This window comes from Pleurodeles waltl, chromosome 8, assembly GCF_031143425.1.
Source record: "Pleurodeles waltl isolate 20211129_DDA chromosome 8, aPleWal1.hap1.20221129, whole genome shotgun sequence".
NCBI classification, from domain to species: Eukaryota; Metazoa; Chordata; class Amphibia; order Caudata; family Salamandridae; genus Pleurodeles; species Pleurodeles waltl.
In genome coordinates this window covers 1,236,779,261-1,237,067,618 of record NC_090447.1, presented here as the reverse complement: position 1 = coordinate 1,237,067,618, position 288,358 = coordinate 1,236,779,261, and the positions used below count along the sequence as shown (strand labels likewise).

General features: G+C 45.7%; 2 protein-coding genes across 6 annotated transcripts; both read right to left on the bottom strand.

The window, feature by feature from the left end:
- Positions 1 to 8,858: 8,858 nt before the first annotated feature.
- On the bottom strand, positions 8,859 to 22,795 carry C8H1orf52 (chromosome 8 C1orf52 homolog). 5 transcript variants are annotated; one of them, XM_069205528.1, is made up of 3 exons: positions 22,417 to 22,795; positions 21,899 to 21,973; positions 8,859 to 9,905 (listed from the first exon to the last, which is right to left on the bottom strand). In XM_069205528.1, exon 3 carries the CDS (start codon positions 9,749 to 9,751, stop codon positions 9,203 to 9,205), a length of 549 nt encoding a protein of 182 aa, XP_069061629.1. In that variant the 5' UTR covers positions 9,752 to 9,905; positions 21,899 to 21,973; positions 22,417 to 22,795; the 3' UTR covers positions 8,859 to 9,202. The 5 variants fall into 5 exon arrangements, with proteins under 5 accessions (XP_069061629.1, XP_069061628.1, XP_069061630.1 ...); XM_069205527.1 differs by having other exon boundaries at positions 21,943 to 21,973; XM_069205529.1 differs by lacking the exon at positions 22,417 to 22,795 and adding an exon at positions 22,311 to 22,386.
- An 85,131-nt stretch (positions 22,796 to 107,926) lies between these two features.
- CCDC169 (coiled-coil domain containing 169) lies at positions 107,927 to 288,007 on the bottom strand. Its single transcript, XM_069205525.1, has 8 exons — positions 287,538 to 288,007; positions 238,195 to 238,277; positions 229,200 to 229,310; positions 229,068 to 229,108; positions 171,626 to 171,724; positions 140,322 to 140,384; positions 135,002 to 135,078; positions 107,927 to 108,178 (listed from the first exon to the last, which is right to left on the bottom strand). The coding sequence occupies exons 1-8, from the start codon at positions 287,618 to 287,620 to the stop codon at positions 108,076 to 108,078; spliced, it is 660 nt and encodes a 219-aa protein (XP_069061626.1). The 5' UTR covers positions 287,621 to 288,007; the 3' UTR covers positions 107,927 to 108,075.
- Positions 288,008 to 288,358: the final 351 nt, after the last annotated feature.

Here is a 288,358-nt window from a genome sequence, read left to right as displayed (position 1 = left end):
ATACATACCCACACACCGCAACACACACTACCATACTTTGGCGCGCACACACGCATCCACAACACACAACATACACTTATACTCAGTCGTTCACGCAATCATTCGATGCGACTGACACCGCATGCTCGCATACCAAAACATACATACACATACTGCCCACACACACAACACCCTCCACCCCCATATCCTGCCAGAGAACCCGACTTACATGCTTGAAAAGGGGGTCCTCCGACTGGAAACGGGATGCGGCGCTGCTGTCAGCAGCAGCGTCTGCCAGCAAAACACCGCCAGGCCATATCATTGCTCATGATACGGTCGGCGGTGTTTTGCTGGTGTGGTGCTGCTGCTGACAGCAGCGCCACCTTACTGCCGTCTGCCGCCATGACCGTCGGCGGTATTCCACCAACCTTCTGGCAGAATTCCGTCGATGGTCATAATATGTGTGGCCGGCTGGTAGCCACGGCGACGGTATGTTGGCAGCCGTCACCATGGCGGTAGGCAGCAGTTACTGCCAAAGTTGTAATGAGGCCTATGTGTCTTTTAGACACAGTCAGTCTGGTTACCGAGCGAGAAGCTACATACATCAACAAAAAAAAGCCATGTTTATGTGGCTTGGAAAGTATCATGAAAAGCTTTAAAACTTCAAAAGCTACCTAAGCGAGAGTGAGGATTGGTGGTCCAAGAGCTTTGGGTGTTTTATAGCCCTCCAGCTAAAGGACATGGTGGAGGGGACCAAACTGTAATGTGGCAACATATAGTGTTATATAGAATATTTGTTGCTGAATGCCATAGTATGGCGACATATACAGTAAGCAAAATTTGGAGAGACATTCTAAATGGTACAGGAACCAAGTTACAAAGGTACTGTTTTGATAGCTGGGATAAAATTGGTATGTCTTCGAAGTCACTTTAATAGCTTTACTTTTCACTTTTTTAATAACTCACTTTTTGAGGGCACGAGTGGTCCTAGCTTGGAAGAAAGGAGTGACTTGATATTAGGCAATGCGTTTTTGAAAGGGACTATAAATTAATTTCACAAATACTAAATAGACTCGAAGATGATGGAATGGGAAAGGTTTGCATATGTGCAGATCAGAAAAATAACATTACATTGGTTACGAACAGAGTTACTAGACCACTTATATCTTGTGAACTCTTTATTCCAAGATCTGCATACCAAGGCATCCCTATCCCATCACTGTATAGAATTCTGAGTGTGACTGACCGATTATTCACATGAAAGCATTAGGCATCCTAAGCTGGAGTGCTACATTATGACATCTCTCAGGAGTAGTAGGCTGATCTTTGGGCAAGGATTCTCATAGGGTATATCAGCACAATTGAGATTGGCATTCAATTGAAAATTCTCCATACGTGGCACTACACATCATTAATCTTAGAAGTGTGGATCTCAACAGTTATCTCCTTTTTTGGAGGATTGGGAAGGAATGGGCTAACTTACATACTCTAGGAAGTTGGCTCTGTATATACTATTTCAAAGTGAGAGATAGTGTGCACAGAGTCCAAGGGTTCCCCTTAGAGGTTGAACGTGGCAAAATTAGATAATACTAATGCTCTATTTTGTGGTAGTGTGGTCGAGCAGTAGGCTTAGCAGAGATTAGTGTTAAACATTTGTTGTACACACACTCAAAGACTTAATTCCAGGCCAATAGGTTTCTATAGAGAAAAATACCTTAATTTATTTTTAGAACCACAAGATTCAAATTTTTGTTAAGTACATAAATTGTAAGGTACTTTGCATAGGTAAGTACAGAATTTTGATTTCAAACAATAGTACACACAGTTTTGGTTGAAATGGCAATAAGCTATTTCAAAAGTGGACACTGCAAAAATCAACAGTTCCTGGGGGAGGCAAGTGTTGGGTAGTTTTTCAGGTAAGTAAAGCACTTACAAAGTTCAGTCTCCTGGGCAAAGGCAGCCCACCGTTGGGGGTTCAAGGCAACCCCAAAGCCAATGCACCAGCAACACAGGGCCGGTCAGGTGCAGAGGTCAAAGGAGGGCCCAAAACACATAGGCACCTATGGAGAACAGGGGTGCTCTGGTTCCAGTCCGCTAGCAGGTAAGTACCTGCGTCCTCAGGGAGCAGACCAGGGGGGCTTTGTAGAGCATGGGGGGGCACACACAAGCACACAAAACACACCCTCAGCGGCACGGGGGGTCGGGTGCAGTCTGCAAAGTAGGCATTGGGTTTTGTATTGAAAACAATGGAGGGACCCGGGGGTCACTCTGGCAATGCAGGCAGGGCACAGGGGGGCTTCTTGGGCCAGCCACCGACTGGGCAAGTATGAGGGCCGCTTGCTGGTCACTCCTGCACTGGTAGGTGGTTCCTCTTGGTCCTGGGGGCTGCGGGTGCAGTGCTTGGTCAAGGCGTCGGGTTCCTTTGTTACTAGGCAGTCGCGGTCAGGGGGAACCTCTGGATCCTTTATGCAGGCGTCACTGTGGGGGTGCAGGAAGGTCGACTCAGGCTGTCCACGTCGTTGGAGTCGCCTGGGAGCCCGCTCTGTGGTGTTAGTTGCCCTGAACTCGGGCTGGGGGCATCGGTGTGGAGTGTGAAGACTCACGCTTCTGGCGGGAAGTTGGAGTCTCTTTAAAGTCACTTGTTTTACTGTTGTTTCTGGACAGAGCCACTGTCCTCAGGAGGTTCTTCGTCCTTTAGGTGCAGGTCAGTCCACTGAGGTCGCTGGTCCATCTGGATGCACCACTGGGCAGGTTCTTTGAGTCTGGAGACAGGCCAGTAGGGCTGGGGGCCAAGTCAGTTTTCGTCTCTGTCGACTCTGCGGGGCTTTCAGGTCAGCAGTCCTTCTTTCTTCAGGTTGCAGGAATCTGATTTCCTGGGTTGAGGGTCGCCCCTAAATACTAAATTTAGGGGTGTGTTTAGGTCTGGGGGCAGTAGCCAATGGCTACTGTCCTTCAGGGTGGCTACACTCTCCTTGTGCCTCCTCCCTGAGGGGAGGGGGGCACATCTCTATTCCTATTGGGAGAATCCTCCAAAACCAAGATGGAGGATTTCTTAAGGCAGGAGTCACCTCTGCTCAGGACACCCCAGGGGCTGTCCTGACAGGAAGGTGACTCCTCCTTGTTTTTCTCATTATCTCCTCCGGACTTGCCGCCAAAAGTGGGGGCTGTGTCCGGGGGGGGTAGGCGTGTCCACCAGCTGGAGTGCCCTGGGGCATTGTAACACGAAGCCTGAGCCTTTGAGGCTCACTTCTAGGTGTTACAGTTCCTGCAGGAGGAAGGTGTGTAACCTCCACCCAGTGCAGGCTTTGTTTCTGGCCCCAGAGAGCACAAAGGCTCTCACCCCAGGGGGCCAGAAACTTGTCTCCGCGGGGCACATACCAGTCAGTCCTGCACTGAAGGATTGGGTAAAATACAGGAGCAATCTCTAAGATGGCCTCTGTGTGTATTTTATAATAAATCCAGCACTGGCATCAGTGTGGGTTTACTATTCTGAGAAGTTTGATACTAAACTTCCCAGTATTCAGTGTAACCATTATGGAGCTGTGGAGTTCGTTTTGACAAACTCCCAGACGATATACTTAATACGCCACACTGTACTTACAATGTCCAAGAATGGATTTAGACACTGTGGGGGCATACTGCTCATGCAGCTATGCCCTTACCTGTGGTATAGTGCACCCTGCCTTAGGGCTGTAAGGCCTGCTAGAGGGGTGACTTACCTATGCCACAGGCAGTATTTTGTGTGCATGGCACAGAGGGGGATGCCATGTCGACTTTGCCTTTTTCTCCCCACCAACACTCACAATCTGTAATGGCAGTGTGTATGTGTTAAGTGAGGGGTCCTTTAGGGTGGCACAACACATGCTGCAGGCTTTAGGGACCTTCCCTGGTCACAGGGCCCTTGGGTCCACTGGTGCCTTTTACATGGGACTTGTGTGCCAAGGGTGTGCCAATTGTGGGAACAATGGTACGTTTTTAGTGAAAGAACACTGGTGCTGGGGCCTGGTTAGCAGGGTCACAGCACCCTTCTCAGTCAAGTCAGCATTAATATCAGGCAAAAAGTGAGGGGTAACTGCAACAGGGAGCCATTTTCCTACAGGAACGCTACAGGGGTGCCCACTATCCCCACTACTGTTTGCTTTAGCCATAGAGCCCCTGGCAGCCCATGCGCGGCTCGGAACGCACTATAGAGGACTGAATGTGAAGGGGCATTGGCAAAGAATAGCATTATATGCTGATGACCTGCTATTACTGCAAGGTACTGCAGGGGAACTGGCTGGGATAGGACCATGCTGGAGGACTTTGGGAGACTATCGGGCCCTTAAGGTAAACTAGCAGAAATCCTGGGTGTTCCCCATATTTGCAGAATTGGCACCACCTGATGACTTTGCCACCTTGCAATGGGCCCCAAGATGTGTTTCCTACCTGGGGGTTAGGATATACCACTATTGAGCAGACTTGTTGGATGGGAATGTGGGAAGGGCCCTATGTGCCCTGAAAACTAACATAGCCTTTTAGACAACCCTCCCACGGTCTGTTGCAGGTAGAATAGCAGTGTTGAAGATGATTGTCATTCCTCATCTCTTATATTACTTTGGAGCACTACCCTTGTGGATTCCCTGGGCGACTTTCAGGGAGTTGAATTCAACAGTTATATCATTTGTATGGTGCTCAGACGGGTCGCATTGTCAATACTACAGTGTCTAGTGGGAAAGGGAGGCTTAGCAGCACCGGATTTTGAGGAATACTACCTGGTGGCCCGGTTACAGTGGTTTATCCAATGATTAGCAGATACGCGTGGACCAGAGAGAGAGAGAGAGAGAGATGGGCCCATTTGTACCAGGGACGACTGACTTAGCATGAATACTGATGGGTGTCACATGCATTTCCACGACAGACACTGAGGAACTCAAGGTGATCACTAGGTGTTGGGGAAGGTGTCCGCGACCGGCACATATTAGAACTCCCTACTTGCCTGACTTGCCCATAACAATGCCAAAAGCCCTCCCACATGGAGGGGATTGGAGTACTGTTAAATGTCCTTCCATGATGGCAGTTCCCCAAAAGAGAATTACAAAGAGGTCACTTGTAGAACTTGTCTTCAAAGCACAGGTTACAAAACAAAGAGGAAAGGGAACTACACATATGGCCATGATTAATTCAGAACCCACATTCTGTGCACCTTTTACAAGGAAGAGAGAGGGAATGAGGAACGTAAGACATACATTGTTCAAACATATATGCAAGCCTGCATACAGGAAATATCCTTGTAATCACAAGAGTGGTTTACACTGAAATCCATGGTGTGTACTTTATAACAAAATATTGATTTTATCCATAGCAAAAGTGTTAGTTTTCTCCACCCCATAACAAAATAACTGTGATAAGTAATAAAAACAAGTGCTGACAATGCCAATAGGTCTAGCCTTTGGCACTTACTGCGTTTGCTAATGTCTTTAGCCATGCTGCTTGGCATCAAGTGTTTTTACACACACACACACACACACACACACACACACATATAGCTCAAAAGTAGGTGGGAAAGTAAAACAAAGGGCAAAATCACACACGGCGTAGACAGCAACACATGGGTTGTGGGGGAAGAAACACTGAGGGCGTGGGTGAGGACAGGCAAAAATGAACATCGCAGGTGGGGAACCAAATGTTGCTACAGCAAAATGGAGGGGGGGAAGGAAACGAATAAGAGCACAAGGAGGAATTAAAGCACTCAGAAAAGTAGCTCAAACAGAGAAGCTATATAAAAATGAAAGCATATGTTAAGAGTGGCTTGAAAAAATTGTGTGGGGAAAAATGTTATGAAAAGAAATAAACCAAAGAACCAGGCAGATACAGTGAATGGTAAAAAAAAAAAAAAAAAAAAAAAAAAAAAAAGCATGCACTCTTTTAGAATATCTTTACAACAAAGGCCCTCATTTTGAGTTTGGCGGGCGGGAAAGGCCGCACGCCAAACTCCAGCGGTTAGGTCCATGCCAGTGCGGTGACCTTACTGCGGCCCCTAGTACAAGTTTCCCACTGGGTCAGTGGGTGGAAACATGAGTTCCCGCCTGCTGTCTCAGCGGGAAACAGCCCACAACATTGACGCCGGCTCGTAATCGAGCTGGTGGCAATGTTGTGGTATATGGTGCAACAGCACCCTTCTCCCTTTTTACTCTCTGGTAAGTAGACAGTGAAAAGTGCAATGGGCTGTCCATGGGGGCACCCCATCTCCGCCACCAATTACATGACGGTACAACCGCCATTTTAAAGCCGGCGGAGATGGGATTCATAATCCCCAGGGCAGCGCTGCCCCGGTGGAATAAGACAGCTGGCACCATCAGGTCGTCAGAAAAGTGGTGGTGCCGGCGCTCTGACCGTGGCACGTTCGCAACAGTCATAATGTGGAGGTTGGACTGCCGCATTAATGAGGGCCAAAGTATGCTGGGAGAAGTGGGAAAACACAGAGAACGGGGTATTGTATGCACGTTTAGAGTGGTTTTACAAAAAGAAAGATCCAGGAGACTAAACACCTGTCAAAGGAAAAAAGGAGCCACCACAGGAGAAACAGACTAGATGGACGCGCTAAAAGAAATAAAACCATCAAACAGAAAGATAGAAAACAACAGTGACAAAAAAAAAAATGGAAAACAATGGGCTGAGTTGCTTTCCAGGTCAACTATTGACATGTTACCAATATGTCTTTCACAACAAGACAGCTGTGCTGTCTAGCAGGCTTTGACCTAAAAATAGAATTGACTGGCTATGTGCTTTGAGCAGCGTATACAGAACAGTCAGAACAATATTTAATACATTACTTTCTTAAGCAGTGTGTCCTCATGTTTGACTATGTAAATTATGGGTAATGAAGGCTTATGAGAAACAGAGAAGTCAACCTTCTTTAACGTAAAAATGTGTCTACATTCTACATCTGAGAACCATAGATTTAGATCAGGCTTCAGTCATTTGCTAAGATGGCTTTTTTACAATTTTATTTTTAGTTTACTAATGGTGTATGTTTGATATGGCCATCTAAAGAACCTGGTGCAGGCACAAAATAAGTAAAACCTGAAAGGGAGGAAGTGACATTGTTTCATAAGTAGTCATCTACTTCAAAAGTTAACTGTCAAATCCACTTATTTTGGAAGTTTTGTTCTGGGGTTTACTTTAACCCCTTGGGTGCCCCGCTATGGGCCCCTGGGGGGGGAGCGCTCCCCCAGATGGCCGAGCACCCCCCTCCCCTGGGCAGAGATGGAAGGCGAATCGCTTCCCCTTCCACCCCTACCCCCTCGTGGCATCAGATGACGTCAGCACGCTTTCATGCGCTGACCTCATCAGAGGCCATCCCCCCCAGCGCTCAGCTTCCGATCGAAGGAGAAATGCAAAAGCATTTCTCCTCCGATCACGTGGAGGGGGCAGAGAGGCATGAAAGGAGAGGAAAGTCCTTTCCTCTCATGCCTCTCTGAGCATTTCTGCTGCAGCAGAAATGCCACTAGACAACAGTTTTTTTTTTTTTTTGTATTTATGAAATATGGGGAGCGGCCCCTTGTGCAAGGGCTGCTCCCCAGGGGGGCAATTTATTTCTTGGCTATTTCTGCCCCCGGGGGGTGGGGGTGGAGGGCCGAAATCCACTAGACACGAGGGGTAGTTTTATTTCTTGTTTTTTTTCATTTTTTTATGTTTGGGGAGGGACCCCTTGGGCAAGTGTCGCTCCCGGGAGAGGACAAATTATTATTAGGCCATTTCTGCCCCCAAGGGGGCAGAAACCATTAGACACCAGGGATTATTATTATTTTTTTTCGTACTTGCACTTTGCAAAAACACCTCTGTTTTCTTTGGGAAAATGTGATGTGTCCAAGTTGTGTTTTGGGGCATTTCCTGTTGCGGGCGCTAGGCCTACCCACACAAGTGAGGTACCATTTTTATCGGGAGACTTGGGGGAACATAGAATAGCAAAACAAGTGTTATTGCCCCTTGTCTTTCTCTACATTTTGTCCTCCCAAATATAAGACAGTGTGTAAAAAGACATCTATTTGAGAAATGCCCTGTAATTCACATGCTGGTATTGGCACCCCAGAATTCAGAGATGTGCAAATAACCACTGCTCCTCAACACCTTATCTTGTGCCTATTTTGGGAATACAAAGCCTTTCTTGATACCTATTTTTAACTCTTTATATTTCAGCAAATGAATTGCTTGGGGGAAAAGGCCTGGCTGCGAAGGAGTTAAAAAACAAAAGCAAAGAAAACACAAAACATGTAAACAAAAACACATCTCATAAGAATTAAATTAAAAATATTGGGAATATTTTTCATTAAAACAGTTCTTAATGTGTGAATGTAAACAATTGTGTATACCAATATTGTGAGCACTGGGGCACAGCCTACTTTCCAAGCAGTAACCATAACAAAAAACTAAATTTTGGGTGATAAACACATTCTTAAGAGTTTGAAAAGACCAACAGAAAAAACTAGTAAAGAACTTACAAATGTGAACATATTTGGGGAAAAAAAACCTTGACTAATGTAATTGAAATAAATTATACAGCGACACCATTCAGTGTCAGATACCTACGGCAATATTTTCATTTGAATGTTCTGGGACATTTAATATATATATATATATATATATATATATATATATATATATGTGGGGATCAAGCCTATGGACGAAACGCCTTGGTGAAGCCACCGTAAATAAATCTGCCAAGCGCACCCTGCACTTTGGTGTCTATGCTTTTCTTTAAGACTTAAGGAGTTTTGGATAAAACAAAAACACAAACACAGCAGTTTTTCCTTGAGACCGGTTGCCTTCGCTCAATTGCAGGTTTCTTCAGGACCCCAAACCACTGTTTGGTAACAGAAGAAAAATATATTACAACATACTGCCTTATTGTAGAAACATATTTATTTCTTCTCCTTAGAACTTATATTGTGAGAATTAGTTATTTCATAGTTCACATACAGATAATCCAAATAAATGAAGACGGTTTAGCTTCCTCTAGCAAGTAATCGGGTGCTTAAACCGTGTAACATTTCTTCCTTCATACTGCAGCAAGAAGGGTTCCAGGTTACTAATAAGCTGTACTACAAAAAAAGGAATATTACTAAACTGCCTTACTCAATTAGTATGAAAATAGTAGCATGAAGTAGGAAGACATTTTGAAAATCAAGGGTAGTTTTACATTTCTAAAAACTTTAAAATCAGTTTTGTTTCCTCTCCCAGCTCATCAATCAAGCTTGCGTTTTTTAGCAGATGCTGGTTCATCAACATCATCTACATCTGAAGTCTCCACCTCTTTTTCTTCGTCTGGTAAAAAGTTAACTTTACTTGCACTCTGTGGTGCATCTTCACCATTGTCCTGGTATATATTAGACCATTTTATAGCCATATCCAACTCGGGAGGTGGTGCCTTTTTTTCCTCGGTTTGGTAAACCTCTGGTGGCGGCACAGCATTTGTCTGCCAGATTTTGAACTCCTTAGGCGGCTCCTCAGGCGCTTTCTTTACCCATCGGTCCCAATCAATTTGCTTGTTAAGGGGGTTGTAGAGAAATGATGGCCTGGACACTGTCTGGAAGAGCTCGTCTGGTTTAGGTAAGCTACTCCCATCTCCTTGAGCAGTACAGAGCTGTTTGGAGGCTGCTCTACTACTTTCAGTCTTGTTCAACTTGTCGTGCTCACGTTTTGAATTTTTCAATGCATCATCACTGCTGTCTGAATCAGAACTACTATCGTAAGCAGCAAAATAACTTAAAGGATCCTTCTCTTCCCTCGCCATAGCATTCCAACAAAGGCTAAATGTACTACACAATTCAACAATCACAAATAGCTTATGAGGGATGAGTCCAGGAAGAACTGATCCGGGATTATCACCACTGACTTCAGTCAGGTCCCCATCAGCGGTCTCTGGCCAGAAAGGCCTGGCTCCAGTTCTAACACATGAATAAGAAATGAAAAAAAAAAATGGATGAGGTTGGGGAGGATACAAGCAAAAAATACAAACAACCTTAATTATGCTACTGCAGTAAATTAAAAATACATTTCATCATTAATTTACAATAATATTGTAATGTTTCAGTGGATAGTAATGCTATTTAGCTGGATTTCAAATGTATTAATAATTTGATTGCTACTAATTAAATTTATTTCAACACAGCTGAGGTAAACATGAAAAAGTAGCATTTTGCTCACCAAAATGTCACACCACAAAATGATTACATTACATAAATGTATAAGGATATAAGAACAGTTTTTGTGGATTAATAATGGTTAAATCACAAAAAAAGTCTAGTTCTAAATACATCCTGGTCAGCTGTTCTTACAGAGGTTGTTTAAAGGGCATGTCCATTCACACGTCAACTAACTTTAGAACAGTCACAAGGTTAAAAAGTATTTGATCAGCCATGATGGCTCAGAAAATAAAACCAGGATAGTTAACTAAGACTATCATGGGCCTATATTCAAGAGCACACTGATCCACTACCTTCCCTGGTCGCCTAAGACCAGAGGAGGATAGTTCATTGTCTGCAAGCTATCTCTGGTATTTGAAAACCAAGAGGGGTGGGTGAACTCCAACAACCACTTTCCCGTTACTTTGGGTCTATCTAGACCTTTTACAATTGGCAGGGGTGTGGAATTTAATAAAATATATACTTGTCCATGGGACAGGTTGCTTCATAAATCCACTTGTCCAGTGAGGAGAAAAAAAAAAAATAATAATAATAATAATAATAATCTACCTGTCCCTTTGGTACCATGTAGTGAGGCAACACATTATGGCACCAATATCCTTATATAACAACACTCATAATAGCCTCTCTTATTATGCCAGAGCTAATACTATACTAGGACTTTACTACTAGCAATTTCCTTATTTATCCCCCTTTCTGAGGATTGACATACTGGGGCTGGAAGAAGCAGTAAGCAATAGTTCCACGGTTGGAATGCAGTTGAGTCTGTGCAAACCTACTAACTTGCATGTTTTAAGGATTTTCTCTAATATTTTCCCATACTGAGTAAGGTTGGAAATGTACTCCTCACAGGGACAGAAGTGGAAGTTCTTCCAGGATTGGGAAAGTGGTTGGAAGGAAAGTGAACTTGTAAATGTGAAATATATTTTCGTTTGAGGAAATCTACACATGCAAATTTGCTCGTGCTAAAATACGGTCCACAAATATTTTCTAGGAGTATGAATTCCTGGTGTACTTCTATAAATTCTTGCGAATTCTTGAAAGCTATAATTTGGCACTAATGCAAAAACATATACCATGGGTGCACTTTTGTGACTTTAAGAATTGGGCCCCTAATTAGGTCTGATGTTAACCAAGACCTTTTAGTTTTTATTAAAATTCTATTTTGCTCTAGCCATCTATCAGCTGGCTTTACGGTGAGTTATAGCATTCTGCTCTTTCACAAGAAGCAGACTGGCACAAAATAGTCTTGTTCAGTACCAGGAAGAACTGTGGCAATGTGTGCTTTTTAAGACCAAAGAATATTTTGGAAAAATTATTATTACAATGGTGAGAGCCTGGCAACTCCTACAATGATAAAGTTTTACAAAAGCTATGTCAAAACAAGATCCACAATGGCAAAAGCAAAAGACGGACCACCAATTTCAGATCTGTTGGCTTTGCCAATGCTTGTTTATTTTCATGTTTTAAATAATGTTGTTGAAACTGGTTACACAGATTTACTATTATGAATATATTTTTGGAAATACTAGCTTGCATCATCACATTTTACTAAATGAAGCTTCAAAGACATGGTATCTAAAATTTCACAGTAATTTAGCAAAACTTATTTTCCTAGTTGCATTGTTTTTCTGAGCATTTTATTTTGAAAGCAAACAAAAAAAAAAAAAATCACCAGTCCTACTGACAAGCTCTGTAAACATTTGCATCTAATCAGAGAGCATATTATGGGAGAATTATACATAGCCTCATATGCTTGAACTTTTCAAACGTGTGTACACATTTTTTCACTGGAACCAATGTCAGTAGTGCGGTTTGAGCTTACATTTATTTACAGTGCTCATCCTTATAATAAAGGCTTTGCCTTAATCTACCATAAATACAAGTTTGAACAGCATCAACATAGAAACACAAATATTACCTCAACTGCAGCCCCCTTCCCTGTAAACTGGCAGCCTAAGGGTTTGCACTGCAGAGGGTTGGGCCTACCTGTCCCAAGGACAAAATAAATATGAAAACTTGTTTTCCTTGAACAATATTTCCTGGGTGCTGGGCTATAGGAATTCCACACCTCTGATAGGGGAATTTCAAGCAGCAGTGAAAAGCAGCTCTCATGGAAACTCTGTCACAGTGGGAGCCAGATCTCAGGTCATCGTGTGCTTTAGGTAGGGAGGAAGGCCACAAAGTGTAGCGGGGAACAGTCACAGGGTACCAAGCTTTTTTTTTTTTTTTTTTTTTTTAAATTAGGGAGGGTGGTGTTGGTAGGTTGGTTGGATGGCATGAAACCAGGTAAATGTTTATATAAATGTATATTTAAAAATGTTCAGCTAGGGAGAAATGTCTAAAGGAAAGATCATGTTGTGCATAGCTTCCCAGTGACTCCTTAAACTGTGGATCTCATTCATTTGATCAGCTGCGATGAGAACGAGTACTTGAGGAGGGAGGGAGTTACATAAATTACAACTGTAGATAGGTAGGTGTTGATAAGGTTGGGTTTTCCACCTCAAAAGGTCCAAGTGACATTATAGATAACCGAAGTGCTACAGAGATTGTCTATGTGATGTCACTTGGAATCCCTTGGAGGAAAACAGTCTCATTCTTGAAAGTTACCGATCTATATAGTCTGACCACTCCTCATACCTAGCAGCTCAACTTTTCCATTTTCAAATCAGCACGTGAGCTCTAAATGCCACAGAGAACCATAGTATGCCTACCCACATCAAAGCAATTAGCCGTACCAGCACAGTCTCAAGAGCCATTGACTAGTGTCCCTACACTATCGTGTTCCTGCAATTCTTGTAATCACGACTCAAAGCCTAGTCAGAAAACTAACAGGGCAGTGCAGACATTATCCATGTGTAGCTCTGCATCATGTAGAGGATTTCCCTTCTCGTAATCACTGAAAATGTTCACAAAATTCTAGTATATCTTACCCAAGAAATAAAGATGAATTATTGCCTTAGCAAGCAAGTAAAGACCATGGTAAAAATAGTGGACATAGTAATGAACCGCGATTAGCTTAAACATTTGAAATGGCAACTGAGAAAAGCGATAATTTTAAAACAAACTTTAAATGCAGAACATTAGGGATGAATCTGAGAAATGTAAACACCACTGGTTTCAGTAAGAGTTTTTTTAAGTTTTATTAAAAGGGTACTAAATTGCAAACCGATAAATAAAAGGTAATGTAGAAAAAAAAGGAGTTTTCAGGCACAAAGTAGGGGAAAATGCAGTAAAAGAAGATGATTTGTTTAGGCAGGAGGGTGGGGATTTGCAGGATTTAAAAGTTTAACACAAAAAGGAATAGCCAAGAGACAGAGGAAGCTGCTGAGCATTCCTGGGTGGGATCTCGAATGTTTAACACGTTCGAGTGGGAATGCCAGTTGGGCTCTATCTGTGACGTACACCTGAAAATAGAAAACAACGAAACATGGCAAAAGTTAGAGGTAGTTGACTAAACTACAACTGGTGCATTTCAGTGTTTAACATTAGCTCATGTCTCATTCCAACACCTAAATAGATTGCTACTTTAGCCTTTGTTTTTTTTAAAATCAGTGACTATACATAAATATATACGTTTTTGGGTAATTGAAACATATTCTTTAAAAATGTTTGACATCCCAATGTGCATAAAAATGTTCTGAATATATTAATGTAAAATTCTTCTTTCAAATGTACTGTTTCCCTAAATCTGAAATCATATTTTTCATATATTTCTGAAAAAGTGATGTCATTCAGGACCAGCTACTTACCTTTCATAATGCTTTTGCTAGTGGATACTCTTACTGCACATTCATCAACTTTAGACAATTCCCAACTGCCAGACTGGAGCCATCAATGTTCATAGGAGTTCTCCAGTGCTCTGCTAGGCAGAGTCTTGTGGGCTTTGTTCCACCTTGGATGTGACGGCATGCAGAGCCACGTGTAACTGCCACCACTGCCGGCCAACATCAATTTCTGTGCCCTCAGACATGGAGCACAAAACAGTTGTTGGTATCAATGACAGAACTCTATTTTGTACCTCTTTATATAGTAAAAAGGCCTCTCCACAGAATGAGGAGGAAGCAGTGAGGAATCTGCAGTTGGCAGAATCCACAAGAGAGTGTTACTGAAGGTAAGTAACTTGTTCTTCTGATCGATACTTCTGACAGCAAATTCCTCACCTTTAGAATAGACACCAAAGCGGTGCCTCCTATGGTGGAGGGTCTATGGAGTGGGCTCAGACCAGAAGGTTGTGCATTATCAAACTGGCAAAATGCCCGTCCTGTTGGACCTAGCTATCAAGACAGCAGTGCTCTGTAAATGTGTGCACTGACACCCTCGTTGCGGCCTGGCAAATGTCTAAGACAGGAACTCTGGGTGTTAATTCAGTGGTGGCCCTTACCCTACTGGAATCCAGTGGTGGCCCCTGACCATTCTTAGGCCAACTCTGAACCGGAGGTAATGTCTGTGGGACAGCCAGATGAGTGTATGAAAATACATGACCTGCAGGTCCCAGTCCACCATCCAGTCGCCTGACTTCAGGGCAGATAGAACACAGGCTAGCACGAGCATTTTGAATAGGTCTTTCTGCAGGAAGACATTTGGAGGGAGAAGATCCAAAACTAGGACAGAGACATCCATCCTTCCTTGGCATAAGGAATTGTGGGAGTAACAGCCTGTCCCTAATTCAGGGGCAAGGACTTTCCCAATGGCTCCTTTGGAAAATAGAGGCTGCACCCCTTGCAGCAAGATGTAAAAGTGCTCTTCTAATAACTGCTTTGATGAGGGAGGAAGATGTGGTCGGCCAGAAAGGAAATGGAAGAGCATTGTCCTGATGCGACGAATTACCATCCTGTGAGAAAGCATGGGATCTTCCCACAAAATGGGTGTGTGCCACTAAAGAAAAAAACTTACGCGGCTTGGAGGCTCGTGGCGCAGGGAACTGGGACTTGGACCAGTGTGCCTTTAGTGAACTGCACAGTGCCTGCTGGATCCACGGCCACAAAAGGGCCACAATGAGTGCTGCAGAGCAGCCTGGCACTGTCTGTAAGCCAACCTCACATAGCAGCAGAATGGTCAAAACTGGTGGGGGAAAACTGTTGTGGAGAAGTATAGAGGCCTAAACATGTGCCTTCACTATGCTTTATTTAAAACGCTCTACAGAAGCATCAACTTTTTCACCACAGAGGCAGGATCCATCAAAAGGCATATCCATAAGAGATGCCTACACAACTACTGAGAAACCTGTGGAACATATCCATGCAGGATCACGAAACAACACACTGGTGCCAATTGCTCACCCTAAGCAATCTGCTGTTTCTGGGCCAGCAAGAATGTCATATTTGGCTGCATCCTGACCACCTTAAATGGCTCAAGCCAGAGGCGCCAATTCTTCTGGGACCACCGACAAGATCTTGCTGACCATCAACCCAGTAGGCAAACAACATTTATTGACCTCAAGGCCCAGCTGGCCAAAAAGAACATTACTTTTCTGAATGCCTAATTCCTCTTTTATTCCCAGTCAGGAGTCGTCATAGAGAAAGAACTGGGGTTCACACTGACATACGTTTTAACTTCAATGAAAGGCAGTTTAGGTTCAGGATCTAAGTTGCCCGTCGAATCAACATAGCAAATGAAGCACTCTTCTGCTGGGAGCCCAAGGGGGAAGGTGGCAACAACATCATTAAGGAAAGTATCTAGCCCACTGCCCTCCTGTAGGTCCATAGATAAACTGTCATCATAATATGGGGTACAAATCATTGCCATCCTCACCACAGTCATATCTTGGAGGTAAACTATGGTCGAACTGAACTTAAAAGGGATGGAGCCTCTAGCTCAGTGGCAGTGGCTGAACTGTGTCTGATTCAGGGTAAACATGAGTCAGCTGCACTAGAGTGGAGTCAGAGTGCACCCTCAGTCGAGCTTGAGATGGATTTGGTCCAGAGTTGGACATTGGAGTTGGCACTGGATCACCCTCTGGCAATGTTGGTATTGCCAGAAATGAAAGAATGATCAACGAAGGTCTTGGAGCCGGAAAGAAGTCAGACCTAGAGTTGGTGCAGAAACTAAGGCAAGATGAGGGGATCCAAAAGCATCAAGGATGGATCCGCCAGAGGTATCCCGACTGGAGGCCGTTCCATATTCTTGGGACCCCAAGGTATGCCAAAAGGAGTGAGAAAAAGGACCAAAAATGTGCCACAAGGCTTACATAAAGGCCTCGACTTGCTGGAGTGTCGCCAATAGCCCAGTGAACTCGGGGGCATCTGGATCAACTGAATAATTGGCTCCTTAAGAGGGCAATTAGAGGTTACAGGAGGTTACATTTAACAATTAATATTGTTTACCACTGGTTTTCTAGGGGTCACATTGGTATTGCACTATAGCACAAGGCCAAAATATTACCATTTAGAACTTGACCCTCAGAAAGTAGAGAGGCAAGGTATACTACACATGAAAAAACAGCTAATATTTTGATGGCCAGACAAGTCTTACACTTTATGAAGAAGGGGACTTTATTATAGGTAAGCGATATATGGTTCACTCGAAGTTAGTGAAAATAAATGTGCCTACCAGTTTCTGGGGCAAAGCTAAGACTACGACAGGGTTTGGGGCTCCTAAGCACTATGCAATCTAGTTTTATTTAATAGTAAGGCCTGTGGACAAGATTATTCTATAGTTTGATCTGGGTCTTGCCGAAGGGTCTGCACAGATTACTCCTTCACCCAGAACTAGTCAGTCTTTTAAAAAGGTTTCACAAAGTTACTCAAAGAGCATTCAAAGACCAAAACCAATAATCCAGAACCACTGTAGTTTTGTTCTGCTGACCCAAAGGAATGTAGTCAAGAAAGTGCCTTTGTGTACTTGCCACAAAACCAAAAGAGGATGCTGAATGATTCCCAATGGACCCATCACTGAAAGCCTGCAGAGTAAAGTTAGTAAAGAATTCCTTTTAGCTGTCCCAGTGTTCAAGGGAAATTGGTGATAGGGAGCATGAGAAACCCTTGTCTAGTCACTTGATCTCACGGTCCGTGGCACAATCACTGGAGTTTAAACTCAGTAGCCACAGGTGAGTTCATCTAGACGGCGTGACAGTTCATGCTAAATGTTTGAAAGTGGGGGCTGTATCTTATGATCAACCAGCCACAGCAGAGAAACTCTTACTAGCACAGGCACACCATATGGCACTGCCTGCGACTAGTGGCCCCAGGGAGTCCACTAGTACAGGCCTGCTGAGCCAACAATTGTGACACCAGACTGATCTATAAAACATAAAAGGCAGGGATGACATTCTAACAAATCTGTAATCTGTGTGATCTTCTAGAGGTAAGAGACTGGGACTGCAGGTCAATGGTGTGACTAAAGAATGCTCAACGCTCCATAACACAGCTGATGAAATATTACAACAGGGGCACATAAAAGTTCAGACTGGAACAGTTGAACACATTTCAGTTGTTGAATTTAAAGGAGCAGCTCTTAAATGCTGGGATAATTGTCCTTGGTGTTGCGTCCTCGTGAAACCTGGCAAAAGATCTCACATCTCTGGCAAGAATCTGTCCAACAAAGTTGTCACACAATGGTCCTTCTAGCATCTGTACACTGGCAGAATGTGAAGCAAGTCGTGCCTCCTGGCAAGTCTACTTCAGCTTTTCAACATGCAGGTAACTGTGCCTTCTTCCAGACGTCTAGCATGGAGGTTCCAAAGATGCTCCCCAGACACAGGACTAGTGTAGATGAAAGATGAGTCAGTACCACTTCCATCAGAGACTCTCCGACTTCTCCTTTAGGTTGGTTTGCAGATCTTTCCCAGTCATTAAAAAAAACGAACAATATACTAGTTAAAGTGGTCGGTATTCATCTCCTTCTGGTGAGCAGGCCTGGCTAACCAAATGGCCAGCTACTTTCTAAGAATCCATAGGAAGGCCCATTACTTCAGAGTGATCAGCTCATAGAACTCTGTTGTCCATTATAGCAGTTTGAGCTAGCTCACGTATTCTGTAGACAGGCTCCTGGCAGCAGGCTATTTCCAGAGAAATATAGATCCACAGCAGCAAACGGGGTTGCACTGAGTTCCCTTCAGGAGGTGTAAATGGGGCAGTATCAAAGTAGCCCTGGTAGATATCTATCTCCAGCCACATAGACAAATGTTTCAGCGAGGAGGAAAGGAAATACATGCATGTAGCTCTCATGTCCAACATGGACACCGGCAGTGTCACATAAAAGCAACCATAATCTTGTATAGCACAGAAACGGTTCAATAGGTAAGGCTATTGAACCATTCAGGGGCCTTCCATGCATGGCTCAGGCATCATAAACGCAAAGAATCCCCAGTGTACACATGGCTGTTCACTATTTACTAAGTGAGACCTAATAAACAGTCCCTCCAATCCCCAACAGAACCAGAGATTAAAAGGTTTGTTGTCTTTCTAAGATGACACCACTATCAGATCATGTGTCGTTGGGGTAGAAGGAATGGTGGGTCACCCTATAAAAGAAGTGAAGTTTGTTTGCTCATAAGCATCATAACCCAGCTATGATGGCTCACTCAGTAAAGCAGGACTGTTCAGGATTAGCGACTTCACTAGGGAAAGGCCAAAAAGATTAGCCAGAACATGGCTTCACAAAACCATGCTTAGGACTATACACTTGGGGTAGATTTTTTAATTGACTAAAATAAACTTTGAGATAGCAGTAGCAATAATATTCACTCAAACAGTTCTCATTTCAAACCTTGCCTCTCAATAATGAATTTCTCTTGCAAAGTATGCACTGTGGACGAAGACCAGCAGGCAGCAACACAGAGGTTACTTACACACACCAGGGATGCGGAATTTTATAAAATATCTACTTGTCCATGGGACAGGCTGCATCATAAATCTACCTTTCCTCTAAAAAATACACTTGTCCCTTTGGTGCCATGTAGTGTAGCAATAGATTATGGCAGCAATCTCATTATGCAAGAGCACTAGTAATAGCCTCTCTGATTTTGCCAGGAGTAATAATATTTTAGGGTTTGAAAACTAGCAATTACTTAATTTTTCCACTTTTTAGCTCTACATACCGGGGTAGGGTTAAAGCAATAGTTCCAGTGCTGGAAAGCCCTTTTGAGTCTATGTAAACCTACTAACTTGCATGCCTTAGGGGTTTTCATCAGCACTTCTCCAATATTTACCCATACTGCTAAAAGTTGAAAATTTAGTCTGACAAGGACAGAAGTAAAACTTCTTCCTGGTTTGGGGAAAAAAGTGGTTGGAGGGAAAGCGGACTTGTAAATGCTCAAGAGATTTTAACATGAGCAAATCTACATATCCATATTTGCTCGTGCTAAAATGCAGTTTCTAAATATGTTCTAAGAGTATGATTTCCTAGCCTACTTCTGTAAATTCTTGTGAACTCATGAAGCCATAAATCTGCACTGATGCAAGGGGATATACAATTGATGCACTTAAGATTTTCCTTAACAGCTGTGCCCCTAATTTGTTATTCAAGACCTTTTGTTTTTACTAAATTTCTCTCCTTCTCTCCATTGATCAGCTCTTGTCACTTTAAGTGACAGTATTCTGCTCTTTCACAGGGAGCATACAAAAGATCATATTGGCACAAATAAGTTATGCTCAGTGCCAGGAACTATTGTGGCAATGTGTACTTTTTGAGACAAAAAAAGTATATTTGCTTTTTTTCCCCAATGATTGTTATGATGTTTAGGGCCTGGAAGCTCCCACAATAATACAGTTTTCCAATAAACCATGTCAAAACAAGACACATATTGGAAAATCCAAAAGGCTGAAATTAGTGGATGGCACGGCCTGTCAACTTCAAAAAGCCTAGTCCATCAAAAACCTTGGGTATTGGGACCTTATGTCAGAGAGGTCAGGCTTTGATGGACAATCGTTTCAATTTCCATCCCCAATTAGGGGCAGAATAAATAAACATGTATAGCAGCACTAACAGAATGCACGGGTGTCTGTATTGGCTTCCGAATTGCCAGTGTTCCTTACGTTGCAGCTACTGCCCTTCCTAAACACTAGCACCCATAATAAGATGCTGCACAATGGCATACATTATTTTGAGGTTCCTTCCTTGTCGAGGCTACTGCAATGCATCCAAAAATACAATTTTCCCAAATATGTATGGCCTAGAGTAAGAACAGTAAGTTGTCCTTTCTCTTTGAACGCTTGGGTGTTTTTCTACATATAACCTATGTCTTTAAAGGGAGCATATTAAGACTACTTCTTCCGGGAAGCACAAATGATGGAGCTTCAAATGCTGTAATACTGGCAAGGTTCAAATCTGACCCATCTGACTTTCTCTGCACAGGGATGAGCCCTTCTGACTGTAAACCAAATGTGCTGACTACACCTCTGGTTAGCTATCACATACAAAATGTGCATACCCTGCAGAACTGGGCACTTAACTAGATGTATATGCCCACACTTACTCGGACTGCCAGATGCCCGGTATTTAGTAGATTTGGTGCTATTTCCACATCAAGACATTTAAAAAAAAAAAATAATAATAAGCAAAAACAGTGCTTCTGCCAGTTGAAAACTAACATTAAAAGAGCAAATACAAGAAGAAAGCTCTAAAAAGGCATTTTAGAATTGACAGATCCAAATCAAATGATTTATAACACAGATAGTAAGGCTGAACTGTAGTAATAAAAAACACAAGAGAAAAGAATAATACCAGTCAAGTGTCAGGGTGGCATTTTTCTCTGAGAATGGTGGAAACTATTTCAGAATAGGGTGCAGGTAACAGTTCGTGAACCAGAACCATGGAACAGTACGTTCACTGGTTAAGTATCCTATAATTGGAGGGAGGGCCTATTCAAAACTCTAAATTATAAATGTCACCCAACTAAAAATCGGACCATATTCAGTTGAATAGGGTACAAACATCAGCATGCCTTAAATAAAAACATTTTTTTTGGTAATAAAGGATCACCTGACGCATGGCATAATTTATTCACCACAATGAAATACACGTGCAATGAGATACTGTGATTTGAAGGCATCTAAACAAAATTGGCACTGCAGTGTTTAAGAAATTGAGGACAGTATCAGCAGAGCGCAGGCTTTGGATACCCAGGACCTCATTTGACAATAACAGTCCAGTAAATACGAGTGTTGCCAAAGTCAGTAGGCTTGACTACGGTCACCAGCCTTCTGATTGGGTAAATGCTTGTTTTGCCATGGTTTTAGGGCATCTTTCGATCCCTCATCAATCTGAAAAACTGGTAATAACAGAATTATTATTGCGTTTCAAACAGGATACATTGCCAAAGTTTTCCTGGCACTAAAGGGAAGTACCTAATGTGTGAATGTGCTCCTTCTGAGTGCGCTAAATGCTGTCACAGCGAAGTAAAAAAAAAAAAAAATGGAAGACCCGGGCTGACGCACTGCTCCATGCTATGTGTTCTAGAGGGTGGAAAAAATGTGAATGACACAATAAGAGACCAGTGGATTTAAAGGGCTGACTGGAAGCCCCTACAAGCAAGTATATTGCTTATATAATATTAGTCATCAAAATATCAGGTCTTGGCTAACGACACAGGTCTAATAATATATATGTCAATGCTAGACAGGGCTTCGACCAGAGTCACTGAAACCAATGCACTTCAAAATACAAACCATTCAAAATAGACCAACAATGAACCTTCACTTTTTATCGATTTGCCCGTTAACGAAGCAACCTAAAATCAAGATACACTCTGAGATAAATACACCGTGCAAATGAGGCAGTTATATTTCCCTCACCGACAGTATATGCTCCACAGCTAGACTGCTGAATCTTATGATACCTGGCCGAAGAATCACACGCCCATACGACATCTGAAACAGATCAGCGGTTAGAGGCGCCCGGGAACGCCTGCACCTACAGACTGCAAGACTGGCCAGAGTAATCAAGCTATACTGCCTCGGAAGCGAGCGGTTCTTATAATTGCCTCCCGATAACTGCTTAGGCTGCAAAGTAACCTTCCACGGTGAGGGGGTACTAAGCGCTATGTAAATCTTACAATACGAATCAAAATGATAAATTGGTGCTTTAACCGCCTAGCATTCGGCTATTGACCCCTATCGGCGCCTTCCGCGGCACAGCCACACGTAAGATGGCCGATCTCCTGCCCACACATGCGTGCTCCAGCCCGCTCGATTTCGGTTGTCCTACCCATGCCTCCATTTTGCCGATTGCCGTCCGGGGCTGCGCGCATTTAGATTTCGCCGTTAGCTACCCTGCTTGTCAGCTCCCAACAAATCACCCACGTGACACTTACCTCCCAGTGGTGTATGATAAGTGTCCGACTGCATCTACATTTGAAAACTATTTTGCAAACCTGGGAGCATCCTGAGCCAATCGGAACGCCAATTTACATTGACTGGGGGGCGCTATAGGTGGCTTGAGTCCTGTCGCTCAAGTCTAATGTTTGATGTTCCACCATACGTTAGCAACCCCTGCACCGCTCCAGGACTCCACTTTCCCCGTGCTCAATTCGCTCCTCAGGTTTTAACTCAGCTCGTCCTTGGAGAGATTTATCCGAGCTCCGCCCCTCACTGAGAGCTCTGTTTTACATGAACAGACAGACACAAGCAGAAGCGTGCCGAGCTGGAGCCGGAATCACTTAGGGCCATATGTACGAACACATTTTCCCATTGACTCAGAATGGGAAAAACCCTTTGCTACATCTGGCCCATAATTCTATGGCAAGACCGGAGGCTTCCGATTATGCTTTCTCTTTTCTGACCAAGCTGCAGCCAATAAAATGTAACAAAACCTTAAACTACATACCCTATGAGACTTAGCCTTATCCAATCATGTCCTTTTCCCAAGGCTATATAAGTTCTATACACCAAAATTTGTCTTCTTTCTTTGCTGCTGCAGCAGCCAATTAAATGCTTATAATTTTATTATAACATGCTTGCATTTCGCTAATTTACTAAGTGTTTTATTGTATCGTGCGTGCTTCCCGCTTGCTGCAAGTGTATTAGGATCTCTGATCCCAAACACGGGGCCAGAAGTAAAGCGGAGCGAGGCCAGCAGAGCTCTCTCCACGTATTCTGTTGAGGACCGCGTCCTCTTTCTGTTGCCCTTGACGCACATGCGCGTCGAGTCCAATTGGAATACTTTCTATTCCGATCAACTTGTCGTACTCTAGTGTGACCGGCAAGCATGTTGACCTCATCTAACGCCCAACGGGGCTGTAATAATCGGTGAGGGCTGGGCCCAGGGTAAGTTAATTTAGATTTGGAATACGTGTTTCTGGCAGCAGATGGCTCCCTCCACCCACACTTTGTTTCTGGCTAGGCAGTTGTATTACTGCCTTTCTAACTTTGACTTGGCACCTGCTGCAGGGTTCCCCCCCTTGAACCTTCTCTTTACCTCCTAGCTGAGCTATTATGGCATACTACGCCAATGAAGAGGACCATATATGATATTTCAGAAGTGCCTCTGGAGAACCAAATGGAGGAGAGGTTAGTGGAGGCACTTGGCCACCATGTGCAAGACTTCATGAATTTGGCCATGATAAAGGCCTTAAAGGCATTCACTTAGTCTTTGACTTATTTTGGCAAGAGAGGACTGCTGGGAGAAGCCAGCCAGTCAGCACATTCACAGCACTACACTCTTATGGAGGCTCTAAATCTCCAATTACAACACTTGGGGTGTCCTTTATCAGCTGCGATTTTGGCACAGATGGCAGCTCTATGCTGCATGACCACAAATATGGGGGAATTAACCATCGAGAGGCGGTGGACCCCTTCCCCATGCACCTTCAGCCTCAAGATGCCTAGCGTGTGTACTACTTCAACCTCACAAAAATACACTCTACCTCTAAAGAAGAAGCGTAAATGTCATTTATCGTCCAATATATCTGCCCCTGGTGGTCAAAGTCTCCTCTTTACACCAGAAGGCGCCATTCCTCCCCGCTCCACGGAGTGGGTCCCTGTTGGGTTCTTCTGTCGAGTCTCGAATGCATTCTGGAATTCCTGCACGGGACTCAACAGGAGAATGGGAGGGAAGAACGGTTAGGACAGCGACTGAGGTGGTTGCGTTGTTGAGCTGTCCTGCTTGTGGATTACAATAAACTTACTTGTTAAAGCTTGAACCCTTCACTGGCGACGAGGGACAGCAGGACAGCTTGTGTCTCCATGTGTGCGCTCCGTCGGCTGTTCCGACATCGTGGTTGCCTTCCAACAGGCAATGGACTGGACGGACGTCTTCCGTGCTATGTGCTTTTTTTATTCTGCTGGATGCCCTGATGCTTCTGTCTTTTGCAGGCATATTTCTGCTAGTGGATTTTAGGGCAGAAGTGCAAAGCGAGGGTAAGTGCTGGTGGCGCGCGCTAAGATAAGGACACGCACACCTCGCACAGTCGTTATTTGCTTTGCACATGTGTGCATGCGTCATCAGGACTTTCCGTCAGAGTCCTGTTTCCTCGCAACGGAGACGCCTTGTGCACGCATGCGTGTGTCAGCTGGTTTGTTCGTCAGATTTTGGTCTCCTAAGCAACGGGGACGCTTTCACTGCGGCTCCGCTGTGCTGTGACATCTAGGAAATTTATTTTGACCTTCTAGACAACGGAGACTTTTTTACTTTGGCATTTCTATTGTTTTGGTCTTCAGAGCTTTAAAACGACCATTTCAGTGGTGATACGCACACCTTGTTTGTAGCGTGTCATTCGGAGGCTCTTTTACCTTGGCATTTCAATTGTTTGGTCATCAGAGTTTTAAGATGACCATTTCAGCGGTGATACGCACACCTTATTGCTTGTCATTTCATTTTGTTACGATAATTTATGGTGTTACGCACACCATAGATTCAATGCTATCACCTTATTTTAAATTAACTCATACTTTGTTTTACACTTTTTACGTTAACTATGCAGCATTCCATCGTTCCTCCATCTGTGTTTTCTCCTGATCCAGTTTCATCAGAAGCGGATTGGGATTTGTGGAAGGAACGTTTTGAAGCTTATCTGGGCGCTCTTGATGGTGACTCTTTTATTCATAAAAAAAAAGTTTGCTGTGCTACGTCATTGCTTAGGTCCAGAAGGTCGCAAAATTTTAAAGTACATTTCCCAAGTTTGTGTTCCATTGGCTGAGGGTGAAGGGGATGGAGAAATTAACGAATATGCTTCTGCTATTAAGTCACTTGATGTTAGATTTAAGGCATGTAAAAATGTCATTATGGAAAGGCACAAATTTTACAAGAAAGTACAGGTTCCTGGGGAACCAATTGAAAACTTTGTGGGGGCGTTGAGAATGTTAGCTGTTTCATGTGATTATAAAGCGTGTGAGGATGAAATGATAAGGGCTTAACTGGTTGAGAAAACTAATAATAAGAAGGTACAAGAAACTCTCTTGTCTGCTCCAAACTTAACGTTAGAGAAGGCGGTGGAGATAGCCACCAGGATTGAGAGTACCACTATGTTCATGGAACAGATTAACACAGCTAGTGAGAAGGATTCACATCAGAGAGTAGCTCTAATTAAACAGAAATCTAACAAAACTCACATGAATGTCAAAGCTGAAACATTGGTTAGGAAGGAGAATTCTAAGAAACTAGAATGTTTTAGATGTGGTAGTTCTTCCCATTTAGGTAATGAGAGTAGTTGCCTGGCAGTATGAAAGAAGTGTTCCAAGATTCGGCATTTTGCAAGGGTGTGTAGGGCCGCTAACAGGACGCGGTCCGGTTCAAGGGATAAAGTTCTTAAGTTACATAGTGACAACGTGGGTGGGTTAGATCCATCTACTAGCGAGGAGGACGAAATCCTTACTGTTACCTGTAGCTCTAAAATTAGCGATAGTAGCGGTGAGGGTGTATTTCTTAATAAATTTAAGAGGCCTACCTGCAAATTGTTAATTAATAGATGTGAGAGCATTGTTGTGGCTGACTCAGGTTCACCCTATACACTTTTGAGTGAGAGGATATGGAAAGAATATTTTGACCATATTGAGCTTAGGAAGTCTCATATTAGGCCTGTGGGATATGGGGGTAAACCTGTGGAAGTCTTGGGAGAGTATGAGGTTGAATTGAGTTTTCAAGGCAGTTTGGCTAAAGGTGTAGTGTATGTAGCTAAGGATGATACCTGCATGTTGGGTTGGGAAGATCAAAGCAATTTAGGAATTTTATTGGATCCTAATAACCCTGAACAGATAATTTTAATCAAAAATTATAACCATGTGTTGTCTGTATGTTCTATGTGGGTTGATGCTTTTCCTGATGTTTTCAAGGATGGAATTGGTATGCTGAAGGGTTTTGCACACAAGATAAAATTGAAGGATAATGCTGTGCCTAATGTTCATAGGGTACGTAGGGTACCTTTAGCGCTGAGAGAGGAGTTGAAAAGAGAGCTAGACAGATTGTGTGAACAACACATAATTGAGAAGGTGGATGCGTCTGATTGGGTGGCTCCCATAGTGATTGCCCGTAAGGCCAATGGTTCGATTCGCATGTGTGTGGATTTGCGTGATCTCAATGCACAAATTTGGGTGGATCGCCATCCCTTGCCTAACATTGTTGAAATGTTGTCTACTCTAGGCAATGCTAGTAAGTTCAGTTTGTTGGACAGGACCTCAGCTTATCATCAAATTAATTTGCATCACAATTCTAGGCACTTAACAGCTTTTGTTACACCTGAAGGGTTGTTCCAATTTAGACGCATGCCATTTGGCTTAGCGTCGGCTTCGTCTGTGTTCCAAAGGGTGGTGGACAGTTTATTCAGAAATATGGAAGGTGTTATCGCCTTCCAAGATGATATTTTAGTCTATGGCAAGGATCAGGAACAAAATGACGAGAGAATGAAACAAGTACTGTCTGTGTTGAATGAGAAAGGGATTGTTCTCAGTGCAGACAAATGTAAGTTCAGTACATCATGCATTGATTACCTAGGTTACAAAATATCAGAACGAGGGGTGGAACCGAAGGAGAGTTTGATTAAGGCTATTGAAGATTTCCAGTCACCGTGTAATAAGGATCAAGTTAGATTTTTATGGGTCCGATTGAGTTTTATGCCAGATTCAGTCTCAATTGTGCCAGTAATACATATAATATCAGGTCTCTTTTAAAAAAAAATGTTAAATTTGATTGGTGCTATGAATGTGAGCAGGAGTTTGCAGCTATTAAAAAGGAAGTTTCAGTGGCCATTCCGTTGAAGGCATTCAACACTAAAGACGAAATTATAATTATGACTGATGCCAGTCAGCTTGGTCTGGGGGCTGTATTGCTGCAGCGGAGGAATGGTAAAGATGAAGTGATAGCTTTTGCCTCATGAAATCCGAGAGGTGCTGAAGCAACATATTCAACTATAGAAAGAGAAGCTCTAGCATGTTGGTGGGGAATTGTGCACTTCAAGCCTTATCAGTGGGAGTACAGTTTACAGTCAGGATGGATCATAAACCCTTAGTGCAATTATTTTCCACCTCAGGTGCGCAACGCGCTACTCCAAGAATAGCCAAATGGCAGTATAGATTGCAGATGTATAACTTCCATGTGGAGTATGTGCCAGGTGCAAGGAATTTACTTGCTGATTGCCTTTCCAGTCTTCCTCGCAGAGGCGTGCTTGGTGAGGAGGAGGCAGATGAGGATGATGTCCTGGTTTGCTCATTAGAGTGTCAGTTGGAAGGTGCGGTGATGGAAGATGAATGGAGGGAATCATGTGGAAGGGATGAACAAATGAAGGAGGTTATGGAGGGCATATTACAAGGGTGGTCTGTTTGCAAATCTGTACAATGTGAAGCATACAAACAAATCTTTAAAGAGTTGTCTGTTGTGAACAATATGTTAATGCGTGCTGGTGTATTGGTTGTCCCGGAGGGATTGAGATATAAAATATTGACCTTGAGACATAAAGGACACATTGGAATGCGGGCCATGAAAAGGAGAATTAGAGAAATGTTAGGTAGCCGGGGTTGGATAGAGATGTGGAGCACTTTGTGAGAGATTGCTTGGTGTGTGCTATTAGTGACAAGTCTCAAGTCACTCTCCCTTCTCCTGTTGAGGCAATTGAAGTGGCCAAGAAAGCTTGGAGTAAGATTGCTGTGGACCTGATTGGACCTGTTAACTTGTCGAATGGGCAGGTGGAATATGGTATAGTGTTAATCGACTTTTATAGTTGTTGGCCTGAATTTAAGTAGGTTCAGGTACCTAATTCTCATAAAGTCATTGAGCTTTTAGAATCCGTTTTTGACAGGGAAGGTATTCCCGATGAAATACTTACATGTAATGGGAGTCAGTTCACATCTACTCAGTTTTCCAATTTCCTGATGCATATGGGAATTAAGCATGTTAAAACATCACTATATCATCCTAGGAGAAATGGTCTGGTTGGACGTTTAAGGGTGATCAAGAAGAATGTGCAACTGGCTAAGGCCGGAGGTTTGAATTGCAAGAAAGAGTTGAGAAAGTTGTTGTGGGCAGTGCAGACCACACCTAATGCAGATACTGGTGTGTCCCCTTTTGTGTTATTGAGAGGAAGAGTTCCTGCAACCAAGTTGACAAGGAAATGGATGGGTGAATTTGAGGTTGAAGAAGGTTTGATTGAGAAGGTGGGTGAGAAAAGGATATCTGCTCAGAATAAATAGAAAAAGTCAGTTTGTGTTAAGGTGGGTGATTATTTCAAGATTAAAAGTGCCAAGTTTTCGTGTCCAAAAAAAGTCATCAAAATTTGTAAAAATGCTGTTAAATTGAAAGATGGCATTTGGTGGAATAAGGAGAGGTTATCCTTGGCTGGTGACGTGGAACTGTTGAACAAGACATGGGATGAGTCCACCAGGGTGGAGCAGGAGACGAGGGAGATTTTGCAGAAGAATTTGCTTTGTGATATGGAGGTGTTGGACAAGGAGTTGGAGAAATCAACCAAGGAGGAGTATGAAACAAAGGACATGATGAGGAAGACTTTGTCTAGAAACAGAATGCTTCCCAGCAAATATCGTGATTTTGTACTTTTGTTTAAGAATTGTATTATTTTTATGTTCTAGTGTTGATGTACATTTTAGTGTAATTTTTAATGTGTTAAGGGTAAGGATGTGTTGGGTTCTTCTGTCGAGTCTCGAATGCGATCTGGAATTCCTGCACAAGATTCGACAGAGGAGAACGGGGGGGGGGAGAACGGTTGGGACGGCGACTGAGGTGGCTGCGTTGTTGAGCTGTCCTGCCTGTGGATTACAATAAACCTACTTGTTAAAGCTTGAACCCTTCAGTCCCCTGTGCAAAAGTGGCAAATTTTTTGCAGGACAGATTGCATAGGAGCTTTGAAAAAGATGTTCGCAACACTCTGAGATCGGAGTGTCTGCACCCATCTCTGATAGGCAAAGTGGCAGATACCGCTGATTTGGACCCGAGTATGACGACGTTCTTGAAGAAGTTTGCTAACAATCCCAAAAAGGGTCTGGGCCATGCCTGGCATGGCTGCCAAGTTAAACTCTTGGATTTATGGGGGCCTTTACAAAAAATCTTTGATTCCTATGCTTTCTTCACATTCCGTCCAACCCGTTACAGAGGTGATTGTGGACGCAGTTTGAGAAACTATTGCAGAAGTGGTTCCACTCTCGATGCCAATGTCGCAGGTAAGGATTATTCCTTCTTCAGAAGTAGTGTTGGGGGGCAGAATTCAATATTTTCTCAATGTATGGCAGACTATCACACAAGAACCTAGGGTGTTGCAGACAGTTCAAGGGTTTCAACTGGAGTTTTATGGTTCCCTAACGCAAAACTCCCCTCCCTATCCTCTTCTTTTTTTCTGTGTCGATCGCTCCTTCATTGGGGAGGAGATCTTAACGTTCCTGCAGAAGGGGGCTGTAGTGGAGACTCTACATCATCCTCAGCGGTTCGTGAGCACGATTTTCCTGGTTCACAAGAAAGGAGGAGGTTTGCATCTCATATTAAACCTCAAACACGCCAATTCATGAATCGTGTATCGCTATTTCAAAATGGAAGGCACGCGCTTGCTCAGGGATCTCTTACGAGACCGATTGGTCAGTTCGGTTATACCTCAAAGGCGCCTACCTTTCGGTGCCCATTTTCACCCTCCACAGACGGTTCCTTCAATTTCACTGGGGTCATCAGTGGTTAGACCTCACCGCCCTGCTCTTCGGTCTGTCCTCTGTGCCATGGTGCTTCACCAAGCTGTTGCGTCTGTTTTTTCAGCATATGAGAGAAAGAAGTGTGAGGTTTATCATTTACTTCAACAATATTCTGATCATGGCGCAAGAAAGGAGACTATCCTCTGTCATCTCAATTGGACACTTCAGTTTCTACAGGACCTCAGAATTCTCATCAACGCGCAGAAATCCGATATGACACCTTCTCACAATATCGAGTTCTTAGGTTTTCAGATAGACTAGATCAAGGCCCAGTTGTTACTCCCTCTATCCAAACATTCTTCGATCAGGAAAGAGTTAAGGAGTTGCCTCTCTGACAATATCATTGAGAACATTTGCCATGTTAGTGGGTCTGCTTGTGTCCTCAATCCCTCAATTCTTATCACAATCCTGGGCCCCCTCTGCTCATAAAAGATATGAGCAAGCCTGGAGAAAGTGGGGATGTTGGTGCAGTAAACAAAGTTTGCATCCCTTGCGAACAGAAATTTACATCATAGCAAATTTTCTTTCTCATTTAGTCTCTCAGGGCTTAGCCTACTGAACAATTACTAACGTTAGGTCAGCTATTTCTGAGGGTCACCCCCATAGTCAGGAAAAAACAGTCGGGGAACATCCATGAATTTGTAAACTTCTTTGAGGCATTTGTATGGTTAAGCTTCCTCAACCAAAGTATTCCATCTTATGGAATGTCAATGTTGTCCTCCGATTTCTTAAGAGTTGGCCTTGTATTGAAGATCTTTTGTGTAAACAACATTCTGCAAAGCTAACAATGGTGTTATGTCTACTCTCCTGTAGACGAGTTTCAGATGTTCAAGCCTTGGATATAGCAGGTAGAGTATTTACTCCCTCTGGAGTGTCATTCTATATTTCAAGACGCACTAAAACTGTTTCATGTTGTATTGCATACCCGTTTTTTCCTCATGATAAAAGGTTGTGTGTAGTTCAATGCATCAAAGCTTATGAAGACTGTACTCGTGAATTCAGACAAAATGCTTCTGGTTAATTGCTTGTTTCTTTACAGAAACATTTCTGCCTGGTTACTTCAGCGACTTTGGTCCCCTTGGTCAAATGGTTATTGGCTGAGGCTGCTATAGATGTCTCTCTATTTGGGGCTCATTCTGTTAGAAGAGCTAAGGCCTCCAAATCGTTTTTCACTGGTGCAAGATTGGAAGATATTATGGCCGCTGCGGACTAGTCTCTTGATTCTACTTTTAAAGTGTTTTATCATAACTCAATTGTGGATGTGCTGTCTGAATTGGTGAATCAACTTTAAACTAGCATATTCTAAAGCCTCCGTTCCTGCCATAGAATAACCTTTCTTCTAGCTAACTCATGAAGAATTTTAGATTCTATTAAAGACACTGAGGCGAGGATTATACCACCCTAATGAACTTTGTGTTCTTCATGTAATTTCATATGAATAAAGTTTATTACAGGATGTGTAAATTGATTGTGAAATTACCCATTCCTGTATAAGTGTGGATCTTAGCTTATTGTTTTGTTATTTCCGCTAGGGGCGAGCAATACCTCTACTTGAGTTCGGTGGTCTACAGGTGAAGGATTGCTACAGTTCGGGACCTGTATCCATCAGCGGACGCGGACGCTGGAGATCAGCTTTGTCAATTGCTGACACCTCTTCGCGCATCGGATGGATGTCAGTGCAATTATATTCATGTTGATATGTTCTTTTTGTGGTTATATTGCAAAGAAAGAGGACGGACGTTGGTGTATTGAGCTTATATAGCCATGGGGAAAGGATATGATTGGATAAGGCTATATCTCATGGGACATGTAGTTTAAATTTTTGTTGCATTTTATTGGCTGCTCTTTGGTCAGTAAAGAAAAGAGAAAGCATACATCTTGCCTCTGTGTCTTTAATAGAATCTAAAATTCTTGATGCATTAGCTAGAAAATGTTTTATTCAGTCTGTAACAGCCTCCAATAAAGGGGTGCATTTTTTTTTGGAAGGTAAACCCTTACTGTGGAGGTATTTAAATTATTGCTTTCCAATTGTATTGTGGCACAGCGATGATATTCTCTGGTGGCGATCTTTATTTTCTGCCACAAAACACTGATGCCAGTAGTGGCAGAGTAATTGTAAATTGCATTTATATTGTGCTTACTACCCTGACAAGGTTTTGAAACGCATGCGATGTGCAGCACTCAACTCCAGAATACGAATTGAGAGCTAAGTAGTAAGTAGATCAGTAGTATGTGCTTTTTGCGCATGTGGATTCGTTTTGTTGAGTTTGGGCTCTTCAGTTGTGTGTTTAGCAATGTTTTGAGTAGAATAGAATGATGGGAATAGATTAGAAAAGGGGAAGTTGTAAGTTGTTATTGTAAGTTGCAGACATGTGCACCTGTTAGTTGGCTAAATTGGCTAAGAAGGAGGGAGAAGTCTGAAAAGGATGTTCAGGATTGCAGACATGCGTACCTGTTGGTTGGGTGAATTGGCTAAAAGGGATGGGGAAGTTTCAGAAGTATGCTTGGGAGTACATAGTAATCAGAATGGTTTGAGATAAGTACGAGAGGAGGGGTGGTTGAAGGAAGTATATTTTAGATTTTTTTATCTACCAAAACAGATATTAACATATATACACATGGCAGTAAAGTAGTAGTGGCTTTACCCACTGGTGGTTGCCAGTAGGTAGTTATAGTTAGTACCTAGTTATAATGGGAAAAACATTTTTTGTTTTGCCAATATCTTTGGTGCTGCTGGACAAATCTTCACAAAATTTTCAAAACCAGTACGCACCTGAGTTCAGCTGCCCTGTTGAAAGTTTCTGCATGATTCGTCAAGTGGGGGCTGAGAAAAAGGTGGTCCCAAAAAGCATTTTTCCCTAGGGATTTTAGACATGACTACACCCCCAACCGCAGGACGGAATTACACCAACTTTCGCTAGCACTTGGTCCAGAAAGAGCCATTTTTGTGATTTGGTGTAAATCTATTCAGTAGTTTTGAAGTAATTAAATAAAAATGTAAATTGTATATCTAGGGACGCGGAATCTCCATGGATCCAAGAGATCCCATGCTGATATCTGATTGGCTGCCAACACTTCAACCAGGAAGCGTTGGCAGCCATTTTGAGACCTTGACTCCGCTGGGTCCCAAAAAAAAGGTTAAAAAAAAAAAGAGAAGGGGGCAGGGTAGAAATACCCTGACTCCGCTAAGCATGTTGGTGGGGTCAACCAGGGACCCCGCCATGGCCTAAAAGCATTTTTTTTAAATTTTCCTGTGAAACTGCAGAGGATTGCACAGACTTTTCATCTGGAAAACAAATGAAAGAATTGTTCCAGCACGCAGGGAGAAGCATTTCCCATTGAGGGAGCGGAGTTGGCATAGACTACGGGGGCTTTGAAGCCCCCTCAGCAGTACCGAAAAATGTACCCTGGGTGGGGCCAGGGCACCCAGGATAAAGTGGCCAGGCCCCAGAGGATTAGGTCCCCGGGACCGAAACCAGCTCAGGGAGAGGGGCCGCGTGGTCCCCTCCCCCTTTCAAAAATTGGCCGGGCCCCAGGGGATGGGGCCTCCATGATCAAAATCAGCAGTGGGAGGAGGGGCTGTATTGCCTCCCCTTCAAATAATTATCCAGGCCCCTGGGGTATGGGGTTCCCAGGCCCAAAATTGGCTAGGGGAGGGTGGCCATCCCCTTCAACTAATTGGCTGGGCTCGGGGTGGATGGGGTCACAGGGACCAAAAAAGGCAAAGGGAGGGGGCCACGTGGCCTCCCTCCCCTTCAACTAGATGGTTGGGTTCCTGGGGGATGCGGTCGCTGGGGCAAAAATTTGCCCAGTAGGAGTCACACAACTCCCCTCCCCTTATACTAATTGGCCAGGGGACGGGGCTCCAGAGCCAAAATCGACCTGGGGAGGGGAGCCATTGCATTTTACTAATTGGCACGGGTGATGGGGTCCCTTGGGCCGATATCGACCCAGGGATGGGGGCAGCTTCGTCACCTTCCCCTTTTAGTTATTGGGTGGCCCCGGGGGGACCCCTGGGCCGTAATAGGCAGAGGGAGGGGGCTGCATGCCTTTCTCCTGGGTTGCCTAAATATGGGGGGCACAAATTATGGTTACCTTAGGGCACAAGTTATAGTTTCTTGAGATAAGTATAACTGTTTCTATGTGAATTTCTATGGTTTTGTCCGTGTAACGGTAAAGCTACTCCTCCCATCCCCTTCCTCCTCACAGGGGGCAGGAGCTGGCATTTCCCGAGGGTCTGGAAGGATGGACAGGACACATCCGGATCAGTTGGCCAGCTTTGCCACACTATAGACAAAGACCCTTTCGCCGCCTATCCTCTCTTTCTGAGTCAGATAAAGGACCACGGACTAGTTCAATCTGCATTGGTTCTTCTTCAGCAGACTTGGTTGCTTCAAGAGGGAATTCGTCAGAACTTCGGTTTGTAGTACAGGGTACCCCTGACTGGTACTATAAGCGAGTCTTTCGCCTTTCCATCTTACGTTCTTGCAATCTATACTCTATATTCAACACTTGATCCATCAGGTCTCTCAGAGATCTACATTGAGTAGAATGTACCAATTCATCTTTTATTTCTTCTCGAAGTCCGCAGCGAAACAGGGTTACAAAAGTGCGTTCTGCCCAAGTGGTCTCAGATGCTAACTGTTTAAACTGGGTTATGTTTTGTAATACATCCTGATTGCCTTGCTGTATGTCACATAATGCTTCTTCAGCAGCTGCCTCCAACCCGGGTCGCTCGAACAGCTGCTTACATTTTTTAAGAAAGGCAGGATAATTATCTAAGACAGGATCTTCAGCAGAGACCAAGGGGGTCACCCAAGCTAGTGCGGGGCCAGACAAGGCACTAATCAAATAACCCACCTTGTCAGATGAGAATTGTAAGGGTTGAAACGCAAAGAAGACTGTCAAAGAGTCCAGAAATTCCTTTATCTTATGCAGATCTCCGGAAAAATCGAGGTGTTGAGGTAGACCCAGGAGGTATATCTACAGGTCTGGAAGACAAGGCTTGTCGTAGTGTGGAATTCTCTTCCCGCAGTTGTTGTAATTTTTGAGCTTGTTCATTGCACAGTATGGAACATGGATTGTGCATTTCTACCACATCATCCTGTGGTCATTCCATGGTCGACACGCAACGAAGATTCTTTTGGCGTTGCAGTCTGTCACATCTGCACGTCTCTTACCACCATTGGCTGAAGAACTTGAAGGAACACCCGGTCTTCTACTGGTTCTAGACTGGCCAAGATAGGGACGACCCTTTCTAGTAGCCATGGTGCCACTGACTGGAAAAGATGCCAAGGCAGACCGTACCCTCCAGAAGGAGTTCTAGAGGAAAAACCCAAAAAGTTGGGAAAAATCCTCTATCACAGGAACTCTTGAAAAAGAGGAAAAAGAAACAATGAAAAAAGGAAAAATAGAATAAATCTTGCAGGAAAAAACAGGAACGTGGAAAACGGGGAAAAAACAGCAGCGGGGATCACCACCAAAGGGGAAGTGTTTGCAACGCAAGGAAGAAAAGAACTGAAGTGCTTATATACCAGAAAATAGGAAGTGACACAACAGGAAGAAAGTGCAACACCATCTTGGATTGGGAAAGACCATATAGAGAATAGGAAAAAAGACCAAGTAGAAAAGGAAAAGAAAAAAGGCATGCTGGGAAGAAGAATACCAAGGAGGAAGACAACATGGACACCAAGAAAAAAGAAGAAACGAAGATGGATGAAAAAAGAAGAAAAAGAAGGAAAGAAAAAGGAAAAAGCCCAAAGAGGTAAGTATAGGTGAATTTCAGGGAGGGTTGCAGGGGATGTGGCGTGACCCAGAGCACGAAATGTGCCTCCTGGCCGCACCGTGGAAACCGGTAGTCAAAACAATGGGTCGCAGCGGTGCTGGCGTCTCGAAACTCAAACTCAGGCCAGACAGCGGCCCGAGAAAGAATCACCGCGGTAGTGCACGGCGACACAAAAGGAAGGTCCCATGAGTCTTAGTAATACTGTGTTAAGGTTCCTTGCTGGAGTTAGGAGAACCCTGGGAGGGATGAACCATTTGAGGACTCCCAAGAGAGCTTTAATAACAGGTATGCGGAACAGTGAGGAATGTTTCTTGTTTTGCATGTATGCAGCTATGGCCGCTAAATGTATATGTATTGAAGTGTAGGCATGGGAAAAGTTTTGTGGGGGCTGACTGACATCTGAAGGTGTGCTGAGTAACAGTATGTCTATCCCAGGTGAGGGCTAAGAGGATAAGAATCTGAGAGGTTTGCCGCATCTTCCAACCACACCGGGAAGGAGAGGGAGAGGCAGAAAAGGATAAGCAAATATGCCTGATGAGTTCATCTATAGTGCACTGCCCATGGACTGTGGGTGTGGGTACGGGCAGGCTAAGTTTGGTCAATGTACGTTCTCTGGAGTGGCAAATAGATCTATTTGAGGAGTGACTCAGCACCGTAAGTATTGAAGAAGGATTTGCAGGTGTATTTTCCACTTGTGGACTTGTTGAAGCATCCAGCAGAGCAGGTCCGCAAGGTCTTCATCCACCCTCAGAAGACATTCTGCCATAAGGTGGATCTGGTGGTGGAACAATCAGTGCCAAGTGTTCTGTGCCAGGAAGGAGAAAGGCAAGGTGTAGTGCCGCCCTGTTTCTGCTGATAGTACATGGTGGTCATGTTGTCCATCCTGATGCGGACTACCTTGCCCTGATTAGTGGTAAGGAAGGCAGGCCTTGAGTGCAAGGCATATGGTTAGAAACTTGAAATAGTTGATTTAGGGCACCTGTTGGTGAGAGGCCCCCACACCTTGGACTTTGGCATGACCGAGATGCACCCCTCACCTGGCTTGAGATGCATCTGTGGTAATGGTGACTTCCAGAATAGTGTCTAAAAAGGCCTGCCCTGTAACACATTGGTGCTGTTCTACTACTGAAGAGAGTGATGTATGCTGGCCTTTACCAAAACCAGATCTTCCATTTAACCCTCCATTTGTGACCATTGGGCTGAGAGGCACTGTTGCTGCAGGATCATATGAAGCCGGGTGTAGGGTAGCATGGTGAGAGGCATGGGGGCATCATGTCCTACAACTGCATAAAAGTGTTTACTGTGAGGTGACAGTTTGGCCAAAAAGAGACATGAGTTGCAGAAAAGCCAGAACTCTTGTGGGGTGGGGTAAGCCTTGCCCGAGACCAAATTCAGCATTGCGCTAGGAAGGGTTGTATCTGCACTGGCAGTAGGTGAGATTCGGTGGCATTGATGGTGAACCCAAGGCTCTGGGGGAGAGAGGTGGTAGTCTGATTGTGCACTAGGCCCTGCACGTGCTATAGCACTTGATCATCCAGTTGTTTATGTAGGGGAATCCGTAGATGCCCCCTCGTTTAAGTGGGCAACAACCACTGGAAGGCATTTGGTGAAGACCCTTGCAGCAGTAGTAATCCCAAACAGAAGTACTTTTAACTGAAAATAGCAGCCACTTACTCCAAAGCGACGGGGATGTGGAAGTAGGCGTCCTTGAAGTCTCACGCAGTCATGAATTTGCTTTGTTGGAGCAAAAGGATAGAATCCTGTAACATAACCATGTGGAAGTGTTTGGAAAGGATGTGCCAGTTGAGGGCCCTGAGGTCTAGTTTGGACTTGAGGGAACCATCCTTCTTAGGGATGAGAAGATAAATAGAGTAGTCCCTTTTGCCCTAGTGTTGTGGGCTACCAGTTCTATGGTCCCTTTTTGAAGGAGCACTTGGACTTCATCCTCAGGAGGGCTGAGAATGCACTCTGCTCGGTTGGGGACTTCGGGATGGAAACTTGGAAGGGGGTCTGATAAGTTATAGTAAGCAGTAGCCATGATGAACCACCAATAAGAACCACTTGTTGGTGGCAAGGTGGAGGCTCTATTGCCAGAACTACCTCTCCCCTTAATTATTGCCTTTGTAGGCACCCCTGGTGTAGGCTCATGGGTATACTGCTTATAGGCCTGCTGCCTTTGGTAGGAGGTGGCAGGCTCAGGGGAGGTGAGTTTTCCACTGGCTCTGTACAGGTTCCCTTAAAAGGAGCCTCGCGGGGTTGAAGAATGGAAGGCAACCATAGCTCCAGAGGGTGTAGGTAGCATTCTTTATTTTTTCGAGCATCTGGTCAACCTGCAAACCAAATAGTTGTTCGCCATCAAAGGGCAGATGCTGCTGGGCTTCGGGTTTAAAACTATAAATACAGGGCTATGCTTGCTGCCTGACTAGGACGCTGGTGTTTATACCATAAAAAGTAGTATCTGCAGTGTCTAGAGCACAACACATAAAGGCATTAGAAATAGTCTTTCCTCTGTCACTAACAGCTCCCCTCTGTTTAAATTCCTCAGACAGGTATCTAACTAGCACCTTCATTTATTCCATTGTGCTTTGACATATTTGGAGAGCAGGCCAAGAGAGTTTGCAGCTCTCCAGTGCGTTGTGGCCTCTACCGCTACCCTCTTGCCTGGGGCATCTAGTTATTTGTTCTCCTTATTGGGTAGGGAGATAGCATCCGTGCCCTTAGATTTGGAGTGCTTATGTGCACTGTGAACCACTAGGGAACCTGGGGCAAAGTAACCTCATATATAAGCTTGGTCATTGGAGGAAGTCTTATATTTTTCTCCACCCTAGGTGTAATCACCCTGGCCTAGATCAGCTCTTTAAAGGTATCCATGGCCAACCATAGCATTCCCTTACGCATGAGCAGGAATTGGACTATCCTTCCTGATCGAGACAGTGTCTCCATAAGAAAATCATTGTTCTAATGGATGACATGCATGTCTTGTGGAAAGCTGCAGCCTTCTAAATGACTTCCTGATATGTGTTTGTGTTGTCTGAAAGTGACAGCTTGACTAGATAGTGATCCAGACCTGAAACCCCTGAGGGATCAACAATGTAGTCATCCACGGATCATCAGTGGGCACCAGATCACATTGTGCATTGTCTAGCTCAACAGGATGGAGGAAGCAGCCCTGTTCATGTGAAGAGTGAGGGGAACTCTCTGGAGAGTATGGAAGGAGTGAAATGTGGGGCAGAGGTGGAGGGGACGATGGAGGAGCAGGAGGGAGAGGAAGTGGTGGAGACACAAAAGTGATGCAGCTAGGTCCCCTGTCCTTGCCTTTCTTGCACTTGGGAACCAAAGTTGGCTCCGAAACAAGGTTCGTCCTCGAACATGTGCTTTCTCTTCCAAAGTAAAGCCTCTACATGCTTGGTAGGCCGTCTTGTGGTAGTCTTGCTGGTATGAGGATGGATAAAGAGGCATGTTTGTCTTCCGACCAGTTCCTCCTGAAACCATTAAAGGATTGATTTCTCCGAGTTGTTCAAGCTTTCCACGGAAGGTGTTGTCGGCACCCATGGGAGTCTTCATAATCAACACCATCTTTGACGCTGATGGCTTAGGCACTGAAGAGGTCTTCCAATCCGACTATGTCTTAGATGCCGATGGCATCTTTGGCACCAGTGCTATCTTCGAAACCTAGGCTCACTTCATAGCTGGCATCAAGAAGATCTTAAACCACCTGTACCACAATGATTTATCGTCTCTCTGTCTCTTTTAGTTAAGGATGAAAATCCTCACCTCAATCTTTGGTGGCATGCTTGATTATAGGCACTGCTAAATTTGAACCGGTTGTTGCCGGTGGAGGCAACTGGCACTCATTTTTTGAGGACTGACACTTATTTTCCCCATCAGACAATATTCAAGAACAAGAGAGAAAAAAACATAGAAAGCAGAATGATGGAGGAAGAGAAAGATGAAAAAGTGTGACAAAGGTAGAAAGCAGGAAAATGCAAGAATGAGACTGGGAGTGTCTGGTAGTGGATGAAAGTGGCATGAGATTCTTTGAAGGCTACACAGACTTTGTATTCGGTGGCAACATTTTATTGCACCCGCTGCGGGCTTCTGGGCACAGCTTCGGGCAGCAGTACTCATTATTTTACAAATTAAGCACCGACCATAGGGTTTCTTGACATACCACTTGTGGAAGCATGTGGTGTGGGCTACAACTTCCACATTAAGAGGAGGACTTCAAACAATTGTCCAGAAGGGCATTTCTGTGAGCTCCAGGTATTGGTGTGTGTTGCAGAGTGCAATTATGTAGCAATTGTGGGCAAAACTACCTCTTGGTGGCTCTAAAAATAATTTTATTATGTGCCCCAAGGCACCATATTAAATCTTAGAGGGAGGAGGAACCTCCAACCCAATCGTTGGTAAGGAGTCAACTTGTTTCTGCCTATTTGTTACCCTTTAAGGAGTGGAGCCATTCCTCAGGACCAAATTGTAGTCACTCTGCCAACTATTGAGATGAAGTATCAAAAAGCAAACAAAATAATACTACCAGTTGAAGGATCTGCAAGCGTATGCACAGTTGTCCCAACCTATGAACATATCAAACCACAGTAAAGAGACAGATACAGACAAGAGAAAACTTTTAGAATCAACACTAGTGTTCCAAAGACGGCATGAACACAAGAGCGCGCGTGTATAAAACATGTAATGATTATGCAACTTTTGAACACTGCAAAGAAGCACACAAGTAAAATTGTCATGTATACACATATATAATGAAAAAAACAAAGGCTAGAGGGACGTTATAGTTAAGTTCTTAATTTACATGCACAGAACCATAGAAATTCATCCATTATAGTTAGAGGTATTTCAGGTAAATGTAGCTGGTACCCTAAGGTAACTATAACTACTCAGGCCCTGGCCATGCACAGTTTTCTCATCAATAAGTTTACTGCAAATTTTATAGTAATATTATCACTGTTGTCATGGAAGATATCATGAGTGATGTAATATCTGGGATAATTAGCAGTGTATGGGGAGGGCGTGAGTTATAGTTTCCTTAAAGTCTGTCCGGTATGGTTCGCTTGCTGTCCTTGTCTCTTTCCCCTCTGCTCTCTGTTGTCCATGTGCATGGCCCTGTCCCCTCCCTATTGTTTTCCATGATCCGTTGTGCTGCACTGCCATCCTGCTTGCCCTGTGTGGTGTATTGTGCAGCTGCAACCCCTGACACCTGACCTGAAAGTTCAGTTTGGTGCCCCTGCCCACCTCCCTCCTGCCCTCTGTTATCCAGGTCCACGTCCCTACTCCACTCCTCTTGCGCTTCGTGATCCAATGTACCATACTTGCCAACATTTTGAACTTGGTAAGAGAGATTTTGAAAAAAAAACTGGGGAATTGATTTTCCCCATTGACTTACTTTGAAAAAGAGGGGAGTTTAGGCAGAAAACAGAAAAAGCCCTTTTGGGCTTCAAAACATTGAGAGTCTCCTGCCTGAATCAGGTCTGTTGGCATATATGTTTTTTCTGCCACTACCTCTTCCTTCTGCCCTCAATAGTCTGCTATATTGCCACAGCCTCCCTTGCCTGTCCTGCATGGTTGGTTTGTTTCCCTTGCCCCCTTTCCCCTGATCTCCATGGTCCATTGTGCTGCCATTGCTCCTCACGCCTACCCAGCATTCTCAACTTGTTGCCTCTGTACCCTCTTCCCTGCCCTCAATTACCCAAGTTCGTGCCCCTGACCTCTGCCTCCCCACAGTATTCTAATGAACAACTAGATTGCTAACATTCTATATTTATTACAAAAGTGTGGCACGCCTGACATCATCCTGATGCAATCAAAACTGTAATAATAAAACATTTCCTTTAGAAATTATAAAAATGAGAGGGTCTTATTCCCATAGAAAGTATGATTAGTGCTCTAAAAACTAAAATGAGGACATATTTTCTGAGTTCTCAAATAGCAGCAAAGCACTTTTACATTATTTGCTATCTTTATATTTTTTTAATCCAGTTGATCATTTGAGTATTTGTTACACTTAGAGGAGAGCATGTGCCGTTATGGCCAGAACTGCAGACTGAACAACTGGAGAACCAGGAAGTTTCGGCGTCAGCTCGACTTCCTATGATTCTGGGCAAATCACTTAGGCCCTCATTACAACCCTGGCAGTCGGTGATAAAGTGGCGGTAATACCGCCAACAGGCTGGCAGTAATAAATATGAAATTATGACCAGACAGACAACCACTTTAACATACCGACCGCCAAGGCAAAATCAACAGATACCACGGCGGTAACTGCCTACAGCCAGGCGGACGATAATGTTCCGCCCACCGTATTATGACAGTCCAATCTTCCACCTTTTCTGGGGCGGTACCAACGACATCAAAAGCCTGACGGAAACACTGCACAGAAGGGAAAAGGCTCACCTCTGGAGACACAAGGAAGAACCATGCCGCCATGGAGCCTGAGTTGCATGTGTTCCCCATGCTCTTCTATGTTCTGCTCCACTACGAACACCAACGCCGGGGAAGACGACCACTGTGAGTACTGCCACCTAGCACACAGGGGAGGGGGGAGGAAAACGAGAGTGACATACACACGCAACACGCCCACCAACAACACCATACACAATGCAGTGACATTACATATTCACCCCGTACCCCTCAGGAATAATGCAAGGACTAAACAAACTGATTAAAGTGACTGCAGTAAGATAAAATAGTATAAATACGTGCATCCAAATCAACAAGTATATACATATTTACAAATGTAGGGACACTGCCCAGTCCTCAATGTCCGTGGGCCACAGGGCCACATCACAAAGTCCAAGGCCCCACCTCAGTCCTGCAACAACACAGAGAGAACACTGCAGGGGCATCAGTTCGAAAATAGGCAGGCACCTCAGGGGAACGGGGGGGGGGGTACCTCAGCCAGAAGATGGTACAATGCCACTGCTCCTGGAGGGGTCAGCATGCCCTGTGCTCTGTCCTGGGGAGTGCAAGTCCACAGTCTCTCAAATGGGTGATTTGCCCACATGCTCTGGAGGGGGCAACATGCCCTGTGCTTTGTCCTGGGGAGTGCAAGGCCACAGTCTCTCAAGTGGATGGCTTCTCCACTGGTTCTGGAGGGGGCATTGTGCCCAGTGATCTTCATCCTGTGGAGGATGAGGTGAGTGGATGGCTTCTCCACTGGTTCTGGAGGGGGCATTGTGCCCAGTGATGCAGATCTTGGGGAGTGCAAGGTCACAGTCTCTCAGCTGGATGTCATACCCACTGGATTTGCAAGGGCCAGGCCGCACAACAGTCGATGGACGCCGGACTACACACTATCCGCCGGCGGTGACGGCTGCTCAGTGGTGGCAGTGGTGCTGCCAATGGTGGAGCTAGCAGTGGTGAGAGGAGGCTCCAGCCCATCCGCCGCAGCCTTGGATGGCTGCACCACCATGGTTGGTGGTGGAGGCTCCAACAGAGTCCCTGCACCAGGCCCCTTGTCTCCACTGCTGGCTGTTGCAGGCCCCTTGCCCCTCCTTCCTGCAGCTGGGGCTGTCGCCTTGCCTTTCCTTCCTGCAGCTGGGGCTGCCTCCTTGCCCTTCCTTCCTTCAGCTGGGCCTGCCTCCTTGCCCTTCCTTCCTGCAGCTGGGGCTGCCTCCTTGCCCTTCCTTCCTGCAGCTGGGGCTGCCTCCTTACCCTTCATTCACGCACTTGGGGTTGGCACCCTGTGTGGCTGGTGGCCGGGATCCTTTCCCACCTGGACTAGTTGAGGACACTACTGTGCCCATGGACTGGGTGGCTGAGGTGCTTGGCTGGGATGTGACCACCCTGGCCTGACGTGAGGGACGGGGGGAGGGCTAGTGAAGAGGTCAATGTTGGCGAGGAAAAGCTTCTTCGGGACATTGGGGAGGAAGAGGGAGATGGTTTGGGAGTGGAGGAAGAGGGAGTGGTGGTAGGAGGTGTCAGTCTGCTGTGTTTGGGTGCATGTGCATGGGCTGGATGCTGTTGTGAGGTGGATGGCTGTTGGGTGTCTGTGTGCTTGCGTTTGTGTACTTTGGGAGGAGGGGGCACAGACACAGTGGGAGAGGACACAGGGGACGTGTGCATGGATGTGGGGATGGTGACTGCCAGTGAGGGGTGTGTACTGATAGGTGTGCTGGTGATGGTGGTAATGGATGAGGATGTAGTGCATACAGGTGTGAGTGTAAACGCAACTGGGAGGGAGGTGGACGAGGAGGAGGAGGGGGCTACAGTGGAGGCAGTGGATATTGGTATGTCTGATTCTGGATGTTGTTTGTGAGAGTGCCTGTAGGATGAAGTGTGGTGCTTGTGTGTGCCATGTCCACTCTTGTGTGTTGTCCTGGGTGCCTGCTCGTCTGACTGTGTGCTTGGGATAGGTTGGGGTTGAGGGGAATGGGATTGGGAAGAGGAAGTTGGAGGGTGGAAACAGGGACAATGGCTGCCATTATAGAGGAGGCCGTGGGCCACCAAGCCAGTGTGAATGCCCTCCAGGAATGCATTTGTCTATTGCATTTGGGCTGCCAGCCCCTGGATGGCATTCACAATGGTTGACTGCCCTACAGAGATGGATCGCAGGAGGTCAATGGCCTCCTCACTCAGGGCAGCAGGGCTAACTGGGGCAGGGCCTGAGGTGCCTGGGGTGAAGGAGATGCCCACCCTCCTGGGTGAGCAGGCACGTGAAACTCACTGAGTGGCTGCTGGGAGGGCAGTGCTGCTATGGTGATTGGCGGCTGTACCTGTAGCTGGGGTGGGCACAGAGGTGTCCGCCACCACCAGGGAGCTCCCATCTGAGGAGGTATCCGTGTCCGAACTGTCCCCTCCTGTCTCCGCCCTGGTGCTCCCCTCACCCTCCGTCCCACTGGTGTCCTCACCATCAGTGGATTCGGCCTCCTGGGTCCTGTGGGATGCAGACCCCTCTGTCGCCGGTGCCTCTGCTCCTCTGCCAGATGATGTTAATGCACATAAGGACAGGGTGACAAAACAAAAAGGTGGGGAAGAAACAAAGAATATACTTGGTCAGTGGCGGCCACAACACCACCGTTGGCGTACACAATACACTCACACACAGGGAACAGCCCTACGCACTAGGCAATGCACTACCAGTCACAATGTTAGTCACTAGGCCATGGATAGGGACACCTAATGCCAATTGCAGCATACCTGAGACCCACAGACCCCTGCCCAGTAGTGGATGCCTACTAGCTTGGTTGGAGTACTTTCACATCAGAACCCTGCCCAACATGGAACCTACTCTGCAATGCCAGGCCTGGGCTAGGGGCACCCACAGGGCCCACACCCCCCACCCAGACACCAGCCCACCAGGCGTAGTTGTATATTAGGGCACTGTACTCACCTCCTTGTGGCTGCTGTGATGCCCCCAAGCGCCCATCTAGCTCCGGATAGGCCACCGCCAGTATGCAGGCCATCAGGGGGGCTATCAGGGGGGTCAGGGTTCGGCGGGCACCCCTTCCTCGTTGGGAAGCCATCCCCGGCTGGGCCTTCGCCGTCTTCCGTGCCCAGCGTCTCAGGCCCTCCCACCGTTTGCAACAGTGGGTGCTCTGCCTGCCGTAGAGCCCCCGGGTCCGCATGTCCTTGGCAATGGGATGCCATATACCCTTCTTTTGATGGGCGCTGACCTGCAGGGAAATGGACACAGGGAAAGGTATTAGTTTGACCGTCCTGCCTGTTACACTTATGGCCCACCATGCCCCTTCCCATCCCCATTTGCACACACATGGCCCACCATACATGCTGTATGCTGCCCAGGGCCCATCCACGAACCCCCCCTACATGAGACCTGCACCCACAGCACTCCATGCATTCACTCCTCATGCATCGTACTCACGGTGTACTCACCTGTTGGTGTGGAGGCCCATACAGCAGTCGGTAGTGGGGTAGGACCCCATCCACCAGTCGCTCCAACTCCACTGAGGTGAAGGCAGGGCCCCTTTCCCCAGTAACACGAGCCATGGTCGGTTCCAGACACAGTTCACAGCAGCACATGCAGTGTAGATCCTCTCCTGTTGAAGGTCAGGTAGCAAGTGAGTGAACATATAGAAAATAGCGGTCACGTCCACAGCAGTGTGTACCGTCACCACTGGCATACATCACCATTGGCCACTGTACCCCGTAGGGCCCAATGTTAACCAATGAGGAGTTGCCCGGTGGTTCTTGACCACCTCCCGCAACGGCACACAACGTCAGCGGAATTACCTCATTTCCACCTGTCCCTCCATACAGGACAGGTGGACGCCATTTCAAGAGGGGTGCAGGCCATGGCTCCTAACTGCGTCACAGTACACAAATGCACCATTTGGACATCTCCAACAAAATACCGTTACAATCACAGCATGCATTGAAATGTAGTGGTTGGAATGTAGAGATAATGACCATCTGCTTAGTCTTTTGGCCCATAGATTGCAACCGCTGCGGATGAATAGGAGATGGAGACATCCCCCCGTGTACAGACTACTGGTGGACTTGGCAACAATGGAGGACAGGCACATTATCCTCACCTATAGACTTGACAGGGCCACAATCACTGAGCTGTGTGCCCAAATGGAGCCTGACCTAATATCTGCTATCCGTCACCTCTTGTGCACGTGCTATCAGTGCTCCATTGCCTGGCAACTGGCTCATTCCAAGTGACAGTGAGCTTGGCAGCAGGAATGTCACAGCCAATGTGGAATGTTACAATGAGGAACATGGGTGAACAAGAAGGATTATAGAAAGGACCTCTGGCCTCCTGAAGGCCAGGTTTTGTTGCCTCCATCTAACAGGTCGAGCCCTGTGCTACTCACCCAAGAAGGTCTTCCAGATCATCGTGCCATCCTGTATGTTGCACAACCTTGCCTTGCGTCACCAGGTGCCTTTTCTGCAGGAGAAGGAGTCTGGAGATGCCTGTGTGGCAGCAGTGGACCCTGTGGACAGTGAAGATGAGGAGGCAGAGGATGAATATGACGACAACAGAAGTGCAGTTATTCGTCAATACTTCCAATGAAACACATGTAAGACAGTGTTGATACACATATAATTGACAGTATGATGTGTGACATTGTCACTGCCAGGCTGTGTATTCCTACTTCTATGCCCACTCACTGTACCCTTTGACATCTATTTTTGCAGATGTTGGTGCCCCACTATTGCTCCTGGTGTGTTCAGTGCAGCAAACTACAGGTCTTTCCAATGTAAACATTACTGTACAGTTGAATTGCAATGTTTGAACCTTAGTTAAACTAATACATTTTTAAAACATCTGACATACGCCATACTTATATTTTGTGTGTTTATTGCAGTGCTCTGAAGAAGAGGGGGTAGTGCAATGGGCTGGGGTGATGATGGAGGAGAGTCCAGTCTATTTGTATCACAGGTGCATTGTTCAAGGGGTCATACGAAGTGGAGCAATGGCAGTTCCAGGTGGACAGGGTGGGACACAAGGGTGACAATCAGGAGAGTCTTATTTCCTGGCGGGGGTCTTGACAATAGTCTCTGGCTTCTGCCTGGATCGCAGGGAACGTTTGCGGGGTGGTTTTCCTTCTGCAGGGGGAGGGGTGCTGGTGGCCTGTTGTTCCTGTGATGGGGCCTCATGTCCACTAGCGGCAGCGGAGGTGGAGGGCTGTTCGGTGGTTTGGCTAGTTTCAGGGGCCCGGTGGTGTGCCACTGCCTCACTCATACGGTTGGCCATGTCTGCCAGCACCCCTGCAATGGAGACCAGGGTGGTGTTGATGTGCTTCAAGTGCCCCCTGCCCCCCGGTACTGTCCCTCCTGCAGCCGCATGTTCTCCTGGGCCTGTCCTCCAACTGTTGCACAGCAGTCCTCCCAGCTTCCCTGTTGTCCTGTGTCTCTGTACCCTGAAACGTGTGCCTACTGCCACTGACCCCAGGTACCTGATTGTCTTGGGTTTGTGGGGTGGCCTGGGGTCCCTGTAGTGGTGGACACACTGCTGATTGATGTGTCCTGGGGACAGAGGTAGGGTCCCGCTGGGTGGTGCTGTGGTGGGGTTTCCTGAGGGGGGAGGCTCTGTGGTGGTCTGAGAGTGTGCCTGGGTAACCAACTGGCCAAAGATCCCTGATGGGCCAGGTTGGTCATCCAGATCCAGGCGAGCAGAGCTGCTGTCATCACTGTGGGCCTCTTCTGTGGGGGGACTGGATGTTGCTGGCACCTCTTCGCTGATCACAATGGGTGGGTTACCTGTGGGGATGTAAATGCAGTGTTATTGTTTCTCCTAGTGACATATTATGCATGGGTGTGTTGCCCTCTATGGTTGTTATTTCCCTGGCAGCTTTGCCTTGTGTGAGTTGTTATTTGGTAGGCTAAGTGATTCTCTCTAGTGTGCATGCTGTGGTGATAGGTGTCCATTCAGGTCCTTGAGGGGTGTCCATGCATTGGTGTTGTATGTAGAGCTTGGTATTGGGATGAGTGGGTTGTGAGGTACGTATGATGTATAAGTGATGGTGGTATGTGGCTGTGGTTGTTGGTGTGCTCTTGCTGTCTATCTCTGCTGGCAATTATTTCTAGTCATAAAGGGTTGTGGGTAATGTGGGTGTGTGTTTTATAGTGGTGTGGGTGAGTGCATGTGGTGTGTGTATGTGTGTCAGGTGTGTGTAGTTTGAATTGTCCAATGCGGTGTTGTTTTGTTAGGTTGTGTGTATTTTGAGCACAGCAGTATGTACCGCCAATGGTTTTTCATGGGTCATAATGTTGTGGGTGTAGTTCTGTTGGCGTAACGGTGTGGGTTTTGCTACTGCCAGTTTATCACTGACCTCTGGGCTGGCGGACTTGTGTGTGTGGCTGTACAGTGATAGATTGGTATGTGTGTGTCATAATATGGTTGGTGGTTATCCGTTATGCGTTATGTTGGCGGCAGTCAGCATGGCGGTAGGTGGGATTTACCACCAATGTCATAATGAGGGCCTTAGTCTCCGAATGCCTAAGACCAAAATGAATGTGTTCGTGTGATGTAACTAATGCTCATGAAAAGCACTGAAATAGCTTCAGGTCAAGTCTGCGCTCTATAAAACTGAAGCAAAAACAAAAAAAAATTAAGGGGGTCATTACAACAGCAGCGGTAAAAGCCGCTTTCCGCCGTGCAGAAGACCGCCAACACACCGCCGTGGCCGCGGAATACCGCCACAGCTATTACGACCCACTGTTCGGAATCCACCGAAATTCAGACACCCACACAAGTCCGTCACACCAAAGGTCAGTGATAAACTGGCGAAAACAAATCCTCCACCGTCACGCCAACAGAAACACGCCCATGCTGTTACAACCCACGAATCCACGCGGCGGTCTTTCAACCGCGGTATTCCATTGGCGGTACACACCGCCGCGCTCAAAATACACACACATCTCCAAAACACCGCCACATTGGACAATTCAAAATACACACACCTGAGACACATACAAACACCACTCCCACACACCCATCACAATATAAAACACACACCCACATCACCCACAAACCCCTACGACACAAAATTAGAGACGAATGCGACAGACAGAGAGCACAGCAATAGACAACCCCACCACACAGAGGCACACAACACCATCACCCATACAACATCCACGCACAAAACACCCCACACCACTACACATCACCACACTCATCAACACATACACTACCCCACACATCACCTACACCACCTCATGGCACGCCAAAGACACCCCAGGTTTTCGGAGGAGGAGCTCAGGATTATGGTGGAGGAAATCGTATGGGTAGAGCCACAGCTATTTGGATCACAGGTGCAGCACACCTCTATAGCTAGGAAGATGTAGCTATGGCGAAGAATCGTGGACAGGGTCAACGCAGTGGGACAGCACCCAAGAAATCGGGAGGACATCAGGAAGATGTGGAACGACCTATGGGGGAAGGTGCGTTCAGTGGTCTCCAGGCACAACATCGCGATTCAGCGGACTGGCAGCGGACCCCCACCTCCTCCCCCACAACTAACAACATGGGAGGAGCAGGTCTTGACCATCATGCATCCAGAGGGCCTCGGAGGAGTCGGTAGAGGAATGGACACTGGTCAAATCTTAACTATCATATCCCCCACCCTACCTGCATGCTATCACACACCCCCACACTCACCCCCTCCCCTATCACTCCAACTCCTCACCAATGTACTAAGAACACAAACCACACATCCCTACACCAAGCCCTGCATGACACAACAAAGCATGGACACTCATCACTAAAGTATGCCCACTGCACATACCCATAACACCCCCCAACCATCATCACACAAGCCCCCACACAGGAATGCTTGCACTGGGGTACACGCACACCCACCCATTGCACACCATGACATACACACATGCAATAATCATGCTTTTATACCCCTGCGGGACCACTACGTAACGTCACCAGACAGGAGGGTCCAGACATCTCTACTCCACCCACAGAAGAGGCCCACAGTGACGACAGCAGCTCTGGCCAACTGGATCCAGATGACCAGCCCGGACCATCGTGGGCCTCGGGACAGTCGGTTCCCCTTGCACAGGCACAGCCCAACACTGACCTTCCACCCTCTGGTAACACCAGCACAGCACCCACCCAGCGGGCCCATACCTCCGTACCCAGGACACGTCAATCAGCTGTGTGTCCACCACTACAGGGAACCCAGGATAACCCACCACCCCAACAACAACAGGGACCTGGGGGCAGTGGTAGTGGGCACACAGTCCAGGGGACAGAGGCACAGGAACACAGGGCAACTGGGAGGGCCGCTGTGCGACAGGGGGCAGACAGGCCAAGGGAATCCACTCTCCACGAGGCCCTTTCCTCCATCATGGGAGCATACCACCACTCCCAGGAGACGATGGCTACGTCCTGGCCAAGTTTCAGGAGACCCAGCGCCTGCAGGAGGAACAGTATTTGGGGTTCAGGGAGGAGCTCAGAACCATCAGCTCCGCCCTGGGCACCATCGTAGGGGTGCTGAAGGACATACAAAAGACCATGAGGGACACCGTGGCACTCCAAGGGGCCCCTGACACTAGCCTGGACGATGAACTGCCCACCACCTCCGCCGGCGCTAGTAGACAGGACGCCCCGCCACAGGACCACCACACCAGCACCCCACCCCCTGCAGACGGTGAACCACCCCGCAAGCGGTCCCTGAGATCCAGGAACAGGACAGAGCAAGATGGCAAGACCCCCGCCAGGAAATTAGACCACCCTGATTGTCCTCCCACTGTCCCACTTTGTTACCCTGTCCAGATTGGAACTGCCCCAGCTCTACTTCCTATGCCCATATGGGCAAAGCACCTGTGGACTAATAGACTGGACTCTGCCATGGACATTCCTCCACCATCACCCATCACCATTTTGCCACCCCCTCCAATAATTAGCACTTAAATAAACACCCTTGAACCACAAAACAATCTGGAGTCAGTCTGATTTTGAAAATTTGTAATATCTATGACAATGACAAAAACCGTTCAAAAATGTAATGTCAACATACCTATGTTACACATCACAAGCCCATGAAGGATGCAAGCAGATGACACACGTTGGTAACCACACCTGTGAAACCGTAATGGAAATGTATCACTCAGTTAGCAAATACTACTACAAATTGACAGACAGGATAGAGGTAGAAGTGTGAAAGTACTTGTAGTAGGCAGGAATGTGTTCTCACCTGTGTGTCACTGAAAATATTGCTGTATGACAGAGTCCCTGTTGTCAATGTCTTCTTCCTCTGCTTCCTCCTCATCACTGTCCACAGGCTCCACGGCTGCCACAACACCGTCATCTGGACCATCCTCCTGTAGAAAAGGCACCTGGCGTCGCAAAGCCAAGTTGTGAAGCATAGAGCAGGCGATGATGATCTGGCACACCTTCCTTGGTGAGTAGAATAGGGATCCACCTGTCATATGGAGGCACCTGAACCTGGCCTTCAGGAGGCCGAAGGTGCGTTCGATCACCCTCCTAGTCCGCCCATGGGCCTCATTGTAGGGTTCCTCTGCCCTGGTCCTGGGATTCCTCACTGGGGTCAGTAGCCATGACAGGTTGGGGTAACCAGAGTCCCCTAATAGCCACACACGGTGCCTCTGGAGTTTACCCATCACATACGGGATGCTGCTATTCCGCAGGATGTAGGCGTCATGCACTGAGCCAGGGAACATTACATTTACCTGCAAGATGTACTGGTCTGCCAAACATACCATCTGCACATTCATCGAATGATAACTCTTCCGGTTCCTGTACACCTGTTCACTCCTGCGGGGGGACCAGAGCTACATGGGTGCCATCAATGGCACCTATGATGTTAGGGATACCGCCATGGCAAAGCACCGCTGAACAGGGCAAAGACCGCCATGGCAAGCACCGCTGAAGAGGTCAGAAACTGCAAGGTCAAGCACCGCTGAACAGGGCAAAGACCGCCATGGCAAAGCACCGCTGAACAGGGCAAAGACCACCAACTCAAGCATTGTTAGCCCATGTGCAGCTGGGACAGTGACGGAACTGGGACCGTCACGGGGAGCGTGATGCACTCTGGGCACCAGTCCCCTTCCAGAACCAGTGGAGAACTGCATCCACTACCTCTGTCCTTCACAGGATAAAGCACTCTGGGCACCAGTCCCCCTCCAGAACCAGTGGAGAACTGCATCCACTACCTGAATCCTTCACAGGATGAAGCATTCTGGGAACCAGTCCCCCTCCAGAACCAGTGGAGAACTGCATCCACTACCTCTGTCCTTCACAGGATGAAGCACTCTGGGCACCAGTCCCCCTCCAGAACCAGTGGAGAACTGCATCCACTACCTGAATCCTTCACAGGATGAAGCACTCTGGGCACCAGTCCCCCTCCAGAACCAGTGGAGAACTGCATCCACTACCTGAATCCTTCACAGGATTAAGCACTCTGGGCACCAGTCCCCCTCCAGAACCAGTGGAGACTGTTATCCACTTGAGAGACTGTGGCTTTGCACTCCCCAGGATTGAACAGTGGGCAGACCACCCACTGGAGAGACTTGAGAGACTGTGGCTTTGCACTCCCCAGGATTGTACAGTGGGCAAGCCACCCACTGTAGAGACTTGAGAGACTGAGGCTTTGCACTCCCCAGGATGGTACAGTGGGCAAGCCACCCACTGTAGAGACTTGAGAGACTTTGGCTTTGCACTCCCCAGGATTGAACAGTGGGCAAGCCACCCACTGTAGAGACTTGAGAGACTGTGGCTTTGCACTCCCCAGGATGGTACAGTGGGCAAGCCACCCACTGTAGAGACTTGAGAGACTGTGGCTTTGCACTCCCCAGGATGGTACAGTGGGCAAGCCACCCACTGTAGAGACTTGAGAGACTGTGGCTTTGCACTCCCCAGGATACATCAATGGGCATGGAGCCCCGTCGTGGATCTGGCGTGGTGCTGTCATCCGGCTGAGGTGCCCCCCCTTCCCTTCCCCCTGAGGCGCCTGTTGTATTTCTATCCTGCAGTGTTCTCTCCGTTTGTGGACAGGTATCTAGTGTGGGCCTTGCCCATGCTTTGTGGGCCCAGTGGTCCACGGACATTGAATTGTGCATACCTGCACTACTAATCGTGATGTATATATTTGGAATGTGTATATATGAGCTTACTGTATTTGGATACATTACAATGGTTCAACTAATTTGGTTTTGTCTTTGCATTCTTCCGGGGGGTTGGGGGTTGTTTCTGTGATGTTTGGAAATGCATTGGTGTGTGTGTTGTAGTGTGCGAGGGTTGGGTTGGGGGTGGGGGTGGGGGTGTTGCGTGTGTGTCCCCCTGACTTTTGCCTCCCCCCTCCCCTATGTCGTAGGTGCAGTACTTACCGTTGTTTTTGGCGCCGCCGTTGCTGGTGTTCATAGAGGAGCAGGAAGACAAGCGCAGGGAGTATTTGGAGTTCCGGCTCCATGGTGGCCTCCTTCCTCGTGGAGTGTGTTAAGGTGAGCGTTTTCCCATTGCAAAAGCTGTTTCCGCCGTGTTTTTATCAACTGTGAATCCGCCCCGGAAAAGGTGGTGGATTGGTGGGTTGTAATCGTGTGGGCGGGAGATTATCCTCCGCCTGTCTGTTGGCGGTGACCGCCGCGCTGCTTGTCTGTACCGCCGTGGCGGTCGGAGTGTTAAAGTGGCTGTCTATGTTGGCGGTTTCCGCCACGGTCATAATGCCCTTTTTGTTTCCCGCCAGTCTGTTTGCGGTATTACCGCAGCTTTAACACCGTCCACCAGGGTTGTAATGACCACCTAAGTGTTTTGCACACTTCTGCATTGAGCTATACTTGGGCTATATTTGTGCTACATTTTTTTTTTTTTCTCTGGTGGCTATCTTTTGAGGCTTATTTGTTATGAAGCTCCCTAATTTCCTCATTTACTGTAGTATCCTCAGCAGAAAATGCTTTCAGTTTTCCATTTTGATCCCATCAACATGGTGTTCAGATGTGCCATACTTTTGCTGTAAATTCTAAAAAGTTAGTGCTCTAGTTGTTCATTAGAACACTGTAGTAAAGCTGCTGAACACCAGGAAGTTAACTAGCAGTCTGCTGCTGGTTTCAGTCTGCATGTTTTAATGAAATAGAAGAGGATGATATTTGAGAAATCACTTAAAACAAATGCTAATTGTTCTTTCTACAGCATTAACCATAATTTCTATGACAAAATGAACCCCCTCATTTTGTTTCTTTTTAAGTTAAATGTTTTAAGTTTTATCAGTTTGACTCAATAAAGATGGCTTCAGGTGTACCACACTTTTGTCTTAAGTAAGACTATTAGCGCTCTAGTTGTTCTTTAGAACACTCTGGAAAGCTGCAGTAGAACACAAGGGAATCAACTGACATACTGCTCCTGATGGAAGTGGATGTTTTACTGAGAATATATATATATACAGTACCCATTTCTCTACTCATATCAGCTTCATTTCTCAAATTAGGTTTAGTGACTTTCCGTGGTATGATACAGATAAAAGCTGTCTGTAGTAGGGAATTTCTTTTGGAACTGATGTTTAGTAGTTTTAGAAGCTTATCTTCCTTTCAGCAGTTGTATAGAGATTGAACACCGTATGCAATGAGGGTTTCCCATATATCCGTGACTGATTTTTAATGTGAACTAAGCTACCAATGAAGTGTATGGTATAGGGTCAATGTGGCATATAACCCATGCTTTCTACATCTAAGGAAATTGTTTCAGTGATGGCATTAACAATACCTCATATTCTGAGCTATTTTGTACTTTCTTTCAGAGCTCAAATGCTATACCCATTTATAGAAAAGCTTGGATGATGCATTCACGATGTCATCAATTATGTCATTTGAGAGGTTGTTAATGATGTCATAAATGATGTCATAGAACATGTCATGAGTGATGCCATATGTGAGGTCATAAGGCATGCATGGCGGGGGGTGCAAGTCATAGTTAGCTCTGCTAACTATAACTGGTGAATTTCTGTCTTTTATAAGTTCAAAATGTTAATGTTATCATTGACAAATTCACCTAACTAACATTACTATACCTTTCGTTTTTTCAGTGAATTTCTATTTTTTCTTAACAAAAACAGATCTTTAATCACACCTACCTATAACATTATGATAACCTTTGTTTTTTTCTAGGTTTGTTTTTTAACATAAAGTAATATTTTATTACAATACTGTGGAGGGGTGGTTGGAAATAAGGCTTAGGAGGCTTGTCCAGTTTGCGTATGATGGCTTTTATTAGTGATGAAAAAGAAAAAAATAGGGATATGTGTATTATATCAGCATCGCTCACTTTATAGTCTATCTGCAGTGATAATAACTAATAGGCCCTGTAGGAAAGTACCATTTTGCTTGGCATGTTACCCCCATATTTCACTCTATATATGTTGTTTTAGTGTATGTGTCACTGGGACGCTGCCAGCCAGGGCCCCAGTGCTCATAAGTGTGCCCTGTATGTGTTCCCTGTGTGATGACTAACTGTCTCACTGAGGCTCTGCTAATCAGAACCTCAGTGGTTATGCTCTCTCTGCTTTCTAAATTGTCACTAACAGGCTAGTGACCAATTTCACCAATTCACATTGGCATACTGGAACACCCTTATAATTCCCTAGTATATGGTACTGAGGTACCCAGGGTATTGGGGTTCCAGGAGATCCCTATGGGCTGCAGCATTTCTTTTGCCACCAATAGGGAGCTCTGACAATTCTTACACAGGCCTGCTACTGCAGCCTGAGTGAAATAACATCCACGTTATTTCACAGCCATTTACCACTGCACTTAAGTAACTTACAAGTCACCTATATGTCTAACCTTCACCTGGTGAAGGTTGGGTGCTAAGTTACTTAGTGTCTGGGCACCCTGGCACTAGCCAAGGTGCCCCCACATCGTTCAGGGCAAATTCCCCGGACTTTGTGAGTACGGGGACACCATTTCATGCGTGCACTATACATAGGTCACTACCTATGTATAGCGTCACAATGTTAACTCCGAACATGGCCATGTAACATGTCTAAGATCATGGAATTGTCAACCCAATGCCATTCTGGCATTGGGGAGACAATTCCATGGTCCCCAGAGTCTCTAGCATAGACCCGGGTACTGCCAAACTGCCTTTCCCGGGGTTTCACTGCAGCTGCTGCTGCTGCCAACCCCTCAGACAAGTTTCTGCCCTCCTGGGGTCCAGCCAGGCTTGGCCCAGGAAAGCAGAACAAAGGACTTCCTCAGAGAGAGGGTGTTACACCCTCTCCCTTTGGAAAAAGGTGTCAGGGCTGGGGAGGAGTAGCCTCCCCCAGCCTCTGGAAATGCTTTGATGGGCAAAGATGGTGCCCATCTCTGCATAAGCCAGTCTACACCGGTTCAGGGATCCCCCAGCCCTGCTCTGGCGCGAAACTGGACAAAGGAAAGAGGAGTGACCACTCCCCTGATCTGCACCTCCCAGGGGAGGTGCCCAGAGCTCCTCCAGTGTGCTCCAGACCTCTGCCATCTTGGAAACAGAGGTGCTGCTGGCACACTGGACTGCTCTGAGTGGCCAGTGCCAGCAGGTGACGTCAGAGACTCCTTCTGATAGGCTCTTACCTGTGTTGCTTGCCTATCCTCCTTCCTAGGTAGCCAAACCTCCTTTTCTGGCTATTTAGGGTCTCTGCTTTTGGGAATTCTTTAGATAACGAATGCAAGAGCTCATCAGAGTTCCTCTGCATCTCTCTCTTCACCTTCTGCCAAAGGATCGACCGCTGACTGTTCAGGACGCCTGCAAAACCGCAACAAAGTAGCAAAGACAACTACTGCAACCTTGTATCGCTGATCCTGCCCCTTTCTCGCCTGTTTCCTGGTGGTGCATGCTCTGGGGGTAGCCTGCCTCCTTTCTGCACCAGGAGCTCTGAAGAAATCTCCCGTGGGATGACGGAATCTTCCCCCTGCAACCGCAGGCAACAAAAGAACTGCATCACCGGTCCTCTGGGTCCCCTCTCAGCACAACGAGCGTGGTCCCTGGAACTCAGCAACTCTGTCCAAGTGACTCCCACAGTCCAGTGACTCTTCAGTCCAAGTTTGGTGGAGGTAAGTTCTTGCCTCCCCATGCTAGACTGCATTGCTGGGTACCGCGTGATTTGCAGCTGCTCCGGCTCCTGTGCACTCTTCCAGGATTTCCTTTGTGCACAGCCAAGCCTGGGTCCCCGACACTCTAACCTTCAGTGCACAACCTCCTGAGTTGTCCTCCGGCGTCGTGGGAGCTCCGGTTCACTCCTCTTCCAAGTGCCTGTTATGGTACTTCTGCGGGTGCTGCCTGCTTCTATGAGGGCTCCTGACTTGCTGGGCGCCCCCTCTGTCTCCTCACCCAAGTGGTGACATCCTGGTCCCTCCTGGGCCACAGCAGCATCTAAAAACCCTAACCGCGACCCTTGCAGCTAGCAAGGCTTGTTTGCGGTCTTTCTGCGTGGGAACACCTCTGCAAGCTTCTTCACGACGTGGGACATCCATCCTCCAAAGGGGAAGTTTCTAGCCCTCTTCGTTCTTGCAGAATCGACAGCTTCTACCATCCGGTGGCAGCTTCTTTGCATCCTCAGCTGGCATTTCCTGGGCATCTGCCCACTCTCGACTTTGTCGCAACTCTTGGACTTGGTCCCCTTGTTCCACAGGTACTCTCGTCCAAAAATCCACTTTGGTTGCATTGCTAGTGTTGGTCTTCCTTGCAGAATTCCCCTATCACGACTTCTGTGCTCTCTGGGGAATATAGGAGCACTTTACACCTACTTTTCAGGGTCTTCGGGTGGGCTATTTTTCTAACCCTCACTGTTTTCTTACAGTCCCAGCAACCCTCTACAAGCTCACATAGGTTTGGGGTCCATTCGTGGTTCGCATTCCACTTTTGGAGTATATGGTTTGTGTTGCCCCTATACCTATGTGCTCCTATTGCAATCTATTGTAACTTTACATTGCTTGCATTTCTTCCTTTTGCTTTTACTGCATATTTTTGGTATTGTGTACATATATCTTGTGTATATTTGGCATCCTCATACTGAGGGTACTCACTGAGATACTTTTGGCATATTGTCATAAAAATAAAGTACCTTTATTTTTAGTATATCTGTGTATTGTGTTTTCTTATGATATTGTGCATATGACACCAGTGGTATAGTAGGAGCTTTGCATGTCTCCTATTTCAGCCTAAGCTGCTCTGCTATAGCTACCTTCTATCAGCCTAAGCTGCTAGAAACACCTCTTCTACACTAATAAGGGATAACTGGACCTGGTACAGAGTGTAAGTACCCCTTGGTACCCACTACAAGCCAGGCCAGCCTCCTACAGGCCCTCATTATGAAATTGGTGGCAAACACTGCCGACCACCGTGCTGACGGCCAACAAAAGACCACCAGTGGCGGCGAATGGCATACCACCATATAAAGATGCCAAAATTGAAAATTGCCCAAAAATTGTCAACCTTCACCCATTGCCAGGGCTAACAACGGCGGAAACGCAGGACACCTCACCCCACCACCGTCACGCATACAACCCCCCAGCCCACCAAATAATGATGCTCAAATCAGCTCAGCGGACAGTGAAAGTAGAACGACCAAGTACCAACCGCGCCGGTCAGCAATGGGAACCGCCAACAACAAATGCACACATTGGCTGATTTGAAAAGCACGCACCTGACAAACATCAACACCACTATAAAACACAGACATACACACCCCACAATCCGCTTCTATCCCAATAGCACAACACATATTGACACCCCAAAACACATACACTGAACAAACCATCACATAAGTCACACACACAAAATCACGACTAAAACACAAACACTGCACACCCACCATCACAAACCACACTCCCAACCACACAAAAGCACCGTCACAACTCACCTACAACACACACCATGGCACCTTCTAAGCACCCCTGCTTCACCGACAAGGAGCTAAGGACCATGGTGGACGAGATACTCAGGTTCGAGCCACAGCTATTCTGGGCACAGGTGCAGCAGATGCCCTTGACCAGGAAGATGGAGCAATAGCAGAGGATCGTCAACAAGATCAACACAGTGGGAACCCATCCCAGCACAAGGGATGACATCAGAAAGAGATAGAACGACCTGCAGGGGAAGGTGCGCTCTATGGCATCACAACATATCATCGCGGTACAGAAGACTGGCGGTGGTCCCCCACCTCCTCCCCCCGAATACATCGACTGGGAGGAGAAGGTCTTGGCTGTCCTGCACCCAGAGGGCCTCACTGGACTCACTGGAGGACAGGTCTTGGGTGAGTCCATGACAATACCCTGATCGTCCCAACACCTGTAATGCATGTATTACCCCATCCCTCTCACTATCACATGCCTCCGTCCCCTACCCAGCCCACAACACCCACACACTCATATGCATGTTTCCTGTATGCCCACAATCCCCCATACAAATCACCATCCAGCCCCCTGTGCACAGTCACCAACCCTTGCATGTAATGTCAGGAGCACTACAACACCCAGAATGCACCAACACCCCCTCACTAAATGCTTCAGAAAGAACACGAAGAGATCCTGCATGCTACTACATGGGAATGTAACCACCAATCAATGCTGAGCAGTGCTGCAAGGGACAAGAAAGTACCGGACACCCACATCTCTATTCTCTCACACACAGGTACCACCACCCATGCCCCCCGAATGGAGACGTCAAGGAGTGCCAGTCCTCCACCTGAAGACGAAGGCCCCACATAGGACAGTGCAGAGGGATGTCTGGACACAGAGGAAATCCCTGGCCCATCCCACAGTCCTGGACAGTCACCTTCCAGAAGCCCCACCCTGGAAACCACTGACACCCCAACCACTTAGCCACCACCATCAGCTCTGGCCCAACGGCCCCACACCAGTGTCTCCAGGCCACGGACTGGCTGCCCACATGTACAGAGGCCTCAGTCTCCACCCACCACCAGGCAGGATGATGAAGGGCCCAGTGCAAGTGGGACTGCCAGACCTGTCCAGGGGGACACAGGCACAGGGGGCTAGGGCCAGTGGGAGAGTATCAGTGGCCCAGAGGGTGGCCCAAGGAGGGATGCTGCTGCCCAGAGGGTCATTGTTGAGGTCCTTGGAGCATACCACCATTCCCAGGAAAGGATTAGCCAGATCCTGGCCATGTTGGAGCAGATTCAGAGGCTGCAGGTAGAACACCACCAGGAGGCCATGGAGCAATGGAAACAGCTCAATGCCACCATGGCCTCCATTGCAGGGGTGCTGCAGCACCAGACCAACATCCAGCCTGAGTCCTCCACCCACCTGCAGGCCCCTCACACTAGCCAGGACACTGCATGCCATCAACATCTGCAGCAGCTATTTGAGTGGTGGCACTGCCAGAGGGCTCACAGGACACCAGCACCCCTTCCCCTGCCACCCAGGTACCCCCTCGCAAATGTGGCCTCAGACCCAGACATCCCAATCTAACACCAGCCAAGACCAAGCCCACCGCCAGGAATTGACTTTGTCCTGAACTGTCTCCTTTGTGTGCCACTGAGCTACCTTGTTGAAATGCCACTGCCCTTTCACCATCTTCCAATGGCCCCATGGACTTTGTCCCTCTGATACCAACAGCTGTGGAAATCTACCTGAGTATATTGTTCACCATGTGCCCACTCCCTTCCACTGTCCCATCACTCATGTATGTTTTATCTTCAAATATATACACTTGTACACACAAAAAATCTGGCCTCACTTAATGTCAGCAAGCAAATGTTAATGTGTATGCATTAGCTTGTTTCCATTATAATGCCACTTTAATTACATGAGGGGTCTAACAGACTGTCGTGTTTGAAGTATGTCACACTCTACAGTCCATTGCTGTAACACACATCTGTTTCTTCAGTCATAAAGTTGCAACTTCACTGGTAAGGGACACCACAGCACTTAGTACATAAGTCTCCCAGAAACAATGCAGGAAACCCATTTGCATAATAGGATATGTCCCTTAGAGTCACTGGAAGTATAGCCGGATTAGCTGGGATCTGGAGTTGATGTGTTCCCACTCTTCTTCTTCCTCACTCTCATGCATCCTCTGAGGTGGCAGAGGTGGTTGGACAGCATCCTCCTCTTTCTGAAGTGGGATAGCTTTCCTCACAGCCAAGTTGTGTAGCATGCAGCAGGCCACCGCTATCGGACACATCTTGTCAGGGCCATAGCACAGGGATCCTCCAGAAAGATGCAGGCAACAAAATCTTGCCTTCAGGAGTCATATGGTCCGCTCTATCACCCTCCTAGTGCGACCATATGCTTCGTTATAATTGGAGTTCAGCATCTGTCCTGAGATTTCTCACAGGTGTCAGGAGCCATTGCATATTTGGGTAGCCAGAATCTCCTGGAAAAGAGGGTGAAAGCGGGTTAATACACACACTTACGACTTGCATGCAACTTGCATGTCAGGTATGTTACTAGTACAGTGTCATACACCCTCACCTATGAGCCAAGCTCTGTCCCCCTGTAGTTGTCCCATCATGTGTGGCACACTGCTGTTTCTCAGGACATAGGAATCATGGACTGATCCTGGGAACCTTGCATTGACATGAGAAATGTACTGATCAGCATAACATACCAATTGGACAATCATGGAGTGAAAGTTTTTACGATTTCTGAACATCAGTTCATTTACTCTTGGGTGTATGAGGGCTATGTGAGTACCATCAATGGCAACTATCACATGAGGGATATTTGCAAAAGCATAGAATCCTGATTTGATAGTGGTGAGATCAGCCCTTTGGGGGAACTGGACATAACTTTGCAGGTGTTGCATGAATACATTCAAACATTTGGACAGGATGTGGCTGAACATTGGCTGAGAAACACCGGCTGCCATGCCCACTGTCACTTGGAATAAGCCTGTGGCTAAGAAATGTAGCACAGATAGTACCTGCACAGTTGTAGGTATGGCATGGGGATTCCTATTCACTGGCATCAGAACAGGCTCCATTTTTGCACAGAGTTCCAGGATTGTGGCTCGATTCAGGCAGTAAGTGATGATGATGTGATGTTCCTCCATAGTGGCCAGATCTACCAGGGGTCTGTAAACAGATGGGGCCCTCCCGCGCCATATGAGTCTGTACCTATGGGGAGGAGGAGAGACACATTGATTTGGGACATACACTTCCATAACAAGGTCCCATTATTCATGTTGTACTTGCGACACAATTGTCACTCACACAGACACAAATAACGTGTTAATCCTGTCAGGGCAATGTGTGGCAAGGTGTGTATGTTTTATTGCATCACAGTGTAGGCACAATTTCCAAAATGATACCATGAGGAGGACCAGCAATCATAACAGTACTCGACGGAGGAAAGATGGAATGGAGCCATGGACTAGGACCCCGGCCAGACTATGAAGGCGTGGTGGATGCAAAATGGTAGCCCCCTGCCCTGCAGGTAGTGTAGTGTACGAAGTGACCTCATTCCGCTGGCGTTAGTCGTCATGGCAGTAGGCGGTGTTCACCGCTGTGCAACTGATCATTGGATAACATTGTTGTCAATGGGGAAGCAGGGCCAATCATGATCACCGCCGGCAGTGACGGTGCACACCGCCGCAGTATATACTGCCATTTTGCCATGCCCTTGCCACTTGACTCCTGCACCTCGAGTAGGGAAGAACTCCACTGCGTGTGCTGACTCTGGTCCGTGAGATGGCACGTGCTACAGGGGAATGGGCCCTGGCCTTCATCACGGAGGAGCTGGAGAAGCTGGTGGATGCGGTCCTACCCCTGTATGCAAAGCTGTATAGGCGACCAGAGGAACAGGTGAGTTACTATTTGTCCTCCTTGAATGTTTGTGAATGTGGCGGATGCTTGTAGGCATTTTTGTTGGCTGTGTGAATGCTTACCTGTTGTGTGTCTGGCAGTTTTGGGCTTGGCTATTGCCTATATGTATGTCTCCATGGGCTATGTCAGGTTGGACTGGCATGGCATTTGTGTATGGGGCACCCACACTGACATCTGTTTTTTTACTCTGTGTGTCCCATGCAGGTCAGTGCCCATCAGAAGAAAGGATTATGGCAAGCCATCGCCAAGGAAGTGCGGACCCACTGCAGGAAGTGGTGGGAGGACCTGAGGTCCTGGACCCGGAAGACCAGAGAGGCCCAGCTGGGGACAGCCTACCAATGAGGGAGGGGTGCACGTCAGACCCTAACCCCTCTAATGGCCCGCATTCTGGTGGAGGCCTGTCCGGATCTGGATGGGAGCTTGAAAGCAGCACAGCAACCACAAGGGGGTGAGTACCAACACTGTTGTGATGCTACTATGATGGTTGTAGTTAGTTGCTATGGGGTGCATGTATGTGGTGACAGGCCCATAGACAGGTGTGTCCCTGCAGTCCTGCCCCTGGGATAGTGTCCTGAGGTAGATATGGCTGGGAATGTAGGCCTGTGAGGGGTTCCCTGTTTGGGCTATTGGTTTAATGTGGCCTCATGGATTTGCAGATTTGTTGTCTTGGCACCATCTCTCATTGTTTCCCATTGCAAAGTGTAGCAGATTAGAGGGCCAGGATGGTAATGTAGTGTACTGTGGGATCATGCCTACCAGTCAGGGGCACATTCATATCATATAATAATGTGTCTGCAGAGGGTTTGTGCCTGAAATGTGTGGGAGTGTATGTGTTCCAACATGAATATTTTTCCTGCATTTGACATACTTCTTTCTTCTTTTGTCCCCTGTGCTCTTTTGTTCTATGTATGGTTTAGCATTATCTGGCGAGGGAGCTGAAGCACCAGCGAGTGGGGATGCTGCAGCCCACGGGACCCAGGAGGCAGAATCCACTGACGCCAAGAGGACCAGTGGGTTGGAGGGTGAGGGGAGTACCACGGGGAGGCGACTACCACTGAAGATAGTGACTCCGACACCTCCTCCGATGGCAGCTCCCTGATGGTGGTGGACCCTACTGCGCCCACCCATTCATTGCCATCTTCTGCCACCCCCATACCATCACCGCTCTCCCAGTAGCTCCCCACCGAGTTGCCCGTGCCCGCTCACCCAGGAGGGTGGGAGTCTCCTTCGCCCCAGGCACCTCTTCTCCTGCCCCAGTCAGCTGTGATGCCCTCACTGAGGAGGCTATTGACCTCCTGAGAACCATCTCTGTAGGGCAGACAACCATTGTGAATGCCATCCAGGGGCTGGCATCCCAGTTGCAGCAATGCAAAGCATTCCTGGAGGGCATTCATAGTGGTTTGGCAGCCCAACAGAGATCGATTCAGGCTCTAGCCTTCTCTTTGATGGCAGCCATTGTTCCTGTTTCTACCGTTCCCCTTCCAACTTCCACTTCCCAGTCCCATTCTCCTCAACCCCAACCCATCCCAAGCACACAGACAGACGAGCATGCACACAAGGCAACACACAAGATTTGCACACACAAACACAAGCACCACACTTCATCCCTCAGGCACTCACACAAACACCATACCGTTACAGAAACAACAACATGCACAGCCTCCACTGTCTTCCCTCCTCCTCCAACTCCCTCCCAGTCATGTCCACACTCACACCTGCATGCACTACATCTCTACATCCACTATCAGCATCACCACACCAAGCAGAACACACACCTCAAAGGCAGACACGTCAACAACAGCCATGCACGCGTCCCCTGTGTCCTCTCCCACCGTGTCTGTTCCCCCCTCCTAAAGGACACAAACGCAAGCACTCAGACACCCAACTGCCATCCACCTCACATCAGCATACAGCCCATGCACTTGCACCCAAATCCAGCAGACATACACCTCCAACAACCACTCCCTCATACTCTACTCCCATTATTCCTCCCTCCTCCCGCCCCAATGTCCCTAAAAAGCTGTTCCTTTCCCAAATTGACCCCTTCCCCCCCCTCCCCCCATCCTGCACGTAAGGGCCGGGTACCAAGGACACAGCCCAACACCTCAGCCAAACAGTCCACGGGGACAGTGGTAGCACCATCTACTCGTGGTGGCAAGGATACCAGACCTTCGACACTGAAGGGGAAGGAGCCAGAACCACCAGGTATGAAAAGGAAGAGTCCTGCACCAGTTGTGAGGAAGGGGAAGGGGTCTGCACCAACTGTGAGGAAGGGGAAGGAGCCTGCACTAGCTGTGAAGAAGGGGAAGGAGCCTGCGCCAGCTGTGAAGAAGGGGAAGGAACCTGCACCAGCTGTGAAGAAGGGGAAGGAGCCAGCACCAGCTGTGAAGAAGGGGAAGGAGCCTGCACCACCAGACAGAGAGGGGAAGAGCCCATCCACCCCTGCCAGGAAGGGTAAGGGATCCCCGACCCATGAACAGGAGGAGACGAGGCACTCTACACCAGCGGAAGCTGTCAGGCTACCACCACCACCAGTTGTCATGGGCCCCCACCACCAGCTGTGGATGTGCAGCCGTCAGTGATTGCAGGGGCTGCCCAGGAGCCTCCTCCAACCACCACCACAATGCAGCCATCCGTGAGTGCAGGGGCTGCCCATGAGCCTCCTCTAACCACCACAACAATGCAGCCATCAGTGAGTGCAAGGGCTGCCCAGGAGCCTCCTCCAACTACCACCACAATGCAGCCATCAATGCCGGCGGACGCCATGTAGTCCACCCACCAGGGGCTACTGTGCGGGCTGTCCCCTCCAGAACCAGTGGGCAAGTCACCCACTCTAGAGACTGTGGCCGTGCACTCCCAAGGACAAAGCAATGGGCATGTTGCCCCCTCCAGAACCAGTTGGCAAGTCACCCCCTTGAGAGACTGTGGCCTTGCACTCCCCAGGACAAAGTAATTGGCATATTTCCCCCTCTGGGACCAGTGGGCAAGTCACCCACTTGAGAGACTGGTGCCTTGTACTCTCCAGGACAAGGCAATGGGCATGTTGCCCCCTCCAGAACCAATGGGCAAGTCACCCACTTGAGAGACTGTGTCTTTGCACTCCCCAGGACAAAGCAATGGGCATGTTGTCCCCTCCAGACCTAGTGGGAACGTTCCCGTATTCGCCTAGGGTGACCCCCCTCCCCCTGAGGGGCCTTCCCACATGCAAAATGATGCCCCTGCAGTGTTCTCTCCAGCTGTGTCAGGGAACATGTTGGGCCTTAAAATGTGCCCTGTGGCCTTGTGTGCCCTCATGACTTTGGACTGGGCATTGGCTCTTTATGGACGTTTGTATACATTTGGTTTGTGGGGTGGATTTTTCTATGCTAATACATTGTTGTTACTCCAGCATTATGGTCTGTGTACTATTCTGCCGTGTGTCTTGTGCGATTGGTTTATGTGTGCAGCTGGTTGTGTGTATGATGTGTGTGTGTTTGTCACTGTTGTTTTCCTCCCTCCCTTCCTTGTGTGCAAGGCGGCTGTACTCATCTTCGTTGTTTTCTTCGGTGTTGGTGTTCCAGGTGGAGTATAACGTAGAAGATCATTGGGGAGACTTGCAGTTCGGGTCCCATGACGGTGTTGTTCTTCCCTGTGTCTCCAATGGTTAGTCCTTTCACTTCTGCCACCTTTTCCGGGGCAGTACCAACGCCAACAAAAACTAAACCAAAATGGCGAGCAATAAGCTGACGAAGGTGGTAACGCCGAAACGCGTCCTTGTGCAAATAAATCTTGCTAAACTATTATGCCCGTGGAGTGACGTCCTTCCTTATGGTAGGAAGAAAGTGCGGAAATATATATATATATATATATATATATATATATATAAAATCACACACATGTGATCTGGTTTATGATTTATGCCTCAACTTGAACCTAGCGGTCTAGAACAGGCAGGGCTACAACTAGGAGACTCATCATATCATAATCAGTTGTTTCAGTCTTTAATCTATTTACATCTTAACACTTGAATAGATCACTGGTTAAAAAGTTTGTTTGGAATATAGATCTAATTTGATGGATTTGTGCACCAATGATGAGTGACATCAAAAAATGACCATGAGCCTGTCAGATATTCTTCATGCTACAACTCAAATGATGCTGTTTTGTTGTGGTCTAAGTGGGAAGTTTCCTATCCCCATTGTTTATGTTATGGGCATTTGTAAAGTTGTGTTTCACTCAGGAGGGTATCCTGGTGCTGAAGTAGAGCATTCTAGGCCGAGCCAGGCTAGCATAGTTCAAAGTCAAAGAACCATTTATTAAGCTTCTGAGGACCTCAAGAATTGATGGAGGAAGCTCTGATGTGCAGGGGTAGGTTATTCCTGACTTCAGGAGTGATGCAGGAGAAGGCGCAACCTGTGGTACTTTGAATGTGTGGTATTTGTGCGAGTAGGAGTGTGGCTGACTGGAGTTATCTGGTACTTTTGAGTAATCTGATGCAGCTGTTGAGGTAAGTTTGGCCTGTGTTGTAAAACGTTTATAGATGTACATGAAAAGTTTGAACCAAATTTGCTTGTGTATTGAGAGTCAGTGTTTGGCATGAGAAGGAGCGTATCAGCTGTCATTGGTGTAAGATAAAACATTCATACCATGAACACAGACAATGCTAGCGAGCGGTATCATGGCTGGGTGTTGAGCCTTGAGGTACTCCACAGATGAAGTTGTGAACATCTGAGCTATGGGGGGGCAGGCTGACTGACTAGGTGCAGCCAGTCAGGAGGGAACAAATCCAGCATAGTACAGGATCTTGGATGCTGGCTTCTTTCAGTCATTGGATGAGGATAGGCTGGATACAGTATTGGATACTGCAGAGACGTCCAAAAGATTGAGTGCTGTGGTGTGTAAATCTGTCCATGTTCATATATGTGTTATCTGTTGTGATGGTGAGGGCACTTTCCACTCTGTAATTTGCCCTGAAACCAAATTGAGTGGATGGTTAGGTGCTTGTTGAGCAACTTCTCAGGGACTTTGGCTGGGTAGTGCAGCAGGGACATAGGTCTGTAGTTTTCAAATGTCATCTGGTCTTAGGAGGACTTCTTGAAGAGGCGGAGTATTGTGGCATGCTTGCAGGTATCTGGATAGGTGGTTGATATGAGTGAGTCATTCAGGATCAAGGTGAGGCCTAAGCTGATGGGCTCCAGTCCTTAGACAAGGTGTGGTGTGACCAGTGGGTCTGATGGGGCTCCTGGATGGATGGACTGCCTGGTGGTAAGGGCTTCTTTCGTGGAGTTGGTTGGCCAGGTAGGCACTGTGGGACTTTGGGTGTTTGACAAGATGGAAAGGCATGCTGCAAGGGTGGAAGGGTCCAGTTGGGAATCAAAATTGTCATAGATGCTGGTTACCTTGTTGCAGAAACACTGGGACAGCTTGGAGCAATAATCCTGTAAAGGGATGAAGCTGGTGCAATTAGTTGCTAGGGAGGTGAACTCAGTCTCAAAGGCAGAGATCTCTTTTTATCATTATTGGTGCTAACATCAATGCGGTTTGCAAGAGCAGACCACTCAGTGGCTTGGATCAGCTGGTGGTAGCACAGATGATGGATGTGAAGATATTCCTGGCTGTGATGTCCTGGTTGAGTTCCATCTTGACTCCAGTTGTTTGCAGTTACACTTGGTCATCTTGAGCTCCAGCTGAGTTTTGTTTGGATTGAGAGATGCCAGAATGTCAGCGCAGGTGATGATCCTCTTGTTGAAGTTGGAAATGGAGTCCAGGTGACTGTTTTTGTTGTGTATGAACTGGTGTTCCCTGAGTTTGGAAGACAAGGATTCTTCTAAGAACTTGTTCTAGTCTCAGGGCCTCATTATGAGTTTGGGCCGGAAGACCGCCACTCAGGTTTTCCGCCCACTGGCTCTATTACGTGTTTCATCCTCGGCTAGCGGGCGGAAACAGCGTTTCCACCTGCTGGCTCAGCAGAAAACTCACCACAACATTGATGCCGGCTCGTAATCAAGCCGGTGGCAATGTTGCGGTGCATCGGCTATGCAATTCAGGCCATGCAAAATCTGGCAGACACAGGTTGTAATTCCCAGGGCTGCACTGCCCTGGTGGATTAAGACCGTTGGCCGGCCTAATAGTGGTGGTGCCGGCGTTCCAACCATGGCGCTTTTGGCCTGGTCGTAATGTGGAGGTCGGACCACCACTTTGGGGGCAGTCCGACTGCCACCGCAAGTGTGGCGGTCTTAAGACTGCTACACTCGTTATGAGGGCCTCAGTCTGTGGATTTGGTGGGGGTGGTTCCTAGGTGATGTGTTATGTGTATGGTGCATTTGACAAGGGCGTGTCACACCAGGTGATGTGAACAGAGTAGGCTTATTAACTGTGATGTTCCTGAAGGTAGTAAATATTGGGTCTAGAAGATGTGTGGTGGTGTGAATGGACCCTGCACACATGTTTGGTGAGGCCGAGTTTTGCCAGGTCCTCAAATAGGAAGGTGTTGTTGGGGTCGGTATGGTCTTCCAGGAGGAAATTTAGGTTTTCTAGCAGCAAAAAGGTGCTTGAGTTGAGAATGAGGGGGCACAATGAAGTCCACAATGTTGCTGGCGAAGTTGGGGCGTGGACCCAGTGGGCCATTCAGGGTGAAGTTGGTGGTGATGTGGAACTTGAAAGTCAGGTGCTCTAAGTTGCTATGGGGGTCGTGACAGAGGCGATGCAGCAAATGGGATACTTGCAGATGATGGTGTTTCCGCTGTCAGGATTTTCTGGTCTGTTTTGTTTTTCTGTCTCATCATCTAGTAGTGTTTTGGTATAGCTGTGGCGATGTTGGGGCAGAAGCCATGGTCAGCCAGGTTTCTAAGAGAAAGAGCAGGTCCAGTGAGTGCTCATGGCGCAGGTTCTGGATTTCAGTAGTGTGTTTGGTGAGACAGTAGGTGTTGAGGAGTATGCCCGATAGGGCGGGGTGCGTGGGTGTTTTGTGTGTGGTTTGACACAGATTATTCCCCAGAGAAACAGGACCAAGGTAGGAACAGAAACTGATAGGTTTGAATGCCTCAGTGGAGTTGCATGGGGATGCCACTCATTCACCAGATTACTTGAGGGACTGAACTATATCACTGATGTTGCAATTGGAACCATAGCTGAATCACCTGGGTAATACAGTGAGAGATACTACGATTAGAGTGCTAGAGGTCCCAAAACTAATTGAGAAAGAGCAGTTGGATGCTCTCTTGTGTCAATTCCTAATAAAATTGGTACTGGAGGAAGGAAGAAAGACCCTCCGCGCTGGGTTCACTGACCAGAGGACCAGATTCCGTGCGCTGTCATTTTAGAACAGGATGGATCATTACAAAGAGAAATGGCGACGAGGACTGCTGTTCGGAAGAGAGATCCGCGCTTCAGAGATGATAGAATCCATGAATTCCCTTATTTGAGTCAAACGATCCAGTAAAAAAGGTGTGCCGCGACAAGCGAATTAAATGGATATTTTGTTTAACACTTTTATGGGGTCCATTTGGTTTCCTGCAAAACACTTGGTTGTCCACCAGACCAAATCTTCCATTTGTACGCACCATCAAATAGCCCAGGATTTTTTGGAAGGCAATAATTATTGACGGAATTCTGGGGACCCGGGTAAAAAAACACTTGATTCTGGGTATTTCTGGTGTCATTTTGACTATGTATTGTCACGTCGGGCTGGAATCCTGGGGACATATACATAATCTTGTGATTCCTTGCTCATTTTATGTTTTTGTTATCTTCTCTTCTTGCTGGCTCATTTTATCTTCTTCTCTTTTACGCACTGCTCAATAAAAAGTGACTGATTTAGGGAGTGGATAGTGAAGAACAAATGTGAGGGAAAGTTTGAAGAGAGATACCATGTGTCTAGTGAATAAATTGATGACATTAGACTATCTAGACGAGAGTTTTAATCCCTGTCCCTGGAGGCCGAACTTGTAAAAATATGAACAAACTCGAAATATTATTGGTTGCTCGGCTGGCACGGATGGGGACCAATGGGCTTTCGGGTGATTTCAAGACGAGGATGATCAACCCGTCCAGCCTCATACCTGCAATCCAGGTTCAGATCCAAGATCTGAATGACACAAATTTACATAGATGGTCACCTGATTCTCGGGCTGAACAGCAAGTCCAATGACACGTTTCCCTGTTCAGCCCAAGGTTACCACAATACACCACTACTCTTTAAAATTATTTCCATCTGCTATAACTCGTTTGTTATGGGCTCCTCGATATAACATGATCCGGCCCACTTAACTGCAATAACTGGACACATTTGGTTTAAAAAATGTTGTATTTTCTCCAATAAAGGAAACAATTAGTACAATGTGTGTATGACTCAAAACAGTGCTGCGACCATATGATGTACCCAAAAGCAAAATAATGTATGATAACAAGAATGACCAATTAAACACTCTAGTTATTCTCATGTGTTCCTTTGTGGGTGCTAATGAAACTATCAGTAGTTTCCAATGAGTCAACATATCATTTCATGTATTGATTTGTGGCTGATGTTACCTTGAAAAGCCAGCCTCCCGCCCCCTTATTAATTCTTCACAATATGAAAGATTCTAGTGATATCGTTAAGGCACACAAAGTCTGGTTATGAACAGTTTTAACAATTCTGAAGAAGCTGATTCTGATGGTGGGAATCTTGCTCGAACCCACTGGTTGAGGACTAGATTCAAGGTTCTTTAATACCAAATGAGAAAAGGTCAAGTATTGTAGACAGAACATCACAAAAAAATAGAAGGACAATTTCTGGTCAGCGTTCAGGTAGCTAAATGCGCAAGTGTGTGACTGTTGGAAATTACCCTTTCTGCAGGGTCACCCCAAATGTTTTGCCTTTTAACCTACACTTTACGCTGCATCTTTTTGTTGGCCTTAGGACTCTGCACACTTTACCACTGCTGTCCAGTGCTAAAGTGTATGTGGTTTACCCCTAAACATGGTAACATTGATGTATGCACACGTCACATATTTAATTTACTTGTAAGACCCTAGTAAAGTAGTATACCATGTACCCAGGGCCTGTAAATTAAATACTACTAGTGGGTGTGCAGAATTGATTGTGCCATCCACTTCAGTAGCCCTTAAACCTGTCTCAGACCTGCCATTGCAGGTCCTCTGTGTGCAGTTTTACTGCCACTTCGAATTGGCATTTTGAAACCACTTGCCAACCCTTAAACACCCCATTTATTACATATGTCACCCCTAAGGTAAGCAGGGCAGGGTGCGATGCAAGTAAAAGGCAGCACATGTACTTTTAAGTTTTACATGTTCTGGTAGTGAATAACTCCCAAAGTTGTTTTTCACAGCTATGAGGCCTACTTCTCTCAGAGGCTAACATTGGGAATTCCTTAATCCCTTCGCTGCCAGGCCTTTTCCCCTCAGGTGCGAGCCTTATTTTGGCTATTTGGGGCAGCTAGCACTTAGGCTCTCATAACTTTTGGTCCACATAAGCTACCCACGCCAAATTTGCATAATTTTTTCCAACATCCTAGGGATTCTAGAAGTACCCAGAGTTTGTGGGTTCCCCTTGGGGAGACCAAGATATTAGCCAAAATACAGCTAAAATTTCATTTAAGAAAAAATGGGAAAAAAGGGCTGCTGAAGAAAGCTTCTGTGTTTTTTCCCTGAAAATGGCATCAACAAAGGGTTTGCAGTGCTAAAATCACCATCTTCCCAGCTTTCAGGAACAGGCAGACTTGAATCAGAAAAACACATTTTTCAACACAATTTGCACATTTTACTGGGGCATGCCCCATTTTTACTATTCCTTGTGCTTTCAGCCTCCTTCCAGTTAATGATAGAAATGGGTGTGAAACCAATGCTGGATCCTGGATTGCTAAACATTTCTAAAAGTAGACAACATTATGAATTCAGCAAGGGGTCATTTGTGTAGGTCCTTCAAGGTTTTCCTACAGAAAGTAACAGCTAAAATAAAAAGAATATTGAAATTGAGGTGAAAAAAGAGCTATTTCTATCCACATTTTCTTCTATGACTTTCTCTTGCAATAGCAGATTTTTTAAAGCAATATACCGTTATGTCTGCTGGACTCTTCTAGTTGCGGGGATATATAGGGCTTTTAGGTTCATCAAGAACCCTAGGTACCCATAGCCAACGGGTTTTCATTGTATACCGAGGATACAGCAATTAATTTGGTGAAATATAAAGAGTGAAAAAGAGGTATCAAGGAAACGTTTGTAGTTCCAAAATGAACAGAAGATAAGGTGCTGAGAAGCAGTGGTTATTTGCACATCTCTGAATTCTGGGGTCCCCATACTAGCATGTGAATTACAGGGCATTTCTCAAATAGATGTCTTTTTTACACACTGTCTGACATTTGGAAGGAAAACATGTAGAGAAAGACAAGGGGCAATAACATTTGTTCTTCTATTCTGTGTTCCCCCAAGTCTCCCAATACAAATAGTACCTCATTTGTGTGGGTAAGCCTAATGCCCGCGACAGGAAACGCAACATGGACACATCACATTTTTACATTGAAATCTGACGTGTTTTTCAGAAAGTGCCTAGCTGTGGATTTTGGCCTCTAGCTCAGCTGGCCCCTAGGGAAACCTACCAAACCTGTGCATTTTTTAAAACTAGACACTTAGAGGAATCCAGGATGGGGTGACTTGTGGGGCTCTCACCAGGTTCTGAGACCCAGAATCCTTTGCAAACCTCAAAAGTGGCAAAAAAACGCGTTTACCTCACATTTCGGCGATAAAAAGTTCTGGAATCTGAAAGGAGCCACACATTTCCTTCCACCCAGCATTCCCCAAGTCTCCCGATAAAAATGGTACCTCACTTATGTGGGTAGGCCTATAGCCTCCAACATGAAATACCCCAAAACACAATGTGGACACATCACATTTTCCCAAAGGAAACTGACCTGTTTTTTGCAAAGTGCCCAGCTGTGGATTTTGGCCTCTAGCTCAGCTAGCACCTAGGGAAACCTAGCAAGCCTATGCATTTTTGAAAACTAGATACCAAGGGGAACCCAGGATGGGGTAACTTGTGGCACTCTCACCCGGTTCTGTTACCCAGAATACTGTGCAAACCTCAACATTTGGCAAAAAAAACACTTTTTCCTCACATTTCAGTGATAAAAAGTTCTGGAATCTGAGAGGAACCACAAATTTCCTTCCACCCAATATTCCCCCAAGTCTCCCGATAAAAATTGTACCTCATTTGTGTGGGTAGGCCTAGTGCCGGCGACAGTAAATGCCCTTAAACTGAACATAGACACATCACATTTTCCCAAAGAAAACTGACCTGTTTTTTGCAAAGTGCCTAGCTGTGGATTTTGGCCTCTAGCTCATCCGGCACAAAGGAAAACCTAGCAAACCTGGACATTTTTGAAAACTAGACACCTAGGGGAACCCAGGATGTGGTAACTTTTGGCGCTCTCACCAGGTTCTGTTACCCAGAATCCGTAGCAAACTCAAAATGTGGCAAAAAAAAACACTTTTTCCTCACATTTTGGTCCTGAAAAATTCTGGAATCTGAGAGGAGCCACAAACTTTCTTCTACCCAGCATTTCCCCACATCTCCTGATAAAAATGGTACCTCGCTTGTGTTGGTATGCCTAGTGCCCGCAGCAGGAAACACCCCAAAACACTATGTGGACACATCAAAATTATCAAATACAAAACTACCTGTTTTTGCGGGGGTGGGGGAGTGGGAACCTGCGTTTTTGGTCCTGGGCTCAGCAGCCATCTAGGGAAACCTACCAAACCCAGACATTTCTGAAAACTAGATACCCGATGGAGTCCAGGGAGGTGTGACTTGTGTGGATCCCCCAGTGTTTTCATACCCAAAATCCTCATCAAACCTCAAATTTAGCTAATAAATCATATTTTTCCCACATTTCTGTGTGGGACCACTGCACCAACACAAATTTCCTACCACCCAATGTTCCCCTCAGTCTCCGATAAAAATTATACCTCATTTGTGTAGGTGGGCCAAGTGCCTGTGACAGGGAAGAGCCAAAAACATGTCGAAGTTGAGGGGGAACCAAAGCAGGTTCAAAAGGGCAGTTTGAAAAAAAGCATTTTTAGGCTGATAAATGGGGCAGAATTTTTATCAGTATAGATGCAACAATGCTGGGTGGTAGGAATTTTGTGGATTCCTGCAGATACCGGAAGGTTCCATCAGAAAAATGTGGGGGAAATGTGTGATTTCAAACAAAGTTGAAGTTTTGAAGCACACCACCCTGGACTCACCCAGATGTTTATTTTTCAGATGTGTCTAGATCTCGTAGATTTTTCTACATGGCAGCGTCCCAAAGTCCAAAAAGTGCAGTCCTCCCCATTCCAAGTGGGACAATTTTGAGAGTTAGACAAGCTCTCATGGCCCAAATGTAAAACTAAAACCCCAAATAATCAAATGTCCTCTTGCTTGCCATTGGGATAAGATCTTTTAGTGTGTGGAGGGAGAGCTGAAAGACTGTTATCCCCTTCAGTTGGGGGCATAACCATGCCCATACTGGTTGGTAGCCACCACCCCACATTTTTATTTTATTTTATTTCCTGGCATCTAGTAGGCTTTCTGCTCCCCTGGGGAGTATATCCAGGGGTAATTGCCCCCATCTACCCACCGGTGGGCAGAACAACATTGTCCCCATTTACCCCCACCCTCTTTTTTTCAAAAAAATCTTCCCTGGTGTCTGGTGGGCTTTCTGTCCCCCTTGGGGGTGGATGGGCCTTACAAAAATAGGCCCATCTGCCTCCAAGGAGGCAGAAATGGCTAAAGGGAATGTGCACTCCAGGAGGAGCGACCCTTGCCCATTGGGCTGTCCCCCAAACAAAACACAGACACCAATCCTTGGTGCCTAAGTGGTTTCTGCCCCCCCTGGGGGCAGATTGGCCTAATAGAAATAGGCCATGCGTGAAATTGACATTAAAAAAATCCCTGCTGTCTAGTGGTTTATTGGCCTCATAAAAATAGGCCGATTTGCCCCCAAGGGGGGCAGAAATGGGCTAAAAACAATTTGCCCCTCAGGGGAGCAACCCTTGCCTAAGGGGTCGCTCCCCACGTGTAAAAAAGCAAAAAAAAGATCTCTGGTGCCTAGTGGCTTCTGCCCCCCCATGGGGGCAGATCGGCCTAATTAAAATAGGCTGATCTGCCCCGAGGGGGCAGAAAAGGCCTATTTAACAAATGGCCCCAAGGGGAGCGACCCTTGCCCAAGGGGTCGCTCCCCTTTATTGTTTACATTAAAAAAAACTCCCTAGTGTCTAGTGGGAATTTCTGCAGCCCGATCGCTTTACGATCGGGCTGCAGAAATGCTCAGACAGATATGAAATGAAAGGCCTCTCCTTTCCTTTCATGTCTCTCTGCCCGCACCCACCCCGATCGGAAGATAAATACAAGCATTTCTCTTCCTATCACGCTGGAAGCTGAGCTTCCGGCGGGATGGGGGCGGCTTCTGATGAGTCCAGCACGCAATTGAGCGCTGATGTAATCAGACGTCACTAGGGGGGACAAGGCGGTGGAAGGGGAAGCGATTCCCCTTCCATCCCTGCCCATGGGAGGGGGTGGGAGGCCCACAAGGGGGGAGCACTAGCGTTCCCCCTTTGAGCCAGGTTCAGAACAAGCCGGTCTCGCCCTCGGCGCAGCAGTGCTGCAGCTGAGGACAAGATCCTCTCATCCATGGCAGCGAAGTGGTTAACATACTTTTAAGCTGTAATTCCTGATCAAAAAAGAGTAGCTTTGTCACGTTTCATACCTTTGGAATGGTAATGATAAATCCTCTTTACGGGTAAAGTTGGATTTATCATTACTATTTTAGGAATGCCACTTTTAGAAAGTGGGCATGTCTCTGCTCTTACTGCTCTATGTGCCTTACAGCATGTCTCCAATACACGGCTGGGCTGGGGGAAATCTACGTTTGTGCATTCCCTCTAGAAAGCCACAACACAGGACACTGAGCTGCATCTTCATTCATCTGCTTACTGATGGGTCTTCCTAGATAGGAAGGATGGGAGCTCACACTTCACTCGAAAAGGTAGTGGCCTGTTCCCACACAAAGGGCTGATTTACCCCCTATAGCTGGACTGGCAGACAGGACTGGGCTGAAAGAGTTCTTGGTGCATTTCAGAGGGCTCCTTTGAAGTCACCCCCACATCAAGTGCACTTTTCGGTATGAGTACTGAGTTGCTGACCCCTTCCAATCAGACACTTCTGGATCTTGAACTGGAACTCTGTTAGAAGAACTGATGTGTGACTCAAAGACCTCAACTAGGCTGCTTTGTGGGAAGTACTTCTTTTCTGCTAGTTGACCAGCTGGCTGCTGCTCTCTGAAGGAGAGCAGAATTCTGCCTTCCCTCCACAGTGACCTCCAAGGGCTTGCTGGCATGCCTCCTGTTCCTGAAGTCTCAGTGCCATCAAAGTCTTCAACTGGGTACTGCTGCCATGGGACTATGCCACTCATGAGTCCTGCCACTGTACTTGTGACAGTGATTAATGTGTGTCTGATCATCAGCATGCGTTGTACAATGAGCAAGCAACACAGATGCCACAGCACCAAGGGAAGCCCTTCTAGCAAGGCCCCACCTGTAGTTGGGACCAAGATCGAGCATCTCACTACGTGCAAGCCCAGCGCCCTGCCTGTACATGAAACGCTGAAGCGCCCCAGTCAGACACTGGCATGCATTGCCTTGGCGAACCAAGACTCCCCTACTTCGCCTCATTCCTGACACAGAATGCCGTGCAACATCATACCCCACTTACATCTAGGAAGGAGATGCAGCGCAACACACCGAAAGGCAGCCTGTTTCCAAGAAGAAAGTACTATGATTACTGAGACCCATGAGAGCTCAGCCTTTGTGACATTGCAGGTAAAACATTCCAGTCTCGAGTGACCTATTAGAGTCTTCCTCTTTGAGGACTTGGGGGCGTACTACACTGGTGCTCCCACTGTGAGAATCTTCATTTTCCTTCTTTTCTGTATTACAGTAAAGAACCTTAAAGAAGTGGATAAATCTACAGCGCTGTGATTTTACTGCAATAACTTGAAAAGTATAAATTAGATTCTTGTCATTTCGGTCATCTGTTGGGTATGATATACTACATTATTTTAACTCTAAACCTGTGTGGAGTCTTTTCGTGGTGTATTAATTGTGTTACTATGTGTCTGCTTTGCACAAATACTTTACACATTGCATCTTAAGGTTAGCCTGACTTCTCTGTGCCAAGTTACCAGAGGGTGAGTGCAGCTAAACTTTTAGTGTGTATCTTACTTACCTTGACTAGAGTGGTGGTTCCTGTCTGGACTGGGTGCATTCCTCACCCAACTAGGAATCCCATTTCCAAGAGAGACTGTGTGTGGGTTTTTTCTCTTCTCTCTCAATTAGATTTATTTAATCGACACTTGATTCTATGTCAGGAACGGAGGCTCTGATTATGCTTCTCTAGCATTACTGCCAATCAAGACATCAATAAACACAAACAAAATAACCCATAAGTATAAACACTCCCCCTTTAACACTTTGGGGTTCATTATGACCCCAGCGGTGAGTGTTAATGTGGCGGTAGTACCGTCAACAGGCTGGCGGTGCATACTGCCACATTATGAGAATGTTGGGTTGGCTGCAGGCAACCCGCCACTTTTCCACTCATACCACCATGGCGGTATCAGCTGCCGGGCCGGAGATGTCAATCACCAGCCCAGCAGCTGGCATAGTGCCGCTAGTGGCATTTTCAGCCTTCCTACCACCATGGTTTTCCGGTGACAGGGAATTCCTTCCCTGTCACCGGTAGGTGGCCCTCCCCCAACACACACCTGACACCCCCTCCATCCAAACTCCCCCCCACCTCCGATCCTCCCGCCCCCCATACACGCACACACCCGCAGACATGCACCACGCATACACCCAATCACTCACACTGGCATACACGCATTCATACATGCATTCTTCCAGACATGTTCACACACATTTTTACACACAATCACACTGACATGAAGATACGCACTCACTTCTTACACACATTCACTCACACGCATACACCCACGCAAACAGCACAACACACACAGACACATTCACACACACACTCACACATTCATGCACACAACTAGACACACACACATGCACAACACCGCCCACCTCTCTCCCCTGTTGGAAGCCTGACTTACCTTGTTATAGGAGGTCTTCTGGCAGGGAACGGGAAGGGGGCACTGCTACCGCCAGCAGTGCCCTTCAGCAAAACACCACCAGCCCGTATCTCAGAGCATGATACGCCTGGCGGCGTTCAACTGGTGTGGCGTGCTGGTAGTAGCAGTGCCAGCTTACCACCATCCGCCAGTATGATCACTGCCGGATTTCCGCCCTTCTTCTGGCAGAAGTCCGGCAGTGATAATGATATGGCTGAAGGATGGTAGCCGTAGTGACGGTATTTTGGCAGCCGTCACTGCAGCGGTAAGCGGGTTTTACTTCCAATGACAAAATGAGGGCCTTTATCTCAGTCCACTAATCACAACTCCTCAATGTCCTCAAAACCAGAGAAATCCAATCATGCTGCCTCTTTCTTTGATGCTCAGCAGTCAAAATAAGTGTTTCTCAGTTTTGTGTCTTATCACTGTATTTTATGCTGTCTTTATGGGGTGTTTTACTTATCAGTAATATTAGTTAGGCTGTCTCTTTAGGTTCATTGAGGAGTTCAGTAAATGTTGGCTTAGTTTCCTGGCTAGTTCACAGTACCACATATAACCCCTAACCTTACTAGGATAATAGATGTTACTGATAACCTCGAACGCAACCACTCTTATTCTCAAGGAATTAGTGGAAACAGATATTCTCTTTTGTTGCTACTTGTGCATGTCCAAGGTAGACACAAAAAAATACAAAAATGAATTTTCAAAACATATATTGAAATAATCATATTCTTGTAAAGAATACATGAGCTACACATATTAGTCAGAAGAGACATATCATAGTAGCCAGCACTATTATAATGGTAAAGAAGATAAACAATTTAACCATGGTAACTGTTAATAATGTTATTACAAACGTATCTGCTTCTACCTATCCTAAAGAGAGCATAGTGGGAGTACCCTTCTGCCAGATCTGTTGGGATGACCTAACCCCCATACTTTGATATTATGTGTTGGCTATCTTCCTTTGCAGGATGAAGATCAGAGTCATCAGTGCTGCACCTCAGTCGCAGTTCACAGTCATGGGTCACAGAGTTCCATGATGACCCCAGCAAGAAGTGCTCCTCTGCCGAATTCAACACAGAAGCTGTTTATATAATGAAAGCATTGTTCATAGCTCACTGTGCCAAATGTGCAGATGTTGGTTCATCTAAAATGTAAGAGCTGTCTCCAACAAGCAACCAGAAAGAAAAAAGGGCATTTTGTTTTAATTGTACGACCCTGCAAATCAATGTACAGACTATAGGGTGACAATGAAAAGCCTGTCAAGTTAAAATGTGGAATCTAAAGGGGAGACTGAGTGTGGCCCTAATACACCTTACAACAATCATTTCGCTGATTTTGTGTATCTAAGTTATAATACTTAGTTACGAGGTCACAGAGCCCCATGGTGCCCGCACTGCTCGTGGCCCTCCCTCCAACTCTCATCAGTTTTATTGAGTGCAAACACCACTTGACTCATCAAGCGGCCGGTGCAGGTTGCTACGTCTCTGTTGGGCTCGAGATTTGAATGACCTCACTGACCCTTGATCAGCATTCAGTTGTTCTCCACCACGCAGCTCCACCTGTTTGCTGCTCCCCCTTGCACTGGTCCAGGTTGTGCGTTCGAGGCCCACCTCCACTCTCAGGCTCCCGCCTGCGTCTTATCCCTGGTGGTCCAGTGTTGAGTTTCTGTCTCTGCTCCTACTCTGTTTTCTCTTGTCTTTGCTGTTTCTTATATTTGAGCTTTTTCCTTTTTACCTTTTTCATTCTTATTCCTTCCTCCTCTCCCCTTCCCACCACTGTTCCGTCCCTGCGGCCCCGCCCCCTCTCAGTGCTGCTTCCTGCCTCCCATCTCTCCACTCTTCTTAATGGCGGCCGCTGCATGGTGACAAAGCAATCTCACTGACCCTTGGTCGGTGCTCAGTTTCTCCCCACTGGGCAGCTCCACCTAGTTGCTGCTGCCCATGCGCTGCTCCAGGACGTGTGTTCGAAGCCCTCCTCTACCTGCAGGCTTCTACCTGTGCCTCATCCCGGGTGGTCCAGTGGTGAGTTTCTGTCTCTGCTCTTACTCTGTTTCTCTTGTCTTTTTGCTTTTTCCTTTTTTCCTGTCCATTCTTATTCCTCACCCCTATCCCCTTTCCAGCCCTGCTCTGTCCCTGCAACCCCGCCCCCCTCAGCACTGCTTTCCACCTCCCATCTGACCAGCCCCTCCCACCTCCCTACTCTTTTTAATGGCAGCCGCTGTGCCGTGACAGAGAACTCTCTGACTTTTGGTCAGCATTAAGTTGCTCCCCACCTCGCAACTCCACCTGTTTGCTGCTGCCCCTTGCGCTGTTCCAGGTTGCTTGTTCGAAGTCCTCCTCTGCCTGCAGGCTTCTGCCTGCACCTCAGCCCTGATGGCCTGTGGTGAGTTTCTGTCTCTGCTCTTACTCTGTTTCTCTTGTCTTTTTGCATATTCTCTAGTCTTTTTGCTTTTTGCTTTTTCCTTTTTTCCTTTTCCATTCTTATTCCTTGATCCTCTCCCCTTCCCGCCCCTGTTGCTGCTCCGTTCCTGCGGCCCGCCTCCCTCTCAGTGTCACTTCCCGCCTCGGTGTGCCACTGGCAGGCCAAAGGCAAAACCATCTGCACCTGTCCGTGCCTCGACCGGGACCCAGCGTCACAGTCCCTCAACTTTGGACGATCCACCGCCTGCCACCTCGTGTCATCAAAGGACATACAAGGCCCGTTCACCTGCCGCAACTGCTCCTTCTCCTGTCTCTGCACACTGGACCCACAGACCACACACCACCTAGCACCAGACCTGACCATCTCAGCTGCATCCTACACAACACCACCTCCCTCATCAAACACGCATTGGAGATTTGGGACCTGCTCAACTCCATCGCTACAGATGTCGCCTTCTTCACGGAAACATGGATGACTCACACCTCAGCCCCGGACATCACCACTGCCATTCCCGATGGCTACAAAATCATCCACAAGGACCGCATCAACTGACCGGGAGGAGGCATCGCAATCATTCACAGAAACACCCTCGGCCTCACTACTAAGTCCTACGACCTCTCCCCTGACATGGAGCACTTCCACCTCCACTTCCAGATCCAGACCAACACGAACACAACCATCCGTGGCACCCTTGTTTACAGACCCCCCAGACACTGTCCCTCCTTCAGGGAATCCATAGTCAACTTAATCGCACACCACACTCTCACCTCCACAGACTTCATCCTCCTCTGCAACCTCAATTTCCAACTGGAAAACCTCAACAACCACAAAACATCATCCCTACTGGAGAACCTCACCACCCTGGGACTCAGACAACTGGTCACTTTTCCAACCCACTCAGCAAGACACACCCTTGAACCCGTCTTCTCCACTAGCAACAAAATCTCTATTACCGACATCTCTGACCTGCACTAAACTGACCACCACTCCATCCACTTCTCCTGCCACAACCACTACTGCTGGCCACCAATGACGCCAATACATCAGCACACAACCTCCACCAATGGATCTCCACCTGCCCCAACACACTAGCCCCCCTCAGGAAACCCTCTGAGAAACAATCCCCCCAAAAAGCCAGCTGGTTCTTCCCCTCCCTCCAAGAGTTCAAGTGTACCTGTAGACGGCCTGAGAGAAGATGGAGAATCATCAAAGACCTCGCCTGACTATGCAGCCTTCAAAACCACCATCATCACACACCACCACCTCATCAGTACCACAAAGAAAATGGCCATTCAGGAACGAATCAACACCAACGTACACAACAACAAAGAACTCTTCACTGTGATCAAAGTATTCACCAAACCCAGCACGGACTCCACAGACATCCCCCCCTCCCACAACTCTGCCAATTTCTTCCACCACAAGATTTCAGACATTCATGACAGCTTTGCAACCCATGACCCACCCATCCCACCTGCAAACACTGCACCCAAAAGCTTCAATTCTGAGCCGGCCCTGCTCAAGTGGACCACCCTCACCACTGATGACACCCTAAAGATCATGAAAACCATCCACTCCGGAGCCCCCTCGTACCCATGCCCCCACCACATCTTCAACCGAGCCAGCACCACCATAGCCCCCAAGCTATGCCACACCATCAACTGTTCCATTGAGTCCACCACCTTCCTGGAAGACTGGAAACAAGCAGAAATCAACCCCTTGCCGAAAAAACCCTCCACCGACCCGAAGGACCTCAAAAACTACAGACCCATCTCACTACTTCCCTTCCCAGCCAAAGTCTTCAAGAAGACCATCAACACCCAATACTCCAAGTTCAGCAAGACCAACCACACCCTGGACCCCTCCCAATCAGGCTTCAGAAGCATCCACAGCACCAAGACTGCACTTTTCGCAGAAACAGACGACATCTGCACTCTCCTCGACTGAGGTGAAACTGCAGCCCTCATCCTCCTGGACCCCTCCACCGCCTTCAACACCGTCTCCCACCACACCCTTTGCACTAGACTCCACAACACCGGCATCCGCGACAAAACCTTGGAGTGGATCCGCTCCTTCCTCACAGGCCAAACACAGAGTCAGGCTCCCACTGTTCTCATCTAAACCGAAAGAGATTAGCTGCAGAGTTCCTCAGGGCTCCTCTCTTGGCCCCACCCTCTTCAACATCTAAATGGCCCACTTGCGAACATCATCAGAAACCACAGTCTTAACATTGTCTCATACGCCAACAACACCCAGCTGATCTTCTCCCTCACCGACCAACCTACAACCACCAAAAGTATCCACAATGGAATGAAGGCAGTCGCCACCTGCATAAAGGACAGTTGCCTGAGACAGTTGACAAAACCGAGGTCCTCATCCTAGGCTCCACCCCCTCCACCTGGGATGACTCCTGGTGGCCTTTAGTGCTTGGAACTCTCCCACATCCACCGACCATGCATGCAACCTTTGCATCATGCTTGACTCCTCGCTCTCCATGAACCACCAAATCAATGCCATTTCATCCTCCTGTTTCCACATGCTCTGCCTGCTCTGAAAGATTTTCAAATAGATCCCCATTGAGTTCAGAACAGTCACCCAGAAGCTCATCAACTACTGCAACGCACATTATGCAGGCACTACCCAAAAACTCCAAAATAAACTGTTAGTCAAGGGATCGGGGCCCTAGACTACATCTCCCTGCTGTCCTTGCGGCAGGATGCCACCCTTGCCACTTTCATCGCATCCGGAGGTGCTTAGTACCAGACTCTTTCCCCCGCTGCGCGGGACGCTCAGTCAAGGGACCAGGGGGGCCGAGACTACATCTCCCTGCTCTTCTTGCAGCAGGAAGCCGCCCTTGCCACTTTCATCTCGCCCGGAGGCACCTAATACCAGAGTCTTTCCCCTGCTGCACGGGACGCCCAGTCAAAGGACCGGGGGGCTGAGACTACATCTCCCTGCTCTCCTTGCAGCAGGAAGCCGCCCTGGCCGCTTTCATCAAGCCCTGAGGTGCTTAATACCAGACTCTTTCCCCCACTGCGCGGGACGCTCAGTCAAGGGACCGGGGCTGAGACTACATCTCCCTGCTCTACTTGCAGCAGAAAGCCGCCCTTACCGCTTTCATCGCGCCCGCAGGCACTTAATACCAGACTCTTTCCCCTGCTGTGCGGGCCGCTCAGTCAAGGGACCAGGGGGGCCGAGACTACATCTCCCTGCTCTCCTTGCAGCAGGAAGCCACCCTTGCCGCTTTCATCATGCCCAGAGGTGCTTAATACCAGAATTTCCTCCGCTGCGTGGGACGCTCAGTCAAGAGACCGGGAGCCCAAGACTACATCTCCCTGCTCTCCTTGCGGCAGGAAGCCACCCTTGCCGCTTTCATCGCACCTGGAGGCGCTTAATACCAGACTCTTTCCCCTGCAGCGTGGGACACACACAGGCGTGCCCGCACAAAGCCTGGGCCAAGGGTGGGCCTGTCCTTGGCACGTCAGTGACCTGAAGAGGCTGGGCCACCCCCCTTGATTTTTGATTTATATGGTTCACTGCTTCGCCTTTTCTTTTTAAATTCAGTAATACTATTTAACGGTGCACAAGAATGGGCAAGAGAAAAGCTTCAGACAAAAATTATGGGCTGGGGGGGCTAAGAAAAAGCTTTCTAGACATTCTGCTGAGAATTGTACCTTGACTGAAATTGACAACTTAATTGAGGAAGTAGAAAGTCTACTTGCTTCGAAAAGCAAAGCTATTGATGTGGTGATTAAGGCTCCTGGTAAAGGTATCAAAACCTACTTTAAAAAAAATTGTCCCCTAAAACTAGTAGGGGAATTCATTCTAGAAGTCACATGGAGGAGGGACGTGTAACCTCCTTGGCGAATCACTCCCATTGCCTGCAGGACCACATTCCCTTAGTTGAGCTATCTGTTGAATGCTCTAACCATTATGCACCCCTTAAAGATCTTGGATGATTTTCTGAAGATAGGGTAAACCCCCATGGGGCTGACAATGATGATGGTAGTAAGGGAGAAGCCCCTACAGGGGTGTACTTAGAAGCCCCTACAGGAGTGTACTTAGCGCAACTGAGAGGTGAAATCGAAATTTTTAAAACCTATATAAGTTCACTAGGCAAAAGGCTGGAAAAAAATTGGATTGCTTGACGACTGTGGTCGTGAAGCCTGATACCCCTCCCATTGATAGATCCTGTCCAGACACCTACCCCTCTTACTTGTTCCATTACTAAGCATGATACCACAGAATGTGCAAAGATGCAAATTAATATACTTAAATCCAGTCTCGAAGGGAAATGTCTCTTATGGGGCTTCCAGCACCACCCACTTCATATAGTTGTAGTTCCAACCTAGTAGGAGGGAAAGAACGGGAAGGAGATAATGGAAGGTGTATGGCTCGTGTGAAACAAGGAACTTTGGGAAGATCTCCCTGGAACACTAAAATAGGAATGCAGTACGATCTGTACCTATTGAATGTCCCTGAATTGTCTGCTGGCAAAAGAGAAACCCAAGACTCACTTAAAACAAAATAATTCATTGAATTAGGCAAACAAGGTGTTGTAGATCAGTGATAAGAGAGGATATAAGGTATGCCACAAGAATTAAAAGCATAGACTAAGCTCTGGATTTTATTGGGCTGAAATTAGACAACCAAGAGCTTGTGGATGGCCTTTTATTGCTCGAGCAAAGATTTAGACCACATACAATGTCACAAATAAAGGTTACATCAAGAGCTCTCTAGGTCTCTACAAACTGTAGAAATACGTTATATATTGGGGGCCCCCCACCTCTCAAAACGTGTTAGCCCGGAATCTATTTGGCATACATCAGATGTTGATTGACAGGAGGTGTTTCAACCAACCATGGGGGAACTATCTGCTGCAAGTAGTGAAGAGTTGGTAAATACTAAACTGGCTTGACCGTTAGGCAATAGAGAGGAGGGGTGTGAATGCAATCATGGAGTTCTTATAGAGGGACCTAGGAACGTAGAGGAGAGATTAGACGGAATCAAACCATGTGAAAAAAGGGGACCTGGAATGTGTGATGCTGAACCAGTTAGGCTCCTCTCATGGAATGTGGCGGGCCTGAGAACGAAGATAAGAGGCCCGGAGTGGTGTAATTTTATAGATCAGCACCATATTATTATGATGCAGGAGACCTAGGCCCCAGAAGCACTATATAGAGTGGGATACTTAACTTTTCAAAAACTGGCGGTCCCTTCACCTTCAGGACATGCTGCAGGAGGCCTTGTAGTTTGGCTTAAACAGGATCTATTTTCAAGAGCAAAAGTAATCCCCTGCAATAGTACGGACATTTTAATAGTAGAGCTCAAGATTGCGTGTCCCAATTGGGAATGAAACATATAGCCATCATAAAAGTCTAAATCAGACCTGCCCCTTAAGCGACCAAATTGCGATAGTGAACCAACTTGCAGATATACTAACCAAACTTCCTGGGAAGGTGCAGGTTATAGTTGCTGGGGACTGTAACACTAAGCTAAGAACTAATGAAAATTATTTGTCAACCATTTATCCCTATGATTGTCCTTTGGGTAGATCAAGGCCAGTCTAGGAAGAGCCACATAGAGCCACGGGGGTAGCAGCCCACCTTGAGAATTTGATCATTAGTATGGGGTTAAAACAGGTTAATGGAAATACAAGATCAGACGCTCCGGCCCTGCCCACATTATGAGGGGAGCTTATTCAAGTCACCGTGATTACATTTTTTTGGATCAAAGGCTTTTGGTCATCCTTGGTGGACATGGTTGTGACCCCCAGTGTTGACAGTTACCATCAGGCTCGCTGTGTGACCTTCTCAGCACCTCTTTTTAAAGATTGTGGCCTGTCTTCATGGGTAGAGGGTAACAACATCAGAGTAGTAAATAATAAGGGGAATCTAAGGTGGGAGGAGGTGGCAAATGATGCAAAGGTTCAGTCCTCAAATTATTACAGGGTCATAGAGAGTCTGGGGGTCATTCTGACCTCGGCGGTAAAAGGCTCCTACCGCCGGTCAAAAGACCGCCATTCTACCGCCGCGGCCGCGGAAAGCCGCCACGGTCATTCTGACCAACAACTGCCAAGCCGCCAAAAACCCGACATCCACGGAAGGCCGCCTCATCAGCGGGCAGCGATAAACTGGAGATGACCAAACCTCCACCGCCACGCCAACACAAACACGCCCATGCCATTACGACCCACCAATCCACGCGGCGGTCTTTCAACTGTGGTATTCCATTGGCGGTACACACCGCCGCGGTCAAAATACACACCCAGGCTCCAAAACCCCGCCACATTGGACAATTTGAAATACACACACCTGATACACATACAAACACCACCCCCACACATCCAAGCAACTATAAAACACACACCCACATCACTCACAAACCCCCACTAGTTGGAAATCGGAGAGAAGGCGAGAGAGAGAGAGAACATCAATCGAAAACCCCAACACACACAGGAGCCCAACATCATCAACCACACCACATCTACGCACACATCACCACACACCACCACTCACATCACCGCAAACACCACCCCACACCTCATCCACACCACCCCATGGCACCCCAAAGACACCCCAGGTTTTCTGACCAAGAACTCCGGGTCATGGTGGAGGAAATCATAAGGGTAGAGCCCCAGCTCTTCGGCACACAGGTGCAACACACCACAATAGCCAGGAAGGCGGAGCTATGGCAGAGGATTGTCGACAGGGTCAACGCTGTGGGACAGCATCCCAGAAACCGGGAAGACATCAGAAAGCGCTGGAACAACCTACGGGGGAAGGTACGGTCGATGGTCTCCAGACACAACATCGCTGTGCAGAGGACTGGCGGCGGACCACCACCCACCCCTCCCGAATTCACAGCATGGGAGCAAGAGGTCTTCAACATCCTGCATCCTGCGGGCCTCGCTGGAGTAGGCGGAGGAATGGACTCTGGTAAGTCTAGTCTCAACTACTCCCCCCCCCAACCACCAGCATGCCAACCCACACCCCCACCCTCACCCCCAAACCCCCAGCACACAGCCTCCCTGCCAATGTCTCACCAGCACAACCCACCCAACCCAAAACCAAACCCTGAATGCCAACACAAACCATGGACACCCATCACCTATGCATGACCACTGCACATACCCATCCCCCCCACAAACCACCCTCACAACTCCTGCCACAAGGGGATGCCAGCACTGGGGGACAAGGGCACCCACAAATCGCACACCATGGAACACACAGAAGCAATAACCATACTCTTTCACCCCTGCAGGGCCCGAACGCCAACACACCGGCCAGGAGGGTCCAGATATGTCCATCCCACCCCCAGAACAGGCCCGCAGTGAGGACAGCAGCTCTGTCGACCTGGAACCTGATGACCAGCCCGGACCATCGGGGACCTCTGGACAGTCGGTTCCCCACACACAGGCCACAGCAGACCTAACCCCCTCTGGGAATATCAGCACCGCTCCCACCCAGCGGGCCCATGCCTCTGTCTCCAGGACAGGTCAATCAGCGGTGTGTCCGCCACTACAGGGCACCCAGGCTGACCCAACACCCCAACAACAACAGGGACCTGGGGGCAGTGGTAGCGGGCACACCGTCCAGGGGACAGAGGCCCGGGGAAACAGGGCAACTGGGAGGGCTGCAGTGCGACAGGGGGGGGGGGGGACAGGCCCAGGGAACCGACTCTCCAAGAGGCCCTCACCACCATCATGGGAGCATACCACCGCTCCCAGGAGACGATGGCGACGGTAATGGCCAGGTTCCAGGAGATCCAGGCACAGCAGGAGGAACGGTACATGGGGTACAGAGAGGAGCTCAGGAACATCGTCCAGGCCCTGAACCTAATAGTCACCACATTGCGGGACCATGTGGCACCCCAAAGGGCCCCTGTCCCCAGCCCGGACCAGGAACAGCCTACCACCTCCGCCGGCGCTAGTGGACAGGAGGCCTCCACACAACGACGGGCCACCAGAACCCCACCTCCTGCTGAAGATCAACCACCCCGCAAGAGGAGCCTGAGATCACAAAGGAAGACAGAGTAGGATGCCAAGACCCCCGCCAGCCTAAGATCCCCCCGGATGTCATTCCACTGTCCCACATCGTCACCCTGTCCAACCTTGAACTGCCCCTGCTCCATCCTTCCACAGGCATATGGACAATGCACCTGTGCGACCGAGAACTGGACTCTGCCATGGACATCACTCCACCCCCACCCATCACCGTTTTACTATCATCTCCCTATATGTAGCACTTTAAATAAATCACCAATTGCACTTAAAAAAAACAGGAGTCTGCTTGTATTCTTAACAAATGTATTATGCATAACGGGTCAAAAATGTGCAGTTACTTTGTGATGACAACATACCAATGTCAATTTGCTTTACTCCATTGCCGAACAAACCAGAAGTCACGCAGTGGGTCATACAGCTCTGAAAAGCCAAGGGAAAGTCACAATTCAGTTGAAAGGAACTGGGGGGAAACACAGAAAGTAGAGATGCAGGAGGCCAGAAGGAAATGTAAAATGACGTGGGGGATTCTTACCTGGGTGCTACTGAAAATACTGTTGTATGACCGTGTCCCTGTTGTCCGTGTCGTCCCCGTCGTCTTCCTCCTCTTCACTCTCCACAGGCTCCACAGCTGCTACGACACCACCATCTGGACCATCCTCCTGCAGAAAAGGCACCTGGCGTCGCAATGCAAGATTGTGAAGCATACAGCAGGCCACGATGATCTGGCACACCTTCTTTGGTGAGTACATGAGGGATCCCCCTGTCATATGCAGGCACCTAAACCTGGACTTCAGGAGGCCGAAGGTCCTTTCTATGATCCCCCTAGATCGCCCATGGGCCTCATTGTACCGTTCCTCTGCCCTGGTCTGGGGATTCCTCACTGGGGTCAGTAGCCACGGCAGGTTGGGGTAACCAGAGTCACCAATTAGCCACACACGGTGTCTCTGTAGCTGTTCCATCACATAAGGGATGCTGCTATTTCGCATAACATACGCGTCATGCACTGACCCAGGGAACTTGGCATTTACATGGGAGATGTACTGGTCAGCCAAACAGACCACCTGGACATTCATAGAATGGTAACTTTTCCTGTTTCTGTACACCTGCTCATCGTCTTTTGGGGGTACTAAGGCCACATGGGTCCCATCAATGGCACCAATGATGTTGGGGATATGTCCAAGGGCATAGAAGTCAGCCTTCACAGTGGCCAAATCACCCTCCTCAGGGAAAATTATGTAGCTCCGCATGTATTTCGTCAGGGCAGACAACACTCTGGACAAAATCTTAGAAAACATTGGCTGAGACATCCCTGATGACATGGCCACTGTTGTCTGAAAAGACCCACTTGCCAAGAAATGGAGGACTGACAGAACCTGCACCAGAGGGGGAATTCCTGTGGGTTGGCGGATGGGGGACATCAGTGCTGGCTCCAGCTGGGCACACAGTTCCTGTATAGTGGCACGGTCAAGTCGGTATCGAAGTATTATATGACGTTCCTCCATTGTCGACAGGTCCACCAGCGGTCGGTACACGGGAGGATTCATCCTTCTCCTCGCAAGTCCCAGTGGACGGTGCCTAGGAAGGACAACATGGAGCACAGAGTCAAACAACCCACAGGTACGTAACTACAGCTTGCACAGTACACGATTGTCAATGAATTGAATGGCCTGTATGAGTGGCAATGCAAGGCCTAGGCCTGTGTGACGCAGTAGTAATTAAGGCCTGTGGTTCCTTGTAATGGCGGCTGCCTGACCTGAGAAGTGTGACAATGGGATGTGAGGTCAATGCGCTGGCGTGACACACCGTGGTGGTAGGCGTTCGAAGACCGCGGCGCAAAGCCGCATTGGTTAACATCGAACCCTATGGGTTTCACGGGCCAATGAATAGCTGCGCCGGCGGTCGCGGAACGCACCGCGGCGGTACGCGCCGCCGTGGGCGTGACCGCCATTTTCTATCTGATTAATCACTCGAGACCTGATCATCCACAGGAGAGGACCTATACTGCAAGTGCTGCTGTGACCTCGGTCTGGGAGATACAATGGCTGCTGCGACTGGGGAAAGGGCCCCTGCCTTCACGACAGAAGAGTTGGAGAAACTTGTGGATGGGGTCCTGCCCCAGTATGCGCGACTCTACGGTCCTCCAGACCAACAGGTAAGTACACTGTGTGCACGTTGCATGGGCTATGCCTGGGTTGTGTATGGTGGATGTAAGATGGTGGGGTGGGGAGCGAATGAGGAGTGCAAGGCACGACAGATGAGAGCATGTGCCACATGGCAAGGTTGGGGAGGGGGGGCCAATCGCATCTATCATGCGGAAAATTTATGATATTTCAATTTCCACCCTGTACATGTCAAATAGGTCAGCGCCCATCAGAAGATCGACATTTGGCGTGCCATCGCCAAGGAAGTCCGGAACCTGGGGGTCCACAACAGACGGGGCACCCACTGCCGCAAGAGGTGGGAGGACATCCGCCGCGGGACCAGGAAGACCGCAGAGTCACTGCTGGGGATGGCCTCCCAACCTAGGAGGGGTGCCAGTCGTACCCTGACCCCCCTGATGTCCCGGATCCTGGCGGTGGCCTACCCCGATTTGGATGGGCGCGTGATGACATCACAGCAGACACAAGGGGGTGAGTACCAGCACATTCAGCTATCTTTGCGCGCAGTGGAGGCGTCTGGGTGGGGGAGGAGGGCTGTGGGTGACATTAGGCCAGGGCGCCTTCTGTAGTGTAGTCCCCTCCTTTAGGCATGGCCCTGTGCCCCCGCCCCCAACCTCTGTACGGTGCCAGGTACAGCTAGCCATGGTCCTGCATCACCCATGTGCGCGTTTGTTGTCCCTAGACCTGTTGGCCCAGTCACAAGTACTCAGTAGTGTACCCCGATTGCGCGGCTTAGTGCATGAGGCTCCTGTGTCTGTCCTCTCCGCCAACGGTGTTGACAATGCATGTACTCAACCTTTTATTATGTCTCCCCCCACCCTTTTTCTTTATCTTCTTGTGCATGTGTGCTTCAGCATCATCAGGCGGAGGAGACTTGGCACCGGAGCACGAGGGAGCTGCGACTCACAAGGCCCCGGTGGGCCATGGCACAGACACCGAGGCCACCAGTGATACGGAGGGCGAGGGGAGCTTCACAACGAGGAGCCGTGGTGAAACCAGCGACGCCGACACGTCCTCGGAAGGGAGCTCCCTAGCGGTGGTGGCAACATCCGTGCCCCCGCCTCTACAGGTACAGCCGCCACCCAGCGCACCAGCTCCGCCCTCCCAGCAGCCCCTCAGCCTACGCTCCGTGCCCGCTCGCCCAAGAAGGCAGGCGTCTCCTTCGCCCCAGGCACCTCAGGCCCTACCACTGTTACCCCTGCTGCCCTCAGTGAGGAGGTCATTGACCTCCTGAGGACCATCATTGTTGGGCAGACTACCCTTTTGAATGCCATCCAGGGGGTAGAGAGGGAGGTGCATCGTAGCAATGCATACCTGGAGGGCATTCATTCGGGTCAGTCTGCCCATCAACGATCGTTCAATTCTCTGGCCTCAGCACTGACGGCAGCCATTGTCCCTGTTTCCAGCCTCCCTCTTCTAACTGCCTTCACCCTGTCTCTGTCTCCTGTTCATCTGCCTATCCCATCCACACCATCAGACCAGCCTGCACACACCTCAACACCCAAGGGCAGCTCTTCCAGACATAAGCACCACAGATCACACAAACATTCACCCAAGCAACACCCAGATGCAGACATGCCAACAGCCACTACCACCTCTGTGTCCCCCACCTCCTCGTCTCCCTCCTCCCTCCCTGTGACGTCGCCACTCACACCTGCATGCACACCACCAACAGCCAGTACACCCATCACCAGCACACCCTCCAGTACAGTCCGCACACGTGCAGTCACCACCCCCACTGCCGTTTACACGTCCCCTGTGTCCTCCAGTGTGTCTGTCATCCCCTCTTCCAAGACACACAAACGCAGGCAGCCACCCACCCAACAGCCAACCACCTCACGACAGCCTCCAGTCCATGCACCTTCACCCAAGGACAGCACACCTGACTCTCCTACAACCACCTCCTCTTCCTCCACTCCCATAACCACTGCACCTACCTTTTACCTTGGTCCTAAAAAGTGTTACCTCTCCAATCTTGACCTCTTTCCCTCACCTGACCCACCCCCTCCATCTGCTAAGAGTCCCAAGAGCACCTCAGCCACCACCAGCCCGGGTTCACGTGTCAGCGTAGTCCATGGATTTTGGAGTCCCCCCTTTGCCAGCAGTGAGACATCGGTCAGCAGCAAGGGGACAGCCAGCCCCCACCCCCCCCCTGGAAAGAGGACCCGGAAAGTGAGGGGCCGCCGCGGGAGGAGTGCCACGGCTGCCCCCAAGGACCAAAGTTCGGACACTTCACCTGCCACAACATCCAGGGGAGGCAAGGCCCAGAGAGCCACAGCGAAGGAGGGCAAGGGCAGCAGGGCGGAGAAGTCAGGCAGCAGGAGCGCGGACCAGGAGGGCCCCACAAGCCCCATCCCGGGTGTGAGGGAGGACACCCAAGGGCTCAGGACACCGTCACCGAAGGGTCCAGCAACTGCACGGTCGGAGGGCGACTGAGCAGGGAGTCCTGCCCAGGTCAGACTCCCTGGAATTACAGGACAAACACCGCTGAAGAGGGCCCCACCGTGCAGGAAGGCACCGCTGAAGAGGGCCCGCCGTCCTGAAAGGCACCGCTGAAGAGGGCCCCGCCGTGCAGGAAGGCACCGCTGAAGAGGGCCCGCCGTCCTGAAAGGCACCGCTGAAGAGGGCCCCACAGTGCAGGAAGGCACCGCTGAAGAGGGCCCCGCCGTCCTGAAAGGCACCGCTGAAGAGGGCCCCGCCGTGCAGGAAGGCACCGCTGAAGAGGGCCCCGCCGTCCTGAAAGGCACCGCTGAAGAGGGCCCCGCCGTCCTGAAAGGCACTGCTGAAGAGGGCCCCGCCGTGCAGGAAGGCACCGCTGAAGAGGGCCCGCCGTCCTGAAAGGCACCGCTGAAGAGGGCCCCACCGTCCTGAAAGGCACTGCTGAAGAGGGCCCCGCCGTGCAGGAAGGCACCGCTGAAGAGGGCCCGCCGTCCTGAAAGGCACCGCTGAAGAGGGCCCCGCCGTCTCATGCACCGCTCCGCTGGGCCCTTCCTGTCAAGCACCGCTCCGCTGGGCCCTTCATCTCAGGCACCGCTCCGCTGGGCCCCGCCGTCTCAAGCACCGCTCCGCTGGGCCCTTCCTGTCAAGCACCGCTCCGCTGGGCCCTTCCTGTCAAGCACCGCACCGCTGGGCCCTTCATCTCAGGGACCGCTCCGCTGGGCCCCTCCGTCTCATGCACCGCTCCGCTGGGCCCTTCCTGTCAAGCACCGCTCCGCTGGGCCCTTCCTGTCAAGCACCGCTCCGCTGGGCCCTTCATCTCAGGCACCGCTCTGCTGGGCCCTTCATCTCAGGCACCGCTCCGTTGGGCCCCGCCGTCTCAAGCACCGCTCCGCTGGGCCCTTCCTGTCAAGCACCGCTCCGCTGGGCCCTTCATCTCAGGGACCGCTCCGCTGGGACCCGCCGTCTCATGCACCGCTCCGCTGGGCCCTTCCTGTCAAGCACCGCTCCGCTGGGCCCTTCCTGTCAAGCACCGCACCGCTGGGCCCTTCATCTCAGGGACCGCTCCGCTGGGCCCTTCATCTCAGGCACCGCTCCGCTGGGCCCTGCCGTCTCAAGCACCGCTCCGCTGGACCCTTCCTGTCAAGCACCGCTCCGCTGGGCCCTTCATCTCAGGCACTGCTCCGCTGGGCCCCGCCGTCTCAAGTACCGCTCCGCTGGGCCCTTCCTGTCAAGCACCGCTCCGCTGGGCCCTTCATCTCAGGCACCGCTCCGCTGGGCCCCGCCGTCTCAAGCACCGCTCCGCTGGGCCCTTCCTGTCAAGCACCGCTCCGCTGGGCCCTTCCTGTCAAGCACCGCACCGCTGGGCCCTTCATCTCAGGGACCGCTCCGCTGGGCCCCGCCGTCTCATGCACCGCTCCGCTGGGCCCTTCCTGTCAAGCACCGCTCCGCTGGGCCCTTCATCTCAGGCACCGCTCCGCTGGGCCCCGCAGTCTCAAGCACCGCTCCGCTGGGCCCTTCCTGTCAAGCACTGCTCCGCTGGGCCCTTCCTGTCAAGCACCGCTCCGCTGGGCCCCGCCGTCTCATGCACCGCTCCGCTGGGCCCTTCCTGTCAAGCACCGCTCCGCTGGGCCCTTCATCTCAGGCACCGCTCCGCTGGGCCCTTCCTGTCAAGCACCGCTCCGCTGGGCCCTTCCTGTCAAGCACCGCTCCGCTGGGCCCTTCATCTCAGGGACCGCTCCGCTGGGCCCCGCCATCTCAAGCACCGCTCCGCTGGGCCCTTCATCTCAGGCACCGCTCCGCTGGGCCCCACCGTCTCATGCACCGCTGGGCCAATGACTGTGCCGGTTCTGTGTCGTGCTAATGTTCACGCTGCACTCGGCCCACCCTGCCTCCTCCATTGCCTGTGGAGACTGTTATCCACTTGATGGACTGTGACTTTGCACTCCCCAGGATATGACAGTGGGCAAGCCACCCACTGTAGAGACTTGAGAGACTGTGGCTTTGCACTCCCCAGGATATGACAGTGGGCAAGCCACCCACTGTAGAGACTTGAGAGACTGTGGCTTTGCACTCCCCAGGATTGGACGGTGGGCATGGTGGCCCCTTCTTGGATCTGGCGTCGTGGACTCATGTGGCTGTGGTGCCCCCCCTTCCCTTCCCCCTGAGGTGCCGGTAGTTTTGTCATGTGATGCCCCTGCAGTGTTCTCTCCAACTGACTCAGGTCTCCTTTGTGGGCTTTGCCCATGTGTTGATTCAGTTCGGCCCACGGACATTTGCAATTTCTGTGACTGTGCGGGACTTTCTGCCTCTATTTCTCGGTCACGCAATGTTTACATTAGATAATATTTCCATCATTTTCAATGAACCTATTTTGTACATAAATGTTGTTTCTCACTTGAATCATATCTTTTCGTTATTCCGGGGGGTTTGGGTGGGGTAACTTTGACTTGGTGCTCTGCATTGGTGTGTAGATAGTTGGGGGGTGGGTGTGATGCGTATGTGTGTGCCCATAACCCTTCCTCCTCCCCCCTCCCCTGTGTCGTAGGTGCGGTACTCACCGTTGTCGTCTGCGCCGGAGTTCGTACTCGTGGTAGATGAGCAGGTAGACGAGAGCGGGTAGGATGTGTAATTCGGGCTCCATGCTGTCCTCCGTCCTCGTGGAGTGTATAGAGGTGAGCGTTTTCCCGTTCGTAGTCTGTTTCCGCCGTGTTTTTATCGGCGGGGCTCCCGCCCCGGATGAGGTGGCGGATTGGTGAGTTGTGATAGGGTGGGCGGTACTTTGTCTGCCGCCTGCCTGTTGGCGGTGACCGCCGCGCTGTTTGTCTGTCCCGCCGTGGCGGTCGGAGTGGTAAAGTGGCGGGCTGTGTTGGCGGTTCCCGCCAGGGTCAGAATTCCATTTTTTGAACCGCCAGCCTGTTGGCGAATTGGCCGCCGCTTTATCACCGACCGCCAGGGTCAGAATGACCCCCTCTGTCTCTCTTGGTGTCTACATATTCCTCAGTGTTCAATTTTGTCCAACTGCATAGTGATCTGATGGACAAACTGAGACCTTTGTTTACAGTGTTGAGACGTAGAGGGGTGGCTACTGCTAATAAAACAAGGTGGTTTTCAAAGCCCTGTAGACTGGTGAAACTGCAGCTCCTGAATGTGTTGGATAAAGGGTACAACGAGGAGATACAGGGTGCTAGGTGTCATTATAAAAGATCTTTGAGAGACGCCAAAATGAGATGGGAAAGTAAACAATGGGATAGACTAATTGACGCCATTCATGATGGGGATACCACAAGTAACAGGCAGGAAAGATCCCCTTGCTTTTGAGTGCGAATCAACAGTCCAGCAAGAGGGATGGATGACTCATTTTAAAGGGCTATATGGTGTCAGAACTACCGGGAAGTCACCAGCAACAGCCTTTAGGGTCATTGCTGGGTCTATATTACATAGTAAACATGATCCCTATAGTTACAACTTGGCAAAATTCACTCTGGACGAAACCTCCATGGCTTTGCGGACCCTAAACAAGGGGAAAGCGCTGGGCCCTGATGGCATTCCAGGTGATTTGTATTTATCTGAACTTGAGATTTGGACACCATATATAAACACCCTAAGTAATGACATCTTGAAGGGAGAAGGCATCCCCCCCACGTGGAGGGGAGCAACAATTGTGCCAATTTATAAAAAGGGAGACCGTGACCTTCCTGGGAACTATAGAACAATAAGTTTAATTGATGTTAGCCAGAAGATTTTTTGTAAACAGATTCTGGCAAGGTTGCACTCATGGATTGATGAGCATCATATTCTTCCTGACTAGCAGGCTGGGTTCCAAAAAGGGGTTAGCACTGTGGATCAAGTCTTCAGGTTTAAATCTCTTTGCTGGAAATATTTAACTTTAAAACATGATCACCTGTATGTTGCCTTTATTGATTTTAGGGCGCCTTTTGATCTGGTCCCACGTGAGTCCCTTTGGAGAGTCTTAAATGCTTATGGAATGGATAGTGATCTCCTGGAACTAATACAATATTTGCATGAGGGCACCTGTGGTAGGGTGAGGTGAACGACAGGAGGCAACCTCACTGACCCAATTCCAATTGTAAGTGGGGTGAGAGAGGGGTGCGTACTGGCCCCTACTCTGTTTTGCCTTCATATTAATGGGGCAGTGGATCAGTTGATTAGGTGTAATCATGATGCTCCAAAAAAAGAAGGAATGTCAGTACCCATTCTTATGTTTGCTGATGATACACTGCTTATATCAAGAACCCCGATGGGGCTGCAAAATGTACTGCATTCCTTTGCAGCATTTTGTGAAGAGAGGGGGCTAGAAATCAACCTGGAGAAATGTCAAAATGTATGTCCCTAAACCCGCATAAATCCTTTAGGAGAAAAATGGTTATGGGGGTGCCCCGATTGAGCAGGTTAGGCAATTTGACTACTTGGGTATAAGAATGGCAAATAATCTTGCCTGGACTTCACAAATAGAGAAAAGTTCTGCGGTTTTACAGCAGCTGGCAATGGTCATCGGTAGGAGGATAACAAATTCAGCTGAAGGGCCTCTCTCCCCAGGACTTGCGGTATATAAGGCTGCAGCAGTGACAGCTGCAATTTATGGGGCAGAACTTTGGGGGAATTGCAACTTGCACAAATTGACTGATTGAAAACAAATTTCTGCGTTCCGTGTTACATTTACCAGCTAATACACCACCCACTCCCCTCAGATTTGATTTGGGACTAAATCCAATACATTGTGTAATTGGTTTGAAACCTCTTTTATATTGAGTGTGCCTGTGGTCTTCTGTCCATCTGGGGCCATATAGGACGGTAATGATGGAACTATTATCTCTTGATAAAGTGGCATCAATCCCATGGCTTAATTACATAAAGGACTTGTGCCACCAGATCAAAATGGAGGAGTTAAGGAGATGCCCGCTGAATATTAAAAAAGGTATGGCATTTTGTGTAAAAAAGCTATATTGGGAAGCTGAACTAATTTTAACTTGGCAAGTACAGCTAACGGGCAGAACAGATCATTTCCTTAGCCATAAATGCCTGCCTAAGTTTGAACATTATATGGATAATATATATCCGGCATAGGCAAATAACCTGTTTATAAAATTTAGACTAGGAATTCTGCCACTGAATTCCTTCACTTCTAGATGGGAAAAAAGGAAAAGTACTGGTGCGATCAGCTCCTGCCCCTTTTGCCCAGCGGAAGTTGAATCTTCAGCCCATTTCTTCTCTTTTTTGTCTGAGGTATTTAAAGCCTAGGAAGAAATGGATTGTTCCGTTGTGCCGTAACCTTGGAATCAAAAATTACAGGGAGTCATTACGTGTGCTGCTAAGCGACACTAGCGGAAAGGTAGTTTCTCAGTCACTGGCTTTCTGCAAAGTGCCTGGATCGCGAGAATGGCCCCTTTATTTTGTAGAATATATTTTTGATATTATGGTCAATGGTTTATATGTAGTAACAACAGTGAAAAAGCCTGATCTTTTGCCTGATGCGGTAGCTTACTCCATACAGAAAGAGTATTATTACAAAGAAGGACCCTGTAGGATTTTATTTGCGGGCAAAATGACCGAAATAGTTATAAATTAAGCATGATCTATAGTGACATGTTTATTTAAATGAGTATTTATTTATTTGATTGTATGATTTTAACTATTGTGAAGTATTTGTAATAGATTATGTATTTTAGCTATTGGTAGGATGTTGCTCTTATGGCTTATGGCCGAAATAAAGCTGATAATGATGATGATGAAACTGCAGAGCAGTGCTTAATTTGTGCTTGTTATTTCCGGTGCTGAGCACCGGCACGTATTTTTGAGGGCCGGAGCTTAGTCTTCTGCCTCAAACATTTGCTGTGAGCAAAAGAGACTGATGGGGAAGACGGAGGAAGAGAAAAATGAAAAAGCTTCAGAAAGGTAGAAAGCAGAAATCTGCTGGAGTGAGCGGAAGGGACCAGGGAGTGCCTTTAAATGGTTTCAAGAGGCCCGAGATGGCTTCAGGATTAGGCTGCCTTAGTAGTCTGTGCTTGCATATTTAAATGCGGCAGCCACCTGTTTAAGAGGTGAGCTTTGGGCACCGGCACGTTTTTATTTACAAATTAAGCACTGCTGCATAGAATCCAGAACGCCTCGGCCAGACTAATTCTGGACATTCCTCGCCACAGCCACATCACTGCTCATCCAAGAGACCTTCACTGGCTCCTGATTAGAAAAAGAATCACTTCAAGCTCCTCATGCACGCATACCTCAACTACCGCCTGTCCTTCTACATGCCCACTAGACACCTCCGCTCCACCCAACTGGCCCTTGCCACAACCCCAAGGATCTGCAAGAACTCAGCTGGAGGAAGATTCTCCTCTTACATCACTTCTCAGACCTGGAATGCTCTTGGAGAGAACTTTGTCAAGGACATTGGCAAGTTTGTAAACACATTCACAGCACTTGCTAAAGCTCAAGGATCTCTTTAAAAAGTTTTCCAAGCAAACTTTTTTACCAGTGCCAGGTGAAGCAGGTCCGTTCGCCAGTCTGAATAGTGGTTCAAGACTCCCTTTGGGGGTATGGTTATCGCAGAAGAGGAGATTGGCAAGATGGGGCCAAAGGGCCTGGCATCTTCCCATCCAGGTCATGCTTCACCAGGGGCAGATAGGGCAAGAGGCCCTACAGAAGGTCCTTCCAGTCAACATCATATTCTGGATTTTCTGGTAACCATAATTTGTCTCTCTCTCTCTCTCATGTGCAATTCGGGGGCAGAACTCAATTGCTTTTTCACAACTGGCAAAAAATCCCTCACGATAACTGGGTGCTGGGGACATTCAGGGCGTTCCACTTTAAGCTTCTGGCTTCCCTTCCCAACAGATTCCCCCTCCTCCTTTCCTTTTTTCCACAAGAGATCAATTTTTTAGACTCAGAGATTCACAAGCTTCTGCACAAGCGTGCAATATGCCCGTCCCTTCCTCACCCCAGGGACTTTTGCAGCAAAAATTTCCTCATCCAAAGGATAGGTGCTGGTCATCGACTAGATTTAATCTTAGTGATTTCAATCAATGGGTGGTCAACAAGCACATCAAAATGACACTGATCCATGTATAAAGACATCTGTTGATGGAGGGCGACTGGATGGTTCGCCTAGATCTGAAGTATGCTTACTTTACAGTGCGGATTTTTCTACCCAACATGGGGTTCCTACAACTTCAGTGGCAAGATCAGTCGTAAGAGACCTGGCTCTCCTGTTAAGTCTATCATTGGTGCCTTGGTGTTTCACCAAGCTTATGCGACCTGTGGTGGAGAAACAAGGGAGAAGGGCATGAGATTCATTATTTTTCTAGAAGACATGATTCCTATGGCTCAAGCCGAAGCTCTACTCTGGAAACACCTGGCTTTCACAGTTCGGCTCCTTCAAGGTCCGGGATTTATCATCAATCAGAAACACTGTTCCACTTCCCACCTAGAGATTAGAGTTCCTTGGATTTCAGATTGATTTGGTGAGGGTGCTCCTTCAGCTTCCCTCTCAGAAGTTGAAGGACATCAAGAAAGTCTTGAGGTCTATATTAAGTTAACAATTGATATCTCTATGGACCATAGCAAGGATCGTTGGCCTTCTGGCGTCTTCTATTCAGGCCATATTTCCGGGCCACCCTATTACAGGCCTTTTCAGGGTCTGAAAACCGGCACCTCTGCAGCTGCCCCTCATACACCATTCAAATTCCCTCTATGTGAAGCGGCTGAGGAAGAACTGAACTGGTGGTTGCTGCATATGGCCTCCTGGAATGGCAGGGCCATTTTTGGCACTCTCCCGGATGTGGTGATCGAGTCCAGTTCCAGCAGATGGGGCTAATATGGACATGCAGAGATATCTCCACTGGAGGTTGTTGGGCTCCTCATGATTTAGACCTGCACATAAATTGCCCACAACTGTTGGCAGGTTCTTTTGCTATTCAGATTTTGTCCCCACAGAAGAACAATTGTTGCATTTTGCTGCAGGTGGACAGCATATCGGTAGTGAGGTATATTAGCAAGCTTGAGGGCACCAAGTCCAGGTTGTTGGCGGAGATCACAAAGGACTTATGGAACTTCTACCTCAAACATTGGATTTGAGTGATTGCAGAGTATCTCCTGCATAATGTTGTGGTGGACTGAAACTCCATGTTCTTGACGGATGGGAGTGACTGGAAGCTGTACCCTCATCTGTTTTCTTCTTGATGGAATCACCAGATACCAGATTTCTTCAGTTGGAGGCCGGATCCCTTGGGGAGAGCCACAGATGCATTTCTGCAGGACTGGTCCAAGCGGCTACTTCATGCCTTTCCCATTTTTGCCATGACTGGGAAAGTGGAGGCTCATGTGAGGAGGCAGGGAGCGATGATAGTCTTGGTAACCCCGATCTTGAAGGCCTAGCTATGGATCACGGTTCTTCTTCGGATGTCAGTAGCCTTACCTGTTGCTCTTCCAGTGTTTCCAGAAATCCTGCAGATTGCATTAGGAACCTTTCATCCATTGATTCTGTAGCACCGTCTACCTCTCATGGTGTGGAAGGTTCCAGGAAAGTTGCTTTGTGACGGAAATTTGATACAGACTTTTATATACCTCCAGCGAGCACATGATATAAGTCCGCTTGGCAGAAATGGTTGGGTTAGAGTGTGAAATGGGATTTGGATCCTGTAGAGGCAGATCTGAAAGATGTCATGAAATTTCTAGCTGAGCGGGTTACAGGTTGGTAAACAATTTTTGCTCGGCTATCTCGGCTGGTCATTCTAAAATTGGTAGTAAGCTTGTGAGGGGCCAACCTTTGGTATGTAGGTAGCTCAAAGGTATCAGAGCTTCCAATCCTCCAAAGCCCCTTTATTAACAATTGTGGCTTGTTAATTTGGTACTAAGATTGTTTCAGAGATGGATAAACTATGAGTGTTTGTCTTCGAAACCGCTTTCTACTAAGCTCGCTATGTTGCTTTATCTGGTTTCTTGTGGAGAGTCTCTGACGTCTGTATGCTGGATTTAGCAGGTAAAGTAGTTTCTCCGGAGAGAGTTTCTTTTGCTATTTGTAGGTGCACAAAAAGGTTTTAAAAGTCTACTGATTATCCTGCTATTCCTCATGATGGGAAGTAATGTGCTTTGTTATGTTTGAAGTGTTGGAAATGGCCCTCTCTACAGGATCACCCTCATTTGTTTTACCGGCTTGCCTCCATTTTGTCTGGATTTTTGCTCTGTTGGCCTTAGCACTCTGCCTACTTTACCGTGCTATCCAGTGCTAAGAGCGCATGTGCTTACTCCCCAGAACATGGTTTGATTGGCATATATATGATTGGCATATTTAATTTACAGGGAAGTCAATTTTTATAGTAGTATACCATGTACCCAGGGCTTGTAAGTTACATGCTACCAAAGGGCCTGCCTCACTTATAGTGCCATCCTCTTAAGTAGCACATTAAAACTTGTTCCAGGCCTGCCATTGCAGCCCGAACAAAGTGTCCCACTGCAATGTTCACTTGGCATTTGAAACCCCTTGCCAAGCCTTAAACTCCCCTTATAATAAATATGTCACCCCTAAGGTAGGCCTTAGGTAGCCCATACGGCAGGGTGCTGGCATGTACGTTTTAGTTCTACATGGCCTAATAGAGAAAAACTCCCCAATTTGTTTTCTCACTAGTGAGAGGCCTACTTCTTCCATAGGGTAACGTTGGGGATTAATATGTTGTAATTCCTAAGCCAGCGGTGGCAGATCTGTCATTTTGGTATCTATGAACTTGTAAAAATAAACCCTCTTTAATTATAAAGTCGGATTTATCATTACAAGTTTGAATGCCACTTTTAGCAAGTTGGCATCTTCCTGCCCATAACCCTCTGTGCCTGCAGCGTGCCTAGGTCACATGACTGGGTGTAACTGACAGTTGAGACTTTGTGAACTCACCCCAGGCAGTCACACAATACCAGGATTGGCAGAGCCTGAATAGGCCATTAACTGACTTGATGGGAAGAAAAGCTAAGCACAGCCCCACTTGCAGCTGAATGGCTTAGCTCTGCTGCCACACAATAGGCTTAATGACCCTTTGGTGTCAGTGCAGCCAGCTAGAAGCCAGGGGAGACAGGTAACTCCTGGAACTTCAGAGAACCCTTCTGGAAACTTCTACGAGCAGAGCACCAGGGTATAAAAATAGGGCTCTCAGACCTCCTCAATTCACTGCTGGACCTGCGGAAGGACTCTCAGAGGAATGCCTGCTGCTGTGACCTGATGTTCACTCTACCAGACTGCTGCTGTACCTGGAAGGACTGCTTCGCTGCCTGGAGCCTGCCTTGAATCTTCAGAGGCCAGTCATGCTGTGGAGTCGTGCATGTTCACCTGCACCCTGCACTTCAGAAGTGACCCCAAGAGCTAGTTTAGCCGGCTTCCTGTTCAGATCCACAGGGACATAACAGGCTCCCAACATATTGCACATGCACCTGGACCTAGCCTGAGTGAGTCTTGAACCCCCAAGAGGTCTACATCCAGTCCTGGACCCTTGGATGTGGTGCTAAAGGTGCCCAAGTGGCCATTTTCTAAACCTGAGGACTTGCTATTTTGAACCTTAAACTTTACAAATTCATAACTCCGGTTCTACTAATTGGATTTTGATAGTTATGGTGTCAAATAATTTATTAAACCGTTCTCCGTCTTTCTAAATTAGTTTGGGATTTTTATAGTGTTGTGTTGTCACTGTATTGCTGTTTGTGTACTGCATAAATACTTAACACAGTGCCTGTAAGTTTAGCCTCACTGCTTTTTGTTCCAAGCTACCCAGGGTTAAGCACAGGTTAAATTAGTGACTTTTTGTGGTTCACACTGCAAGGGAGTGTAGATGTTGTTTGACCAGGGCTCACACCCCAGTCAACCAACAACCCAATTTCTCACAATGCGTTTATGAAAACTGTATTAGACTGCTTTGTGCAGACCCTAATGGTCAACTTCTGATTGCGTTACAAAAACCCTTTAGAACTCCGGCTCTATGGGTCAGATGGGTAATGGCTGAGGCAGGTATTGATGTTAACAGGTTTGGTGTGCATTCTGCTCATGGGGCTATGACCTATAAAGCTCTCTCTTTAGGTTCCAGGTCAGAGGACATTCAGAGGGCAGCAGATTGGTCCTCTGAGTCTATGTTTAAACAGTTCTATTATAAACGAATTGTTCGTGTGTCTTCTTTGGTTATTATTTACTGTTGCTCTTCTGTGAGGTTAAAGTGTTTCCCACCCTAATTATGAACACTGGTGACGACGGTTGCCTATTCTTTTTTTCTTGTTGCAGGTACTGCATAGTTATAAGAATACATTCTGTAGATATCCTGCAGCTTGAGATTCAGGGTGGTGGTAGCAGGGCTTCCCGTTGAAGTGTCCTTTTTCTAATGTTCGAGTTGTACACTTCCATGTATTAGAGTTGCTGTTGTTTTCTTCATCACTGGTCACTGGACTGGCCTTGCAAAGAAAACATGAACTCATGAAAGCCATCTAACAACAGTTTTAATTTCGCAGATCTTTAAAAGGGAACCCCTGTTTACCAACTGAGGTTCATAAAGCATCATAGTTGTATACATACATTTCCAGAATGTACAAGGGTGCACCAATCACGCAGTGTACATGGCAGAATGCAACTCAACAGCCGATGACAAAACTTAAAAGATTGCGCCAGCACTTGGGAGAGCACAGAAGTTGCTTCCCTATCTTTTACTAAAGGGGGACAGGCCTGAATTAGAGAGCCTACCGGAGCGCACCACTGATGGGTGTATTGTGTGACTGCACCCCACTGCAAAGGATGTACCTTTCAATTTCCCCTTTCAAAAGACACCTTCCCCGGGCCGATAACTCTGAGTCACTTTGTAGGTGGAGCGGAGTGAATGTGCCTCCTAAGGGACCATTCACCTGCATGAGTAGTATGGACCATGCACAAAGCCAAAAGTATTCTCTTGTTTGTTTCGGCTGCACAAGCGTCTTTTTTTTTGTTCAATACCAAAGTGACCCTAGGCTGTAAAAAACATGCTTAGCTGCCCATTGCATTTTTAATGTAGCACCAGCCAGAGGTCTGGCACGCAAGGTAGACTGAGGAAGTAAATAAGGAACTTGAGCAACTGCCAAAAAGAGGCATTTGACATTGAAAGGTAGCAAAGTAAATATATTTTTCAATCTAATATGCATTATGCAGAAGAGAAAACAGGAGCTAAAACCTGTTAAACGTAACGGATACACTGAAAATGGAAACATCTATATGGCACCTACTGAGATGAACTGTAGTCGTGAGAGAAGGGTCCAAATCTTCTCCCATACAGGAGTAGCAATGGAATGGAGGCAAATGAAGGAAGAGGAGCCTGCACCTAAACCCCTACTTGTCATATGTAAACTGTATTGTATTGAACGACTGTCTAGGTGAATCTAGTTCCTTACAGTTTGCTGGTTTGGGAAAGAAAGTGATTGGTGGGGGAAAGAAAGTGAAGGGATCACAAAGGCTTTGTGGTTTGTTGCTCTAAAAGGCACTCGTTGTAATTAGATTTAGTTGCATACTCTTTTTAGGCCTTGACTACTAGACTGGGATGGCACTGAGTGAGAAACATGTTGTTATCTTAAAGTTGGCTTATAGCCCAACCATTGCTTACCATTGGTTGTCTTTATTTTCACTCTCATTTGCTATTTTCTTATTCTCAAGATCGTGTGGGCTTTCCTTTTTCTGTGTGGCACATTAGTTGTGACCTTCCATTGGTCGCTTTTCAAGCATTCTTTTTTTCTTTTTGCTTAATCACTCCACAAGATTGTGCACGTTTTCCAGTGGGCTCCCTTGTGCACTTCTCTTCCATCCTTTGCCATGCTCTGTGTTCCTCTCTCTCACCTACGTGCTTCTCCCCTCCACTGACTTGCTTTGCTTTCTTGTCCATATGCTTCTTCCCACCAATTCCAAATTGCTCTTTCACACATTTGCTGGCCCCACCAATGTACTCTGCATTGCTTCCCCACCCACAACCCCAGTATTGCTTCGGCCCCGCACACACCTGTGTTACTCTTGCCACCATACCTTATGTTGCTTCCATCCCCTCCCGTGCCTGTCTTTGCCCTGTGTTGCTTTCCGCTCGGTTTGATTAGAAACGAATATTCATTTGTATGAGTTTTTTTCATTCAGGTACCAATCCAACACAGGCAGGTAACTAAAAACAAGCAAAAAAGCAGCTTTGCCATTTTGTAGGCATGTGTACAGTGCACAAGCGAACAAACCAATGTGGCTGGGTGAGTCAAATGCTTTAGTTGTTTATTCTTTAGTCATGCTGCACAGCATTGGGGATGCTGTTCAGTATGTGTAAAGACTATTGGCGAAGCCAACAGGTCCCAAAGGCGATACCTATTTGCTTTACCAATGCTTTTACTCTTTACCTTTTTCACTCCCCAACTGTCTCTCGAAACCTCTTTGAGAACAAAAGGCCAAAGACTAATAGATCTCAAGTACCACACTGTGCATTGAGACCTATTATACCGGTCTATTGATTTACTTTAATATTTTGAACTATAATCTGTCTAATAAACAAATCCAAAAAATAAATCAATTGTTGAAAACAAAATTTATTTGTACAGAAATGCCAAAGTGTTATAACATTCAATATTTTAAGAGGATTTAAAATAGGTCACTACGACCCATTAAATATTACATATCCAACATGAGCACCACAAAAACAGCTTTTTCTCAATTTCTCACTTTTCTATTTTTGGAAGATTTTTCACTCCAGGTGTATGTTTATTTTGTCCTTTTCTGGAATTTAATATATTCTGATTTGGTGGAATATTAGACACGCCTCTGAAATAAAATTAAAAAGAAAATGTCATCATGTATGTTGTATAATGCAAGCAATGGATTTAACTTAAAACAGAATTAGCATAAAAATTGTCAATTTTTAAGAGGAAACAAATCATGTTTCCTGGCAATGTTATCTTTAAGGAAACTTAGGGGGTCATTCCGCCGCCCGCCAAAGTAACCCCGTCAGAACACCGCACCGCGGTCGAAAGACCGCTGCGGTGATTCTGAGATTTGCCCTGGGCTGGCGGGCGGCCGCCAAAAGGCCGCCCGCCAGCCCAGGGCAAATCAACCTTCCCACGAGGACGCCGGCTCAGAATTGAGCCGGCGTAGTGGGAAGGTGCGACGGGTGCAGTGGCACCCGTCGCGTATTTCAGTGTCTGCATAGCAGACACTGAAATACTTTGCGGGGCCCTCTTACGGGGGCCCCTGCAGTGCCCATGCCATTGGCATGGGCACTGCAGGGGCCCCCAGGGGCCCCGCGGCACCCCCTACCGCCATCCTGTTCATGGCGGGTTTCCCGCCATGAACAGGATGGCGGTAGGGGGTGTCTGAATCCCCATGGCGGCGGAGCGCGCTCCGCCGCCATGGAGGATTCAGAAGGGCAGCGGTAAACCGGCGGGTGACCGCCGGTTTACCCTTTCTGACCGCGGCTGAACCGCCGCGGTCAGAATGCCCTTCGGAGCACCGCCAGCCTGTCGGCGGTGCTCCCGTGGCCGGTGACCCTGGCGGTCACCGGCCGCCAGGGTCAGAATCAGGCCCTTAGTGTTGTTATGTTTTCTGCAATTTTAGTTTCAAATGTAAAATGTATTTCTATGAAAACTTTCTCTCAGATTTGCTGACATTAAAATGTCGGCATCGTTTTTTTCTAATAAAAACGTGTCATAATATTATGCTAAAGCAGTATAATGTTCATCTTTCTCTAGGCCTAACAGCTTATCAAGCAGCATAATCTTGAAATAACCTCAGAGGTATAACTGACCAAGACCTGCTCATTAGATTTATAAAAGCCACTTTGTATGAAGACCATCACGTTCCTTCTCTCATAATTTACTGTTCACAAAATCACTATTTCAGGACAGGTGTAAGATATACACACTGCAGAGGTTCGGGTATATTTATGGTAGGTATGTTATGTATGGACCATAAGGTATGGTGCTTCAGCTATGCGGGTTGATCAGTACATTGTAAATTTCCTTAGAGAGCTTCACAATGAGGTCACTGCCAGTGTGAGATATGGCCCAGGTAGAGGGGCAACGTCATCCTTCAATTTGGCCAGGATTGTACGTCAGGGTTGTGTTTTGACCATGTTCTTATTTTCACTGTATATAAATGGCATGGAGGAGAATTTGTTTGGGCTTAGGGATGACTGAAACTGTATAGGTGATCACAGTGTTTCCATGTTAATCTATGCCAACAATACTTTCCCAATAGCTAAGACAGCAATTGGCCTACAATGCTTGCAGGATTATTTTGGCCAGTTTATGACTAGTTTAGATCTGAGGGTCAATCAGGCCAAGACGCACAGTTCTAAGGTTAGTACTGTCCCCCGTTCTCAAACCTAGAAATTCCCTTTGACACAAATTTAACCTGGGGTCTCCTAAAGTCCAGTAGAGCTGCTGCTCTCTCTAAAGCCGTTGAGGTTCCCATTAACTTTGCCCATAGAATGGGCCATAACCCTATCAAGGAACCTGTGGCCATTTATAAAGCCAAATGCTGTTGTGCCACCTCCCATGGGGCCGGGCTATGGGGCATCAATGGTCAGGGGGGTCTGGGAGCAATTGAGAATGACTTCATCAAAAGTCTACTATCTGTCCCCAAAAGTACCAACTCTTTCATTTGCCACTCTGAGGGCGGGAGTGGGTACATACATGATTTTATAAGAGTGAAGCCACTTCTGTGGCTCAGAATTTGGTCTAGGAGCCAGACTTCATGTAACAGGGCCGTGCTTGCTGTATGTCTGAAACTTGACCAATGTCTAACAATACCCTGGATGAGGTATCTCCGTAATACTTGCCTACTCTGGAACAGGAAGACTTGTTTACTTCTCCTAGTGCTGTGACATTTGCCTCCCTCACATCCCTACAGAACCCTATTTTAGATGGTTGAGTGGAAGAGAGACTGCAGAGGGTTGTTGATATGCCAATTGTTCAGGCATATATGTGGATCTGTGTAAATAATGGCATTGAGCCTTATCTAACTTGGGTGTCTAACCAGCACCATTGATTTTTGATAGTTAGACTCAGACTGTGCACTGTGCACTTTCTAGCTGCTTTTCCCTGTCAGGGCCCCTACTTTTGTAGCCTACCTGTCTGTGCCTGTGATGATCATTCAACACAAAGCACGATTCACTTCATTTTTTTTGTCAATTTTATTCATCAGTGAGAAAACAATACTTGTTACTTTTTTTAAAAACAGGCGAACAACCAATATTGCAAAGCTTCTTTTACTTATTTACAAACTCTCCCTTCTGTGAAAATCTGCTTTTTAACTGGCACTTATATATATTGTGCTATAAAGCGGAAGGCCACGTTGATGATGTAATGTCTGATGCACTGTATGGGATTTTATGTTTTTATTATCATCTTTACCTAATGGTCTTTTCATGTTTTTTAATATCAAGATATTATTTGTATGATTTTACTGTGGTTTGTATCATCCTGTATGAAATTATTGTTTTTATACTTTTATGGTCTAGCCAGACCGACTAAAGTTGATTCTGATCTGAAGTTAGGGTAGAAAAGTAGGTAAGATGTTGTAGATATGGTTGGTACATATGCATGTTAGTTTTTTCAGGTTGGTATGGTATAGGCATAGTGTAGATAAGTAAGTATGTTGGGTAAGTAAGTATGGTGAATAGGGGGTATTTATGTAGGATTGTAGGCATGTTAGATTAGGTATGGAAAGTAGGTTACATATGAAAGAATAGGTTACAGGAGGTAGATATGGTAGGTTAGCCATGACAGATAAAGTAGGTTAAATATGGTACATAGGTGTGGTGGATAGATAGCTATGCACATAGGTACGTTAAGTATATGATAAGTATGGGAGGAAAGTAGGTATGTAAGTAATGTAAGCAGGATTGTTACATATTGTAGGCAGACATGACAGGGTAGGTCAGGTGTGGTAGGTGGGTTAGGTATAATAGGTAATTGTAAAAAAGTATGGTAGGTTAGTTTTGGTTTGGTAAAGGAGCTTACGTATGGTATGCATAGTAGGTTAGTATGGTTGATGCACATAGGTATGAATGTATGATAGTAAGGTTGGTGTTAGAAATGGGGTCTCTGGTTGGCAGTCAGTTTGCACTGTGTCCAAGCAGGGATCCTCACTCTGGTCAGGTTAAGGGAGTTATACTCCTCAGGCAACCCCTGCTCACCCCTTTGGTAGCTTGGCACAAGAGGTCAGGTTTATCTCAGAGGCAATGTGTAAAGTATTTGTACCAACACACACAGTAATACAGTGAAAACACTACAAAAGGGACACAGCACCAGTTTAGAAAAATAGCCAATATTTATATATATCAAACAAGACCAAAACAACAAAAATACAACACACACAAGCAAATATATTATTTTTTAAATTAGAGTCTTAATCCATAGAAATCAATGGATGCACTGTTTTTATACAAAGTACCTGGTAGGAATCAAAATAAAGCCGCACGGGAAAGTGTGCATCGGAAAAGTAAGTGACGCATTGATTCCTGACTTGCAAGTGAGGTCATGTGGCAGTTCTCCTCTGGTTAAGCAGGTGATGCGTCATTTCTCTCTCCCACAGAAGAGCGATTCGTCGATTTCCGGACGGGCAGCCTCATGTCCGTGCAGGTTCATTGTGGTTTTGACACCCACTGATGATGCATGCAAAATCCTAATGCACAATGGCGAAGAGCTGCGTGGTTGATGTGTCAATTTCGGCAGCAGCAAGCAAGTGTTGCATCAATTTTCCGGCCTCAATGCAGGTACTGTGTTGATTTCCGCACCTGCAAGTGGGTGGTGCTTCAATTTTTCAGCCGTGAGGCTTGTGCTGCGTTGATTTTTCTCCCGCTTGGCTCCAGTGCCTGTATTTCTGCCTTGGTTCCACCAGCTTCTCCTTTCAAGGGCCCAGGGACTGGATAGGGCACCACTTGGCATGGTAGGAGTCTCAGCAAGAGTATAGGTGCTGGCAGAGGAAGTCTTTAATGACCCTGAGACTTCAAAACAGGGGGCAAGCTCAGTACAAGCCCTTGGAGAAACTTCACAAGCAGGATACACAGCAAAGTCCAGTCTGTGTCCTCTTTAAGGCAGAAGCAGTAACTGCGAGCCAACCCAGCACAGCACACACACCAAAGGGTCAGTACTCCTCCTCCAGTTCTTCGGCTCTTCTCCTTTGTAGAGGTTCCTCTTGATCCAGAAGTATTCTAAAGGTCTGGGGTTTTGGGTCCACTACTTATACTGATTTCTGCCTTTCAAGTAGGCAGTCTTCAAAGGAAAGTATCTGTTGTTCACAAGATCCTGCTTTACCCAGGTCTGGCCCCAGTCATGTACCAGGGTGGTGGAGAAGCTATTGTGTGAGGACAGGCACAGCCCTTTCAGGTGTAAGTGTCAGCTCCTCCCTCCCCACTGTAGCCCAGGAGGCTTATCAGGATATGCATGACATCCCTCAGCTCCCTCTGTGCCACCGCCTAGAGGGAATTCACAAACAGCCCAACTGTCAGTCTGACCCAGACGTGGATTCCACCGGCAGGCAGAGGCACAGAATGGTTAAGCAAGAAAATTCCCACTTTCTAAAACTGGCATTTTCAAACAGACAATCTAAAAACCAACTCTACCAAAAGATGTATTTTTAAATTGTGAGTTCACAGACCCCAAACTCTACATCTCTAACTGCTCCTAATGGGATACTGCACTTAAAAGGTATTTAAAGGCAGTCCCGATGTTAACCTATGGAGAGATAGGACTTGCAATAGTGAAAGCCGAATTTGGTAGTATTTCACTATCACGACATGTAAAACACAACTGTTCATGCACTATCTTTTAAGTATACAAAAACAAAGCGGGAGAAGGAGGTTGTGGAGCTGGGTCTGTCCTCCTTATAGCCTATATAACATTACAAAAGTGGCCCAGCTAAAAGAACTACCATAGGATGGACAGGAAAAAGGATTTTCCTGTAAGAAAAACCCTCATCCACCAGGGTTACCCCTTGGTGGCATGCTTCATCATTGAGTTTCTTCCCGTTCTGCTACAGCGTGGGGCGTGCTACGACCTACAGGATACGTGGGAGTACTGATGTAGTCTTGTCATTGTGAAGCACAGGAGGGATATGAGTGGTGGGGTCTTGGGTGAGTTAAAATACCTGTCTCCTAGTGATTCCAATGATTTAATAGATCTCTTGGAGGCAGTATGATTAAAAAGGGGCTGCAGAAGTGGGGGATGTAATGTACCTGACTTCCTAGTCTACATGTTTCAGAGCCTTACTCCTAGGCTCCTCTTCAGGACCAAAGTGGACTCCCTATTGCCACTCCTTGTTTGACTACCTCTAATGAAAGCATAAATAATACATGCTCTGTGACATGGTGCAATTCACCTTACTAATGTAGGGGTTTGGTTTGGGGCTGGCAAGTGGGTACACTTGCCAGGTTGAATTGGCAGTGCAAGACTGCACACACAGACACTGCAGTAGCAGGTCTGAAACATGTTTACTGGGCTACTCACGTGGGTGGCACAATCAGTGCTGCAGGCCCACTAGTAACATTTGATGTACAGGCCCTGGGCACCTCTAGTGCACTTTACTAGGGACTTTCTAGTAAATCAAATATGCCAATCAGGGATAAACCAATCACCAATACAATTTATACAGAGAGCATATGCACTTTAGCACTGGTCAGGAGTAGTAAAGTACCCAGAGTCCTAAAACCAACAAAAACAGGTCAGAAAACATAGGAGGAAGGAGGCAAAACATTTGGGGATGAACTGGCAAAAAGGGCCAGGTCCAACATTAGGTACGATAGGTTAGGTATGGTAGGTGTAGTAAACTGGTATGGTAAGTTAGATATGTAGGTTAGGTACGGTAAGTAGCTGTTATAGGTATTGTTGGTAGGGTAGTTATGTTGGATAAAGTAGATTAAGTATGTTAGGAATGTATGGTTGGTAAGACTGATCAGTATGGTAGGTATATGGTAGGTAGGGATGTATTGCAGTTATGGTAGTCAGGTATGGTAAGCATGGTAGGCAGGCCTGGCATGTAAGTAGCTATTGAAAGCATGGTATGTATTATAGTTTAGGTAGTAGATTTGGTACAGTAGGAAGGGTAGATGTGATAGGCTGAGCAGGTAGGTTAGTTATGGTTAGGTAACTATGGTAGTTAAGTATTATAGGTGTGGTAGATAGGTAACATAGGTTTGTTGTGGTAGGTAGGTATGGTAGGTTTGGTGTAATAGGTTTCGTATGGAATGGTATATTGGATATGTTAGGACTTAATATAAGTTTTGGCTATTGTTTACATGCTTGTGTTATTGAAGCATTTTGTACAGTACTTTCTAACAAGTGGTAGCATTGTTAAAGAGAACCACAAACATGCACTATCATAATTGTGACAAAGGGACAGCATTTCTATTGTATCTTTAACAAAGTCTAGGTCCGCTACAGACTGAATTCAGCACACTTGATGCCAAATTGCCCCAAATGCCTGTGAAGGGACAAATATTGTTACCATACAAATATCTCACCATCAACATCCACAATACCTTTGACAAATCAAGACTGGTATTGGAATCGGATCTGGTTGTGTTGGAAACTGAAGACTGGCTGTGAGAAAACAGGGCTGACTGCAGAGGCCCCCTAACTTTTTGCCCCCATTTTCCACTTTATGCTGGTGTTTTCCTGACTCTGATGGTGCCCTGGGTACTGCTAACCAGTCCCAGGGCCTGTGCTCTGTGTAAAATGGATATGCAAATTAGGCTAATTATAATTGGCTAAGTTAACCTACCTATAAGTCCCTAGTATATGGTAGGGCATGTAGGTTTAGGGACCACAGCATAGGTGGTGCACACCTAGGTGCACTGCTGGGGTGCCCAGTGTCATTTTAAAGGCAGGCCTGCCTTGCTGGTTGCTTTTAAATTAAAGTTATATGCAAATTCGACTTTGGAATTAAAAGTACTTCCAAAGTCTTAAACTACCTTATTTTTACATATAAGTCACCCCTAAGGTGTGCCCTATGTGCCCCTAGGGCTGGGTGCCATGTAACTATAAGCAGGGACTTTATAAAAATAGTTTTATAAGCCCTGGTGAGGTAAAAACAGCCAAATTCGTTTTTCCCTCATTGTAGTAAATGGCCTTCATAGGCTAGAATGGGGAGACTTTATTTTAAATTTTAAAGTCTCCTTAAATGTTGCATACCAAGAATTTGGTATCAAATTCACTGTTGTAATAAATCCCACAACTTCCAGTTGTTGGATTTAATATAACTTGTTCAGGTAAAGAGTTATAGACTTTACCTAAAAAGTTGCCAATTTCAGCCCTGCATTGTTTTTGCTGCTGTGCTCTGATTGGCCAGCCTGCAGCAGCTTAGCAGAGCTGCCTTGATGAGGTGTGAAGTGGCCGGGCTTCACACAAAGGAATGTGCTTGTGGGAGAGAATCTCCCCTCAGCAGATGGTGAGGCAGGAAGGGGGAGGGCTGCCAAACTGGTCTTCAAAGGCAGAGAAGGACATTTGGAGCAACCAGCAACACCCCCACATCCTGCAACCCCAGACAACTAGGTGCCCCCTTGATTAGATTAGGAGAGGGCAGGAGAGGGGTGTGTTTATGATTTTTAGCCACACCAGTGGGTGGGCTCAGCCAGATGTAACCTCCAAAAATCAGATTCAGCCATGTTGGATTTTTAGAGAATGTTGCCCACTGGGATGGATTTTTGCCACACTTCCCAGGAAGTGGTCATCACAGGGGTATGACCTTGTACCTGATTGGAGAACCAGGACCCCCCTGCTTTTCACCCAGGAGCAAGGATAAAACTGGCAGACCTGCACCCACACCTCAGATCCCCTCCAGAATTCAACAAGAAAAGAACTAAAGAAGAAGAAGGACTGCCCTGCTGGACCCCTGGCCTGCACCTGGAACCTGCACTCAGAAGGACTGCACCAGCTGCACACTTGGGCTTCACCACAAGAAGGACTTTGCCTGGCTTCAACTGGTTCAAGGAGGGACTCCCTGTTTGCTACAGGTGAAAAATTGCTAACCAGAGTCCCCTGCACCAACTCCTGAAGAAAAGCGACCAGCTGACCACTGCCCAATGGCCAAAAAGGAGTTTGTGCCAGGTGCATTCTGGGAGTTGAAGTCTGCACCCCCCCAAGGACCATCTCAGAACTTCTGGACCCTTGGGGTGAGCTGTGGACCCCAAAAGAACCTTATACGGACATCTGGGTGAAGCCCCAGAAGTTTGGAGAAGATTTGAGAATTTTTGAAAAAAAGCTCCATAGAGGGACCGACCCGCCGTGGAAATTCTAGCCGGCTTGCCTCAACCGCGACCTGACCTGATTTGGTGGTTCGTCCCGGTAAAGAAAAATCTCAGAAAAAGAGACTAAGTCCGAAGGTAAAAAGTTGACCGGGACCTCCCAGCCATCGTATCCGAGAAGGGCTCCACAGACGTCGGATCAAGATCCAGGTTTACCCCGGTCGAAGGATTTTCACCTCGAAAAAACGACTAAATCCGAAGGTAAAAATCTCCACCGAGGAATCCAGCATCGCGTATCCGGACAAGGGCTCCAGGAGGTCGGATTCGACTGGCAGGTTCGTCCCGCTGAAGAAAATCTTCAAAATAAAGACTAAGTCAGAAGGTAACTTTTTGACCGAGGCCTCCCGCGACCTGTAGCCGAGCAGGGCTCCATCGCGGTCGGCCTGAAAGTTTGACTTTGCCCCGGTCCTGATGCAACCAGATGACCCGATTGGCGCTTTTTGTTTCTAAGTGCTAGAAAAGTATAATTCTTTAAAAATTCATAACTCCGGATCCCTTTATCCGATTTTATTCGTTTTTGTGTCATTTTAAAGATAAAAATATAAACTATTTTCATAAATTGGTTTTGGATTTTTAAACTGTTTCCTGTGTTTTATTTAATTACTGTTTTGTGATATTTGAATACTTTACACACTGTCTCCTAAGTTAAGCCTTGACGCTCGTTGACAAGCTACCAAGGGTTGAGCTGGGATTAATTTACTGAGACCTAACTGTACCTAAGTGGAGGTTGGTGGCTTGTTGCTAGGTGTAGGTACCTACCTGCCCTTACCAAAAACCCATTTTCCAACATTTTTGGAAGCAGCGACGGGATCCTGTACTTGTGTTCAGTATCACGTTACAGTTTTAAGTAAAACAAATTAAAAATCCTTTAAATTGTCCTAGTGCAAAAACATTTTTTTTTTAATTTTTACTTTTTTTTTAATTATTAATTTGGATTAATTTCAATTATTGAATTTTTTTAATTTTTCTAAATTATTGTTTCCAATTTTTGCAAAAAGTTTTTGTTGACACAAAACCAGGGAACCATGGAGCTTGATCTGGCTAGCCTACCCACACCGACAGTAGTCCAGCTTAGGGGGTTGTGTATTGAAAGAGGGTTGCCTGCAACCACTGATCTCAGGAAGCAAATCCTGATCAAATCCCTGACAGCATGGGCTGAGGCCCAAGAGGTAGAGTCAGAGGAAGCTCCAGAGGAGGGAGAAAAAGGGGAGGATGCTAGCTCTAACCATTCAGGGGAGGGAAGGCATCTGAGCCTAAGTGAGGACGAGGAAGAACGGTCCTCAGTAAATACAGTCACTAGGGGCAGACCCAAAGCTAGTGGTGGGAAGGGGGTCCTTTCAGGAGGAGAGAACCCATCCATCAGAGAAAGAGAGCTGGAGGCCCAGCTAGCATACATAGCTTTGGAAGCAGACAAGCTGGCCCTAGAAAAGAAAAAGTGGGTAAAGAAAGAGAAAAGAGATGGTGGCATCGACAGAGAAGTTGAGGTGTCCATGGGTGGGGGAGTTTGCCCCAGATTACCCAAGGGGGTGGTTCCTGCTTATGTAGAGGGGGATGATATAGACAAATGGTTGGAGGCCTTTGAGAGGGCACTCCAGATGAGGAGAGTCAAGCCTCAGTACTGGGGTTCACTTCTGTGGGAGTTAGTTCCCAACTCTGGGAGGGATAGGCTCCTAACCATGAGGGGGGAGGATGCAGACTCATACCCCAGTATGAAGAGTTGCTTGACTAAAAAGTTTGGTCTGACCCCAGAGCAGTATAGGCTCAAGTTTAGGGACACCCAGAAGGTCAGTACCCAGTCTTGGGTTGACTTTGTAGACACCTCACTAAAGGCACTAGAGGGCTGGACTATTGGTAACAAAGTAAATACTTATGAGGGGTTATACAATCTGATCATGAGAGAGCACATCTTGACCAATTGTACCCAAGAAAGGTTACGCCAGCATCTAGTGGACTCTAAGCAGACCAACCCTAGAGAGCTAGGGGAGGCAGCTGATGAGTGGTTGAGAACCAGGGTGGTTGTCAAGTCCCAGGTGGGAGACTCCAAGAAGGGGGGGTCAGGTCCCCAAAAACCTAAGGAGGGAGGTGGTAAGCCCACCACAGAGACTCCCTCTGTACCCCAGAACCCTAAGAAGGAGGAGAGTAAATCCCACTCCCACTCTGACAAGCAGAGACAGGGAGACCCAGGGTTAAAAAAGCTCTTGGACAGTAGGGCTTGCTTTGACTGTCAGCAGACAAGTCACTTCAGAGGAGATGCAGCCTGTCCAAAGAAAGTGGTTAGCACTGGGCTGTCCAGTGTAGCCATGGAGGAGGACTCCTCCGATGATGAAGTCCTCCTAGCATTGAGCTGGGAGACAGGACCAGATGGTAAGCTGGTGATCCCTGAGGGTGGAAGTAGGCACTTCCACCCCATTCAGGTGAATGGGATCCCTATCACTGGCCTGAGAGACATCTGTGCCAGTCACACTATAGTGAGTGACCGGTTAGTGACCCCAGACATGTATGTCCCAGGAGAGACAAGGAAAGTCAGGATAGCCACAGGGGAGGTCACCACCAAACCTGTTGCCATAGTGCCCCTAGAGAGGGAGGGTATCCTTGACTGGATTAGGGTGGTAGTCAGTGCTGACCTCCCCCTAGATTGTATCCTGGGCAATGACCTCCCAGAGGTGGGTCTGGTCCCAGATGGGGCGGTCGCCCAGGGCGCCCCCCCAACCCAAAGTCCTGGGGAGTCAGTCCCTACAGTTAGGAGACTCCCCAAGAAAAGGAAAGAAGAAAAGGAAGGGTAGGCCACTCTTAAAGAGAGTTCCAGGGAGCCAAAGGCCTTCTGCCCCAGTAGGGGGGGAGCCCAGAGTTGGCACTGGTGAGGCCTTCCCTGACCCCAAGGAAGTCCTGAGTAGTCAGGCAGCTGTCCAGATGCAGGGTGTTGCCCCTGCACTGACAGAAGGGAGAGTGGAAGGAGGGTGTCTGCCACAGGAGGTGGTAGCCCCCCACTCTAGACAGCAAGAGGGGTGCCAGGACCCCAAAGTTGCCCCTAAAGCAGCTCAGCCACCTGTCAGTGGAGAGCTTAGGGTGTGGTTCTGGGTACTGACAGCTGTCAGTAGCCTCTGCTGGGTGCTAGCCTTCCTGGCAGCACTGTACTTGGCCTGGGAGACAGACCCCAGGGCCAATAGCAAAGTAGGCCCCCTGACCCTGTTGGTCATGGTGGGGTTGCTCAAGTGTTGGGTGACCTCTTTGGGTAAGCTAGGTGTTGCCCTAGCAAAGTTAGGAGTAGGGGAGGTGGGCACCTCACTACCCAAGTTGGCAGAGAGAGAGGAGGAAGACCCCCCTAGAGGGAAATGTCAGTTTGAGATGGGTCCTTTCACTGTTGGGATGGCTTCACTACCCAGAGGGAGTGACCATGACAGGAGGATGTAAGGCAGAGTAGGCCATGCAAAGGACAGCCAGTTTTCTTCACTGTCTTCCTCGCCTAACAAGCCAGGGAGACTCTCCCAGGGTTGGGCTGAGTCTCCTGGGCGTGTGGGCTGGGGGGGGCTTGTGTGAGAAAACAGGGCTGATTGCAGAGGCCCCCTAACTTTTTGCCCCCATTTTCCACTTTATGCTGGTGTTTTCCTGACTCTGATGGTGCCCTGGGTACTGCTAACCAGTCCCAGGGCCTGTGCTCTGTGTAAAATGGATATGCAAATTAGGCTAATTATAATTGGCTAAGTTAACCTACCTATAAGTCCCTAGTATATGGTAGGGCATGTAGGTTTAGGGACCACAGCATAGGTGGTGCACACCTAGGTGCACTGCTGGGGTGCCCAGTGTCATTTTAAAGGCAGGCCTGCCTTGCTGGCTGCTTTTAAATTAAAGTTATATGCAAATTCGACTTTGGAATTAAAAGTACTTCGAAAGTCTTAAACTACCTTATTTTTACATATAAGTCACCCCTAAGGTGTGCCCTATGTGCCCCTAGGGCTGGGTGCCATGTAACTATAAGCAGGGACTTTATAAAAATAGTTTTATAAGCCCTGGTGAAGTAAAAACAGCCAAATTCGTTTTTCCCTCATTGTAGTAAATGGCCTTCATAGGCTAGAATGGGGAGACTTTATTTTAAATTTTAAAGTCTCCTTAAATGTTGCATACCAAGAATTTGGTATCAAATTCATTGTTGTAATAAATCCCACAACTTCCAGTTGTTGGATTTAATATAACTTGTTCAGGTAAAGAGTTATAGACTTTACCTAAAAAGTTGCCAATTTCAGCCCTGCATTGTTTTTGCTGCTGTGCTCTGATTGGCCAGCCTGCAGCAGCTTAGCAGAGCTGCCTTGATGAGGTGTGAAGTGGCCGGGCTTCACACAAAGGAATGTGCTTGTGGGAGAGAATCTCCCCTCAGCAGATGGTGAGGCAGGAAGGGGGAGGGCTGCCAAACTGGTCTTCAAAGGCAGAGAAGGACATTTGGAGCAACCAGCAACACCCCCACATCCTGCAACCCCAGACAACTAGGTGCCCCTTTGATTAGATTAGGAGAGGGCAGGAGAGGGGTGTGTTTATGATTTTTAGCCACACCAGTGGGTGGGCTCAGCCAGATGTAACCTCCAAAAATCAGATTCAGCCATGTTGGATTTTTAGAGAATGTTGCCCACTGGGATGGATTTTTGCCACACTTCCCAGGAAGTGGTCATCACAGGGGGACGACCTTGTACCTGATTGGAGAACCAGGACCCCCCTGCTTTTCACCCAGGAGCAAGGATAAAACTGGCAGACCTGCACCCACACCTCAGATCCCCTCCAGAATTCAACAAGAAAAGAACTAAAGAAGAAGAAGGACTGCCCTGCTGGACCCCTGGCCTGCACCTGGAACCTGCACTCAGAAGGACTGCACCAGCTGCACACTTGGGCTTCACCACAAGAAGGACTTTGCCTGGCTTCAACTGGTTCAAGGAGGGACTCCCTGTTTGCTACAGGTGAAAAAATGCTAACCAGAGTCCCCTGCACCAACTCCTGAAGAAAAGCGACCAGCTGACCACTGCCCAATGGCCAAAAAGGAGTTTGCGCCAGGTGCATTCTGGGAGTTGAAGTCCGCACCCCCCAAGGACCATCTCAGAACTTCTGGACCCTTGGGGTGAGCTGTGGACCCCAAAAGAACCTTAAAAGGACATCTGGGTGAAGCCCCAGAAGTTTGGAGAAGATTTGAGAATTTTTGAAAAAAAGCTCCATAGAGGGACCGACCCGCCGCAGAAATTCTAGCCGGCTTGCCTCAACCGCGACCCGGCCTGATTTGGTGGTTCGTCCCGGTAAAGAAAAATCTCCGAAAAAGAGACTAAGTCCGAAGGTAAAAAGTTGACCGGGACCTCCCAGCCATCGTATCCGAGAAGGGCTCCACGGACGTCGGATCAAGATCCAGGTTTACCCCGGTCAAAGGATTTTCACCTCGAAAAAACGACTAAGTCCGAAGGTAAAAATCTCCACCGAGGAATCCAGCATCGCGTATCCGGACAAGGGCTCCAGGAGGTCGGATTCGACTGGCAGGTTCGTCCCGCTGAAGAAAATCTTCAAAATAAAGACTAAGTCAGAAGGTAACTTTTTGACCGAGGCCTCCCGCGACCTGTAGCCGAGCAGGGCTCCATCGCGGTCGGCCTGAAAGTTTGACTTTGCCCCGTTCCTGGTACAACCAGATGACCCGATTGGCGCTTTTTGTTTCTAAGCGCTAGAAAAGTAATAATTCTTTAAAAATTCAGAACTCTGGATCCCTTTATCCGATTTTATTCGTTTTTGTGTCATTTTAAAGATAAAAATATGAACTATTTTTAAAAATTGGTTTTGAATTTTTAAACTGTTTCCTGTGTTTTATTTCATTACTGTTTTGTGATATTTGAATACTTTACACACTGTCTCCTAAGTTAAGCCTTGACGCTCGTTGCCAAGCTACCAAGGGTTGAGCTGGGATTAATTTACTGAGACCTAACTGTACCTAAGTGGAGGTTGGTGGCTTGTTGCTAGGTGTAGGTACCTACCTGCCCTTACCAAAAACCCATTTTCCAACACTGGCCCTTTGTCATAATGGCACCCAGGGAAGCTGAACTATCTACTAGGTATCGATTGATACAATTTTACTATCTTCACCACTGGTTCCCAACCTTTTGACTTCTGTGGACCCCCACTTTACTATCACTAGAACCCGGGACCCCCACTAAATACCTATTGAAATCCGGGGACCCCCCAATGAGTAATTACTGAAAGCTGGGGACCTAATCTGTTAATATTATTTCATTTTCTAATCAGTCGTGGACCCCCTAAGGAGGCTTCAAGGAGGGGTTTCCGAACCACATGTTGGGAACCACTGATCTACACTTTATCTATTAAACTTTGCAATGCTGCTGGCGGATGCAGTGTAGCCCTGACCGAACATGCCTGTAGTGTTGAGCTGCAGCTATGTGAGCATGCATAGAACATGGGAATGTCAAATTATCTGTCCTTATTGGGAAGCTATGGACAATCTATTACAACAGTTCATGCACATTCAATGGACCTACACCCAAAAATGGCCCTCCTTCATATTAAAGACAATGAAGGAATCATATGCTACAAAAATACCCTACTGAGTCTATGGGACTGATTTAGATGTTGGCGGTAGCAGCCCTGCTGTCGACATTTTGCCTGGAAACTCGTCCCCTGCCGCAACGGTCCACCCACCATATTTAGATGTTTGCTGTCCTATAGATGAAAGACTGCATACGAACCTCCATCTCCGCTAAGAAATACCACCCGCATCCACGGCGGGAAAGGTAAAGGTGGATGCCGGCGGGACCACATACAACCTTCTGGCCGTGCAGATTTAGATGTGCCTGAACACCAAGGAAAAAGTGGTGGTCCAACCTCCACTTAGTTGGCAGATTGCGGGGGACTGGACACAACTGGAAAACACTTGCCATCGCTGCTGCCACGCCCCCATGTTGATGGACTACAAGGTAGGGATGCAGCATTGCCAGGGTATATTGGGTGGGCACTGCACAGGTGGTGGGGACCACTGGAGACATATACATGTCACAGTCATTTATTTTTTATCACTGTGACATGCATATGTCAGGGACAATAGTGGGACAGACACGGATGGGGACACACTGGTGCACAACACTTATTGCACACATACACAACTGTCATTATGGTGAATGTATTCCTTCAAAAATAATGCTGACACTACAAAGGCGGTACATTCACACCTGTCAACTGTGTCCATGTGTGCACATTGCCAGGGGACCTGTACCTGTCATGCTGTGCTGCGAGTTGTGTGTGTGAGTCAGTACGTGTATGTGTGTATGTGATGTGATTGGCTGTGTGAGTTGTGGATGTGTGTCGCTTGCATGTGAGACGGGTATTGTTGTGTATGTGGTGTTGCTGTGAATAACATTCAGGTGAGTGTTGTTATGTGGTGGTCGTTGTCTGATGTCTGTAGTTGATGTTTCTTGTGAGTGTGTTTGTGTAGCTGAGAGCGTAGTTGAGTTGTTTGTTGTGTGGTGTGTGAGTGCAGTGTCAATGATGTGTGTCGGCATGTCAGAACGGCAATGGGTTATTATGTGAATATGGTGTGTTGTGTAGAGTGTGGATACACCTATGGCTAAGGGACAGTGTGTGTGTCATCTCCCTTCCATAGCAGCTGCCATTGTACAAGAGCCATTGAGTCCCATCACCGTCTCCCTCCATCAACGAACCACCACCAGAACTGTAACATCTAAATATTGCAGGTGAAAGACCATCAACATGACAGTCTTTTTGGGCCCATGTCTGGTGTGGCTTGGTAGTGCGACGACCAACATCTCAATCAGGCCCTATGCTTGGTCCTAAGAGAAGCACTGCACGAAATGTAAGGAATTCAGACACTCCCATTATCACAAAATGGAAGGCAGAGCTCGACATATGCTGCAGTTTAGAACTACTCATGTATGAAGCTAAGTGAAGCTATAAAGACGGAAAGGTTTGGAAGAGATGACAGCAATATAGGAAGGAGACTGGGTGATAAACAAAAACTAGATTGGCATAACACAACCTCTAAGCCTGCCCACAACAGGAAAAGTATTAAATCCAACAACATGTTACCAAGGCAGCAAAGTAATACAAATGAATGTCCAAGGATAATTTGTGGATAGCACAGTGCTCTTACTTTGTTACAGGCTTCAGCATCCAATCCGTAAACAATAAAGCCATATCAGTACTTAAAATGTTGTGCCAGTAAAGTAAAGGAATCAAATAAAACACACTAAGCTTCGTTTAAAAAAACAAGTTATGTTGTATCTGTAGTTTAACAAAATAACTACTTGAATCATTCTCAAAATACCATGGCCCTGATAGGCAGCCCATCCAAGCAGTGACATCATGAAAAACATATGAAAGCCAGTAGCTGAAGACAGCTCACTCAAAGCCCACTGTCTATACTTCTTAATACTACTGTTTGATGCTTGGTTGATTAAGGTTCCCACAAAAGGCAGCTTAACAGAGACCCAAAAATTTAGCATTTTAACAACAATAGGTTCTTTTTTCCAAATAAAATTAAAGAAAGGCTGTGGCAGGCCACTGACTAACGGCTGATGACTGACACAGCAAGGCATTCCAAAAAAATGCTCATGAGTTAACTAGAAATGCTAAAACCCACATGCAACCAGAACAAACACAGAGAATCGGATGGGGCTAATTAGGGTCATGTGTATTCAATAAAGAGTCAAAAAAGCTGGTAATTTCTGAAAAACTCTTAGATGCCTATAGGTATACTGGATGCAGGTAGAGGAATCTAACTCATGGTACATGCAATTCATGTGGCCTAAACAAGCGTACAAACAGTATAATGTAACAGTGGTGCTTTAAAAGACAATCAAACCCAGAGGTGCATAACATTCACATGTTACCTTAGGGCACGGGTTATAGTTACTTGCGATAACTCTAACTATAACAGGTGAATTTCTATGACTTTGTATGTACAAATGTGAGCCTAACTATGGTGTCCCTGTAACCTTTAGTTTTTTAAGTGAGTTTCTATGTTTTTTTAAATTCTATTTCCTAACTATACTGTAAGGGTCCTGTAGCCTTTGTTTTTTCTGTGAATTTGTATGTTATTTTTAACATAAAGTCATTTTCATTACGATACGCTAATCCAGCCACAGCCACGCATGGCCTTTGGCCGTGCTCGACGGAAGTAGGCCCTAGGTCCTACTGCACACAACCCCTATAACAACCCAACCCCATGCTTTGCACGACCTACGGCTGTGCGCTATGTTGGTTGGCTACCAGGCCTGGCTTATGGGGCATAACAAAAATATGGTGCAGGGGGCCATGCTGCCCCACTGCAGTCCTGGGGACCACCACCTCCCTTGTGCTGTAATGTATTTGTAGGTGGGGGTTGCACGGCCCCCGCATCCTCGGGACTACCACCTCCCTGGGGCAAAATGCTTTTTTGATGTGGGGGAGGCCCAACAGGTATTATCTGTACTCATACAAACCATATATGAGTGCAAAGCCATGTTTTATGATTCACACATTTGACTTAACACTTGCACAAAGAGGTATTTTGTGTATCTGAGTTGAATTTATGTATGGAAAAAGCTTTGTGAATTAGTCAGACAGTTTCTGTGGGAATGGCGAGAAAGTCACGGTTCTACACCTGAGAATAAGAAACACGAAAAACAGTCCTTATAAGACCTGAAACTTGAGGTACAAGATAGGTCTTCATCCAGGAAAATACATACATTCTTAACCCGTGCATTGACATCTAACTGTCCTGTTATTGTGCCAGAAGTCCCGCTACTTATAGAAAACCTAAGATGCTCTGGGGCACAACACAAATAAAATGATGCCATTCAGAGAAAATGCGTGGTAGTTTGACTACTTGCACCCAGTCTTATGCTACCCAGTTTCAAAGACTACACCCACTATTCTGCTCCTTATCCCTCCACATATATTTGCTACGTTGCACTTTTAAAAATTTCGCACTCACATTTCTTAATCTTTATGCACTTTTTGCAGTATACATATAAACTATTATGTGTTATGACAGTTGAAAGTAAACCTTTTAGTCTCATTGTTAGAAATGGGGTCTCTAGTTGTCATAGGTATACACACTTGTCCAAGTAGGGAAAACAATCCTAGTCAGGGTAAGTCATACACAATCCAAATTATCCTGTGTTCACCCTCTGGTAGCTTGGCACTGAGAAGTCAGGCTTAACATAGAAGGCAATGTGTAAAGTATTTTTGCAGTAAAACATAAAATAACACAGTGAAGACACCACAAAAATACACCACAAAGGATTAGAAAAATATATAGTATTTATCTGGTTGAAATAGAGTCAAAACGATAAGGATTCAATAGGCACAAGCTGAAATATCACTTTTGCAATTTTAAAAAGAGTCTTAAATCTTAGAAATCAACAGTTGTCTCTTGATTACATAAAGTACCTGGTTTGCGTATAAAATAACACGCACGGAGACCGCAGAGGAGGAGATGCGTGAAAAACATAAGGTGTGCGTTGGATTGTACGATGCGGCACAGACGTTCCATTGTTTCTTTCTACCCTGCAAGGGGCTTGTGTCATTTTCCGGCGCGCAGTCTTGGTTCCTCACTGTGATGCGGGGATCTTTTTAATGCCCAAGCACGATGCGTGGAAATCCTGGGCGCGCTGGAAGAAGTCACAGGCGTTGCGTAGATCAGAGAGGGCGAAGCGTTGAATTTTCGGTCGCACAGCAGGTGCTGAATCGATTTTCCACTCAGGAAATTGGCTGCATCATTCCGGTTTGGCTGTGTGTCGATCCAGTAGGGCGGTGCATTGAATTTTCTGTCACAAGGCAGAGCTGCGTTGTTCTGATTCGGCTGTGCAGCAATTTCTCAGTCGCAGGACAGGCTGTGCGGCGATTTTCAGTGCACAAGGAGTTTCCTGAAGAGATGAAGTCTTTTTGGCCCTGAGACTTCAGAAAACAGGAGGAAAGCTCAATCCAAGCCCTTGGAGAGCACTTCTCAGCAAAGTCAAGGGTTATGCAGGACAGCAGTCCTTCCCAGCAAAGCAGTCCAGATGAGATCTTTGGGCAACCAGGCAGTTCCTCTTGACAGGTTGCAGGTTCAGGTCCAGAAGTGTCTGAGTTGGTGGGGTCAGGGACCCAGTTTATATACCCAAAAAAGCCTTTGAAGTGGGGGAGACTTCAAAGAGTGGTTTTGAAGTGCACAAGTTCCCCTTTCAGTACAGGGTCCCAGTAGGGGGTCTGGCAGTGTAGTGTGAGGGCAGGCCACTAGCCTTTGAAATGTAAGTGTCAGGCCCTCCACCCATCCAGCCCAGGCAGGCCCATTCAGTAAGCAGATGAGTGCAGGTTTGACTGAGTGTACTGTGTTTGTGGTTGTCTGGGTAAAATGCCCAGGAAGCTGCCAACCAGCCCAGCTCAGACGTTGAATGGAGACAGGCTGCAAGGCGCAGGTGGATTTTAAGTGCAGAGAAATGCTCACTTTCTAAAAGTGGCATTTCTAAAATAGTAATATAAAATCCAACCTCACCAATAAGCAGGATCGTCTATTACCATCCTGGCCATGCTAAATATGACCTGGTTATCCCTTTCTGATCAGAATCTACCACTCAAACAGTATATGAGGGTAGTCCTAATGCTATCCTATGAAAGGAGCAGGCCTCACAGTAGAGGAAAACGAATTTAGGAGTTTTCCACTACCAGAACATATAAAACACACATGTACATGTCCTGCCTTTTACCTACATAGCACCATGCCCTATGGGTTACCCGGGGATTGCCTTAGGGGTGACATATATGTAGAAAAAGGGGAGTTTAAGGCTTGGCAAGTACTTTTAAATGCCAAGTCGAAGTGGCAGTGAAACTGCACACACAGGCCTTGTAATGGCAGGCCTGAGACATGGTTAAGGGGCTACTTATGTGGGTGACACAATCAGTGCTGCAGGCCCAATAGTAGCATTTATTTTACAGACCTGGGGCACATGTAGTGCACTTTACTGGGGACTTACAATTAAATTAAATATGCCAATTGGGTATGAGCCAATGTTACCATGTTTTTAGGGAGATAGCATACGCACTTTAGCACTGTTTAGCAGTGGTAAAGTGTTCAGAGTCCTAAAACCAGCAAAAATTAGGTCAGAAAAAGAAGAGGAGAAAGGCAAAAAGTTTTTGGGGTGACCCTTCAGAGAGGCCATTTCCAACACTCTGTAGTATTCTTAGCATGAGTGTCACTCGTAGCACGAGTGTCACACATTAGAATGTATAAATAAGTTTCTAGGGGATGGTGTGCGGCGGTTAGAGGTTTATGCCATAACTGTAGAGCACTGTCGGCTTTGACGGAGCTCTCCGAGGTTTGTTTAAGAAATTGTCTTCAATAAAGAAATTATTCTTCAAGAAACATTATTCTGGATGTATTTACCACATCGATGATGGCGACGAGTTGATCAAACCTCAAAGTGCAGCGAACTCACAGGAGCGGGACGGCCTGCTCGCTGAGGAGGTTTAGAATGGACAGAGAATTGGACGATCGGAACAAGACGTGATCATCAATCAAGTGTTGGAGTTTTTCCATGGGCCAAAGTGGTGAGAGCACGTATATTATTGTCGGCAGTCACGCATTTTTTTGTGCAGAGGAGGCGTTGGTGAACGTAGCGTTGCTAAGACACGCTCTATCTGCCGTAAACACATAACATTACAGCGGACATTTTGGAGGCGTGTTTTTCTGCATTCTGATTTATGGAAAGTGGGCCTACTCACCCTAGAAAATAAAAATAAACCGCAGCCATCTTGGTGGTATAAATTTCAAAGGTAAGACAGTCTGCAGTTCATGGTAGTTTCTAAATATTGTGGAAAAGTGCACATTGACGTTTTGAAAGACGTCGGACATCTTGGAATGAAAAAGTATCATCCAGAGAATGGTTATAGCGAGCCAATGTTACATTGTTTAGAGAAGAGTTTTACTTTTCTTGGAAATTTAAAAATATACATACAAAATATATATTTATACGTGTACGTGGTTTGGAAAAAATAAATCTTTTGTATTGCATCATGCAGGCTGTAAATACACCACCACCATTTTTAAAAAGTCCTGGTGAATCACATACTGCCTGGAAACATTGGTATGATGGATTCAAAACATATCTAGGAGCCATTGGAGCGGCACGATTTAGACCTGAACTCAAGAAATGTATTTTGCTACACTCCATTGGGTATGAAGGAAAAGCTATTTTTAAACATTTACCAGATGTACCTAATGATGAAGAAGAACTGGATGAATAAGAGGCTGTTGTGAAGAAAATGCGTAACAGGTTTGATGCTCCTCCAAGTCTAGTAGTATCTATACATACGTTTTTTAAAAGAGTTCAGCAGAAAGGTGAGGATGTGGACACCTACATCTCTGCTTTGAGGTTGTTGGCTGCCAGTTGCCAATTTGGAGAATTGGGCTATAAGCTGATCAGAGATCAGTTTATTTGTCAAGGGTTGGATAGATCTATTAAGCAAAAGTTATTATCCCTGGATAATCCAACGTTATTAGAGACTATTAAAATTGCAAAAAGTATCGAGTCATCGATTAAGTCAACGAAAGAGATAGAAAAGTCAATGGACAGTCGAGGAAAAGTTAGTGTGGTCAGAACCAAAGATGACAAAGGAAGATCACACAAGTCGAGTTTTCAAGAATTCACCCGAGGACCTAAGAGCAGTAGAAATAGTAATTTGAGTGTTTTCTTTAAACAAGGAAATGTATGTTTTAGATGTGGAAATACTTTACATACGAAAGGAATGAAGGCCTGCCCGGCTCGAAACGTTAAATGCAGAAATTGTGGCAAAACTGGTCACTTTGCGAAGGTGTGTTAGAGTGAGCGTCGTAAGGGAAGTATGGTAACCTCAGTTGTGGATGATAATGTAGGGTTGGTGGAAGATTTGATTGGGGAAGTCCAAGAAATGGTGTTGGTGGTTGATGGTGGTGTGGTGAAGTGCGTTGACCCTGAAAGTTGCATTGATCCATAAGTACTCATTAGAGTGGGAGATAAACATTTACATTTGTTGGTGGACTCATGTGCTAGAATCACGATGATTAAGCAAGATTTGTTTGATCAGAATTGGAAGGACCGCGTACTGTTACTACCTGATAGAGCTCCATCTTCAAGGCTTTTTTGAAGAACTTTTAGAGTTTAGAGGGAGGCAGATCTATGGAAAACTTTATGTTGCAGTAAAAGGTCTAAACATTCTTGGTTGGTTTCATCAAGGTCTTTTTGGTATGGTGATACGACCAGGTACTGGAGATCAGGTAACAGTGATTAGAGATTATGATGTAGTTGAAGATCTTTTGAATTAATTTCCTAAAGTCTTCTCAGGGAAGTTGGGAAAGATAAAAGGATTTAAACATAAGATCATAGTTAAAGGACGTGCTATACCTGTTAGACATAAACTGAGGAGTGTGCCATTTAGCATCATAGAAGAATAGGAGAAAGAACTAGTTGGTTTGCACGATAAAGGGATTATTGAGCCCATTGAATCCTCACTATGGATTTCTCCTTTGGTCATCATGAAGAAAAAGAATGGAGAGTTGAGAGTATCTGTGGATCTGAGAGCACTGAACAAAGATGTGAAAGTTTTCACTAAACTTAATTTAGCCAGTGCTTACCATCAGGTTGAGTTGGACCTGGAATCAAGGTATTTAACAGCATTTGTGTCACCAATAGGGACCTTTCAGTATTGTCGCATGACGTTTGGTCTGGCATCTGCGCCTTCAGTTTTTCAAAGGATAATGAGTTCTCTATTAAAAGATGTGTCTACTGTATTAGTGTTTCAAGACGATGTTCTCATATGCAGGCGGTCAACTTGAACATAATAAAATTTTAAGACAGGTGTTGCGGAATTGTTCTCAAAAGAGAGAAATGTTTGTTCATGAAATCATCCGTAGAATATTTAGGTCATGTAATTTCAGCAGATGGTATCTACCCGAAACCAGGTTTGATTGATGCTCTCAAAGCTGCTCCACCACCTAAGGACAAAGTTGGTGTTAAGTCGTTTTTGGGAATGTGTGAATTCTATTCTCGTTTCGTTCCAAATTTTGCGAGCAGTGTCAGACATATATCTAATCTTTTGAAGCATAGTGTGGGTTTCAAATGGGACACTGAATGTGATGAAGCATTTGATGATATAAAAAAACAACTAGTTAGTGCAGAAGTGTTAAAGCCTTATGATCAGTATTTGCAGTATTGTTTGACAGTAGATGCAAGTAACATAGGTGTGGGGGCAGTGCTAACGCAAACAAAGAATGGCGTTGAGAATACTATTGGTTTTGCATCAAGGGCATTACGGGAGCCTGAAACTTACTTTTCTGAAATTGAAAAAGAATTGTTGGCTTGTGTGTGGGCAGTTGAGAAATTTGGAAATTATATTTGGGGCAGGTATTTTGTGTTGAAAACAGACCATAAACCACTTGTTTCGATTCGCAATGGCACAAATAACAAGACTGGTACACCCAGAATTGCAAGATTTACAGCTAGACTAATGCAATATGATTTTGAAGTCATGCATATTAAGGGGGGCAAGAATGTCAGAGCAGACTATTTATCATGCTTTCCAGCTCAAATCAACAGCATTTGTGATGAGTGTGGAGGATCGAAGTTGCTTGATTGCCGCTGTTGAAGTGAAGCAGGTGTGTGTCTGTTCAGAATGTGAATGGAAGGAAAAATTATATGCATACAAGAATTTGTGTGAAGTTATGAGGTGTATCAAAGAAGGGTGGCTTCATGAGAAAGAGATGGCTTTTGATATCCAACCATTTTGGAAGGTTGCTGATGAATTTACCATTGAAGATAGTTTACTCTTGAGAGATGATAAATTGATCCCCCCCTGAGGAATTGAGGTATAACATCATGGAAAGAGCTCATGAAGGTCATTTGGGAGCTACGTTGACCAAAAGAAGGGTATGTGAATGTTTTTGGTGGCCATGTATGGACAGTGAGATTGATAATCTGATAACAAATTGACCTATATGTTCCAATAATGATAAAAACATTATTCTGTATGTATTTACCACACACTCATGCAACGAAGAAGGTCAAACGCATAGGATGACAGGCTATTGAATGTTTAAACTTTCTAAACTGATACTCCAAATGGTGAGCATCAAAGGTTCATGAATACAGTTTTGGAGTCTGTAGTTGAGAGTGGTGACTGGTTAGCACACTAGTCTGGATACAAACTTGCTATTTGTATCAATTTCTTTGTTGCTCGCCTATCTTACCAAGCATAGTGACCCAGTACCCAGCTGGCTACCCATCGAGCTCCATCCAAGATCTTGGTGGTCCACTCTGAGTCTTGGAGGTTCATGTGCAGTTACCCGATGTGTCAGCTGTCACCCTGAGCTCAGCATACATCCACCATATACCCATGTTTTGTGTACAAATGCCAGGATATTGCCTTCTTGCTTTGTAGGTACCTGTGATACTGTTGTTTTTGTAGTTTAATGTATTTGCAAACATTTAGGTTTTTGAACATCTTTAAAGTAACATAATTGATACAAAGTAACCTCTATTGACAGGAAGGGTTTACGATCCTTCATTTTGATCAACAATTTCTGTGTAGTGCTTCGCAAACAATTGCTATTTGCGAACTCCTGATAAGGTGTCCATACTACATTCCATGGGCCTGATTCTAACTTTGGAGGACGGTGTTAAACCGTCCCAAAAGTGGCGGATATACCACCTACCGTATTACGAGTCCATTATATCCTATGGAACTCGTAATACGGTAGGTGGTATATCCGCCACTTTTGGGACGGTTTAACACCGTCCTCCAAAGTTAGAATCAGGCCCCATGTCCACTTTGTTTACTTCGTCTGCAGGTTGCTCTATACGCTTTCTGGGGTCTGCAATTATTATAGTGTCTTGTTCATTAGAGCTTTGTGAAAATTAAAACTTGACAGTCATAGATGAGTGCATTTCATCAAGGGCCTTGGTTGTATACACATGTATTGTGTGTTAGACCTGGCGAAAGATGAACTTGCTGCGAGTGGAATCAGTGTTTCATTACACTATTACTGTTTAATAAGTAATGTGCTTGTAATTGTGTAGTTTTGTGTACTAACAATATGAACTATTTATAATGTCAAATATTTTATATAGGCTCTGTCATTAAAATTGAGTACATGCTGTCCTTGGCAGGACATTTACAGTTGAATGTTGTTTAGAGCCCATGTTGTACTATGTGGACTTACTGTATACACCTTCCCTTGAGTTTAGATTACATTCCCACACATATCCATATAGTAAAGGATGCCTCAGTACCCCCCCTCCCCATTGTGTATTGCGGAATCCAATATAATAAGGAACAGGTGTACATATAGGGCTGGATTTATCACGGTTTTGCGTCGCCCTTGCGCCACACAAGAAGACACAAGGGTGATGCAAAACCTAAGGGAGATTTATCAAGCCACGCAAGGGCAAATCTCTGCCTTGCATTACTCTGCAGAAGGGGGGCATTCCATGGGTAGAGCGTGGGTGTTCCCATGCATCCACCCATGGATTTTTGCACAATCCAAGATTTACCATTAGTGGTCAGACATGTGAGTGCATCAAAATGCCACACCTCCCCAGGTGAGGCGCAACAAAGAAAAATATCTTTATTTCTCCTTGTTTTTTCCTCTGTGCGTGCTGCATTCTGTATCACACATAGAGAGAGAAAAATGCCTCTGAGGACTGTTGTTATGCAGGAAGGTGTCTGTCACTGCACAAAAACAATCTTGCCTGCAACACAGCCTTTGCACCATGAATCAAGCATGCCTGTGTTGGTGCTAGGCAGCCAAAAAATGTACCATCACTAGGAAAGGACAGGACTGTGCTGTATAATGTTAAATACAACTCATTCCTTCCGTTTCCCTTTCAGGCAGTGCAGCAAGATGGCTTGCTGCGTTGCGCTGCTTGAAAGAATGATGTCTAGCCCATAGTGCTTATCTCCATTATAACACAATTCAGTTACATCTCCCTTAAATAAATTTATGTACATTAAAGTGTGCTAAAAAAAAAAAAAAAAAATGAAGACACTTATTTAGAGTTTGGCGCAGGTGGAACAAAAGCAGATATCTCACTTGCCCTTTATAGAGTGTATAAGATATCCATACACCAAAGTAGGGCAGCTAGGACAGCTGCAATGTTTTGACAGATGCCCCTTAATCCATCAAATCTATATAAGGGCTTAAGTCTTCTTGGAAAGGGCATGCAACAACACTTCCTGAAAGAGACATACACTATGTAGGTAAACCTTTGTCTCCCACGTTCTTCTCAAAATTAGTTTTATGAAATGGACTGTCTTTTGGCATAATTTGTATAGTATCTGCATGAACGCATCAACACATAACTTACTTTAATAACTTGTTGTCCTTTGTGCCATATGTTATATCCGTTTTCTGCTTCTGAGAAGTTGTATTTGCAACTAATTTCTGCAAAAGTCAATTAAAAATCCAATTAAGAGAAAATGCAATAGGGCAGTGTTTCCCAACCTTTTGACTTCTGTGGACTCCCACTTTATCATTACTGGAACCCGGGGACCCCCACTGAATCATTATTGGAATCCGGTACACCCCTCCTGAGTCATTACTGGAAGCCATGGACCCAGGCATTGTCGATGATTTGAACCTCAAAACAATACACAAAAAAATATAGACACAAGCATTCCATCAAACACTTACACAAATGAGAACACATTTTATTTAATCTGCAAACAAATAAAATAAAACAAAAAAATAGAAAGGTTGGAGCTTTTCTAAATTCATTTGAAACCACACACGTCCATACTATACACTGTTTGATGCACCTGCACTGCTCCCACGAATCAATTTGAGGATACTCATTTAACTTTTAGCCTCCAATTTCAATTGCTTGACATTAACAGTATGTTTTAAAATTTAAAATTATCCCATTTGGCCGCTTTATTTATATACACTTTATTAATCTGTTAATATTAGTTAATTTTCGAAGCAGTCACGGACCCCCTGGGAGGCTTCACGGACCCCCAGGGGTCCCCGGACCACAGGTTAGGAACCACCGCAATAGGGCTTTCCTTAAATTAGGCCATTCACCAACACAGCCTCTTTATCATAATGCTTTATATTCTCCTTAGTTCATCACCAACAAAACCTCATACACTGAATGTACAAAAAAAGTGAAATTGTTCCTCCCAGAAAGTCTTCTAGAAAGATTTTATTTGAATGGTCAGTATTAGTTGATAACGGTTTTAGCAGTGATGAAGCCTGGGATTTCTTTGATGCAGGTTTTCTTGTTGCCTGGAATATGTGAATCAAGGGATGGTGACCTTATGAGAAGTGGAGAGAGCAAAGAAGAACGCATGTCAAGGTTTTGATGTCTCTGTGGTGTGGTTTACTGCAGAATGGTTGTTTATGATTAGGTATTGCTTATGATTTTCAAAGTGTCAATGATGGTGAGGTGGTGCTTTTGTGAAGTGTGTGCAGCAGTATTTTTGGCACCTGGCAATTTGAAGACCTTAAAAGGCAAAGACATCAAATTGTCCCATTTGCGACCTGGATGAGAATTTGTCGACAGACCAGTGGATGAAGGGCATTGAAAGGACATACAATTCTCTTATTTGTGGATGGTTTGTCTGGTATGCAGTGGTTTGTGCAACGTTGCTCCACTCATACAACCTGGTGGCCCAGATTTTGGACATCACACTAAATATCATTTTGGTGAGTTTTTCTGTATGGTGTCCTAAAAGATTGCACATTTACGTGTCTGTCCTAGATTAGACAACATATACATTTTAAGACTCACTGGACTCAGTTTTGATGAGTCCATAATTAATCCCTCAGGACCACTTACAATTATAAATATCACTTCTCTTTTTTAAGCTTTGGTTACCTCTCACACATATGTCACTAGCACAACTAACAGTATTAGTGGGATATCCACCTTCATTTTCTTATTTTCTGGCATTGGCTGTAGCTAGACTGTTTTTCTCTTGACAAGGCCAATGGATTTGGTCCTCTGAGGGTCGAAACGTTGACCATTGTCCTTACTAACACTGACTACATAACTAGATATTAATGGAGGTAATCTGATTTTTCAAGCTAACCCCATGATTGTAACGCAATCTAGGTGGAGAGCATTTGGCAAACACTTGTTTTCACTTCCATCGTTCACTCTACACTATACAAAACAATGTCTTGCCTATGGCAGTGGAATATAACTCAAATGTTTTGTAACAGTGACATGTGAGGCCATGACTGATGTTAAGGAATAACTGTACTGTGGAATGTTTAGTTTACTGGCTTTGGGTAAAATTAACAATGGAGTTACTCCATATTTTAAAGTGATACGCTGGGAACCACTGTCTCCTATCTTCCACTCATGTTGTAGGACACAGATATACCAGTGGGAAGGTGCTGGTTTATTAACATGTATAGAAGATGGGAAAGGTGTGTGATACTCTGCCTGGTGAATTGGTTGCCTGGTAGTGAAGGCCAAGTGAACTTAACCTCCCTCAGCATTCGGAGGAACAAGTGTGCTGGCGAGCGTTCACAGAAAGAAAAGTTCAAGATCACAATTAAACAAATGTTAATTGGTGAAAACTATCATCAGAGTCTCCTGCTCTGGTAAATAACCAAACTCCCCGAATGGGTGGTTACTTCAATATTAAATATACTAAAAGCAACCTTCCTTTAGCACAAGATATTCATGGCACCATAGATAGCTTAGGTACTAAAGTTAGAAACATTTAACCACCCACAAAGAATTTTGCATGCCTATCCAGGTACTGGATTTCCTCTCCTGAAATTCTATGTCCACAATCTACATTAGTATTGCTTGCTGGTTGAAGTAAGACATCATAACACCATTGCTCTCTCAGCTGTGGCTAGTTATCTCTTCAACTACAATCTCATTTACGTTATGACTTTTATTGCGAAATTATGCCCCAGGCACATGCAGTAGAAAAGGCTAATTTCTCTGGGTTGTTATGTATTCTCAAATACAGATGAGTGTGTGATTTTCCTAAAATCAAATGAATCTGGCTACACAGGAGCGTATGAATGCACTGAAATATTTCACTACAGAAGAAGGCCGGTGATACATTAGACCTGCCTGGGCAAAACCTGGCATGCTCATTAATTGTTTAAGGCACTGAATGGCGGTTGGTAATGAATGATGACAGGCAATCAAGTCTGTATATCCAATAGGTTTGGTTTACAGCTTACTTTCTTGGTTAGCTGTAGATGGTTTTATGACATATGTTCTTCTGTACAAGGATGGTATATTCCTACAGAGGTGCTTTGATATTTAAAAAAGAAAGTCATTTTTAAAATGGTTTGACGTTTGAAAAAAATAAAACTGCAATCACAAAATATATAGGAAAACCTGTTTGTATTATGATTGATGTGCAGAAAAATCGCTTAGCACAAAACACGTGTCTCCGTGTGTTTGTGTGTGTGTGCGCGCATGTCCGTGGATGGATGGATGGATAGATAGATAGATAGATAGATAGATAGATAGATAGATAGATAGATAGATAGATAGATAGATAGATAGATAGATAGATAGACAGATGCTACCCTGTGGTTGCCACTGTGTTGTTATGGTTAGGACCACATTTCCATAGGAAATTATTTTTTTTTGGTTTGCTAATAACCATGGCGCCATTTCACGAATCTTCACAAAACTTTCTAAAAACAGTCTCTCTCACACATATATATGTGTATACTTTTAAGTGATACAGCTACTCTGAGGATGTGATGTTATAGTTATGCTAATAAGACGTTATAGTTAGGTACCGACATCAGTTAAAAACTAACATGTAAAAACCCAAAAAAACTCTGAAGTTTACAATATACTGAGCTAACTATAACCTGCTCTCCCGCCATGCACTTCTTATAAACTCACATAGTATAGCACTTATGACATGTTAAATTACATTACCGATAACAGCACTGATGTCATCATTGATGGCATCACTGATGACATTGGTGATAACATCACAGACATATATTGGATAGAATTACATTTGTGAGTCAATAGCACTGAGAGACAAGTTTAATTGTGCATTTTAAGTATATATACAGTGCACCGATTTCAAATCATTAAAGTTTGGGGTGGAGGAAGTACCTCATGTTAAACAAAGTAAAGGCTTGCTGCACCTGATGTGGGTTGCAGAGATATGTTTGAAAGTAACTTGTGGCTTAAAGTCAATGCCTGTTGAAAAACCTGTGAGAAAGGCTAACGCTGCTGTTGACAATACATTAGCCATCAGTGGATATTTAGACACATAAACATGTTATATAGTTGTAATACAGTGGTATAGATATATTCTATAAACAGTGCATGTTTATTAGCAGAACTTCACTAAAGTTTTTGAGCGATTGCTGATTAATGAATAATGTAAGTGTTTTTCACTGAGAGGTGGTTTATCTCATACTGGTGTTGTAAGCCTGGCACGAAGGTTGTGTGCCATTATGCCTGTATCATGAATGTGGGTAGTCTATTTTACTAAACTATGGAGCTATGTCTATAGGACCTAATAAAGAAATATTTATAGAGGCAAACGTATACCTGTCAACGTCTTGACTTAAAATTGCGGTCATGTGAAGTCTTTAGGAAGGTAATCCCATTAAGGTGAATAGAAAATTGTCCACAGGTGTAGAAATTTGAACAACTTTAAGCCCACAAACCCTACAGGACAGTGACACAATGATTGTATGATATCAGTGATGTAATCAATTATGTCATTTGAAATGTCATCAGTGATGTCATATAACATGTCTTTAGTGATGTAATATTCAAGGTGATAAGCAGTGCATGCTGGGGAGTAATTTATAGTTACTGCAGTAAACTGTAACAGGTGATTTTCAGAGGCTTTTTGTTTTTTAAATATAAACTTGTAACTTATTTCAACACCTAATTAAAATGTCACTTTAACCTTTGTTTTTTTCAGTGAATATATAGATAGATAACTCCCCTGCACTCATTGTAGTGTGGGGTTCGCAAGGCAAATACCTCAGTGAAAATGTTACTGTAATGTATAAATGAGAGATTACCTCATTGAAAACTGTTCAGTAATTTACTGCTAAATGAATACTGATAAACATAATGAAAGATTCAATGACTAAATCTACCACAGTGCTATGGGAACTAGCCCATGGTGTCTTACAGCAAAACGTTTTGTGCTGCTTTGAGTGTTTTCACAATATGTGTGGAATAGTATGAATAAGAACACTTATTTGAGCATTAAATATCACCAGAACGCAGTCCTGCTAGTGTAAATGTTTTGTCAACTCATGCAATATGACGCCCATCTTCTTTTGATTTTCAAAACAAACTATGAAGATAAGTTGGTAAATGCAGATATTCATTCTGAATTAAATAACAAATAACACCATGGCATACATCCCACCATTGCATTCTGTAATGACCTCCCTCAAATGCCTCTGGTGGAACACTCACAGCCAACATTCCACATGGACTTTCAATACACTGTCGTTACTACAGAGGCACAAGACTAAAAAAAGCAGACCTAACACATACCATAACATTCGTGGCTTATAATATGCAAGTAAAACCATTGTTTCTGTTTTTATTTCATCCTCAAACGCTCTGCCAAATATATACCTGGACGAATAACATTACGCATAGAAGACGTAGGATAAAATGTGTTTGGGCATAGATTGTACATTTTTACCTGTGAAACCTGTAAGATTTCAGCTACGTAGATGCGTCGTTCATCATTAACTTTATGGTATGCCTGATACGAGATATAAAGAAAAGTTAAGAAATAAATGCATTCTCCATAGTAACCAGTCATTGTGAAAATTCCAGACCAATAAAGAAGCTTGCTTATAAATTGGACCATTACTCTTTCTTAACAATTTCAGATGTTAAACAATCAAAACAGGTAGGAAAATAAAGACTGAACTATACAATCCAAACAATCCATTCGATGATGCAATACAACACTTTTAATGATGGTTACCTACCAATATTAATATGCTAACGTGATTGGTTTCTTTAAGACAAGAGATTGATTTTTCCAGTGGGAATACTGTATTCGTAAATGACGGATACACTTTTTAATGTACTCTATGATTTGTCTGCAAATGATATGTGGCAATTTCTATGCAAAAATCCGTCTTCATTTTGTTATAACTTACACCCATCTCAACCACGTCTGACAAGCATGAAGTATATTAACAATTGTGTTCTCAAGTTTTACCTATAAACATCATCTCACATGTGAGCGTGAAGGGAAAGCAGTTCCACATCACAGTCTGAATTGTTGTAGTAGTTAAAACACAGACTACAAGAGCACGACTACAAATGCACTGAGCTGCTTTCTCTTCTATTTACAGAAAACAGGAGTTCTCATGCCAGTGGGTGTTGGTGTTAAGGATTTTTGTGCATAACTGACAATGGGCAAAATGACGTTTTACACTCAATTACAACTATCACACTGATTGTGTGCTATTATTTTAAACAAATATCCTATGACATGTACAAGTGTGTTTCCCTGGCCCTTGTTAACTACGCCTCAATTAAGGTCTCGCAGCCATGTTTTAAAAAATGGATGTCTTTCTGTCTTCCACCTGCTCATTTTGCTGTTCCTTATTTCAGCAGCCCACAGTCAAGCAGAATAATGTTTGTTTATTTCCACTGGCATTGTGTTCTCAAAGCAATCTTCCTAGCTTTGCCACTACAACTAATGTCAAGGTCCTTCCGTTAGCTCCCTTGCCCTATTCATTCATAATAGCTTGCTGTAGGAGGCTGGACTGGCTTGTAGTGGGTACCAATGGGTACTTACACCTTGCACCAGGCATCCCTTATTAGTGTAGAGGGGTGTCTAGCAGCTTAGGCTGATAGAAAAGGTAGCTTAGCAGAGCAGCTTAGGCTGAACTAGGAGACGAGTGAAGCTCCTACAGTACCACTAGTGTCATATGCACAATATCATAAGAAGACACAATACACAGATATACTAAAAATAAAGGTACTTTATTTTTATGACAATATGCCAAAGTATCTCAGTGAGTACCCTCAGTATGAGGATAGCAAATATACACAAGATATATGTACACAATACCAAAATATGCAGTAATAGCAATAGAAAACAGTGCAAACAATGTATAGTCACAATAGAATGCAATGGGGGCACATAGGGATAGGGGCAACACAAATCATATACTCTAGAAGTGGAATGCGAACCACGAATGACCCCAAACCTATGTGACCTTGTAAAGGGTCGCTGGGACTGTAAGAAAACAGTGAGGGTTAGAAAAATAGCCCACCCCAAGACCCTGAAAAGTGGGTGCAAAGTGCACCTAAGTTCCCCAAAGAGCACAGAAGTCGTGATAGGGGAATTCTGCAGGAAAGACCAACACCAGCAATGTAACAACGATGGATTTCCAGACGAGAGTACCTGTGGAACAAGGGGACCAAGTCTAAAAGTCACGATCAAGTCGGGAGTGGGCAGATGCCCAGGAAATGCCAGCTGTGGGTGCAAAGAAGCTGCCACCGGATGGTAGAAGCTGAGGATTCTGCAAGAACGACAAGGGCTAGAAACTTCCCCTTAGGAGGATGGATGTCCAACGTCGTCAAGAGTCATGCAGAAGTGTTTTCCTGCAGAAAGACCGCAAACAAGCCTTGCTAGCTGCAAGGGTTGCGGTTAGGGTTTTTGGATGCTGCTGTGGCCCAGGAGGGACCAGGATGTCACCAATTGCGTGAGGGGACAGAGGGGGCGTCCAGCAAGACAAAGAGCCCACTCAGAAGTAAGCAGCACCCGCAGAAGTGCCGGAACAGGCACTACGAAGTGGAGTGAATCGGTGCTCACCCGAAGTTGCACAAGAGAGTCCCACGCCGCCGGAGGACAACTCAGGAGGTCGTGCAATGCAGGTTAGAGTGCCGGGGACCCAGGCTTGGCTGTGCACTAAGGAAATCATCGGTGAGTGCACAGGAGCCGGAGTAGCTGCAAAACACACGGTTCCCAGCAATGCAGTCTAGCGTGGGGAGGCAAGGACTTACCGCCACCAAACTTGGACTGAAGAGTCACTGGACTGTGGGAGTCACTTGGACAGAGTTGCTGAGTTCAAGGGACCTCGCTCGTCGTGCTGAGAGGAGACCCAGAGGACCGGTGAGGCAGTTCTTTGGTGCCTGCGGTTGCAGGGGGAAGATTCCGTCGACCCACGGGAGATTTCTTCGGAGCTTCTAGTGCAGAGAGGAGGCAGACTACCCCCACAGCATGCACCACCAGGAAAACAGTCGAGAAGGCGGCAGGATCAGCGTTACCATGTCGCAGTAGTCGTCTTTGCTACTTTGTTGCAGTTTTGCAGGCTTCCAGCGCGGTCAGCAGTCGATTCCTTGGCAGAAGGTGAAGAGAGAGATGCAGAGGAACTCTGATGAGCTCTTGCATTCGTTATCTAAGGAATTCCCCAAAGCAGAGACCCTAAATAGCCAGAAAAGGAGGCTTGGCTACCTAGGAGAGAGGATAGGCTAGCAACACCTGAAGGAGCCTATCAGAAGGAGTCTCTGACGTCACCTGCTGGCACTGGCCACTCACAGCAGTCCAGTGTGCCAGCAGCACCTCTGTTTCCAAGATGGCAGAGGTCTGGAGCACACTGGAGGAGCTCTGGGCACCTCCCAGGGGAGGTGCAGGTCAGGGGAGTGGTCACTCCCCTTTCCTTTGTCCAGTTTCGCGCCAGAGCAGGGCTGAGGGGTCCCTGAACCAGTGTAGACTGGCTTATGCAGAAATGGGCACCATCTGTGCCCATGAAAGCATTTCCAGAGGCTGGGGGAGGCTACTCCTCCCCTGCCTTAACACCTTTTTCCAAAGAGAGAGGGTGTAACACCCTCTCTCTGAGGAAGTCCTTTGTTCTGCCTTCCTGGGCCAAGCCTGGCTGGACCCCAGGAGGGCAGAAGCCTGTCTGAGGGGTTGGCAGCAGCAGCAGCTGCAGTGAAACCCCTGAAAAGGCAGTTTGGCAGTACCCGGGTCTGTGCTAGAGACCCGGGGAATCATGGGATTGTCTCCCCAATACCAGGATGGCATTGGGGGGGCAATTCCATGATCTTAGACATGTTACATGGCCATGTTCGGAGTTACCATTGTGAAGCTACACATAGGTAGTGACCTATGTGTAGTGCACGCGTGTAATGGTGTCCCCGCACTCACAAAGTCCGGGGCATTTGCCCTGAACAATGTGGGAGCACCTTGGCTAGTGCCAGGGTGCCCACACACTAAGTAACTTAGCACCCAACCTTTACCAGGTAAAGGTTAGACATATAGGTGACTTATAAGTTACTTAAGTGCAGTGGTAAATGGCTGTGAAATAACGTGGACGTTATTTCACTCAGGCTGCAGTGGCAGGCCTGTGTAAGAATTGTCAGAGCTCCCTATGGGTGGCAAAAGAAATGCTGCAGCCCATAGGGATCTCCTGGAACCCCAATACCCTGGGTACCTCAGTACCATATACTAGGGAATTATAAGGGTGTTCCAGTATGCCAATGTAAATTGGTGAAATTGGTCACTAGCCTGTTAGTGACAATTTGGAAAGAAATGAGAGAGCATAACCACTGAGGTTCTGATTAGCAGAGCCTCAGTGAGACAGTTAGTCATAACACAGGTAACACATACAGGGCACACTTATGAGCACTGGGGCCCTGGCTGGCAGGGTCCCAGTGACACATACAACTAAAACAACATTTATACAGTGAAATATGGGGGTAACATGCCAGGCAAGATGGTACTTTCCTACACAACCCCCCCCCCCAAACGAAAGACAATAAGACTAGCCATTTCCTGATGAGTCTTCATTGTCTAAGTGGAAATATCTGGAGAGTCCATCTGCATTGGAGTGGGTACTCCCAGGTCTATGTTCCACCGTATAGTCCATTCCCTGTAGGGATATGGACCACCTCAACAATTTAGGGTTTTCACCTTTCATTTGTTTTAGCCAAAGTAGAGGTTTGTGGTCTGTCTGAACAATGAAGTGAGTGCCAAACAGGTATGGCCTCAACTTCTTCAGTGCCCAGACCACAGCAAAGGCCTCCCTCTCTATGGCAGACCAACGCTTTTCTCTAGGTGTCAACCTCCTGCTGATAAAAGCAACAGGTTGATCCTGGCCCTCAGAATTAAGTTGTGATAAGACTGCCCCTACCACTAATTCAGATGCATCAGTTTGGACAATGAATTTGTTGGAGTAACAGGGGCTTTTCAGGACAGGTGCAGAGCACATGGCCTGCTTCAGCTCCTCAAAAGCTTTCTGACAGTTTGCTGTCCATAATACCTTTTTAGGCATTTTCTTAGATGTGAGGTCATTAAGAGGGGCTGCAATGGAGCCATAGTTCTTTATGAACCTCCTGTAGTACCCAGTGAGGCCTAAAAAAGGCTCTCACCTGAGTCTGAGTTGTAGGGGGAACCCAATCTATAATAGTTTGAATTTTCCCCTGAAGTGGTGCAATCTGTTCTCCACCTACCAGGTGTCCCAGATAAACCACCTTCCCCTGCCCTATCTGGCACTTTGAAGCCTTGATAGTGAGGCCTGCCTTTTGCAGGGCCTCCAAAACTTTCCATAGATGGACCAGGTGATCATCCCAGCTGGAGCTAAAGACAGCTATATCATCTAGATATGCTGCACTAAAAGCTTCCAGCCCTTGCAGGACTGTATTCACCAACCTTTGAAAAGTGGCAGGTGCATTCTTCAATCCAAAAGGCATTACTGTGAATTGGTAATGGCCTCCAATGGTTGAAAATGCAGTTTTTGCTTTTGCATCTTCTGATAATTTGATCTGCCAATACCCTGCAGTCAAATCAAAAGTGCTTAGATACTTGGCAGATGCCAGTGTATCTATTAGCTCATCTGCCCTGGGTATAGGGTGAGCATCAGTTTTGGTTACCTGGTTGAGACCTCTGTAGTCAACACAAAATCTCATTTCCCTTTTACCATCTTTGGAATGAGGTTTTGGTACAAGTACCACAGGAGAGGCCCATGGACTTTCAGAGTGCTCAACCACTCCTAGTTCAAGCATTTTCTGTACTTCTTGCTTTATGCAGTCTCTGACGTGGTCAGGCTGCCTATAGATCTTACTTTTGACAGGTAAGCTGTCTCCAGTATCTATAGTGTGCTCACACCAAGAAGTGGTGCCTGGCACAGTAGAGAAGAGTTCAGAAAACTGACCAGGAGATTTATGCAGTGGTCTTTCTGCTCAGCAGTAAGACAATCTGTCAGTACTACACCTTCCACTAGAGCATCTTGTTCTGTGGAAGAGAAGAGATCAGGGAGAGGGTCACTCTCTTCTTCCTGTCCCTCATCTGTTGCCATGAGCAGGGTGAGATCAGCCCTGTCATAGTAGGGTTTCAGGCGATTGACATGGAGCACCCTAAGGGGACTCCTGGCAGTGCCTAAGTCAACTAAGTAGGTGACTTCACCCTTCTTTTCAACAATTATGTGGGGTCCACTCCATTTGTCTTGGAGTGCTCTTGGGGCCACAGGCTCCAAGACCCACACTTTCTGCCCTGGTTGGTACTGAACCAAAACAGCCTTCTGGTCATGCCATTGCTTTTGGAGCTCTTGGCTGGCCTGAAGGTTTTTACTGGCCTTTTTCATGTACTCAGCCATCCTAGATCTGAGGCCAAGTACATAGTCCACTATGTCTTGCTTTGGAGCTTTTAAAGGTTGTTGCCAACCCTCCTTAACAAGTGTTAGAGGACCTCTCACAGGGTGTCCAAATAGGAGTTCAAAGGGGCTGAAGCCCACTCCTTTTTGGGGTACCTCCCTGTAAGCAAAAAGGAGGCAAGGTAACAGGATATCCCATCTCCTCCTGAGTTTTTCAGGGAGTCCCATAATCATGCCTTTGAGAGTTTTGTTAAATCTCTCCACCAGTCCATTTGTTTGTGGATGATAGGGTGTGGTGAACTTGTATGTCACACCACATTCCTTCCACATGGCCTTTAAGTAAGCAGACATGAAATTGCTTCCCCTGTCTGATACCACCTCTTTTGGGAAGCCCACCCTGGAAAAGATTCCCAGGAGGGCCTTTGCCACTGCAGGAGCTGTAGTGGTCCTTAGAGGAATTGCTTCCACTACCACCAAGATAAACCTATTGCCTGAAGCAGTAGGAGGGTCAAGGGGGCCAACTATGTCAACCCCTACCCTTTCAAAGGGAACCCCAACCACAGGCAGTGGAATAAGGGGTGCCTTTGGAGTGCCACCTGTCTTGCCACTGGCTTGACAGGTTTCACAGGACGTACAAAATTCCTTTGTGCCCTCTGACATTCTAGGCCAATGAAACAAGGGGACAAGCCTGTCCCAAGTTTTCATTTGCCCCAAATGTCCAGCTAAGGGAATGTCGTGGGTTAGAGTTAGGAGGAACTTTCTGTACTCCTGAGGAATCACCAATCTCCTGGCAGTTCCAGGTTTTGGATCCCTTGCTTCAGTGTACAAGAGGTTGTCCTCCCAGTAAACTCTGTGAGAGTCACTGACATCCCCATTTGCTTGTTTGACAGCTTGCTGCCTTAGACCCTCTAGTGTGGGACAGGTACGCTGTGCCACACTCAGCTCCTCCCTGGCAGGCCCCCCTTCACCCAAAAGCTCAGCAGTGTCTGCTTCCAGCTCCTCTGGTGTAGGTTCTGCACAGGGTGGAAATTCTTCTTCCTCAGAAGTTGAATCCACTGTAGAGGGAGGGATAGTAGGTAGTGTTTTAGTCTTACTAACCCTAGCTTTAGGGAGCACTTGGTCCATTCTTCCAGGATCCAAGTCACCCTGTCCTTTTTGCTTTTTGGCCTGAGCCTTTGTCAAAGCAAAAATATGCCCTGGAATGCCCAGCATTGCTGCATGAGCCTCCAACTCCACTTCTGCCCAAGCTAATGTCTCTAAATCATTCCCTAATAGACAGTCTACAGGTAAATCTGAGGCAACCACAACTTTCTTTGGAACAGTAACCCTCCCCCCCCCCCCCACCCCCCAGTTGAGATTCACAATAGCCATGGGGTGGCTAAGAGTGTTGTTATGAGCATCGGTTACTTTGTACTGGTGACCAAGTAGGTGTTGTTCAGGGTGGACCAGTTTCTCTATTACCATGGTAACACTGGCACCTGTGTCCCTGAACCTCAACACCATTTATTAGGGGTAGTTGCTTGTACTTATCCATGTTAAGGGGACAAGCAACCAAGGTGGCTAAATCAATAGCCCCCTCAGAGACTAACACAGCCTCTGTGGTCTCCCTAATCAGACCAACCCCAACTAAGTTACCAAAAGTGAGCCCAGCTACTCCCTTGGATTGGCTATTAGTAGGTTTGCTCCCACCACCACTGCTATTACTAGGGGCACTAGGTGTAGCAGCAGGGGTTGTAGTGGTAGGAGGCTTGGTGCTTTTCTTTGGACAACTGGGATCTGTTGTCCAATGGCCTTTTATTTTACATAAATAGCACCATGGTTTCTTTTCTTTGTTTTGATTAGAAGAGGATTTGGGCCCACCACCCCCACCAGAGTGTTTGTGTGGGCCTGATGAAGACTCATTTTTAGATTTGTCCCCACCCTTGTCAGAAGACTTACCATCCTTCTTCTTGCCATCTTTGTCACCCCCTGTATGAACTTTTCTGTTCACCCTTGTTCTGACCCATTTGTCTGCCTTCTTTTCCAATTCTTGGGGAGAGGTCAGATCAGAGTCCACCAGGTACTGGTGTAACAAATCAGACATACAATTATTAAGAATATGCTCTCTCAGGATTAAGTTATACAGGCTTTCATAGTCAGTAACTTTACTGCCATGTAACCACCCCTCCAAGGCCTTCACTGAATGGTCAACAACGTCTACCCAGTCTTGTGAAGACTCCTTTTTGGTTTCTCTGAACTTCATCCTGTACTGTTCAGTGGTTAAGCCATAACCATCTAGGAGTGCATTCTTAAGAACTGCAAAATTATTGGCATCACTTTCTTTTACAGTAAGGAGCCTATCCCTACCCTTTCCACTGAAAGATAGCCATAGGATAGCAGCCCACTGCCTTTGAGGGACCTCCTGTACAACACAGGCCCTCTCAAGTGCAGCAAACCACTTGTTAATGTCATCCCCCTCCTTGTAAGGGGGAACTATCTTGTGCAGATTCCTAGAATCATGCTCTTTTGCAGATGACTATTTGGAATACTGCTGCTGCCACCATGGGTTTCAAAACCCAATTTCTGTCTTTCTCTTTCTATCTCTAAGGACTGCCTATCTAAATCCAGCTGTTGCTTCTTGAGCTTCAGCCTGGATTGTTCCACTCTCAATCTATTGAGCTCCCTTTCTAACACTCTGTCATCAGGGTGGGTGGGTGAGGCATGTCTTGAAACAGAAGTATGGTGAGAATGAACAGAGGGAGACCTGACCCTAACAGATGGCACTCTAACAACCTGGCTAACAGAAGTAACACTCCTACTATGATGGGAAGGAACACTCTTACTGTGATGTGAGGTAACACTATTACTGTGGTGTGAAATCACACCAGTACCAGTTATGCTAGGTGGTCTGCTAATGGTCAGGTTGGGAAGGTTCCCTTCTAAATCCTTTGCTAGGGGTGCCCCAGGTTCAGATTGGGAACCATCAGTTAATTTCTCAACAGAAGTGCCAACTCTGGTCTTATCTTGTTCAATGAGCATATTAACCAACAGTTCTCTACAGGGATTCTTCCCTACCCCTAAACCTCTTTCAATGCAGAGACTCCTTGCTCCTTTCCAGCTAAGGTGATCATAAGCAAGTTTGGACAGATCAACAGTTTGGCCTGTGCCAGACATTTTAGAAAGTGTTTAAGGGATAGAAAAAGAAAGAAAAAGTTTTTAGAACTTTTTAAAGAACAGAAAAAACTTTTTAAACTTTTTAAGAACTTTTTAGAAAGTTTAGAGGTACTTTTCAGCACTTAGCAAAGAAGTGAGAGAAGAAAAGCAAAACTTTCTTTGGTTAGGTGTACATACACTGAACTTGTTTTGTATATTTTTCTCTTACGAAAAGTACAATGATAAAAGTGGTAAGTAGTTGCAAAGTACTTATCCCACCGCTGCACAACCAATGTAGGAGGCTGGACTGGCTTGTAGTGGGTACCAAGGGGTACTTACACCTTGCACCAGGCATCCCTTATTAGTGTAGAGGGGTGTCTGGCAGCTTAGGCTGATAGAAAAGGTAGCTTAGCAGAGCAGCTTAGGCTGAACTAGGAGACGAGTGAAGCTCCTACAGTACCACTAGTGTCATATGCACAATATCATAAGAAGACACAATACACAGATATACTAAAAATAAAGGTACTTTATTTTTATGACAATATGCCAAAGTATCTCAGTGAGTACCCTCAGTATGAGGATAGCAAATATACACAAGATATATGTACACAATACCAAAATATGCAGTAATAGCAATAGAAAACAGTGCAAACAATGTATAGTCACAATAGAATGCAATGGGGGCACATAGGGATAGGGGCAACACAAACCATATACTCTAGAAGTGGAATGCGAACCACAAATGGACCCCAAACCTATGTGACCTTGTAGAGGGTCGCTGGGACTGTAAGAAAACAGTGAGGGTTAGAAAAATAGCCCACCCCAAGACCCTGAAAAGTGGGTGCAAAGTGCACCTAAGTTCCCCAAAGAGCACAGAAGTCGTGATAGGGGAATTCTGCAGGAAAGACCAACACCAGCAATGTAACAACAATGGATTTCCAGACGAGAGTACCTGTGGAACAAGGGGACCAAGTCCAAAAGTCACATCAAGTCGGGAGTGGGCAGATGCCCAGGAAATGCCAGCTGTGGGTGCAAAGAAGCTGCCACTGGATAGTAGAAGCTGAGGATTATGCAAGAACGACAAGGGCTAGAAACTTCCCCTTTGGAGGATGGATGTCCCACGTCGTCAAGAGTCGTGCAGGAGTGTTTTCCAGCAGAAAGACCGCAAACAAGCCTTGCTAGCTGCAAGGGTCGCGGTTAGGGTTTTTGGATGCTGCTGTGGCCCAGGAGGGACCAGGATGTCACCAATTGCTTGAGGGGACAGAGGGGGCATCCAGCAAGACAAAGAGCCCGCTCAGAAGTAAGCAGCACCCGCAGAAGTGCCGGAACAGGCACTACGAAGTGGAGTGAATCAGTGCTCACCCGAAGTTGCACAAGAGAGTCCCACGCTGCCGGAGGACAACTCAGGAGGTCGTGCAATGCAGGTTAGAGTGCCGGGGACCCAGGCTTGGCTGTGCACGAAGGAAATCGTCGGTGAGTGCACAGGAGCCGGAGTAGCTGCAAAACACGCGGTTCCCAGCAATGCAGTCTAGCGTGGGGAGGCAAGGACTTACCTCCACCAAACTTGGACTGAAGAGTCACTGGACTGTGGGAGTCACTTGGACAGAGTTGCTGAGTTCAAGGGACCTCGCTCGTCGTGCTGAGAGGATACCCAGAGGACCGGTGATGCAGTTCTTTGGTGCCTGCGGTTGCAGGAGGAAGATTCCGTCGACCCACGGGAGATTTCTTCGGAGCTTCTAGTACAGAGAGGAGGCAGACTACCCCCACAGCATGCACCACCAGGAAAACAGTCGAGAAGGCGGCAGGATCAGCGTTACCATGTCGCAGTAGTTGTCTTTGCTACTTTGTTGCAGTTTTGCAGGCTTCCAGCGCGGTCAGCAGTCGATTCCTTGGCAGAAGGTGAAGAGAGAGATGCAGAGGAACTCTGATGAGCTCTTGCATTCGTTATCTAAGGAATTCCCCAAAGCAGAGACCCTAAATAGCCAGAAAAGGAGGCTTGGCTACCTAGAAGAGAGGATAGGCTAGCAACACCTGAAGGAGCCTATCAGAAGGAGTCTCTGACGTCACCTGCTGGCACTGGCCACTCAGAGCAGTCCAGTGTGCCAGCAGCACCTCTGTTTCCAAGATGGCAGAGGTCTGGAGCACACTGGCGGAGCTCTGGGCACCTCCCAGGGGAGGTGCAGGTCAGGGGAGTGGTCACTCCCCTTTCCTTTGTCCAGTTTCACGCCAGAGCAGGGCTGTGAGGGGTCCCTGAACCGGTGTAGACTGGCTAATGCAGAAATGGGCACCATCTGTGCCCATGAAAGCATTTCCAGAGGCTGGGGGAGGCTACTCCTCCCCTGCCTTAACACCTTTTTCCAAAGGGAGAGGGTGTAACACCCTCTCTCTGAGGAAGTCCTTTGTTCTGCCTTCCTGGGCTAAGCCTGGCTGGACCCCAGGAGGGCAGAAGCCTGTCTGAGGGGTTGGCAGCAGCAGCAGCTGCAGTGAAACCCCTGAAAAGGCAGTTTGGCAGTACCCGGGTCTGTGCTAGAGACCCGGGGAATCATGGGATTGTCTCCCCAATACCAGGATGGCATTGGGGGGGCAATTCCATGATCTTAGACATGTTACATGGCCATGTTCGGAGTTACCATTGTGAAGCTACACATAGGTAGTGACCTATGTGTAGTGCACGAGTGTAATGGTGTCCCCGCACTCACAAAGTCCGGGGAATTTGCCCTGAACAATGTGGGAGCACCTTGGCTAGTGCCAGGGTGCCCACACACTAAGGGGGTCATTCCTACATTGGCGGGCGGCGGGCGCCGCCTGCCAAGCGGGAACCGCCACTTGCCCGCTCCGCGGTTTCTGGCTTTCCCGCTGGGCCGGCGGGCGCCCGCCAAGGGAGCGCCCGCCGGCCCAGCGGGAAAGGCCCTGCAATCCAGAAGCAGGCTCCGAATGGAGCTGGCGGTGTTGCAGGGGTGCGACGGGTGCAGATGCACCCGTCGCGATTTTCACTGTCTGCTAAGCAGACAGTGAAAATCATGTTGGGGCCCTGTTAGGGGGCCCCTGCACTGCCCATGCCAGTGGCATGGGCAGTGCAGGGGCCCCCAGAGGCCCCACGACACCCGTTCCCGCCATCCTGTTCCTGGTGGTAAAAACCGCCAGGAACAGGATGGCGGGAAGGGGGTCGGAATCTCCATGGCGGCGCTGCTTGCAGCGCCGCCATGGAGATTCAGCCCAGACAGGGGAAATCCGGCGGGAAACCGCCGGATCCCCTTTTCTGACCGCAGCTTTAGCTCCGCGGTCAGAATGGGCAGGGAAGCACCGCCAGCCTGTTGGCGGTGCTTCCGTCATTTTAGCCCTGGCGGTCGCGGACCGCCAGGGTTAGAATGACCCCCTAAGTAACTTAGCACCCAACCTTTACCAGGTAAAGGTTAGACATATAGGTGACTTATAAGTTACTTAAGTGCAGTGGTAAATGGCTGTGAAATAACGTGGACGTTATTTCACTCAGGCTGCAGTGGCAGGCCTGTGTAAGAATTGTCAGAGCTCCCTATGGGTGGCAAAAGAAATGCTGCAGCCCATAGGGATCACCTGGAACCCCAATACCCTGGGTACCTCAGTACCATATACTAGGGAATTATAAGGGTGTTCCAGTATGCCAATGTAAATTGGTGAAATTGGTCACTAGCCTGTTAGTGACAATTTGGAAAGAAATGAGAGAGCATAACAACTGAGGTTCTGATTAGCAGAGCCTCAGTGAGACAGTTAGTCATAACACAGGTAACACATACAGGGCACACTTATGAGCACTGGGGCCCTGGCTGGCAGGGTCCCAATGACACATACAACTAAAACAACATTTATACAGTGAAATATGGGGGTAACATGCCAGGCAAGATGGTACTTTCCTACACTTGCGATTGATCATGTATATAGGGTGTCCTACCATCTCTGGATGGCATTAGCTTAAAATGGGTAGAATAACTATTTATGTAATTGGATAGTTGTTAGGTGCTCAGCCAATATGTTGCTTAATAATAATAAAACTGTATCCTGATTTGCTAATGAATTGATACATTTGCTCACATCATGATGAATTAACATTTTCCATTCTGCTCCATGAGAAGATTTCCTATATAAACCCTCGATTTTGGGGGTAAGCCAGGAGGCTTTCGGATTCTGCTATGGATGCTCTCTGATTCTCTGTTGATTTTACTGACCACATGTGACTTAGAATACTTGTGATTTTGCCCTTCTCAATATTTTGATGACACACTTCATGACGTTTAATCTGTACCACATCTTTTGAATTTTGTAATAGACCCTTACATTTATTCAGTTGCTCTAGTACTCATTTATTGAGTGGGTATTTTTTTGACTGTATTCCAGCTATTTTTATGTTTTGGGATGTGCCTTGCTTCGGGGACACATTGCCTCATGGAATTGAGGTTTAACACCATCTCTGATTCATCAGTACATGGGTTTCTGTTGAAGCAAAAGTTTGGGGTGCAATAATTGTGGGGAACCCCCACACCCTCAATGGTGAAGTCATATTAAATAAGTAGTGTTTTATGGCGGATCCCACAAGGGAACTTAAATGTGGGTGATATTCGGGATGTGGATGCCCAGGGCCTGAGTACAAGTTCCCCGAAGGAATAGCCAGTATTCAGCCTGATTAAAAAAGACAGCCCAGGCTTCAGAATTTATTGGGTGCAAAACACTGCAGCTATTCTGACTTTTTTGCACATTAGTATGTCAATTTCAGTGCTTAACTGCCCAAACCCTCTAGTCCCATTAAATATAAGGTCTTTTTCCTTTTGTTAAATTGCAGCAGATTTCACCAGATGAAATTTGCAAACTATATTTTACCCAGTAATGGGATACGGTAAACAATGCACAATTGAGGTCGAAGAGGAATCGCACTTTTAAGCTACTCCCTTGATCAATAAAGCTAATTGCTAAAGGCACTTATTGAGTTAAAGCTTAAATAAAGCTCAAATCTTTCATAAGGGCATACTCAAAACGCTTTAGGCAACCCATTTAGGTAGCTCAAAAATGGTTCAATCACTTAAAACTACTGAAAAGTGTTCTGGTCCATTCTGATTAATTGTTTGTACCTTAACATTTCCATGACTGTTAAGTACCACTTATATGCAAATTAGTTTTGGTCCTGCCCCAAATGTAACAATCTTGTCCAAAGTTCTAGGCCTTAAAAGGTGAACACCAGCAATCTCAATTCCTTTTCAGCTATATTGAATATAAAAGAAAAGCCCTACTCATCACCATTTTGCTAAGTGAGTTGCCGAAGTAGGGGTGGCAAAATCAGTGCATAATGGGGAATCCAACTGTATTTCACAGATGTTGCATAATGTTGTCAAAACTACTCTCCAATCTGCTTCCATACAAGTACTTTAATGAAAAGTCCTGCAAGGAATCTGTTGGACTGTTTTGCTTATGCAGGGTCATCCCCAATCTTTTTGCATCCTACCTCCTATTTTTTCTGACCTGTTGCTGTTGGCTTTTGAACTCTGAGCACTTTACCACTGCTAACCAGTGCTAAAGTGCATATGCTCTCTGTGTAAATTGTATGGTTGATTGGTTTATCCATAATTGGCTTATTTGATTTACTAGTAGGTCCCTAGTAAAATGCACCAGAGGTACACAGGGCCTGTAAACCAAATGCTGTCTGGGTCAGTTAGACAGTTGGGCTGGTTGCACCTCACACTAGACAGTGACACAAAGGGAGCTGGGGTGTAGCCTGCATATCCTGATGAGCCATCTGTGCTAGGAGGGAGGGGAGGAGTGGTCACTCACACCTGAAAGGACTGTGTCTGCCCTCACACAATGCAGTCTCCAACCCCCTGGTGAGTGTCTGGGGCCAGGGCAAGGCAGGATTTCACATTCAAAAGAGACTTTAATTTGAAGTAGGCCTACTTCAAAGGATAAATTGGGTACAAGAAGGGTACCCAAAAACACAGACTTTAGAACACTTCTGGAAACAAGAGGGACCTCTGCCTGGAGAAGAGCTGGAGAGATGCCCTGCCTGTGACTATGCTTTGTGGAGCTATCCTGCAGTTGCTGCTTCTGCCAGAGTAAGAGGGCAAAGACTGGACTTGGTGTGCCTTCCATCTTGAGAAGAAATCTCCAAGGACTTGACTCGCTGCGGCTGAAAAACGACTCTAGCTGGAAACGTGACCGAAAAATCGATGCACGGAGCAGGAGAAACGGTGGGCAGCATTGCTGACGGAGGCTGGGAGATCGCATCCCGTGCTGCGTGGTTTTCAGATCATCGTGCGGCTGGATTTCTGACACAAGTATCGCTGGGCGTGTAAAAACAACGCAAGGCCTGTCTGGACCCGAGAGCGCTGACCGGATCGATGCATTGCTCTCCTGCGAAGAGAGGAAACGAGAAATGATGCAAGGTCCTGCTCGTGAGTGGAATCAACGTATCGCAAGCCCTTGTTGATGCACACTCGCCTGTGCGGGGTTATTTTTGACGCACCCAAGGTGTATTTTCACGCTAACAGTGTTAGTGTGTGTTTAAAATTACATGAAGACTCTTTTTTAATTTTCAGTGAAGACTTGTGTATTGTGGAGTTTTGTTGTTTTGGTCTTGTTTTGTTTAGATAAATATTCTCTATTTTTCTAAACCTGTCTTGTGTCATTTTGTGTGTGTTGGTACACGTACTTTACACCTAGCACTCTGAAGTTAAGCCTACTTCTCGTGCTACCAAGGGGGTAAGCAGGGGTTAGCTGAGGGTGGTTCTCTTTTACCCTGTCCTCGCTTGGACAGGGGGTATCCTGACTGCCAACCAAAGACCATATTTCGAACAGAATCTGAATGGGCACAGCCAGCTGAGTGACAAGATGTCAACTATGTTCAAGTGTTCCTGCAAAGTTCCCTTCCCTGTTTGGGCCCCTAGAGTCTCACGGAGTAATGAAACTTCTGCAGAAGTACAAAAGAAAGCTCAATTGTTTATGCTCCTAAAATCACCCAAGATCAGACAGCAAAAATCCTGCTTGTACCACTGCAGCTCAAGTTCAATGTGTCTCCATGCCTTGATGACAATGCAAGATTGTGCTGCATATGCCACAGAAGTACGCAAAGAGATCTTTCCTAGAAGTGATGCTCAGAGGTTAGATGGTGAGAGTTGTCACAGCAATATAATGCTTGAATGTGAACCTAATTGATATAGGCGATGAACAGCACATATAAAAACAAATTAAAGAATTCACCGAGAGATCCGTGGCAGATATATAAACATAACTTAAAGAACTCAAATATAATTCCAAAGTAGCTAGCCTGAAGAATGTGGGTGCCCCAGCCCAAATCCAATGGATGAAAAGCAAACTAGACTGAGTTAAGGTGTTGAGTTGGTGTCTGAAACTGAGTCAGTCAGAGTATTGTATTTTAAATTAATAAACTTCCTACAAACATTTAGGGCACTCTGACGATAGGCATAGAGTGTATTCTTAGAGCTGTATTTTAGAGGATACAAATATATTCAGGATTCCAGGGTGTTACTCTTCCCATACCTGTGCACTACCTGATAACATGCATGATTAAGAGTGATTTATAAGGAAAAAAATCTCATCTTTGCTGTTTGTAGGAAACTACAAGTCTATTTCTTCAATCACTTCCATTGGAAAAGTGGGCCAGACAGAATTACGCATCCGTACTCACTTTCTTAGGATACCATAATATACTTTGTTCCTTGTGCTGAAGTGCATATGTCTCATGAGATTTTAGAAAGTTTGGATGCTAATGTGTCCAGTAGCAGCACATCCTTAAATTCTAGTGTTTTTATGCTTTTAATTTATAACCCATGCACTGACAAATTCACCTAACTATAACATTACTTTAACCTTTGTTTTTTTCCAGTTAATTTCTAAGTCTTTTTAAAACAAAACCAGATCTTTTTTATCACACCTAACTATAACATTACTTTAACCGTTAGTTTTGTTCACTGATTCTTTAAAGGCCTTAAATGTAAAGTAATATTTCATTACCATATGTAAAGCCAATCCCCCACTGCGCACAGCCTTTGCCCGTGAATGGTGGGTGATTAGCTACAGGACTTTTTGTTTTGTAAAGGGGAGGGGGGCCACATGGCCCCCTCCTCCCTTTGCCTAATTAAGCTCATTAGGACCTGGGACCCCAGGGCCATATGTTTTTTAAAGTGGAGAGCATTGTTAGGTCCTAGGGACCCCATCACCCAGGGCCTTTTTTTTATAAAGGAGAGGGGGGCAGTGTGCCCTCCCCCCCACCCAAACCTTATTATACCATGGGGGCCACACCCCCAGGGCCTTTTTTTTATGAAAGGGGAGGGGGCCATGTGCCCCTCCTCCCCCGAGCCTTATTAAGCCCTGAGGACCTCATCCCACCAGGGCCACTACTAAAATTAAAGGGGAGGGGCATGCATGGCTCTATTTCCCTGAGCCTTATTAGGCCCCGGGGACCCCATCCACCCAGGGCCATTATATTATTTACAGGGGAGTGGGCTGCATACTCCCCCTCCCCAAGCCTTTTTATGTCTTGGACACCCCATCCGCAAGGGCTGTTTTTTGTTAATTAAAGGGGGGTGGGCCACATATATATATAAAAATATACACACACACATATATTACCCAGTGACGTTCGCCACTGGGTAGTTATAGTTAGGATAGTGTTTCCATAGGAAATGCCTTTCTTCTGTTGCTAATAACTTTTGACTAGTTTGCACATGGAAAGTTTTGGGGTCATCCATCAAGCAGGGGCCTAGTGAAAGGCATGTAGCACAGAGCAGCCAGGCTTAACTTAGACCCAATGTGTAAAGTATTTATGCATTTTTCAAACAGTATTACAGTGAATACACAACACAAGAAAATTCCCAAACTAATTTAGAAAAATAGAGAATATTCTAATAAACGCAATAAATACAATTACACAAAAAATATTAGTAAAACTAGAGCTATACATTTTTATATTTCCGTCAAGCAGGGGCCTAGTGAAAGGGATATAGCACAGAGCATCCAAGCTTAACTTAGAGCCAATGTGCAAAGTATTTATGCATTATTCAAACGGTATTACAGTGAATATACAACACAAGAAAATTCCCAAACTAATTTAGAAAAATAGAGAATATTTTCATAAATACAATTACACAAAAATGATTAGTAGAACCAGAGTTATACATTTTTTTATTTTGTGCTAGCACCAAAAAAGCACTAAGCGACGACCACTGGCAACTAGTCGCACTGTTCTGGGACAAGAGTCCCAGTCACAAAGTTACCTCCTCACTTAGAAACTTTTATGGAGGTAGAAAGTCTCCAGCAGGGCAAGGCAGCCAAATGGATCCAAGGAGGGAGTTGACCACTAATAGCCACTGCTCAAGGTCTCCGAGCGGTCTGGTGGTGGGCCAGAGGAAGCTGTAGACAAAGTTTGTCAGCATTGCTGAGATGCTGCTCAGTATCGCGTCCAGAGAAACCATAGCTCGGGTACTGGTAGGCGTCTAGGCTGAGTAAGCCGTTGATCCGGTGCTGCTCAGTGTCAAATCAAGTGAATCTGTCAACAAAGGTTGTCTGCATCAATGCTGGGTATCAAGTACAGTGAATCGTTCAGTTAGAGAAGTAGGAGTACACACTAACCACAGCCAAGGGTCGAGGCCCTTCGGGGAGGACCTTGGGATCAGGACTCAATCCCACTGAGAACACCAAAGGGAACTAGGTCAGGTCCAATTGAGACTGGTCAGATGGAAAGTAGGAAAGTCTCCTAGAAACGTATTATTGCCTTGTACCTCTACCAGGTCCACCAGCTGATGCTTGGAGTCCCTTCTGAGGTGCTGGGTTCAAGAAAAGCAGGTCCAGTGTTCCTTCTGATTTTTCAGACAGCAAGGCAGTCCTTTTTTTATTCTTCTCAGGCCCAGGAGTGTTCCGAGGGAGGTACTGGGGATGACACATTTATGCCCATAGCCAGCCTGTGAGTGAGAGCAAATACTGACCACACCCTAGCCAATTCCAGGGGTGGCCCTACCCACTTTTATAGCACTTTCTCTGTGTTTTACTGTAAGCTATTCCATGGTGCCCCTCTCTACCCAAATTGAAGGTGATAGGACCTTTCTTCCCTTGGTCAGAGCTCTCTGGTTATACTTAGAAGTGTGGCTATGATGATGGTTAAACCCTCCCTTGTGGTCACTTCAAACTACTTCTGGGACAGTCACCCTTCCCACTGGTTTGGTCCCAGGTAGAACCCTGTGATCAATGTAGGGTCCTGAATGCAGGGTGGGTGGTCATTATTCCGGAACATCCCATGATTTCTGTATGCCTTATCTGATACCTAACTATACCATAATCATGTGGAATCTCACAGGCATGCATTCTGCTCATAAACACTAACAGATATATTCATATCTGAGGAGGAGTGGGGTTTGACATCAACCTCCTCCAGGAAACACATTTGGAAGGAACTGAGGTCTCTAGTCTGCAACGTAGGTGGAGAGGACAGGTTTATGCTACCAACTACTCCGACTTTGCCAAGGGAACGCTCATCTGGGTTAGGTATGGGATCCCATTCAATGCATCTCACAGAGAATAGACAAAGAGGGCAGTTACATGCTTATTCAAGGAACTTTAGACTGTGCACCAATAGAGTTTGGAAACATTTGTGTACCCCATGTAATTCAGATTGCATTTCTAGGCTCTCTCGTGCCAATATCGGGCTCTACCACACATGCAGTCAGAATATTGAACTGGGGGCTATAATTGTATGGCAGACATCTCTCTAGACCAGTCTAAACCTCCGCTACTTGATTCCCCAATTAGGAGGGTGACCACCTGCCTCTGAGAGTGGGTGGAACACTTGGAACTGCTGGATCTCCTAAGACATAGATATAAATTGGCAAAGGAATATTTGTTTTACTCCCCAGTACATTACTTGAATGTCAGATTGGACAAATGATTAGTCTTTCCAACAGTGGTGGGGATGTCCTACTGAACAAGTTGCTTACCTTTGGTAACGCTTTTTCTGGTGGATACAATAGCTACCTGTGGATTTCTCACCTTATGAATTCACCCATTCACCAGCATCCGATGGAAAATCTTCTTCCCAGCTCTCCATGTCGACGAGGACATTACAATTGCACGGCTCCACGTGACTCCATCTGACGTCACCGTGCCAATAAGAGGTCCTCGCCGGCGTGTTGACGTCAGTTTCACCCATTTTTTACGTGCTTTTGAGGCGAGCAGGTGAGAACCGACCCCACAATAAAACTCCAATAAATACATATACACATAAAACTACCATGATGCAATATAATCAAAACCATCTTTTATATATGCAGGAAAAGACATAAATAAATACATACACCTATACAAGCACATATCCTAGTGTAACTAGACGGGCAACGGGAAGGCGGGTGGTACTGCGAGGAATCCACAGGTAGCTATTGTATCCCCCAGAAAAAGCATTACCGAAGGTAAGTAACTTGTTCTTTTAATGAATACAACTACCTGTGGGTTCCTCACCTTATGAATAGAGTCCCAAAGCAGTACTGCACTCGGAGGTGGGAGCCTGCCTGGTTACACTAAGAAGTCCTGCAATACAGATTGCGCAAAATGGCCGTCCCTCCGAACCTCCGAGTCCAAGCAGTAATGCTTTGCAAAGGTGTGGAGGGACACCCAAGTTGCTGCCTTGCAAATGTCCACCACTGGAACCCTCTTGCCAGGGCCAAAGCAGCAGACTTAGCCCTGGTGGAATGGGCTCTGATACCCTCAGGGGGAACTTTCTTTGCCAACGAGTAGCAAATCTTGATACAAAGAATGACCCACCTGGAGATTGTTCTTTTATGAACTGCTCTGCCCTTCCTCTGTCCAATATACCCCACGAACAGCTGGTCCTCCAGGCGAAAGTCTTTCGGCCTTTCAATATAAAAACTAAGCACCCTTTTAGGGTTCAAACAGTGGAGCCTCTCTTCCTCCTTCGAGGGGTGAGGAGGAGGGTAGAAAGATGAAAGGGTAATGGTCTGCCCTATATGAAAAGGAGTGACAAATTTTGGCAGGAAAGCCGCCCTGGTTTTCAACACCAATTTATCCAGGAAAAACAAGGTAAAGGTGGGTTTAACAGAAAGAGCTTGAAGCTCACTAACCCACCTAGCCGAGGTTATATCAACCAGAAAAACTGTTTTAAGCACCAGAAACCTTAATGGGCAAGATTTAGTTCCCACTGAGGCACATGAAAAGGAGTGGGAGGAAACCTATTAACTAAACCCTTCAGAAACCTAATCACAATAGGCGATTTAAACAATGAGGGCTGATTCGGGAGGCAAAGAAAGGCTAACAGAGCAGCCAAATAACCCTTAACTGTAGCCACTGCACAACCCTTTTTTGCTAAATCTAAAGCAAATAATAAAATATCGGAGAGGTGGGCCTTCAAAGGATCAATTTGTCTTCCTCCACACAAAACCACAAATTTTGCTCACCTGCCAGCATAAACGGTCTTAGTGGAGTGTTGCCTGGCTGATAAAATAACATCCACTACATCTGGTGGGAGAGGAAAGGAACTCAGATTGCCCTGTTCAATCTTCAGGCATGAAGGTGAAGGCTCTGGAGGTGGGGGTGTAGAACCTGCCCCTGCAACTGCAAGAGGAGGTTTGCCCTGAGAGGGAGACAGAGCAGAGGGCCTAGCAAGAGTTGGAGAAGGCCCATGTATAACTCCCTTCTTGGCCAATCCGGGGCTATTAAAATGACCAGAGCCTGATCTTGGCGAATCTTCCTCAGAACCCGAGGAATCAAGGGTATGGGGGGAAATGCGTAAAGCAACTGGTTGCACCAAGAGATCTGAAACGCATCCCCCAAAGCTCCTTGTGCCGGATAATAGAGGCTGACGAATGATGGGCAGTGCGTTTCTCCGGAGTGGCAAACAGATGTATCACTGGAGAACCCCACATCTGAAAGATATGCAGGAACAGATCCGGATTGAGCCGCCACTCGTGATGGGCCGAAAAATGTCGAATGAGAGAGTCCGCACGTACGTTAGCACTCCGGCCAGATGATTCGCTATCAAGCAAATCCGATGGTCCTGAAGCCAGGACCAGAGACGCAGAGATTCTCTGCAGAGAAGATACAACCCTAGTCCTCCCTGCTTGTTTATATGCCACATTGTGGTAGTGTTGTCCGTCAGGACCTGAACTGACTGACCGCCAAGGGATGGGAGGAAGGCCTTGAGAACCAAAAATATCGCCAGCAATTCTCACATGCACATTTATATGAAAAGTCTGTTCCACTGGAGACCAACGACCCTTGATCTCCAGGTCCCCCAGATGAGCTCCCCAGCCTAGAGTGGAAGCATCCGTCATGACTGTGGCCACCGGAGGTGGCAGTGAAAATGGCCTTCCTTGAGAAAGGTTGCCGTCCACAGCCCACCATCGTAACTCCGCTGCAGCGTCTCTGGAGATCGTTATCGACTCCTCGAGATCCCCTTTGTGCTGAAACCACTGCCTGCGGAGGCACCATTGAAGAGCCCTCATGTGCCAACGTGCATGAGTGACCAACAGAATGCAAGAAGCGAACAGACCGAGCAGACGTAAAACCTTGAGGACTGAAACAACTGCTCCACTTTGAAACATTGGAATCAACGCCTGAATGTCTTGAATCCGTTGAGGCGGAGGATAGGCCCGATTCAGTGTAGTATCCAGTAATGCCCCTATGAACAGGAGGCGTTGAGAGGGCTACATGTGAGACTTGGGTACATTTATCGAAAAGCCCAGACTGAACAACAACTGAGTTGTCATCTTCAAGTGATGCAACACAAGCTCTGGAGACTTTGCTTTGATCAACCAATCGTCCAGGTAAGGGAATACAGATACCCCCTTCCTTCTGAGACTTGCTGCTACCACTGCCATCACCTTCATGAAGACTCTAGGTGCTAAAGTAAGACCAAACGGAAGGACCGCAAACTGGTAGTGTTGCGACCCTACCACAAACCAGAGATACTTGAGTATAGGGATATGAAAGTAAGTATCCTGCACTTCGACAGACACCATCCAATCCTCTGTTCAACGCCAGGAGTACCTGTGCAAGAGTCAGCATCTTGAATTTTTCCTGTTTGAGGAACAAATTCAGAATCCCCAGGTCTAGAATTGGTCTCAAACGATCGTCCTTCTTGGGGATCAGGAAGTATCTTGAATAACAACCCTGACCCCTTTCCTGCTCTGGAACCAACTCCACTGCACCTTTTGACAATAGGATCTGAACCTTCTGCTGCAACAACAGGAGATGGTCTTCTGAGCAAAACGAGGGACGGGGAGGGATGGGAGGAGGAAACGTCTGAAAAGGGAGAGCATATCCTTTTCTCACAATGTTTAGAACCCATGAGTTTGATGTAACTAACTCCCACTCATGGAGAAAAAGACGTAATCTTCCCCCAACAGGAGAAGTGTGGTCGATAAAGGGGAGAAAACTAGGGCTACTTCCCTTGCTGTTGTCCTCCAGAGGAAGAGGATGATGCAGGGTGCTGCTGGGTGGCCCCTCTTGTCCGAACCCTCCCCCCCCCTCTAAAGGATCGATATGGGAGGTTGGTAGGCTGCTGGACCGTGGACTGGGGCCTCCCACGGTAAAGGCTCCACACCCAAACCCTCTGAACCGCCGAAAGGACCTGAAAGGGGTAACAAAAGAGGCTTGCAGACCCAAAGACTTTGCCGTGGCCTGACTATCTTTAAAGCGATTTAGGGCCAAGTCCGCTTTATCACCAAACAGTTTCTCTCCATCAAAGGGCATATCCAATAAAGTAGTCTGTACATCAGAAGAAAACCCAGAGGACCTCAACCAAGCGTGCCTCCTGGTAGCAATAGATGTACCCATTGCCCTGGCCACCGAGTCCGTGGAATCCAGACCAGACTGGATTATTTGTTTTGCCGCAGCCTGAGCATCAGATAGAAGTTCACCAAATGGTCTTTGTACATCCTGCGGCAGGTCAGGAACCATAGCCCTAGCGGAGTCCATCAGGGCATGGACGTATCTACCAAGAACACAGGTAACATTTGCAGCCTTGAGAGCCACGCTGCAAGAAGAGAAAGTTTTCTTTGCGGATTGCTCCATCCTTTTGGATTCCCTGTCCAAAGGAATCACAGGGAAGGAGCCTGGAGCAGACCGTGTAGAGCAAGAGGCCTGAACAACCAGACTCTCCGGGGTTTCGATAAAAACCCTGGATCTCCAGGCACCTCTCTGTACCTTCATGCTAGAGATCTATTAACAGCAGGTAACAACACAGGCTTCCTCCAAAGCTCTATATGGGCTCCGTAAGAGTATTGTTGAACGGAAGCAAAAGATCCGCAGAAGTTGAAGAAGGGTGCAGGACCTCAGTTAAAATGTTTGTCTTAACCTCTGCAGCAGGCAATGGAAGATCTAAAAAGTTTGCTGCCTTTCTAATCACTGTGTGAAAGGAGGTCGCCTCCTCTGTGAACTCCCCCGGTGAAGACAAGTCCCATTCCGGGGAAGTGTCAAGCCCACTGGCCGAATCCAGCCCTTGATATTCTCCCAAGGGCTCCACAATCTCCCCCTCCTCCAACAACTGCCTTTGGTACTCTTCCTCTTCTAAGAGTCTCAAGGCCTTTCTGCGTGACCTCAGTCTGGCCTCTAACTTCTGCGTCGACATAGAATTGGCCGACGTCGATGACACTGGCTTCAACGCTTGACGCAGAACAGGAGAGGAAGGTTGGCTTCGGTTGAATCCATCAGTCGGATCTGGCGCCGGAGGGGATCCCAACGGTGCCGAGGACACTTGCGGCTCCACCATCGGCATCGACTGACGGGGCGATTAAATCGGCACCATAGGTCTGGAAGGCGACGTCATGGGAACCACAGGGCCTCGAGGTGACATCATCGGCGCTGGTCCGGCACCCTCAGCCAGATAGAATGGCATAAACGGCGCCGCCTTGTATGGAGCACGGGAGCCCAACAAAAATGCCAATGGACCCGTGGGACCAGCCGGGGCCAAAGCATTGAACATCGAGAACAAGGCATACAAAAATGCCGCCTGATCCGCTACCGGAGCCGGGAAGGCAGGATACCGCTGAGTTCCATGTTGCACCGCATCGGAATCATGAGCAGCAGGTAAAAATCGAGAACTGTCCGGAGGTGCCACTACCTCGAGGACTGATGATGCCGGCGAAGCCTCAGGGCTCTGAGGTTGTGGAGTCACTGTCGGACTCACCTCCCACGTCGCACGGCGCCATCAAGATGGAGACCTTGATCTTGACCGGCTCCGAGACGAACAACGCAGAGAGTCATGACAACACCGTTTCTTATGTCTGTTCGAAGAAGTATGAGAAGAGGATCTACGATGGCTCTTATGCCCCTTCTTCACCTTGGCCAAAAAGAGTTTAGCCTCTCTTTCCTTCAGACCCTTAGGATTCATGCTCTGGCAGGAGACACACTCCTCAACGTCATGCTCAGAGCTCAGACACCAAAGGCAATCGTCATGAGGGTCAGTAACCAACATGCGACCTCAGCACTCTCGACATGGCTTGAATCCCGACTTCCTAGGAGGAGACATTGTAACTAGAAACCAGATAGAAACTAGCAACAAGATGGAACACCTCCAACAGTAGCGAGAGCTATGAGAAAACCGCTAGCATCGAAGGCACAGAAAAAAGGGAACTGACGTCAGCACACCGGCGAGGACCTCTTATTGGCACGGTGACGTCAGAGGAAGTCGCGTGGAGCCGTGCAATTGTCATGTCCTCGTCGACATGGAGAGCTGGGAAGAAGATTTTCCGTTGGATGCTGGCGCATGGGTGAATTCATAAGGTAAGGAATCCACAGGAAGTTGCATCCATCAGAAAGAATAAATACTTAGCACACACCTGCTCAGACCACAACCCACTCCTGCTGCATCAGGCTGGAGAAAAACAGTAGCTCTAATCCCTACATGGAGACTTCGCCCCTAACTGTTACATGACACTATGTTTCGAGATTCTCTGGGATATGCCACCAGAGAGTAATTTCAGCACACACCACACACTTTCACAGTATTGGAAGCTTTTAAAGTTGTGATCAGGAGGCACTCTCTGGACACACAGGTTGGAGTCCAAAAAACCTTGGAGGCAGAGCTCACCCGCTTTGAGGCTACCCCTTGCTAGAACCGGCCCGGCAGCCAGCTCTCTTGGAGGCAAAGTAACAACACATGGTGGTATCACAGTGGTTGTGGCTCTTCTCTTACAATGGGTACATGCTAGGATGCACTCCGAGGTAGGTAGAGCAGGGAGGCTTTTAGCATCATTCATTAACCTGGACCGCTGGACTGGCATACTATAGGAGCTCATGAGGCTACAGTGCAACATACATACATATTTATACATACATATTTATATTTATATTTATATTTATACATACATGACATATTTGTAGAACATGATAAGGGCATGTATAGTGGAGCAAGTCTAGTTAGGAACGATTTTAAAGAATGGTGCCTGGACAGGTTGGCCCTACCTCTGTCCCTATACGACATCCGACAGCTGCTGAGGCAACAGATCACACAACAAGAAATGAGAGGAGCTATCAAAGAGCTAGCTACTGGAAAGAACCTGGCATAGACGGCCTTCAGGCTGAGTTTTATTAGATGTATGTATCTCTCCTCATCTGGTGGAGCTGTATTAAGAGGCCTGGGAGATGGGTACCCTACCCCAAATCTGCAGAGAAGCTTGACTGATATCCCTACCTAAGCCGCGAAAGAACCCTGAAAAGACCTCCTCCTGCAGGCTTCTATAGATGTTGAATATCGACTATAAAATACTTAGGTCCTGATTTAGAGGTTGAATGAGGGTTTAATCTGTGTCAACAGTGACAGATATCCCTTCCACCGAAATATAAATCCCATATGATATAATGAGATATATATATTTTGGCAAATGGGATATCTGTCACCATTGTGACGGAGAAACACTTCCGCCAAACTCTAAATCAGGTCCTTAGTAATATCCGAACCAGCCGTCTGCAACCCCACTTCTCCCAGTAGATACACATACACCAAAATAGTTTTTTTCAACAGTGCAACAATTCCTTAAGTATCAGGTGCCTCTACAGAGTGCTAGATGAGGAATCCTTCCCTGATACCGTTGTTCTCTCAGTTGATTTACAAAAGGCTTTTGATATGTTACAATGGCGCTCTATGCGTGCAGTGATGTGCTGCATGACTTTAGGCCCTGAATGGGACAAATGGATCATGCTATTGTACAACATAGCGCAAGCTAGGGTGAAAACAAGGGAAAATATTTCAGAAGTCCCTGTGATATGAACGGGTAACAGGTAGGGATTCCCTTTATCCCCTCTGCTGTTTGCAGATGCCATTGAGCCTTTTGCTAGTATTCTCAGGACGGAGGGCCTGGGTAGGGGCATACTACTGCACAACAGATTACATAACATATCCCTGTACGTGGATGATATCCTCCTTTTCTTACATGACCCAGAGTCAGGAATACCCTTGGGAGCCTCTATGGTGAACTTTGTGGGAGAAGCAACATGCATGAACATAAATTGGGAGAAGACATGCGCCTCCCCATTGTGTGAAAACAATAGTTATATCCTACAGGTACCCATGGTATTCATGGGAACCTCAGGTGCTACAATATCCTGGGGTCAAGGTTTATCACCGGGATGTGAACAGCAGAGAGGGTAACGTTGGGAGAACGCTTTGTTTGCAGCAAAGTAGCATTGGAGTTCTTTGAAACTCCTTATAATGGCAAGAACAGTGCTTACAAAAATGGTCATATTGCCTACAGTACTATACTTTTTTTTGTGAACCTTCCACTCTGAATTCCCAGGTCCTACTTTCGGACTTTGAACACCATGGTACGCAAACTTATATGGGATTGGGGCAAGCATAGAATTTCCTTATGCATCCTTCAATGCTCAATGCAGGAGGGCAATCTTAGAGTACCAAACTTTGGATTGTATCACACCATGGCTCAAACTTAGTGGTGTTCCGTTAGTCGGCCTCCCCACCTCCTCTGGTGGATTCCTCATTAGAAAGAGGCTAGCCACTTAGAAGGCTGCGGACCTGACTACAGTCAGCGATTGTTTTGACAAGGGTAGTCTGTTAACTCTGGATATGCTAATGGCAGATGCCGGTCCACCCGTCTCACAATTTCTGACGTGTGCAACAATAACCCAGGCAACACATATGTTGTGGCAGGTGGGACAGGCTGAGCTGCCAACTCACAAAGGTTTGCAAACTGTCCTCACTTTTGGAAATGGCTGCAAACTGATCTCCTGCCTTTATAAGTCAGCCTCATTTCAGACTCAGACTAATCTGGAGTTGCTTTGGCGGAGGTGGGTTGCTCTTCTGACTAGGGACCTTAATGACAAGGAGTAGGACAGGGCATTAGAGCAAGGCCATAACGTATTGTGTAAAACCAGATTCCGCTATACCCAGTTCATACCTTCAAATGATATACCTTATTCCACACAGACTAAAAACAATGCAGGGAACGGCAGATAACAAATGTGTTTGATGTAACAAGCTAGACATCAATTTCATACATATGTCCTAGTCTTGCCCCAAGATAACCTGCCTCTGGCAGAAGGTGATAGACCTGTAGTCCGTATTGACCCAGACAGGCCTGTAGGTGTGCCTTTTGGGACTCGCTTACCCCGAAAGCAGAGGGAGACGGGGTGCTAGATTTTGGGGATTGGCCTTAGTGTGGGCCAGGTGATCCCTTGCCTTGCACTGGAGATCGCTTGACGCCCTCACCCCCATAGTAGGTGAAAGTGGGAGGTTGAGCGCTGGGTGCTAGTGGAGGAGACAGCCCTGAGAGATGAGGAAAGGCGAGGTGCTGACCTCTCACAGATGACTGAGGGTCCGTCTTGGCAACATTCATGGAGACAGAGAAATGTTGACAGAGAGACCTGTAGCTCACTGCCTAGATGCCTGGCAGAGTGGGGGTTGGACCCTACAGACTCTGCAAACATGGCTGGAGTTTATATACCAGACAACCTTTGAATGTATGCTCAAGTTTTACCTTATATTTTGGTTGTGATGTTACAGTGTGGTACTGTATTGATTACTAGTGGTATTGGATAGAACAGCTTATAATGCTGTGATATGCTGGTAATGTCATATTAACTCTTCTGTTGAAGTGGTACATAAGCCAATAAACACAGTGCAAAAACTGGTGCTGTGCTGGCAAATGGTGGAAGAGGCGCCACCTCATGGTTTTCGAAACTGGCTTAGGCTGCAGCCTCAGCGGTTGTGATGGAACATACATGGAGTCTGAAGCAGAGGTGAAGTTGGAGACAAAGGTGTGAGAAGAAAGCAGCCAGCAGCCTGGCCAGCCAGCTGACTTGAGGGGAGGGTGTTCTGGCAGCTTGGTGGCCTAGCCAGTCATCTTTAGCCCATGCCCATGACTTTAGCTACTCCGCACCCCACACCCTACATAACCTACCTTGGTGCTAAACTGTCAGCAAGGCAGCATGAACTTTTGGGGTAGGTGAACAGTTCTTCTAAAAATATATTTGTCCTGCATCTCACCTGTATTGGCACAGTCAGCAATTTATGGTGACCTTTAGAAAAGGCTAAGCAAAGAGCACAGCACACAGGTTGATTGCTGCATGCAAGAGAGTGTAGCTTGGGTAGAAAAGGTGACCATACCAGGCAGCAAATGATATCAAGAGGGTGATTGGTGAAGACAGTCAGAGGGGTAAGCAATTCCCTGAGCTAAGCGACCTGTGCAACCTCTGATCAGTATAACGTACCTCTAAGACTGGATGAGCTGCACTACGCCTTAACCTACCTATATTGTTTAAATTGTTTTTATTCAGGCTCTACGGAAAAGGCAGATGGAAGATGTGTCCTAAAAACGGTCAAATAGCAGCCCATGATTGTTCTGGCAAAGGTACCTTCAATGAGCTTATAGTGCCCTCTTCATGCACACCAGAAAACATTCCCCGCTAAAGGAAATGTACAGCATGGAATGAAACCCTGAAAACAACTATGACTAAGAATCAAAGATGAGAAGTGATTAAAAAAAGGTTCTCTGTTAAAATTCCGGGGACAAAATAGGGAAAATAACAGTATTATTAGCACCAGTCATTAAGGGCCAGATGTATCAAAGGGTTTTACCCATTGTGTGTCTATGGGAAAATGTGTTCGTACATATGGCCTAAGTCTTTTATGCAGAAATGGGAAAAACACTGCTGACACTCTGCTAACGCAGTCTTCAAGAAAATATTGCTCATCTAGTGAGGAAGATTCAAAAGTGTGACAGAATATGAAAGAAGATCAAAACAATGAAAACCACAAACAGAAACGGAAATATTTTCAGGTCACTTTTTTGTAGTTTTTTTCGGGTTCTCAGGAAGGCCCACTTCGTTATAGAGGCCACTGTAGACGAAGGGATCTACCAAGCAAATTTCTTCACAAAGGACAACATTAAAACTTGCATCGACACTGCATAGTTCGGCCAATCTGTGATACATTCCTTTTTGTGGCTGAAAATTGTAAATTACTTAACTGAATCAACTCTGGCCCCAACTCCCCCTTATGTTCTTCACCTGGTCTACATCGTATGTTTCTATCAATATAATACAATGTGTCCTACCACTGCTAACGAGAATCGCTTCATTATGCACACTAGTTCTAGGTGTCCTTTCAAGTGACCCAACAGCATCGGGTTATATCTGTGCTAAATAAAATCCCAAATAAATGAATACATTATTGGAAAGAACAAACAGGCTTATGGCAGCAACCGATAGTAATTTCAGCAGCAGTCGATAGTGTCCGCAAGGTGACTTTACAGTGTATACTTAAAGGAGACTGTCCGAGAGTGTGTGACCTTCCCAATCTATGCTACTGTATGTGACAGCCTTTATGCGCACTGTGTGAGTCAAACTCTTGAAGTTTTTGTAAAACTCAATAAAATTGAAAAAAATATATTTAGTAATTTTAGCAGTCTCAGTCTCGGAAAGAGACGGTACGGATTCCACCAAGCACTGCTGAGGTAATCACAAATGGATGAATCATTGAATACGACTTCATCGAGAGAATGCCCACATTTCATATCACTGGGCTTGAGCAAAAGCCACTACTGCTTTCTGTTAGATAGATTTTCAGGTGCTGCTCAGAAGTCTGAAACTGGTTGAAAATACAGAAGGCAGCCAGGGAAATTTCTACTATGGACTCAAATTTCGCATTGTGGTAAGCAAACGTGGACGGCTTTAAATTCATCAGTCCACTATGGAGACACTTAGAATATACAAATCATGAGCACTATTACAAAACGTAAACAATTCTGCAGTAGCAAACCTTTGCCTCTTGTTCCATTCGAAGAATGTAATCTTTCAGTTGGTTCTCAAGGCTAATCTTTTCCATTTCGAGCTGCTTAAGAAATTGATTTAAAGCTCCCTGTAAATGACAAATAATTAAAATGTGAAAATATTTCTGCAACTTAGCAATTAATTTGTGTCATGTTGGATTAATCTATTCTTAGCATCCTAAATAGCTACGTTCATTTCAAATTAACGCATCATGTTCGGGTACTCATCATCTATCCGGCTCAATCCATTTATTGTACCAAAAATACCCTCCAAGAGAATTAGTGCAAACCCAAGGATAATCACCTCCCCATAACCAATTACTCCATTCTTTGGCAACAATGACTTCACACCGGGTAGGCAACGGAAAGCTTTTATCCTTGGCTCCTGGTGAGATGCGGTTATTGCAAAACCAGCGAAATGTTTTACAGTGGCAAAGTAAAGTCCTTTAAACAATGCAAAATAGACTGCCGAACACATGCAGCAGAAACATGTCTCTAAACACAACTAGGTAGTCACACACCATACATTTGGGCAAAAAGCAACTAGACCCCTAACAAAAAAGCAGCCATAAGGTCACACTGTTTCGGTATATTGGAAAGAGCAAGGATTAGGGACCTGGGAAACTCCATGAGTTCCAAAATGTCTCAAAACAAAGATTGTGAATGGAGGATACCAGGTGTTTTAGGATAGTGGGAGTTCAAGGGGCGGGGCACTAATTTTATTCTTATCAAATATGATGTAACGGGATAAGGAAAGTAGTGTTAATATTTAAGTTTAATTCAAGATAAATCAAATGTATTTAAAAAAGAGTTGTATCAGGAATTTATACTGTAAAGGCAACACTCTCAAGAACATCTTGGATTGCATGTGTGAGACTCAATAAAATAGGTATCAACAAATGAGATCACTGCTGAAGGTACTGCAAGCGTGCAGGAACTCAGGCTCCTGTTCTTTGGGAATGTATTGAAATAGCCATTTCTGGGATGGCATCCTGATAGAGCTGGACACAATTATAGGGAGGAATAATTTTAGGAACCAAGGTATGTACTCCTGCAAATAGTGCTTTATTAAATATATCCACAACACTCTGCACAGGTAAGACTGCTCCGAGGGGCTCATCGACTACTGGAAGCAAAGCAGTTAATCTTATCCTAATTGGGCATGGCAAAGATACATGGAGATATGAGTGGCACAGTATGATCTAGAACTATTAACTGTGGAATAAATCTCACACTACTAATGAAAACTGTATTGTTGATATGGGTTTCTCAGTTTAGACACTTTGCATTTGAATTTATTGAAACACTGGTATGCACTAGAGCAGTGGATATTAAACTTTTGAATTTTTGGGACCCCCAGTGAATGACAACCAGGGACCTCTACCTAAGCAGCTTCTATAATTTGAACCTCAAAATAATTTAAAAAAAAACTACAGAAACAAGTATAGATTAAATATATACATAAATTATGATGTATTTTGTTTAATACACAGCCAAAGGATATGCAAAAAATCGAAATTTTAATGGAAAGGTTAGAGAATTTCAAAATGTGTATTTATTTTTAGAAGACAAAGTGATATGATAGGCTCTAGCATATTGCTTTACTTGTTGCACTGCTAATGGATGACTTTTGTTGGTGCATATTACTGCTTTGAGGTCACCAATTGTCCATTTTACTGTTTGCTGTCCTTGAGCTCCTCCCATAACTCAAGCTAAGGATACCAACTTAATTTATTTTTAGCTTCCAATTTCACATTCCTTCACATTATAGAATGTTTTAACATTTTCAATTTCACATTTATCTTTTTTATGCAGATAAGCTTTATTAATCTTCTAATATCATTTACTTTTTTACCTGTCGTGGAGCCCCTGAGTAGGTGTTGCAGACCCGTAGGGGTCCACAGGCACCAAGTTAAGAGTCACTGCACTAGAGTGATGTTTGTTGAGTACTTTGATGTGATAGACTTTTAAAATGTGTGACAAATTATTTTGGACACTAATGAATTTTAAGATGAATTCTAGTCCAAATAGGTTAATTAATATTACACTTAAAACAAGTTTTCTAAATCATGTAGAAGTGTGTTTATTAACGTGTTTTAGTTGTGCCACATTCTCCTATATAGACACCAGAGAATGGATGTTGTTTCTGATGTACTGTACAAAACGCTCCTGCTCATTCCCCTCCCAATCATGCCTCCCTAGATGTTCTTATGCTTTCTGTAGCCATTGCGGAGTGCACAGGACACTGTGATGTAGCTGGTTATTTTCCTCAAGCTCAAGTGCCGTGGATTACATTTTTCTATGTTTATGTGAAGCAACAAATTCTAAAGGTCGATTCTTCCGCCTGTAGCTTCTGAGACTGCAAAAATGCATATTGTTCAGTAAATGAAACATGACGTGTGATGCATCACCGGTCAGCAACTGGAGCTGATGGGGTCTTGCAAGTAGAGGGGGGTGAAAGGTATTTTATTACATTTGTAACTTGTCAATGTTGTGATATTTGTGAACATATGTAGAATTTGCGGTTTCAAGTCATTAGATATGTACAAATATGTATAAAAGGGAGTGAGCCAGAGACTTTCCCTTCTCCACTAGAAACGCTGTTGGTTTCCTTTGTGAGTCTATTATAATTCCTCCAGGACTCTGTCTGATTTAGAAGAAACTTATCTTTTTCCTCCAGAGATGATGTCAGTGTTCCTTTTGAACGAGACAGAGCTTTTTCTTAAACACTGATTGATTAATTGTCCATTCATTAATGATGTGCTGTATTTATGGACTGAATATTTCTGTTTTCTGACAATGTACTATGCATTTATGTCTTTATGACATTTGATTCATTATTCTGTACTGTCTGATTAATGAGATTCTGTAATAAAATCATTTAACTTTCCTCCTATCTGGAACTTAGTTATTGAGTGGCCCATTTACCATTTACTTTACTAATGATTGATGGTGAAACATTGTGGTTTCTCTTATATGTAGATCAAGGGTGCTGGAGCAGAACTTCTGAGGTAATTTCTGGGTGTTTCAAAATGGAGGTACCATAGACTATGGGGTTTCTGCTCCCACAAATTTGGTAGAGAATGAGGGCATCCTAAGGGAACCGTGAGAGCACCCTAAGGACCCTGAAAAATCCTAGAGCACACTCAAAAGATTCTGCAGTCTTTAATGCCCTGTCCGAGGAGAGAGGAGTTTTTGGAACTTTCCCAGAGTTCCGACGCTGTGGACTCCTAAGAAGTGACAAGCTGTGTATTCCTGAATGATCTGGAACCTAACCATGAATAGGGAGTATTGATTGTATGAGTGCGCATTGAAGTATGTGTTCGTAAGATTGTTTTCTGTTGCATGTGTGAATTGTCTGGTTATGTGATGATGATTGTGAGTTCAGTTGGTGAATTATTGTGATGTTGTATTATTCATATTTGTAGTTCATTTGCGGTTCTATTGATTCTGGTTTGGTTATCAGATTTGTTGCAATATATGATCTCAAGATATAGGCCCTCATTCCAACATTGGCGGGCGGCAACCGCGCCCGCCAAGTTGTAACCGCCGTGCGGCCGCCAATGCGGCCGCACTCCCGCAGTGGCCATTACGAGATCCCCGCTGGGCCAGCGGGGATGTCGGCTGCAACCTGGGAGCCGGCGGTGTTGCGGCGGTGCGACGGGTGCAATGGCACCCGTCGCGCTTTTCACTGTCTGCTATGCCGACGATGAAAAGCTCCATGGGGCTGTGGCAGGGGGCCCCTGCACTGCCCATGCCATAACTGTGCCATGATAAAAGCTTCACAAAAGTACACTTGGCTCAAGTAAAATTAGAAACATGATAAAATGCCACTTAAAAAGAGAATAAATAATTAAAAAGCAAGATTAATAGTTGATTGCCTGGCTAAGCATATAAAACAGTCAAACAAACCTTTTTCGGATACACAAAACCATGATTAGATATCTGGATACAGCGAAAAAAATCGATTGTTGTGTATCATTTTTCAATATTCTGAATGCCACTAGACACTGTAATGTGCCTAAGTTCCGACAGAGTGCAACCAGCCATTTGGATCTAGGTTTCCTGTATGCCTGGCACAAGAAGAGGACATGTGCCTCTCTTTCTTATGCCTGGTCACAAGCAGGACAGATCATGCCCAGATCATTGCCCCCACTCCCCCAGTCATTAGTGAATGTGCATTGGGGCAAAGAGCCCTGTCTGAACTGCCAGTATAACTTCTGGACAAGCATGGGTTGGACTTTATCTAAATAGGTTTCTAATCTATAAAGATCCTTGTAATCTAAGACACATTATTACATGGAGCTTGTGCCGTCACTGCATCATTTTCTTTGACACAGCGATGGTGCAGGCTGCTGACCCATATCTACAAGGCCATGCAAAGCCACTTTGTGTGGCTTTACAAGGCGTTGTAGATATGGAAGAAGGGAACGCAGTGCAAGTCACTGAGTTGCCTTACTTTGCATCAGGGAGGCCTTTCCGTGGGTGTTACCATGCAACATTCATGGATTTTGGAGCATTCTCATTTTTACAAGGTTTTGTAAACCTGGGAATTGGTCAAAAACCAGTGTAAGACTGACCCAACGGGGAGAATTTTTTTTATTTCTTCCTGTTTTTTCCTCTTTTTATGTGTGCTGCATTCTGCATTTTTGTGACTCATTTTTCTGTTTTTCTATTCACGATTTTGACATTTTTTGTTTTTCTTGTTGCTGAAATGTTTTGGGTTGCGACTGAATTGTCTTACTTGATTTACTGATTTTTACTTCTTTTCTAGGGCAAACAGACAAGGGTTTATTGAATTACTAGTTTAAAAGTGGTTTTGTAATTGTTTTCCTGTTTGCTGAGATGTCGTGTATTGATTGGTTGCTCAGCTAGGGTTGGCAAGACATCACGACAAAGCAGTGCTCTGACTGGTTAGTTGATGATAAAGCTGTGCTGTGATGGGTTGCTCGTTGACAGAGGAGTGCTGTGATTGGTTGTTGTTCCCTAGTTCTTTTGTTGTGATTTTGAGTTTTTTAAAAGTTTATTTCTGGTTCACTTTCACATTAAACAATGGGAAGTTTGCTTACAAGCCTAGGGTTACTATGGTACCTAGGGAGGGCCAGAAAATGCCAGCAGAAGTAACATCAGCCTATGAAAGTATGGGTCCTAGATGTGTACCTGCATTTCAGAATTGAGTGAATACACCACACACAATGAAGTTTGACAGTTTCCCTTAGAGAGTACCTTTAACACTAAAAAGTTAGATTTCTTGAGACAAACTATGTATGATGTGAAGCCAACGCGCAGACCTACACAGTTTAAGGTTTAATAAATGGACTGTATAGAGACATAAAAAGATAGAAAGAAAGCAGGTGAAAACCCACTTTAGACGTTGGCTTGCGAGAAAAATGAATCTGCAGGAGAAACATTGGCGGGAGGAAATGATTGGATGTTCAACACAAAAACATTCCCTGCTATAGTTACTGTTGGACTTTTTTTGCTTATGCAGGGTCATCCCCAATCTTTTTGCCTCCTGCCTCCTATTTCTTCTGACCTGTTGCTGTTGGGTTTTGAACTCTGAGCACTTTACCACTGCTAACCAGTGCTAAAGTGCATATGCTCTCTGTGTAAATTGTATGGTTGATTGGTTTATCCATGATTGGCATATTTGATTTACTAGTAACTCCCAAGTTAAAGTGCACTAGTGGTGCCAGGGCCTGTAAATCAAATGCTACTAGTGGGTCTGCAGCACTGATTGTGCCACCCACCTACGTAGCTCTGTAATCATGTCTCAGACCTTCCATTGCAGTGTCTGTGTGTGCAGTTTTAACTGTAAATTCGACTTGGCAAGTGTACCCACTTGCCAGGCCCAAACCTTCCCTTTTCTTATATGTAAGGCACCCCTAAGGTAGGCCGTTGGTAGCCCCAAAGGCAGGGTGCAGTGTATGGTTAAGGTATGGTGAGGTATAGTAATGCGTTTTATATGTCCTGACAGTGAAATATTACTAAATTCATTTTTCACTGTTGCAAGACCTGTCCCTCTCATAGGTTAACATGGGGGCTACCTTTAAATCTGATTAAAGTGTAGATTCCCTTTGGGAGCGGATGGATATGTGGAGTTTGGGGTCTCTGAGCTCACTATTTAAAAATACATCTTTTAGTAAAGTTGATTTTAAGATTGTGTGTTCGAAAATGCCACTTTTAGAAAGTGGGCATTTTATTGCTTATACCATTTCTGTGACTCTGCCTGTTTGTGGATTCCCTGTCTGGGTCAGTTTGACAGTTGGGCTGGTTGCACCTCACACTAGACAGTGACACAAAAGGAGCTGGGGTGTAGTCTGCATTTCCTGATGAGCCATCTGTGCTAGGAGGGAGGGGAGGAGTGGTCACTTAAACCTGAAACGGCTGTGCCTGTCCTCACACAATGCAGTCTCCGACCCCCTGGTGAGTGTCTGGGGCCTGGCCTGGGCAAGGCAGGATTTCACATTCAAAAGAGACTTTACTTTGAAGTAGGCCTACTTCAAAGTAGAAATTGGGTATAAGAAGGGGACCCAAAACCATAGACTGTAGAACACTTCTGGAAACAAGAGGAACCTCTGCCTGGAGAAGAGCTGAAGAGCTGAGAAAGAAGAGCTTCCCTGCCTTTGTGTGCCTTCCATCTTGTGAAGATCTCCAAGGGCTTGATTTAGAGCTTGCCTCCTGTTGTTTGAAGTCTCAGGGACAGCAAAGACATCTCCCTGCCAGCACCTGGAGCCTCTGGAGAGACTCCTGCTCTGACAAGTGGTGCCCTATCCAGTCCCTGGGCCCTTAGAAGGAAAGCTGGTGGAAATTCAAGGAAATCGACTTTGGACGACTTCGGACCGCCGCCGCTGCTGAATCCGGTGACGCCCGGCTCCGTGATCTTCGCTGGATAGCGATGACCTTCGCAGGCCTGACATTGCTGCAGCCCCGCCGAAGTCCGCAACTCCGTGGAAGTTGCCACACCACATCGTGACTGACGCCGCTCGAAGTGCACAGATTCAACGTTTCGCACAGACGCTGCGATCCCCGACTTCGCGCATCGACTTGTTTTCACTCTTCACCAAAGGTACTGTACTTGGGGGTCTACGTGACTCCGAGTCCAGCGCCACTGGTGTCGGCTTGTTGGGAACGACTCCGTCACAACGCCATGTTAACACCTCATCGAAGCATTCTGTGTTTCTAAGCGCTATTTTTGAGTTTAATCTTTAAAAAATCATAACTTGACTTGTGTATGTCAGATTTTTGTCGTTTTGGTCTTGTTTTGTTAAGATACATATTTCCTATTTCCTATTTTCTAAACTGGTGTTGTGTCATTTTGTAGTGTTTTCATTAAGTTACTGTGTGTGTTAGTACAAATACTTTACACCTACTGCTCTGTCAAGCTACCAAGGGTGTAAACAGGGGTTAGATGAGGGTGATTCTCTTTTACCCTGACTAGAGTGAGGGTCCTTGCTTGAACAGGGGGTAACCTGACTGTCAACCAAAGACCACATTTCTAACAGTTACTGAAAAAGAGGAACAGGATAAAACTAAAACAAAAAAAGAAATAAAAGTAGGCAGATGATTCTGATGATGATGAAAAATGTCTAGAGGAACGTTTGAATTTGAGGCCTCCTCTGTATACAGACACTGCAGAAGACACAGTTCCAACTAATGTAGCACCAGATCTAGGAGCTGGGGATATAGTACTGCAGTGGCTACTACAGTAGTGGTACCAAGTGCACAGAGTGAGACAATAACAACAGTAATGCCCGGTGTGAGCAAAAAGGTGCAAACCGAAGCTCAAGTTCAGTCTGCCACACCTGTACAGACAATGGTAGCTGAAAATTGAATTTGGTGAAATGCTGCAAGGGAATATTGATTTAAATAACATATTCACTTTATTACGTTGATGAAATGAAATATTTGATTAAAGAAGCCGCAACATGCGCAAGTGAAGCACATGATAAATTAGAGGATTTGGCTGATGAATTAGAGGTTGACATCAGCAATAATAATGTGAGAAAAATTATAAAATGGATCTGACATGACAAAATTGAAGAAATGGGCTTGATTACATTGAGAGCGCACATTAGAGATTTAATCGAAAAAACAAAAGAATAGAGTTACTTAAGGAAATACTGAGAAAGATGAAAGAGAGGGTTGAAACGTAAAAGGAAATTAAAAGGGAATGACAGTGGGACAAGAAATGTGGCAAGTGTTACAGAAACAATGAATTTCCTCTGAGGGAAGTTCATGGAGGGAATCTTGTGCATGTGCCCAAGTCAAGAGCTGATTTGTATGCTTTTACACATACTTTTCTGAAATTGATAGGGTATCCAGTGAAAAGGTATGATGAGGTACACAAATTATTCACATTCCTCAGGTTTTGTGAATGGACTTCAATTTATTATTTGAGATTGTGGTTCCTAGTGATTTGTGGATAGAGTGTAAAGTGTAAAGTGGCAACTAGATGGCCAGCATAAGAACCAGCTAGAGTTAGTCCTCATAATGCACTGGCTGCAAATGTAATAGACGAACATAAAGCTATGATTGAGATTTTTAAAGAAGCAACTTCCTAAGAAAGATATAAATTGTAACAGGACTTTGAGAACTTCACAAGAGCCAAAAGAGTCAGTGCATACATATTATGAGAGGATTATGCATATTATTAAGAAACACAGTAGAGTCGAAAGCCCCAAATGACATGAAGTCAGATGGTTTGTGGCTGCTTTTGTCTCAGGATTGGGGACAGAGATTAGTAATCACATTCAACAGAGTGATTTTGATGTGTTGGCTCTCATTGTACCAATGAGACTGCTGGATACGGGCGGTAGGACCAGCAGGCTGTGGGGAACTACATGTTTAGCAGGCCTAGCATGACTACATTTGAGCACATTACAATATTTTACAAATGAGATTTTCTGTCCGCGTTGTACTAAAAAAATGACGCAACCCTGACACAAAATCTGGGCCTCAATTTATACAATTTTTTTTTAACCCTGCCACAAAGAAATTGTTAGCATGGAGCACAGTGGCAATAAATCAGTTCTGCTTCATTGGTTGCAAAATCTGCAATTTAAAATATCTCATGAGGTTAGGTCACCTGCTGCAGAGATCTTTGTGTGCCAACTAAGGGCTTGATTTAGAGTTGGGTGGATGGGTTACTCTGTCACAAACATGACAGATAATCCCTCCCCCATATCACGATTTCCCTAGGATATAAAGGAATCGTAATACCGTGGACAGGATATCCACATTCGTGACGGAGGAACCCATCTGCCAAACTCGAAATCAGGACCTAAATCTCAGGGAATAACAATAATGGTAAAATAACTCTGCAGTTTAACATATTTGCTGGAGAAATCTGTGTTTTCTCTATTGCCAGTTTTGAATCAAATTAGCATAAAGGGTTAGTATGCTTCCGGCAAAGCAAACTATGTAACACTCAGATGACAGATTTTTATTTTATTTAAATGGGTTATTGCTTTTAACCCAGATCCTTTTGTTACTTGCAGTTCATAAATTGTAAATAGCACAGTGAGCAATGAAGGTTATTAACCCTCACTGTCTTATGAAACACTCGTACACATTAATTTACACACACATCATTTTTTGCCATTGTATAATGTGCACTTGTGATGTATAGCCTTCTGACACACTGCACTGGGATGAGGAGTGCTATAGTGCTCTACAATAAATAAAACAAAATGGTGGTATTTAAATTGTTATATGTGTAAAAACTGAGACAGCCCAACACATCTGATATTTTTACAGTGTGTGCATATCTCTTATATATCCTGACTGAACAAGTACAAAACATACCTCTTTAAAGTACCTGTGAAGTGATAAGCTGTGTGCCTACATTTCTACTATATTGCATCTAGGTATGAGCCTCCCAATAGGTCCCAGGTAGGATACTCCACAAAAAGCAGGCCTGGTTGCCCCTTATCTTCAGCCTTTGTTATAGGCCCAAGTAGAATCTGATAAGCCCTCTCCCTGCCAGCATGTTGCTGCTCAGAACAAAAGCAGATAATGTGCAGGTGCTGCTGAATGTTTCCTGGTGTCTGAAAATTATACCACCACCCCCGATCAAAGGAATTTGTTAAACATTTTCTATGCATACAACTTTGCTAATCATTTTGGAATAAGAAGTGGTCAATTAATTGTGACTTCTTTTTTACAAACTGTTGATCTACATCCAGCCATAGCCTGCTTCAGAACCCATGTCGAGGGCAGGTCTTCATGGCAAGACAGTCAATGTTTCCAGAGTACAAACATAAGGCCTGCAACTAGCTTTGACGACTCCTGACTCCAGAAGCAGACAGGCAAAAACTCCAGTTTGTCAAAAAAAGTTTAAAAACAAACACCTTTCAATTCAAGCTGGTACAACAAGATGTTAGCGATAGGAACAGAATAAATAAATGAAAAAGTTGAATTCAGACAAACTGTTGAAGCAAGCAACTAGCATAGGTCGATGTTGCAGAGCAAATATTGGCTCTCAGTGACCTCCTCATATGTAGTTTCTTACTTAACTGCAAAAGGAGGAAAACACCTGGTACAGATTGTACATCATGACCATCTTAGAACAGGCATACATAAAAAAAGTGAAAACAATAAGACATATGCCCAAAGTAATTTAAGATATGGACTAAAACAAATTAAAACCTTAGGAACCAGATCACTTTGCCACAGAAAAATTATTTGTGATGTACACAAGCAGAGCACCATCAGAACAGCATGCAAGAAATAAAGCTTGCCTTGTTGGTACAGAGTATGAGCCCTGCCCAAATCAGAAACAGAAAGGTGACTGCTGCAAGGACTCCACACGGTGAGCCAATATCCATACACCCAAACAAGTATGCCTCTGGCCTGCTAAAGCAGTGCTCCACTGACCCTGGGGATAAAGATTGCATCGCAGTGTCTGCCCCTTCCAATCCCCAGGTTTTGAGAGTGTCTGAGGAGACAGAAATTCCAGCATCCTATCCAACGCTACTCATAGAAGGCAAGATCAGGGTGAATGGGCTGAGGCTGGACTGCACGATGACCTGGTCAGGATAATTTCTATGGAATTTTCAAATGAAAGATGGGGCATTAATAGAAAAGTAAGACTCTCGGGACCGCAATAAATATTTCACAAATTTCTTTAACAACTAAACTTCATGACTATAAACCGGGATAGATTTAGGTGGCTCCCTTCAAGGTGTATGAGAATATGCAGAAGTAAAAGATTAAAGTAAAAAAGTTTTTTTTAAAACATGAAAAAATGGATGAAGGTGCCATAAAGGGGTTAGTTGATGGCAGACTATTACATGATTTACAGTTTGGGTTATGGTGAATTGTGCAATAGTATTTAGAAGACAGTTTAGACCTATGAATAGAAGAGGGTAAGTTAGCAGAAGAAAGTTAAACCTATCTGCTACCTAACATTGAGGAGCTGGACTTCTGAGTCTGTTGGCCTGTCTCTTTTGATGTTCTTGAGCCTTCTTTAAATTTACATTAAGATATTTCTGAGTATCTTTTTATATAAACAGAATGCTTTGAACAGATGGAACAGAATCATCATGTTAGTGGAAATGTGAACAAGTCTTTGGATTATTTGCAAAATCTGGACTTTTAACTAGTGGTAGTATGCTTTGAATTATTATAGACAAAATTTAACAAAGGTAAACATTATTTCCAATTGGATTAGGAGCATTCATAAAATAATGTAGGCATTCTTCTAGTGTCTTATTTGCTCTCTTTTGCTCACGGTTAGTTTGAGGATGGGATTTCAAACGATAGAGCTCTATGGATTCCAAGTTTGTTTCAGAATTGAGACCAATATGTAGAAATGTATTGAGGTCCTCTGTCAGTTAGGATTTTCTCTCTGAATCAAAATTTCCCAAAAGAACACTGGAGTGATTTGTCTTACTGTAGAATGTTTAGATTATGGAAAAAATGTGTGATTTAAAAAAAAAAAAGTCAACAGTAACCATTATGGTGGTATGTCCCTCAGTTTTAGGAAGGCCTACAGCAAAATATACGGAACTACATTCCCAGGTTTGTCAGGTAATTCCAAAGATCGTAACAACTCAGTTTTGTTTAAAGTACTGTTTTTGGCCTAGGCACACATCTTATGAGGGTTAACACAAGTTTTAACATCTTGATGAATAAATGCCCACTAAAATTGAAGAAGGATCTGATCTTCAGTTATATCTTGTCCATGATGATCAGCTGCTAAGGAATGTGCGGGTCAAGTGAAACAAAAAAAGTAATTCTCTAGTTGATATAAAAATGTTTTGTAATGAAGCAGGAGACCATCTTGAACTTAAATTTTATTTCCTCTTTTCTAGATCCAGAAGTAGGAATTAACTTCTTATGTTTCCTTTTGAACTAAGTCTAGAAAAGGTTCAATGGAAGAACTCTGATTTAAGACGATGCTTGAGGATTAAATCGTATCTCATAGTAAAGGACGTTCATATTCAGTATATTACCCTGGCAAACAATCAGCAATAATGTTCTGGATGCCTGGGATACAAGTAATGTTAAATCATACTGATGAAAAAATGCCATCTGTCTTATTGACTGTTCTGGCACCCTGCTTGCTGTAACACCTGAAGACTGTGATTGCCACTTTGGATGTAACTTGATGTCGAGCTCCCCAAAGAAAATAACTTGATTAAAAAAATGCATCTCTGATTGCATGAAACACTTTTTCAAGTACAGAATAATGTTCTTTTCTGCCTTCATTGATTTATGAAAATATAAAACACTGGGATCTTCTTTAGCTTTATTCTTTGAATTAAGATTGCGCCAATAGCATGATCATAGTCATCAATTTCAGCAATACATGGCCAGTAGTATCAGACTGAAGGAAAATTGGTGCTTCTATAAAATACATTTTAACTGGCAAAATGTCTTTGAGGCTTCTGTAGTCCACTGAAAATATTCTCTCTCCTTAAAATATGCACAATAGAAGTAATAATTGAGAAATGTTCATAATTATTTTCTACAGTAATCATTACATTTTTCTCTAAATGTAGTAGGTGTCTTCCAGACAAGAATGACTTTGATCTTTTTTTTTTTCCATTGCCAGGCCTTCGGAGAACCATGGTTCAGGTTTTGCCAAGAGGTTATGTCTGAGCAGACTCATTAGAGCACCCTTAGTATGATCTTCATGTTTTGTAAGGTCCCAAGTAAAAAAAACAATATGTCTTCCAAATAAACTATCATAGTGTGAAATAATGTCAGAAAACAGCATACGTATTATTCATCACTTCTCCATATGCAAAAGTGTTGCCATTTCCCTGACTTCCTCTAGGAGCAAGTTGGGCAATTACCAATAACATATCCCCTGGCACCACAATACATACATCAAATGTCCTCTGACACAATTTTTTTCCTCATCATGCGACCTCTTGATATCCAAAGAGGCACTGGTTCTTCATTTTCAAGGCCTTTTGAAGCAGGATCTAATGTGGACTGATACGCAACGCGCTATAGGTTTAATTCCCAACTGACAACTTGAATAACAAAGTTAATGAGCTCTGCACAGGAGTCATGTATTGCACCTCAAGTGAGTTCATCATTTAAGTCTTGCTTTAGGCTTTTCTTGAACAGAGTAAATCAGGTGGAATCTGCCCAATCTGTCTCAGCAACCAAGGCCTTGAATTATATAATGTATGTTTATTGAGCCATTGAAGCTAAAGTGAATTCCAAAAGCTCATTTTGGACATGCTATCATTTATCTTACATGTCAAACTTACTTTTTAAGGCCTCCAGAAAGGCTGCTTTTTATCCAATAGCGTCCTTCCTTGCACAACCAAATGTGCGGGCCAAATCTAGGCACTGCAAGTAGTGTTATTAGCAATAAAGTCAACTTTGAAACGGCCTGAGGTACATAGATATGAGTTGAAAATAAAATGGATCATATATATATATTACAGTATTCCTTGCACTTTTTAAAATTTCTGTCAAATTTCTGCCTTGCCAAGCTAGCCAAAGGTGGATCAAGAAAACCTTGTTGTAAAACTGCAAGAGTTTGCCTGAGTGCAGCATTCTCAATGGTAAGAGACTGAACGTGTGTAGTCCAGCCATGAGTAGATCTTAAACCTGATCCATTTTGTGATCTTTATAAGTCATACATTGGTATCACAACCTGTTAAGGGCTGTTCTACATGGCATCACAGTGATGGTCTTCTTAGTAGATAAGAAGATAAAGCCTGCTGCCATCTTTGACTACTGCTGATTGAAACAGAATACAAGGTGATTTAAGAAACAGATTGAAGAAAATTCAAGTAAATTATAAGGAAACATTTGAAGAATTCTACAGTTAAGAATTAAATAGAGAAAATACATTTGAGAAAAGACTTCTAAAATCATGAACAATGCATCAAAATATGTGTACATGTATCATATTTCATGTTTAATTATATTAAAAATTAAAGAACTCTGACACATTAGGCATCCAGATAAGAAGCCATAACAATGCTATGAAGAAGTCAAGCACTAAACAGAAGTCACTGTTAATGGGTGACTGGAACCTAGGTGAGATTTCAGTCTTATGGAGGCAGAGCAGAGGTCTGATACCGGAAAGTAGTTGCCCCGTTCAAAGATTTTATCTTCTGACTTCATCTCTCTATTAAAAGTTGAAATCCTGCAGCAGGTCAAGGTTGCAAGCTGTATATTATGAGGTCTTCATGTATTGGCTTGCCGTTGGATGAGGTTCACTGAAATCACTGGTTTTGCTGCAAAAGTTCTAAGCAGGAATATGCAAATTTCAAATCTGCTGATGTCCCCTCGTTGGTTCTCTCATTTATGGTACACTTTTGCCCCCTTGCCCAGGCCAGATTCATATCTTCTGACTTTGTTCTCTTTTTTGAACCTCAAAACCCTTCAGCAGAGCAAGCCTAAAGCCTGTATCCAACAAAGTTCTCGCAAAAGCTGACACCTATGCCACAAGGGTTCACACACTCTGGAGATCTTGAAATCCCAACTTTTCTAATGTTCTGAAGGAGTTCCTCTTGGTCTTTTCAAAGGCTTCCAGGACCTCAGTGTTAACAGGGCCAGTCTAGGTCTAGTTGCTATTGCTCAGCAGGACACTCCAGGAAAAAGGCATTTTGCCACTTGTTGTGTCCCTGTAGCCAAACAGGAAGTCAGCTAACTGACATTTGGGGTCCACTTCTCAATCCTGGGAATACGTGAGAGCTGGTACTGCACCTGACGTCCCCACACAGGTCACAGACAGCAGGTCCAAATCTCTTCTGTTCTTAGTCTGTTCCAGAAAGTGTTCTGACAAGCTATGGGTGAGATGCCAGTTTTGTAGGATTCACTAACCTGTGGATGGGAGTGACGCCTGGACACTACCTAACCAATGTGAAAAAATTCCCAAGGGCAATCGTTCCTATCTTTGCAGGACATCCTATTTTCCTTACTGCAAACTATCCCACAGAGCACTATTCTGGGTAAAATCCTTAATGGCAGCACCCTTCTGCCTCTTCAGGTTCGTGGTATCCGCAGGCAGGGGTGTTTTCAAAGAAATGAGCAATCTATTCCTTCTCAACCCCATCATACTTGTTCAGGGACCAGCTCCCACTCCCACTCCCACTGGGCTTGTGCCAAGCTGCTATAGTTGGCCTAGGGAACAATGACTTCCCTTCTCCAGTTGTCCGATTCCTCTTAACTCAAACCCTCACCATGTACTACTAATTACCTCACATATTACAAAAACTCCCGTAGGTGCTCAGTCAAATCTCTTTTGCTTCAGTGTGGCCTTGCCCACGTGTCTGGTGTTGGTCTCCTGCTGCTTTCCTTGTGAGCGGCTCATTCTGCCCCCAACTCTGTAACTGTTCTTTCTTGCTTGTGCCATGTGTTCTATCTTCCCTGTCTCTTTTTAACGGCTCCCTTTTGCATCCTTTGTTCCTCTTAACTTCCCCTTTTGCATTTTTGCTCCTCTTTCTGCTCCTGTTACTACTGCTACTGTTTTGCAGCTTGGTTCCTTCTGTCAGTTTTTGTCCCCAACTTGCTCCACCGATCGTGTTTTCCAGCCTTGTTGCTCTTGCTGGACTTTCCCGCTCTCATGCTGGGCTTTCCCACTCTTGCTGAGTCAGCCCACTGCCCCCCCATGCCTCTCCCACTTGCAAAGGCCCTATTTAATAGAAGATGCAGCACAGCTGCACCACTGGCACACCAAAGGCAAGCCTGCTCGCACCTGGACTGCGCCCAGTGCCAGCAACCCTGTCTCAAACACCTCCTGCACCTACACTGCCACTGAAATCCACATGCTCAACCCTGGACACCACCATGAATACTGCTGATGAGCCGCACCTTAGTCCATGGAGGGCCCCATTGCCACTTCACGTGCTCCCATCACCCCCACACACACACCGCACCACTAACCAAGTCAGAACTCAAGACCCACCCTCACACAACACCACATGAACAATCCACCCTGCACAACACTAACTTGCATGCATGCTCCTCAAGACATGCTCACTTGGCAGGCACTGCACCAAGATATGGGACCTCATTGACTCCAACACACTGACCTGCTCTTCCTCACCAAAACCTTGCTCAAGTCCACACTGCCGCCGGACGCCACCACAACCATCCCTACTAGATAAAAAAATCCTGCACCAGGACCAACCTCACAAACCAGGAGTATGACTTGTCATCATCCACAGAGGCAACATCAAATATACCTCTTACACTGACCCAGAATTCACTTTTATGCAGCACATGCACTTCGAGCTTCAGACAGACAATAAAACCACTATCAAAGGCACCCTCACCTACTGGCCCACAGGACTTTGCACCAACTTCAGCAACCTCCTCACTGACCTCACCACACCCTTTGCCATAGGCACCACAGACTTTGTACTACTAGGAGATCTCAACTTTCATCTTGACAATCCCAGGGACTCCAACTCCATAGACTTGCTTGAAGGTCTACAGAACATCGGCCTTACTCAGCTCATACAAGGCCCTACCCACATCACCAGGCACACCCTGGACCTCATATTCTCCTCCAGCAACTAGGTTATAGTCAGCCACATCACTCCACCCACATGGACGGACCACTCCATTGTCCACTTCCATATAACAGTGCCACCAACCACCCCTACAGAGACTACCAACACCCCATGTCACTGCTGTAAGAAAGTTACAGAAATGGAATGGCTTAACACCCTCCAACTAAACTACCCAGACCAGACAGACACAAACAACTTCAACAACTGGATCACCACCTGGCACCCCTGAAAAACATCAAACCCAAAAGTTATTTGGTACAATGCTGACCTCCGAGAATCCAAGAGAGTTTGTAAGCAACTTGAAAGGAAATAAAGAATCACCAGAGGAACCATCACAAGAAACACCTGCACCTACCTACACCTGCACTTGGACACTATCACAAACAAGTAAAAGAGACCAAGAAAAAGGCCATGATGCTGAGAATCACTTCTAGCTCCAACAACTGCACAAAGCTTTTTGCCATCATCAAGGAATTCACCAACGCAACAGCTACAACCCGAATCATCACGCCTGAAAAAGAATTCTGCAACAACCTCTCTGGTTTGTTCCACAACAAAATTGCCAAGATCTACAGCACCTTCACACTTCAGCTACCCCCATCAAGCTTCCCAGTCTGCTAACCTCATAAACCAAAGACTACCAACTGACAGCTGGGAACCCTCAATGGACACCTGCCCTGGTGTCCATCGTGGACACCAGGGCAGTAATGAAGCCAGTCCACTACCGACTCCCATAGACCTCTGCCCCCACGATATTTACAACCTACGAAGAGCCATGATCAGCACTGCACTCACTTCCATTATCAACACCTCCCTCAAAAAGCCACCTTCCCAGATAGCTGGAAACACACTAACATCACCACCCTCCTCAAAAAAACCTCAGCGGACTCCGAAGTACTTAGCAACTGTCAACCTGTCTCACGGCTCCTCTTCCCAGCCAAAGTTATCAAGAAGACCGTCAACAGACAACTCTCAGGGGGGGCGTGGCCAAGCAGCCAAAGATGGCATGTGCATAATTCCCTGGCTCCGGAGGGGCCTGCAAATTATCCGGAGTATCAAGCTCGACCTCGGGGCCTCCAATGAGATTACTGTGGGTGGGGCCTTGTGAGGCTGGGGGGGAGCGGCAGAGCCCGTTTCCGGGCTCTTGGAGGCGATTCCTGGCAGAGTCAGTGGGGCGGGGCATCTGCGGCCTAGTGTGCAGCCCAGAGCGCGTGGACTGACATATTCTGACACGCCCACGCGCGGCTGCCTAGGGCCGCCGGGCACGACGAGGGAAGTGGAGACGGCGCAGGACCTGTGGGGGTCTACCGCAGGGGCCCCGGTGCATTGTCCTGAACATTGCGGGCGCTGTGGGCCACCCCGTCTCGGCGGCGCGGGGGAGGAGAGCTTCCGGCTTCCCCGCGCACAGCATTTCTGGAGGCCCGGAGGCCGAGGCCCGGGGACACGGGCGGTGCGGCACCTGGAGGCACTGAGCTGCATTGCATCGGACGCGGAGCGAGGAGCTCCGGTGGACGCCCCATCCCCTCTGGAGTAACGTGGGTACCGCGGCAATGCGAAGTGGAACACTTCTCTGTCCTGAGTGGTGTTGGCAGGCCGGTGACCGTACAGAGCACGGCGGGGGGAGCGCGCCACTGCTGCCTGTACCATACTGTGAGGGGCACTGCAGCCCTTGGGGGAGCGCTAAGAGGGGATAGCTGATGGGCCTGAAGAACTGCGGTGAATGAGGTGCTGCGGACAGCCCCAGTGCGTCAGAGGGAGATCCTGGTGGGCACTACTCTGCGCCCCGTGGTAGTGAAGGTGCTGTCGCGTTGGTCTCTTGGCTGGCCCGGGTGGATGGACGCGGCCAGCCTCGGGTAGACTCTTCATCCACGATGGGCACACAGAAAGGCTGCTAATCGCTGACGTCTGAGGATGCGGTATATTTGTAAACTAGGATATCATCGCCTAGATGCCGTAACACAGGTTGGAGCGCGCTTGCGTCTGAGGCACCGGATGAACGTGAAACCGAAGTAATAGACCGCCTGTCACTCTGACAATACTGGTACAAAACCCTACACTTTTGATGTCTTCCAAGAGCCGGCACAAGAGTAAAACCATGGATCGTACAATGTCCACTGATCGTAAGGGAAGGGACCTTCAGGACCTTCCGCAATCTAAAGTGCAGGACACTCTGGACAAAATCCTGGGTGCCACTGAAGATACAAAAACAACTTTACAGCACAATATCAATCAAGTCGCAGTTTAAGTAGGACCCCTGAGGGCAGACCACCAAGAGTTGGCAGACAGAGTTAAGGAGGCGGAGACCACCTTAGAGGACTTAACACCGAAACAAAAAGATCTAACAGCCACGGTAATGAATCTAACTGACAGAGTGACGCGGCTGGAACAGAGAGCGGAGGATGCGGAAGGGAGAAACCGAAGGAACAATGTGCGGGTGGTTGGCCTCCCGGAAGGGGCAGAGAGCACGAATATGGTGGAATTTCTTGAGGAATGGTTGCGTACAGTTGTGGCACCGGACCGACTGACCCCGTTTTTCACACTGGAACATGCGCACTGAGTGCCCTCAAGGCCCCTTGCGCCAGGTAGGCCACCCCGTGTAGTGGTTGCCAGGTTACTGCACTACAAGGACAGAGATATCCTGCTCCAGAGGGCCAGAGAGACGGGCCCCTTTAAGGTGGCGAATGGGGAAGTGACGCTATTCCCGGACTTTACATTCGATGTCCAGATCAAGCGAGCTTCATTTCTGGCAGTTAAGAGGGCTCTTAGAAGAGAGGGGATCTAGTACTCGCTTCTCTTCCCGGCTAGGCTGAAAGTGATCCTGGAGGGCAAGACTACATTCTTCCAGACCCCCGAGGAGGCGTGGGAGTGGTTGGAGGCCCGTGGAGGTTAGCCAGTGCAGCATACAAGAGAAAGCCTAGTTGAGAGCGGATACCGCGGGGGGCCGGGGAGACGGCGAAACAGGAACCGCCTCCGTACTGCACCAACCCAGACGCAGAAGAAATCGGGAAGGAAAGCGGCCCTGGAGGCAGCGGCCTCCATGAGCAGAGAGGCGTCTCCTCCGGAGGGTTCTGAGGGAGAATCGGATGGCACGACTGTGTCCTCTGTGGGGGGCTCGGGCTGCTCCGCGCTGGCCCCAAGGGTAACCCCGCAGACAGCGGATGAACTTGGCTAACTGAGTATATAAGCTGGTCTTGAGGTGAGGAGCATTGTTTGAACATGAGGCCCCTCCGAGCACGGCCCCCCCCAATCGGATTCTCGTCCATTCCGTCAGACTGGCGAGAAGTATATTTAAACTGTTGAGTAAGTTGCACTGTTGCACAGTTTTCTGGGCAACCTACTGTTCGAGAGGCGCCCAAGGGGGGGTTGGGTTTTACAATTACAAGTTTTGATGGTGCTTTGGGAGATGTGGATTGCTCGTATAAGGTATTCGATAAGGTCCAGGGGGAGACCGGTCACCGGGCGGGGATGGGAAGACTGTATTGCTTATGATATATCTACATGGCAGAGTATAACCTCCTAACATGGAACATACGGGGATGGGGTCACCAGCTAAAAGGCATAGAATATTGTCCCACTTAAAGAGGGGAGGTATTCAGGTGGCGATGCTACAGGAGACCCACTTAGCTGCAGGTGAAGCAGAGAAGCTGAGACGCAGGTGGAGAGGGCAGGTGCTTGCCACGGGATACTCTGCGTATGCAAGGGGTGTACTGATCTGGGTCCGTGCTGGGGTTTCTTTTGAGGTAGTGTTTACTGATATAGATCAGGAGGGCAGGTTTGTGATAGTGGAAGGGAAGCTTCATGGCACCCTGATTGTTCTAGGTAGTATCTACGCTCCTAATCGGGTTCAGATCCCCTTCATGATGCATTTATCGAGCCACCTTACCCGTCAGCAGACAGGAGAATTGTTAATTGGGGGAGACTTCAACAGCATACTTGACGTAGACCTGGACCGCTCCACTCCACCGATACCAGGGGCAGTGACACATAAGGTAGCTAAAAAATTGAGAAAGTGGATGGGTTCCTGGGGCCTTGTGGATGTTTGCCGTGAGTAACACCCTACCGATAAAGATTACTCATATTACTCAGGTCTCCACCGAGTAAACACCAGAATAGACAGAGTGGTGTGCACAGCTAACCTAGTGCAGGGAATGACCCCTTCTGAATACCTGGGACGCACCTTATCTGACCATAATCCTTTACTGCTTTCCTGGAGGGTGATTGAAGACAGGCCCCCCATTCCAACGTGGTGACTGACCCCTGCTACACATTCGAAGATCAGGCATATAGAGATGCCCTCCGCTTATATTTGTCTGACCATATTAAAATTAATAAGGGATCTGCCTCTTCTAGATCCATAGAGTGGGAAACATTTAAAGTAGCAACGAGAGGTTACTGTCTAGGACAAACAGCTGGGGTGAGACGTACACTAGAGTGGGAGCTGATTAGACTAGAGAAGATTATACACGAGGGGGAACGGAGACAGGGAGGTGAGGTGAGGCACCAGAGCAGGAGGAGTATGACCAGGCACGGCGATCCCACTCCCAGGTTGAAGAACAACTCCGTTGCCATAACATACAGAAATATTTGGCTTCGTTGCAATCTGAGGAGGGCAGATCAGGTAGGATGCTGGCGTGGTTGGTGCGGCCTGGAGGGGATAGTGAGCCCATGACGAGTGTACGTGATAAGGAGGGGGAACGGAGATGCAGGCCGGGCCCTATAAATGACGCTTTCAAAGATTATTACACTTTCCTGTATAGGAGCCCAGACAAGCTTAGGTCAGATGATCTTGACAGTTTTTTTACAACCGCTCCCTTTGACTACCCTAACGCACGAGGAGCGGGACAGTCTGGGTGGACCGCTGACAGTGGAGGAAGTTCAGGATGCCATCTCGCAGCTGGCCCCTGGCAAGACACCGGGAACGGACGGTCTCCCAATGGGCTTTTACAAAAAGTATGTGGAACTGTTGGCCCTCCAGTTGGTGGAAATGTACAAAGAGGCATTGCACTGCGGCTTGTTACCAGACTCACTTAGGGAGGCACTGGTGGTCCCTCTACCCAAGTTGAAATCAAGGGAGGCATTGGTAGCTGATTTCCGCCCATTATCAATGCTGAACAGTGATTTTAAAATTCTTAGTAAGATCCTGGCCAATCGCTTGCTTCACTACATACCCACATTAGTGCACGCCGACCAGAATGGATTTGCCCCGAACCGCAGTACCTCCCTGAATCTTAGGCGCCTCTTCGCTATCTTACATATGCCTAAAGAGGAGAGGCCCCCGTTGGGAGTGTTACTTGCAGTGGACTTTGAGAAAGCCTTCGATTCGGTTAGGTGGGACTACCTGAGGACAGTGATGCTTCAGATGGGCTTAGAGGAGGGATGGGTAAAATGGGTGGACCTATTGTATGCGGCCCCGCTGGCAAGGGTGAGAACGGGCAGGATGGTATCTGAAACTTATCCCACATATAAGGCAACTAGGCAAGGATGCCCGTTGTCACCATTATTATTCGCCCTGGCCATTGAGCCCCTGGCGGCTCAGTTGCGGAGTGACGGAGTGGGTAGGGGAGTGGAATGAGGACAATCTGAGCATGTTATTTCGTTATACGCTGACTATATTCTCTTCTATCTCAGAGGCGGGGAGTCTGGACTCCCCTGGGTCCTGCAGCGTTTAGACCATTTCGGAGGCCTATCGGGACTACACCTCAATAGGGGAAAAACATTTGTTTCCCCCATGATATCGAGTTGCGAACGCCCCTCCTCGTGCCTGGAGGTCGTGGTTTGGGCCCCACGCACCTTTAAGTACTTGGGTATACAGGTGTTCCATGAAATGGGGGACCTCTGTGACGGAAACATTGGTAGGGCACTTTGCTCCCTGCTGGCGTCTGTTGGGTTCTGGCGTTCCTTGAAGTTATCTACAATGGCCAGAATATCATTATCTAAAATGATTATGTTACCCCGCCTCCTTTATTACTTTGCTAACTTGCCGTTGTTAATCCCCTCGGCGTGGTTCCGTGAATTGAACATCCTGCTCAGGGAACTAATATGGGATGATGGCCGCAAGCGCACAGCGCTCTCGACCCTTTGTAGGCCGACTCTCTCAGGAGGTCTGGGAGCTCCAGATTCTGAATCCTATTACTTAGCATGCCAGTTGCAATGGGTCTCCAGGTGGTTCGCCGGAAAGGGACATCTGGATAGATGTATTGTCAATGGCGAGAAGGGCATGGATTGGATTATAGCACACATGATAAACCGGAGGGTGGCTCGCCGAGCAGACAGCCTGATGACAAGGGTAGCTTCGTCGTGTTGGAAGAGATGCTCGAGACGGGTAGGAGTGGGCCCACCCTACTCCCCTGCTCTGCCACTGTCAGCACTAATATTAGATGTGAGGGAGAAGAGCCTGGTGGGTACCGGATTGGGAGCCTGGAAGAAGGTGGGATGGAGACAAGTGGAGGCCTATTTCGGGACGGGGTGCTGAGATCCTTTGCTGACCTGGTGGACAGTAGTGGAGTCCCTCATGGACAGTTCCTCTTATACCAGAAGTTGACACACACTTTAAGAGAACATTGGGACACAATTAACGTGGAACCTGCTACCCACCGAGTATTACATCTTCTGTTAACGTCGGGAGATGATGCCCACCTAATCACTAAACTGTACAGGGCCCAAAAGGAAGATGCATTGGACCTATTGCAGTCTCAAAAGGAGAGATGGGAAAGGACTTTGGGCGGGGACTTATCGGACGTGGCGTGGCGTAGAGTGCTAGCATACCCGCGAGTGGTCTCCTGAAATACACGACTAAGATATATCCAGTACAATTACATTCACAGGACATACCTTACCCCACACCGCTTATCTTTAATATATGCTGGTGCCCCCAAGACATGTCCCAGATGTGACGGCATAAACGCAGATTTCGATCACATGGTGTGATGCTGCCCCGAACTCCAGCAGAGTTGGGGCGCGGTATTAGCCGACCTGACGGGCCTTTTTGATGTGGAACTGACTCTGGCCCGTCTGTATGTTTGCTGGGTCTTAAAACGGGATTCCTTCATGAGAAAGTGAAAGGTCGCTTTCTGGATCTGGCCCTAGTGCTTTACAGGAGGTTGATCACTTTGGGTTGGAGATCCCCCAGGTGTCCCCCCTTGAAAGAATGGAGACGGGATGTGGCGAGATGGGCTAGGGCAGAGCTACAAGTCCTGAAGAGTGAGGAAGCACTGGGCCTCCGTCGGGCCCCTATCGCCCCAGTGTGGGAGGAAGTGCTGACGAAATGGGAACATTTGGTAAGGGGAGGAGGAGCATCCTTAGAGGGGACTGCATGAATAGCAGGAGGAGGAATGGGGATGGAGGAAGGGGAACAACATTATGTTTGTCGTCGTATACTGCATGGAAAGGACCAGGATCCACTCCCAATGAGTGGAAGGGAAGCGGCTATAGGCCTGGGCTAAGACCATTAAGAAAGTAGAACAAGGAAGGGTGGGGTAGAGACAGGCATGGAATTGGGTGACCCCTAACTCACCAATGAGCTGTTGGGGATTGTGCAGAGAACCAGACCACGCTTCGGTGAAGATATAAGAGGTTTACCCCAGCAATTAGAAATTACCTGCTCTCATTTGTACCATCATGTAAATATGTTGTTTAATATTAGTTAAAGTCTGTTATGAGGACATAAACACAAAAATGATGACATGGCTCACACATGGAGTGAATATACCTATATGAAGCACCAACAAGTCTAGTATTAAGAAACTGCAAACTCGAAATATAGACATAGGAACAATATGATGTAATTTCTAGTTTGTGTAACATGTCGAGACGTTGTGAATGCCAATGATTAAGGATTGGACGGGAGACAGTTTTTGCCATAACTTGATTTGCATTTGTATGACAACAAAATGTTAATAAAAATATATTATAATTTTTGTTTTTTTTTAAACAGACAACTCTCAGACAACCTAGAACACCATAAACTCCTAGATGACTCGCAATCAGGATTACAAAACAACCACAGCACTGACACAATCCTCATCCCTGCCACAGATGACACACACACCATTCTCTACCATGGACAGACTGCTGCCTTCATCCTCCTCGACCTCTCTGCTGCTTTCAACACCATCTACCACCACGCACTGATCACCAGACTACACACAGCGGGAGATCAAGGACCAGCACACTACTGGATAGCTTTCTTCCTCTCTGGAAGCACACAATGAGTCAGGCTATCACCGTTCCCACAGGGATCCTCACTCAGCACCCCACCTTTCAACATATTCATGATTTCTCTGGCAAACAACATCAGATCAGAATCAACTTCATCTCCTACGCAGACACCAAGCTCATTTTTGCCCTTTCAGACAACACCATCACCACCAAGATAAACTTCAAACAATTCATGACCAGCATGGCCAATCAGATGAAAGTAAACTGCCTCAAGCACAACACCAACAAAACTGAAGTGCTAATCTTCAGGAATAAGAGCTCACCTTGAAACTCCACCTGGTGGCGTGCCGATTGTGAACCCTCACATAACCCAACTGATTATGTTAGGAACCTGGGCCTCATCCTGGACACTAAACTCACCATGAAGTCCGAAGCCAACTCTGTCACCTCCTCATGCTTCCACATTCTCCTCATGTTACATAAAACCTTCAACTTGCTCCCATTGGACAGCAGGCATACCATCACGCAGGCCCAAGCATATTGGACTACGGCAATACACTGTATGCCTGCAACTCAACTCCTTCACAGACTTGAAACGATCCAAAACCCTAATGCCAGACCTGTCCTCAACCTCCCACTCTGAACCCACACCAGACCATTCTCCTGAGCGCTCCACTGGCTCCCCATCCAGAAGAGTTGCCAATTCAAACTTCTCACGCATGTATTCAAGGCACTACACAACACAGGATCTACATACCTCAATCACCAGCTACACTTCCATCAACCCACCAGAAAACTTTGCACAGCACCACCCTCACTCGCACATATTCCATACCCAGAGAAGGAGAGCAGGAGGTCGATCACTCTCCTACCAAACCGCCAAATCCTGGAATAACCTCCTCCAACACATCAGGACCTCCTCCTCACTTCTTGAATTCTGCAAGAAGCTAAAGATCTGGCTATTCAAATAGTCTCTTGCAGTGCCATGGAGACCGCCTGTATTCTGGACCAGTCTCAGCACAAGCCTACACTCACGGACTTAACACCTGGATACTCTCAAGGGTGACAAGCAGCACTCTACAAATCCTCTTTACATTACATCATGCATGACATGTTCTATAACATCATTAATAACATCACTGCAACAGATGAAATTACATCACTGTTGACAACACTATGCACAGTGGGGGTGTGAGTTATATTTACTTTAGGGCACAAGTTATAGTTAGTTGATATATAGCGGTTTTGTTGGTTTAAAATGATTTTGGATCTGTGATAATGTTTTAACTGACAATTTCACCTACCTATTACGTTCCTTTAACCTTTGGTTTTCAGTGAATTTCTAAGGCCTTTTAATGTAAACTTAAATTATTACAATTCCTAACTATAACATCAGTTTAACTAACATCTCCAGCACACAAAACCTTGTGTTCAGCAGCACCCTGTTCCTCCTCCCATGAATATACACTGCAGTTGTACTGCAATGATAGCTGTTAGCAAAACATAAACATGAGCGCTTCAAACTGGGTGATGCTGCTAAACTGCACCAACAAATGTAAGGCTATAGAATTAGTCGCGGCTCACATGGTGTACAGGGGGCGGGTGGCATGTGGGTAGGGAAGATTAAGAAAATTAAATAAATAAGTTTTAAAAAAACCTTACCGCCGCGCCACTGTTCCTCGTCATCTCAGCAGCAGGCAGGCATAGGCTCCCAGCCTCCCCTGCCGCCAATCCTGACGCTGCTCAAAGCAGCTTTAGTATTAGCTGGGAGTGCCCAGCCAGGGCACTTCCAGGCAGACTGGGAGCCTGTGCCCGCTGTCTCCAGCCAAGCAACACAGTGCTGGGCTGGAGAGACCACAGTGCGCATGTGTGTTTGGCCGGCCCAAGACAGTCAGCCAAACCTACATGCGCACTGAGAAGAGTGCTTGTTAACCCCATGGCCCCGTCCCTTTAACAATGAAAGGGTAACAAACTTAGGGGGTCATTCCTACCCTGGCGGTCATGGACCGCCAGGGCAGGGGACGGAGGAAGCACCGCCAACAGGCTGGCGGTGCTTCAGGGGCCATTCTGACCGCGGCGGTAAAGCCGCGGTCAGAAAAGGGAAACCGGCGGTTTCCCGCCGGTTTTCCCCTGCCCCAGGGAATCCTCCACGGCAGCGCTGCAAGCAGCGCCGCCATGGGGATTCCGACCCCCTTCCCGCCATCCTGTTTATGGCGGTTTTCACCGCCAGAAACAGGATGGCGGGAACGGGTGTCGTGGGGCCCCCTAACAGGGCCCCATTAAGATTTTCAGTGTCTGCAAAGCAGACACTGAAAATCGCAACAGGTGCAACTGCACCCGTCGCACACCAGCAACTCCGCCGGCTCCATTCGGAGCCGGCTTCATCGTTGCTGGGGCTTTCCCGCTGGGCGGGCGGGCGGCCTTTTGGCGGTCGCCCGCCAGCCCAGCGGGAAAGTCAAAATGACCTCTGCGGTCTTTTGACCGCGGGACGGTCTTCTGGCGGTTCCCGCCAGGAGGGCGGCGTCCGCCGCCCGCGGGAGTCAGAATGACCCCCTTAGTTTATTATCCTTTCATTGTTAAAGAACTGCAGCGGTTGCTGCTGGCAGGGGGGGGGTTGACTCTCGGCTGCCACTGTATGGAATCACACCCCTGCTGCAAAACAAATATGTTTTCAGCAAGGCAAGCATAACTGGTGGTTATGAACCGGTCAGAAACAGAAAACCCCATTTTAGTAAGAACATGTTTCCATTTTCGGATTCCTTTTCTTTGGTGGACTTATTATATTCCTGTGTGCCATTACGAAATGAGAAGTAATCAAAATATACGCAGCTATGAAAGTTGTAATAGCAAAGTGTCTATCCCACCTTTTCAACCAACAACAAACTGCATTCTTGGTCGTGTACTTTAGCTTCTACAACTGTGTGAAAGCGTTAAAAAATACTCGGAGTGCATTATGCACGATGCTGTCTTTCCTGATATCAATGTTGCCTATTTACACTTTATTTTGTGGTATTTTATGGCACCGCTATTCCGTTGATTAAACAGCTTGATATATTGTCTTAGCTAAAAGAATTTGCATTATGTCCCAAACTAAACTGTTAATGTGCTTCCCGATGCTTTCTTCTCACATTGAGTGATCTTGGACGTGGTGAGTTATTAGACGTTGAACTTTCCCTTAACAACGTTGGAATCTTGAATGGGTCTGTGTACAGTTGATAGACTATTGATTAAGACTTCAGTACATATCTATAATTTCTGTTGAAAGGTAGGAAACACGGCCAAAATACACGTGTAGTGCCTACTAAAAGCTCGAATTATTCCTTTTTTACTGTAACTGAAAAGTTGTTAAGCATTATAGATAAGCCTATAAATAGTTGGGAGTCAAGTTTTGTCTTTAAACATTTCATTTATGGAACTGTGTGCTGGATGTGGACTTTTGTCCTAGATAGATCTGGCTAAGGACCCTTTGGCACACTACAGACAACACTTACTCATCACAGGCTAGCATTCATACACTACTGGCAGCACTTTCACAAACTATCAGTTCCACACTAGCAACAGCACTTTCATACCCTTCAAAGACTAGCAGTCACACGCTACCGGAAGCACTGTCATACCAATAACAGAGTAACGCTACAGAGAACACTCTCACAAAGTAGTGGTCAATCTTGCCCAGGAGCACTTTCAAATCCCACATAGATTAGGAGTCACATATTACTTAGAGCACTCATGCATCACAGACCACCAGCTACACACTGCCGGCAGCAACGACACACTCGTCACAGTGTAACACATCACCAACAGCACCCTCACGTTCCCCCAAGACTGGCAATGACGCGCTAACAGAAACACTCTGACACTTCTCTAATACTGATACAGCAGCATGGTACAAATTCATTCAAATATTCGTACATACATTTTGTCGTGAAGCAGCCGATCACTCTAGCCTTCATATAAAAACCATTGAAACCCATCAATGCTGTCATACTTGCACTGGCTTTTGGATATGTTTTTTTTATAAATATTGTGGGCATTCTGAAATCAGTGAGACTTATTTAGGGTCTCCCATTGCTTGTTACTGTTAAATTCAGATTGGATTTGTCCTTACTTCTGCTTGTTAGACACAGGAGCTTTCTCAGTTCAGATTTGATGGTGTGAGGCTGTGATCATAGAAGCACCAGGCTAGGGGGTTTGTTCATTAACTGGGCTGGGTTCTCTCTGGGTCTCAGTCCCGGTAGTAATTTAAAACAGACATTGAAACGGGTCCCTTTCGGGCCTTGTATTAATCGCCTTAACTTTCATACAAAACAATCCTAGATTTCTGACCAATGAGTGTAAAAAATAAAGGTATTCCACGCCATTCCTGCTTATATTCACATGATTTACTTAATCTTGCATTTCATAAAAGTATTTGCTTTACACAGAATATTGTTACTTGTTTTCAGGCAGCATATTACCCTTGTATAGAGGACAATATGAAATGAGTCACAGTCAGGTGTTTATAGATAGATAGATCCTTTATTTGCATAGTTATCTAAAACCATTGCATAAAACAATTAGCACAACCATTGCATAAAACAATGAGCACAGATGGACACATTTTTGTTTAAAATCTTTAAAAATGTAAGCAGTCATTAGGTTCATAGTTTTTTCACTGGTTGGTTAGTTTGGGCACATGTGATGGCTGAGGGCCCAGTTTGTAACGTTGGATGATGTCTTGTATCTAACTGTCAATGTTAAAGATTGGAGAAAGATGGTGCATAGAGTCGATGGCTCGCTGTGTTAGGTGCTGCTTTTGTGTTACCAGGGATAGGAATTTCACTAGCCCGCAGTTCAGTTGCAGGTCCCCGGGTGCAAAACACACCAGCACGGTTTGCCTCCTTGTTCGTAGGCCTCTTTCATTGAACTTATTTTTTGATAAAGCTTTTCTTTCCGATACAAGATGTTCGCATGAACAGAGAACATGTAGATCTTCTGTGCCCTCACCGCATAAACAGCAGGAAGTATTTGTCACATCTTTCAGCCAAAGGGCTGCCTTTAGAACACATAGTAAAAGCCCTAATCCATACCTTAAAAATGGCTCTTTTGTTTGCTTCGAAAAGCTGCGGCCAAGATATGCTTGTGGGGCCAGAGTTGTTTAAGTATTCAGAGTCATCCAAGCGTGAGATCTCCGTGAAAAGGCTGCTTTGTCCTCCAACAGGGATGGAAGCCTAATTGATTTCCAAACAGCTTTTTTTAAAGCGCTATGCAAGATGAGATCCTCCAGAGGTCGGTGAGCCCAGTCATCCTAAGTGAGTCCTCTAGGTAAACTCTGGACTGGGAGGTGTTCTTGCGTTCGAGCTCCTGCCATAGATGGAATTTAAGAGAGTCTGAGGTGGGACCTTGGACTTTATTCCAGAAGTTTATACATACACCTTGTTTTGCCAAGAACTGATCCAAGAGGCCGAACTCCAGTATGAGTTGAGCTGGGGAAGTAAATTTAGGAAGGTTAAAGATGATCCGATAGACTTTGCTCACTGTGTGTTTTAGGATTTCTGAATCTTTGCCTCTTTGTACTTCACTCCTGTATGTTATTGTAGGCAAGAGTTTGGCTTTTAGTACTTGTAAGAGGGGGGTGAATGAGGGACCATTCAACTCTAGTTTTAGTCTTTTTAAGGACAGTTCTATGGCTAAGCCTTTTCCCATAATGCACCCTCTTTGATGCACAAACTTCACTAATTTGCCAATGGTGACGCCGAGGGATTTGCACTTTTCTGTTTGCAAAAGCTGTGTCTTGCCCCAAAACCACACAATAGGGGGCACCTTGGCTCTGATTGGCATTGTCCAAGTTTTTTCAAAGTTTGCGGTCAGGGTGTTGGTAGCCAAGTATTGTTTGGTGGCATTTATTAATATCTGGAGCTCTATTTTTGTGAGGCTAATCAGCACAAGATTGTCCACGTACATAAGGCATGGTAATTCCAGTTCTCCAATTTTTGGGGCATGCAGGTTTGTAAGAGCGAGCGAACCCGCCAGGTCTACTAAGTGTAAATTAAAAAGTGTAATGGCCAGAACGCAGTCCTGTTTTAGACCTTTGGTAGTTGGTATCCTCCTCGAGAGATGAGTGCCCATTCCCAGTTTAATCTGGACCCATGTATCCGTATGAAGGGCTATTATGAGGTGTAAATGTGGATGTAGAAGTCCCCTTTTTGAGAGCTTCTTCCACAGCAGATTCCTCTCCACGTGGTCAAATGTGGCCTTAAAATCGAGAAAACATAGGTGAAGTTGCTGTTTCTGTATCTTAGCTTTGTCTGTGGAGAAGTGTGGCACAATGGTTAGAGCGTCAGACCCTGATGCAGAGATCTGGTCCGGGACCAGGGTTCAATTCCCACCTCAGCGGGTCTTGAGCTCAATTCCCATGGACCAGATCATTCTCAAGTTGGTGCCTAATCTAATTAATGGGTCCCACTCTGTAACTCTGGGCAATAGCTTGCTTAATCTCCACAATGGCCCTCACAGCGCTTGGATGCTTGGCTTCACCCTGGGGCTGCCCAGGAGTGGGTGCCTCACAGGGAAAAACCAGGAGGGGTTCCACAGCGGTATGCGTACAGCGCCTTGAGACCCTAACGGGTGAGTAGTGCGCTATACAAGTGCAAAGTTTACAGTTTTTGTCGATAAGGAGCCCAATGGCCGTAATATTCATTATGGTATCAGTTAGTTTATAGAATCCTGTTTGAATCTTGGGAATTACTCCCTTTTCAGCAATCCATGCAGACAGATGCTCCAACAGCAGAGCTGCGAAGTACTTTGCTTCATTGTCTATTAGAGCAATTAAACAATAGTTGTTTGGGAGCAATCTGTCCCCATTTTTAAAGATGGGTGAAATTATGGACCCTGTCCAGGACTGTGAGATAGTGCCTATTTCCAGTGCCTATTTCCAGGTAGAGAGGTTCTAAGAACGCTTCCCAGAAGGACCTATTGTGCTTGAAGACGGTGGGGGGGAAGTCCACTGGGGCCCGGGGCACCTTCTCTCCTGCCTTTGGCTATCAGATTCTGTACTGTGACAGATTCAGTAAATATTGAAAATTGAGTCTTTTCTGGAGACTTGTGCCGAAGGGGAGTTCCTGCAAATAACGGGCTTTGTTTAGGCACGCTGAGTGGTGCCTGGGTTGAGTACTGAGAGTTGAAGTGGACTCCAAGATATTGTGCCCAGACAGCTTCTGGTATGTGTGATGTAATGCCACTGTGTAAGGGATGTGTAAAATTGCATATTGTATGCCAGGAGCACACAGTGTTGTTACTCTTTGCATCTGAGTATAGCTTCGCCCATAGGTCTTCACTGCGAGTCCTATTGATTGCCCACTTCAGCTTTTTTAGTGACTGTTTTTGATGCCTTATGGCTTCTAGCAGGTCTGGATTCCCGGGCCTGCCGTGGACGTGCCTTATGGTGGAATTAATTTTCCTTTTTGCATCTCGTAATGCGACTCTGTGGACTTGCGGCAAGCGTGTTGTTGAGGGGGTTGTGAGTCACCAGGTGGTGATCTCTTCTGCAAAATCATTGCTTAGCCTGGTAGTTAGTAGTTCCCACTTCAGCACCTCACTGTCGTCGTTCACTTCTAGTCCATTGCGGCATTCGATACAAGCTCTATATTCGATTGTGCACATTTAACCCATTTGTAATTTGTGGTGAAGAAGTAATAAGTGGGATACTTGCTTTATTCATTTTGAAAATCATCAGGTTGATGACTAGTTCTTGTGGGCAATGGTCGATCTCACTCCTGACTACTAGGTGGCAGGTGGCTACTTGTTCAAACAGTGGCAGAGTGACGAAGGTGTAGTTCATTGTTATAGAGGCTGTTGTTGAAGAATATGTCGCTGCAGGTAGTGAGTCCTCCCAAAATCTACCATTCAAGGCTCTTAACTGTAGCTGTTCTACGCCTTTGAGTAGTGTCTTGCTTATCGTCGTGGGTCAGCCATGATTATTGGCCCCCTGTGTTGGAAGACCCCAGGCGCTGGAAAAAGCAATTGCGGCTTCATCTGTGGAAGCTCCAAGTAGGTAGATGATGATGCCGGCTGTTTCAGATATTTCTCCACTGCTTATATAGTTCTCAAGTTGTTCCACCAGCTTGGTAGCATTGTTAGATTTGAGCTTAGGATGAAGGTAAGTATTTGTAAGTACTATCTCTGCTGTAGGTACATCCATAGAGGTGGCAATTATCATGGTGTTAGTAAATTAAAGGGTTGAGACTAGAGGGGTGGCTCTGATTGACAGTGCTAAAGAGACATAGGTAGCCAGGCCACCCAGCAGGTGACAGTACTTTGCCGTTCTGACTGCTGGTGTGAAGAAACACATATAGCTCTGTTGGTAAAATGGTTCGTCCAACCATGTTTCCTGCATTAGTGTAATGTCAACGGTGCTAATATATTGGATGAAGTAATGATCTGAGGTTTTGGTGAGGAGGCCGCTCACATTCCAAGAGCAAAGGCGAAGAGCTTCCATTGTTGGTGGGACGCCCCTCCTTGTCTCTGTCATTTGTCACTGCAATTTGTAATTATTCTTGAGATCCTCCTTAAGTCGTTATTGAATTGGAGAAAGTCTATTGGTGTATGCGACATGTAGCTCCAGGAGTCACCCGAAGTGGTGATGGAGGAAGTTCAGGACGTTGATAAACAACCCACGCTCTTAAGTATGGAGCAAGTTTCCTTTATCTGGTTTTATGGCAGGTCTAGTTGTTACTAGAGGGGTCGAGGAACCAACCTCACGGTGCATGGTAATACTGATGCCCCAGCATTCCAAGGTTGCTCTTTCAGCGAAGATTATTTCGGCAATTGGCCTAGTCTTCCCTGTGGCCCTGGTTGCTTCGAGGGCATATGTTGTATTGGGGTGGACAAATTCTATTGCCAGGAGGTCAGTTGTACTGGCCACTTGTAGATGGAATTTGCGATAGGAGCCGGAGAATGTTTCACCTGTTCAGGATATCGCCCATGCCCTTAGATTTGTAACGTGGATGAAAAATAAGTGTGTTAGTGTTTGTAGGCTCAGATCGAGATTCCAGTTTCTGCAGAGGTTGGTTTGATGTTCCTCCCCCTTCCTGACTCCAGCAATTATACTGCGTATTGATATTCCCACTTGTGCGTGTTGTATGGGACTGGTTGGTATGCAAGTTACTCTCTGACATTTCCAGTGGTCTGGTGGTGGAAAATTCTTTGATGGAATGATTTAATGGTTCAATGAAGTCGGTTGTATGGGTTGACCCTGGTTACCATGTGTTGAAATTGCTACAGTTTGCGTAGACTGCAGAGTTTTGAGTACCGCATTGCTGCCCACCCCTTTCTCTGACCTCGTGGCCGGTGTTGGAGGTGCGATCATTGCGGTAGCTGTGCTGATCATTGGTGGGGCCGCCCTTCCCCTCGCCATGCCTCCGATGGGTGCTTGATCTACCTTAGTAGAGTGAATTTCACAGGCCTCCTGAGCTGTTGTAACAGACGAGGAGGGATCAGTTGTAGCGAGCTCCCCCGATGGGTAACTGTGATTAGGCATGAGTGGTCTAGGTTCGCCTCTGAACTAGGGGACCAGGGAGATGTGACTTCATTGGGAGTCCCGTTTACAGATGTTCCCAGTTTAGGGTCAATTGCCAGTTTGAAAGCCAAGGTGCTGGCCTTTCCATTTCCTACAGGTTCCTTCTTGCGACCGTTTCTCCTTTGGGCACGTCTCTGCCTAGCGTTAACTTTCTCTCGATGGAGTTACCATCCACGGAGCTGCCAGATGATTGCTTATTCCCAGGAGGTTGGACAGCACTTGTTGTTAGGGCTGAGGTGGTTAGAGCTACAATTGCAGGTGGTGTCTTGTTGGGCCCCTTTTTCCATTCCTGGCTCCTTGTTCCTGGGCCGTGCACTGTGCTCTCAGCTGAGCTCAGGTGGATTTTTTGCAGGTCATGAGCTGGGGGATCAGCTTTGAAATGGGAGGGTGTAGGGTAGCTGGAAGCTCCCTGTTTTGGAGACGCACACAGATTGCTAAGCATGGAGGGTAAGGTACATAGTTTGTCTATCATTGGCCTGCATGAACAGTTGGTCAGAGCGCTTGCAGGGTTTACTTGTGGCTGTGTGAGGAGGGATTTCAGGTCGCCTAGTTTCCTGTCTATTCATGCTACAAACACTGCCAGTGTGATAAACAAGGTTAGTTGAACATCCATTTTGTCTGACTGATAATAAAGAGCTTCAACTAGGTGCTGCATGGTTTTGATTAAGGAGGCCCATGTGCCATCCGTGTGTGGATTGTGAGAGTTCGCACTGGGATCCAGGTAGGTTGGTGTTGCAGCTCTCGTGTCTGTGCTCACATCGATCCTTACACCGTCCTTGTGAGACAGTTGACTGGGATCATGATGAGGGGTACTTCTGACGGCTGGAGGAGGAGAGTCTTGGGACTATGCGATCAGCATGTCCTCCCATTCTTGTGTGTCTAGATAAGATAGTATTTCTTCGTCTGCTGCTATGCTGACACATCTGTTTTCGAGCTCACTGGGGGGATTGATGAGCGGAGGGCCCGAAGTTTTCGTTGAAGTTCCTTGAGGGGCAGGGCCGGAAGCTGGAATCATGACCTGTATGTCTCTAGAAGGCTGGCCCTCCTCTTTGGAGAGCATGAACTATGCCACTTCCGTTCCACAAAGGACTGAATCATTTTGACAAGTTGCACTCTGTTGGTGGGAGGCCCGCTGTTGTTTCTCCAGGGTCCGCCAATCAACTCTTGCCATGTCCCTAAAGAACCCGGGTAGATTGCCTTTCTTCCTCTTTCTTCACTGCTTCCGCAGCGAGATAAGTACCACTCCTTTTTCTTTGCATTACGCATTTGAAATAACTTTATATTGTGCCTGTTTTTCTTCGTTTTAGGATATTTCTGTCCCTCATTCACACACCGCTGGAATGTTTTCGTTCCTTTAGGGCAAACACCTCAGCTCTGAGCGCGGGGGCAGTCTTCCAACCACCACAGGGCTCTGCGCATTATTTGAATTCCATACATTCTGCGCTACAACAGCTGACGTGCGTCAGTTTCAAGTTCAGAAATGACTGAATCTGACACACAGTCTGCAGCTGCTGGGAAGGTTTCCTATTTCCTCACGCCCCCCCAATCTCCTTACCCCCTGGCTGGCCCATCCAAACCAGATGACTCCCCACAATCCTCAGATGGAGACATTGAATCTGACAGACTTGGTGCTCCACGGGTCCCTCGGGCTCTTCACAAGGGGTCAATGTATCAGACAACACTCCCCCAGAAGACTCAAATATGCTGGATCTTGAAGACTTAATTAATCCGCATTCGGCAGAAGGGACCCAGTAACCAAAGCGGCCTCCTACGTGGTGGGGGGACTACGTAAACCCCTGGATAAAGAAGTGCGTAACCGTATTAAGAGAGAATGCCCTCAAGCCTCTCTGAAGGGCAAGGTGGCATGCACCCATGAGATCGATGCCAGAATTGCGACCTTCCTGGTGAAGCTCATGAAGGACCCCAAGAAGGGGATGGGCTGGTCCTGGCAGTCCTGCCAGGATAGGCTGTTGGATGCAGTGGCCCTCTTGTCAAAATCCTGAACATGGCAGAAAACGCTGAGTATTCCAGCTCTTTCATTTCCCCAGAAGCACCGTCAGGTTGGGCCCAGCGGGCAATTATTTACCTGGGCAACGCAAACTGCACACTCTCGACTTATCAAGGTGGATCCCAAACTGGAAGAATTGGTGACATCGGAGGCTGGCCCGGTAGCTGAAGGGGGTCTCTTTGGAGAATCTTTTATCCGAGAACTGGGTAAATTTGTAAACACCTTCACCTCTCTAGATAGGGAACAAAAGTCCATTAGGAAAATTTTCACCCTCCCCCTGATGGGTGGTATTCCATCATTTCAAGATGGAGGGCATCCATCTCCTACGAGACCTCCTGCATTCCCAAAATGTAGTTTGATGAGTGGTTTAAGTTCTTTGGTAATGGTGCTGTTAAATAAAGTGAAGAAAGATAAAGCCTAATCCTCGCTTCCATGTCCTTAATAGAACTGAACCTTTCTGTTACGATAGCTAGGACATTTTTCATTTTGACACAGTCCTTGGTGTAAACATTGCCTGTGATTATTGTCTGTGGGGTTATTTGGAGCCTGTGTTCTGCTTCAGTTATTTGCAAAATGCAGGCCAAATGCTTTCTGGTGGCTCAGGAGGCTCAGGACACATTAGTTTTTGTAGGAAGAAAAAACGTTGATACTAAGTCTACCTTCTAGATTTAAAGTAAATGAGAATTGCCAAGGAACCCTTTGCAGCATTCCCAAGTTACTTCAAAGTACCATCCAGGCTTAAAGCAAGATGGCTGCAAAATGAACAGGCAAGGCAGGGGTTGACCAAACTTTCCCAGATAAATTATCAAGACTATGGGGATCATTACGACCGCCAGGGGTAATGTAGCGTCCGTACCGCCAACAGGCTGGCGGTACGGAGGCCCTTATTACGACCACGGCGGTAGCGCCATGGTCGCACTGCCGGGGCCGGCGGTTTCCCGCTGTTTTAGCCCCGGCGGTGATAATACGCCAGGGCAGCGCTGCAAGCAGCGCTGCCCTGGGGATTATGACACCCCTACCACCAGCCTGTTTCTGGCGGTTAGCACCGCCAGGAAGAGGCTGGCGGTAAGGGGTGTCCTGGGGCCCCCTAACAGGGCCCCGGCCAGCTTTTCACTGTCTGCATAGCAGACAGTGAAAAGCGAGACGGGTGCTACTGCACCCGTCGCACGGCCGCAACACCGCCGGCTCCATTATGAGCCGGCTCCTATGTTGCGGCCTCATCCCTGCCGGCCCAGTGGGGATGTTGTAATGGGGCCCGCGGAGTGCGGCCGCATTGGCGGCCACACAGCGGTTACCACCGTCGCACGCCAAGGTCGTAATGACCCCCTATGTCACCAAATTAGGTTCAGCCCTCTCACTTTTTCATTGTAGCTTAAAGTATATATGTTTGTGTGTTTGAACGTATGTGATATTTTTATGGTGCAAACCTAGCCGAAAAGAAGCCCAGCACTATTATGGGACTAAGGCAACAACATGGCCAATGAGCGACTGGAGGGGTAACTAGGTTCTGAGAGCAGAAGTGGACTGTTATTGCTATACAGGTCCGGTTCCTGTTGTCCTTTTTTATCTGGTTCAACAAACTTTCTTCTCTAATGTTATTTTAGTATTCTCGCCCCATTCCTTTACCGATGAAACCTTCGTATGAGAACCAGTTTTAGTATATGAGGGACTGGTCGACAAGCAGATGTGTGCTATCTCCGTGGCACTTTAGGAATCTGAAATCCTCCACAGAGAAATTCTGAGGCTAATCTTGCCTGACACCGAAGTGGTCCAATCGAATGCCCAGTGTGGGCTTTCAGTGCTGTTTTCAAATAGTGAATAAACAGTATATAATCACAGTGAAACGTAATGTAATACGGCGACTCTAGTGATCTACTACGCAGGGGGAAATAATTTAACCTTTGGGAAGCTTCGGATGTTTTTTATGTGTTTGTTGGGCAAAGCACAAAGATACAGGGCGTCTAATACAAAACGAATTGATGGAAACAAGAATTGTGCAGTTGAACAAATAATAAACCATTACATGTATAAGTCCCTTCAATTTTTGTCATTCACTGGAGAGCAGGCAGTTGGCCACATTAATCAATAAATGCCCATCGTGGCAGACAGCTACATCATCAACACTCACAATGGTAATTCTGTACCTCATGCTGAATATCGACTCAGAAACATTCCACTGCTCCTCTAATTCTTTTCGATTCATCCCTCTAATAGCAGACACCCTAGGGAAAATTATTTCACAAGGTAGAAAAGGGCATCGTCTGAATGTCTCATGTTTGAAACTTAAAACAGAAAAAAAATGCCTGAAACCACCTGCTTTCAACACCTGGTAAATTCGCAGCAGGTTATTCGGGTCCATTTTCTGCTCAGTGTTCTGTTTAAAATTGATCGTCTAAAATTAGGCTCATGAACAAAGTACAATAAGTACCAAGCCTTTCACTTCAAGGCGTTTTGATAAACCTATATAGATTAAATTTAACCACAATGAATTAACAAGACATATGATTTCATAATAAATAACAGTGAGGGCATCTTTTAGGATTTGCATTCGAGATCGTCAACAGTACTTACTGTGTAGGTAAATTTCACACAAAACATTAGCTTGTGATTTACAATAGAACTGATTTTCATATTCCACAAAATGAAGTCGACTATGAAATTGGGAGTTCATGTGATGTGCATGAACCAATAAACAATGAAGGGGGTGATATATATGTATTTTTATTTGATTCTTAAATATGAAATTCAAGTTCTCTTTGTTTTAGATCTCACCAACGGATGTGGTCTGTTGGCAACAGACCTGTTCACTTCAATATAGAATTACATAGGGCTTTGTTGAGTCTCCTTGTTTATGATTCAATAGCGTTCTTGTCTGTGTCAACTCCAGGCTCCTGATTTGATGCCTTATCTCTCTATTGTGTTTGTCCTGCCCAGGGAGTATTTTGGTCACACTGTATTTGATTGGGTGTCTTGTATCTTTCCACTGCAGAAATCGGATCTTGCATTGCAATGAATAAGAGACTGTTTTGTCCCCTTTCCTCTGTCGCTAATGCTCCCTTTCCTGATCCCACTCTCTTTAATAAAAAATTACCCCCTGAATGCATTCGCCCCACCCCCTGCTCTTTAGGCATGAAAAGCCACCCAGCTCTGTATCAGCAGGAGTCCAACTTAAAATCGTTTTAAAACCAATCCAAGATAGCTACTTGTGTGTGCCTGTGTGTGTGTCTGTGCATGGCCTTCTTTAAAAAAAGATATCCCATAATGGTCGATGCACATGTGTGCACACAGAGCAACCTTTGAAACAAACACGCATTGACAAAGCCAAGAGCCATACGCCCCAGTGTTCCACATGTGTGTGCTAAGCACACACCTACTTAGATACTGAAGGTGCACGCCCAAAATGATTATATTAGGCGCACGTTTCGCATCCCCTTCTGGGTTGCCTTGTTTGTTACAGGGCTCTCAGGGGCCTTTCTACCACTGATATTCCCATCACTCCAAACAGGGGGTCTGAAAGTGATGCAACAACTCTCCAACGTGGGAAGGGGAGAGGAGTGCCGGGAAAAAACAGACAAATATCTCCACATCTGATGAGTCACCATTCCAAATTCTGGCCTGACTGACTTTTTTCATCTCAATCGGTTGATGTACATTTTTATATTTCCACACCTTTCTAAGTAAGTGGAACCGTAAGCAGCCCATATCTGGGCCTTTTTTTAAAATTGTTTTAAAGGTGCTGGTCTCTAATGGATTTTTTTATACAGTTTAGCCAGCTTGATAGATAGAGGCAACAATCATTATATACTTCAGGATACCACACTTTCATTTTGAATTTATAAATAGCATAGCAAAAAATCACTTCTCCTCATCATTTTCAAGAAAAGCACAGTTTGTTTTTGTTATTTACAAATATTAGCAAATCCTCTTTTAAAACCTTTGGTCAAAATAAATGACTACAAACCTATCAGAAACAAGCATCGACAAAGTCAATAAGTCTCACTTATGCAAGAGCTAATGGCTTTGTCAATGTATTTTAGCCTTCCTATACAACAGCACAGCTGCTGAGAAACAAGCTAAAAATTAGAAAAAATAAGTGCCATGACGCTACCAGTGCTGGCTGTGTCAAAGTACATTGTTTTACCTTGAAGCCTATCAGACAGCCAAGCTATTTGGGTTGCTAACAACTTCTTGTGGGCATTCTGAAAGTTTCCCTGGGAATACATTCCGGTCATGCTTACCATTGGCACTGTGGTTTGTAACTAACATTTGCCTGCTTTCTATTTGCTGACTTTACTTGTTTTAGCCTATCCAGCTGTAGTTTGTCCTTGGAGCATTATCCCTTTACTGAATCCTTTCGAATACTTGCTTTCTGTAAACAGGCCTTTAAATCTTGTTCTCATCTTGTCACATTTGCTGTGCATTCAAAGAGAGAGGACAAATGTCAGGCTCTGTCTTCAGGGAGAGATTGGTGTTTACTTTTCTTTCTCTTACTTTAAAGTGATAGAATTTATGTTCCACTCTTGCCATTAAATACAAAGGCTTTTTTCTAGCACACAACAAAAAATAAATATATCAGAATTAGGAAAGTATAACTTAAGCACTTTTTGTAGTTCTGAAGGGTGGTGAAAATAAATATTTGAGTGCGATCAAAACACATCAATGCACTAGATGATGACATTTCCACACAATATGGTTTGTGCACAGTAAAACTCTACGTCTGTGCAAATATACGGACTGATTACAACTTTGGAGGAGGGTGTTAATCCGTCCTAAATGTGACGGATATCCTGCCCACCATATTACGAGTTCCATAGGATATAATGGACTCGTAATACGGCTGGTGGTATATCCGTCACATTTAGGGTGGATGAACACCCTCCTCCAAAGTTGTAATCAGGCACATAATGTTCATTTCAAATCAAAATATGTTTGTTGCCTGTAAAGGAAGTGAGCTACCACATCATGCATACACCACACTACACCATTCCACTCTACACCACTCCACTCTACTCTACTCCACTCTATATCCCTCCACTGCATCCCACTCCACACCAGTGTACCCCAACCTACCTAAATTCAATCTACCTCAGTCTACCCCAATCTACTGCACTCCATTCCACTCCAATCAAATCTATTCTACTCCAATCAATCTACACAAATCTACCCCGCTCCACTCTACCCCAGTCTACCCCACTCCAAACTGCCACAATCTACTCCTCTTCAATCTACCCCACTTCCCTCTAATCTACCCAAATCTAGTCCAATATACCCCAGTCCATCCCATCCATCTCACCCAATCCATTGCATCCAATCTAACCCATTAAACTCCAATATAAGCCACTCCACTCCAATCTACCCCAGTCTATCCCACTCCATTCCAATCTACCCCAATCTACTTGAGTCCATTCCAATCTACCCCACTCCACTCCAATATATCCCACTCCACTCCAACCTACCCTATTCCAGTCTATTCCAATCTACATTACTCCAATCTGCCACAATCTACCCCACTCCAAACTACTACTACCTACCCTACTACACTCCATTCTACTTCAGTGTAACCTACCTAATCTACTCCACACTATCTCAATCTACACCACTCCACTGTACCCCAATCTACTAACTCTGCACACTCCAATATACCCAACTCCAATCAACTCCACTCCAGTCTAGCCCAATCCATCCCAATCTAATCTAACCCAATCCGCTCCACTCCACCCCAGTCTAACCCATTCCACTCCAGTCTACCTCAGTCTACCCCACTCCACTCCAATCTACCCAACTCCATTCAGATCTACCCCACTTCTCCCCAATCTACTCCACTCTACCCCAGTCAACTCCTATCTCCAATCCAAATTATCCCACTCCACTCCAATATATCCCAATCTACACCACTCCAATCTACCACAATCTACCCCACTCCAGTCTCTCACAATCTACCCCACCACACTCCATTCAACCGCACTTCAATCCACCTGATCTACTCCACACTACCCCAATCTATCCCACCACACCACTTTACTACAATCTACTCTTTCTGCACACTCCAATCTACCCAACTCCAATTGACCCCATTCCAATCTAACCCACTCCACCCCAATCTAGCCCTTTCCACGCCACTCCAATCTACCCTACCCCACCCTAGCCCAATCCACCCCATTTCAATCTACCCACTCCAAACTAACCCACCTCACTCAACTCTAATCTACTCCAATCTAACATACTCCCTCCCCTCCACTCTACTTCATATACCCCACTCTACCTTACCCCAGTCTCCTCCACTCCACTCAAATCTGCCCCACTCAACTCCAATCCGCCACAATGTACCCCACTCCAATCTACCTCAATCCACGTCACTCAACTTCAATCTACCTCACTCAAATCAACCCCACTCCACTTCCAATCTACCCTAATTTACACCAATCCACCCCAATCCAGTGTATCTCTCCCCGATCTTGTCTACCCCACTCCACTCCAATCTACCACACTCTACCCTGCTCCAATCCAGTCTACCCTACTCCAATCTACCCAACACCAATCGACCCCACTCCTATATATCCCACTCCACTCAAATGTATCCCACTCTGCTAACTCTACCCCACTCTATCCCAATCTACCCCTCTCCACTGTAAATCTATACAACTCCTCCACTCCAGTCCACTCCAATAAACCACAATCTACCTGTCTCCATTCTACCCCACACCACTCCAAACAACCCCATTACACTCCAGTGTGCCCTACTCTATCACATCCAATTTAACCTAACCCACTTCACACCAATCTAACCCATTCCACTCCGATCTACCCCACTCCACTACAGTCTATTCCACTCCACTTCAATCTACCCCAATTTACTTGATTCCATTTAAATCTACCCCACTCCATTCCAGTGTATCCCATTCTACTCCAACCTACCCCATTCCAGTCTATCCCAATCTACAACACTCCAATCTACCACAATCTACTCCACTCCAATCTACCACAGTCTACCCTTCTACACTCCAGTATAGCCCAATCCATCTCTATCTAATCTAATCCAATCCACTCTACCCAGTTTTACCCATTCCACTCCAATCTACCTCAATCTACCCCACTCCAATCTACCGACTCCATTCCAATTTACCCCACTCCACTGCAATCTACCCTACTCAACTTCAAACTCTACTCCATTTCACTCTACCCAACTCCAATCTATCCCACTCTACACCACTCCAACCTACCACAATCTACCCCACTCCAATCTATCACAATCTACTCCACTACACTCCAATCTATACCACTGGAATCCACCCAATCTACTCTGCCCCACACTAACCCAAGCCTTGACCTTCGTGCTTTAAAGCGTTTTGCTTTCCGTGTTTGAAATGCTCTCTCTTAACGCCTAAAATGCTTTGGCCTTCGTGCTTTGAAGCGTTTCCTTTCCTTGTTTGAAACGCTCTTTCTTAATACGTAAGATGTTTTGGCCTTCGTGCTATGAAGCGCTTTGATTTCCGTGTTTGAAACGCTTTCTCCTAATGTCTGAAATGCTTTGGCCTTCGTGCTTTGAAGCGCTTTGCTTTCCTTGTTTGAAATGCTTTCTCTTAATGCCTAAAATGCTTTGGCCTTTGTGCTTTGCTTTCCGTGTTTGAAACACTTTCTCTTAATGCCTGAAATGCTTTGGCCTTCGTGCTATGAAGTACTTTGCTTTCCATGTATGAAACGCTTTCTCTTAATGCCTGAAATGCTTTGGCCTTCGTGCTTTGAAGCGCTTTGCTTTCCGTGTTTGGCTTTACTCTGAAAACTGAAAAAACTTTGCTCGTTGTGCTAAGGGGCGCGTTATCTTTTGGAAGTAACAACTCCCTTCAAGAATTGGCTCACCTTACCGCGATGAGTACGACCTACTCGTATCTGAATTCACCATGGAAACAAGGCTACTCCGATTTGCTGCAAATCTGCCATTCAGGAATCTGCTTTTCCTCAGAGCAACCTCCACGAGGTCTGACTGCATCGAGGTCTTCAAAATAGTGAGCAATGTGCTTAGGTGTGGCTGGGCTTTATAGGGCTGCCACACCCCAAGATGGCCGCTGCCTCTAGAAACATGGGAATTGTAGTCCCTTCATAGAATAGCACTGATAAGTGCATGTTGTCCACCAATGTCCTGACCCTGCAGCTACATGAGCTTTACCACAGGGCAGGCGAGGCTGATGACCACTTCTAGAACAAGAGGGGATGACAAGAGGTGAGCATGAAGCGCCGCAAATACGCGCAGCGGAGTTTCGGGTGCGACCTGGACCGCGCACAGCCTTATTCCTCCCATTACACCCCTCTCCCAAGCGCGGTCCAGTGCCCGGCCTATGTCTTGCAGGTTCCCATGAGTCACTTTCCGGTCGTATCCCTTCCAGGACACCAAGTACCAAAGGGAAGACCCATGACATCTGGAGTCCAAGATAGACCGCACCCCATACTCCCAATGACCCTGGACCAATAGAGGAGCAGGCTGAGCAGCACATGAGGACTAGGCAGGTTTTAGAAGTAATGTGTGGAACACCGAATTAATTTTTAAGGACAATGGTAACTTTATTTTTTGTTAACTCTATTGTTGTTTGAGGACCTGGATGTCCTGCCAAAGAATGACTAAGTAACCAATGAAAGGCTGTCTCTCTTAGCTCTTCAGTGGGCAAAAACACTCGAGATTTGTGTAAAGGTAGATCTTGCTGAATGGATCTTTTGGTGTTTTGTTGTAACCAATCTTCCCATTTGGTGATATGACAATGATGACGGATAAGATCAAATAAGTTTTTGATAGTCATTAAGCATAACACTTTTGAAGGCGTTATACTAGACATGGGTTTTTGTTCAGTATGTGTGACCGAGGAATCCTGCCTAGACAATGCATCTGCCTTACAGTTATCTGCTCCTGGTCTGAAGGTCACTATGAAATCAAAATCTGCAAAGAATAACATCCATCTCAGCTGCCTGGGAGCCAGTAGTCTGACAGAACTCATAAATTGTAAGTTTCTATGATCAGAGTACACAGCTGTGGTGTGTCCTGCTCCCAACAAACGATGTCTCCATTCCTTGAAAACACCACAGAACGCTAGTAATTCTTTTTCTGCAATGGTATAGTTCTGATAAGCTTCATTTAGTTTTCTTGACACATATGCAATGAGGTGTAGTTGTCTGGTATCTAGGTGACGTTGAGAAAGGATATCCCCAACAGCGACATCAGATGCATCTGCTTCCACAAGGAATGTTTCCTCCACATTGGGATGAGCTAAAATGGGAGCCGAAGCAAACGCCTTTCTGTGAATCCATGGTCTGATCGCAGGGCCTGGCCAATCAAACCGGTACAAGTTTTTGGTTGGGGTTCACTTTGGGCCAGTATGTCTTTTAATCCTTGGTAAAACACTTTTGACCCTTTTTCCTCTGACCAAGCGTTTTCCACCACTAACAGACTGAAATGTGATAAATACGTTATCAAGTTTTTGTTTCCTTGGAGTAATTCTAGTAACTCTTTGTCTGCGGACATGGTAATTGAACGTCTGTCAAATTCTTCTACAAACAGACATCAATTATACAATGAGGACACTCTGATCTCACTAAAGAAACTGCCTAAGTAGCTGCGTCACCTGTCAGGTATGATGTAAGGAATACGATTCTAGATTGTGGGTCTGGAAAGATACTGGGAAGGCAAGTAAAAACATTTTTTTTTTAAACTCAGTGGAAGCACTTTGCATTTGAGTAACTATCTGCACAAAAGTGTCTATGGTGGCCATCTTGATCAGCTGACGTACAGACCGAGAGGAAAGTATAAACTCGTGGGCTCACTATTCTGTCACAGTTTCCTTTCCTCGGGATCTGCATGTTGCCGAACAAGAGGCCCACCTCCCGGCGTCACCAACTCAGAAAGCTATTATAGCACAGAGTAATGATGAAGCCAGACGGGGGGAAGGGAATTAGGGTAGGGAACTACAGGGAGAGAGATCTGAAAAGGAAAAATGGTTAAAACAGATTTCTATTACTCATTTATAACAGCATTAACGTGTACTTATACTGTTAGGCAAAGGCTTCTCAGTGGTTGCGAGTCGAGACCCTTAAGAACTGGGCGTGGCCCTTCCTTGAATCATAAAGCAAGAACATTAACTCACAATTATACCTATGGACAAAGGCATCCCTGCAATAGAACGTTGAGACCCTTATGGATAGGGCATGGCCCTTCTTTGAATCATAAAGCAAGAACAGGAACTCACAATATACCTATGGACAAAGGCGTCTCTGCAATAGCAAGTTGAGACCCTTATGGATAGGGTGTGGCCCTTCTTTGAATCATAAAGCAAGAACATGAACTCACAATTTTACCTATGGACAAAGGCGTCTCAGCAATAGCAAGTTGAGAACCTTATGGATAGGGCGTGGCCCTTCTTTGAATCATGAGGCAAGAACATGAACTCACAATACACCTATGGACAAAGGCGTCCCTGCAATAGCAAGTTGAGACTCTTATGGATAGGGCGTGGCCCTTCTTTGAATCATGAGGCAAGAACATGAACTCACAATATACCTATGGACAAAGGTGTCTCTGCAACAGCAAGTTGAGACCCTTATGGATAGGGTGTGGCCCTTCTTTGAATCATGAGGCAAGAACATGAACTCACAATATACCTATGGACAAAGGCGTCTCTGCAATAGCAGGTTGAGACCCTTATGGATAGGGCGTGGCCCTTCTTTGAATCATAGAACAAGAACAATTGGTAAAATCATGATACCTCAGGGTGGCATGAGCTTTAGGCAAAACTGGGCGTGGCCCTTCTCTGAATCATGGAACAAGAACAATTGGTAAAATCATGATACCTCAGGGTGGCATGAGCTTTAGGCAAAACTGGGCGTGGCCCTTCTCTTAATCATAGAACAAGAACAATGCTCGAGCAACAATTATACTTTTAAACCCAAGAACATCAAGCCTCTGAATTGGGGTTTCAACAGGCTTAAACATGTATTTCACATATCACACTTCCAAAAGAAATGAACTACAGCATGCTTTCTATTCGTGAATAAAGCGCCTTCATACTGGTAACTGAAAACGCTTTTCACTTCAAGGCCTTAAGCGCTTTTCTCCTTGTTTTTGAAACACTTTCTCTAATCCCTGAAATGCCTTGACCTTCGTGCTTTAAAGCGTTTTGCTTTCCGTGTTTGAAACGCTCTCTCTTAACGCCTAAAATGCTTTGGCCTTCGTGCTTTGAAGCGCTTGCTTTCCATGTTTGAAACGCCCTTTCTTAATGCCTAAAATGCTTTGGCCTTCGTGCTTTGAAGCGCTTTGCTTTGTTTGTTTGAAACGCTTTCTCTTAATGTCTGAAATGCTTTGGCCTTCGTGCTTTGGAGAGCTTCGCTTAATGCCGGAAATGCTTTGGCCTTCGTGCTATGAAGCACTTTGCTTTCCGTGAATGAAACGCTTTCTCTTAATGCTTGAAATGCTTTGGCCTTCGTGCTTTGAAGCGCTTTGCTTTCCGTGTTTGAAATGCTTTCTCTTGATGTCTGAAATGCTTTTGCTTTCGTGCTCTGAAGCGCCTTAATCGTCGTGCTAAGGCTGCTTTACTCTGAAAACGCTTTGCTCGTTGTGGTAAGGGGCGCTTTACCTTTTGGAAGTAACAACTCCCTTCAAGAATTGGCTCATCAATACCTTACTGCCACGAGTACGACTTACTCGTATCTGAATTCACCAGGGAAACAAGGATACTCCGATTTGCTGCCACTCTGCCATTCAGGAATCTGCTTTTCCTCAGAGGAACCTCCACGAGGTCTGACTGCATCGAGGTCTTCAAAATACTGAGCAATGTGCTTGGGTGTGGCTGGGCTTTATAGGGCTGCCACACCCCAAGATGGCCACTGACTCTAGAAACATGTGAATTGTAGTCCCTTCATAGAATAGCACTGATTAGTGCATCTTGTCCACCAATGTCCTGACCCTGCAGCTACATGAGCTTTACCACAGGGAAGGCGATGCTGATGACCACTTCTAGAAGAAGAGGGGATGACAAGAGGTGCACATGAAGCGCCGCAAATACGTGCAGCGGAGTTTCGGGCGGGACCTGGACCGCGCACAGCCTTATTCCTGACAATATACCTCACTCTACTCCACCCCAATCTCCTCCACTCCAATCTACCCCACTCAACTCCAATTTGCCCCAATGTACTCCACTCCATTCTACCTCAATCTACCCCACTCCACTTCAATCTACCCCACTCAAATCTACTGTCTACTCCAGCCCAATCTACACCAATCCACCCCACTCCATGTCTACCTCTCCCCACTTTTGTATACCCCACTCCAATCTACCACACTCTGCCCCCACTCCATTCTACCAGAATCTACTTCACTCCACTTCACTCTACCTCACTGAAATCCACCCAATCGATTCCACTCCACTGTACTCCAGCCTACCCCACTACACTCCACCCCACTTCACTCCACTCTACAACAATTTAACTCACTCCACACCAATCTACCCCCCTCCAGTCTATTCAATACCAATCTACCCCACTCTACTCAACAGTAGCCCAGTACACTACAAGCAACCCCAATCCACTCAAATCTATCCCACTCTACTATATCTACCCCAATCTACTCCACTCCACTCTACCCCAGTCTACCCTACTCCACTCCAATCTATACAACTTCACACCAATCTACCCCACTCCACTCCACTCTATTGTACCACAATCTACCCCTCTACAATTTACCCCACTCCTCTCCAAACTACCGGTGCTTCCAAATTTTATCACAGTGGTATGTGTGTGGGGGGGTTCAGTGTGGTTCTAGGCCTCTGCGCTGATTCTATGGGTATCCCATCCAGGCATAGATAGACGAAAACACGTCAACTATACAACAGAATGGACACCCTTGGATTGTGTAACACATGACTACTATGGCATCCCCAACAAAGGCAAAACACACATACCTCAGTGACCTATCACTCATGTATGCATATGGACCTTGTTCTCATGCCAGCCAGTGACTGTTTACACATTTCAGAGGTACAAATTCTTCCCAGAGAGATCTCTAACCACTACCCACTGCTACTCTGTCTAGGCTCCAAGACCCCTCCCCAAAGACCTATGTTGCGCCTCAATGCATGGAACCTTAAGGATGAGACCCATTCCCAGGCTCTATCTGTTCAACTAATGTCATACTTCCAAGCTAATCCGGAAACAAGGGACTCCCCTGGCACCCTGTGGGCGTCCTTCAAAGCTACCATAAGAGAATGCGGTCAAAGCATCCTCCGGTCGAAGTAGAAAAACAAACTCCAATGCATGACTCTGTTAGAAGCAACTCCCCGACACCCACCCCAAGCGAGATCTCCTCACAACTCACGCTCGCCCGGACTGAGATTTGACACCTCTTGCTTGCGGAGATGAGCCAAGTTTGGCACGACTCCACAGCGATGATATATGACTGGGTAAAAAAATCGGAAGTTACTCTACTGGCCGGTTACTAGGCCCTGGCTGCCCAGTGATACCGGAGGTGTTGGATGCTGAAACCACTTCCCAGTGAACCACCCCAGCCATAGTAGGGGCATTTGCAGACTATTACCATGGAATGTATGCAACAGTTCCAAAACCTGAGGCTGAATGGGTATCCCCACTATTGGACGACATACCATTTCCTTAGGTGTAGCAGGCTGAGAGACACGACGTGGAGCAACCTATCACAGATGAAGAGATAACCAATGCCATCTCTGGTGTGTCCTCTCGGACAAAACCTGGCCCTGATGGCTACCCCACTGAATTTTAAAGCACAGACAGAGACATCCCGCACCTACTTTGGCCTTACAACAAAGCTGCTAAGATATGTCATTTTCCCCAGGAACTTGATATGGGAAACATTGTGGTCATTTTGAAATTGAGCCCTCCACCCACGAACTGTGCGGCCTTTTTATTGGCCCATTTCACTCATCAATAGGGAAATTTAAATCTTTGCTGTAATATTAGCTAATCAACTGAAACCAATACTCTCTAACATTATGCACCCTGACTAAAGTGGCTTTATGCTGACTAAAGGCATGAGACAATGTTTCAGGTGACTTGATGTGGCGCTGGCGCGTGAACACCTCCTAACACCCTCCATAGTTCGGTTGCTATTAGATTTTCAAAAAGCATTCAACACAATAGAATGGACTTATCTGTCTCCAGTTATGCATAAGGCAGGATTGCGATCTCGATTCTGTGGCTATGTCAAATTGCTCTATTCCAACCTAACAGCATGAGTACAAATCAATGACGGGATCGCCAACCCGCTCCCTATTTGCCAGCGCACAAGGGAACATTGGCCCTTGACCCCCTTCTTTTTACCCTAGTCATTGAACATATGGTGTAGCTTATTTATTGTGATGCACAAATTTGGGACTGTGTGGGACACGGGCCATGGCAACCATATTGCTTTGTATGCTGACGATGTCCTCTTGTTCCTGACTACCCCATTGGAGATCAGCCTGAAGTCCCTTCAACTTCTTTGACATTTTGAAGAAGTTTCTGGCCTACGAGTTAGCCATGCTAAATCGGTCTTGGTCCCACTCCACCCCTCTAGAGTATGCATTTAGTAGCAAATGTCTATTCCCATACGACATTTTAATTTTCGCTACCTGGGGATTGAGGTCATGCTTGATCCAGAACTGGAATGGAAACTTAATTTCACCCTGCTGTATCAGAAAGTGAAAGCAGATCTGCAAAGTTGGGAAACTCTCCCACAGAATGTAATGGGGTAAATTGCCCTCTACAAAATGATTCTACCAAGGTTCCTATACCCCATCGGTGGTTCAAGGAAGTGGATTCCATGGCGACGTCTTCCTCTGGCACAACTTCAGGCCATGACTGGCTCTCGCTAAATGCCAGGTGGTGCCTTACAATGGAGGTTTGGCCAATCTCTACCTCTATTATTTAGAGTCCCAGATCCTAGTCATAAATGACTGGTTTAGCCGGTGTTCGACAGACCTAGCATATAGAGTGGAACTGGCCTCACTGAGCTTCGAGACTGTGCCGGTAATGCTCTACGGCACCCCAACATGTAGGTAAATACCTGAGTTGACCTGAGTGGTCCTTCTCAGCTGGTGGGCAGTGGTTCACACACGGGTTGGGACCTAAAACTCACTCTACAGACCCTCTTGTAGAGGGGGAGGTGGCTGCATGAGACAGTGGGCCTGCAGGGCTTTGACTATGGGAGGCGATAGGCATTTCTTTGTTGTAAGACATCTAGTCTGGCACCCCCATCCACTCCTTTCAACAACTCCAATCAACCTATGCTCTGTCAATTCCATAAATATCTTCAGCCGCGACATTCATTAAGGGTACACATCTCACCGGGCACAGCGCTCACTGAATGTAGTCCACTCAAGGCCAAAATCCCGATGGGTGTACTATCGAAAGGGGGAATCTCCCAAATCTATAGTTCCTTCATCATTAACTCTCCCCATACATTACAAAAATTCGGGCTCAGTGAGAGGGCTAGGTGGGACAAATGGAAGATGACGATTGACAAGACACCTGAATGCCCCCCCATGCCATCACTATTTCCTCTAGATTGTGATTGGCCCAAATATACTATCTCCACAGTGCATATCTCTCTCCTAGCTGTCTCCATCATTCTTCCCAACCTCACATGCTTTATGTGTCCCCATGCAGATTTCTAGCGTGTGGTTTGGACATGTCCCCTTATTGAAAAATACTGGAATGAAGTAATCAGAAAACTACCAGAGATAGTGGGATGGGAGGTAGAGCTCTCACTTAATATCATTCAGTTGATTGGGGTGCCCACCATGGTTGCAAAACAGGACAGAGCCAGCCGATGGAAGTCTTTTACCTCACCCTCGCTGTCTCACTGGTGCAAGAGAATGGACTGGTGTGAACAGCAGGAAAAGCCAGTGTATAAGGCCAAAGGCTGTTAAAAAAATGGAAACATTTAGAGAAAATGGTGAGATCACTTTGGGCTTGGTCCTTTGTTGTAATTTGGTTGAAACTGTATCCTCATGTAATTTACACAGTGGACTTTGTACTGCTGACTGTACATGACGCTTTACTTCTGATGTCTATGTTGGTGACCAGTAATGGCTGGCAATAGAGTAGCTATGCTTGTTGTCAAAATATCAATGACATTGTTTGTAAAAAATATATATATGTAAAAGGAAAAGCCTCAGCTCTAATATTTGCATTGTGTAAGTTACCAGGCACCTAAATAGTTCATCAGGAAAAGCAATTATAAGAACCATCAAAGCAAAACTATTATGAACAATCTCCTACAGGTGAGCATACCCTGGGGAACATTCCTCAGCACTGGATAAACTCCAGTTCATGGTGTGAAGAAAAATATTTAATCTACAAATCCATCCACGATGTTCCTTGCTATGTCTCAAGTTTGGTCTAACATGACAATTGGGCCCGCAGTTTTTAGTGTGTACTTAATCGCTAGAAGTTAAAAACCTGAACGTGAATTTGGAAGATAAGCTGATTGCTTCGGTCTCGGCCTCCGCACTAAAAGCCACCCTGAAAAAAAAAAAAATTGTCTCTCTCACGAAAGGCAGACTTGGACTAAAAAGAAACAGCTGCCTATGCACTTTCAAATGCAAAGTAAGATGAGGAAACAAAAATGCAGTCATATCTGAAAGCGGTTTTTAGAAAGGGAGAGCAGAACACAAACTCTCCAAGCATGACTCTTGGTACTCCCAATAAATCAGCTCAGAAACCACTGGAGAACCTAATATAAGTAATTGTAAGGAGAGAATCGTTGCTGCACTTGCTCTGCTGCTATTCAGACTTTTTAACAGAACAAGGCACTTTATTGAAACCCTTGCTTTTATAGCACAGAATCTTGACTTGTAAAGAAGCTCTGGACCTTTGTCTGAGAACTCACATCCTAATGGAACTTGCCCAATTTGGCAAGTACAGAAATGCAATATTTAACTCTATTAAATCAAGAGGAAACACATGACACCCAGTGAATATGAACAATAAGCAACAGAACTGAAAGTACAGTGAAGTGAGCAGTAGTCAGCTCGATGCTAAACTTAATACCTATTTTTAAACATTGCACTTGTTTTTAAATGTAAGTGGAAATATATTGATGCAATGCTGTAATTTTAAAACTATACCAATTTTAAGTAATTGAAAAAATAAACTAATTATTTACATTGTTAGCTTTGCGTTTGTATTTGTATTACTATTGTCCAATCATTAAGCTCAATGGTTACTCACTGGTGTCTTGGAGCTGTGAGTCAGAAGAATTATAGCTAGACCCAAGCAGAAAACAGAATTAGAGTTGACGAGGAAAGAGCCAAGGGCCAGGTTTATCATTCCTTACAATAGCGATTACCTAATTGTGATGTTGTGCGAATTGCAATTCAATAACCGCTATTGGAATGTATGAAACTCCAGGAGTTTCATACTGCGATTTGCAAGGGCTCGCAAATGGACCTACCTCATTAATATTCATGAGGTAGGTTGCAATTTGCGAGCCATTGCTAATGGCTACAATCACAGAGATGGTGGCCTGCTGGGCTCAGCAGACCACCATGTCTGTGATTGCTTTTCAATAAAGTAATCTTTTTTTTTCTTTAATGCAGCCCGTTTTCCTTAAAGGAAAATGGGATGCGTTTAAAAATGTAAAATGGAAAGGTTTCTTTTCATTTTTTTAAAAGTAGCTCTTAAAAAATATTTTTGAATGCATTCACAAAGGGTAAGGGGTCCCTTGTGGACCCCTTCCCCTTTGCGAATAGGATACCACCAATTTGAAATTGGTGGTAACTGCGATTGTTTTGCAACCACATTCATGGTCACAAAACAATGAAACATACTTCTGCGATTCGGTATTAGGAAGGGACGCCCTTGACACGCCCCTTCCTAATACCGAGTTGGTATGTAGTCACAAATCCAATTTGCGATTCAGTAACAAATTACCGAATCGCAAAGTGGACATGTTACATACCAAAATGCATTTTTACGATCACTGGCCCCAAGTTTTTAAGTTCTTGCTAAAAGGAAACAGTTGATCAGATAGGCATATAAACAGAGACTGAAAATTCCAAGTTTTGACTGCTATGATGGAAAAGTGCGTCCTCTAAAGGCTAGAACGTCTGAATCTCAGTACCATGAGAAGGCGGGCATTGTCAGACCTGAGAGAGAGAGGGGGTATAGTGAGTGCGCTGGTTGTGAAGATACCCGAGACCTATGGCATGAAATCCTCAGTAAAGAGAAAGAGAACAGTTACTCGCATGAAGTAAGTTAAAGCCTGAGATAAAACAAAAAGACTGGTGACTAGTCAAAGAAAGGAACCAATCCAGCGAACAATGGTATTTAACTTAAATATGTAAAAGGAATAGACTAAACAGATGCTCTGAGATCATAGGATGCAAACATAAAAACGCCCTTTTCCTCAGTCCAGCTAGTAGTATACTGACCTATTCTGCTTGAGTGCTGTGAGCGCAAAATAAAACAGTAAGTTTATCCTTCAAAGCTGTTTTCAAAGACAAAACGGAGATACACCCTGACCTTGAATGAGCAACAAATACTGATAAATGGGAGCGGTCCTGTAAATGAAAATCATGGCATTTAAAACCTATGGCGCTACAATGTGACTTGGGTCAAAAGCCAGCACTGTAAAAGTCAATACATAAAAATAACCAGACTTAATATTTGCATATTGATACTCTCCATACTATGCCTCCTTTCATACTATTGAGATACTGAGACGAATACTCAGAAGAAGGGATTTCTGACAAAGAACGGATAGCAGTGAACAAACGTCAACAAACTAGAGAATAAACATGTACAAAATGCCATATCCCACGTGTAAATACCCTTGGACTCACAGAAGAAGTGCATCGTAACACAGTGCCTTTAACTAGCTGATAAAGTAGTCTTCTTTCTGTGTCTGAAACCACTACATGTATTGCACAAATGTCAATGCTCATGTATGTCTGAACAGGTACCTTAACATTTTATTAATGAATTGCTATGTTTTTATACCAGTCTGTAGACCACTAAATTCCTAGTATCCTAAGTTGCACACATTTCTAATGGATTACAGAAGTTGTATTTTCTGTTGCATCATTGCACATTGTTTACACTGTGTAGTAAGTATAACCTCATCCGGAGGATTGTCACCATGAAGTGAGAATTTTAGAAAATAGTGGAGTCAGTGCCTTTAGCATCAGTTCTTCAAGGTCGTCTCACACTCTTTCTCATGAGAACACCCTGGCACCTGCTCATTAGCTAGTGTTAGTTAGTCAGGGGGTAGGTTGGGGAGGTGTTTGGGGTGTTACACCGCCCTCATAAATGTATTTTCTGATAAACAGTTGGGTACGGGTGCGTTCCGTTGAGTATGGTGAGGTGTTTGTCGGATTTCACCAGGAATTTTTACATATATAGACACCCACAAAAACTGACACACACTCTCTCTTCCTCTGTTGTAAAATTTCTCAAAAATGTTGGTTATTGTACAAAATATTGTGTTTTCTCTCACTTAGTACCCCTATCAATCTGCATGCCTCTCCCTTTGCACTGCCCGTAGGCCCCTCGCAAGCACTCTGCTTATTGTAAGTATTTTGACATTATACGCCATTATGATTGTTAGAAAGTTAGATGCTAACGCCCCCCACACACACACAATATTACTGACTAAGCTACACCCTAGCAGTTAGCTGCAGTCTAATCACGTTCTCACTCCCATTCACTTGTATTAGGAAGAAAATGTATAAATATGATTACCAAATGTATGGATTTTACCATTATATGCTCCAAATGATTAGGGGCAGAAGCTCTGGCCCATTGAAACAGCAACTGTCACACGTTATTTTGCTTGCATCTTTGTTACTTTATAATAAACACAAGTTATACTGAGTGTTGTGTTTTCCTTTTACACCAGCTGTTTCCATTGTGCTTCCGACCTCATGTGAGATAAGTATTTATTTCATTTGGTAAATGGATTATGACAAACTTTGAAATACTTAGACAGCCCTGTGGATGGCTTCAAGATAATGCACAACATGCAACAAAAATAATGATATAAGGGCTTAAAATAACGTGTACCGGAAAACGTAATAGGGAGATAATGGATATTTAAGTACCACAGATGTAAAACTATAGCCAATATATTCTTGGGGAGGTGTGGTGCTAGAATAAGCTGCTTCATCCACAAATCAGCGAAGGTTCTGGAGCAACAATAGTGAATGCTTCTTCACTGAAATAGTGGTAAATACTTGGGCCTGCCTTCCACTATGCGTAGTAAAGGCCAAAAATCATGAAAACAATCCAGAAAGGCAAAACTAGGGATCATAAAGAGATTAAGCGGACTTTAATGCAATAACAAGAATGGAAATTATCAGGTTAGAGAGCAATCTCCTTAGCTACCATGAAGAGTTTATTAGCTCTCACTGAAATTCGGGAGGGCCTGTGAATCTTGGCAGCAGAAGACTTTAAAATATTGAAAACCTATTTCTTCTGTGTTTCTGCAGACAGGTTTTGAAAACAAAAATAACATTGTAAATACTTTAAGGAACAGGCTTTATTATTGTGTGCATTGAAATCAATTATCACACAAGACACAGTAGAGAAGTGCACCCAATTATATTTTATCGGCCTTCAGATGTGATTTAATTAGTATAAACATAACTTATCTAAAATTAATAAAAAACTAAATGTTGGTGTGGGTATAAGATATTCTTGACCTAATGTACTGCATTTGTTAAGGTACTAACCGTAGGCATTTCATCAAGGGAACGGATAGAAGCCAGTCTATCTACAAAGAAAGAAAATGTAGAATCCATTTATAATGGGTCCGTTATTACAGGAAAGTCATATAATGAACAGCTAATGTTTTACCCTCTCACCTGCTGGGTTTCCGCGTATGTAAGCTGCTTTTTCTTTTAGAAGATAAATTTGTCTTTCTAGTTGTCTGTTTAGTTCTTTTTGTGTCTCATATCTTGTTTTCCACTCATTTCCTTAATTTCAAAAGTAAAACAAATGCAAAATTACAGTTCTACGAACATATTCAATATTTCTCAAATTCAAACTCTACCTCCGATGAAGGCTGTGACAAAACAATAGGGTGAAATGCTCTAAAGTACCCTTCCTTCAATATTTGTCAACAAACATTTGACACCTTTTCTTTCTGAAACAGAGAATAAGATTGTGTATACTTTAAATCATTCCAGACCAAAATGTATCTGGGATGCTGTAAAGTTGCTCTGCATATACATTTCTAACTAACGTCTTGATGCACCTTGCACTCTTGAAGACAGCTACAGATATCCTTTAGGAATACTGCTGACATCCTGCAGAACTTCCATGAGCAGCTGCAGGGACGTCATGGAGCACCTATTAGTAGCTAAGGGAGTATTAGGAGGTACCACCTTGGGCTCATGCAGGTAGCCTCCATGGCTGCTGCAGATACATCAGTGCGCTCCTTCTAGTGAATAAGTGAGCAAAGCTTCATGCTAGGACAATAAACAAACAACTGCAGGCACTCTCTGGGTCCCAAGCTGGCAGTCAAGGCACTACTGATATGAACCACATGCAACCAGCTTCCATAGCTCCTACAGGGATATCTGTAGGAGGCTAGTCTGATTTGTAGTGGGTACCACAGGTACTTACACCTTATACCAGGTCCAGTTATCCCTTATTAGTGAAATGTAGTCAGTGTCTAGAAGCCAAGCTGTCTAGAGGAAGCTGGAGGCAGAGCAGCTAAGGCTGAACTAGGAGACATGCAAAGCTCTTGCAATACCACTGTAGTCACACAGTACTCACACACATGAAAGGCAATACTTAGTGTTACTAAAAATAAAGGTACTTTATTTTAGTGACACAAGGCAAAAAATACTTTGGAGACTATACTCCCTTAGGAGGTAAGTAAATTACACAATATATACACTAGTAAGCAAAAACAGGTAAGTAAACAATCAGAAAATAGTGCAAACAGGGAAAATCACCATAAGTTGCAATAGGCCAAGGGGGAACTCAAACAATATACTAAAATAGTGGAATGCGAAATTTGGTTTCCCACCTAGGAAAGTGTAGTGTGTAGAGGGGCGCTGGGAGGGTAAGAAAACACCAAAGGTAAGTAAAATATCCCACCCAAAGCCCAGGAAAGCAGGAGTAAAACACAGCAAGTTTCCTAAAACACATTAGAAGTCGTGGTAGAAGACAGTGCAAGAACCAGAAGAAACTGCAAGACACCAACAATGGATTCCTGGACCTGAAGACCTGTGGAAGAAGGGGACCAAGTCTAAGAAGCACTGAAGAGTCCAGGGAGAACAGGAGCCCCTGCTAACCCGGATGAAGGTGCAAAAGGAGAACCACTGGTGAGAAGACCAAGTCAGTATTGCACCAAATAAGATAGATACAGGTTCCTGGTTGGTGAAGAAGATGTCCCATGCCGGATGGATGAATGCAGTCTCATTTGCGTCACTGGATTCCGCCAACAAGCCTTGGTAAACTCAAAGCTTGCATTTCATGAAAAATGGCGCTGCCCGGGCCCAGGAAGGTCCAGATTGACTCTACCCAGGAGAGGGAGATAGAGGGGACTCTCAGCAACTCAGAGAGCCCTCAGAAGACCAGGCAGCATGCACAGGAGTCCCACAGCATAGGGACAATGGAGTTGCAAATGGCAGTTGTTGAAGCAATACACAAAGGGATCCCACGCCACCGTAGAACAACTCAGGGAGTTGAGCACTGCAGGATAGAGTGCTCAGGACCTGGGCTAGGCTGTGCACAAAGGAATTCTTGGAAAAGCGCACAGAAGCCCTAGGAGCGTCAAAACACGTGGTGCACAGGGGTACTGTCTGGCATGGGAGGCAAGCTCTTACAGCCACCAAATTTAGACAGCTGGCCCTTGGGCAGTCAGGGTCACTTTAGTCCACCACCTGTGTTCCAGGATCCACGCCCGTTGTCAGGAGAGGGGACCCAGAGTACCAGTTGTCGCTGCAGAGAAGTGAGTGCTGAAGCAGGAAAGTGACTCCGTTACTTCATGGCAGATTCCTTTAGTTCTTCTGGTGCAGGATGAAGATAGGCAGTCCTCGGAGCGTGCACAACCAGGAAACTGTTGCAGTTGCTGGCAGGAGCTGAAGTTACAAGGTCGCAGAAGTTGTCTTTGCTTCTTTGTTGCAGTTTTGTAGAGTTCCTGGAGCAGTCAGCGGTTGATCCCTCGGTAGAAGATGAAGTAAAGGATGCAGAGGATTCCTGCTGGAGTCTTGCAATCCGAATCTGAGGAAACACCCACAGGAGAGACCCTAAATAGCCCTCAGAGGGGGATTGGTCACCTAACCAGATATGGACCTATAAGGAGGGGTCTCTGATGTCACCTGCTGGCACTGGCCACTCAGACGCTCCCAGAGTTCCCTGACCATCCTGAAAACAAGATGGCAGAACTCAGGGACACTCTGGAGGATCTCTGGGCACCACCCGTGGGGTGGTGATGGATAGGGGAGTGGTCAATCCCCTTTCCTTTGTCCAGTTTCGTGCCAGAGCAGGGACTGGGGGTCCGTGAACCGGTGTAGACTGGTTTATGCAAGGAGGGCACCATCAGTGCCCTTCAAAGCATTTCCAGAGGCTCTGGGAGGATACCCCTCCCATGCCTGTAACACCTATTTCCAAAGGGACAGGGTGCAACACCCCTCTCCTAAAGGAAATGCATTGTTTTGCCTTCCTGGGATTGAGGTGGTCAAGCCCCAGGAGGGCAGAAGCCTGTCTGTGAGGTGGTAGCAGCTGGGGCTGCAGTGAAAACCTCAGAAGGCTGGTATGGCAGAGTACATGGGATTGTGCAACCAATACTGGAATCAGTATTGAGGTACAATTCCCAGTTGTTAGACACCTCACAAGACCATATTCGGAGTTACCACTGTGAAGCTATATTTAGGTATTGACCTATATATAGTGCACACTTATAATAGCGTCCCTGCACTCACGATGTCCGGGAAAATGGGCCTGGATGACGTGGGGGCTCCTCTGCTAGTGCGGGGGTGCCCTCACACACAGGTACTCTGCACCTAGCCTTCAGGGTCTGAAGGTTAGACATATAGGTGACTCATAAGTGAGTTGGTGCAGTAAAAATGGCTGTGAAATAGTGCTTACACTATTTAACTCATGCTGCAATGGCAGTCCTGAAGAAGTGTTTGTATGAGCTCCTTATGGGTGGCAAAAGAAATGCTGCAGCCCATAAGGAACTCCTGGAATCCCAATGTCCTGGGTACCTCGGAACTATATACTAGGGACTTATAGGGGGGGCAGTATGCAAATTTGGAGTGGATTACTGGGTTACCAGTATGTAAGTACAAATTTGGAATCAGAAAGAGCATAAGCACTGTAGTTCTGGTTAGCAGGACTCCAGTGACACAGTTAAGCATACTGACAAAAACAGTGAAACAGACTGACAAGTAGGCCACAACCTTTGAGCACTGGGGTCCTGACTAGCAGGATCCCTGTGACACAGTAAAAACACACTGACAAACAGGTAAAACATAGGGGTAACCATGCTAGAAAGAGGCTACTTTCACACAATATCACTGGGCTCCTGCTAGTAACTAAGTGAGCAAAGTTCCCCAAGGACCCTTTGACAAACTCCTGGTGGCAACACATGAGCTCTTGCCAGGACCCAGTTGAACTCCTAGAAATAATCCACCCTCTGTAGATTATAGCATTCTATTTGCTGTCCACTGAGGTCCTGGAAGCACCTAACTAAGCCTGTGAAAACACAAAAGACCCTGCAAATTCCCACCAAGCTCCTGCTAGCTCCCCACCAAACTCCCAATCATATCCTGGAAGCCCGCAGCAAGCACCAGCAACATCCAACACTGACAAAGCTCTTGCATGGACCCCACAACAACAACAGCAACAACATCAAGGTTTTGTAGGCTGAAGCACAGTCTGTACTCCCTCTGTCAGACATCCCAGAGCTCTATTTATGCATTTCTGCACCCTGATCTTATTTGAACCACAGTATTGAACGAGGACCACTGATGGGTGGACAACACACTGCTAAAATATGCCACTATTAATTCTAGACACTTTGAGGTTAAAAAGAATTGTGCTGTCCCTATATGATGTAAATCACAGTGACAAAAGATTCAATCATTAAAAACTGGGGTGGGGGTTCTTTACTATCTCAATCCAAAGATTGTCACCGTGGAATTGGAACTGATGGATGTTTTCTGAGGCTATGAAGTAACTGTTAATGATAACCTGCCCTACCTTTTGCAACCAAAGGAACAACAGACTGAGTATATTCCTGTCTCCTCCAAAGGGGTTACCATTGTAGACTTTCAAAACCATACCAGTGACCGTGCTATTTTGTGCCCTATTGACTTCTGCCATTGCATTAGTAAGCATCATGTCTTCAACCTCATTTCCAATGTAAACGTAACCATTAATTGAGATGCTTACAACATTAAATGCCCTCTTATTGCTAGGCTGTTGGACTGAATAGAGTTGAAGGTGATTTATAAAGGTTATGAAAACTATCTAAAGACCCTGATGTGTTGGCTGGGATTGACTTGACATAGTTCATGATACCATTATGCTGCACAATGACCATAGCGCAGAATATATATCATAGACCCTGGCACTTATTTTTCCATAAATTAAGCATTTAGACACTCAATACCTTAAACACTGCATGCACATCACCCACATCTGAATGTTAATCATCTATATGAATCTGATCCCACCTAAGCCTGAATTCTTGTGATTGCCAAGAACAACAAAGAAGTCACTAAATTAATCGGACCTCAACCCCCTGGTAGTTATGCCACAGAAGAGACAGACTTAACTTGGGGTAATGTGTAAAGAATGTATGCAATACCAGAACAGAAATTGTCACAATATCACAATATCGAGCAATAAAAATCCCACACTGAATGAGGGAAATAGAGTAAAATGTAATAAACAAAACAATAAAAATTCAATAAAGTGAACCGCTGATAGGATTTTAAAAGTATTTAAGCAAGAATAGTACCAAAAAGCACTAGGCACAAATGACAGTCTATGGATGCAGTAGACTGGGACTTAGGTGTGATTTAAGTATAACTGCAATGCAGCACGGGTTGGATACAACAAGCAGTCCTATCCCAGTCAAAGATTTTACCTTCTGACTTGGGGCCTGATTTAGAGTCTGGTGGTGGGGTTATTATGTCACAAACATGATGGATATTCTGTCCGCCGTATTGCAATTTCCATAGGCTATAATGGAATTGTAATGCAGTAGATGGGATATCCGACATGTTTGTGATGGAGTAACCCCCTCCGCCGTATCAGACACATTTTCCAGGATGTCCCCCTGATGGCTTGGGAGGTCTTTGAAGTCCACACTTTTCAAAGTTTCAGGAGAAGCTCCTGTGGGTCAGTTCTAAGGCTCCCTGGACATCAGGGGCAGCACTTAGAGCTAGGACTCACTCCAGAACAGGCCTCTAGAAATGACTAGTCCAGGTTCAAATAACAAAGGTGGTGAATGCCAATGCGCTTGCACATCAAAAGAGCATGTCAAAAGAAACAATGTTCTACGAGAAGTCCTTCGTCACAAAGAGTGACAGTGATGTGGTGGGTGCCAACCTGGTGGGACACCTGACCACCAAAGGTATCCCAAACTGCTGACCAAGAAGGTAGTCGACAATGACGAATAGGTAAATTAAGTGCCAGGGCACACCGTAAGCAGTCCTGTGTAGTAGATCCAAATGGTCGTTAAATCAGAGTCGGAAACCACAATGTAGATGGAAGTAGAGTTTTAATAGTAGTGTTGCCAATATTCAGCAGGTAGGTCAATGTACAGCAAACAAGGTGATGTGTAGCAAACAGCCGACACGTGTTTCGTCTCCTAGACTTTGTCAAGGCTTTGGGAGTAGCAAATTCGAATATATATGAGCCCTATGGTATGGATGATATATCCACAGCAAAGTAGAATCCGGCCAGAACTAGCCACGAACTTCCTCGAAGTATAAGCGCAAATGGCCATGATAAGCCAGTGTAGTTAAGTAGTAACCGTGCCGGTTGGCGTCGGTGAAGGTAATGGCGAGACAATTGCCTTCACCGATGCCAATATATATTCAAATTTGATTTAACGACCACTTGGATCTACTACACAGGACTGCTTACGGTGTGCCCTGGCACTTAATTTACCTATTCGTCACTAGTCCAGGTTCATTTGGTACTGGTGTATCCCTGTAGCCACACTGGAGGTCAGTCAATTGACCCTTGGAGTCCACTTCTTTGTACTGGATACAAGCGGGAGCAGGTCCAGTCCTTCAAGTCTCCTCCCAGGTCACAGGCAGCAGATCAAGTCTTCTTTTGATCTACTGTTGGTCCAGAACGTTTTCCAGAGGAGGGTTCCTTGGATTGGTAAGTTTATGGTTAGCACTGGCCAGAGGGTGGGGGTGACTCCTGGACACACCCTAAACTATAGGGAAAAGCTACCCAGGTGCAGCCCTACACAGCAGTTCCTATTTGCCCTACTGCAAACAATCCCACAGTGTTCACACTCCTAGAACCCAAGATGAGGAGACATGTTCTCCCTCTTGCAGAACTCTTGTGCTTACCCAGAGATGTAGCCAAGGAAAGGAGCAGTCCCTTCCCAGTGTCTAGTCAAAACCATTTCTAGGGTATCTTTCTTCCCAATGGGTTCAGAGCCAGCCTGGTTAGTGTGGGCTTTTGGGACAAAGGATTTTCCTTCTTCAGGTCGCTCCTTAAACTAGACTAATAATGAGCAAGCCTAACTCTGTCCCTTTCAAAGTAATGAAGTTCCACCCTAAATATCCTTCCTATGGCTTATAGGGATCAAATGTCCTATACCCACGCCATCATGTCCTCAGGCCAAAGCCACTTGTTCTACTCTGGGAGAAATTATCACACCTAATAAAGGACAAGTGCTTGCTGGAAATCAGCTAGAAAAACACAAATTAGCTTCCTTGAGAATTAAACAGGGAAAGTTAACTAAATAAAAATAACTTTCCCAATATATTTATTAAAAATCTAACATCCACTAATGAATTGTACATGTAATAAACATGAAAGGTAATCTTTGAATGACCATGTTAGCCTTTCTGGTCAAAAGGTACCAATTATAGTTTATAATCTGTGTTTTGGCACTTTTTAGGATCCACCTAGAGCCCTAGTGGTGAAAAATAGCCTTTGTGTTTTAGTCACTAGAGGAACATGCCTACTTTAATTTCAAACATGTTCCGCTTTTAAATACCAGCCACCCTACCTTGTTGGTGAAAAGGTGTACTTATCGGTGGCTTATACTGACATGTTTGACCACAGGTTTTTAAGCTGCTGCAATCAGGCTATATATGGAGGCCTGAAGCCATGTTTTAAAGGCCAACCTTGTGGATGGCAGCATAGGTGCTATAGTTCACAGGTTGCATTTAACTTCCAGACCTTAAGTGTATTTCCTAGACTATGCACCAGGGACTTATTTGCTCTTGTTTAGCAGGGGTAACCGTGCACAGAGTTCTAAGTCCAGCAAAAACAGTACCCAAAAAAAGGCAAACAACCGGAGGCGGCCACGCAGCAAAGGTGGATTTCCTACTGGTACACTCTATATCTGTTACAGAACACCCCAGTCCACAAAACAATATCATGATCTTAAAATCTCAAAAAGTATTTCATGATCGACTATATCATAGATCGCTGTGATATTCTACAGTATCACAGCTGCATTGCTGTCCTCAGCTACAGTGATAAAAAAGGCCTTTCAGTATGTCAGCAGTAACTGTTTCTATTCCCCCTTATTGGTCCAAAGCCTAAAGAAAAGGCATGTGCAAAGTTACGTTAGTTAACTTAATTAGGGCTTTATTACAAATTAGGCGGAATAGGGTGAGGAATTTACCAAATGTGGTAAACATAATTACTCTGGGGTGAGATATTTACTGCTCCTGGTAAATTCCTCCTAGCATGAGTTTTTAACTTGTAAAGGAAGCCTAACATGCAGAATTGGGATTTATCACTCCGAATCCTGCATGTTTTTCATTTTCACTGGCCTTTTCCACTAATATATTTCTGCAGTTTAACCTGCCAGAATCTACCAGTGCAGCACTGTTAAAATGTGATGTTTATCACACAATAGTTCCAATCCCCATGCAACCAAACAACCAACCAAGGATCTGAATCTAGCCCTGCACTTGTAATGAAGGCCTTAGACTTTTCTTACCATCTCACTTTCCAGGATATTATCAGGTACAGGAAGAATGAAGTTGTCTGCAGTTCATCAGCAATTTCGGACCTGAATTAGTATTCATCAGCAGTGGTATGATAATGCCACATTTCAAGGGTGCGATGAAACCATGGCACCTTATGGACGGGAGCATTACCTTTCATGATATCCTGACCAAGCCTTAGGAAAACCTCTGTAGGAATGCAACTGCACATGCTTTACCTATTAGATTTGACGCCTTGGGCTTGTCTGAAAGCCTGTCACTACCTAGGGTAGGATTAGTGATGTCAGAGATCTGAAGAACATTGACAGGTACAGGGGTGGTTCAACGTAGCACAGTCAGTGTTTTTCTTGTATTTGCTAGTTTAGAATAGAAAGAAGTGCATAACAGGTATAATAACATTACAACACTCTGCAACCTTATCTTGATTTATCATTCTACATTTTCACAGCCTTCTTTGCCAATTGTGTGAGCATGTGCTATTTTAGAATAGAAAGAAGTGCATAACAGGTATCATAACATTACAACACTCTGCAACCTTATCTTGATTTATCATTCTACATTTTCACAGCCTTCTTTGCCAATTGTGTGAGCATGTGCTATTCTTCAAGAAGGCCAATTCAACAGAATTTTCATTTCATCAATGAATATCAGTCTAGTTTATCGTTTCATGCATTTGCTAACTTACCTTCATCATCAACATTGTTCAGTCTTTTTTCTAGTTCGGCAACTGTGTTTTTCATTTCAAAGGTTGATCTTTCCAGCATTTCCCTATCAAATACAATATTAAATGGATAATAATCAATATACATTAAGACTGTACTTACTAGTAGAAATTGCGCAAAGCGATTCTGGTACTGACTGCTAGTTTCAAAATATCCACACACCTCGCAAAGTCATCTTAATAATTTTGTTACACATTTTAGTACTAATTCACAATACAAGTAATACTGCATGTAAAACCTAACAACTGTGTTTTCCTCCTTGCTATATAAAAGGCTACTGATTACCTAGTGTCTATAACTGAAGCCTTTGGCTGACACAAAAAGATTATATCTGCTGTTAAAAAGATTCCCGATTGATGACTACTGTCCCCTTTGCTGTCCGATGCGCTTGCTCTTCATTCGCCAGTGCTTGACATAAATTCAGGATCAACAATTTATTAATTAAATTCATTAATCCACATATATTCTTGACATCTTACTAGAAAACCTTTTGTATGGCAAGCACTCAACTTTTAATAAATATCCTTATCAGAATTATTTTATTGTCCCTCACGGTTCCACGAGTAAATTCTGCTGTGGTGCTATGTGTAATTAAATAAAGACACAGGTTAGTTATATCTGGTTAGTGAGAACTTTTTTTTATTTTGTTTGCTGCAAAAAGCAATAAACAATGGATAAATGATTTTAGAAATATATTGTTATATTGTATTAGTTGTACTTTACTGATTACTTAGATTGGTTACAACTTAACCTCTTCAACATATTGTTTTTTGGCAAAGCCCCGTCTTTGACTCTACTGTGTATTAAGGCTGACTTCCGGAGTAAAATGTAGAGGAAACATTCATAGTGGCCCTCAGTCTAGTTGCCAGCACAATTCCGCTCTAGGATAAGACAACCACAGTAGACTATCCATTGTTTGCAACATTTTGTAAACTCGCCCCTGAACGCCCCCCCCCCCCAACCTGCCAGGCAACACAAATCCTCAAACTTTTACCATGAATTTTTTCAACCTTCTAGTTAAGAGTCATTGGTTATTTTTAGCCATTAAAATATAAAAATATTATGATTTTCTTCTAACTTTCCCTCTGTTTCATAGGCTTTCATTGTGTTTTTCTATTGTAAACTAGCAGTTACTGTCGAGAAAGCAACCTATTCCGGCCTATTTAAACGCCACTATTGTAATGTGAAGTATTGTTCTTAGGAATGGCTGATTTCTTGTATTTTGAGGTGATATACCAACTTATTAATTACAGTATTACTGAAGTAAAAGTCCTGTACATACAAGATCTTGTAAGGTGATTATCTAGAAAGCGTCAGACCAGTAGTCTCTTCTTACACATTGCAGTTGGTGCTACTGTTGTCTGTAGAAGACAGCACCACTCACGTTGGCAAAAACTATTCAAAGACGAGCAATTTCCAAGGTGTCATTACTGCACAAGCAGTATGAAAGAGGCATATCAATAGGGAATGAAAATTCTCCTGGTGGCAAACAAGTGACAAACCAACAAACAACAGAGCATCTTCACTTTATAAGCCTACTAGTCATTTTCCCGGGCTCTGCAAATCAGCAAGATCAAGACTAATAGATAAATCTGTTTAAGTATGTACTTTTTACGCTCTTTCTTAAGTCGAGCACAAAATACAGCAAGAGCACAATTCAGAAACACTGTGTTTTTTTAAAGTGTATGAAATAGACAATATTGAGAATTCCAGGACAGGTTATTTTTAGCCAGACTGCACACAATGAGGAGGAGGACAGTGTTCCTTTCAGGCATCCTGCACCCCTCCGCAAGGTGACTGCATGCTCCACCTGAGCACTACCCTGCTTCTTCTCTTCAAGGGCAGCTGGGGACACCTATGGATGGCAGCGCAGGAACGTGCTTCTCCTGGTGCTGCCACGATTCGCCCGAGCCTCTTGCTCCAAGCTTGGGTGATGAGATAACGGGTGCCGAGTAGGGGAATGTCAAGAAGAGAGAAATCTAAGCTGTAATGTCCTAGACTCACTAGGGTCTGCCTTATGTGATACAGGCAAAGACCCAAGGACAGAGGAATCACAGGATCCAAATATTTTATTCCACGGCAATCATGTTGACATCATAATCAGTTTCTGATAACAGACATAAAGCATCAGAGCAGGTAAAGTAACAGATGGCCACAATGCACAGGCTCCTGGCACGCCCCACTGTAATGAACATAAGGCACCTACGTGCATTCTCCAGTTTCAGCAGACGCTACTGTGTGCGTCACTGCGCTGGGGAGAGGACGCGCCCCAGCAACTACAACGCTCATTGAACTACAGAAGCCTGACAAGGGCAAAGGAAGGCAGGCGACAACAACCATTAGGCTAAGAGGGCTTTAGCCCTCCCCGTCAGTTGAGTTGGGCTGGACTCAATGGGCGAGGGATACAGCCCTGCCTGAACCGAAGTTATTTTGCTGCTTTCACCCGAGAATATATCCACTTTACGAGATCCCGTTATTTCTGAGTGTCTACAGTATCTGCAGAAGCAGGAAAAGAAGGCTCTTACAGAACATCGCTGTCCCTCCAGAGCACATATACAGACAAACAGCCAAAGGTGAACACCTCAAGGTTGCAATTTACTTATCTGTAGTCCTGACTCATGGCCAAGAACACACAAACACTGTGCCCTCCTTGTAAAGATCACAGACTAAAAACACACACTGCACAGCCTGAGACATTTAACATACACTAACCATTTAAAGCACTGCCCCCTCTTTTAGCTAAGACGATTTCTTTCTTGCCCTCATTCTACACTAGGGCTTTCAAGTAGATCTTTATTTCTGTCATTACATATGAATTTTATGTCAAGCATGGAGGCTCCTATTACGCTTCTCTAACTTGCTTTAACTTGAATAGCAGAGGTCAAGAACTACAAATCCCAGCAGGCTTGAAACAGCTGAATTGTCTTTAAAGATGCTTTCAGCAAAACTTACCATGTTACTTTGCTTAATTTCCATTAAGCGTTTATCGGATGTTAGAGCACTGGATGTTACTTCTCGACAGTTTGCCCCCACGGGGGTCTTGTTCACTGTTAACAAACGTACCAAGACTAACTTACATACTGTTTTTTTCCGTATTTCCCAGGGCAACCTAAATTGTGTGTGGGACAATGTCTCAAATGTTATGAAGAACGTACGGCTGGTCTCAGAACGTCCTCGTCTCCTCAACTACTCATTTCTTTCTAGAATCCCCCATAATCCGGTCTCTTCAGCGACTCTGGCCAGATGGGTTCGTTTGGGTGATGTCCTTAGCGGGTATAGATACCTCAGTTTTTGGAGCTCATTCAGCTAGAGGGGCCATGGCTTCCAAGGCTTTTTGGGTTGGATCCAGATTAGAGGACATTCTGAGATCGGCTGATTGGTCCAATGACAATGTTTTTAGGGCATTTTATTGTAAGCCGGTTCATACTGCTACGTCGGTGGTGATTAATATGCTTTAAAACAGCATAATAGGAGCCTCCGTGCTTGACATAAAATGTAGATTTTCCTAGTATGTTATGACGGAAAGTCTTAATTTTATTAAAGACGCGGAGGCGAGTATTATCCCACCTCAACAAGGTAATATTGCTGATTTTGTCTTGTTTTTTCCCTCCCTTGCAGCAACCTCCACTCCAGCTCAATCTTCCACCTAATCAGACGAAGGTTCTGTCGGATACATATCTCTCCGCTGGAATACCGGATTCTTCCCGCGGCAGTTTCTCTGCTTCCGGCCGGATGTCTCCTTCACTACGTTTCTGCCTGGACCTGATTAAAGACATTTGTTCATTGACTTGAGCAGTTGCGATAATTTTAACTATTCTTCCATTATTTTCTCGTACTCACTAGCCTTCTCGCATCAAGAAAGAGGGCTGGTAGCAGTCAAGCTTAGTGATAACATATCTCCTGCTATTTTGATTGGTGTTTTATTGATTACTTGTTTTTCTCCCATTGGCTTCTTCTGTTTCAAGCCTTCTGGGATTTGTAGTTCTTGACTGCTGCTATTCAAATTAAAGCAAGTTAGAGAAGCATAATACTCGCCTCCGTGTCTTTAATAAAATTAAGACTTTCCGTAATAACATACTAGGAAAATCTACATTCTACTTCTTTTGTTGTATTGTACCTTGTTTGCTGTACATGCTTGCAGTATATCTCATGCATAATGAGGGTTTACGTTGTATTTTAGAATGGTGAGATTTGCAGAATGTGTTGTGGGTTACCTTGTTTGCAGTATTTGTGGAAGGTATGTGGTTTTACTGAGTGTGTTAGAGTTGCAGTGTGTGTCAGGTGTCACCCCTGAGTGTGCTGTGGTCAGTGAGTTTGGAAAGTGTCAAAGGTCAGCAAGGTTTACAAAGTATATTAGGTTAGTATGGTTTGCAGTGTCTGCTAGACTGAGTTTGTACAGTGCCCCCTTGGCGGACACAGGCTGACAATGGCTATTCACACCAAGAAAACAGGAAGCCAGTCCGCAGCACCAACTAAACATACCCATCCATGTCCCCAGCTTGTCCTGTCCCTGCTTGATTTTTTTTTTATTTGCAATTTTGCACAGATGAACAGCAATACCAGCAAAACACTAGACTGTTTCTGTGCCACTTCAATGTCCGAAAACCATTATCTGACTAGTACATGTAGTAATGTAGTATAGTAACAGCTATGTGTCACACTGGTGGCTCAAGGAGCTAATGTGCCAAGTCCAAGGATCTATGTTTGCTTACCCTAGTCACATGTTCGATTCTACATTTCAGCCTCAGCCCTTCATCCTGCTGAGATTGATAAAATGAGTACCATTGAGCTGAGGAAGTATTACTATTAAATAGCACAAACCTACTGTGGAGGTTGAACTTGCACTCTACTAATACGTGTATTACGTTTGTTGGAACCAAAAATAATAACCCTGAAATTTTCACTTACAAACAGTGGTGCTACATTCCTCTAAACAGGCAGAACACAACAAAAGGACCACAGGAATAGCAACGCTGTACAAATATCCAATCCACTTGGAGACACTAAAATGACTCCTGATAGGGCACACTACTGACTTTGTAAACTAAGGAAACTGAGCAGTTCTGAGGTGCCTGCTGGCAGCAGACCTGGTGACCGGCTAACAACCTATACCCCTCCATTTATGTTTATATAAAAACGAATTGCAGTCTACTTGAAAGAGCTTCTCTCCCAGAACCCTTTGAAGAAAACATTGGAAATGACCCAGAATTTCAGGAATACGTGCCCTGGGTCATTTTGGAGAAGATATGTAAGTTTGCAGGGGAAAGGTTGAGAAGAGATGGAGGAGGGAAGATTATTATTTGAGGGGTAAAACGACTGTGAGTATGCTTAATTTATGAAACAAAATAGTACATAGCACATGGCCCAAGTTTTTATTAGCAGCCAGCTGTGCGGTGCCAAATGCCAGGGTTAATGATACCTAGACTGATTACGTCTAAAGGAGACATGTTCAGTGGCTGTATATTAAAAGTTTGTTTGAAAATTAGGGAGGACTCCAAGGTTAGGGTAAATTGAGAGGGTAATTTTAATGATTGTTCTCTACAAAAACTCAAGAGACTCAAGAAAACACATTTTCACGACTTATAAATGCTTATGTTGTTTCATGTCTGCAAGGTCACAGATTAAATGTTTTTGGGAAAGGGGTCCAATGTACAAGATTTGTTTTCAACCTTTATTTATGGCCTCTGAACCTGGTCTCCTTTATTTCAATTAGGTAGTGCTTGGAAGGGGCACAGGGTTCTGCACTACAGGCTTTGCAGGTAGTTCTAAATGGGGTCCTTTCCATTCTTTTGTTTTGATTATATGATTCCGCCTTGTGCCCCCCCCACCCTTCTGCCACCCTACAGATTCTGCCTATATAACTCACTCTTGCAGGTTTTTGTTTATTCCTGCTTCCTTCTTTTGTGACTGTTTTGTTGTGTTTACATTATCTGCCTTGGTGTCTCTAGCTGTAAGTTAATGTCTGGTGATGAAAAGTAAGTCCCCGTCAGGGAAACGTAGTGATGGTGCTCCGTACCGACAACCAAAGGCACAGATGAAACACTGGTTTCGTAAGGTAAGTCCTGAAGACAGAATAGGGAGGGAATTGTGAAGAGAGATGGGTAAGGGACATGGAAGTGCTTTGTGAGTGTAAGATGTGGGGAAGAGGAGGAATTACTGTGTGGTGTAGGATATAGAGGCTGTTAAACTATGTGGTTGATAGGTGCTGAAGATGCCATTAGGCAGGAATGGAAGATGAAGGACTGTTTGTTGAAAATTACATATTCCTTCGCAATTTCGCTTAGGAACGAACAGTATTTTTGCACCTTGCTGATGTTCAAACTCCACTGTAGGCAGACAAAAGAGCAAGAGCGTGAGACTGGATGATTGATTAGAGAATGAGACACAGAGAGATAGAAACAAAGACTCATGGAAAGAGTGACAGAGAGAGAGAGAGAGTTTGTAATACCAAAAGTGAGTGAAAGTAGCCCAATTTTGCTTTGAAGTAATAGCTTAGACTGCCAATGCAAAGGGACTGTGGTTGTTGGGTGTCCTAAAATAATATGTTGCTTATTTGTATAATTCTGAAAGTGACATAAGGGGATAGCAAAGCACTGGCAACAGGGGGCAAGAGAATCAGAAAAGAGGGACGAGAAGAGAGAAAATGAGGAGGAACACTAAGGAGACTTGCAAATGGAATGATCCTCCTAAAACATAAGAAACAGTGGTTCATAAATTCACTGCCTTAGGCCTCTAACCACTAACAAGTAGAGAAGGAAGGAAAAAGAGCAATAATGTATAAATGTGTGTGTGAGGTAGCAGATTTAGAACTCAGTGCTCTGTGTACCAAGGCAGGCAGTCAGAGCCGCTGAGAGCCTGGATACTGCCCATCTTCTAAAGTGTGTAAACAATGAGACCTATCATGATCCTTCCTGGGACATTTGGCTATGCCCACAGCTAAAGAGGGAGGGAGACTGGGGCTGCTGGGAGGACAGAGGCCATTAGGGTTAGAAACATCAGGTTCAAGGAGGTCATAGGCAGAAGGAAAGGTTAGCAGAAGAATGGCCGATATTTTACAAAAGGTGCCACTATTTCATATTCTGTCCTTCTAGCGTTCTTTGTTAGGATGGACTTATAGTTTCTGATAGGGTTGGGAGTTTTGTGTTGCTGGACTGCCAACATCTTTTCAAATGTGTGTTGCATTTTAGACCATGGGAGTGTCAAAACCAAGAATATTTAAGGAGTTGGAACTTTGGGTTACTGTGCATTACCAAGGATTGCACTTTCTGCATCCAGTGTGCTAATAGAGCCTGAACATAAGGCATCCTGCCTAAGACAGCGAGAGAGTTGTCTCGGGGTTTGACATCCTATCTTGCAAATATTGCAAAAGCATAGCATGCTTGTAAAGAAGGCACAAATGTGCACTTACTTAACAAATACCTGATTATGCTGAGACTCACTCTAAAGGGCCAGGTGTGTTTTAGAATATTTTATTTGTTATTGATTGTCCTAGAAAATAAAACACAACATTATACATCCTGGTGGGTCTGCTTCCCCAATATGCATTAAAATGCAAAATTTAACAGTGTTAAGTTGCTGTCCCCACTGAGTAATTTTGACACAGGGTCAGAAGATCACTCCGCTCCCTACAATTAAAAATTGTATCTCCCTCCCTAAAGTCTGGGTCTAGTTGCGCCCCTGGAAGGCACTGATGAGAAGCAATGAAACACAGAACCAGCACTGATGCAGCACAAAGAGAAACAGAAACTTATTGAGAACATAGATACACGTATGTGACACATAGGCCACATAGAATGGGCAGTGACATAGAGGGGGAACAGAAAATTAAAGAGTAGGCACAAAGATGGAAGGGACAAAGATGAGTCACACAAAGGTAACCCGGGGATAATAGGAAGACAGACCCAAATGAAGCACAGAAACGCATCCTGATGAGGCAGTGAGCTACATGTAAACGAGGCACTGAGCAACACAGAGAGGCGCTGAGTGGCACAGATAGGGCAGAGAAACAACAGCTGGGACACAGATGAGGCCTGCTGCTACTATGCCAGAAAGCAAAACTGAGATTTGTTTGTTGCCTCATGATCATGAAGAAACAAGTAACGTGGCCAGGGTGAGAAACTCCCCAAAATGGTCCAGGTGTACAGCAATAGGTTTATCCATAGAGAACAATATTTTTCGTGCAGAGAAAGAAAAAGTTATCAATGTGAAATGCACTTTACCATGACATTTCTGCATTAAGAAATGTAAACACGTGGATTTTCATACTTGAAAATAGCCATGTCTGAGAGTACAAGTCCAAGGGCCTGATTTAGAACTTGGTGGACTCAGTTGCATAATGAAACTGGTCAGGGCCGCCCTGAAAAGAACAAAGAGGGTCCCCCTCCAGACTCACTCAGGCCAGGTGCTGTGCTGGGGCTGCCCCCTGGAGCTCGCCCCTCCCCCTGCCCTCCCACCCCCACCCACACACACCACAGGGGCTCGGGGGGGCTTTGTTACACCACTGAGCAGACAGGTTACTCCTCACAACAGTGACGGATATCCTGCCTGCCGAAATCTAAATCCGATCATGTCCTATGTGATTTAGATTTCGGCGGACGGGATACCGAGTAACCCGTCCGCCGAGTTCTAAATCAGGCCCCAAGTCTGCTACAGTCACTGATTACCAGCATGACTTCTGGAATACGTTAAGAATTCCATTAAAATTAAAAGTGTACTTTAAACACGAGTCAATTTTCAACTGTTAGATTGGGGCCCTGCCTTGCCTCAGGAGTTTGCAGAAACATTCAGTCTGACAATATAATACAAGCAAACCGGTGAGCACTGTGTCTTCAGGAAAGAAGCCTAAGCACTGGCCTGAAAGAAGGTAAAATTAATTTTAGCAGATAAAATAACTACAAAAGAGTAATAGGAAGACAATAAGTAGTTGCATTTTCTTTAAACGATAGACGTGACTTCAGAATAAGAAATTCATAACGAAATGTTATCACTGTGGCGCACATGTTGTTGCTTTTTCTGAAAGTGAGGTTTTGGAATGCATGATGTCACGCTGGGGTGTTTCTTTATATTTAAGAAAGAACTGAAATTGGTTGCATTGAGTTCATCTGGAAACCACCCCATTGTCGTGTTCCCAGCATCCGGTCGTTCTTTTCATTAGCTTAGCTGTGCTCTTACAGGTATTTTAAGATGTCAGGCCCTCTCTCGTTCTCTCTCTCGCTATCAGCTGACTCATTGTGACAATTCTTTGTCTTGTCACATTTTTTTAAATGCACCAATATACGAGAAGGCTAGCACAATTTCAAAGACAACGGTGAAACCCTAGTAACAATGCACAGAATTAAGCAACAAGAAAATAATGTGATTTTTTTTTGTAAATGGATGACAGAACATGAAAGAGAACAATAAATTACTTGGGCTCGTTTACTATGTTAACTTTCAAGAGAAACTATTTAATACATTAAAACTCATTCCAGTCCATTTTATCATAGACATCTAAATAGAAATTCCATTTGTGGTGTGCTGGGTGAGTGCTTAGAGACTTCAGGTGTGAATGCAGAGAAACACTGATGTACTAAGTATTATATTAAAAAAATATTAATATTAATTGCAGTACATGCTTCGATATAGCAGCCGAGGCAGGTCGCCCTGGATAAAGTTCTGTGCCGTTTCCAGTATGTTTCAATTTAGTTTTTTCAATATATAATTGACTAAATTATACAATTCCACCAGCCACGAACAGAAATATTCTTTGACATCTTAATTGTTTTATAGGCTTTGTTTTGTATAACATCACAAAGTATAGAATTCTTTGTCTGAAGAATGGGTACGCGTGTGCATTTATAGAACGCTGAAGTTTATTTTTCTAAAAATATTTGTGACTAGAGAGCTGCCCAAAAATGATACATTGCATGCATTGTAGTTTGCCTTTCTTGGACAATCACAAATAATTCGGCTACCCGGGAGCAGAAGCCCAACACTCAGGGAAGGAGCACTTTCCTTAGAAAGTTGAGTAATTGGTTCGTGTGCAAGACCACTGTGTTGTCCTTAGGTAAGTAAGAGAGCTCCGTAGCAAACTGGATGCACAGTTCTTGGCCAACTCTATCAGTGAGCGACTGTCAATAAGCATTCATGATGAATGGACAATAGCAACATCCCAGATTTAAATTCAGAAACTGAAAAAGAAACCCGTGATGTTGTGCGTTGGACAAAATAAAACATTAACCCAACGTTGAAAGCGCCCTACTGAATTAACCAGCATTTGCAATGCAATAGGGTCTTGCATTTCTCTTAGTTACAGCTATTAGCAGTTGTAAACTCCCAACCAGACTTTAATTGCCACATTAAATGGAAAAAACAGCGCGATCGCGCTGCTACAGTTCACGCGTACGGACAGTTGAAGACAGCATGTAGGTAGAAAAAAAATGCAAAAAAAGAGCGCAATCGCGCTGCTACAGTTCACTCGTAGTGAAACCTATCGGCAAAAGTGCAATTATCTACGTAACCGGCAAAAGTGCAATTAACTATGTAACAGGGTCGATGTCATGCAAAGCGCTGGACTTCTGCCAAGCGAAGGCACGCTGCGAAAAAAAGATTAAAAGTATTCCACAAACCTGACGGGAAACAGCGAGTTTCGCATGTTTTCAGTACTTGGTAGTTGTGGTTGAGGAGGGCTAAACACCGGAAAAGGCATGACATATGCGTGCCTTCCACTAATGAAAGCTAGCAGATTTTGAAAGGCAAACCCACGAACCAATGACAGACACTGACGTGACATGGACGGGGCTCCGAGCCCTTTTCTATCTACTAAAGCGCCTCGCAAGCAAAACGCATGCGCAAGTGCATGCGACGCAGGCTCGACCCTAAAAATGAGCAAATTAAAGCATTCCACACCTTACACAAAGCTTTGTGGTGCAGACTACCTGATGTATGTGTAAAACACAGCACCCCTTCCATGTCCAATTAAAAATTTGCACCCTAGTCAATCATTTTTCATCTTCTGAAAGAATGCAGTAAGGACCCTTAGTATGTAGAACAAACCCAGTTTTCCCCCTGATTTCTTGATACATTAACCTCCATTTTAGACACGCAGACTATGACTATGATTGACTGCGCCTCGAACACACATCTTTTTATATAGGCATTGAGCTCCTATGTCCTACCTCGCAGACATTTTCAACACCAAAAGCAACTATTGCCCAACACTATATTACCTATATCAAGATACCGAAGAATACTTACACACATTTCCTGATGCATGTCTGTGCTGAAATACTGTGACTCATTGAGCATGCAAATGACTCTCTTTGTGAACACTCGGCACCAACACTGTTTAGCACACTGAGAATTCTGGGATAGCTGAGAGATTGCATGCTACATCATGCAAAGCTCCTAAATTAACTCTGAATGATTAGTCCCCAGCTCAGCAGGCGGGGTAGCTTGGTCAGTAAGATTGGGGGATGTGAGCTTCGGACTTTCTGAAAAAATCAGGCAACATATAGGCGGTCATTCCTACCTTGGCGGGCGGCGGTTGCTGCCCGCCTGGCGGGAACCGCCAGAAGACCGTACCGCGGTCAAAAGACCGCGGCGGTCATTCTGTCTTTCCCGCTGGGCTGGCGGGCGACCGCCAAAAGGCCGCCCGCCCAGCGGGAAAGCACCAGCAACGAGGAAGCCGGCTCCGAATGGAGCCGGCGGAGTTGCTGGTGTTCGACGGGTGCAGTTGCACCCGTCGCGATTTTCAGTGTCTGCCAAGCAGACACTGAAAATCAATGTGGGGCCCTGTTAGGGGGCCCCTGCAGTGCCCATGCCAGCGGCATGGGCACTGCAGGGGCCCCCAGGGGCCCCACGCCACCCGTTCCCGCCAGCCAGGTTCTGGCGGTGAAAACCACCAGAACCAGGCTGGCGGGAAGGGGGTCGGAATCCCCATGGTTGCAGCGCCGCCGTGGAGGATTCACAGGGGTAGCGGGAAACCGCCGGCTTCCCTTTTCTGACCGCGGCTTTACCGCCGCGGTCAGAATAGCCCCAGAATCACCGCCAGCCTGTTGGCGGTGCTTCCTCCGTCCCCTACCCTGGCGGTCTCGGACCGCCAGGGTAGGAATGACCCCCATAATGTTTAAATGCATTTTAGGACAAACAGGGTGCAATGAGAGGGACCTGAGGAGCAGTGGGAAGAGAGAGGAATGCAGACTGGTAGGAATACTAAAAAAGAAAACAGAATATTTTGTTAAATAACCACTATTTTTGAGGACTTTCAAAACACAGTAGTGTGTGTACAGGTGTTTCTGTCTGTGTATATGTAAAAATTCCTGATCAAATCCAACAGACATCTCACCATACCCGACTGAAAGCACCTGTACCCAACTATTTATCAGAAAATATGTTTATTAGGTGTGTGCAACACCCCCCTTCCCGAAGCTACGCCCCTTGCCTCAGTCTGTGAAATCAGTATTACCTCTCCCTCGTCTACCCTAACATGAACCAAGCTTTATCCTCTTCTTCCCAGAACCTCACAGACCAAAATAGAGATTAGGTAATGGACTAAATATCATTGTGAAAAAGCCACAAGGTAGTCTGTGTCTTCACATAAAAGAAAGGGCCTCATACCTATTAGTACAGATAGCAGGCAAACAAATGCGTAATTCGAGGCTTTTGATTACTGCAGTGTTTTGAATTGTTGGGTTAAAGGCTGAAAGCTGTCGATTTGAAGGCTGAAATTGTCACGTAGTTTACTCAGGGTTTAATCAAATCAATTGATTACGTTGGCACTTTCTGAACTTAGAGAAGCAGTAGGCACACAAGTACATTTTAAACATCTGTGCAGAAATATTAAAAGTCTTTGTGCAGTCCTGTCAAAGCCTTGAGATGGTATAAAAGGAAGCTCAGAAAGAAGCCTCCATTAAGCAAACACGATCTCTAAGAAAACACACATGACAACTCTAACTGGGTTTGCATCTAAATAGTTTCAAATCTATTTAGACTACTAAAAGAATGTAATATAACTAAACTTAAACAGCAGCATCTACCAACGAACGAGAATACAACAGTTCTTCATCAGCCAAAAGATTGCTAGATACATTCATACACAGCGGGCAATTGTGTAGGTATGGTTATTAGTCCGTTTCCACAGAAACACCGTAGTTTGATCTGCTTTTAATTTTGATATTATTTAACAATATGTACACCCATATATAACAGGACTAAAAACACAACTACATAACAACAGACATCCTAACAAAGAAGCGGTACTGTGTCTATGGTGATGTTCTTAATAATGACAATTTTACAGCAATAGTTAAGGTCCCCATTGAGGTAATCAATGTCAGTTCTGATGCGTCATACTTCATGTCATGGTTGAGGTCCTGAGCATTGCCATCTGAGTGTGAGTTAGGGTCTGCACTTCAGGAACACAAGTTAAGTCTTTTTTCAGCTAACCATAACTGGACAATTTCAGGGCTTTTTCGCTGTAACTATGTTTTAGGAGTGTGTACACAAAAGACAAAAACAGACATGCTTCCCGAATTATACTAATAATTACCAGAGTGTTCAAGAAGGTAACTGGGAGTGACCACAGGAAAGGCAGTTCAGGTTCCCCCAGTAAAGTGAGGGGGAGGGTCAAGGAAGACTCAGGCAAGTTCCAGAATAAGGTGGGGTGAAAGGGTTCCTATGCCCCTTCTGAGAGACAGGGAGGAGGCTCTGGTGGGCGGTAGCCCAGGGGGCCTCATTTCAAACCTGCTGCTTTAAGTGTTCCAAGTTAGGAGACAAGCAGGGAGGTTCTATCTGTCCTAAGAAGCCACCCCCTGGTGGGACCGCTACAGGGGTGGCAAATGTGGTGTTAGGGGGACGTAGTCCCCAGGGGTAGGTGGTTGACCATGCCCTAGTATCTCTCAGCTGGGAGATAGACTCAGAGGGTGAGCTTATGATCTCTGAGGGTGCACCTTGTCACTTCCATCAAGCCAAAGTGAATAGTATCCCTGTCATTGATCTGAGGGACACCAAGGCCAGCCAACCCATGGCAGTGGAAAGGCTGGTTTCTCAAGAGCATTACACCAATCAGGTGTGTAGGGAACTCAGGTCCAGGATTAAGACTTCTTCCACCCTAGGCTCTGGTATCCCTGGAACGGGGTGGGGAGATGACACAGACTAGGGTCATAGTTAATACCCAGGTGCCCAGTGATTGCATTCTGGAAAATGAATTGCCCCTGGTGTCAGGTAAGCTGGAAGGGGTGGCTGCAATGGCACCCTGGAATCTCTGTTTTCTAGGGGTACCACCCTCAAACACAGGGTACAGAGGCCCAGATGGAGGGGCATGGTGAGGAAAGGCTCACCCCGACTCCTGCTCAGCACCAGGGTACAGACCCATAGCCGGAGAACCAGTCTCAGGCTGCCACCCCTGGACTTGTGAGGAGAGTAGAAGTAGGGTGCCTAACACCAGGAGCCGTGCCCCACCCCACCAACTCTGAGAAACTTCAGAGGTCAGAGAACCCTTGAAGGCCTGGGGCCCAGCTCTTGACACTAACAGCTGTCAGTGGCCTCTGTTGCTTGCTGTCCTTATGGGAAGAGTTTTCCTTTTAGTTGGGGACAGACTTCTGAACTAAGGTGTGGGATGTGCCACATCACTTTGATGGCCATGGTGGTATTGCCTGCCTACTAAGATGCATCTGTAATGAAGTTAAGGTTATGGGCTTTACAGGTGACAAGAAGGGTTCTCTATGAGTCAATCCAGTGCCTCAGGAGAGTGTAGCCAGTAGGATCTAACTGGGTTCTTGGAGCACAGAACTGGCCAAGCCTCTGCATTAGAGGCCCAGTGTCCATGTTCTATTGCCTAAGCAGGGAAGCCCATCAAGGTTTTGATTAGTTTACCCGGACTTTTCACTGGAGGGCGGTCATGTTGGACTTGGCCCTCTCTGCAGGGTCATCCCCGATCTTTTTTGCCTTCACTCTCCTGTTTTCAGAATCCATTTTTGTTGACTTCTAGGACTCTGCGCACTTTACCACTGCTAACCAGTGCTAAAGTGCCAGTGCTCTCTCCTGTAAACATGATAACATTGGCTTACACCCAATTGGCACATTAAATGTAACTGTAAGTCCCTAGTAAAGTGTTACCACATGCGCCCAGGGTCTGCAAATTAAATGCTACCTGTTTTCCTGCAGTACTGATTGTGCCACCCACTTTAGAAGCCCTCAAAACATATCGCAGGCCTGCCACTGCAGCCTATGTGTGTAGTTTTAAACTGCCATTTTGACCTGGGAAAATAAATCTTTTGCCAGGCCTAAACCTTCATTTTTTATACACCCCTGGGGTATGACCTAAACTGACATTTTGACCTGGGAAAATTAAACCTTTTGCCAGGCCTAAACCTTCCTTTTGAATACACCCCTAGGGTACGACCTAAAAGCCTGGGGTGCAGTATATTTAAAAAGTTAAATATTTACTTTGTTTTACATGTCCTGGCAGTTAAAAAACTCCTAAATTCATTTTTCACTACAGTGAGGCCTAACTCTCTCATAGGATAACATTTACTGCATTTAATAAGAGATACCTTTCAATTGGGAGCAGGTAAGAAAATCGTGTTTGGTCTCTAAAGAATTGTAATTTAAAACCCTCTTTAATGGCAAAGTTGGATTTTAAGTCACAATTTTGAAAATGCCACTTTTGGAAAGTTGCCATTTTCATGTCCCAACCATTCAGTGCATGAAGCCTGTACACTGGGTCGAATGACTAACTGTAGCTGGCAGCTGGTCTTTGTGTTTTGCCACCAGACAGTGAGACAAAGGGTCAAAAGACGTTAACAAGATAGGCCATCTCTGTCAGGATGAGGAGGGGGAGCTGTCACCTACCACACCTGCCCTATCACAAACATTTTGCCTTGGCACACTCAGAAAGGGTTTCACACTAGTCTATTGTGCCCCCAGACAAGCTAGGGCCAGGGTAGGAAATTCAAGACATCTCTATAGGGGAAGGACTCTAGAGGCTTCCCTCACTTCAAAGCTGGCACCAAATATAGATTTTGGATCTCCAGACCCAACTCTACAGTAGACTTCTGTACCTATGGAAGACTCAGAAGAAAGACTGTTGTACTGCTCTGCTACAAAAAGGACTGCTCTACTTTCCTGCTACTCTGCCACTTGAATGAGAAGGACTGGACCTACACCTTGAACACAGGACCACCAGAGTGACTCCACAGACCAGTTGCCTAGTGTTAGACCTGACATGCCTTAGGGTGGTCACCCCTAACTTTTTGCCTGCCTCCCTCCACTTTTTGGACACTGTTTTTGCTGGCTTTTAGACTCTGCGCACTTTACCACTGCTAACCAGTGCTAAAGTGCATATGCTCTCTCCCTTAAAACATGGTAACCTTGAATCGTACCTGATTGGACTATTTAATTTACTTATAAGTCCCTAGTAATGTGCACTCTATGTGCCTAGGGCCTGTAGATTAAATGCTACTAGTGGGCCTGCAGCACTGGTTGTGCCAACCACTTAAGTAGCCCCTTTTCCTTGTCTCAGGCCTGCCACTGCAAGGCCTGTGTGTGCAGTTTCACTGTCACCTCGACTTGGCATTTAAAAGTACTTTCCAAGCCTAAACCTCCCCTTTCTCCACATATAAGTCACCTCTAATGTGTGCCCTAGGTAACCCCTAGAGCAGGGTGCTGTGTGGGTGAAAGGCAGGACATGTACCTGTGTAGTTTACATGTCCTGGTAGTGTAAAACTCCTAAATTCATTTTTGCACTACTGTAAGGCCTGCTCCCTTCATAGGCTAACATTGGGGCTGCCCTCATACAGTATTGAAGTGGTAGCTGCTGATCCGAAAGGAGTAGGAAGGTCATATTTAGTATGGCCAGAATGGTAATATAAAATCCTGCTGACTGGTGAAGTTGGATTTAATATTACTATTCTAGAAATGCCACTTTTAGAAAGTGAGCATTTCTTTGCACTTAAATCTTTCCGTGCCTTACAATCCACGTCTGGCTGGGCTTAGTTGACAGCTCCTTGTGCATTCACTCAGACACACCCCAAACACAGGGTACTCAGCCTCACTTGCATACATCTGCATTTTGAATGGGTCTTCCTGGGCTGGGAGGGTGGAGGGCCTGCTCTCACACAAAGGACTGCCACACCCCCTACTGGGACCCTGGCAGACAGGATTGAACTGAAAGGAGACCTGGTGCACTTCTTAGCCACTCTTTGAAGTCTCCCCCACTTCAAAGGCACATTTGGGTATAAAACAGGGCCTCTGCCCTACCTCATCAGACACTTGCTGGAGAAGAAACCTGAACCAGAACCTGCATCCTACCAAGAAGAACTGCATGGCTGCCTAAAGGACTCACCTGACTGCTTTCTACAAAGGACTGCTGCCTTGCTGTTGCCCTGCTGCCTTGCTGAACTCTTGTCTGGCTGTAAAAGTGCTCTCCAAGGGCTTGGATAGAGCTTGCCTCCTGTTCCCTGAAGTCTCAGGACCAAAAAGACTTCTCTTTTTCACTTAGACGCTTCGTGCGCCTAAATTTTCGACGCACAGCTTGTTCCGCGGCGAGAAAAACGCTGCACACCGACGCTGATCGACGCGACGCCTTCGGGACGACCGGAACTTCGACGCACGGCCTCGCAAGGACAACGCCGCCCGACCTCCAGAGGAGAAATCGACGCGACGCCTGCCGTGAGAGCGAAACTTCGACGCACAGCCCCGCAGAACGACGCGCAGATGGTAAACAAGCAGGAGAATCCACGCACAGACCCGGGACATCTGGTAATCCCCGCGACCCACAGAAAGAGCCTGTCCGCGCGCCGGAAAACGACGCACGACTTCCCCGCGTGAAAATTAACGACACAAGTCCGTGTGTGCTGGGGAGAAATCGACGCACACACCCTTTTTCTACGTATCTCTTCTTCTGTGGCCCTCTGAGGAGATTTTCCACTCCAAACCAGGTACTTTGTGCTTGAAAGAGACTTTGTTTGCTTTTTAAAGACTTAAGACACTTTGGGGGTCATTCCGACCCCGGCGGTCGGCGGGAGCACCGCCAACAGGCTGGCGGTGCTCCGCAGGGCATTCTGACCGCGGCGGTATGGCCGCGGTCAGAACAGGAAAACCGGCGGTATCCCGCCGGTTTTCCGCTGCCCTGAGGAATCCCCCATGGCGGCGCAGCTTGCTGCGCCGCCATGGGGGATTCCGACCCCCTCACCGCCATCCTGTTCCTGGCGGATCCGACCGCCAGGAACAGGATGGCGGTGAGGGGTGTCGTGGGGCCCCTGGGGGCCCCTGCAGTGCCCATGACAATGGCATGGGCACTGCAGGGGCCCCCGTAAGAGGGCCCCACTTTGAATTTCAGTGTCTGCTTAGCAGACACTGAAATTCGCGACGGGTGCTACTGCACCCGTCGCACCCTTCCCACTCCGCCGGCTCCATTCGGAGCCGGCTTCCTCGTGGGAAGGGGTTTCCCGCTGGGCTGGCGGGCGGCCTTCTGGCGGTCGCCCGCCAGCCCAGCTGGAAAGCCAGAATGGCCTCCGCGGTCTTTCGACCGCGGAGCGGCCATATGGCGGTTCCCGCCGGCCTCAGAATGAGGCCCTTTATATCACTTTTCAGTGATATCCCTACAAATTCACATTGCAACTTTATTTGTTTTGACCTACAATTATCCTGATAAATATTATATATTTTTCTAAACACTGTGTGGTGTATTTTTGTGGTGCTATATGGTGGTATTGTACGATTTATTGCACAAATACTTTACACATTGCCTTCTAAGTTAAGCCTGACTGCTCGTGCCAATCTGCCAAAGGGTGGGCACAGGCTAATTTTGGATTGTGTGTGACTTACCCTGACTAGAGGGAGGGTTCTTGCTTGGACAGAGGGCAACCTGACTGCCAACCAAAAACCCAATTTCTAACATTGGTGATCAGCGGTGAGGATAGGACTTGTATTTGTGCAGTGACATATAGTAGCTAAGTATTTCACTACCTACCCACAGTTGAAGGTCAACTTGATTTTTATCTCTTTTTGCAAATTCGTTTTTTCCTGACAATTTTCAAAAACTAAATCCTCACTCAACATGTCTCTGACTGGGTCTCAGATAGGAGACTTTGACCTAGTCCTGTTGGATACATATACGGTCAAACATCTAAAAGGATTCTGCAGGGCAATGAGGGTACCCACCCAAGGGGCCTCCAAAAAGGAGGACTTTCAAGTGGCGCTGAGGGCCTGGGCAGAAGCCCATTTAGAAGAGGATGATGAGGAAGAGGAGCCAGAAAATGGCCCATCAGAGGATTTGTTACTATCTGTGGATGGTGTTACCACTGCAATTGTGCCCTCTTCCAGACCAAGGAGCAGTGTCTCTGTGCAAAGCCTGACCGCAGAGGAAAGGGGGTTCCAATTGCAAAAGGCAAAATTGAAAATTGAGGCTCAACAGGAGGAAAGAAGGGCAGAGAGAGAAGCCAAGCAAGCTGAGGCTGAAAGAGCAGCCAAACAGATTGAAGCTGAAAGAGCTGAAGCTGCAGCTGAGAGCGCCTTGGCTGAAAAGAAACTGTTATTGGCTCATGAACTGAGTCTCAAGGAGCTGGATCTCAAGGCAAAGCAGTCTGAATCCAGCAATAATGGTGGCAGCATACTGACAGGACCTGCTGGAGAAAAGAAGGTTCGTATACCCAAAAATGTGGTGCCCAGTTTTGTGGTGGGAGATGACATAGATAAATGGTTAGCTGCTTATGAAGTTGCACTAAGGGCTCATGAGGTTCCTGAAGGGCAATGGGGGGTAGCTATGTGGGGTTATGTGCCGCCATTGGGGAGGGACACACTTCTCACATTGGATCAACCTGATCAAAACACATACCCACTTCAGAAAGCCACTTTACTTGCCAAGTTTGGGCTGACCCCTGAGGGATACCGTCAGAGGTTCAGGGACAGCACCAAACAAACCACACAAACATGGGTAGATTTCTTTGACTTTTCCAGTAAGGCACTGAATGGATGGGTGCGTTGCAACAAAGTAGATGATTATAAAGGGTTATATGACTTGATTCTGAGAGAGCATATGCTTAATACTACTTTTACAGAGTTGCGCCAGCACTTAGTGGATAGTAAGCTGACTGATCCCAGGAAGCTTGCTGAGGAGGCGGACCTCTTGGTTAGCACCAGAGTGTCCAAGAAGGTACCTGGGGGGGACACCCACAAAGGTGGTCAGGGTTCCCAACAGAAGAAAGAGGGGGGAGATAAACTTACAGATAAGGAACTCTCCAAAGGCCCCCAAAAGAATTCCCAGGGAGGGGGTGGCAACCATTCCTTTTCCAGATTTTGGAAAAAGCCAGGGACATATGATAGGTCAGGGAAATCCAACCCCAAATGCATGGAGTGTTACCAGTATGGGCACTATAAAGGCGACCCCCAGTGTTCCAAGAGAGCACCGTCCACTACCGGACAGACACCTGGGTTGACTAGTGTAGCGCTCGGGGGGGAGATGGGCCCAGATAGCTTTGGGGAACAGGTAGAGATTTCCCTAGTGTCCCTGGGACAAGGAGAAATGGTGCCCAAAACCCACATGCCCCAAAACACTTCCAAGTACAGGCAGTGGGTCACCATTGATGGGCAGAAGGTGGAGGCTCTGCGTGACACAGAAGCCAGTATGACTACTATCAAGAGTCAGCTGGTGTCAACAGAGCAGATAGTCCCTAATACATTCCACCAGTTCATAGTCGCTGACAATCGTGAGAGTCACCTACTGGTGGCTCTGGTTCCCTTTGAGTAGGGGTGGTCTCTGGTACTCTGAAAGTAGCTGTGAGTCCTGCCATGCCTGTAGATTGTCTGTTAGGCAATGATCTTGAGCATACTGCTTCGAAAGAAGTGGAGCTCAGATCTCACCTGGAGATGTTAGGGTTACCACACGGTCCATGGCTGACCGAGAGGGAAGTCAAGGGCGTCTGGAGCCTGGAACAATGGCCCAGAGAGCTGCCAAGAGGAGGGGCAAGGGGTGCGGGAAACCGGTCCCAGAAGTTCCCGCAGTGGTTGACGGGGCTCCTGAGGCGGAGGCTCCCGAGCCAACTGGGGAAGACATTGCCACCCTAGGTGATCTACCTGAGCTTGCTGGCTGGCAAGTTGAGGGTGGACCCACCAGGGAGGAATTCTGCAAGGCGCAGAAAGAATGTCCCCCTCTAGAGGGTCTGAGGAAGCAAGCCTCAGACCAGGCGGCAGGTGAAGCCTCTGGCGATCACCACATATATTGGGAGAATGATCTCCTCTACAGTGAGCCTAAGGTTCCGGCCTTTGGGGCAGCACGTTCGCTGGTGGTCCCCCAGTGTTACCAAACCTTCCTACTGGGTCTGGCTCACGACATTCCCCTGGCAGGACATTTGGGGCAAGGCAAGACCTTTGACAGGCTTGTCACCCACTTTTATTGGCCCAGAATGAGGACAAACTCAGATAAGTTCTGTAGATCTTGTCCTACCTGCCAGGCCAGTGGTAAAGCAGGGAAAAGGGTTAAAACCCCCCTGATTCCACTTCCTGTTGTTGGCACCCCCTTTGAAAGGGTGGGCATCAACATTGTTGGTCCATTGGACCCCAAAACTGCCTTAGGCAACAGGTTCATCTTGGTTTTGGTGGACCATGCCACCCGTTACCCAGAGGCAATCCCTCGGAGGACCGTAACTGCACCGGTGGTGACCCGAACTCTGATGGGGATATTTACCCGTGTGAGATTCCCAAAGGAGATAGTGTCTGACAGAGGCACTAACTTCATGTCTGCATACATGAAGTCTCTGTGGGATGCGTGTGGTGTAACCTACAAGTTCACCACACCCTATCACCCCCAATCTAATGGTCTTGTGGAGAGATTCAACAAGACCTTGAAAGGCATGATTGGTGGCCTCCCCGAGGCCATGAGGCGTAAGTGGGACGTCCTCTTACCATGCCTTCTCTTTGCTTACCGAGAGGTCCCCCAGAGGGGGGTGGGGTTCAGTCCCTTTGAGCTTCTCTATGGGTACCCTGTCAGGGGACCCTTAAGCATTGTCAAGGAGGGGTTGGAGAGAGCTCCAAAGGCTCCCCCTCAGGATGTGGTCAGCTACATGTTGGCCCTCCGCAATCAGATGACCCGCTTCTGGAAAGAGGCCCAAAGTAACCTTGAGGCCAGTCAAGAGGTAATGAAACGCTGGTATGACCAGAAGGCCACCCTGGTAGAGTTTCAACCTGGAGACAAAGTATGGGTAATGGAGCCAGTAGAGCCTAGAGCTCTCCAGGACCGCTGGTCTGGCCCATTTGAAGTAAATGAGCGGAAAAGGGAGGCCACTTACCTAGTGGACCTCCAAACCCCTAGGAACCCCCTAAGGGTGCTCCATGTCAACCGACTAAAGGCTCATTTTGAGAGGTCTGAGGTCAACATGCTTCTGGTCACAGATGAAGGAATGGAAGAGGAGAGTGAACCTCTCCCCGACCTCCTCTCTGCCCAAGAAGGTGATGGGTCAGTGAAAGGGGTCATCCACTCTGACTCCCTGACTCTAAACCAGAAAGGAGACTGCTATGAGCTGTTGGAGCAGTTCTCCCCCCTGTTCTCCCTTACTCCTGGACTGACCCACCTCTGTGTTCATGACATTGACACCGGTGACAGTCTGCCTGTGAAGAACAAAATTTACAGGTTATCGGATAAGGTGAAAGCCAGCATCAAGGAGGAGGTCTCCAAGATGTTAGCTTTAAGGGTTATTGAGAAATCCAGTAGTCCCTGGGCCAGCCCAGTGGTGTTGGTCCCTAAGGCTACTGCCCCAGGTGCAAAACCAGAACTCCGGTTCTGTGTGGACTACCGGGGTCTTAACTCAGTCACCCGGACTGATGCTCACCCCATCCCCCGAGCTGATGAGCTCGTTGACAGGCTGGGCGCTGCCAAGTTCCTGAGTACGTTTGATCTTACTTCAGGGTACTGGCAGATCGCCCTGACTGAGGGGGCTAAAGAGAGATCCGCATTTTCAACCCCTGATGGCCATTACCAGTTCCAGGTGATGCCATATGGATTGAAAAATGCCCCCGCTACCTTCCAACGGTTGGTTAACAGGGTCCTAGCTGGCAAGGATGCCTTCTGTGCAGCCTACCTGGATGACATAGCTGTCTACAGTTCCTGCTGGGAGGAACACCTGCTCCACCTCAAGGAGGTGCTTCAGGCCCTGCAACAGGCAGGCCTGACCATCAAGGCTAGTAAGTGCCTGATTGGGCAGGGTTCCGTGGTGTACTTGGGACACCTAGTGGGTGGTGGCAAGGTGCAGCCACTCCAGGCCAAGATTGAAACTATCAAGGCCTGGCAACCACCTAGAACTCAGACTGAGGTGAGAGCCTTTTTAGGCCTCACAGGATACTACCGCAGATTTGTCAAGGGCTATGGTACCATTGTGTCACCCTTGACAGAACTCACTTCCAAGAAACAACCTAGGTTGGTGAACTGGACAGAGGCTTGTCAGAAAGCCTTTGACTCCCTGAAGGAAGCCATGTGCACGGCCCCCGTGCTCAAGGCCCCTGACTACTCCCAGGAATTTATCGTGCAGACAGACGCTTCAGAGCATGGCATAGGGGCGGTCCTAGCACAGCTAAATGAGGAGGGCCTAGACCAACCAGTAGTCTTTATTAGCAGAAGGCTATTACCACGGGAACAGAAGTGGAGTGCTATTGAAAGAGAAGCTTTTGCTGTGGTCTGGGCACTGAAGAAGCTAAGACCCTACCTGTTTGGGACTCACTTCCGGGTTCAGACAGTAGAAGCCCCTCAGATGGCTCGTGCAGATGAGGGGTGAGAATCCAAAACTCTTGAGGTGGTCCATTTCCCTACAGGGGATGGACTCCAGATACTTCCGCCTTAGCGAGGAGAGCTCCCAGGAGGTCGGGTAGCTCTCCCCACTTCTCCCCACATGTTAGACCTGACATGCCTTAGGGTGGTCACCCCTAACTTTTTGCCTGCCTCCCTCCACTTTTTGGACACTGTTTTTGCTGGCTTTTAGACTCTGCGCACTTTACCACTGCTAACCAGTGCTAAAGTGCATATGCTCTCTCCCTTAAAACATGGTAACCTTGAATCATACTTGATTGGACTATTTAATTTACTTATAAGTCCCTAGTAATGTGCACTCTATGTGCCTAGGGCCTGTAGATTAAATGCTACTAGTGGGCCTGCAGCACTGGTTGTGCCAACCACTTAAGTAGCCCCTTTTCCTTGTCTCAGGCCTGCCACTGCAAGGCCTGTGTGTGCAGCTTCACTGTCACCTCGACTTGGCATTTAAAAGTACTTGCCAAGCCTAAACCTCCCCTTTCTCCACATATAAGTCACCTCTAATGTGTGCCCTAGGTAACCCCTTGAGCAGGGTGCTGTGTGGGTGAAAGGCAGGACATGTACCTGTGTAGTTTACATGTCCTGGTAGTGTAAAACTCCTAAATTCGTTTTTGCACTACTGTGAGGCCTGCTCCCTTCATAGGCTAACATTGGGGCTGCCCTCATACAGTATTGAAGTGGTAGCTGCTGATCCGAAAGGAGTAGGAAGGTCATATTTAGTATGGCCAGAATGGTAATATAAAATCCTGCTGACTGGTGAAGTTGGATTTAAGATTACTATTCTAGAAATGCCACTTTTAGAAAGTGAGCATTTCTTTGCACTTAAATCTTTCTGTGCCTTACAATCCACGTCTGGCTGGGCTTAGTTGACAGCTCCTTGTGCATTCACTCAGACACACCCCAAACACAGGGTACTCAGCCTCCCTTGCATACATCTGCATTTTGAATGGGTCTTCCTGGGCTGGGAGGGTGGAGGGCCTGCTCTCACAGAAAGGACTGCCACACACCCTACTGGGACCCTGGCAAACAGGATTGAACTGAAAGGGGACCTGGTGCACTTCTTAGCCACTCTTTGAAGTCTCCCCCACTTCAAAGGCACATTTGGGTATAAAACAGGGCCTCTGCCCTACCTCATCAGACACTTGCTGGAGAAGAAACCTGAACCAGAACCTGCATCCTACCAAGAAGAACTGCCTGGCTTCCTAACGGACACACCTGACTACTTTCTACAAAGGACTGCTGCCTTGCTGTTGCCCTGCTGCCTTGCTGAACTCTTGTCTGGCTGTAAAAGTGCTCTCCAAGGGCTTGGATAGAGCTTGCCTCCTGTTCCCTGAAGTCTCAGGACCAAAAAGACTTCTCTTTTTCACTTGGACGCTTCGTGCGCCGAAATTTTCGACGCACAGCTTGTTCCGCGGCGAGAAAAACGCCGCACACCGAAGCTGATCGACGTGACGCCTTCGGGACGACCGGAACTTCGACGCACGGCCTCACAAGGACAATGCCGCCCGACCTCCAGAGGAGAAATCGACGCGACGCCTGCCGTGAGAGTGAAACTTCGACACACAGCACCGCAGAACGACGCGCAGCCGGTAAACAAGCAGGAGAATCCACGCACAGACCCGGGACATCTGGTAATCCCCGCGATCCACAGAAAGAGACTGTCCGCGCGCCGGAAAACGACGCACGACTTCCCCGCGTGAAAAATAACTACGCAAGTCCGTGTGTGCTGGGGAGAAATCGACGCACACACCCTTTTTCCACATATCTCTTCTTCTGTGGCCCTCTGAGGAGATTTTCCACTCCAAACCAGGTACTTTGTGCTTGAAAGAGACTTTGTTTGCTTTTTAAAGACTTAAGACACTTTATATCACTTTTCAGTGATATCCCTACAAATTCACATTGTAACTTTATTCATTTTGACCTACAATTATCCTGATAAATATTATATATTTTTCTAAATACTGTGTGGTGTATTTTTGTGGTGCTATATGGTGGTATTGTACGATTTATTGCACAAATACTTTACACATTGCCTTCTAAGTTAAGCCTGACTGCTCGTGCCAAGCTACCAGAGGGTGGGAACAGGCTAATTTTGGATTGTGTGTGACTTACCCTGACTAGAATGAGGGTTCTTGCTTGGACAGAGGGCAACCTGACTGCCAACCAAAAACCCAATTTCTAACACCTAGCCTCCTGATTACAGCCTCAGGGACAAAAAAAGCTGTAGTTTATAGGACATGACCACAAACAGTACCCCACATGATACAAGGGGATCTCAATGAATTTGTTTAGGCTTTGCTGAAGGTGGAAACAAGATTTAAACTTAATGTTAATTTAGCTCTAGATATGTAAACATTTTATATGCATTATGAGAAGGAGAGACAGTCATCTGATATTTTTTGAAATTTTTTAGATCATTGTCTATGTCATGGTAATTCGGAATAATGGCTTATGAATTGATTGGGATCAGATAAATCTCAATGTTAGCAGTGAAATAGCCAATAACAGTGGCAGGTGATAGGAGATCCCAAACTTCAAGATGCTATAGCTTCCGCTAAAGCCACTAACAATTGGAAAAATGCATGAAAACAGTAATTGGAGATAAAAATGACAGAAGGTGTTCCTAAGTTAGTAGTGTTAGCAGTTGCATTAGTAAAGATGACGTTATGACTGTATATATCTGACAGTATTCCATGGTAATATAGTAATTGATAATAACCCACTATTGACCACTAATGAACTTGTGGCCACCCTGGAAGGAGTGATGGTATTTTACACATCAGATGTACAGTCTACATATCATCAGATTGTATTATTTCCAGACTTCAAACCACTCACTCTATTCCTTTCTCCTCAAGGACTGTACAATTTCAGAAGTATGCCCTTAGGGGCCTCTGTTTTTTTAAGGATGCTGACAAGTTCATCAAGTGTTTCCAAGATGACATTTTCATATCCTTAAAGGATGAAAGGGACCTCATGAATCATTTCAAAGAGGTCGGCAGAAGACTGTATGAGAAAGACTTGACTCTAGGGAAAGACAACTACAAGAATTTCTGTAGTAAAGGAGACTCTCTAGAAAACTGTGTTGGGGTGCAATGGTTACTAAAAGTTCACTAGTTGAGGCAATATAAAAGGCCCATGTTACTGGCAGCAAAGAGAAATCCGTATCTTTTGCAGGGCTCTGAAAACATTAAGCAAATTTGTAAATAATTTCACAGAAAATATGGAACCACTGAGGAGGTTTTTAAGAAAATTGTGGACTTTTGTTGGGCAAATTAAAAGCAAAAGGTGCTTGAATAGATCAAGTTGGACACTGTCCATGCTCTCACCTTCAAGCCATTCTGTGAGGGAAAGCATAGTAGTGTGACAGGATGCGACATGTTTGGAGTAGGAACTGTATTTTCTCAGAGAGTGGTCAAAGATGAGTTGAATACGGAGATTGTGTCATAGACACTTTGAATGCCACAGAAAGGAAGCATGCAGTAATACTGTTGTGTAGCCATTTTAGTTATAGCTCCATGCATGTTATTTTAACACACTAGGCCGTTGTGCACTTTAACCTAGATATATTTTATTCAGCTTCGTCTTAATATTGTTACAATAACCATTTTTAAGGTCTTGTTTTATTTCCGTATATCTAACTGTTTTTGCCTAGGCCAGCACTCTGTTCTCAAACAAGACATTCTTGATCACTCTGTGCTTCTTCCAAGGCTACAGCACGGTACATAGCCGGTGAACGTGGTAGAAGTTTAGTCTTCAATATTCGTAGAAAATACACATCTGTACGTACGGACACTTTCTCAGAATATCAGCTGTGTTATTATAAAAACACTTCCTTGTCCCTTACACGTTAGAGGGAGATTCCAGCCAGAGAACCACAACTGTATGCTGATTGCCAAATGCTTCGATACAGATGCTAACGCAGACCACAGGCCTTTGCTCAGGTATGGGGGTTGATGTTTTCCCAGGGGAACCTGAAGGGCAGAATTAGAGCTTACCATGCTGTGCTCCATCCTAGCCTAGATAGGGATTAGTCTTTAAAAAATAGTGACAATATGATGGCGTTGTTCTTATGCTTCACTCTTCTTGTCACAATTTTAATACTGTCATTTTGTGTAGTCCTGGTTATTGCAGCTCACGTCTTGCTATTTAAGATGCAGTTGTTTAATTAAACTCATTATTGAAACATATACTGCTTCTGTTTGTCATTTATATAGGAGACTGAATTGTAAGTGAGAGAACCGGATGAGACTTGAGTGACCATGACTTCCCCGAGAAGCCAAGTATGTCATGCGCTCGGCTGCCCAATCATCACCATCCCTTGATGGGGATGAGGCACTGCTAGTTAGCCGGAGCAAAACCCGGATTGGAGCGACAAGTGTCACCCACAGTGGGTTAGACTAAGTCTCCCACACCGCGGGCAATTCTGCCGCTCAAAATCCAGTAGTCTCATTAGAATAATGAGAGCCTACGTGACATGGCGCCAACGTTTGGTCAGGCTCTAATTTTCGGCTCCTTCGGAGTATCTCTGTCTCATTATATATAATGACGCATCAATACCGTATACGGAGACGTCCGTGGTACTGAGGATTTCTACCCCAGCTACGTAGGTTATCCTATCTAAGGCTGGAGGTTGTTCAAGCTTGAACTTTAAAAGGAAAAACCCTATTTGGTATGTTTTCCTTGAACTTATAGTCTGTCTATAATGGCGAATCCACAGCAGGTACAAATAGCAGTTAATATGAGACAACCTCTAACTATACATTTATTAGCAAATAGCCTAACGCCACAGGGGGGTCCAGTCACACTCGTGGTGGGGGCCCATGCAGCTTATAGAACAGAACATTTTTATTCTTAGGTCACATTTCCAGCAGTTGATGGGAACACAAATTTATTTCATCATTATACATTTGCTAATGCGCCTGGACAATACAGAGCATAAGCATATTTAGAAACACCTTTATCTTATAAAGAACATAACAATTGGCTTGATGGCACCCTACCCCACAAAATATTACCAGTAAGGTTAGGTCCTCTAAGTAATGATGGTCCTACCTTGCTTTTATTGGCCACTTATACACCACATCCTGAAGTTGCAAACTTAGCGGTGGCTGAGGTTCCTCGTTTATATACTGAATTAATAGCAGTATATAGACGATTAGTACAATTCGTAATGCAAACATTAAATACAAACCCAGCACATGCTGCTCCAGCACATCCACATGCAGCAACGCCAGGTATAAATCCTGCAACTGTACATTCAGTAATGGGTAAGGTACCCGCCAAACGGGAGAAAACTCCGTTTTGGTTAGCACTAAAGATTAATGCGCTGGAGGCAGTATTTCCCCATAAGGGACCTCAGGATAAACATAGAATATTAACAATGTGCTTGCCTTTTGGGATGGTCCCTACAGTAGATAACTGTAATACCTGGGGCACGGTATTTGCCGTGCTCTACACAACCGCACATGGTACACCGACACTTGCCAATTTACCGGAGGTGTTGAAACAAATTCAAGATGAATATGGGGCAGCCCCGACCCTAGATATGGGGATGCAATTGATGGGCAATTTTGCCACAGTTTCCTCAATCATTTTATGTAACCTTAAAGGGGAAGTGGTCGCACTTGCAGTGCGCATGCGGCTCTGTGACGTTCCGCAACAGGATCAGGAATTCAAGCTGCCTAAAATAATCGCAGAAACGTATTCTAGCATAGGTCGAAACAGTTTAGGGGCTAGACCATCTAAACCACAATTTCAGGGCAAATCTACTAAAGATTTTCCCAAGCAAGCTCCTGGGGGCAATAAGAAATGCTGGGATAAAAAACAACAAACTCCTAAAAAAGAGAGGGGAGAATCTCCGTGTATGGAGACCCCGCAGAACAGATGTAATCTCAGAAATAGAGATAATATTAAAACGCCTGATAGATATCAATATACTGATACACGCCAATCTCGTTCCTTTCAGGACTCATCGGAAAAACAAAATGAGAGAGGTGGGCAATCAGAGCGAAGAACAGAGTACGTGAAACCGAGACAGGAATCACAACGCTCTTAGAAGGAAGAGAAACCCGCCCAACAAAAACCCCAATTCAAAAAGAAAAAAGTGGCAGCAGTCACAGTCTGACATGCCACTCAGGAAGAGGGTCCTCTTGAAGAACAAGAAGTGGGCTCTAGCACTACTAGATGGCGCAGCAGAGGTCACAATAGTTCGCCGGGATCTTCTAGAGCATCTGGAGGTGAAAGCAACTGATGACTTTATTCAAGTAGAAACTGCGGACATGCATGTCTCCACGTTTGATAGGGTGTATAAAGTAACGCTACAGTTAGAAGGAGACATTGAGCGCATAATAGACGCAATCTTTTGGGATCGCGTAGTAAACATATATGATGTTTTGTTGGCCGAACAAGATAGGCCACCTGAATTTGTCTGTACCTGCCCATACGGAGAAGACGTTATTAAGCCTTCCTTCTCGCCCCTTGTTCCAGAGGAACTCGCTGAATCCTATGCCATTGATTGGGCTTTGGCACAGGCACCTGCGTTATACCGAAATCATGTAGGATGTGATAAAGAATCCCCCTACCATGTAACTCCAATTAAAAATGAACCTCAACCACAATCTCAGTATCCAATAAAACATGAAGCAAATGCACCTGTGAGAGAGATACTCACACAATTAGAATACCCGGGCGTAATTGAACCCTGTGTCTCTCCAATGAATAATCCATTGTTTCCAGTAGCCAAACCAGACCATTCATATAGAATAATCTTAGACTACAGACACTTAAACAGTCATACACGCACTTATGCAATACAAAACTCACATAGCACAGCACTAATGAACAATATTGTGCATAAAAAATACAAAATAACACTGGATATTTCCAATAGTTTTTTCTGCCAAAATATAGTGCCTGAAAGTAGAGACTTAACAAGTTTCAGCACACTAGGCTCCAAGAACAAATTCTGTTGTTTACCTCAGCGGTATAAGAACAGTCCAGGACTGTTCACAGCTCGTGTGACAGCAATTTTGCATAAGATTGATCCTGAAGCATTGTCCTATGTAGATGATATCTATTTTACGGATGATGAATTGCTACAACATCTAAGACGGGTAGCCCGCATTGTTGTAGGATTTGCTGAATTTGGCTACAAATTCAATTTCAAAAAAACAAAAATTGCCTTCCTCAGTCTCCTGTTTTTGAGTGAAGGAAAGAGCCTAGCACCACAATTCTTAGAGAAATGTGCACAGTTACAACCACCAAATACGATTTAAAAACTCCAATCTCTCTTGGGTTTTTGTCAGAACTTACATTCCAGATTATGCTACACGCATAAAACCTTTATATGATCTGGTACGTCCCAATTTTTCAAGTAAATTCTGGACAATTAAACATATACCCATTCTTCGAGATTTGCAAACAGACATGCTTGCAGCACAACACTTACACACGAGGGACAATAAGACACATTTGGTCATCAGAGTAATTGCTGGTGCCATCGGTTTCACCCATGTGACATTTAACGAAGGTGAGACAGTCCCGATTGAATACAAATCACACTTATATTCAGCGGCAGAACAACGCTTTGCTCCCACTGAGAAAATTCTCACTGCTGTACAGATTGCTGTCATTAAAGAAAGACCTCTTGCCCAAGGAAAACGCATTATTGTAGTTTCTCCGATCCAAGCCCTAGAGGCTGTTACAAAAGCCAGCGTTCTGAACGCGAAAGCATTACATCAACGTTGGATACAATGGGCTACATCTTTGACAGCCACTGATGTAGACTACATTTTTGACCCAAAGTTACACACTCAAGAGTTTTTACAGTACGAAATAGAATACCCAGTTCCAGCAAATACATTGCCAATTGAACAATATCATAGAGTCATGTACACAGATGGCTCAGCACAACCTGCAATTGGCACAAAACACCAATATTCTGCTGCTTGCGCAGTCGTAAGTGACTACATGGAGGGCGATACATTTTGTTGTTTACATACCTTTACGCAAACCCTAGGGGATTGCACAGCACAGTTGGCAGAACTGAAGGCTCTGCTGATGGCACTGGAGCACATGGATCCTGAACAGCCCACGCTGATTGCTTGTGATTCCTATTATTGTGTCCAGTCCTTTAATGAATACCTGCATTATTGGTGCCAGAATGGGTTCAGAGATTCCAAAGGCAACACCATAAAACACAGACTTCTGTGGGGGAAAGTAGCAGGTCTGAAAGAAATGCTACCAAATGTCCATGTTGTACATACACTTGGACACCAGCGCGTTGGGATACACGTTGCTGGAAATACATTGGCTGATGAAGCCGCAAAGTCAGCAGTGGCTGTGGCTGCTGTAGCTGCAGTGACTCGTTTGAGTTCAAAACCGGACGCAGACATATGGGCTGCCATGACAGCTACGGCTGATGGTACGCCCTATCCTAAAGGATTTCCAGACAAATATTCCTACCGAATGGGAGGTATGCTTAACACTGAGGTTAAGATACCAGACGTAGGGGTACGAGACATTCCCAATAGAGATATAAGATCACAATTGATTAAAGCAGCGCATGAGGGGGTGACATCTGCCCATGCTGGTGTGGCGGCTACAATTTCGATCTTGGAGGCCCGTTATTGGTGGCCAGGTCTCTATAAAGAGACCAAGAGGTATGTCCTTTGTTGTGACATCTGTCAACAAATTAAAGTTTCCATTGCCAAACGCACGCCGCAGACACCCCTCTTGATTTCAAACAAACCATTACAATGTGTGTACTTGGATCATTGCGGTCCCCTACCACTGGATAGTGCATACAAGTATATTTTAGTTGCTGTCGATTCATGCTCCAGACTTTTTGGGGTTTGGCCACAACGTTCGGCTGACGCTCGGACTGTTATTAAAGATTTGCGTGTCTTTATAGGTACATATGCGGTTGCGGCTTTCCATTCGGACCAGGGCCCTGCTTTCGCCTCAAGAGCATTCAGGGACGCCATGGCTTTGTTGGGGGTCCAACTCCAGTACTCGTCTCCATTTCATCCCGAGGGAAATAATGTAGTGGAGTGATTAAATTGTGATTTAAAGCAATCCTTAACAGCCAGAATCTTAGGTACGGGTCGTAGTTGGCTTAACCACCTATATGGAGTCCAGAGAGCACTTAATAATCTGCCTAGAAGGTCCCTGGGGGGTCGTACTTCATATGAGTGCCTGTTCAAAACTCAAATGTATGTTCCGGATCTTGATGGTCCTGACGTGGAGGCAGCAGAAACACCTTTTGACATAAATGAACGTGTCACTGTCTTACAGGAATTGCAACAGTTCCGTGAAGATAATTCATCTATCAGTGCTGCCTCCACAGGAATTAAGGATGTGCCTGTAACATCTACCGGCTGGATTCCCAGAGTTGGGAATTTGTACATGAGAAAGTCTCTGTGAAAAAGGAATTTGGCCCTTCTTACCGAGGACCAGTTCCAGTATTAGGGATACACAGTATTAGAACTGTAATTTTACCACCATTGGCAGTTGCCAAAGAAAATCGTTTTGTCTTGATCAACAATGTCAAATTACACCATGTGGCCAATCCAGCACAGCCGACCAAGAGGAACGTCCAGTAGTTCCCGAATCCCTCTCACTACTGGTCAAGAAGTTCCTCTACAAGTTGTTTGTACCAACACCGACACCTCTCCAAGCTTGGCGAGGGTGGAAGATGATCTTGCATTGGTGCGACTGACATCACACAATATAGAAACTGTTGACCGAGTTGAATCAACTCCAACACAGACGGATGGTGCTATCTATAGTGTCCCACCAGGGGAAACACCAACACCTCCACTGACCACGGCTCCACCATTTGCACGAACTGCTTTTGGATATTTTGCCGACTTCAATGATGACTTTTCAGACTCAATCGCCTCTTTGGACAGCTGACCGGTCAAGAACACCTAAGCTAAAAAACTGGCTTTAAGAAACATATTTTGTTTTTCCATGGAACTATCTATGGCTCTCTTTGACTGTCCTAACCTTCCTGCTTTGGGTTGGTTTTGTTATTACCTTTTTCTTATTAATACATGGTCATTTTCTTCCTGAAAAATCAACAGTTGAATCTGTGGAGGAGGTCTTAAAACCACATTTTTCATCACATAAAGTCCGAAGAGACTTATCATTTGTGAACATTTTCGCAGTACAAATTCCTGAGGGATTGTTTGGGACAAAGTAATATTTGATATATATGGTCCCACAGAAGTAATTCAAATACCATATGTGTTCAAATTATCAATGAATGATATTGTAATACCAGGCATTGTTTCTGATGATTGGGATGTGAAAACAGTTGATTCTATGATGACTGAATTGCAGTATAATAGTGTCTTTGAAAACGAAGATGTTTATCAATCTAAAGAGAATTATGGTGATATGTTTTGCTATAATTATTATGGGCACCATTTCATACATAGAGCAAGCAGCCCCAAAACTGTTTTTAATTATACACAATGGGAACATTGTTCGACTCCACCACATGGGAGTTTCAAAACATATTCTGAAAAGTTTACATAATTTTCTGGGCACAATGTAAAAAATGCTGAGCCATATTATTTTAAGGTACCACCTACTAAGAGTATACATATAATAATGACGAATACGAAATGTATATATTCAGAATCCTTTGTTTCCCAGTTGTCTATAGAAAGCTATGTATATTGGCTGAAGTCGATAGATCTGAAAAGTGTATGGGCAACAAAAAATTGGCAAATTAGGGGAAAGGAAGCTTTATTCGGAGCATGCCTCATTCCTGTGCAAATGATTTTTTTAAATGAAACAGTACAACAAACCAGTTGTTTAGGCTTAGCTAAAATTAAGGAATTAAACAAGCCCAGTATACCCGCCCCTGCAAAGTTTTATAAATGGCAAAAATATACAAATGCAACTGAAGATCAGCTCGACGAATGGGTCCAGAATGGTACATTTAATGTTCCACTGACATGTCATGGTGGGTGGGTATTGTGGCCAATAGATACCAATGGGTGTCATGAACGTTTTATCAACTCCTCGGGGGTTTTACAACTAGTAGGCCAGACCCTCGCTATATATCATCTGAACATGCGGGTATAGTTACGACATATAGTGTAGGAAAATTGTGCCAGCAATGGTTAAAATCATCCTAACTAGATGCGGTTAGAGAACACCTCAGTCTCCTGTCTAATAACACTGATTTACAGGACTTCCTGTTAGGCCCCAGAAAACACCGTAGGAAGCGTTTCTTATATGCAGTATATAATGACATTTGGAAGCTTTCTCAACAAGAAGCAGCTGCCCGGTTAAGGCAAATAGACCAGGAAAATCTGAAAAAAGCATTAGCTGTTGTGGATAATGGGATTAATACCTTGTCCGACCGGATATATACTTTAAATAATATTGTCTCTTCTGCTATAGACATTATACAAACAGATATGTCTTCTTTACATCATGGACAGAGTCAACTAATGTCCATTATGCAGTTGGGTTGGACACTTCAAACGTTGAAGGCGGGTCACATTCCCTCAGTGCGAGGGAGATATTTTCTTCCTTTAATTTAACGGGACAACAACAACTGATGGCTAGGAAGGAAGCAACTTATGTCATGTTTAACTTCGAGAAATTAGAAAAGTTGCCTTTTACTGTGGCTGAAATACCATCTGCTTAGTGGCTAATACATAGGCTCATTAATCTGCCTTTTTCAACACTTCAATTGACCTCCTGTTTAAAACACATTCCAGTAAGCAGATATGAAAAGCTAGGAGATAGTTACATTCATGAGGTGTGGGAGCCTCCCTTCTCGTACAAATGCTTCAGTGGCATGAAATAAGTTTTTCTTAGCGGTAGTGAATGCAAGACTTCAGTAAGCCATTCAATGGTTTGTAAACAGCTGTCCTTGCATGGGGCATGCAACGCCTCTGCTGCAAACTTGGCTTGTTATCTGAAGGGAGTTCCAGTCCCCTTGATTAGACCCACGTTCCAGGTGCTTTCAAACGGCAGCTACGTCCTCCTCAATGGTGAAGACTCTTGTGGCATGCGGGCCGGAATAGTTTAAGTTGTTTCGGTCTCTAAGGTCGTTACATGCTGCGGGAACGTACTTTTAAAATTAAAGAGGTAGCTGACATTTGGCCTCCCATTGCTACTTCAAACGTGAATTTTGACAAGTTGAGCAGACTCAAGGCTTTACTGTTTCAAAAGCATGTGGCCCTGCGCGTGAGACCTACGCACTTCAGGTAGCAAGGTCGTTGGCAGTGATACAGTCCCTATTAAATACAAACTTTCCAATACACTTTGGTGAGCTCGTGAGACAACTATTTAATGCGTCCAGTACAACTGGGGTCGCACATTTTTTCAAAGCTGTTGGTTCTGGTTTCATTCACACCTTCTCCTCCGTATTCGGTTTGATACCATTAGCAATCCACTCAATTTTCTCTAGCATTTTCGGGGGATTTCCGATAACTTTGGCATTATTAGCTGGCATCTTGCTGTTGCTATTTTTTATGCGCAATGGCTGTCCCGCCGCAACAAGGAGGAATGAAGGTGTTCGCATCTGCGCAGCCGTGTCGTGAACGCATGATGCAGTTTTTTGGAGTAACACTTCTGGGGCAATTGGAGTGTGGCTGGTCATTGTCATTTAGACCGGTCTTGTATTGTGTGCAGCCCGTGTTTCGGTGCCTCTAGTGCTCTTTCGAACATGCACTGTGAGTCTGTTTTTCAACGCAGCACTTGCCTGCATTGGACGTTGATCTGTTGATGTTCTCGCTGAGGGTTCATTACCAGACGTGCGCTTTGAGGTTGCGTCTGCTACGAGAAGCTACTTATGAGTTACCCTTCTTGGAGGATGTAGCTCACGCCTTATCACTGGGCACAACACAGAATGCTGCCTTGGCTGAGGCTGAGGCTACGGAACACAAGTGCTCCTTGATCCTTCTTGGTGAAGATTTTATGACTTTAACATCGGCCAAAGTGGAAGATCTCCTATTCTCCCTGACTTGGGAATAAATTGGAACTTTTCAAAATTGACTTGCCCTTTGAATTCTGTCTTATGCCACATGCTCATGTTTTAATATTGTCACGTTGGATGCTCATGTGTCCCTTCGAATTATCATTTACATTGCTGTTATATATATATATTAGGTTGAGCTTGTTAGCAATAAATTTACATATTTTTGGCTTTGAACCACTTTCAACAGACAGGGGGAAGGTGTTGTGTAGCCATTTTAGTTATAGCTCCATGCATGTTATTTTAACACACTAGGCCGCTGTGCAATTTAACCTAGATATATTTGATTCAGCTTCGTCGTATTATTGTTACAATAACCATTTTTATGGTCTTGTCTTATTTCCGTATATCTAACTGTTTTTGCCTAGGACAGCACTCTGTTCTCAAACAAGACATTCTTAATCACTCTGTGCTTCTTCCAAGGCTACAGTACGGTACATTGCCGGCGAACGTGGTAGAAGTTTAGTCTCCAATATTCGTAGAAAATACACATCCTTACGTAGGGACACTTTCTCAGAATATCAACTGTGTTATTATAAAAACATTTCCTTGTCCCTTACACGTTAGAGGGACATTCCAGCCAGAGAACCACAACTGTATGCTGATGGCCGAATGCTTAGCTACAGATGCTAATGCAGACCGCAGGCCTTTGCTCAGGTATGGGAGTTGATGTTTTTCCAGGGGAACCTGAAGGGCAGAATTAGAGCTTAACATGCTGTGCTCCATCCTAGCCTAGGTAGGGATTAGTCTATCGAAAATTGTGACAATATGATAGCGTTGTTCTTATGCTTCACTCTTCTCGTCACAATTTTAATACTGTCATGTTGTGTCATCCTGGTTATTGCAGCTCACGCCTTGCTATCTAAGATGCAGTTGTTTTATTAAACTCATTATTGAAACATATACTGCTTCTGTTTGTCATTTATATAGGAGACTGAATTGTAAGTGAGAGAACCGGATGAGACTTGAGTGACCACGACTTCCCTGAGAAGCCAAGTATGTCATGCGCTCGGCTGCCCAATCATCACCATCCCTTGATGGGGATGAGGCACTGATAGTTAGCCGAAGCAAAACCTGGATTGGAGTGACAGGTGTCACCCACAGTGGATAAGACTAAGCCTCCCACACTGCGGGCAATTCTGCCCCTCAAAATCCAGTAGTCTCATTAGAATAATGAGAGCCTACACGACAATACCAAAAGAGCTGCAGGCATGCATGTGGATCATAGAATATATTAGAATCTATATTTGGGGGAGCCAGGTCATTCTTATTTCAAATTATAAGCTTCTAGTGGAAATGTTCCCTTCTGGGTGGGGTGGTAGTGGACAGGCTGTGTGACTATTTAACTTTGAGGTTGCTAGAGTACAGATCCCAGACAGAGTATGTTCTGGGCAAGTAAAACAGTGATGGTTGATTGTTTGTCAAGGCTTCCCTATGATTCCGAAGCAGGAGTTGGAGTAATGAACAATGATTTGGATGTAATAGCCTTCATAGCAGAAGTGATTTTTTTTTAAAGTTGTAGGTATTGGCAAGGGTAAATGAAATAAGGCTTGCAGGACCCCTCTGGAATGTAGGTTGTAGCTGTGTTAAAGCAGATGGGAAGAACTAGAACTCCGTCAGTGAACATCAAGGACTGCGTGTAGTGGTCTTGTTCCATCTGTTACAGAAAATATAGCAGTAATTATTGTTGTCATTTGTTCCTCCCTTTGTTTTCACCTTTTTCCTTGTTGTTAAGATATTCTATTCTCTTGTTACTTTTCCTTTCGAGAGTTCACTATTCTCCTTGTTCTTTCCTCATCCTTGATGGAATGCTCCTACATGTCTCTGTCACTTGCAGAGCATTTTCGTATATTCTAATGTTGACCGTTAAGGACCACTGCATTGTACTTGTAGAGGAGAGAATAAACCTACCTTTGTTGTATAACTATGTGTTGTGTTTACAAATCAGTGTTTGGCGCCACCTGTTCTGTCCATACTCAGTGATGGCCAGCTATGTAGAAGCAGGTCACGATGGGTGTGGCATACCTGTCAAGTTTTCAGGCAGCGTATGAATGACCTTAGTATGGTTTCATTGTGCCCATGAGCGACATTCTGCTGCCAAATGTGTGAGACGTTGATTGAAACTTTCGCACAGGTATATCAAATCAATGACCAGTAGTTGGGTGCCTCCCAATGTGTTTTCTGTTACTGCATCCACACGTATCACACAAAAATGAACATACACCAAATACAAGCCAGACCTAATGGTGTTGGCAATGCTTGTTAGCAATATCAACCAAATGAGCAATAACAATGATTTTCTTGTGGATAATTAGAGGTGAAAATGTTGCAATTCTTTAAATACTGGACTTTGAATTAAACACAACTAAGGTCTGTGGAAGAAGTGTTAATCTGCAGAGTCTCAATCACTCCTGTTCGCCCCTTCATACCACTATGTTCTACAGTCTCCTCACTCCGTTAGCCACTTATACCTTTTTTATCATCAGATCTTACTGAAATGTTCCACATGAATATCTTACACATCACCTAGTTCCTATGTATCTTCTTTTCACTCTGATCCTTTGCATAGGCTTTCTCATTTTGCCCCCTTCACTGCACACCCACCCTCTCTCTCTTTCCTTACCTTTATGACTCACTATTCATGTTCTTTAATTTTATGGCAAGACCGGAGGATCTTATTATGCTTCTCGATCTTGCTTTATTTTAAATAGCAGCAGTCAAGAAAACTACATTTCCCATGAGGCTGAAGGAAGAGGCAGCCAATGGGAAAGAAAAACGTATCAGCATTGGTACCAATAGAAACACTTGAACATGGTATAAACATTACACTTGACTGCGACCAGCCCTCTTTCTTGCTGCTCGCAGTCAAGATAAGTGTTCCAAAATTTCTTCATTTTTACTTATCTGCGCGCGTTTACTTAAATGGTTTTATTTGCATGAACTATTACTTTAACGCTGCTCCGCTGCCGCGTGGCTGTGTTTTTATTGCGAAGGCTCGCTCCTCTCTGATTTATCTGTTCCCCCCACCCCCCACCTCGCGCCGGCCTTTCAAAGAACGCGAACATTCCAACGGCCGTTTTTTCCCCTCACAAGAGCCTTTGCCTCTCCCCAGACGACCGCGCGTACGCAAAAATACCTCGCCTTTACAGGACGCCTTGAAACCAGCTCCTCTGCCCGACTCCTAGCATCCGACTGATCTCTTTACACCGGTAACGCCCCCGTGGGCGTGTTCTCCCAGGCCTTGCCCTCCACATCTTCTCCTTAACCCTTTCCCTCCCAGTTTTAGACAATATGACTGATAATTCTAATAATGAAGATGAATCTTTTAACCAAGACCTCGATAATTTTATCAGTGATTCTGTGGCAAAAGCCATTAATAATTCAATGGGAAAAATCACAAAAAACCTTCCATCCTCTATACAGGATATGGTTTCCAAATCCTTACTGGCCCATTCTGCGGGGGAATGCAGAAAAAGAAAAATTAAGGATTTGTCTTCACAAAAAAACCCTAACACAGTCACCCCAGATGGCGCTAGCTTGACTGGTGAAACTTCTTCCCCCTAGATTGAGGACAAGTCTCCTCCAAGGCCTCCTTCCAAGGAGGGGAAACCCAAACTAAAATGTTCTGAAAAGACTAAACATATCTCTGCTACGCCACAAAAAATTATTATTTCCCATATTTCAGACACAGATGACGACATGGGTGACTTAGATGGCCCTGATGACGACCCAGATATCTGGGGCTCCCAGTCTCAATCCTCCCCCACCCCCCAAGAAAACAAATTTTGATTCGACCACAAACCCCTTTACAGCCAAACAAATTCTGGACCCAGACGGTAACCCCATGTTCAATTCTTCTTTCCTTCACCATCCCAACTCTACCGAATGGTTACCCTCCCCTCATGTGTCTGATTACATTTCCTCCAGACTGAGACTCCCCCTAGACAAACCCACTAGGTCCAAACTAAGATCAGAATGCCCTAGACCTTCCCTTTCTTCTAATATTACCTCTACCCCGTCTATTGATCAATCCCTCCTTACCTTCTTTTCTAAATTTGGCAAAGACCCCCGTAAAGGCGTCGATAAAGCCTGGTGCAACTGCCAGGACAAACTCTTGGACCTGGTCGGTCCTTTGGCCAGAATCTTTGACATGGCGGAATCAGCCAAATCAGAAAATATGGACATCAATCCTGCGGAGTTATCTTTGTGGATCCAAAGAGCCTTTTGCCTCTTAGGCAATGCCAATTCGGCCATTATCCATGAAAGACGGAAAGGTCGCCTACTCAAATTAGACCCTAAATTGGCCAATCTAGCTTTCATTGACCCTGGTATCAAAGCAGATGGTCTCCTCTTCGGGGATTCATTCATAAAAGACCTAGGAACGTTTGTTTCCACTTTTGCCTCTATAGACAAGGCACAACAATCAATCAAAAAAGTGTTTCACCAACAGGTTTTTGGCAAGGCCGGTACAGGCAGGAGCCGCTTTACCGGCCGTTCCGCCCGATCACAAGGATCTAGAGGCTCCTTCAATGCCTACAATACCTACAACTCCAATTTCGATTCACAACCCTACAAACCTCAATTCTATCCCCAACGCGGCAGAGGCTACCGTGGTCGTGGACATTGCAGCGCCAGATTAAATTACCAACAAGGTAAGCCCCAATTATGGTCTTCCTCCTGTAGGCGGCCGCCTGCGTCATTTCATAGAAAAATCCATGGATACTCAACACAGTTCAAGGTTACACCATAGAATTCTACTCAGTCCCACATCAACGATCCCTTCCTCCCCCCCTCTTCTTCTCCTCAGAAATGTCGTCCCTAATCTCATCAGAAATCCAGTCACTTCTTCTCAAACAAGCCATTCAGATTTCCCACCCGGATCCTTCCGGTTTCCTCAGTACTCTCTTCCTAGTCCAAAAGAAAAACAAAAAACCGAGACCAGTCATCAACTTAAGAAATTTCAATCGATTTGTCGTATACAGACATTTCAAAATGGAAACCATTATTAATTTAAGAGATATCCTTCTCCCTCAAGATTACATGGTCCGCCTAGATCTTCAAGACGCATACTTATCCGTTCCTATACACGTGTCTCACAGAAAATTCCTCCAATGGCAGGGACAAACTTACCATTTCTCCTCCCTTCCGTTCGGCCTCTCTTCTGCACCTTGGTGCTTCACAAAAATAATGAAACCAATCACGACCCACCTCAGATCCCTGGGAGTCAGATTGCTCATTTACCTAGACGACATCCTGCTAATGCACCAGGACTGTCTCTCCCTGCAACGTCACTTACAAATAACTTGCTCCCTCTTATCCCAATTGGGCTTTCTCGTCAACAAAGAAAAATCTATGTCTATTCCTTCAAAAAGGATAGAGTTTCTGGGTTTCATAATCGATTCCTCCACAGCTGTCCTCCAACTCCCACAACAAAAAGTAAAATCCACGAAATCAGAGATCCTGAAACTGCTCCGGAGTTCTCAAATCTCTCTCAGATCTCTAGCCAGAGTTGTAGGCCTCCTCAATACAAGCCATCTTTCCCGGCCCCCTTCATTATCGGGCACTCCAAATGCTAAAAATCCGACACCTCAGAAGAGGTCTCTCCTATTCAGAGTCCATCAATCTCGACCACGAGTCCCGTCTAGAGCTTCAATGGTGGATAGACCATTTAGATGCCTGGAACGGCAAGACTATATTTCCGTCAGCCCCAGATCTTGTGTTAGAATCAGATGCAAGTCTGACGGGCTGGGGCGCACGATGTGGCGCAATCTCGACTGGAGGTTTCTGGTCTTCAGAGGAGTCCAAATTGCATATCAACTATTTAGAGATGCTTGCGAGCTCCTTTGCAATCAAAAGCCTCGCAAAAAACAGAGTCCAGTGTACCATCCTCCTCCGTATGGACAATGTGTCAGCTGTCCGCTACATAAACCACTTAGGAGGCACCAGATCAAAACCCCTAGCAGATCTGGCAAAAAGTCTCTGGGAATATTGTCTCCACAACAAAATTTCCCTGTTAGCAGAATATCTCCCCGGTTCCCTCAACGATGTCGCAGATTGGCACTCTCTTTACCTCAGAGATTCCAGCGACTGGAAACTTCACCCCTCAGTCTTCCAATTTCTCCTTTACAAATGGGGTCCCTTCAAAATAGACCTATTTGCGTCCCGCCTAAATACATAACTCCCTCTGTTTTTCAGTTGGCCTCCGGATCCTTCGGCCCTCGCTTCCGACGCTTTCCTCCAGGACTGGTCATCCACGCTAAATTACGCCTTTCCCCCATTCCTAATGATTACCAGAGTGCTTGCCCAGGTCAGGTGCCAAAAAGCCTCCCTAATCCTAATAGCTCCATTTTGGCAATCACAAGTGTGGTTTCCCCCTCTCCGCGAACTAACTATCGATTTTCCAGTTCTCCTTCCAGTTTTTCCTTCCCTCCTTCGGAATCCCACCGGCTTTCCTCATCCTCTCTTCCTCAACAATACTCTCCCCCTATCGGCCTGGAAGGTTTCAGGTATCCCCAACCTACCATCCCAATTTCGACAGAAGCTTCAGACTTCATTAACAACGCATGGGCTCCCGATAATAGAAAGGCATACAACTCCGCTTGGTCTCTTTGGTCAAGCTGGTGTCTGGGAAGGAATATTGATCCCTTTTCAACCGATCTAAATTATATTATAAATGTCCTTGCTGCGCAAGCTGGCACAGGTAAGTCTTACAGGACAATTAACCTTTATAGATCAGCTATTTCCATTCAACACTCTCACATTAACGGAAAACCGATTGGAGAACATCCCTTGATATGCCGCCTTCTTAAGGGAGTAAAATTTTCTTTTCCCCCATTACCCAAATACTCCAAACTATGGGATGTCAATGTTGACTTAAACTTATTTATCTCCTGGCAGGACAATGCAGATCTTTCTCTGAAAATACTTTCAGCCAAACTAACAATGTTACTTTGTTTAGTCTCCATTAAACGTCTATCAGATGTCAAAGCACTAGATATTTCATCCCGACAATTTTCCCCCTCAGGTGTTTTATTTACTATTAACAAACGTACCAAAACAAATATACGCTCAGTGTTTTACCCTTATTTCCCCAACCAACCCAAATTATGCGTAGGACAGTGTCTCAAAGTACATGAAGACCGCACGGCCAACCTCAGAACGTCCTCATCCCAACTCCTCATTTCTTTCCGCAAACCTCATAAGCCTGTATCATCCGCTACTCTAGCCAGATGGGTACGTTGGGTCATGACCCTAGCAGGCATAGACACATCTGTATTCGGCGCTCACTCCTCCAGGGGTGCGATGGCCTCCAAAGCTTTTTGGGTAGGTTCCAGACTCGAGGACATTCTGAGATCGGCTGACTGGTCTAATGATTATGTTTTCAGAACTTTTTATTGCAAACCAATTCATACAGCAACTTCTATAATAATTAACATGCTTTAAAAAAGCATAATAAGAGCCTCCGGTCTTGCCATAAAATGTCGATTTTCCTAGTAATTTATGACGGAAAGTCTTAATTTTATTAAAGACACGGAGGCGAGTATTATCCCACCTCAGATTCTCTAATTTTGTCGATTCTTCCCTCCCACAGCAACAACAAATCAACCTCAGAACCCTTCCTGATCACCGGAACAAGCATCAAACATCACCAAGTTGGACCAACCTTCTGCATCAGGATCATCATAAGCTCCACTCCTCTTCCTGGTTTTTCCCGCTCCTCAAATCCTGGATGAACTTTTGCCAAGAACTTTGCTCTCTCATTTTGGCGGTTGCCATAATTGTTTCTATTATTCCGTTATTTTCTCACACAGACTAGCCTTCTCGCATCAAGAAAGAGGTCTGGTCGCAGTCAAGTGTAATGTTTATACAGTGTTCAAGTGTTTCTATTGGTACCAATGACGATACGTTTTTCTTTCCCATTGGCTGCCTCTTCCTTCAGCCTCATGGGAAATGTCGTTTTCTTGACTGCTGCCTGAACATCCGGCAAAGCTTTTCGGAAGTGAAACCCAGTCTAAAATTACTAATGGCTGTATCCAAGATATAATTGACACAATCTCAGATGGTGATGACCATCCTCCCTCACCAAAACGTAAGAGGAAACCCCAACCAGCAAGGAAGGATGTCCCATCCAAACAAGAGCCGCCTGTGAACGCTAGACATGGCCCCTCGAAAGTACAATCCAATGTATGCATCCAAAATGCTCAAACCTGCCCCCAAAATCAAAAATCTGATCATAAGAATAAACCTCATATAGTGAAAGGGAAAACTAATACCGCAGAGACACTGTCTGCCCTAGAAAAATTAGTTAGTACACGTTTTGATCAAGTAATGGAACGTCTAACTCAATTGGAGGGAAAAATTGATTATCTACTTAAAACACTGAAACCACAATTAATAAACCCCTCATCCTCAACTGCACAACAGCTTTGTAATTCTGATTTCAACGTCAGGCCTCCTTCAACGCATCAGGCCCAACCACCCACTTTACAGATTACCCAAAGACAAGTCGATCCCTGTGCCTCGCCTGAAAGAACTGGCAATGCCCAACCCCACAAAATATCGCCAAAAAGAAGGGAATACGTAATCACTCCTAAAGTTTACCAGGATGCCCCTTTAACCGAGAGAGATATACTTGACCTCCCGCTTGCGGCAACCCCTTATGTGGCAGTTCTTGCCAATGTCCCCACTTTATCTGGAGCAGGGGGGGAATCATGGGCAGCTCTGAGGAACAAGGCCCTGCACTGGATTGCAACTCGCCTGAAACCTGGCCTGACAAACAAACTTTTTGAAGACATCAAGATGGTCAGAAGGGTAAAATGGGTGGGTAGAAATCATAAAATATTCAAGGGTGATTGTGTAGTTCGTTCATTTAAAACCCCTACGCTGGTCAAAGATATCTTAAGAAATTTAAGTCCACATCAGATTACCGACCATGGTGTTGCCCTGCTTCCTCTGGGTTTCTTTTATACGAGCACCAAAAACTACGATGGACCTGGCCTTTGTCTTGAGGATCATAGAACCAGGCCTGAGTCGCAATATATGATTTCTACCGTGAACAGATTTTGGGGGCTCAGCATGGAAGATTCTGATTGACTATTATCCGATAAGGAACCTTGTAGACTCAAGTGCTTTACAGAAATATCGGACCACGTCCATCTGGTTGTAGATAATTCAGTAGTAGACAATGGAGAAGAACGAGGGGTGCGTCAAGGTTGCGTGTTAGCTCCCCTATTGTTCGCTTTGTATATTAACAGCTTAGAGGGGACCCTTTCTGATGCCTTTATTGATCTTCCACAAGTAGGCTTTCGAAAAATTCCGGCCCTCTTGTATGCGGATGATGCTGTTTTGATGGCCCGCACCCCAGATGCTCTGCAAAGATTAGTTACAACCTTTGAGAACTGCATGGATGTTTTGGGCCTCAAAATCAACCACACTAAAACCTATGACATATCCTAGATGTAGCACAAAAAATTGCCATATAGCCTTAAAAGGTGTAAAACTAGTCAACACAGGGACATTTTCATACTTAGGTATTATGTTCGATGATAAAGGTACATGGGTACAAGCCATAAAAGCGAGAAAATTGTTATTTACGAAAACCGTCATGGCGGTAAAAAACTTCTCTAAAAGGGTGGGGAGAGTAATTCCCAAAGACATGATGACTCTTTACAATGCAAAATGTGACTCAGTAGCACTGTACGGGGCCGGACTTTGGGGATATCGAGACTGCACTACTTTACAGCTGATAGAAAATGCTCTCCTAAAAACAGTCCTAAGTGTCCCGCAATCAACATCAACAGTAGTATGCCATTCTGAAATGGGAGTAACATACCTTACAGATCTCATTCGTGTTCAACCAATCCTACTTTGGCATAAAGTATGGACTTCAGATCCTGCGAGGTTGAATAGGACTATTATAATAGATGCCCTAGCACTTACCCACTCGTCCAAAATTCCATGGCTAAATTATATAAAGCACTTTCTTATTAAATTAGGCCACTCTGAGCTGTTTTTTACCCCAGATAAATTGAAAACAATCTCCAGGAAAGACCTGAAAAATACTTGCCTCACCCATCTGGCTGAATTGAGATGGGACGTGAGGCAAACAAATACAGTGTCAGGAGAAACCATATGATACAACAAACGAATGGCATGGAACCATACTTATGCAAAGTCACGAACTCAAGACATCGGTTTGTCCTTGCGCGTTTGAGACTAGAGTCCTTTCACCGCCTCGTTAGTTTCCCCCTGATTAATGATTGGTCTCCACAATTGGAAAAATGTCCCTGTGATAATGTCTCTGACCAAAATACAATGCACACACTTTTCTTTTGCAAATATTATTCAACTTTTAGGAAAATGTTTGTGATACCACTTTTAAAATTAATGCATTTTAAACAATGTCGTCCAGCTTTCTTGTATCTTTTATCCCTTCCATCTATCATGGTTTGTAATGGATTAGCCTTGTTCCTGTGTTCAGTGATTAAGGCCAGAAAATGTCTTGAGGCAAATGGGTGAGATTTCCAAGTACTATATTCGAGGCCTTTTTTATTACTCCTCTTAATCAAACTGTTCATTAACTTTTATTTCTTTTTTAAAATTTTACCTGTTCATATTCATATTCATATTTATATGTATTTTACCCTTTGCATCCCTTCTCCTGCTGAAAATTGTTTTTTTTCTTTTATGTAAAATGACTTTTATGATTGCTAATAACAATCAAATAAAGTTTCTTTGATGATGATGATGACTGCTGCTATTTAAAATAAAGCAAGATCGAGAAGCATAATACTCGCCTCCGTGTCTTTAATAAAATTAAGACTTTCCGTCATAAATTACTAGGAAAATCTACATTTTGGCACTGTCAAGAATTAGATAACCATGTACACCTTTCACACACTTTCAAAACAAATGTAAATGCAGTTGACACCGATGTGACAATTGATTTGTGTGCTCTGCAGAGAAGCCAAAAATTGGATAAGCATGTAGTCTGAACGGTTGTAAGACTTGCGGACAGGCATGGAGAGAAACGTACACTGCTTTCCAACTCAACTTGTGTGCAGTCATGCACAATCCTCAACAACCTGAACTCACCCAGCTGCCTAGAGGCAGCTCAGTTCATATTATGCAAAGTATAAAAAGTAATATGCATGGAAAAAAATCAATGTTGTGAAAAGTAAAAGTGAACAGGTACTCAGACTGCACCGCTGACATAGGTTAACTTCAGGGTTTCCAGGCACTGCTGAAAACTCTGTTGGGGCTGCCCTGGCTAAGTTCCTGCTGCAGTCTGGGAGCAGGGCTTACGGCTGTGTCACTGCTCTTCTTACTAAGTTTCATGGGCTCAGAGCTAGTTACCATGGCAACCACTCAATTCTTTCCCGGGCTCTTTTAAAAGTAACTTTAAAAGATCAGTCGTACTAGTGTGGGGTTTTCAAAAGCAGCACTCTGATCAAACTGCAGCCATGCCAATTGCCACATATCTGGGATTAAGCACCTTGAGCAATGATGAAGAGCTAAATATGGGTATTACATTCTACTGCGGTGATGCGGGGCAACGCACCAAAATGCATTATATCAGCCCGAGTAAGTACTTGGGAGGGCTGGTGTGGCAGAATATGAGCAATGGAAATTAAGGTACACAGTAAGATGGAACCTAAGAGAACACCCCACGTCATGAAGTCTCATAAAACAACTGGACCGTCCAATGGTCAGTTGCCATAAAGAGGCAAAACTCCACCTCACAACTAAATTGTCTAAAAACCAATGGCTGGAATGTGGGCTCTCCCCATTGACGTCAATTCACCAAAACTCCTGGGGTAGCGGAAGTGACATGTTCCAGCTAACTCTGCTCCATTTTTATTACACTAATAGTGAATAATATATTATTCACTATTTGTGTAATTAAATAAAAACTGTTTGACAACAAGGAAGTGGAGCACCAAGCAACGTCCTTGAACTGATTTTGCCACCTCTGAGGTCAGGGGTCGCAGGGGAAGTTCCAAGGGTTGCAAGGGGCAAGCTTGGGGTCGCAGCTGCGACCCATAAATGACGTCCATGGCTCCCCTACAATATGAGTGACACGTCCAATAAACAATGGTTGGGGGCTGCTCCAGTTCATGCATGCATACGTTTTGGTATAAGCTAAAGCTATCTGGAATCACACCTAAAGTGAGTTTAAAAGCTTAGATGTGAATTTAAAGAAATACAAATACAATTTCAGAGTAGATCGAAAGCCCATTCAATCCCAGTCGATTTAGGTTTGAGTCTCTACAAGCTTGATCTCCTTTCAAACACTTTTGTTCCTTCTCTTCTAAATGCCCAAGCTTAGACAAAACACACACGAAGACGACACTATTGTCCCCCAATCTAAAGGTTCTTGAAATTATTGTGTAATTCCAAACGTTCATGGATATTTAGGAACTTAACCAGTAGCAACCAGTCATAAACAAAGTCTGCCTTTGTCATAGACAATGTCAGCAACAGTGGTCCTTGAACAGAAGGCACACGGAGGTCGGTGCACTCACTTCATGCGCCTCTCCTGCTGCAGTTCCAACCTAAGCTGCTCTGTGGAGAGGGTGTTCAGCTCTTCGTCGGTACCTCCTTCCATGGTTCGGGGCTCTCATGGCATTTTGGTAAAACTGATGTTCAAACCCTTCAACATGTTGACAAGCGTCTCCTTGGAAACGGCGATCCGCTTCACGTGACACAAAGAGTAACAGGGTGCCCGGAAGAGGCTATGGAGTGCATCCAGATTACTATGTTCCTTAAACGGCAATATGTTTTTCTTCCTTAAATGTGCAAAACAAAGAAGAAGAAAGTAAGGACCGCAGGTAGGCGGTTACTTGACTTGACTGCAGCTGTAACAATAAAGGTGTGGTTGAAAGGCCCCCTGTATGGTTACTGCTCCTCGTTGCTTCTTAGCGCCCCGTTTACGGTATCAGATCCAGGAAGAAAACTAGCAAGTAGCCACTCAAAAGAGGTTCAGAGAGCACCGCAATAGTACGCAAGAATTGCAAAAACGTCACCCTCAAAAAGCTTGTCCCGAGTTTAGTAAATATGGTGGCCATCTTGATGTGGTAAATCACTGGCACTTTGAAACCAGAATTTTGTAGGATAGCAGTCTACTTCATAATTCCTCCCTACGAACGTCCAGCTAAAATATTACTATTCGTATAAAAATAATGTTGAGCTTTCTAGAATGTTTTTTACTTCCAAGATTTTTTTCTGGAACCTAATTGTAAAATGCTAGCATTAGAGCTCTGCTGGCGGTCTTCTGATTGGTTGCTTTGAAAAGGAATCATGTACTGCAAGAAAAGTTTTTGCGCTTCCTATCCTTGAAGCGAAG

Excerpts from the sequence above, each read along its gene's own strand:
- CCDC169 (XM_069205525.1), bottom strand. The coding sequence starts at position 287,620 with ATGGAAGGAGGTACCGACGAAGAGCTGAACACCCTCTCCACAGAGCAG. Across the intron at positions 229,109-229,199 it reads CATACGCGGAAACCCAGCAG|ATAGACTGGCTTCTATCCGT; the intron begins GTGAGAGGGTAA and ends CTTTCTTTGTAG. Across the intron at positions 135,079-140,321 it reads AAATCTTACAGGTTTCACAG|AAATTAGTTGCAAATACAAC; the intron begins GTAAAAATGTAC and ends TGACTTTTGCAG.
- C8H1orf52 (XM_069205527.1), bottom strand. The coding sequence starts at position 22,450 with ATGCAGTCGGACACTTATCATACACCACTGGGAG. Across the intron at positions 21,974-22,416 it reads TTATCATACACCACTGGGAG|ATGTCGTATGGGCGTGTGAT; the intron begins GTAAGTGTCACG and ends GATCTGTTTCAG. Across the intron at positions 9,906-21,942 it reads GCGTGTGATTCTTCGGCCAG|AACTGGAGCCAGGCCTTTCT; the intron begins GTATCATAAGAT and ends TTCATGTGTTAG.